We start from the raw sequence: 251696 nt of genomic DNA, 5'->3' as shown, positions 1-251696 counted from the left end.
TTCAACCACCCGGAATCTGCATGCCCCATCCCAACCATCGAACCAACCCGAACCCCTGTCCATCCTACTACCAAACCATCACACTATCATCACACCCCAATGTCAAAGTCACTGGTCAAAATTTTCTAAATTGGCACATTGATACTCCATGCCAACGGGTACCCCCAAACCAAGAATGGCCCACATTCGCCCATAGGTGGCGTTACAGGCCACGCCCAAAAAACAAAATTCAAAGTGATACAATTTCCACGCCCATTTGTCCAAATCTTCTGAAATTTGGTGTACATGCCTCATTCCTCATGGGGAACAAAAAGCCTCAAGAACCCATAACTTCCGCCATGATGGATTTTCCCGTGACGCTGAAAAATTTGCTAAAACCTACAAAACTCTTCTTCTCCTGAACCGTAGCTCCAATTGACTTGAAATTTGGTACACATGTGTAGAATGGACATCCTTGAAAACGCTACTTAGGAAAAATGAATACTGATACAAAATGGCTGAAAGGGGCGTGTTTATGTAAATGTCCAAATTTTAACAATATATACGTGTCAATAAATCAAATGTAATTTTGACTGATGGTTTTTCAAACCTAACATGCTTCAAGATGACATCACTCTGAAGTACTGCGCAAAGAATGGCTAACATTCGCCTTAGGGGGCTTACAGGCCATGCCGAAATTCCCATTTTCTGGTCTAAAATGTTCTAATTTGGTACAATGGTACTACAGGCCAACAGGAACCCACAAACCAAGAATGGCCGACATTCGCCACTAGGGGGCTTAAAGGCCACGCCAAAATTCCCGCTTTCTGGTCAAAAATGTTCTAATTTGGTACATTGATACTACAGGCCAACAGGAACCCACAAACCAAGAATGGCCAACATTCACCCCTAGGGGGCTTACAGGCCATGCCGAAATTCCCATTTTCTGGTCTAAAATGTTCTAATTTGGTACAATGGTACTACAGGCCAACAGGAACCCACAAACCAAGAATGGCCAACATTCAGCCATTAGGGGCTTACAGGTAATTCCCAAAAGTCCCATTTTCTGGTCAAACATTTTCTAATTTGGTACATTGATTCTACAGGCCAAAAGGAACCCACAAACCAAGAATGGCTCCACATTCGCCTCTAGGGGCGCTTACAGGCCACTCCAAAATTCCCATTTTCTGGTCAAATATTTTCTAATTTTGTACATTGATACTACAGGCCAACAGGAACCCACAAACCAAGAATGGCCCACATTCGACCATAGGTGGTGCTACAGGCCACGCCCAAAAAATATTTTCAAAGTGATACCATTTCCACGCCATTTGTCCAATTCTTCTGAAACTTGGTGTACATGCCTCATTTCTCATTGGGAACAAAAAGCCTCAAGGATCCATAAGGTCCGTATGGATTTTCCTGTACATTGAAAATGTTTCATTTAGGATTCAGACAAAGACATGTTTTTTGAATTCCTTAATTGGGAGGGTTTATCCCCAACCATCTACTGATCAATTTTAAATGATTTGCCATTTTGAGGAGGAATCCGCATTGCTGCTTGCAGCTATATTTATTATTATTATTATTATTATTATTCTCCTTGAGCCCCAATAGCTCAAAAAGTCACTGGTCAAAAGTTTTCTAAATTGGCACATTGATACTCCATGCCAACGGGTACCCCTAAACCAAGAATGGCCCACATTCCCATAGGTGGCCTACAGGCCACGCCCAAAAACAAAATTCAAAGTGATACAATTTCCACGCCATTTGTCCAAATCTTCTGAAATTTGGTGTACATGCCTCATTCCTCATGGGGAACAAAAAGCCTCAAGAACCCATAACTTCCGCCATGATGGATTTTCCCAGACGCTGAAAATTTGCTAAAACCTACAAAACTCTTCTTCTCCTGAACCGTAGCTCCAATTGACTTGAAATTTGGTACACATGTGTAGAATGGACATCCTTGAAAACGTTACTTAGGAAAAATGAATACTGATACAAAATGGCTGAAAGGGGCGTGTTTATGTAAATGTCCAAATTTTAACAATATATACGCTGTCAATAAATCAAATGTAATTTTGACTGATGGTTTTTCAAACCTAACATGCTTCAAGATGACATCACTCTGAAATACTATGCAAAGAATGGCCAACATTCGCTCTTAGGGGGCTTACAGGCCATGCAGAAATTCCCATTTTCTGGTCAAAAATGTTCTAATTTGGTACATTGATACTACAGGCCAACAGGAACCCACAAACCAAGTATGGCCCACATTCGCTCTTAGGGGGCTTAAAGGCCACGCTAAAATTCCCATTTTCTGGTCAAACATTTTCTAATTTGGTACATTGATTCTATAGGCCGACAGGAACCCACAAACCAAGAATGGCCCACATTCGCCCCTAGGGGCACTACAGGCCACTCCAAAATTCCCATTTTCTGGTCAAATATTTTCTAATTTTGTACATTGATACTACAGGCCAACAGGAACCCACAAACCAAGAATGGCCCACATTTGCCCATAGGTGGCGCTACAGGCCACATCCCAAAAAAATATTTTCAAAGTGATACCATTTCCACGCCATTTAACTAATTCTTCTGAAACTTGGTGTACATGCCTCATTTCTCATTGGGAACAAAAAAGCCTCAAGGATCCATAAGGTCTGTATTGATGGATTTTTCTGTACACTGAAAATGTTTCGCTTAGGATTCAGACAGAAATACGTGGTTTTTGGATTCATCCATTGAGAGGGTTTAACCCCAACCCTCTACTGATCAATTTTAAATGATTTGCCATTTTGAGGAGGAATCCGCATTGCTGCTTGCAGCTATATTTATTATTATTATTCTCCTTGAGCCCCAATAGCTCAAAAAGTCACTGGTCAAAAATTTTCTAAATTGGCACATTGATACTCCATGCCAACGGGTACCCCCAAACCAAGAATGGTAAACATTCGCCCATAGGTGGCGCTACAGGCCACGCCCAAATAAAATTTTTTGAAAGTGATACCATTTCCATGCCATTTGTCCAAATCTTCTGAAACTTTGTAAACATGCCTCATTTCTCATGGGGAACAAAAAAGCCTCAAGGACCCATACTTTTGCCATTATGGATTTTCCTGTACAGGGAAAATTTTGGAAAACCTAAAAAACTCTTCTTCTCCTGAATCTTAGCTCCAATTGACATGGAATTTGGCACACGTGTGTAGTATGTATGTCTTTCCAAACATTACTTAGCAAAAATGAATACAATACAAAATGGCTGAAATGGACGTGTTTATGTAAATGTACACACAAAAGATGATCAAAAATTTAAAAAATCCCATTGATTTACAATGGCTGAGCAAAAGTGCCCCCTCTACTGGATAAATACGGTCCACATGTAAAATCCCATTCACTTACATTGGCTGAGCAAAGAGGCTCCCTCTACTGGAGTAACTCTGTCTACCACATTCAGCTCTTCTGTCGCAATCTCTCTAATGAAGCATTTCGGTGGAGCTCCAGACTTAGAAGCCAAATGACATTTTACTTGAGTCTTCACGAAGGTAAGTCAATTGTGTGTTTTAATGCTTTCCAGTTTGAACATTCAAGCGATTTTACACTATTCAACTCAACAAAGGCAAAACAACTCAAATAAATGTTTGTGTGCAGTTTGTGTGACACAGTGAGCGAGCCGCGTCGTGTCTAATGCTCGCACGCCGATGAGAGTTCTCTTTCGCCTCGTGTTTGAACGGACAATTTCATACACCAAAATACATGATATATTGGGGTGTCTGCTATGTCTCAAGTGAACAAACCGTTGATAAAGAAATCGGGTATCAATATATTGAATTATGAATTATTGAAGGGGTCTAGTGATGCCGCTGTGATGTCCTGTTAGATTTTTTTCTATCGAGACAGCGTTAACCTAACATATCAAAACTTCCGAGTATGATGTTGTTTAATTGTCTCTGACAACACGCAATCCGCGAGGCGAGATCATTTTTGCTCGCATCTTCACGAAGGTTTGTCGGTTGTATACAATGTTTGCCTGTTTGAACATTCAAGCGATTTTACACTAATCAACACAACAAATGTGAAAACAACTAAAATACATGTTTGCGAGCAGATTGTGTGACACAGCGAGCCGCGTCGCATCTAAAACGCTCGCGACTCGATGAGATTTCGCTTCGCTGCTGCTTGCGTCTGAACGGACAATTTCATACAACAAACTGTCAAAATACATGATATATTGAGGAGTCTGTTATGTCTCAAGTGAACAAACAGTTGAGAAAGAAATCTGGTTTAATTATATTGAATTCTGGCATTATTCCATATGACGTCCTGCTATATTTTTCTCTCGAAACAGCGGAAACAACTTAAATAATATACTGCGTCATTTTTGCCCATACAGAAACATGCGAGACATCATTACAAACTATGAAATGTGTCCTTTTATTTGTATACAATAACAACAAAACCTTGTGCTTTTGTAAAATAAAGAAAATAAACTGGGTGCTCAGTCTGTCTTCGCGATAATCTTTCTGAAACACGTCACAAAATTCAAGTGAACCATCAACCATTCACGCAGTCTGTATTTTATCACCTCACACCCATAATCTCTGAAATGAATACAGATGCAAAAAGCATTGCACAGAACGAAAATAATGATACTTCACAGTTCTCAAAAGATTAAACTGGACTGTGCCTTGAATATCGTATCATGCGATAAAAGCCTCTTAAAGAGACAGTAACAATTTAGACTTCGCCCAGTGCATTGACATCAGAAGTAATTGAAAAGTACAAATGGTATTATTTTAAGTTTTTTTTTTATTTCTCTCTTATGTGGTAGAATGCCACTTTTTTCAATGGCATGTAAAATGTAAAAACAATCACTCAATCTCCATTTTTTTCACTGGATCTGTTGCTATTTTAATGATTTAAAAATCAAAGCACTGACCATTTAAAGTGTGAGCCTTTACATTTTGAAATAGTTATAAACAGTCACAGCTATGCAGTGTTATTATGTGCCTAGATAGTCTTTCAAATAAAATGAGTTTACCCAAAATAGATATTTCTTTCATCATTTACTCACCCTCTTTCTATCCCAGATATGTATTTCTTTCTTTCTCAGCCCTGTTGGTGCTTTCAATGCACTTGAATGGTGATCAGAACTCACATCAACAAATTCACATAAATGCAACATAAAAAGTAACCCATAACACTCCAGTGGTTTAATCCATACTTTCAGAAGGGATATTATAGGTGTGGGTGTGAAAAAGATCAATATATGTAGTATATAGAGTATTTTTATTTTTTTTACTATATATTGTCCACCCTGCTCAGGAGGGGTGATATGCTTATGTAAATCACACACAAAAAAAAAAAAACAGAAAAAGAACTCTTAAGAGAGAAGAGCGCTTGTGAAAGTGAAAGTAGAGATTTATAGTAAAAAATGACTTAATTATTGATCTGTTTCTCACCACTTCTCATTTACTTACATTTAAAGGACCAACAGAGCTGATTTATTCTTCTAAACATCTTCATTCAATTTCTGAAGAAGAAAGTCATACACATCTGGAACTGAACGAGGGTTAGAAAATGATCAAATATCCCTTTAACATTCACTTATTTTTACAATGCATAAAATGAATGCTAATTTCGTACATTGATACTACAGGCCAACAGGAACCCACAAACCAAGAATGGCCAACATTCGCCCCTAGGGGGCGCTACAGGCCACGCCAAAATTCCCATTTTCTGGTCAAAAATTTTCTAATTTGGTACATTGATAGTACAGGCCAACAGGAACACACAAACCAAGAATGGACCACATTCGCCAATAGGGGGCGCTACAGGAAATGCAAATATTCTCATTTTCCGGTCAAAAATTTTCTAATTTGGTACATTGACACTACAGGCCAACAGGAACCCACAAACCAAGAATGGCCCACATTCGCCCTTTAAGGGGGCGCTACAGACCATGCCCAAAAGTCTCATTTTCTGTTCAAAAATGTTCTAAATTTCTACTTTGATACTACAGGCCAACAGGAACCCACAAATCAAGAATGGCCCACATTCACCCTTAGGGGGCGCTACAGACCACGCCCAAATGTCCAATTTTCAAACTGATGGCATTTTCACCCATATTGTCAAATTCGTCTGAAACTTAACGTACATTCCTCATTTCAGATACCATTTCCACGCCATTTAACCAGTTCTTCTGAAACTTGGTGTACATGCCTCATTTCTCATTGGGACCAAAAAAGCCTCAAGGATCCATAAGGTCCGGTATGATGGATTTTCCTGTACACTGAAAATGTTTCGTTTAGGATTCAGACAGAAATACGTGTTTTTTGGATTCATCCATTGAGAGGGTTTAACCCCAACCTTCTACTGATCAATTTTAAATGATTTGCCATTTTGAGGAGGAATCCGCATTGCTGCTTGCAGCTAAATTTATTATTATTATTATTATTCTCCTTGAGCCCCAATATCTCAAAAAGTCACTGGTCAAAAGTTTTCTAAATTGGCACATTGATACTCCATGCCAACGGGTACCCCCAAACCAAGAATTTTCTTCATTCGCACATAGGTGGCGCTACAGGCCATGCCCAAAAAATATTTTCAAAGTGATACCATTTCCACGCCATTTGTCCAAATCTTCTGAAACTTGGTGTACATGCCTCATTTCTCATGGGGAACAAAAAAGCCTCAAGAACCCATAACTTTTCCATTTTTCCTTTTTCCATATGTTGAAAATTTGCAAAAACCTACAAAACTCTTCTTCTCCTGAACCGTAGCTCCAATTGACTTGAAATTTGGTACACATGTGTAGAATTGAAGTCTTTGAAAACTTTACTTAGGAAAAATGAATACGATACAAAATGGCTGAAAGGGGCGTGTTTATGTAAATGTCCAAATTTTAACAATATATACGTGTCAATAAATCAAATGTAATTTTGACTGATGGTTTTTCAAACCTAACATGCTTCAAGATGACATCACTCTGAAGTACTGCGCAAAGAATGGACAACATTTGCCCCCTAGGGGGCGCTACAGGCCACGCGGAAATTCCTATTTTCTTGTCAAAAATGTTCTAATTTGGTACAATGATACTACAGACCAACAGGAACCCACAAACCAAGAATGGCCAACATTCGCCACTAGGGGGCGCTACAGGCCACGCCAAAATTCCCATTTTCTGGTCAGAAATTGTCTAATTTGGTACATTGATACTACAGGCCAACAGGAACACACAAACCAAGAATGGCCAACATTCACCCCTAGGGGGCGCTACAGGCCACGCTGAAATTCCCATTTTCTGGTCAAAAATTTTCTAGTTTGGTACACTGATACTACATGCCAACAGGAACCCACAAACCAAGAATGGCCAACATTCGCCCCTAGGGGGTACTACAGGTAATTCCCAAAATTCCCATTTTCTGGTAAAAAAATTTCTAATTTTGTACATTGATACTACAGGCCAACAGGAACCCACAAACCAAGAATGGCCCACATTCACCCATAGGTGGCGCTACAGGCCACGCCCCAAAACAATATATTCAAAGTGATACCATTTCCACGCCATTTGTCCAATTCTTCTGAAACTTGGTGTACATGCCTCATTTCTCATTGGGACCAAAAAAGCCTCAATGATCCATACGGTCCGGTATGATGGATTTTCCTGTACACTGAAAATGTTTCGTTTAGGATTCAGACAAAAATACGTGTTTTAGGATTCATCCATTGAGAGGGTTTAACCCCAACCCTCTACTGATCAATTTTAAATGATTTGTCATTTTGAGGAGGAATCCACATTGCTGATTGCAGCTATATTTTGTTTTATTATTGTGCGTTTGGTCTCAGACATTTGGGTCATTGGTTGCTTCTACCTGAGAGAGCACATGATCAGCGCCCTGAACTAGGGAGCTGATTGAGACACCCATAAATGAGTATTTATATATGTATTTCCTTATTTATGCATTATTGTTTTTTATTGTTATTTCCACATTCATTTATTTCCACATTTATTTATTTTATACATTTCTTTGTCGGTTTGGTCGGTTTATCCCAGCCATCTATGATTCGGCTGAAAATCTGGCTTTCCAGAAAATCTTGAGTCAGTTTGAACAGAAACCGCAACTTTAACAGATCTGATAATGAAAACAGACACTTCAAAAAGGACAAAAAGCAGTGCATGTGCACATCAATCATATTTAATCAATCAAATTTATTGTAAATGTGCCGGATGTGATATCTTCTTCAGTGTGTCTGATATCAACACATATAAGAAGCACGAACATTGGAAGCTGCTTTAATATAGTTTATGTGTCGAGATTTTGCTTAAATAACACAAAGACGTTGACATGCTGTCTTATCACATTTTATGTATCCTTGACTGCCTCAAAGCATGAGGTTCCATGTGCAGCACATTATTCATGTTTTCATAATAATAATTACTAGAAAGGTTTCCAAACATCTCTTCTTATAGACAAATTCATGGTGTGGATGAGAAACAGATCACATTCACATTCTTCTTCTTGAGTTTTTGGTGATTCACATTTTTCTCTGCATATCGCCCACTGCTAGCAACAAAAAGTCCTTCAGTATTCCACTGTTTCTCACCCACACCTATCATTTCACATTAATTTAACTACTGGAGTAATATGGATTACTTTTATGCTGCCTTAATGTGCTTTTTGGAGCATCGAAATTTTGGCACCCATTCACTTCTGACCTACAGAGCTAAAACATATCTGGGATGCATGAGGGTGAGTAAATGATTTTTCATTTTTGGGTGAACTGTCCCTTCAAAGTGCTAACTTTTTTTTTTTTTTTTTTTTTAACATTTTAAACTCTTTTTAGTATTCTGTCATCACTCTGTCATCAAACCAGTGTGACCTTCTGTATTCCGTGGAACACAAAAGATGTTAGACAGAATGTTATGGACTGACAGTCTGGGTCACAATTCATTTTCAAAATATGGAAAAAAAATAAAATAAATACATTCACTGAATATAAATGGTGACTCAGGCTAACATGCTGTCTAAAATCTCCTTATTGTGTTGTATGGAAGAAAAGCAGTCATACGGGTTTAGAACAAAATCATGGGGAATGATGACCGAATTCCCATTAATAATAAAAATTATAATTCTGTAATACAAGTTATACTTAACTACTTATAAAAGTTACTCTTTTAATTGAATACTTTTTACTCTTACTCAAGTAAATATTTATTACTTTTACTTGAGAACAGTTTTTGGCTATTCTACCCACCTCTGACCCCAGGTCGGGAACCACTGTATCAGTCCACTCCACACATTGTCAATTTTATCCCACCGATGACATTAGTTGCACCACACTCCAAATCAGCAGACAGAGTAAAATGTTCTCTAATGGCCCAGATGTAAAGTTTAAGGTATAACACACATATTCTATTTATTTGGTAACAGAAGCTTTTCTATACGGAGGGAATAAAAAAAATAAATATAACTAAATAAAAATAAAAAAATATGATTTTTTTTATGCAGTCATATTCATAAAATATTGTATATAATATACTGTATGTTAAAATAACAGTTACATATTAACTGTTAATATATGTTAAACATATATAATTTATAATATATAATATATAACATATATAATATAATTTAACAAATAAGCTAAATAAAAAATAAAAAAAAAATATGATTTTTTTTATGCAGTCATATTCATAATATACTGTATATAATATACTGTATGTTAAAATAACAGTTACATATTAACTGTTAATATATGTTAAACATATATAACATATAGAGATGCAGACATAATATCATACATAGTGAAAACTTGCTGTTTACATGCATGCTATGTTCAAATGTTCGAGGGAGAATGTGCAGAGTGGTGGAAAAAAACGATGATTTGCGTCGTCTCCTATACGTTAGGTGGCAGAATGCGCCTGAAGTGCTGGCTGCACGATGTGGCATATACTAAAGAAGAACTGTCTCAGTTAAAAATTCTGAAAGCTAGTTTCATAGCTAGCTTCCCCTTTTTATGCAGTCCAGGAATTAACCATATTTTCGTTTAAGATGTTGGCCAAACACACGGTGAACTTGCGTTGGTAGCCAGCTAGCATCTTTATGACCTGCTGTCCTATATAATTTTATTCATAATACCAAAAGCTTTTAAACTAGCTGACCCAGTATCATGGACGTCATACTGAGCAGGATGACTGTTTCTGAAATTTAACTGGCGTTACCATCCAGTTGGGACAAAAAACGGCGCTGACAATTAGTGGTTTAAAAGTGCATCAGCCAACATGAAAATTGTATGTGAGCCGGTATTTTAAAGAGACTTCATTCCACACAACCTCGAAGGCTTGGGTAAAACCGCACCTGCACGAGCTTGTTGGAGCAGTGCACTGTAAAAGTGTCACAGTAAACATGTCCGAGGACACTAACGTGGACAGGTTCATTAAGGTAACGTCAACTTACAGTATATGACCAAACAATATGAACAAAACCAGCATGTCAGTGATGAACAAGATATGATGTATGTTCTTCTCAATAACTACTACTAATAATACCTACAACAGTATGTGCATATTTATTTCTGTTAGCCTGCTACTAAAATATTAAAACTGTGTTGTCTGTTTTACGCATTGTTTTCAGATAACCACTGCTTATCCTAAATAGCTTTTAAGCAAGAATAGTATTGCTATACCATGTGGTGCACCCATTGTTGTGTCATTTGGAATTTAAAATAATAATCTGTAAAGTTGTTTAATCGGATAAAGTGTTACATTTCCAATTATAGGCCTATTTACTTATGTACTGTGAAACATAGAATTGTCAAAGATTTATATGGTTTAAGATAAATTACTGTTATAGCATACCTTTTAATATTTTAAGAAAAAATATTGAAGTATGAAGTTTGCAAGGCTGGAAAAATCTTGGCACATTCAATGCTTTTAGCAAAACAAATTGTTAATGTTGACAATGTTAATATTAGAAAACTTTTGTTTGATTGATGTGCATTTATATACTCCTAAAACTATTAATGTTGTCATGTTAATGATTTGTTAATTTTAAAAAATTAAAATAATTAAATTAATTAATTAAAATTGTGTGGTCAACGGTGCTTTTTAGCACAACAATGTCAGAAGAAGACTGGTAGCAGGAATTTTCTGACTGTTGGACTATGGAACATATCCGTGTGGCATGATAGTAGAAAGTCCACTTTTAATGATTCACAACACAACTCATGTGTATGTCATAATGTTTCTTAAAAGGCATCTTTTATAATACACCTGTGAGGTAAAAGAAAAAGTTCACCTGATATTAACACTATCACTAATCTAAAGTGATGTTTTGGGGCTGGTGAAATGTGGATGTATGTAAAGGTTTATTTACACTTTAATGAACTACAGAGTAGTCTGTATTGTAACAAGATTGAAGACAGTGCCATTAAAAAAAAATGCTAGATTATTAATGTCAACGGATTAGGATTTTAAAAGTGCTATTTAAAAACTATTTTCTCATACCATAGTTAAAATATTTAAACTGTTTTTTACTGTTTAATTTTTCTTTTCTTTTTTTTTTTTAAATTAAATTAGTTGAATGTGTTTTTACCAAGTAAACTGGTTCTTACTCCTAACAAAGTTTTTAGTTGTACAGTGAAGTGAGTTTGCACTGTTATTTATTTAGTTTTTATAAATAAGTTGTATTTTCATTTTTAAATAATAAAATTGTACATAATGTTTAAATAATGTTAGTGGGTTGGATCAAACAAAGTGTTCCCAAAATTTTTGTATCTTCATCTTATAGGAGACTTCAATCTTGGAAGAGTATAACATCAACTGGACACAGAAGCTCGGAGCTGGTATAAGTGGTCCTGTGAGGTATGGGGTGTGACAATGTGAGGGGGCTATTGCAGTTCTAACATCATGAGATATTTAGTTAAAAACTCTAAACCCTTGAGAGGAACCAGACTAATATGCCCATTCTCCTCTGGCTTTATAATCAATGAACAAATGGCAATATCATTTGGCTATATAATATGTGTTCAAGAGTCAAAAACCTTCTTTGGTAGTGGCTGATGTATACGGTCATCCACATGTTTGAAGTTATTTATTTATTTATTTTTACATAACTGCAATGAACTAATGTATGATTATAAACATAAACTACTTTAAGGGATAGTTCACCCAAAAATTCTTTCATCATTTACTCACTGTCATGCCATCCCAGATGTGTATGACATTCTCTCTTCAGCAGAACACATTTGAAGAAAAATATAAAAATATAGCTCAGCTCAGTAGGTCTTTAAAATGCAAGTAGATCATGATCAGACCTTTTTAAAGCTCCAAGAAACACAGACAGTCAGAATAAATGTCATCCATACCACTCCAGTGATAAAATGAATGTCTTCTAAAGTGAAAAAGAAAATGCTTTTGTTGTGAAAAAGATCAATATTTAAGTACTTTTAACTATAAAACATTGCTTTCAGTCTAGTAGATCTAATCACCGCCTCATAGATACTACCCATTTGATCATTTAATATGAAACCAAACCATTTTTGTCATAATTCCACATTTACTATTATTACAGTTAGGGTTATTATAGTTTTGAAAATTTCACTAGTTTTTATTTTTATTTAATTTTGTGTTTAAATAGTGCATCGTTTTTATTTCATTTGTATTTTTTGAAAAATATTTTTTTTGTTAAGTTTTAGTGTAGTTTAAGTTTTAATCCATTATAACGCCACAAAATATTATCTGTAATAAGGTTTATATTGAACCCGGAACGTTCCGTTAACATTAGTTAAATTGTTTAAATCTTTTTAAATTAGTTATTGTTGTGCATAAAACACTATTCAAAAGAATGCAAAACAAAAAAAAACAAAAAAACAGATAAAGACTGTTAGTTGGCATATCATATCCCGCACAATAGAGGACGTAAAGAGCAGGGGTGGGCAAAGGTTTTTGGTACAGGGGCACATCGGGCTTTAAGTAATACATTTGGTGCCACATTGTATTCCTTTTGAGATACAATGTTCCATGCTGATTTAGTTCTTCAATCTTTTAAGCCCAGAAATAGTTCAACTAAGGTTGATACTTTTCCATCAGGCATTAGACTTTATAAAGGCTTAGCATAATTCTAAATTATTTTATCATCTCTACTTCCCTGGTAACTTCTTATTTAAATAAACACTTTAAATTGTAATGAAAGAGTCCCGATTATGCTTTTTGGGATTTTACCTTTCCTTTAGTGTGATAATATAGCTCTTTGTGCATGTTAAAGGTCTGCAAAGCACAAAGTCCACGCAAAAAGGGAGTTATTCTCTTCCACAGAAAATGCTACTCAAGAAATACAAGAAACGGCTGGATTTTAGTCCAACCGTTTCTTCCATAAAGTACCTACATCATTATAGAATACATTTGCATAATGCCCACTTAAGGGCTGCTTTGGCCTGCCCTCAAACAAACGTAATTATAGCACAGGCCAGGATGAGTTGGGTTATTGTTGTTATGTTGAGAAGACACTGCTTTCTTCATTGCAAAAGCAAAACCTCTTTGTTTGGACTTCCAAAGTCTGACAAATTGAAGTATCTGTGGTTAAAATTTATTTTTAGCACTATTCCTCAGCAGTACAACCACAACCAATGCTGGATTTTCTAGACAATTACTCCTGAAAGATGGTACAGTTCCTACTTTGTTGGGACAATCTGGCGCTTAGAATCACAACCTGTATGTAGGCTTGATTATTTGTGGATTTATCTGCTACCGAGAGTTAAAATGTGGAGTTTTGTGTTGAAGCTATGGTGTACACCCAGTGCACTGCTGTAGGCCTCTGCTAACCTGCTAGCTAATGTTATTGTGTTGAAATTGTTTTCACTTTGACTTACCACTGTGTACGGTGGTTCAGGTCGATCAGCTTGTTCTTCCAAATTTTCATTATTTCATTCATTATCGGTACTCGGGCTGGTAAAAACTGACACCACCGTTACCATAGTTACAATAGTGTTCCCAGCTGCTCATGAAGCCTGAAACTCAGTTATGGTTAGGGGACACACTTATATTTCCAACACGCGCTCACCAATCGCAACAGACTTGGCCAGTCAGAGCAGACTAGGCTTTTCGGGAAGGGTATCTTTAAAGAGGCAGGGTGTGAGCCAGAGTATGAAGAGCAGGGGAAAAAGATTTACAGTATGTAAATTAGCATAATATGGGCTCTTTAACAAAATTATCCAAAAATATTATTATTAGGGGTTTAAGCCCGAAAGGCTGAAACCCTGTTGTAATTTTTTTTATGATTTGTATTATTATTATTCTGCCCTAAAACTGATCATGCAGATCAAACAGTATGTCATGGAGAGCTGAAACTATGAGGGAAGTTAGCCCCCCAGAGTACTACAGTTTATCAAAGTTTTGGCCCAATCTGCTTCAAGGTGGTGCTATAGTGATCATGTTTACTTATTGGCCCATAACTCCTAAACTGTTTGTCGAACACACAAGTGTCTAACATAATTGGATTTCTTGGCTCAAGAGGAATATCTCCGATCTCATTTCCATCATGAACATTTTTGCGTTAATTTGCATAATTCGAAAAACCTACTTTTTCAAACTCCTCCTAGGCCTTATGTCCGATTCACACAAATATTGGGGTGTGTCTACTATGAACCCTCCTGACAAAAAGTTATCAAAGAAATGTTTATTTGTTGAAGCGTGGCGAAGATATAAGCCGACAACAGGACATTCTGAGGATGTACATAAGTAGTGAAATATTTCGCCTATAGGGGGTGCTACAACAAACAAATGCTCATAACTCCTCAACCGTATGATCAATGAAGTTGAAAATGTATATGCATCTGGTAGGGGCCAAATGCTAACATATCCTACAATATCAATCAGACATATAAAAACACATGGCTGCCAGCAGCCTTTCAAATTTCAGCAGCTAATAACATCAAATCTGAATGGCCGACCATTACGAAACTTGAGATATTTGTAGACCGTGTCAGAATGATGCTGTGTACCAAGTTTTATGAAAATCGACCACAAGGTGACTTTATAACAATGACATATACGTTTTCACCAATAACTCCGCAAACGAGTTAAATAATCTCAAAATTATTTTCCTCCAATTCCTTGCACTAAGACCTACAAAATGTATATCTTTGTTTTATTGCATTTTATGCAATATGTTTATGTTATGCAAAAATGTTTCCGCTATTCTAATTTTCTAAAAAAAGCAACCTCTTTAACTTCTCCTAGGCCATATGTCCGATTCGACAAGATCTTGTTAAGCGCAACGTCCCACCAGGCTTCGTGTAGGGTCAACCCCAATTCGCCCTCCCAAGCAACCTTAACTTTAGTGATAGGTGAGCTATCGTAAGATAAATGTTTATTATAAATTCTTGAAATAAGAGATTTCTGAAGAGGGTCAGAAGAGAGAAAATCATCCCATAGTTGATTTGGGGGTGAGGAGGGAAAAGTAGAAAACAATGATTTTGCGCAGTGTCTAACTTGAAAATAGCGAAGATGGGACGGTGGAAGCTGAAATTCACTCGATAGGGCTGCAAAGCTACGAAAAACTCCATCCCTATAGAGATCTTTGAAGGTTTTGAGACCTTTGTCATGCCAGACAGCAAATGTAAGGTCAGATAGTGCAGGTTGGAACGAGTGATTTTTCAGTAACGGAGCTAAGGCAGATGCAGAAACAAATTTAAAATTCTTCCTGAACTGGTACCAGATTTTTAGAGTTGAACTAACCACTGGGTTATCTGGAGAAGTTGGTGGGAATAGATGAGGTAAGCAGAGCCATTGAAGAGGACGAGCTACATGAATGTACCTCTAACGTACACCATGAAGTGTCTTGACCAAAATAAGATTTTATGAATGTGTGATTCCCAGTAATACAGCTGGAAATTTGGGAGAGAAAGGCCAGCATTGAGTTTAGATCTCTGAAGCATTGGCTTACTTATTCTGGGTGCCTTACCACACCATAAAAAGCTAGAAATCTCCCGATCAATAGAGGGAGACATTGGAATAAAAAGAGGAACTTAGGCAAAATATTCATTTTTACCGTGTTAATTCTTCCTATAAGCGATAGAGGTGAAGGACGATTTAAATTTTTGCCATTAACGGGGAGAAGTTAGCAGAGAAAAGTGAGGTTAGAGATCTGGTTATATTGATTCCTAAATACTTAAAGCCAGAGGGGCTCAGTCTGAAGGGGATATCAGATTGATTTAGTTGTAATGCTAAAGTATTAACCGGATACCACTCACTCTTAGAACTGTTAACTTTATAACCTGAAAATGAACCAAATCTCTGGAGAAAAGAGAGAATTCTTGGTAAAGAATGACTTAGGCAGGAAACATACAGTAATAAATAATCTGCATAAAGAGAGAGTTTAAATTCCATTCCAAAGCGTGATATCCCAGTGAAAGAGGGGGAGGACCTCAGATAGGTTGACAAGGGCTCTATAGCGAATGCAAAAAGGAGATAATGGACAACCCTGTCGAGTGCCACGGGATCAAGTAAAATAAGTTGATTGTATACCATTGGTGGAGATACTAGCTTGCGGGGATGTGTACAGAAAGCAATAAATGTATCACCCAATCCAAATTTATGTAATACAGTAAGCAGGTAGTCCCATTCAACCCTGTCGAACACTTTTTCAGCATCGACTGAGATCACTACTTCAGGGGTTGTAGAGGAGGGTTTGGAGTAGATAATATTTAAAAGGGTGCGGACGTTGTAAAATAGTTGACACCCCTTTATAAATCCAGTTTGTTCTTCTGAAACTTTGATAGGAAGAATTCTTTCCAAGCGACTAGCCAAAGCCTTAGCAAGAATCTTAGCATCCACATTTATCAAGGAGAGGGCTCTATAAGAGCTACAGAGATTTGGATCTTTGTCTGTCTTTAAAAGCAGATTTATAGAAGCTTGTCATAAAGTAGGAGGAAGAGAGCCATCCTGCAGAGATTCCTTATATACAGAATGCAATAAAGGGGACAGTTTGGATTTAAATCTTTTAAAAATTTCTACTGGGAATCCATCAGGGCCAGGAGCTTTATTGTTTTGCATGCTATTTATGTCTAGGTTGATTTCCTCTAAGGTTAATGGTGAATCAAGATCTTTAGCAACATCCAGTTTAATGGTAGGGAAATTGAGACTGCTTAAAAAAGCACTCATTTCAGAAGTCCCAGATGGAAATTCAGCCGTATACAGAGAGGAATAGAATGAGCAAAACATTGAGGTAATGGTATTAGGGTCTGTATGGAGTATGCCAGATGAATCTTTTATTTGAGGGATCATGTGCGAGGTTGCCTGGCGACGCAGTTGGTGGGCCAAGAGTCGACTCGCCTTATCGCCATGTTCATAATATGTGGAGCGTGAATATAGAAGGCGCTCTGCATCAGCAGTTGTAATGAGGTCAAATTCAGTCTGTAAGTCAACACGCTCTTTTAGTTAGGCAGAAGAGGGGCCAATGACCAATTGTCTATTTCGTCAATTTTAGTCGATAGCTCTTGAAGTTTGGCTGTACGCGTTTTGTTTAAATGTGCGGAGTAGGAAATTATTTGGCCCCGTAAGTACGCTTTTAGTGATTCCCACAGCAGAGAACAAGAAATAGGTTGAACCTCATTCTGATTTATTTCAATAAAGTCATCAATTGAAGCTGCAATAAATGTATTAAACCCGCTGTCTGTCAAAAGCAAAGTATTAAACCTCCACGTTGTTGAATATCGAAGTTGGGGGGAAAGCTGAATATCCAAAGAAAGCGGAGCATGATCAGAAATCACAATCGGATGATATTTAACCATCGACACTTTGGAAATGAGTTTGGCGTCAATGAAAAAATAATCAATTCTAGAGAAGGACTTATGCATCTGCGAAAAGAAAGAATATTCCTTTATATTTTAGTTATAGAATCTCCAATTATCAATGCAACCATTCTTGGCCATGAAATCAGAAAGCGTGCTTGACAGTAGTGAGGGTGTCATGGTCTTGGAAGTAGAGCGGTCCAACCTAGGGTCAACAACGCAATTCATGTCTCCTCCAAATATAAGGGGAGTATTATGTAATGAAGGGAGGCACTCAAAGAGCTTATTCATGAAGTGTGGGTCATCAAATTTTGGGGTGTAAATATAAACTAATAATACTGTTATTTTTTATGATGCAAAGTGAATTGACTTACCAATTAAAACGGCCACCCCTCTGGCCTTAGAGTTGAAATTAGAGTGAAACACCTCAGAAATCCATGGACATTTAAGCCTTACCTGGTCTGTGGTGCGGACATATGAGTTTCTTGTAGAAACACTATGTCCGCATTAAGCCGTTTCAGATGAGCAAATACCCTAGATCTTTTTATAGGGCTCCCCATACCTTTAATGTTCCAGCTCACAAAGTTCACATGTGAGCCAGAGTGTCCAGTATTAATGGCCATTTATTAATTGCTTAAGGTAGGAAGAAAATGAAAACGAAGCAACGCCTCTGAGAGAAGGAAAAGCGGAAAGGAAACAAAAAGGGAGAAAGAGCAAATCCCTAACAGAAAAGCTAACAGCTGTTGACCCAATAGCAAAGTCAACCAAGGTCGGGCTCCTGCAAACTAAACAATGATAAAGAGAAATGCACGCAAACATATTCACTGCAACATCTTGTGTTGTAGAGTTAATAGTCGTCCAATTCAATTATGTAGACGGATAATCAGCCTGTTATGTCATCAGTTTCCTTACTTAATCAGTGTCCTAATGAAGGCTCTGGCATCATCCGGGGATTTAAACTCCCTCTCGGTGCCGTCATGTGTAACGTGGGGGCGTGCCGGATAAAGCAGACCAAACCGTATTCCCGGTATCTCACCAAGCTGGCGGCTGATGTCATTGAAGGCGGCACGAGCACGGGCTGTCTTCGCGGTGTGATAGGGAAAGATAGAGACAACCATGTCACCAACCTTCACCCGTTTTTGGGCTCTGGCCCGCCGCAGGATGTCCACACAGTCCGCATGATAATGTAGTCGGGGGATTATGGGGCGGGGGCGCTCGCCGGGTTTGGGCTTCGGCTGTGATGAGCGTGGTCCAGAAGGGGCTCTTTGTCCAGCTTCAAGGCCTCTTTAAGCAAAGTGGAAACCGCTGCTGGAGTGGAAGTCTTCAGGGACACCCACGATCCTTAGATTATTGCGCCGCAACCTTTCCTCGAGATCCTCGCATTTGTTTTCCACTCTCCCCAACTCGGCAGATAGGTGCTCCACTTTAGCCTGTAGCGTAGCGATGTCATCACAGCAGGTGGAGAGTGATGTTTCCATTTCCCCCACAGTATTCTTCAAGGTGTTCACATCTGACCGGATATTCGTAATACTGTCTGTCAATTCCGACATTACAGTCTGTAACTCTTCCTTGATAGAAGACAAGTTTTCGCCAAGGGCCTTCTGGAGCTCAGTTTTGAAAATAGCCGCCATTTCGTGTCGGAGTGAAGAGAGGAGGTCCTCCTTGAAATCGGGAGGGACAGCAGGCATATCAACTCCCCCGCCGGGGGAGGAGGGATCACTGCGAGACGAGGATGCAGCGTGTGGATCAGGCCGATGTCAAGTCAAGTGGTTTTTATTGTCGTTTCAACCATATACAGTAAGTACAGTACACAGCAAAACGAGACAACGTTCCTCCAGGACCATGGTGCTACATAAAAACAACAAAGGACCAACATAGGACCACATGAGACTACACAACGGAATAAAATACCTATATAAACTACCTATATATACCTATATAAAGTGCACGTGCAAACATGTGCAAAAAGTACAGGACAGTACAACAAATTACTGACAATGAACAGGACAATAGACAGTGCAGCGCCGACCAGTACTCAGTAGTGCAAAAAGATGACAGTTTCTAAAAATGTAAACATAACATACTATGAGATAATGTTCTATGCACATAGCAGTTATTGAGGTAGCAGACAGTTATAAAGTGACAGTTATTAAAGTGCAACTCAGGACACATGTGTGTCAAACCAGTCTCTGAGTATTGAGAAGTCTGATGGCTTGGGGAAGAAGCTGTTACACAGTCTGGCCGTGAGGGCCCGAATGCTCGGTACCTCTCGCCAGACGGGAGGAGGGTAAAGAGTTTGTGTGAGGGGTGTGTGGGGTCGTCCACAATGCTGGTTGCTTTATGGATACAGTGTTTTTTGTAAATGTCTTTGATGGAGGGAAGAGAGACCCCAATGATCTTCTCAGCTGTCCTCACTATCCTCTGCAGGGCTTTGCGGTCCGAAACGGTGCAAGTCCCAAACCAGGCAGTGATGCAGCTGCTCAGGATGCTCTCAATAGTCCCTCTATAGAATGTAGTGAGGATGGGGGTTGGGAGATGTGCTTTCCTCAGCCTTCGAAGAAAGTAGAGACGCTGCTGGGCTTTCTTGGTGATAGAGCTGGTGTTGAGGGACCAGGTGAGGTTCTCCGCCAGGTGAACACCAAGAAATTTGGTGCTCTTGACGATCTCCACAGAGGAGCCGTCGATGTTCAGCGGAGTGTGTTCACCTTGTGCTCTCCTAAAGTCAACAACCATCTCTTTTGTTTTGTCGACATTCAGGGACAGGTTGTTGGCTCTACACCAGTTCGTCAGCCGCTGCACCTCCTCTCTGTATGCTGACTCGTTGTTCATGCTGTTGAGACCCACCACGGTCGTGTCATCGGTGAACTTGATGATGTGATTCGAGCTGTGCATTGCTGCACAGTCGTGAGTCAGCAGAGTGAACAGCAGTGGACTGAGCACACAGCCCTGGGGGGCCCCAGTGTTCAGTGTGGTGGTGGTGGAGATGCTGTTCCCGATCCGGACTGACTGAGGTCTCCCAGTCAGGAAGTCCAGGATCCAGTTGCAGAGGGAGGTTTCCAGGCCCAGCAGGTTCAGCTTTCCAATCAGGTGCTGGGGAATGATTGTGTTGAATGCTGAGCTGAAATCTATGAACAGCATTCGAACGTATGAGTCCTTATTGTCTAGGTGGGTGAGGGCCAGATGGAGGGTTGTGGTGATGGCATCGTCCGTTGAACGATACGCAAACTGCAGTGGGTCTAGTGAGGGGGGCAGCTGGGTCTTAATCTGCCTCATGACGAGCCTCTCGAAGCACTTCATGATGATGGGTGTAAGTCGCGACGGGACGGTAGTCGTTGAGGCAGGACACTGAAGACTTCTTTGGCATGGGGATGATGGTGGTGGCCTTGAAGCACGTTGGAACGACGGCGCTGCTCAGAGAGATGTTGAAGATGTCGGTAAGAACATCTGCTAGCTGGTCTGCACATCCTCTGAGCACTCTGCCAGGAATGTTGTCTGGTCCAGCAGCCTTCCGTGGGTTGACTCTACGTATAGTTTTCCTCACATCTGCCGTGGTAAGACAGAGCACCTGGTCGTTGGGAGGAGGGGTGGACTTCCTCGCCATCACGTCGTTCTGCACTTCAAACCGAGCGTAGAAGTCGTTCAGCGCATCTGGAAGGGAGGCATCTTTGTCACAGGCAACTGATGTTGTCCTGTAGTTGGTGATGGCCTGGATGCCCTGCCACATGCGCCGCGTGTCACCGCTGTCCTGAAAGTGACTGTGGATTCTCTGGGCGTGTGCGCGCTTTGCCTCTCTGATTGCCCGTGACAGTTTGGCCCTAGCTGTTCTTAGGGCTGCCTTATCGCCTGCTCTGAAGGCGGAGTCTCGGGACCTCAGCAGCGTGCGCACCTCCGCAGTCATCCACGGCTTCTGGTTGGAGCGTGTGGTGATTGTCTTGGAGAAAGTGACATCATCAATGCACTTGCTGATGTAGCTGGTCACTGATGCTGTGTATTCCTCCAAGTTGGTAGAATTGCCATATGTTGCAGCCTCCCTGAACATGTGCCAGTCAGTACACTCAAAACAGTCCTGAAGAGCAGAGATGGCTCCTGCTGGCCAGGTTTTCACCTGCTTCTGAAGCGGTTTTGTGCGTCTGACGAGCGGTCTGTATGCTGGAATTAACATAACAGAGATGTGGTCTGAGTAGCCGAGGTGGGGGCGGGGCTCCGCACGGTACGCGCCTGGGATGTTTGTGTAAACAAGATCAAGCGCGTTACGCCCTCTCGTTGCAAAGTCCACATACTGATGGAATTTAGGGAGCACTGTCTTGAGATTTGCATGGTTGAAATCTCCAGCGACAATAAACAGTCTGTTGGGGTGAGCGTTCTGCAGTTCGCTCATAGCCCCATACAGTTCACAGAGCGCTTCCTTAGCGTTAGCGCTGGGGAATGTAAACTCCGGTTATGCAAACAGTGGTGAATTCCGTGGTAGATAAAAAGGTCTGCATCTAACAGTCACAAGCTCCAACAGCGATGAACAGTAACTAGAGACTAGCATAGAGTTCTTGCACCATTCCGTGTTGATGTAAACACACAAGCCACCACCGCGAGTCTTACCGCAGAGAGCTGTATTTCTGTCGGCACGAAGCGAGGCGAGCCCGTCTAGCTGAATGGCGGCATCCGGAACTCTGTCGCTGAGCCACGTCTCCGTGAAAACAAAGATGCAGCAGTCTCTAAACTCACGCTGCGTAGCCTGCTGGAGTCGGATATAGTCCAGTTTATTGTCCAGGGAGCAAACATTTGAGAGCAGGATAGACGGGAGAGCCGGCCGGCTAGGGTTTGTTTTTAGTCTAGCATGGACCCCCGCCCTCTTTCCGCGCTTCGCTTTCTCGCACACCGCTACGACGTCCTCTCCCCGGCCACCGGCATCAGGCGACGCCGAGGGCTGGAGGCCTGGTCTCCGCAGCAAGCCGAGTACGCGTAGCGCCTCCTGCAGGTCATCATGCAGCTTGGTTTTTGCATGAGTCTTATATTTGAGTAGTGTCTGGCGATGGTAGACACGAACACTGGTTGCTCCGATGTCCATGTGTTGCAAAAGTCGGGCTTTTTTAACAAAAATAGCACCATTGTGGATCCGGAGTGGCCGCTGCGTGCTACCGCGCCGCCATCTTGGATCACAGATCTTCGATGCAGCGAAGCAGACGAAACGCTCCCACTTTTGGATTTTGCTGGCATTTTGGACATCAAAAAGTGAAGATTAAAGTGTTGGACACGACTTACACCAAAAGCACTACCCGAAAAAGTGCCTATAACATAGTATTAAGGGTTGTTGCAGGAGCCCCGAGAGTTGCGTCTTACTCCATCTATCGCTCAGCCGGAAGTCCCGGCTTTATAACTGTTAAAGTGTTTTTAAAACATGACCACCATAACAATTATCCTGTTTCAGGAACTTTAAACACAAGACGTCAGAGTCATATTTAACACCAGTTTGCAAATTCAGCAACTTACAAAGTTCAAAATCATTCAAGTTAGCCAGCTAATATACATTCAGAATATTGTCATTTTCCAATTTAAACACTTAAAATTATATAAAAATTTTTTTTTAAACCATTTAACACCATGGAAATCTAGGCCCGCGGACGGGCCCTTAAATGTACAAAATAAAAGTATGCGATAAACAAAACAGCTGTGTGTTACATTGGTACACATGCCACATATCTTTGGAAAGCTACATTTCTTGATTTTCTATTGATATAAACCATTTTAAGATACAATCACAACAGCAGGTACAATCTATATCTTTGTCAGACCACCAACATATAAACAACCAATAACAAAATTTAGGCAACTCACCTATGATGCCTCATAGTTGTACACTGAGCCATAACTTCCCGACAAAAACGGTGTTGTTTCATTGTCAAATGTCCAAATGATCAAATCAAGTAAAATGTTTAGTCCAAATCACATTATTACATCAATAAATATCCACAGACTCTTGTTGCATCATTTCAAAGCACCTGGCAGCTGTGCCTAATCTTTCACATATTACCGGTAATAACTTCAGTTCAGATGTAAACATTTCCTATATCCGGTATCAAAATGGAAGCACGCACTCTGACCTTTCGATTGACACCTCATTTGACCCAATAGGAGCTTCCATGTCCTGTCCACAGCCTTCAATACCCAACCACCATCTGTGTCGAGTGTAAGGGCATACCCACTTTCCTTTGTTTACTGATCAAACCAATTACATTGAAGAGTGGAAATGACTGACGCATCGTATAGCCAATGAAATTCTGAAAACAGTGATATGCGGCTTTAGTGGAACGATTAGAGTACGGCTCTGTTATTCCTGTGCGCAAAGTTTCCTCGAGTTTACCCACTGCTGTGCGCCTCCAGCGTAAATGCATGCAGAGCTGCTTTGGAACTGTTTACACATTTGGCGATTTAAATATGGTGAAACGGACTCGAAAAACAGGATTTTCACCCCAGGATGCGATATAAGAAGGCATTCATTGTCAAAATTCTGAGTTTGGAGATGAAATTTCTGAAAACAATACAGATGATTCAGAGGCAGATGGAGAGATGAGACATGGCTCTGGACAAGTAAGTGTTTTCTTGTGTTTATAACACATATTACTGTATATTCCGCATAAATAAGCTTTAGTTTGAATAATGAATACACATTTTGTAATTACCCTTTGTCGTGTGTTTCCTCAGTGAGTGTTTGAACCGTTTGTGCGTGTTTTTACTTCATTGTTTGTTTCAGATCTATTGACATGCTATATAGATGTTTTGTATATTTACTGTAAATATATATATATATATATATATATAGTAAATAAATCAATAAATATAAGTTGAAAATAAGAATATATGTTTGAGAGTCTATTTGTTACAATGCGGGGAGGTGGGGGAGGTGTAGGGCCATCTATTTGTTACAATGCTGAATTGATGGGGGGAGGTGTAGGCCCATCACTTTGTTCCATAGTACATTGGCAAAGTATACAGTATTTACAGTAAATATACATACAATAATACATTTTTACACACTCGAAAAGAAAAACTAATATATATATATATATAGAATACAGAAAAGATGGAAAAGTTGTGTCTAGCTTTGTAAATTACATTTATTTATTCTCCCCCACTCAGCAAGCGGCCACATAAAGTGGAGCAGCAGGACAGCACCTCATCAAGAGAGGAGGGCTTTCAGAGAGACCCTTGCTGAGGAGCATGGCAGAGTTGGGGTCTCACTCCACAGCCAGACCCCGTATCTCCTGCTCCACGAAGAGCACATCACAGGCCGTTGCACATCACCAAATCTTGCACCGCTGGTCGTCTGAAGTGCAGGCAGTGTCATGCAAAGACACCAGTGAAGTACTCTCCTGTGTTGTGCCTATGTGCTTTGTACACAAATGTGACTGCTACAATGACTGGCATGTTGCTAGAAACATGTACAATTTTATAATGGTTTGTAAATACTTTATGTAAAAATTAATGTAAATAGTTTGTTGTGTATTTTTTATATAAACAAATTGTCCACCATAGCACTAGTTTTGACTCTTTTATATGCACAACATTTAGTTTCAAGAAGGAAAAGGCACTCTAATGTGTTTATGCATCAGTTACTCTGTGTCAGCAAAACTAATAGTGGATCTGGATATGGAATATGATAGCTCTAAGTGTCATCTTTCATTAGAGCCCAAAATTATGACTGTACGTTGAAGCGTTCAAAAGTTGCAGCCTTTTTGTCCTAGGTTTCCAAAGTGACCTTTTGGAGTATCCAAAAGGCACTTTTGTAAAACGCCTGGGTGTACCCTTAGAAAAACATGTGTAAAATATTCATTTTTTATGATATTGTTATAACATTTGAACCTGGACTAGGTAAGGATTCATGCTGTGATCCCATTGTGTTCTCAAGCTAATAGCTACAAGTTATAGTCATCTGCAGGCATCTGTATGCAAAAAAAATTTCAGGCGGAAAAAAAAAATTCTATTTCATTGTGTTCAAACTTCTATTACTCAAAATCAGTAGCACTTACAGTAATTCTGACAGCTGGAGAAAAAACTTCAGAGTGCCCCCTTTCAAATGTGACCAAAACCATGCATGTACTCCAAACGGTTCAAGAACAGCTTTAATTTACTTCGGGTATGCCTTGATTAGGCGTTTTAGGCTAATTTTACAGGATTGGGAAGAGGTTAAAGCAGTGGTTCTCAACTGGTTTTGCTTCCGGACCCAGATTTTACACTGGACATCAAGTGGTGACCCACCATAGTAAAAAAACATAACCTGTATTTAATGTATCCTGGATAGCATTTTCTTTTATCTTGCTTGTTCGTGGTTTTCAAGTATAAATGCATTTATCAAGTGACATCATATTTTTTGTTGATGTCAACAATAAAAAGAACTTCCCACTTTTTAAAAGTTGAGGTTTGCGACCCACCAGTTGAGAAACAATGATTTAAAGAACCATTCAAATACTTAAATTGATTTTATTATTAAAAAATAATATTATTATTTGAATTATTTATTCAAAAGAGAAAATCACTCCAAAATGAGAATAACCTATGTAAATTTAAAAGTACTTTAATTCATCAAAGTGGCATTCAACTGATCACAATGTATAGTCAGGACATTACTGATTTAAAAAAAAACAGCACATCACAATTTGAAAAGTAATGTTTGATAAAATCTAGACAGGCCTCATTTCCAGCAGCCATCACTCCTTATCCTCGAGTAATCATGCAAAATGTATAATTTGGTAGTAGAAAATCACTTGCCATTATATCAAATACAGCTGAAAGATATTTTGTTTGTTAAATGAAGCTTAACCCTCTGGGGTCTGAGGGTGTTTGGAGCCCTGGAGTAGTTCTGACATGCCTTGACATTTGTGCTTTTTTCAGTTGCTTAAAAACACATGAATGGCTAAAGTCTGATAACACTGTATTCAGCACAAACTGGGCTACAATAATATGTGAGCAACAGGTTTGTACATGTTTGTATTTTTGAGAAAATAACATTTATGCATGGTTTTTGAAAAAAAACTAAATTTTTAAGTCATTAAAATAAACAATATATTAATTGAACTTTTGTAAGACACTTTTAGTGTTAGAAAGGTCATATGCAATGAGGCGTGAACTATCATGAATATGGATGTATTTCACACCTGTGGAGACAAAAGACCCCTCCCCTGGGCCTATCATTGAGGAATGTGACAGAGAATGAATGTGAGGAGACGTAATGATCAAAATCAAGTTTTAAGTTAAAAATAATCTGACTATATATTTTCTTTACATAAAGACTTTACTTAATTTTAGACCTACTCTACTGTTTAAAAGAAGTCTCTTCTGCTCACCAGGGCTGCATTTATTTGATCCAATATACAGTAAAAACAGTGATATTTTGAACTATTTACAATTTAAAAGAACAGTTTTCTATTTGAATATATTGTAAAATACAATTTGTGATCAAAGCTGAATCTTCAGCATCATTACTGCAGTCTTCAGTGTCACATGATCCTTCAGAAATCATTTTAATATGCAGATTTTCTAATATGGGCATATTTAAAGTGCCTTTTACTCATTTACACATGAACCCATATTTGCAAGCACAAGCTTTGTTGTTGATAATGAGGCAGCATAAACACTAGTTAAAATATAATCTAAACATTCATATTTTTTTTATATCATATTACATATCATATTCATATCATACTATTTAAATACCTGCTTTAGCCAAAACAACTTTTACATGTAACTAAAACTTGCTTATTAGGACATATTTCAAATGTCAATACACTGAATCCTGTCTGGCAAGTATGGAAACAGTCCCACTAGTAAAATATGTACATGTTTATATAAAATAGCATGTCAACTAGTTAATACTAAATGACTTACACGTCCAAAATTGTATCCTCGGCTGGATCAAGTCTCTCTTCAAAATACAAATGTTCATCGGAGTCCCGCACTTCTTCTGAGGAAAATGTTAACTCTTGGTCACTATCCTGGAGTTTTCTCACTTGTGTATCGTGCTGTCTTTCAAACGCGCAGAAAAATGAAAGAACTTGTTGTTTTTAAGGCACTGTCTGGGGCATTTACCATTTGCATTGATCTCATCAGCACATTGGTGTATGAATGACGTGCTCTGCTGGTGGGTGTGATCACATTAGAGATAAATTGGCTCTTACAACAGACTTTAATATAGTCCTCTTATATTTATCCAAATTGCTTCAAAAGAGTTTAGAATAATGTCAAATGCCAAATGCATGTGTCCACCTTGCATTGTATTCAGGATGCCACTGGGTGGAAATGGACCCATGGTGTTTGGGCCCGTCATCGCTGACGATGATACATGTAATTTCAACTGGATTTTTCAATAAAATAATATACACACTTTTAACCAAGAACAAGTTGCTTATTTTCAGCAAGCACTCGTTTTACAATATCGGTAACAATATAATAATTGCTGTAACTTTATTAAAATAAGCTGTCATTTATCCCAACAGAAGTCCCTTTTTGCGCAAGTCTGCCACCATTTTAAATGGATCAATATAAACATTGAAACCACTTTTTTCCACAAATAACCACGAAATGTTAAATTTACATTCCATACGTTATTTGACTTGATAGCTTGAACAGAGAGTAACTGGAGTGTCAATCATTATGTATCATTTTATAAAGTATACTTCTCATCAGCACCGGGTATCGACATTCTTGTATATAGCTTTTCCATTTCTGAACAACTGTTTATAAACCCATTGAGTCGCAGGGGTGTGCTGTGTTTGCTCCTGAGTATGTGTGTGTGTCCGTGTGTGAGCACGAAATAGGGGGGAGGGGGAACTTGAGGGTCCTTTCCACTATGGGAAGTTGATTTGGGCGAAATACATTGAAACACATATTAAATGTTATTTCAGATAATATGGAAACGGTTGTATTGCTCAAGTCATCAAGCAAGAGAGAAAAAGAAGGGAAAAAACAACATAGATCACTTGTGGAATTATTACCGGTGTTTGTTCGTCAAGTCAATTGGTTGTTATTGTCGTTCAACCATGTAGAGTTAGTACAGTACACAGCGAACTGAGACAACGTTCCTCCAGGACCATGGTGCTACATAAATCAACATAGGACAAACACAGAACCACATGAGACTACACAGACTAAATAACATTTCTACATAAAGTGCATGTGCAAACGTGTGCAAAAAGTACGGGACAGTACAATAAATTACTAAAAGGAACAGGACAATAGGCACAGTAAGAGACAGTGTAGCGCCAACCAGTACACATTTGTAATCGAGTAGTGCAAAAAGATGACACTTTCTAAAATGCTAAATGTAAACATAACATACTATGAAATAGTGTTCTATGGACACAGCAGTTATTGAGGTAGCAGCCACGTATAAAATGACAATGGATTAAAGTGCAACTCTGGACATGTGCAAAAGTTGGATGGTGTACAGGTGTGTATGTGTGTCAGTCCAGTCTCTGAGTATTGAGGAGTCTGATTGCTTGGGGGAAGAAGCTGTTACACAGTCTGGCCGTGAGGGACCGAATGCTCCGGTACCTCCTGCCAGACGGCAGGAGTGTGAAGAGTTTGTGTGAGGGGTGTGTGGGGTCATCCACAATGCTGGTTGCTTTGCGGATGCAGCGTTTTGTGTAAAAAATGCCAAGATGTAAGGTTAAGTATACTTCTCAGCAGAAATTATAGCTCTCCTCATTGCTACACAGTTGTTTTAAGTCGCAGGGATCCATTGACTTGTGTACTGTGTGTGAGTTACAGCTGCATGGTTGTTTGTTGAAATGTTGTGATTTCGATTCTGACACCCATGTGAGTGGCATGCCTTTGTGAGACAGTCTAATTTAATTTAGAAATTTGCTTTGAGAAGTGTTTTTAAAGGGAAGTTCTTTTTAACTTGATATGACTTCTAAAAAAAACAGCACTTCTGCACGAGATGCTGAATAAACTAGGAAACGCAATGGCTAAAGACATTAGTCTAGCGCTGCGGTTTCCAAAATGCAAGGTGCCGCAACGACTGGCTAAAGCCTCGTTCACACCTCAAATGACATTGCCGCTTGGTGTCACTAGACTCAGCGATCTGTGTTGCTGATGGGTGTTCCTACTGCTGTCGCTTTAATGCTATTGGTGGACTGCACATCTGGCCATAGCAGCTTTGGAAATTCTATATACAGATTATACTACCAGTAAAAATAAGATGTCTTTCTAATTTGATAAGGAATCAGTTCTGTTTCTTTAAAAAAAAAATTGAAGGGGGTTCAAGATGGCGGCTTTGAGGGCGGTCGTGTTTTGCAGGCGCCACGGCTCCGCGTATTCATTTTTATTATTTTTTTTCAAAAGGAGCGAATGTCAATTTAAATACGGCTGTAGGTTTAATTGGCTATGAGTATAGACACATATTTTCTGAGAAAGGCGAACAGTATGCCTCAAAGGAACACCAAAACCTTGAGCAAATCTGAGTCTACTCGGCCAGATGAGGTCATTGCCGGGACTAGCCCAAATGCTAACAATCCTTCTGATTCAGCTCTCCATTTAGCAATCACCAAAATTATGGACAATATTTCAAAAGTAATTGATGAAAAGCTAAGTACACTCTTTCAGATGTTGCAACAGCTTAGCGAAAGATTTGTTAGCCATGAGAAGGGGATCGCCGAAGCTGAGCATTGCATTGCAGCTGTAGAGGATGCTGTTTCCACAGCCGAGGGCAAACTGAAGACGTTGGAGAAACGCACCTGTGAGCTGGCAGAGCATTTGTATTACTTGGAAAACAGAGGGAGAAGGAAAAATCTACGCATTACGGGCTTCTTGAGAAGATGGAGTTCTGAATGTTCTGAATATTTTGATGAAAACAGGGCGATTGAAGATTGAAAGGGCACATTGTGTTCCCACTGGGCCTATTAAATCAAGTCTCAATATCCCTGTGCGGTCCTAGTGAGATTTCATAATTATTCGGATAAAGAGCGTGTTGTCGCTGCCGCAAGGGATTCGGGCGATCAAGCACTAATGATCAAATTCTAAGGTGAAAATCTTTCAAGATTTTTCTGCAGCCGTCATACGTAAATGTAAGAGGTTTGACAATGTCAAGAGAATTTTTACATACAACTCCGTGTAATGCTGTACTCTAGAGCGGTATACAAATGTTTTTTTTTTGTATTATAGTTCTATGTTTTGTTTTTGTATTATTACTCTTTTTTTTTTTTTTTTTTTTTTTTTACTTTAGAAGTATTTTGGATGTGTTGTTTTATAAGGGATATTTTGAGGTGCCTTTTATTTATTTCTGTTATAGTTAAAGATGTCAGTAGGTACTCTTTAAAATATGCTCCTGGAATGTCAAAGGGATTCATACAAATGTGAAGAGGAAATAAATTCTCACAATCTTAAAAAAAGAGAAAGTGGATATCGCTATGTTACAAGAGACTCATCTCGATGATAAGGAACACCTTAAGCTACAACAGCTAGGTTTTGGTAACATCATCTTCTCATCTTTTTCATCAAGATGTCGAGAAGGGTCATAAATAGTAAGAAATACCAGAAATTCTGAGACACAATAAGACATAAAAGCACTACCCTTAAAAATAAAAGGATTAAGTCACCAATGTTTAGCTTGAACTGAATGATCGCAGTGCTTCAAATGCAAAAAAACAGGTGCATGGTCTGAAATGATGTATTACCAATTGATCTGCCCTCTATAGAGCAATCAGGACTAATCCTGAAAAACATGGTTTTAATGTAGCAAATAAACAACATACAATTACTCTATGCTGATAACATTCTTATTTTCTTAACCAGGCCAGAGGTTTCAACAAGTACTCTTGATGTTGTTATAGAATTTAGCATTTTTTCTGGTTATAAATTATAAGTTTTTGGTAAATCTGAGGCCATGCCATTGGGTAGTTTGGAAGGCATTCATACATCCTAAATGCCCTTTCCATTTAAGTGGTCTCCATCATGTTTTGTATACTGGGGGGTGCATATATCTCCTAAGTTCAATCAGATGTTTGATTTAAAATGTACTGCTCTTCTCAGCCGTTTCAAACTTGATTTGGAAAGATGGAATAAGCTTCCTATTTCTTGGATGGGGTGTATTGCCCTTTTAAAAATGAATGTGTTACCTATATTATTGTACCCAATTCAGATGATTCCAATACTCTTCTCACAGAAAACGGTGAAAGAGGTGGATAGATTGTTTAGTTCATTCATATGGGCAAAGAAAACACCCCGTATTCGAATGAATATATTATGTCTCCCGGGAGACATGGGAGGGTTGGGTCTCCCAGACATCAATACATATCAGCTTAGCACCCACTTGCGATTATATAAACACATGGATAGCTGAGGACCCAAACTCACTTTGGTTTGATATAGAATCCACCCAATTACAGATCCCACTCAAAAATTAGCTTTTTCTTACAAAATTTAAGAAGGTTCAAACAGTATGTACAAATCCTATTACTCTGAACACAGTCAGGGCATGGCAATCCATATAATGAATTTAGGGTAGGTCGTTCATAACATCAGTCTTTAGATCAATATGCCTTAACCCAGACTTTCCTCCAGGCATGACTGATATACGATTTCAATATCGGGCTTCTAAAGGTCTCACTAATCTGAAGGGCCTTTTTGAGGGCCTTACTCTTATGACCTTTGGTCAGATTTCTCAAAAATATGATCTGGATGGTAGAGATTTCTTTCGCTTCCTACAATTAAGGAACTTTATTCAGAATGACACTTCACTTCTATCTGCTGTGAGTTCATTAAACCTTGAAGAACAGCTTTTTGAGACTCTATAAGTCATTTTTATAATATTCTGTCTGTGAATAAGAATATATCTAAACGTTGTCCTAAAACAATCTGGGAGTAAGAACTTGATATTACAATTTCTGACGATGAATGGGACATGGCCTAGATGAATGCAAATCTCTGAGTGTTTGTAATAGAGTGAGAGCAATCCATCTTAAAATTCTTCATAGAGCTATAGATTATTACATATATAATTTAGAGATGTGGACTCAATCAGTTAAAATGCCCTCATTCTCACACCATAATATATTGGGTATTACATATATAATTCAGAAATGTGGATGGGGTCAGTTAAAATGGGTATTTTGCACACATTTTACCACCATTGTATGTAGGGTAATTTGCACGCATGCTAAATTTAGGAGGGAATTTAGAGTCTCAAAAGAGCTATGGACTGGATTAAACTATCCGTGTTGTACCTTATTAGGTAATGAGATGTTTAATGGAATTAGCCACGTTAGACAACCATTATAAATTAGATAAATGACAAATAACTAGATTATTTGTCTTTAATAGATTCTCCACCATTGAAATTGTAATACAACATCTAGTTGTATCAGCTCACAATTTCTAATGTAAGGAATTAGCTTTAACGCTATGCCGGTCCGATGTGCCGCACACGACCCACGGTGTGTTTCAGAGGTTTATGTTTTTGAAAGATAAACATAATACATATATTTGGAAAGCTGAGATACTCGTGATTCGAACGATGTAAACCTTTTTAAGATACAATCAACACAGCGGGTACAATATGTCTCTTTGTCAGACCACCAACAGCCACATAAACCCAAACTGGAAGAAACTCCACTGATCCATTATATTCCAACAAAAATGGTTTGGTTACACTGTAAAGGGTCCATACAATCCAATTCAATGAAGTATTTAGTCCATAACACATTTATATATCAATAAACATCCACGGAATCTAGTAGTAGCATTTCGCGTTAGCCGACAGCGCTATCACAACTTCGACGCATTCTATGATCTGTCGGTCATAACTTCAGTTCAGATGTAAACATTTCTTATATCCGGTATCAAAATGGAAGCACGCACTCTGACCATTCGATTGACACCTCATTTGACCCAATAGGAGCTTCCATGTCCTGTCCAAAGCCTTCAATATCCAACCACAGTCTGTGTCGAATGTAAGGGCCTCCCCCCTTTCCTTTGTTTCCTGATCAAACCAATTATATCCGAGAGTGTGAATGACAGGCAATTCGTATAGCCAATGAAATTCTGAAAACAGTGATATGCGGCTTTAGTGGGACGATTAGAGCACGGTTCTGTAATGTGTGTGCGCAAAGTTGCCTTGCCATTACCGAGTGTTTTGTGCGTCTGTGCGTAAAAGGTGAAGACTCTTGTTTTGGAAATGTTTACACATTTGGAGATTTAAATATGGTGAAATGGACACAAAAAACAGGATTTTCACCCCAGGATGTGATATAAGAAGGCATTCATTGTGAAAATGATGAGTTTGGAGATGAAATTTCTGAAAACAATACGGATGATTCGGAGGCGGAGGAAATGTTTATGGAGAGATGAGACATTGCTCTGGACAAGTAAGTGTTTTCTTGTGTTTTATAACATATATTACTGTATATTCTGCATAAATAAGCTTTAGTTTGAATAATGAATACACATTTTGTAATTACCCTTTGTCGTGTGTTTCCTCAGTGAGTGTTTGAACCGTTTGTCCGTGTTTTTTGTATTTGTTTGTGCGTGTGAGGTTTTAGTTCATTGTTTGTTTCAGATCTATTGACATGCTATATAGATGTTTTGTATATTTACTGTAAATATGTATTTATATATATATATATATAAATGGACGCGAAATATATATATAAATAAATCAATAAATATAAGTTGAAAATAAGAATATATGTTGTGTTTGAGAGTCTATTTGTATGTCTATTTACAGTATGTACAGTAAATATACATACAATAATACATATTTACACACTCGAAAAGAAAAACATATATATATATATATATATATATATATATATATATATATATATATATATAGAATACAGAAAAGATGGAAAAGTTGTGTCTAGCTTTGTAAATTACATTTATTTATTGATATATTACTCACTGAATCAGATAGCAATTGGGAGCCGAATACTTCTCCCCCACTCAGCAAGCGGCCACATAAAGTGGAGCAGCAGGACAGCATCTCATCAAGAGAGGAGGCCCATGTAAAGGAGAGATCCCTATGAACCAGAAGGCTTTCAGAGAGACCCTTGCTGTGGAGCTGGCAGAGTTGGGGTCTCACTCCACAGCCAGACCCATATCTCCTGCTCCACGAAGAGCACATCACAGGCCGTTGCACATCACCAAATCTTGCACCGCTGGTCGTCTGAAGTGCAGGCAGTGTCATGCAAAGACACCAGTGAAGTACTCTTCCTGTGATGTGCCTTTGTGCTTTGTACCCAAATGTGACTGCTACAATGACTGGCATGTTGCTAGAAACATGTACAATTTTATAATGGTTTGTAAATACTTTGTGTAAAAATTCATGTAAATAGTTTGTTGTGTATTTTTTATATAAACAAATTGTCCACCATAGCACTAGTTTTGACTCTTTTATATGCACAACATTTAGTTTCAAGAAGGGAAAAGGCACTCTAATGTGTTTATGGATCAGTTACTCTGTGTCAGCAAAACTAATAGTGGATCTGGATATGGAATATGATAGCTCTAAGTGTCATCTTTCATTAGAGCCCAAAATTATGACTGTACGTTGAAGCGTTCAAAAGTAGTAGCCTTTTTGTCCTAGGTTACCAAAGGGTCCTTTTGGAGTAACCAAAAGGCACTTTTGTAAAACGCCTGGGTGTACCCTTAGAAAAACATGTGTAAAATATTCATTTTTTATGGTATTGTTATAACATTTGAACTTGGACTAGGTAAGGCTTCATGCTGTGATCCCATTGTGTTCTCAAGCTAATAGCTACAAGTTATAGTCATCTGCAGGCATCTGTATGCAAAAAAAAATTTCAGGTGGAAAAACAAACTTCTATTTCATTGTGTTCAAACTTCTATTACTCAAAATCAGTATCTTTCAAATGTGACCAAAATCATGCATGTACTCCAAAAGGTTCAAGAACAGCTTTAAATTTACTTTGGGTATGCCTTGATTAGGCGTTTTAGGCTAATTTTACAGGATTGGGAAGAGGTTAATAAGTGAATTATGATTAATTCACATTATTGGAATGATATTATTCTCATGGCTTATTGAAAATAATATCACATGTATTTATGTACAGCTTTGAAGCTAAATCTTTCAGAAACAGGGATGAGATTATTTATCAAAATATACCACAGTCAAGTCGTCTTTGAACACAGACAAACTTTATTGCTATTCTAAACATAAATCTAATCTAACATATATATATATGAGACAGGTTGATGAAAAGTGACAGAATGTGAAATAACTGATCAGTACAGTGAAGATTAACTCTACGGAGTCTGTTGACAATACCTTAAGAACCATTTCATCCTTCTCTGAGCCTACATCGATTTGCTATCAGATTACCCAAATTATTTGAGCGCAATATTGGAGATGTACTTGCTTGTCTTTGTGGTGTTTCCTTGCGTTCTTTGAAAGGTTCGGAAAGGTTATTGGAGCTTGGTCGAAAGTTCGTTCCGTCAATGTTTTGATCTCTTTTTGACCGAATTTATTGTCTGAATGAATGGTGAGGTTAGCTGTGAAGCGAGGCCTTCTCACTCCTCCTCGGGACGTCGAGTCCCGAGTTCCATTGGATCTCACATGGGAGGACCTGGCCGTCAGCGGAGCGACCAGACGAAGCATGTGCAGACCAAAGAAGAGCAAGCAAGGAGAGCAAGAGTTCTTCCTATTTGGAACTATTTGAACTGAGATTGCCCACATCCCCCAATGGTGTCCTGCGCCAATCAGAATTAACTTTTCAGAGTCACATGGTCAACTGGGCTGTCTTTTCCGACAGTTGTGTTATGGTCTTTTGTTTCAGACTCTTAAGAATTTCCCGCTCAAAAATAGTGCATATTTAATCATGAGCTTTTGTCTTGAGAATGGTACAATGGGCATGATATTCATTGTCATCAGATTTTTCTTCATACACAAACAAATGTTTACATACACATGACATGTTTTTATGGCTGTTATACATGTAGGTAATAAAACATGAAAATCCCTGGTTACAAAATCACATTGTTTTTACACATTGTATTTGATCAAGTTAAGCCTTATAGTTACATACTTAGTAGAATGAGGATTAGTAAAATTTGTAAAATGTAAGATTATATTTATCAATTATAGGTGATTGCACATCGCTACACACATTTTAAAGAGTTCCATCAGTCTATAATCATTAATTTCTCAAGTACAAACGTTACCACAGTTGAAAGTGATGTTCAGCATTATCTAGCAAGGCTAGATTAAGATGAAATGTCTTAGAGTTGTGCAAATCTGACGGTCCTTGTAACCTTACAAAAGAGAAGTCTGCTTTAACTCTGTGTGGAAGATCAGGTTGCAGAGGGGCCTTTCTGACCAGTCAGGACGCCTGGGCCGTTTGATTTATGACGGTAAAGAATTCCAGGACTGCAAAGGTTGAAAAATCTAGATTCAAGTCATTTGGTTTCAATTCTTCTGTGTGTATAATCCAACAGAACGTACATATCTCCTGTCCAATGCAGTAGATTTGGGATGATCTCTCTTCTCTATGTTTGAAATGCAAGACAGAAATAGGGAATCTTACCCACTGCATTTGGCTTTGTCATAAGATTCAAAGGTTCTGGTGTAAAGTTACTGAAGATATGAACAAGCTATTGGAGGTCTCCTTGGTTCCGGACCCTTTATATTATTTACTAGGAATATTTTACTGTGTGGGTCTTACTGCACACAAGTCAAAGCACTTTAATATTCTCACTTTCTGTGCCAGAAAATGTATATTTTTGCAGTGGATTTTGGACAGCTCAATGTGGAATAAGATTATTCTTGAATATGTGTCTTGTAGATTATTTGACATATGGGGTTCATGATAAGGATGCAATATTTTGCTAAATTTGGGACCCCTTTTTGTCATATATAGGACTTGACATTGCTTCCATCTTAATAAAGAGGATTTGTATGATTGTAGTTTAAAGCATCACTGGCATCCCTTATGTTACTTGGTAAAGCACTGTAATCTTTTTTCTCCTTTGTCTTTGCATCCCTTGCATAAGTCTGTTTATTTTATTTAAATTTTTTCTTATTATTCTGATTGGTGTATTGTTTATACTTTGATGTTTCTGATCATTTGTATTTTATTTGTTCCTTGTTAAAATGTAAAGAAAACTCAATCAAAATATATAAATACAAATAAATATTTTGCTAGAGAGAGTGTTTTTATATAACTTGCTGCAGTGCTCAATGCATCATTTCATTAAACACGACAAACTATTAATCAATATATGAGTCTAACTCAGAATGCCGACACGGTTTTCCACACATCATTTTATTAGCCCATATCCTTGTATATGGTTACAGAGCAATGATATATAGAACAGTGAAATCGCTCGCAGAAACTTAACTTCTCCCGCTATAATGTGTCACAAAGTCACTTTAGGACTAGAAATAACGACTTTGGCTGTTTCTGACAAGTAATTTGGGAAACAAGGTTGTGTGTGTGAGTGAGAGAGAGGGAGAGAGAGAGAGAGGGTGGGTTTTAACTTTGTCAAGCAGTGATGAAGAGTGAAGCTATAGCTGTTTAACTTTATTCCACAGCTGTAGTGTAGTTAGCTTGCTGAAGATAATGGAATTTTGATAGAGTGTGTTGTGGCAAAAAAATTATCAACCAACCAATATCACTGCGTAAGAGACACTGACTCAAACAGTCTTTTAAAATAGATTTATTCTTGCAAGAAGACCCAGTCATTACACAGCAACCCGTCTGTGTCATGAGAGAGTGTTTTTTTATCAGGCAGGGCTGCCTTTCTTATACATTCCCCCCCGAGGTCAACTGGCAGAAGCAGATCTTCCTCCCCCCTTCTCTCCCTTGGATACAGGGACTAGGCTACTAGGCCTGATTTACTATTAACCAGCCCAAACGTACCCCCCTGTACTACATGACCTCTGACCTGAAGAGGGCAGAGGTCCCCACTCAGCCTGGACCGAGGTGTCTCTGTTCTGGTTTTCAGTCATAAATACTGTCCCTTGTTCAAACATAAATTTCCCAATGTCTTCTCCCTTTCCAGATCAGAAGACCATGTGGCATTCCAGTGCAATGACTGAGTCTTGACCACTAAGCATCAAAATTTCTACAACAATTCCCCGCTTTTTATCATTCAGATTACTCAATCACAATAAGACAAATTTTAAGTCATATCATCACACTTACACTCTTCATCTCTGATCTTCACATAAATGATCACTCTCTTAAACATTTGTGAAATAACATTTGGAAAAAATAAAAGCTTAGGCTGTTAGGGTAGTCCCCTCAAGTATTAGCAAGCAAGTAAAGACTTTATCTGAAGCCGGGCTAAATGAGTAAACACCGTTACTGCACGTCTGACATAAAATCAGACCCTCAGTCACCTCAGAATATACAAGGAATAGTGTACAGATTAAGTAGGAAAAACACATCAATTTAATATTTTTGGTTATGTCAGCAGGCTCTATAAAAAAAAAAAAATACAAAGAATAAAGTATAATAAAATCCCTCATTTCAACCCTCTCCTTGTACGTCATCTCGTAACACGGATGACAGCTACTTATAACCCTCTTTACATATCAAAACATTCTCAGAAAGAAAAGACATACCTCATTTTAACACATTTCACAGTAGCTCTCACTACTTGTATCATCATATTTGTTTTCATCATCCTCTGGCTATACTGTCATTTTTATAAATTGAACAGACATCCCTGCTTTAACCAGTCTCTGTACTGAGCTGGAAACACACGTTATGATGCATGGTAAACATAACAATATCAACAGTCTTACCACCGCAATTGGTAACACTGTTTGAATCAGCCAATACCCCCATCCTCCCCAGAGATTCATAAACCAAGTAACCCATGTACTTTCAATATGTTCTGGCTCCTGTACGGCTTTTCTCATGTGTTCAATTACATTCGTGATGTTGTCACTGTAATCTGGAATATTGAAACCACAAGACATTCCCAACATTTTGCAAACTCCCCCTTTCTCTGCAGTTAACATATCAAGAACCAACCTGTTTTGAATCTCTTAACTGTTTCATTTCATCGTTTATCATTGTCAAAGCATTTTTTTGTGCTATTAGCTATTGCTAATACTTTCCATGCTAGCCCATTTATCTTATTAATTGTTACTGTTGTACCCACCCCTAAGAACAATGACCACCCCACATTGCTGCATAGTGCTTTGGTAAAACCCCAGGTAAAATTTCAACATTTATTTTTTATTTTTTTCCCTTCCCACCCCAGGTGCCTTGTTTGGCAAATACACAGATGTACCCACATTCATTAAAGCTTGATAATAACACCCTGACTATTTCTTTGGCATCCGATGAAATGCCCTGTTGCCACACACCCACACTGCTGCAGGTGAAGTTTCATGTGGCTTGCTGAATGGACATGTGAAGTTGACTTCTTTGTCGTTGATGACGGCTGCACGATGATTCTGACCCTGCAGTCAGACATCCTGCTTTAATTCTTTTCAGTTCGTACCTTTTCACGATGATTACTGCTTGTGACCACACGATGGGGTCCAATCTGCACACAGGCCATGTTATTCTCTGTGGTTGGCCTTGCTCTTCCACTGATAGTGGTACTTGGTGTTCAGACTTGACTTTGGCGTTTATTGACATTCACTCTGAACAATCTCTTCCTGTTGCTGATTATCCTGCGATGTGCGCGGAACTTTCCTGCAATGGTTGGCATGAACCCACGTAGCTCTCTCTGTGACCTTGTGACCGAGCTGATTTTCCTTGGAATTCCCCATCTCGGAACAATCTCGGTTAAAAGAGCCTTCGCTACGGCTGCCGAGTCTTGTTTCGAGGTTGGGAAGGCCTCAACCCATTTGGACCACATGTCAACCATCACCAGGCAGTATTTCTGTTTCCCACAAGGGGTTAACTCGATGAAATCCATCATCAGATACTCAAAAGACCCCCCTGGTGGTGGTTGAGATAATATAAGTGTTCTTATCCTTCTTGCCACGTTATGTGTGTTACAAATGACACATCTTTTGCAAAAAGTTTCAGCAAACCACAATTCTTTCATTTGCGCAACCATCCCCTCTTTTGATACATGGTCTAACCCATGTATCAACTTTCCATAATGAGGAAAAAAGTGTTTGGGTAAACAAAGCATGCCATCACAGCTCATCCACACATTCTCCTTAGAGCTACAGCCAGCTGCCTTCCATCAGGTTTTCTCCTTGCCTGTGGAAAAAGTTTGCATGCTCTGTAAACAGGAACAAATGTTGAGGTTATTGTCAGATATCAACGCACACGTAGTCTCTTTTGTCTCCATCGCTGCCGCGGCCTTCGCTGCCGCGTCGGCTCGTGCATTTCCTGTTGAGACTGAACTGTTATCGTTAGTATGCGCTGCGCACTTGCAAATCGCGACCTTGTCTGGTAAAACAAATGGCCTTCAAAAGCTCAGACACAAGAGACTCATTTAATATTGGTCGACCATCTGACTTCAGAAATTTTCTGTGCTTCAATAAAGCACCAAAATCGTGTGTTACCCCAAAGGCATAACGCTAATCTGTGTAAATTGTCACACATTTGTCTGCCATAAATTTACATGCTTCTGTTAAAGCAACCAGCTCAGCTGCCTGAGCTGAATAATTTGATGGCAGTTTGCCAGATGTCACGACCTCAAATTCAGTGGTTATCGCGTAACCAACCTTTATTCTTTCCTGTTTGTGGATCTTTGGAAGCCGACCCATCCACAAAGAGGATATTGTCACAATTGTCTAATGGCATGTCTAATAGATCTGGATGCGGTGTGCACACCTGTTTAGACCTGACAGACAACAGTGAGGTCCCTCGCCATCCTCCTCTGTCTGGAGAAGTGTGGCAGGGATTCACAGTTGTGCATCTTTTAACAGTTATGTTTGGCATGTCCAATAAAGTTGTGTGGTACCTCAGCCATCGGGCTGTAGATAAATGTGACGTTCTCTGCTCTTGCAAAATCATGGAAACTGCGTGTGGAACCCTCAAAGTTAAATCAGAATACCCCACAAATTCCCTGGATGCCAGTTCAGCAGCCGCCACAGCCCTCAAATAGTGTGGTAGCCCTGCTGCTGCTGCATAAAGTTTGGTTGTAATATATGCCACAGGTCGCAGTCTGTCTCCATGAGTCTGCAAAAGAACAGAAGTCATAAACCCATTGTTCTCATCAGTCATCTGAACAAATGGTTTGTTTACATCCGGCAGGCCCAAAGTGGGAGCCAGAGCCATTTGCACTTTAATGTTAGCAAATGCCTCCTCTGCTTCGCTTGTCCAAACAAGCTTGTCACATGACCTCAGCCCTTTCCCTGTCATCAGGGCTCGCAAAGGCTGTTCAAGAATGTCATAATTAGGAATAAATGTACGACAATAAGCACACATTCCTAAAAATTACAATAAATGTTTTTTTGTAATTGGTTTTGGCACATCTTTTATGGCCTGTACCCGTTTGTCACAGATGGATTTACTGTTTGGTCTGATGACATGTCCCAGAAACTTTATTTCCTGTTTCACAAACTGCAATTTCGAAAGACTGACTTTGTGTCCCTCCTGTTCTAAGTGCTTCAAGAGAGACACCGAGTCCGTCACACACGTAGCTTCATCACATGCACAGATTAACAAATCATCCACTTATTGCAACAAAGCCGTTCCAGCTGTCAGTGTTAGGGGTTCAAGGCTTCTTCGAAGCGCTTCATTATAGATCGTTGGGGATTCAGTGTACCCCTGGCACAACCGTGTGAACGTATAACCCTTATTGTCAAAATAAAACGCAAACCAAAACTGACTCTTCTGGTCCACTGGGACGCTAAAGAAAGCATTAGCCAAATCTACCACAGTGAAATACATTGCATTTTGCGGAATTGGTGACAAAATTGTGTAAGGGTTTGATTCACATGCCGCCCTAGCAATGACAGCTGAATTTACGGCCTGAAGATCTTGCACAAATCGACACTCAGTTGGTGAATTCTTATCTCTTATTTCCTTCACAGGGAAGATTGGAGTGCGAACTGGAGAATCATGACATGGTATAATTATGCCTTCTCTCAACAATGAGTCAAAAACTGGCATAATACCCTGCAATGCCTCCCGTTTTAGGGGGTATTGCGCTTGACAGGGTCTGTAATCAGATTTTGGGGTGATTACAACCGGTTCACAGCCTTTTACTAGGCCCACATCATACTTGTGCCTTGCCCACAATCTAGGAGGTACTTCTGTCAGAGCAGGGTGAATGTCTATGACAGAGGTAGCTCCCCTCCCATTTTTCTCCACCGCACTCTTCACAATAGCAGTTACAGTTCTCTGTACTTCAATCTCAAAATCACATTTTGATATAAATGCTCTTACACTTTTGCTGTGTTTCACTCCTATACTAATCTGTTGCTTTTATGCATTCTCTCACAAAGGGGCCCAAATCTGCTCACAGCTGCTCTTTGGCCTTGATCACTGATTAGGGTGCCTCAGTGTTCCCTGCTATCAAAATAGAACTGCATTTGTTTTTCTGTCAGGCAAGCTGCGAGCACACACACACTTTTTTCCCCAGAAAATCTTATCAAATTTCACAGTCTCATTTTCTACCCTGTTAAACCACCCCTACTCATATTGAGGTTCACGTTCAATTACGACATGTGACGTGCAGTGCAATTGGTCAGGCGTCATATTTTCTGTGTTAAATGACATTGTTCGATCTTTTGCCAATTTCAAGATCATTTTTGCACAATCATCATTTTTCACACACCATTCATAAGCCCACTGCGGTTCAAATTTAGAGCAACATATTTGTGGTTCTTCTTCAATGCTAATTCCAAAGGAAGGGTCAAATTTAATTCACACATTAAATCTCTGGCCATTAGAGGTACCGGACAAGCTGGTGAACACAAAAACGCATGTTTAAATGTACTCCCCTTCTCCTCTGACTCATACTCTAAGGGCACTGTGAATTTTTCAGAAATCAATGGCCCTAGGCCAAAGTGCTCTTTATGCACTGAACCTGTCAATTTTGGGACACATGGCAAGTCACATGATCGTATCATAGAATGGCCAGACCCAGAATCTACCAAAAAAAAAAATTACTAATGTCCCCTCAACTAACATTTGATATCTCTGCATTTGTAACAACCCTGAACTTTTGCACATTCTCAAACATTCATCCGAAACATTATCACATAAAACTTTATCAGTCACACTGAAAGATTCGCAAGCATTGTCTTCATTGCAGAGAGCAGTGAGTAAATCAGTGTATGTGTGTGTGTGTGTGTGTGTGTGTGTGTGTGTGTGTGGGTAAAGAAATGTTCACTTCCCTGTCTTGTAGCAGCTGCTGATCGCCCTGTCTCCGGCCCCCACCTTCGCTGCTCTCCTATCCTCCTCAGTCTGCCTTTTTCTTCTCCTGACAGTCTCACACAAGCCGCAATTCCACTTCTGCTGGTTTCTGTAGACATTCTTCTTTCTGTCGGCCCACTTCTGCTGTGGTTTCGATGTACTGACATTAGACGCCAGCTGAAGATCTCTCTCTCCCTTCGCCTTGACTTTGTCTTTCTTTGTCAGCAGCTGTTGCTCTGCGTGTACAACGTGTGCCAGGGTGGAGGTCAATCGCCCGCTCCATTCAATGTAACTTGCTTTCACTGCTTGTGCGATCTCAGGTCTCAGGAAAAAAGGTTCATTCCCCTCTCTGACAGTGAAGCTGCTTGTGGTGCTTGTCTTCTGGGCGGAGAGCAGTCGAGCTCAGGGTTCAGTTTCAGGGCTTTCAACTCTGCCACAGGATAGTGATGTTTGTATGCTTGCGGCACCGGCACAATTGTCGTTGCATGTGGGAAAACACAAACATACTTTTCATTAGTCGGTCCTGGTGATGCTGACACACAAACAGATCTTTCACACATCTTATTTTTACATTCCACATTTTCAACCCTACATGCTAATTCTTTCTGCATTTGTTTTTGTTCTCTTCTGTCTGCTTCCTTAAAGCAACAGCCCACTGTCTGTTCACATTCTTTGCACACATGTTGAACGCAGCCACAACAACCTTTTTGTGCCCCGCTGCCCTGTTCCACTGATTCTCCTATAGTTTTTTTTCCCTCATTTGACAGAAAACCGGTGTATCAAATTCGGCAAGCTTGCTTTGAGATTTCCCCATACTGGCTATTTCTGTTTCTCTGTGGGTTACTGTTCGACGAACGACGCACGTCTTATCATCTGTCGGACGTCTCCAACAGATCTGATTTTTAACCCAAGATCAGCTAAGGGTGCACTCCCTAGTGCTTTGTTAATTACAGTTTGCTCAAAATCTTCGATTTCAGCTAACCTAATTAAACAATTTCTGCGAGAACTGAGTCTCTGTTAGAAAACCTCTTGACCTATCAGGTCTCAGTCTTTGTTTGAGAACCTCTTGCACTCGGACCACACAAAAAACAGTCTCAGCCAATATGGTTCACTCACTTTCATACCAAAAGAAAATAAATTATTCGTCCCTTACCAGAGATGTTTGGGTTGCCACGGGTTCGTTTTCATTTGATTCCAGTGGCGTTTCTCCTGGCCCTGGTGCGGTCGGCCCCTCTCTCTTAAGCTTACGAGGTAGAGCTGGAACTTCTCAGTCCAGGTGGCCAAACACCGTCCGCACTCAGGTCCAGAAGGCACTTCCAAGGAATCCCACTATTCTGACACCAAATTGTTGTGGCAAAAAATTATCAACCAACCAATATCACTGCGTAAGAGACTGACTCAAACAGTCTTTTAAAATAGATTTATTCTTGCAAGAAGACCCAGTCATTACACAGCAACCCGTCTTTGTCATGAGAGAGTGTTTTTTATCAGGCAGGTGTGCCTTTCTTATACATTTCTCCCCCCCGAGGTCAACTGGCAGAAGCAGATCTTCCTCCCCCCCTTCTCTCCCTTGGATACAGGGACTAGGCTACTAGGCCTGATTTACTATTAACCAGCCCAAACGTACCCCCCTGTACTACATGACCTCTGACCTGAAGAGGGCAGAGGTCCCCACTCAGCCTGGACCGAGGTGTCTCTGTTCTGCTTTTCAGTCATAAATACTGTCCCTTGTTCAAACATAAATTTCCCAATGTCTTCTCCCTTTCCAGATCAGAAGACCATGTGGCATTCCTGTGCAATGACTGAGTCTTGACCACTAAGCATCAAAATTTCTACAACAAGTGCATCCTATTTTCTCTGTGTAAAAATAGCCGTCCAAGCAGTAGGTCCCCCGAGTATTTTGCAGTAGCCTGTGCTAGAGGGCGACCGATTAATCGGCTGATTTTTTTGCATTTTTTAACATAATCGGCATCGGCCAATATCCAGTTATATCAAGCTGATTATTAGGCAGGCGCATCTGTGGGCAGCCTAGTGTTGTTGTGGAACACCTGTTAGACGCATGCTAGATTTTGCCTTCCAAAGATTATGAAAAGAATATTTATACATAAGCCGCATTCTGTCTAGCACAACTTCCTTCCCTTCACAGGAACACTGACATTTCTCCCTGAAACTTAAACTTAACGTCAGAATCAGCACGATCGGTGATTGTTGTAAAATGCTACTGTTGCTAAATTGCGGGACGCGTTTAATAATAAAAAGAGCGCAAGAGATACTGTTCCCAAGGCGGCGCGTGCTCCGAAACAGACCGTAAAGAGACAAGCAAAGTATAGGCTACTTTGGGTTTCATGTGTGCGTCTAAACGATCAAATATACACACAAATATGTCAAAACGACCGGCTTGGAGATTCACTTAAACACAGTTTATGTCTTAAATGGATGTAGTTATGGAAATAGTTGGGAGAAAATATGCTGCATCAGGAGCCTATTAGATCTGAACTCGGTCTTAAAGGGGAAGCTGTCTCATAAACATGCTGACAATTGAGCCATTACTGCGAATCAAACAACAAAAGGCAAAGAGAAAATCACTTACAGCTCTTGAATGAATAACTTCTGCATTAATAAGCATTAATCTATCTATGATAAACTATGCAGTGTTATTTTACAATTGATTACTTTATTAGATTTCTTTTTAGGCCACACCTGAACAGTAATGTTAGTAGACCTTCCTGAAATTAAATCACTGTGCCTATATAACGTTTATCTTTGTGTAATATATATAACAAAAAGAACCGTTAAGAATACCGTTAAAGTACCGGCTCGATAAGCAGTATCGGTAAGGGTAGTAATACCATTAAAACCTTAACGATACCCATCCCTAGTTATGCCTGTGCTTCTCTTGAATGCTCTGAATATTGGATTACGTGTCTGGATTGCCCCTTAATTAAAGCTGCATTTGGATCTCAACCTTCGTGTCTCGGAGCAGTTCGTAACACCTGCTTTATTTAATTTATTTGTTATACATTATTTATACAATATGTTTTTACATTATACATTTTTAATTTAAGTCTACAAGTGCAGATTGGTTAAGTGTTCAATAAATGTATTTGTTGAGAAATTTTGTCTATCTTAAGTAATTATTTGTGTTACATTTTATCTTTCAAATAAAAGGTTCAAATAAGAGGTTAAAAACAAGAACATATCGGCCAAATATCGGCCAAAATAAATCGGCAACATTAATCGGCCATTGGCCGACCCGGATTTCAAAAGATCGGCATCGGCATTTGCCTGAAAAAAACAATATCGGTTGACCTCTTGCCTGTGCACACTCTCCTCCACCATCTTGAATGTTTACATTTCCCAAACGTGGACACTCCCGTATGCAATAGTATCAGGTAAGCTTGTGTGCAATTACTCAGTCAGTATTATAATTACTCACTCTCTCTTCTGTGATATGCCTTAATGTAGAAGCTGTTAGTTTAACTGTATTTCCAAGCCTAGATGTTGTAGTAATCAGAGTGATCATGCAGTGATAGACAATGCCCATGATTTCAAAGAAACTGGTTGTTGACTGACGTGCACTGACTCAATGAACGTCAAACTTACGTGGCTCATAACACACACAAATGGTCTTTTGTCACAACCTGCTAGCTAGAAAAGACACCTATCAAGCTGCTCTTAAATACGGTGCTCTCTTACACTTTAGTTTAAAATGCTACAAACACAAGGGGATTGATACAAACAGTTAAGTGTCCAAGTGCTAATGTTCTGAGACATCAGTACTCATGGAATGTCTCTCATCCAATCAGATTCGAGGACTGGAACAAACAAACATTTTGTTCTTCAAAATCGTAAAAGAATCATGATCTTTATTCTAAGCAAAAAAAAAAATTAATGAATGATTTCATGATTTCAATGAATCCAGAATGTGCAGCAGTGTGCGTACAGTTTGTGTAAGCATGCGTGCATATGTATGTGTGTCAGTGTGTGCATATGTGTGTTTGTGTGTGTGTGCATATACGTGTGTCAGCTTGTGTATGTGGTTGAGATGAAAGAGAGAGCATTTTTCAACCAAAAATGAAATAAATGTATGAAATGATTGGCTGCTTGGGAGACCTGGCTGGAGTCACTCAGCACGCCCTGGATTCGAACTCGCGACTCCAGGGGTGGTAGTCACTGAACTACCCAGGCCCCCTAAACCACTTTCTCTTAACCCCTTAAGTGGTGTAAGGAAATCAGCATTCTCGTTTACATGACGTTTCAGAATGCCAATTTCTGCAAAAATCCTGGAATAAACCGTTTTAATAAGTGCATGCAAACATGGTCACTGTGTCACTATAAAATTAATTTGTTTGTTTAGAGTGACCCGCCTTGACAACGTTACTCAACCAATGGTGTGAGTTGGTGATGGGACTATCTGATGGTTTGAACAACAGCAGATGAGGGGTGTATTCGGAAACTAAAATAAAATTTTTGCAATTCCGTGCGGTGACAATAGTGTTTCAAAAATTACATAATTCAGAAACTCATGTACAGTATAATTAGGCTGCATTATATCGATGTGACCACTATAAGAAGCATTTCATAAGGACATGTAAATATTAAGCTCATCCCTTCACCATTGGATATTCAGCAAACAAATATTCAGCAAAATAACTATAACCTCTTATCACACAAAACAATCAAAGTAAGAAACGTAAGAAGCAAGAAGGGCTCTGATACATATACAAAAAGAGAAAATCTGTTCATGTAAAAATCTGCACAAATATAGCTTCCTGTATCTATCATTGAATCAGCATATTAAGCTAACTGTGTAATTTTTTTAATAACATTTTTTATTCTAGAGATAGAGATGAACAGAATTATTTTTTTTCCACTCCTGTTTAAAGGATGAGATTTGTGACAATGACAATGAAAATTACACCTGCAGATATTAAAATGGTAAAAAAAATAAAAATAAATGTGCTTATCTTGAATGTAGATTTTTTTTTTCCTGCAGGGTATGTGTGAAGAAGTCAACACAAGAACGATTTGCTCTTAAGATCTTGATCGACAGACCGAAAGCTCGCAATGAGGTAGTGTGCACCATATGAATGATTTGGTTTCTTTTGTTTGAAGTATATTCATTTTAGCTTACTCACATTTGGTGTCAGGATTTAATTATATCAGCATTCTGTACTTGTATTTTATTTGACTTGGAAGATATTGTCAATTCTTTGAAGTGAATATTTACCTCCGGGGGGGTGGATATTAAACAATATAGAATAATGACAGTTAGAATACAAAGTAAATTATCCTGCCGAACTAACTTTTATTTCCATTTGCAGACCCAGTATCTGAAGTGAATTTTCAATCAATAACATGGTAGACATAACAGGCCTATGCCTGTTAAATAGCCTATGTACAGGGCACACTGACCAGTCATGTTTTGCATTTTTCAGATCAAAGAATATAGGGCCTACTAGGATCTATTTAGTGTTGGGCAAGCTACTCAAAAGTTTAGCTAAGGTACCAACTACGAAAATGAGAGTTAAACTAAATTGACATGCTGAAAGCTACTAGAGATGGCTTAGTCCACTACAAGCTACATGAGAAAATTAACTTGCTTCATTTAAGCTACTTCATATTATTTATAAATATAAAATACTAATCAACTAGAGTGTTGGTTTCAGTTGTTTCAAGGTAGATTTTCCACTTGATCCAGCCCTATATTTGTTCTCTAAAGTTGCTCATCAGCCCATCACTGAGAAACCGTTTCAAATGATTCAGCACGTCAGTCAGATGTCCCAGTGATTCAAACTGAACCAATTCAGACCCTTTTGCTAACCTGTTTGAACAATTCATTGAAAAGAACAGACTCAAATGAATGTTTCAAAGCTTCTTATTCTGAATCGGAACAGATGGTAGAACAGATGAGTATAATGGATGGACTACATGTTCAAAGTTTTGATTCTGATTTTAAGAGTAATATTTACAAAGAATATTTTTATTTCTGTTTCTGCTATTGGCTATCTCTTTTTGTCTTAAAGGTTTATTGCCATATTTATGAGTTACGGTTTTGTTAACTGTCCAAAAGAATCAAGGTCAAGAATTTAACCCAGGTCTCTGACAATTATAATGTGTTGAAATTTATATTTATCACTTATTCAATGTTTATATAGTATAATAGTCATTTTTAACTGTGGTTCTGAGGAGTTATTGCAGCTAATAGAAAATAAAAATGCATAAAAATGTACCCTGTTTTAGACTATTCAGAATGTCTCTTATTGCAGCTTTAAGTTATCTTCTTTGATTTTATTTGTAGGTGAGACTTCATATGATGTGTGCCTCCCACCCCAACATTGTTAAGATAATTGAGGTGTATGCCAACAGTGTACAGTTTCCACATGAAACCAGTCCAAGGTAGATAGTCCAGCTTGTGCACAACACAGAGTTGCCTATATGTGAATATTCAAAGTTCCCTTAAAAAAAAAAAATACAAAAAAAATGTATTCAACTATTCTGTACTTGTATCTCAGGGCAAGGTTATTGATTGTCATGGAGATGATGGAAGGTGGTGAGCTGTTCCACAGGATCAGCCAGCACAGGCACTTTACAGAGAAGATGGCCAGTCAGGTCACAAAACAGGTACAGCATGTACAGTTCATAGCCATTGCTGCAGGCGCTCAGATGTTAAATTAAGCATGAATCCAACTCTATAGGACTAGTTACATGACCTTCAACAGAGACACCGCTTTCTGAATCTGGATTCAACATTGTGTTGCAATAGGCCCCTGTAATCTCCTTATTTCATGGAAACATTCAACTCCGTGCTAATTTAGTCAAATCAAATCAAATCACTTTATTGTCACACTACCATGTACACAAGTGCAACAGTAGGTGAAATCCTTGTGTGCAGTTCCGAGCAACATAGCAGTCATGACAGTGATGAGACATATACCAATTACAGTAAACAACATACTTGCACAAAACAATTTACAAATCAAATGTACACACACTTACACAACACAATAATTATATACAATGTACAGTAAACAATACACACAATATACAATACACAATATACAATACAATAAGTAAGGAGTATATGAAATATATATATATATGAAGTAGTATATTGAGGAGAATATGTTGACAGTCCAGTGTGAGATTATAGATTAATAAAGTGCAGTGCTAATTATTGATCATGGGAGATCAAGTGTTCAACAGTCTGACTTCTTGGGGGAATAAGCTGTCATGTAGTCGGCTGGTGCGGGTCTTGATGCTGCGATACCGCCTGCCTGATGGTAGCAGTGAGAGCAGACCATGACTCGGGTGGCTGGAGTCTCTGATGGTCCTCCGAGCTTTTTTCACACACCGCCTAGTGTATATGTCCTGGAGGGAGGGAAGCTCACCTCCGATGATGTTTCTGGCAGTTCGCACCACCCTTTGCAGGGCTTTGCAGTTGTGGGCGGTGCTATTGCCGTACAAGGCAGTGATGCAGCCAGTCAGGATGCTCTCTACAGTGCTGGTGTAGAACCGTGTGAGGATGTGTTGGTTCATTCCAAACTTCCTCAGCCGTCTCAGGAAGAAGAGGCGCTGGTGAGCCTTCTTCACAACGGCCTCAGTGTGGAGGGACCATGTGAGTTCTTCAGTGATGTGGACACCGAGGAACTTGAAACTGCTGACTCTCTTTACCGGTGCTCCATTGATGGTGATGGGGCTGTGTTCTCCGTCTTTCCTCCTGAAATCCACCACAAGCTCCTTGGTCTTACTGACGTTGTGGGAGAGGCTGTGCTCCTGACACCAGCGTGTCAGAGTGTGCACCTCCTCTCTGTAGGCTGTTTCATCATTGTCAGTGATCAGACCTACCACCGTCGTATTGTCAGCAAACTTAATGATGGCACTGGAGCTATGTGATGCCACACAGTCATGTGTGTACAGTGAATACAGTAGGGGGCTGAGAACACAGCCCTGCAGGGCTCCAGTGTTGAGGGTCAGTGATGAGGAGGTGTTGCTGCCCATTCTAACCACCTGACGTCTGCCTGACAGGAAATCCAGGATCGAGCTGTTTAAGCCCAGAGCCCGGAGTTTCTCATCAAGCTTGGAGGGCACTATGGTGTTGAATGCTGAGCTGTAGTCAACAAACAGCATTCTCACATATGTGTTACTTTTTTCCAGATGGGAGAGAGCAGTGTGTAGTGTAGATGCAATGGCATCATCAGTGGAGCGGTAAACTGCAATGGGTCCAAAGAGGGGGGCAGAACAGAGCAGATGTGATCTCTGATTAACCTCTCAAAGCATTTGCTGATGATGGGGGTCAGAGCAACAGGACGCCAGTCATTTAAGCAAGTGATTGTGGCTTGCTTTGGTACAGGCACAATGGTTGATGTTTTGAAGCATGTGGGGACTACAGACAGGGAGAGGGACAGATTGAAAATGTCAGTAAAGAGGCGGACCGGAACATCTCCCAGTCCGCGTGATCAAAACAGTCTTGTAGCATAGAGTCTGATTGGTCCGACCAGCACTGGATCGTTCTGAGGGTGGGTGCTTCCCGTTTCAGTTTCTGCCTGTAAGCGGGCAAAAGCAGAACGGAAGAGTGGTCCGATTTGCCAAATGGGGGGGCGGGGGAGGGATTTGTAGCCATACCGGAAAGGAGAGTAACAATGATCTAAAACCCGGTCCCCTCGTGTGTTGAAGTTTATGTGTTGATGGTATTTTGGAGCGATTGTTTTGAAGTTGGCTTTGTTAAAGTCCCCGGCAACAATGAACGCAGCCTCAGGGTGCGCGGTTTCCTGCTCACTTATACACCCATACAGTTCCCTGAGTGCCCGGTCTGTGTCGGCTTGTGGGGGGATGTACACAGCTGTGATGATGACCGCTGTGAATTCCCTCGGTAGCCAGAATGGTCGACACAGAAGCATGAGATATTCCAGATCAGGAGAGCAGAAAGACTTGATTAGTCTAACACTATACAGTATATCACCAACTCAATGAAAAATAGGGCTTTCATGAATTCTCATATTTGACTAGTCATCCAGAAAAGTTGTTGCCTAGTTGGCAGGGCAGTGATAATCTTATGTAAATTACTCATGATACACTGTGCAGTATCAGCGGCCTTTTTCTCTGGCACAAACTGTGTGTAGCTTTATGACGACAGGAGATTATCAAGGTGTTTTGAAGTACAGTGTTGAACCCCAGCATCAGAAAGTGATGTATCTATCGAAGGTGATGGGTAGGGGTGTAGGTTATTTGATTTTCGTGGTATGATAACCATCACAAAATACCACAGTATCATGATATTAACCCTAGAACGCCTATATAACATCACCCCTCCCAAATGCATATGTGGCTCAAAAAAGGTGAAATCTAGAAGCTAATTCTTGATAAAACTTTTTTTTTTCCAAGGAAAATTAACATTATGATAATTTTATTAGTAATTAAAAAAAAATTATTTGTTGATATATATATTTTTTTTAATTCTGAAGAGTTTCAGACACATCACGTATATCACCAACTTACAATTACAAAAATTACAACCTTATTTACTCTCTTATTTTATTTATTTATTTATTATTATTTTTTTAAATGACACTATATTTCTATATTATGTAATTATAATTTGTTGTTCAGACTGGTAAGGCACACTTAATAAAAGAAAAGTTGCAGGTTCAAATACACAAAAAATTGGTTTTTGGAGCTTTGACCATTGTGCCCTTGCCGTGAACAAGGCATCTGACCTCACGCTGCTCCGTGAGGACTGTCCCTGTAATGGGTGTGTGTAATGTCAAGTATTTTGGATATATGCATCGGCTGAATGACAACTTTCTATACGTGCCTACTACACATGAATATAAATGTTAACATGGTATGTAACTTAATTGCATAACAAATGAAAACTGATAAAAATCCATGGATTACAAAAATAATACCAGTGTTAAATGCATTGATCACCGGGAGTCGCATGGTGCCATGCGGGGGTCGGACATGTGAACAGCGAGCTCTGCGCACTTTTCTAGTTTAATTATTTTTGTGTCATAAACTGGTGAGATTCTAAACACTGTGTTTCATAATTGTTCTATGAAGACAATTTGTCAAAGAATTCAAAATCCTTGGGCTCTGGAGACATTAAAATACACTTACATGCTCAAGCTGATATCCCAGACAAGGCCGCAGACAGGGACTCAATTTGGATGGTGAAGTGAAGAAAATTCCAATTCCAATTCTCAAGTTCTTCCAACCTTTCCCAGATGCACTGAAAATCTGCCTTGTTCGCTAGTGGGTTATCAGCTAATTCCTTCTCCGGTGACTCCAGATATTACAGCAAGATCCTCCAAGTCAGCAGCGACCTTCATCAGCATTGCGACACGTTCATCAATTGATGCAGAATTTTCTTCACTTTACCATCCAAATTGACTCCCGTGCTTTCGGCCTGCTGCTCAGGGGCTTCAGCTTGAGCACAAAAGTGTCTTTTAATATTTCCAGAGCCCAAAGATTTTGAATTCTTTGACAAACTGTCTTCCTAGAAAAGTTACGAATCCGGGTGTATCGAATCTTACTGGTTTATGTTACAAAATGTATTAAAACTAGCAGTGCGCATAGCACTGTTCACATGGCACCACACGACTCCCCATTCATGATGTTTAACGGATAATTCCAAATGTTTTCCGTCATTTTTACAGATAAATATAGCCTGAAAAAAGTTAGGAAAACCATTTGAAACTACAACATATTTAATTTCCTTCATCTTCACGTGAAATATACTTCTCGCTCACTCTGTGTGCTTGACTCCAGATGTCATCTGTGTTAAGTGTAAAGAAGATGCTGGAAAAAGGGATATTAAGTTTTGTCTGTAGCGTTCTGAATCGTGGAGTCATGTGTGTATATACATATATTTATATAATACAGTCACATCTAGTATGTGAGGTAAATTAATATTAATTAAAACGCCAGTCTCAAACTTTGTTTATTTTAGCCAAACTGCATGTAGTATTCTCATGGAGGGTAAATTTCCTGTGAAGTGATATATCAGTGTACACTTATTCCCTATGCTGTTTGGAGTGCTCTTCTATCTGAAGATATATGCTCCCTTCAGATTGGAATCTCACTTAACCTCTTGTACTATGCTGGATTTTTGGGCTGCCGCCTGAAATTTTCACACTCAAATTTAAAAGCTCCCTGCTCATGCATACAGTGGACTAATTTTACAGATAACCCCCTATATTTTAAGAAATTACTGCAATGATGAATAACATTGTATTTGTTTACAATTTTTTATAATTTTGTTTTGTGAAAAAATACATTTTATTTTTATGTCTGAAGTTTAAAAGCATGCCACTTTAGTTCTTTGTCCTCTTCGGTGTATTCTCCAGTATATTTTTCCCCCATCACCTTCCATCATATTATACTGATCTGAAATGTAGGTTATGCTTTAATGTATTTTAGCCCTTAAAGTAGTTCTGAAAAAAAAAATCTAATTGTAATAGTAATTTTTTAATGTCCTGACTATATATTGTGATCAGTTGAATGCAACTTTGTTGAATAAAAGTACCAATTTCTTTCAATAAGAGCAAAATCTGTACATTATTCCAAACTTTTGGCCACCAGTATAGATAGATAGATAGATAGATAGATAGATAGATAGATAGATAGATAATATTAATTTTCTTACACCCATTTCATTGTGAATAAATCATTATTTCTGAATGATCATGAAAGGAAACTTTGCTTATATTTATTGATTTTTCTATTTACAATTAATAAATTCTTTGGACATCCTAGGACGTAAGGTCATCCTAGTACGAAAATCAGGCAAACAAGGTGATTAGTGGGGGACAGATGTAACACAGTGTTCCAACTGTACCTACTACATAAAAAACTTGGTTGCCAATGCCCCTTGAGTTTTGTTAGCTTTTTTTTTTTTTTTTTTTTTTTTTGCAAATGTCCAAGGGTAGTGTTACAACTGTACCTGGGACAGTTGTAACAAAAACACTAATTGTAGAAAATAGGAACTAAAGTTTGCAGGTTTTTGGCATTAATTTTATTAGTAGACACATAAAGGTATCTAATTTGAAAAAATTGCATGTTTATTTTGTTCTTTATTTGTGCAGTACCTGGATCGATACTGACGTTTTAGACTGATCGGGTATCGGTCCGACGAGCCCGACCCAAATCCGATACTGTGTGTTATGTTCATTACTGTCAAGATCAATAAATGACATAAAACAACCATTAAAACACCATTAAAGCAGTTCATATGACTCGTGCATTTTATTCAAAGCCACTTGAAGACGCGTGATGGCACTGTAAATGTTTAAATATATGACACTTATAATATGGACAGAGAATGGCACCGGAGGTGCATTTTACCAGAATTTAAATAAGAAGCAAATTAAACTGTGAATAAAAAGTGTGAGGGTTTAAAGGTTAAAGCTATCACGAAGACACTCACGGAGGCAGAGATATGAACTCAGTAGCAGGGTTTGAGCAGAGGATTGAAAAAGTGATGTAAAACTTGTGAGTAAATCCAGTTGAGCAGAGTGGCAAACAGGAGGTAAGTAATATCCAGACAGTGTATAGACACGATGAAAGTGATAACTCACAACAATTTTATGATACTTGCAGGCAATAATGAAGACACGGGTATGTATGACATAGTAGAAAGTTCTGGAGTCTCAGAGATACTATCGATGAGAACAGGCAAAGAGTGTGTGTGTGTGTGTGTGTGTGTGTGTGTGTGTGTGTGTGTGAAAGCAGGGTGTTTATGCAGTCTTTGATTAGCCACTTATGATATGCAGGTGCGTGTATTCAGAACTCAGGGAGTGCTGTGACGGCAGTGACGAAATGTGTACGATTGGGATATATTACTATATATTACTATTATAATATACTACTATTATTATTATAATTAATATTTAAGTTGAATGGGTTCCAAAAGTGACTGTGTGAATGAAAATTGTGCTGATATCATGCAACTAAATTGAACAAAAAAAGTCCAGATACAAATAATAAAAAAACTGGAATTCCTGTTAATTTTGCTGCTACATTATCCAGTATGCTAGTTAATAATAAAGTGTTTCTTAATAAGCTATACATTTGTATTGAAATAATGTGTAGTTAAAGGTTTGTGTTTCTTTACATATTAAAGAGTACACCCAATTATTTCCACACAATAATGTAAAGATATTATAAACTGATTATACAAAAATCAACACTGGGATCGGTATCGGCCAATACTGAGATTTGCGATATCGGATCGGAAGTGGAAAAAGTGGTATCGGGACATCCCTACTCTATGTTCCCTAGTATTAAGCACATTGCACTGTTGCACTGCACTTAATTAAATAAATGCATTGACAAACAGTCAGCCCATTGTAACATTGCATCAGTGCTGGTCCTCCATATATGCAGTATACACATTGTGTAGAACCCCTGATCTGCCAGGGGGCCCCCATGCTGTCGAAGATGTTATAAGTACTGGTATTTGTTACCATACAAACAGGAGAGCTCCATCCGAAAATTGGAAAATGGAGGCTGTATATGGAGGTAGGGTGAAAATAAGGTGCCTTTTTAATCTGTACTGAGACCAGATGTTTAAATTGGACCTATTATGCAAAATTCACTTTTACATGGTGTTTGAACATAAATGCGTGTTGGTAGTGTGTGTGTACACAACCAACCTATAATAATAAAAATCCACCCAGTCCTTTTTTTTTTTTAAATCCCCATTAATCATAAGCACTGTCTTAGAACAAGCCGTGAGCAGATTCTGTACAAAGTGACGTCACTTTGTACAGGCCCTGTCCTCAACTGTTGACGGACACTGCCGCACCTGTACACCAATTAATAAGTGAACATTATGCAACATGTTCAACATGTTTGTTTGTGTGTGTGTTGTTTCGTTATAGCACATAGCGAATGTTGTAACAGTATTTGTGTGTTTGTTTTGCTCATCCATCTTTGCAAAACTGCTGAAAAAACTACAACAAATAAATACATTTATCAAATAACCATTCGGAAACTTCCTGGTTCATTCTCAAAGTTGTTACTTCTGACAGAGTCTCTCTCTCATCAGTGTCTGACTGGTTCAAACATGTAGGGCTGAACACCACTATTTTCGCTGCCAGTCATATTGCTTATGATGTCTAGTTATCCAAAGCAGTGATGTCAAAACTCTGCCATGTTCTGTAGACAGGGCAGGGAGAACCAGCTCATTTGCATTTAAAGACGTACAAAAACAGCTCGTTTTTATTCCTAACCAAAAATTGGCATTTTCAACATGGTATAATAAATTATCTGTAGTGTATTTTGAGCTGAAACTCAAGACACATTCTGGGGACACCAAAGATTTAAATTACATCTTGTGAAAAGGGGCATAAAAGGTGCATTTAAGAGATTCTTTCATTCTAAAACGCTATCGGTTAAGCTGTTAACTGATTGCAGCAAGGCAGCACAACCGTAAGAATAAAAAGTATACAACATGCAATGCAATGAAAGTAGAGGAGGGGATTGGGGGGTTATTATAAATATTATAGGGCTGTGAATCGATTACATTTAATTAACTACTTAATCGCACATTTTCCTATGATTAATCTTAATTAAATTATGGTACATGATACATTATAACAAACAAAAGTCATCAGAAATATATTTACTTTACGTTTGTCTCAAAGATCTTGCAAGAAATTAGTCATCATTTGTTTTAGTTATTTAAGTATGTACGTTAAAATTTTTTTTGTTTTGTTTTTAATTAGTTAATTCAAATTTTTTTTATACAAGTATATGTATACATGCCATAAAAGCAGTGTAAATGTTGTAATTACAATTTGGGTGTTTTCCAATGGGCTTTTTTTAATAATAGGATCAAGTGGGCTGATTCAATTCTTATTAAATGTTATTTGCAAGAGAATCTTAATTGTACATTGCCAATGCATTATTAGACAATACACACACAGATATAAAACATATTGAATGCTGAAGTTTAATTTGAAGTTTAAAATCTCAAAACTATTATTTTCTCTGTCTGCCGTTCAGTCTTTACAAGTATACCTGGCTACAGCTTTCCTGAACGGCCAGGTCCTTCTCAGTCTACCGGGCACACGCTGGGTCTCACTTTGGCGTGTTTCGCTTTTGGCTTCTTATACACCATTGACCTATTGTCAGTATATAACATAGTAAATACTAATGTTCTATAGAATTAACTCACTGTATTTGTAATTTGTTCACTACGAAACTGCTCTTTGAGACAGGCTAAATGGTATTAGTTAGTTTTGCTTGGGGCCGCCTAAAGGCTAGGACCGGCACTGGATTGCATGTAAGCACTTAAATCTGTATGCTGAGTGTGACAGAAAGCACAAACTTAACGTTAGTCTAACTCTGAACCTAATGAAGCATTACAAATCATGTAAAACTATTCTATCTGGCACTTTTTTCTTTAAAGGGAGTTTAGATTATCATATACACTGATTTTCACTTATATTCATCTCCATAAATTCCATAGGATGATGCTCAATTTTAAAGTGCTTCAGGTTTACATTGTTATCTGCTTGTGCCGACACTTTATATGACAGACCTTACAGATTGGGTAACTGAGAACCATTGATGGTGCCTACTAGAGGGATTTAAAGGGATAGTTCACCCAAAAATGTAAATTCTCTCATCATTTAATCACCCTCATGCCATCCCATATGTGTATGACTTTCTTCTGCAGAACACAAACATTTTTTGAAGAGTATCTAAGATCTGTTGGTCCTCACAATGCAAGGGAATGGTGGCCAGAACTTTGAATATGCAGTATAAAAGTAATCCATGAGACTCTAGCAGTTCGATCCATATATTCAGAAGTGATATTATGATAGGTGTGCTTGAAAAACAGATCAACATTTATACCATACATTTTAAATTGACAATTCTTATTAAGAATTCTTATTCTATATTAAATGTTACGGTTTTTCCTTTATTTACGATTTATCTGTGCAAGTTAGTTATTTTAAATAACCATGCTCAAAGCCTGAGTTACACACATATAAACACAAACAAATCTAATTAAAATAAAAAAAAATTACAAATAGAGAAAATGAGAAAAGAAAAATTCCACAAAGGATACAAGTTACAATTTTGACCATAATCTTGTTTCTCTCCACATGGTCCTCACTGAGAGCCTTCCAGAAAGGTCAAGTACTTGTCCCAATTCTTACCATACACATCTAATCTGCCATGCTGTTTTTATGACATCTTTTCAAATGCCACCACCCTGCCCAATTCAGTGAACCATTCTTGAAATGAGGGGGTGCCTTTTAGAGGTGTGCATTTTAAACCAAGCCAAAACAATCTAGAGGGAGTCCAGTAGAAATTGTGCAAAATCGTAAACTGAATAAGGTGTACCCTTGCATCCCTTGACATAGTTTTAACATTTTTGTAAATCCTTTCCCACTCCCCATCCTCTAATGCCAAATTCAAATCTCTTTCCCATAACCTATTAAGAGCTGTTAAGGCTCCTTCACCAGAATCAACAGGGAATAATACACTGATGTTTCATGCCCCTTTCCAAATGCTTTGAGCACCATATAAAGAGAGTCTACAGCCTTAGGGGGCTGTGTACTGCCACCAAAAATAGTACAAAATGACACAATTGTAAATACCTGAAAAATTCAAACCTATAAATCCCAAATTGCTGTTATATTTTCAAATTATATCAAAGCTCCGTTTTCATGACGGTCACCTTAATCCACACCTCTCTCCCATCCATTCTTTCCAGCAAAAGGGGGACTTATTAATTCATAATTTGGGGTTCAGCTATATACTTAAGGAAACATTTTGGCAAGGATCAAAATTGAACTTAAGGGAAACCTTTGTCCATACTGAGTGTGGGGTGCATCTTTACTTCTCTAGGCAATTTAATAGAAAACCTTTGCAATGGTGAGACTGGGGAAGGACTGCTTGTTCAATGTTGTACAAGGGAGGGGCGTTCTATCTAATGGAAGATAACTATGGGCCAAGTGTCTAAGATTAAAAAGTCCCAAACCTCCTTTTGTCAATTTGTCTATGTAACATACTGAGGCACTTTACCATTCCAAATAAAAGACTGATATTCTATCAAATTGTTTCAAATGAGAAAGAGGAATTTCCCGAGGGAGAGACTGCAGTAGAAAATTGGATTTGGGGATACAATTCATTTTTATAACATTGACCTTCCCAGCCATAGACAAATTTAGGTGAAGCCCACCCATCAACATCACATAAGAACCTTTTCATTAATGGGTCAAAATGAACTCTAAATCTCTCAAATTTGCTGGAAAACAAATGACTAAATACTTAAAGCATTGCTTGGGCCATTGAAAGGTGCCAGGTTGGAAAGCTGTGTTAGGGCAATATGCTGTCAGAGCAAGCGCTTCTGATTTAGAACAATTCACCCTGTATTCTGAAAATTTGGAAAAAGAATGAAGAATTCTATGGAGGCTAGGCATAGATATTCTAGGGCAGAGACAAATAATAATTAGAGATTTACTGATCGACCGGCCAGGGACCGGATTTTCCCGCATGCTCGGCCGGACCGGTCAGCCTCAAGTCTTCCGATTCCAAACCGGTCCGTTTTGTTGCCAGCGGCGCAGGCAATAACGTCACAGCCGCACGTAAACATGTCATTGGCGTGGAAGATATTCACTGTGAGTGAATAATACATAAAGTTCAAAATGTGTAATAATTGTAAGGCCAAAGTAAACCGCGGGGGAACCACTACAATAACTTTCGGAACAACAAAACTAATTAGACATTTAAAACACCATCACCCAGCTGAAAATGCCCATTTTAAAAAAGAAGCTAAAAAGGGAAAGCGGCTAAAGCTAGCCAGAGCTCAGAGCCAGTCACAAGTCAGCAGCCTCTCCTATCATTCCTTGTAATGAGCAGTGAAAAGACCAAAGCAATTACGAGGAAAATTATGGAATTCATGGCCCTGGATGACCAGCTGTTCTCCATAGTTGAGGACAGAGGTTTCAGAAATCGAATACATTTCCTCGATACAGAGTAGGAGGTACTTTCCGACGTCCCGTTGCCCGAGTTGTTTAATCTCGTGTCATGTCACACACACAGCCTGTTATCTGTCAACATTTGGGTACATAAATCCGGGAGAGGGGAAGTGGGGTGCTGGATTGCAGAGGCATGCTAAATACTATACAAATTGTGCCGTTGTGATTTAATGTGCTGAGTAACGTAATTTTTCCCACCGTGTCCGATATTAAAATCAGTGCGACACACATTGCAAAAGGCGTGGGCATTGTCGGTATGGCTTCGGGATATGAAATTCAATTCTTCCATCCAGCTGTTGTTAAATGTATATGTATATTTCGTTTTTTCACCGGAGCACCAGCTGAGTCTTCTCCTCCCATCTACCAGTGATGCTTGATTTAACATCTCGCGTCTACTACCTGCGCAGATATCAACAGCGCAAATGGGTTGTAGGTTGCCAGGTTGAGGACACAAATGATTTGTAATTTGTATGATGTGTCGATTGTGTGAGTAGGATGCGTTTCAAGATCTGGCAACTGGACCACCTTGGAATAATATATTGATGTGATTATTCATATAACGTGGTTTGGGCCATACAAATTACGGGAGTTTTTTTGGGTGAAATAACAAAATTGGAGACTCCCGGGAAAACGGGAGTGTTGACAGGTATGGTTACAAGCCGTTCCCGAAGCAGTGCTCAGTTTTACAACTGATATTTGGACATCTAACGTAAGTTGGGCGTATTGGACACTTCAGTTTTTCAGATCTTTGGAATTGTTTTGTTAGATGAGTAATAAAGAGAAAAAGGTCCATTTATAAAAATAGTGGAAAATGACATCTGTTATATAAAGCAACTCATTTGCAGTTAATTGTTATTTCTACCTCTTTCTAGTCACAGAGCACTTTATTTTGAGAGTTGTTTAAGTGAGAGAAGATCCTGTAACTTAGTGCAGTTTGGGGGAAATTGTAATGTTTAATAATTTATTTTTTAATGAAAATAAAATGTTGCATTGAAGAAAGGTAGATTTTGTTTGTATATGCGGTCAACAATAGTTCTTAGAAAGAAAATCGGAATCAAAAAAAAAAACGGTATCGGCAGGTCACAGTTGCAGGAAATCGGAATCGGCCAAGAAAATTGCAATCGGTGCATCTCTATTAATAATATATCATCTGCGTAGAGTACAAGTTTATGCACCACACCACACCACACCTGTAGTAAGCTACAATACCAGGAAAATGATCCTCTTATTGTGGCTGCTAATGTTGCCAGGGCAAGACAGAACAATAAAGGGGAGAGAGGACAGCCTTGACGGGTTCCCCTACCAAGAGAAAAATTATCTGAAATTAATCCATTAGCACTGCTGCTAATGTTTGTTTATGAAGTCATATAATCCACCCAATAAAAGTGTTCCCAAACCTGTACATTTCCAAAATATTCAAAAGATTGTCCCATTTCACCATATCAAACACCTTCTCAGCATCATGTGAGATGGCAGCGATCGGGGTCAGATCATTCGCTGCTGACCACATAAACCCCACTTGATCTATATGAATAAGAGATGTAATTACTGTGCTTAATCGATTAGCCAGAATTTTAAGACAATATTTTTACATATAACTGGATCAGCGAAATTGGACGATAACTTTTACATTAATTTGGGTCTTTATCTTTTTTAAGAACGCGACTGATCAGAGCATGGTTGGCGGTAGTTCACCTTTCTTCAATGACTCAGTGTTAACTTCTAACATAATCAGAGCCAGTTCTGTGACCTAAGATCTAAAAAATACTGTGGCAAAACATCTGGCCCCAGTGACTTACCTGTTGGCAAGGCTTTAATTACCTTAACAAGCTCCTCCAAAGTAATATCTAAATCAAGAAAGTCTTTTTGATCATTCGTCAATTTAGGAAGTCCTAATGGCTCTAAGAAATTACAGATCCTTATTGGTAGATGAAGACGTGGAACTATAAAGATCAAAATATAATTCTTTAAAGGCCTTAATATCCATAGCAGTTAAGTAAATATATTGCCTCCAGAAGACTTCCCTGAAAGAATGGGGAATAAACACTCATGTATCTGACAAGTGATTTCCCTGCCTTGTCCCCCCCACTCAAATATGTCGGTCTTGCCCTGTATAACCAAAACTCTAACATAAGTGACAAAAAGGTATTCGGCACTTCAGCTCTGTTTCAGCATTTTAATACTCCATTAACTTCCATTAATTTCTGTGCTTTGATCTTTTTAATGAGTGAGGCATATTGAATGGTCTGCTCCTAAGATCTACCTTAAGTCCTTCCCATGCCCACTGAGGACCAGTTGGTTTCTACATAGACACTAACTTCTCTCTTTAATATTTGTTGAAACTCTGGGTCTTGTAGAAGGGATGTATTAAAGCGGCATCTCTTTGATTTTCTTTTATTATATGAGGCAACATCTCTAAACACACCAAAGCATGATCTGAAACTAAAACGTTCCCAATTGAGCAATCAATGGCAAATAAATAAGTAACCTGGAAAAAAATATAAATAATAGATTATATTTATATAAAATATATTCTAGTATCTTATGAACTGATGAAAAAAAGGCATGATCCCTCTAATATGAATTCAGAAGTCTCAATGTCTGTAACACTAAGATTTTTACACATCCTCTGTAGTGTCAACATTGCTCTAAAGCAGTGGTGCTCAACCGATGGGCAGCCCCTCCGGGGCACGAGTAGGCTACGATGGAAGGAAAAAAAAACTGGAAAACAAAAATTTTTATTAAACATCTTATCAAACACAAGATACACTTTACAATACGTTTTCTTTTTATGTTAACCAACCCACCCAAGAACAATCCCCACCTGTTGCACCAATATACATTAATTAAAAAAATAAAAAAATAAATCATTAACATGTTGTAGAGAAGAGAGCACAAGTATATTACTCCTCTGAGATTGAGATTAGAGAGGGATCCACCTTCCTAATTTGGTCCAGGACCGGTTGCCAGATATCAAAAAATTTATAGGCACAGCCTGCTGTAGTGTATCTTATTTTTTCCATGGTCAGATTGTTTTTTTCAATATAAATTCCCATACATCCTCAGAGATTCCTATAGCCAGTTCCTCTTCCCACACTCTTTTCACATGGGCCAGAGGTCCCATATTATGAGTATTCATTGCACTATAGATTTTACCAATGGCCCCCTTGGAGTATGGGTTCACTTTTAGAACAGTCTCAAGAAGTGACTCAGGTGGTAATGAGGGGAAGTGACTAACAGATGATGCATCAAAACCGCGAAGTTGAAGATATTTAAAGAAGTGTGTGTTGGGAATTTGGAATTTAGTTTTCACTTGCTGAAAGGTTGCAAAAGTGCCATCAATATACATATCCCTTAGTACCCTAAAACCATTTAAATACCAGGCATCAAAAGAATCATCTATAATAGAAGGCGTAAACATGTGATTTCTTACTATGGGAGCATAGACTGATACATTGTTAAGTGAAAAATGTCTTCTAAACTGTCCCCATATTTTGAAGGAGTGCTTAACCACTGGATTCAGAGAGTATTTATAAATTGGATGAGGTGATGGCAATGTTGAGCAGAGTAATGCATGCAAAGAAGCAGGATGGCATGACAAATTCTCAAGGGACAGCCACTTAGGACCACCAGTATGCAAATTAAACCAGTATAACATAGAACGAGCATTGGCTGCCCAATAATAGTACTGAAAATTGGGTAATGATAGTCCTCCATGCTCTCGATGTCGCTGCAGAACACTTTTACGGATGTGTGCATTTTTCCCATTCCATATAAAAGCTGATATCAGCTTGTCTATCAGTAGGAAAAAAACGATTTGGTTAAAAATATCGGGATACACTGAAACAAATATAGAAATCTAGGTAGGATGTTCAGCTTGATGGTGTTTATCCTGCCTCCTAGTGATAGCGGTAATGTACCCCAAAGCTCAAGGTCTTGTTTTATAGAATCTATCAATGGAACAAAATTTGTTTTATAGAGGTTCTTGTAATTATTAGTAACCCATATACCTAAATACTTAAATTTATCTTTACTCAATTTAAATGGTAAGGAGTTAAATTTAATAAGTCTGGCTGCAGTGTTAATAGGCATAAGTTCACTTTTTTGCATGTTTATTTTATATCCCGATATTTTCCCAAAACTACCAAGTAATGACAGTAGATGAGGCAGGGTCTTAAGCGGCTCAGACACAAACAAGAGGGTGTCATCCGCATAAAGGGACACTTTATGTTCGGATTCACCCCTCAATATACCTTTAATGGTATTGTCGGACCGTATTGCCACTGCCAGGGGCTCAATCATCAGTGCAAATAATGAGGGGGATAATGGGCAACCCTGCCTAGTCCCACGGCCCAATTGGAAAAAGGATGATATATTATTGTTTGTCCGAATTGCTGCTACAGGAGAGGAATATAAAACATTAATCCATGAAATGAATTTGGCACCAAAGCCAAATTTCTTCAATGTATAGAAGAGGTAGTCCCACTCCACCCGATCAAATGCTTTTTCAGCATCAAGTGACAGAAGCACCTCAGGTATATCGGGTGGAGTGGGACAATGGAGGACATTCAAAAGTCTGCGTATATTATAGAATGAATAGCGATTTTTGATAAAGCCAGCCTGGTCATCAGACACTATTGAAGGTATAACAATCTCTAATTGACATGCTAAAAGTTTGGCAAATATTTTACTATCAACGTTTAACAATGAAATAGGTCGGTATGAGCTACAATCTAATTTACTTTTACCCTTTTTATGAATTAAAGAAATAACTGCTTGTCTCATGGTTTCTGGAAACGACCCTGAGATGGACTCATCATAGACAGCGAGTAAGATAGGGGAAAGTTCTGAGGAGAATTTCTTGAAAAATTCGCTCGGAAAGCCATCTGGCCCCGGCGATTTTCCACTTTGCATGGTTGCAATTGCTTTCAATATTTCGGCCTTTGAAAATGGTCTTTCCAAATCTGTTCGTCAATAGTGGGTAGAGTAAATTTGCTAAAGAATGAATCAAACAGTACCTCATTTCTACTGGATTCAGATGTATATAATTGCGAATAATACTCCATAAACCTATTATTAATCTCTAATGGATCAGTTAATTTTTTGTCGTGTCCATCAATAATTTCGAGGATTGACTGTTCGACACTTTGTTGCCGTAGTTGATGAGCTAAGATTTTTCCTATTTTTTCTCCGTGTTCATAAGACTTGTGTCTGGATTTATTCAAAAGGTTCTCAATAAGTTTCGTAGACAACAGATTGAATTCTGTCTGAAGAGCCAATCGTTCCTTAAATAAATCAACTGATGGTGAGCGTGAGAGAACCCCATCGATTTGCAGGATATCACTTTCTATCTTTTTAAGCCTTTCCTGTTGTTTTTTCTTTACACGGGCACTATACGATATGATTTGGCCTCTAAAATAGGCTTTTAACGTTTCCCAGATTAGACAGTAGGACACCCCTGGGGTCCGGTTATGCTCTAAAAACTCATGTATTTCCTTAGAAATAAATTTAACAAACTCTGTATCCGAGAGAAGTAATGTATTAAATCGCCACGGCCGATATCCACTGCTTATAGTCGGCAAGTTTAAAGTAATTAACAGCGGTGCATGGTCTGATATCACTATTGCCTGGTATTCACATTTACTGACTAGTGAAAGTAAACTATTATCAACAAAAAAATAATCGATACGAGAATATGTTTTGTGAACCGGTGAATAGGAGTAGCATCTGCGCCCAGGATTCTGAAAGCGCCAAACATCAGTTATTCCATAAGTTTTAAGAAGCTGATTAAGTACTACTGTTGAGCGAGTTATTTGCATGGTTTTAGGTAAACTACGATCCAGTGAGGGCGACAGTACACAATTAATATCTCCTCCTAATATGACATGATGCGTATCTATATCAGGTATTCGAGAGAAGAGGCTGGTACAAAATGCACTATCATCCCAGTTAGGTGCGTACACATTCGCTAGAACTACTGGGGTACTGTTCAGTCTACCCACTACTATTATATAACGGCCAGCAGAGTCGGTATCTACTTTTGACACTACAAACGGGATAGTCTTTTTGATCAAAATAGCCGTTCCCCTAGATTTAGAATGAAAAATAGAGTGAAAAATTTGTCCCACCCATCCCCCTCTAAGTCTAAAATGGTCAGATGTGTTCAAATGGGTTTCTTGCAGGAAGGCAATATCTGCATTCAACTCCTTAAGGTGTGAGAGTACTTTTTGACGTTTCACTGGGTGATTTAAAGATTTAACATTCCAACTAACCAAGTTTATCTGGCAAGTACCTGATACATCAATGTGAGCGTTCATTTATATTAGTGTTAAGTATTTATAAATTGTAGTAATACGGATCCAGCCTAAGTAACATTTGTGCCACGTAACCAGAAGAGAGTCCCTCCACTAATCCAGAGTTAGCAAAACAAAAAAAAGGAGCAATCAATTTGGTGCAACAGTAACTTTCCCGTTCACCAACTAGAACATGGTGAAAAAATAACCCCTCACAAATAACAAATCCACACATAAAGTGCTTTTTTAAAAAGCTCTAGCTATGCAGCTTGCTCTGCACAGATATGTTAAAATATATTTTAATATAACCCCAATATTTCAAATTAAATATAAAAATAAAGGAAGAGTGGTGCTTTTTATCTTCTAGTAGTCCTTAAGACTGAGAAAAAAAAATGTAAAATGTTTTTACAGCAAAATGTTGTCCTTAACATATGCCATGGCTGCCGCTGCGTCTTGAAACTGCCTATCCGTCCCGTTATACGTAATCCGAAATCGGGCTGGATGTAGGAGACCATAGCGGACCCCCTCTCGTCCTCGAAGTAATTTACGGATCTCGTTAAATGCCGATCTGGTGCGGGCTACACTCGGTGGATAATCAGGAAAGATGAGAATGGTTGAGCCGTTGTGTTGTAGCGGGCCGGATTCCCGTGCGAGGCGGAGATTTCGACACAATCTTGATAGTAGTGTAATTTTGCTATAATCGCTCTTGGTTTACCATCCATCCGCTTCGCCTGTAAAGTGCGATGGGATCTGTCAATCAGCACGTCTTTATCCATTTTAAGGACCTTTTTAATCAGCTTTGAAACAGAAGCAGGGGTGCTGGAGCCATCTTCCTCAGCTACATTCAAAATACGGATATTTGACCTCCACATTCGACCTTCCGTGTCCAAACATTTCTCCTGTAGATTTTGAACATTTTCCTCCAGCTTGCGCACAGAGTTTTGTAGCTCCGTGATATCATCCGAGCATCCTGAGAGTCCTCTTTCCATGTCCGACACAGTTGTTCTAATCACTTCCAGGTCTGACCGAAAAGCCGATGTGTTGTTAGCTATCTCCTGTCTAACTGCTTGTAGCTCCGATCTAACTCCCTCAAACTCTTTAGCCATGATTGACTTTAACTCGGTTTGGAAGAGCGTGGTCATCTCCGTTTTTATAGAGGACAATAACTCTTCCTTTATCTCCGTCATCATATCTATCTGTTCTCCAGTTTGCTGAGCTTGTTCAGTAATCTCGGGTGTTGTGTTAGCGTTGCTAACGCTCGGTGTGTCGGTGCTCGTCTAGCACCAGGCCTTACCCGTATATTTGTATTTACGCAGGTTGCTCGCAATTTACATTTATCAGGGAATAAATCGTCTTCGAAGATGCAGGGCAGTCTAAGATAGTCTTTTTGTGTCACACAGTCGACCAAAGCACCATTTAAAAGGGTAAAAAATATAGTTTTGTGCAGAGCTCTCTAAACTTGCAACCTACTCCATTGCCTGCTCGCTAGCGCCCCAGTTTTGAACAAATTTGATTGGTTTGTCGATAGTGAGCGCAAATGCAGGTGATAAGCATAAGCGGTTTCATTAAGCGAGTCATTGAGTCGTTCATTCAAACAATTCGTTCAAACGGCCGATTTATCAAGAATGAGACAGATGTTTGTGAATGGGTCATTGAATCTTTGACTCAACCGATTCGTTCACAACACTGAATCATTCAAAACACGATTGAGTATTGCTGTGAGATGCGCTATGCTAAATAAATAACAATACATTGTTGTAACAGCAATATCTCCAAGTTTTGTTTTTCACTGTAAAAATGTCATGATTTGCCAATGCAAAGAGAGTGCCATCACCTTTTCCCCCCACTTCAAGCACTGATTATAACACAAACAAATCATCCTCCTGGCGGCTTTTTTTTTTTGTCAAAAGCGACAAATCCAGCGACTTTTACTTGTGTTTTTGGAGACTTTTGTGGTGTTTGGAGACTCGAAAGCACGAATCACTCTGCAGTTAGGCCTACTGTGCTCAACGAACAGCGGGTGCTGCCGTGAGCCCCTCTCCCGTCCCAAAGCACTCACAGGCGGTCAGTCTCTCAGTAGCCTCGCGCAGCAGTCAGAGCAGAGAGGAGACACACACCCCTCCGCGTCCAGGCTGCAAATGAATCGCGCATGCGCATGGCCGCTGCCGTTCCCGCCCTGGCTTACAGAGCGGGGTATAAATGTAAATGTTCACTCACTCTCACACAAAAATAAATCACTGCATTTAAATTGACTCACGACATAGCTTTCCATTCTCTCTAGTCTAGTCTCTTGCCAAGTTCGCTTGTGCCAGCTCTCGCTAGTCTTATCAATCTCGATTTACATAGGCCTTTACTACAAAACCCCAACAGTCTTTTTAAAGACTAAACCCACAAACATTCTTTTTTAAGATTAGATCAAATCTCAGCCCTAGCCAGTATTTATTTTTTAACTGCTAGGCAGTAGCTACACTTAGCTAAAACTACCCACACAACTAAGACACACACACACACACACACACACACACACACACACACACACACTGACGAGGACTACAATCGTTAAGTATTAAAATAAAATCTGAATTGTCTGCAAAATAATGATTTTGTTCGTTTAATTAAAGATTGTGCCTAAGTCCCGACTGATTAGCCCCTGATACGTCTCTCAACATACACCGTTACATATTGCCTAAACTTTATTGAAAACACATCAAAATGGAGAAATTTCTTGTGAGGACCAACAAGCCAACCGACGCACCACCAGCTGCAAAAAAGCTTCGAAGGTACGATGACGCATACCTGCAATTTGGGTTTACAGTCACGGCTGATCTGAGACCTCAGTGTGTCGTGTGTGCCGAGGTGCTGGCAAACGACAGTATGAAGCCCTGCAAATTAAAAAGGCACCTCGAAACAAAGCATGCTGGCATTAAAAATAAACCAGCTGAATATTTTAAAAGAAAGCTTGATGGCCTCCATCAGCAACAGGCAACCATTTCAGTGCACAGCACTGTGTCTAAACAGTGTTTGGAGGCATCGTATTTAGTGGCCAAAAGGATCGGTAAACTGGGTAAACCGCATACAATCGCAGAGACTCTCATTTTGCCGGCAGCGCAAGACGTGCAGAATAATGATAGGCGATAGTGCAACAGCCAAACTCGGTGCAGTACCACTGTCCAATGACACAGTCGCTAGGAGAATTGTAGACATGTCCAATGATATCAGAGAGCAACTGATATACGCAACTACGCGCTGCAGCTGGACGAATCCACTGATATTGCTGGGCAGGCACAGCTCCTCACCTATGTCAGGTATCTGCGGGACAAGGCGATTGAGGAGGATGTCCTGTTTTGCCGGCCTCTTCAGTCGCACACTACAGGAGAAGCCATTTTCAATGTCCTTGATATTTTTATCCGTGAAAATGGTTTGGCTTGGGACCGATGCGTTGGATTATGCACGGATGGTGCGCAGGCAATGACGGGGCGTGAGCGTGGCCTAGCTGCTCGCGTTCAGCAAGTAGCTCCACTTGTGAAATGGACACATTGCATGGTCCATCGCGAAGCACTAGCTGCTAAAAAAATGCCGGTTCTCTTTGACTCCGTGCTGAACCAATCCGTGAAAATAATAAATCTCATCAAATCACGGCCGCTAAACTCTCGCTTGTTTGGGGTCCTCTGCCAGGAGATGGGGTCAGGGCACGAACAGCTGCTTCTGCACACTGAAGTTCGCTGGCTCTCCAGGGGGCAGGTGTTACAGCGGTTGTATGAGCTGCGAGAGGAGGTGAAGTGGTTTTTGACCGAAATCAAATCAGATCTGGCGAAGCATCTGGATGACACTATGTGGCTTGCGTCTCTGTCCTATTTGGTCGATATATTTGACCGCTTGAATGGCCTCAACCTGTCTTTGCAAGGCCGCGAAACTCATATTTTGCTCCTTGCAGACAAAGTGCACGCCTTCACACAAAAACTAGACCTCTGGCATGGCCGCATCAGTCGAGGGAACTGCAACATGTTCCCCAGCTTTGCAGACTTTATCACTGATGCAGGCACGTCACACGATTTCTCCTCCCTATTTCAATCAGCGTCTGAGCACCTGTCAGCAATGAGAAAACAATTTGCGACGTACTTTAAAGAGGATTATCGCTCTTTTGCGTGGGTTCGAGATCCGTTTGTGTGCACAGCAAACAAGCTATCAGTTGATATGCAGGAACAGCTTATTGAGCTGAAGAGTGACAGTAGACTGAAGGAACTCTTTAGCTCCTGCCCTCTTTCGTCATTCTGGGCAGCATTGATGCAGGAATACCCTGAACTCTGTGACGTCGCCTTGAAGATTGTCCTTCCTTTCGCGTCGACATATTTGTGTGAGGCAGGATTCTCAAAAATGACTGCACTCAAAACGAAATACCGCAATCGTGCACAAATCGAGGATGATTTGAGGCTATGTTTATCAAACATTGAGCCAAGAATTGAGGATCTTTGCAAGGCAAAGCAGGCTTAGGTCTCACATTAAAATTACCTACCAGCAAGCTTCTGTAAAAATGCAGATGATGCCTAATATTAGGCCTAGTAATAATAACAATAATAAAGCATAAATTAATATCAGAGGTCTGGTGCCAATTCCCAATTATAGCAATAGCCTAGTAATGATAATAGGCCTACTGATGATGATGATAATAATAATAACAACAACAACAATAAAGCATGTAACCTCATATAATTATATAGCAATAGCCTAGTAATGATGATAGGCCTACTACTACTCATAATAATAATAATAATAATAATACCTGCAAGCTCACATTAGAAGTCTGGTGCTACTGCCAATTATTATAATAATAATAATAATAATAACAACAACAATAAAACATGGGGCGGGGGGCACTGGGGCCCCAACTGCAATGAACCAGCTTTGGGGGGGGGGGGGGGGCAGCTTGCAAAAGGTTGAGAACCCCTGCTCTAAAGGGTCTACACACTTTTGCATCACTGTGATCAAGGACTGGATCCATTAACAGATTTAAGTGCCCACCCAAATCTCTATCATGGAGGATCCCAGCTGCTTTTAACTTTCCCTCAAGATCTATAAAATAGTTCTAATTATCAGCGTTGGGTGCATAAATATTAGCCAATATAACTTTTCCTAAATTATCTTTAATCTGTTTTTATGCATTTATATTATAAACACTTTGACTTTTGACGAGAGCTCTATGCATGTGCTCTATCTCAAGTTGTCGGACCGCTGTGTTGATCAAATTCTGAATGAGCCCATCCAAGAACTTGACCATATCTTGACTTGTCCATATCCTAAATTTGATCCCACACCTGGTCCATATCAGCTTTGTATGCAGGCGGGTTTCTCGGCTGCCTCCAGAAACTCAACCTTTTCTATTCTTCTGATCAAGATGGAAAGTTTAGTCCACAGATGTGGTCGCTTGACATATTTCCATGTTCCATGGCCCTCCATGTCAGTCGAAATTTTCATTATTGCTACATAAATGTTTGCAATATCTTGACCTACATCATGAGACTTACTGTCACTTTCAACCAGGCCCCTGACATCTTGGTCTTGAGAGGTGTCAGTGCCTTTTAATGTCCCCACAGGCTGACCATTTCAGATTTTTCAACATCTAGTCAAGTGGTTTTTATTGTCGTTCAACCATATACAGTTAGTACAGTACACAGTGAAACGTGACAACGTTCCTCCAGGACCATGGTACTACATAAAACAACATAGAACAAACACAGAACCACATGAGACTACACAGACTAAATAACATACCCAAAAGTACGGGACAGTACAATAAATTACAAAAAATTAACAGGACAATAGGCACAGTGAGAGACAGTGCAGCGCCGACCAGTACACAGTAGTGCAAAAGATGACAGTTTATAAAAATGCCAAATGTAAACATTACATACTATGAGATTCTATGATGTTCTATGCACATAGCAGTTATTGAGGTAGCAGCCAGGTATAAAGTGACAATAACTAAAGTGGAACTCAGGACCTGTGTGTGTGTGTCAGTCCTGTCTCTGAGTATTGAGGAGTCTGATGGCAACAGAGAGGGTATGTGTGAGGGGTGTGTGGGGTCATCCACAATGCTGGCTGTTTTGCGGATGCAGTGTTTTGTGTACATGTCTTTGATGGAGGGAAGAGAGACCCCGATGATCTTCTCAGCTGTCCTCACTATCCTCTGCAGGGCTTTGCATTCCGAAACAGTGCAAGTCCCAAAGCAGGCAGTATAGAGTCCCTCTATAGAATGTAGTGAGGATGGGGGTGGGAGATGTGCTTTCCTCAGCCTTCGAAGAAAGTAGAGATGCTGCTGGGCTTTCTTGGTAAATAGAGCTGATGTTGAGGGATCAGGTGAGGTTCTCCGCCAGGTGAACACCAAGGAATTTGGTGCTCTTGACGATCTCCACAGAGGAGCCATCGATGTTCATTGGAGAGTGGCCACTCTGTGCTCTCCTAAAGTCAACAACCATCTCTTTTCTTTTGTCCACAATCAGAGACAGGTTGTTGGCTCTACACCAGTCCGTTAGCCGCTGCACCTCCTCTCTGTATGTGGACTCATCGTTCTTGCTGATGAGACCCACCACGGTCGTGTTATCTGCAAACTTAATGATGTGGTTTGAGCTGTGCATTGCTGCACAGTCGTGAGTCAGCAGAGTGAACAGCAGTGGACTGAGCACACAGCCCTGGGGGGCCCCAGTGCTCAGTGTGGTGGTGGTGGTGGTGGTGGAGATGCTGTTCCCTATCCGGACTGACTGAGGTCTCCCAGTCAGGAAGTCCAGTATCCAGTTGCAGAGGGAGATGTCCAGGCCCAGCAGGTTCAGCTTTCCAATCAAGTGCTGAGGAATTATTGTGTTGAATGCTGAGCTGAAGTCTATAAACAGCATTCGAATGTATGAGTCCTTTTTATCTAGGTGGGTGAGGGCCAGATGGAGGGTGGTGGCGATGACATCGTCTGTTGAATGGTTTGGACGATAGGCGAACTGCAGTGGGTCTAGTGAGGGGGCAGCTGGGTCTTAATGTGCCTCATGACAAGCCTCTCGAAGCACTTAATGATGATGGGTGTGAGTGCGACTGAAGACTTCTTTGTCATGAGGACGATGGTGGTGGCCTTGAAGCATGTTGGAACGACGGCGCTGCTCAGAGAGATGTTGAAGATGTCGGTAAGAACATCTGCCAGCTGGTCTGCACATCCTCTGAGCACCCTGCCAGGAATGTTGGCTGGCCTAGCAGCCTTCCTTGGGTTTACTCTACTTACAGTTTTCCTCACATCAGCCTTAGGAGGAGGGGTGGTCTTCCTCGCCACCACGTCGTTCTGCGAATCAAACAGAGCGTAAAAGTCATTCAGCGCATCTGGAAGGGAGGCATCTTTGTCACAGGCAACTGATGTTGTCCTGTAGTTAGTGATGGCCTGGATGCCCTTCCACATGCGCCGCGTGTCACCGCTGTCCTGGAAGTGACTGGATTCTCTGGGCATGTGCGTGCTTTGCCACTCTGATGGCCCGGGACAGTTTGGTCCTCGCTGTTCTTAGGGCAGCCTTGTCGCCTGCTCTGAAGGCGAAGTCTTGGGTCCTCAGCAGCACACACACCTCCGCAGTCATCCACAGCTTCTGGTTGGAGGGTGTGGTGATGGAAGGGAGGCATCTTTGTCACAGGCAACTGATGTTGTCCTGTAGTTAGTGATGGCCTGGATGCCCTTCCACCTGCGCCACGTGTCATGTTGCTCCAATGTCCATGTGCCTTAAAAGTTGGGCTAAGTGACAAAAATAGCACCATTTTGGATCCGGAGTGGCCACTGGGTGCTACCGCGCCGCCATCATGGATCATTCCAGCACAATCCTACACTCCCATCACAATTTAACAATCAAAACTATTTCATTTCTCGCCGGTAAATATTAATTAAAAGAATAATTGTTGCAGAGTGAATTGGAACTCTCCACTTAAGCAGCCTACACTCGCACAGCATCACGTGACTCCTCATTTTTGGAGATTCAAAGTTCTGGCCACCATTCAATTGCATTGTGAGGACAAACAGAACTGAGGTATTCTTCTAATCTTTATTTGTCTTCTGCAGAAGTAAGAAAGTCATACAAATCTGGGATGACATGAGGGTGAGTAAATGATGACAAATTTACATTTTTGGGTGAACTTTCCCTTTATAATACCCAGTGTATTCCCACATCGCACACTTCAACTGCTTCAGTGAGGGAAATAAAGTTTCAGGCTCTGACTTGTTTTTGTACTGCCTTTAAAATTTAAATAATTGAATGTAAAATGAGTCACAATTTAGAGATTTATTTTATCATGTCAAGTTCATGTTATCCTGTGTAAATGTAGCAAATTCTAATTGAACTGATTTGGATTCTAGAAAAGTTCCGAAGAAACCTGACTTTTTATACATGCAAATGTAAATGAGAAGATGTCAATGGTATGAAAACAGTTGGTATTAAACGGTATTAAAACCAAGATATCGTAAAACTATGAAACTTTTACATTCTTAGTCATGGGCTAGCGTCATCTTGTTGTGGAAAATCAGATGTGATCCTGGAGCTTTATACAGCTTTATACCGTTTGCGCCATTGAAGTCTATCCCTCACAGCCTCGTTGTCATTCCCATTAAAAATAAAAGATTGTGCTAGTGTAGATAAGATATATTCCATTGTTCCCTTCTTTTTACATAACGCACAACATTTTTTGAGTTGTGGTTTTTTTGGGCTAGAACAAGTGATTCAACACATCTCTCTCGCTCTCTTAAAAGTTTTACATGGCTGTCTGGCTGTAACAGTTGGAATTATCTGTTATAAAAATCATGGATGACTGACAAGCATAAACGTGCTCCCTGGCTCATACACAAGGATGCACAGGCGAGTGAGAGAAGCTGTATATATCACATAGATAAGATGGATTAAATATTTATTAAATGAACAGTGTTCATACAATCATAGAAACATGGAAAAATCAAGTTTTTAAAAAATATATATTTTACTGTTTTCCAGGCCTGGAAAAACAAGTAAACACAAAATGTTTAGGAAAAGTCATTGAGCTTTCTAACAAACTTATTTTCTGTTGTACGAGTTTGTACAGAATTGTATTATTAGTGTCTAAGTAAAAGAATAAGTAAGTTTCATGTTATTCACATTATTGTTTGAATCTATTAATGCTATGAATTCTTGGATATAATAACTGACCATGTTAATTAAGCAATATGGTGACATTTGAGCATGCTGTTATATACATAGTGTTAATTGTCCACATCTCAATGAGGAATCATTAAAAATGTCTTTATCACTTACATTCTATATATTTTCCACATACAATATATCTTTAATAGAAAACATAACAGAAGATTAACATTGATGTCACTTGATCTTTCCCACAGCTGCTTCTGTCAAGTGTAGCACCTGTGTACTAGAAAAGTCATGTAAACAGGGCTGTAGGAAATCCATTACACATTTATATATACAGCATATATATAATTGACAATTTCTGTCATTTTTACAGATAAGTCTGGCTTTGCAAAACTGTCATTCGTTAAATATTGCACATCGAGATTTGAAACCAGAAAATCTACTCTTCAAGGATAATTCACTGGTGAGATTTGAAACCTATGTAATATTTTTTCCCCTTAAACCCATTTCAGGTTCTTTTAAAATTACAGGGTTCATACAGTGGGTTACAAATCAAGTTGGTTAAAAATTTGATCTTTCTGAATTAAGCAAATTTTATTTTAATAATCTAAAGGCAATTTTTCATTATTATTTTATTACATCATGTTTCTTGTGTATCTATTTGCCCCATCAGGATGCCCCTGTAAAACTTTGTGATTTTGGATTTGCCAAAATTGACCAAGGTGATTTAATGACGCCACAGTTCACACCTTACTATGTAGCACCCCAGGTAAGACCTCATTGACTTTCTAAAGTGCTCTATATGTTCCTTGATCTTTTGAAATGAAACAATTGTACATACACAAGTAAACATACTTTCAGATCTCAAAACTTTTTCCCTTGCCTAAAAAGATATCAGTTAATTAAATTGAAAGAAAACATTAATACAGATATTAACACGTGTGTGCCCTCATTTACACATCAACAACACCATGTATTTAAATGTCTTAAAGGTGTGGAAAGCTAAAAATTAGCCTGTTTAATCAGTCAAGGCGAGAGAAGAAAATTGTCATAACTAAAATATTTTTATTTTGTTATTTTGTGTAAGAAACTTTGACAAACATTATAAATGGACTTCAGGGAAAAACACGTATGTTTTCAAATTTTGGACACACTTCACTGAATTTATATTTTATTACGATCTTAAAAATATTTTAATCTTGTGACGTATGCATTTGTTTTGTATGCATTTGTTTTGTATATCTTTAAACAAACTATGCTGTTGTATGATTTCTTTTTAAAAGTAAAATTTTAATAAAAAATTTTCTTTGTTTTTTGTTTTATTGAATGAGTTGGAATGCATAGTAAATGAATACCACCCAACAACAATGGGAACAATGTATGATAAAACTCTTTATCTTCATAAAACTCTTTAAAAAGCATCCCAGGAATCACCTCATGAATTTGATTGAGAGAATGTCCACTTGCCCAGACTGTGCAGAGCTGTAATCTAGGCAGGGGCATAGGAAAGATCTGTCCTAACCAGACACGACGCAATAAGATTCCAGTGACAAGCAATCTCTTTGTCCACACGAGGCGTGATACAACACTGCAATATCAATACACTAAAATTAGGATAAATGACAATAAAATGTAGAAAACAGAGCGATTACAGACGGAACAAAATGTCTGTTTGTTGAACGCAACTCATTTTCTCACATAAGCTCCGTAAAACTTTCTACGGCAAGCCCAGAGGGGCTAAATACACAATCACGCATACACAGGGGAAAGTTACGTTATGAATCGCATACTTATTCAGTCTGTTATGATTGTTTATGCTCACACAGTAATCCTGTTGTGTCTCCCCACTGTCATTCTGAACCGGTTTGTATGTGACAGAGCTCTGGCTGAAGAGAGCGAGACCTCAAGCATAACATTCAGTAAACCTGCTAGTGAGATGCCAGCTTTAATATACTATAATAAGAATAATTTTAGACCCATTTGTTGACTGTGCTGCCTGTCGTGACATTTCAAAAATAGAAAGCCCGTCTTGCTTCGCAGCTGGTTAGGACAAAAACTCTGATTAACATGGAAAAGGTATATTTTATATATTTAATTACATGTTGCGGCGTAGCGTCGTGTTTGGTTAGGACATGGTGTCGGCCTCTCTACACAATATGGTTCAAGTCATATTTATTTGTATAGTGCTTTTAACAATTTTAAAAGTTGACAGTTTTAAATTATTTTGTAATTTTTTTTAGAATATAGTTTGTTTTTAAGAGTATGTGAAATCATTTGAAAGAAAGCATATCAGCTGAACTTTTAAGTAACATCTTCATTTTTAATTTTCTAAATAAAATTAACAATAATTATAATAATAAAATGTAGAAATTGTGCATGAATGAAAATTTTCATATTAAACAAAAGAATTATCATATAATTTAATGACTGTCAAACATTTCAAACATTGGTCCAGTCAGCCACAAACCAAAGAATGAAAGCACAAAAAAAAAAAAGTGTCCGTGTTAAATATCATCATCTTACCTTAACAATTTCAGAAGCTTGTGCCACCTCTCTTTTAACACTATTGACTTGGTCAATGATATGTGTGTGTGTGTGTGTGTGTGTGTGTGTGTGTGTGTGTATATATATATATATATATATATATATATATATATATATATATATATACACACACACACACACACACAGTATCTCACAAAAGTGAGTACACCCCTCACATTTTTGTAAATATTTCATTATATCTTTTCATGTGACAAAACTGAAGAAATTACACTTTGCTGCAATGTAAAGTAGTGAGTGTACAGCTTGTATAACTCTGTCCCCTCAAAATAACTCAACACACAGCCATTAATGTCTGAACCGTTGGCAACAAAAGTGAGTACACCCCTAAGTGAAAATGTCAAAATTGGGCCCAAAGTGTCAATATTTTGTGTGGCCACCATTATTTTCCAGCACTGCTTTAACCCTCTTGGGCATGGAGTTCACTAGAGCTTCACATGTTGCCACTGGAGTCCCCTTCCACTCCTCCATGACGACATCACGGAGCTGGTAGATGTTAGAGACCTTGTGTTCCTCCACCTTCCATTTGAGGATGCCCCACAGATGTTCAATAGGGTTTAGGTCTGGAGACATGCTTGGCCATTCCTCACCTTCACCCTCAGCTTCTTTAGCAAGGCAGTGGTCAACTTGGAGGTGTGTTTGGGGTCGTTATCATGCTGGAATACTGCCCTGTGGCCCAGTCTCCGAAGGGAGGGGATCATGCTCTGCTTCAGTATATCACAGTACATGTTGGCATTCATGGTTCCCTCAATGAACTGTAGCTCCCCAGTGCCGGCAGCACTCATGCAGCCCCAGACCATGACACTCCGTATGGTCTGAGCACTGACAGGCTGACCCACCACCCCTTCAACCTCTGCAGCAATGCTTGCAGCACTCATACTTCTATTTCCCAAAGACAACCTCTGGATATGATGCTGAGCACGTGCACTCAACTTCTTTGGCTGACCATGGCGAGGCCTGTTCTGAGTGGAACCTGTCCTGTTAAAAAGCTGTATGGTCTTAGCCACCGTGCTGCAGCTCAGTGTCAGGGTCTTGGCAATCTTCTTATAGCCTAGGCCATCTTTATGTAGAGCAACAATTCTTTTTTTCAGATCCTCAGGGAGTTCTTTGCCATGAGGTGCCATGTTGAACATCCATTGGCCAGTATGAGGGAGTGTGAGAATAATAACAAAAATTTAACACACCTGCTCCCCATTCACACCTGAGACCTTGTAACACTAACGAGTCACATGACACCGGGGAGGGAAAATGGCTAATTGGGCCCAATTTGGACATTTTCACTTAGGGGTGTACTCACTTTTATTGCCAGCGGTTTAGACATGAATGGCTGTGTGTTGAGTTATTTTGAGGGGACAGCAAATTTACACTGTCATACAAGCTGTTCACTCACTACTTTACATTGTTGCAAAGTGTAATTTCTTCAGTGTTGTCACATGAAAAGATATTTACAAAGATACAAAAATGTGAAGGGTGTAGTCACTTTTGTGAGATACTGTGTGTGTGTATATATATATATATATATATATTACCATTATATACCATTTTTTTTTTTCAATAGATATGCCACACATTGCCATTACACTAAATTCAATATTCAATATTCAAAATATTGAAAAGTCAAAGAACAATGTTATTGTTTAGATGTATGCATTAGATAATTGTTGTCACACATATGACTATGAAAGAAATCCCAGATGTTTGTGCTCTTATTTTTTTGGCTGGTGATTGTACATTAGACATTATTGGTCATTCAGTGTTTCAGTGAAAAAGATCTGTTAAACAGTTTTAAATTAAAAGAGTCAAATATGTCTTCTCTGTTTGCTTACATCTTGTCTTGGGTAGTTAATTTGTTAGTTATAGTTATAATAGTTCCTACGCACCTGTTTGAACGTTTTACTGATAGTGTATGATATGACCAGTTTGGGGGCGGGGATTTTCAAAGTGCTATATTGAAACATAAAAAATTATTTGTCTATAAAGTAAAGAACTTTTCAGATGAACTGAAGATCTTGTTTTTCAGGTGACGAATAGCAGTTCATAGCAGGTCATGATGACAAACTTAATCTTTAACTTTAAAAAAAAAAAAAATGTTATTGAGACTTTATGAAATGTGAACTCATCTTCTTTAATAGGTGCTGGAGGCCCAAAGACGGCACCAGAAAGAAAAGTCTGGAATTATACCTACCTCACCCACCCCTTACACATACAACAAGGTATTCCTTATGTTGCTGAATTTATGATAATTTTTTTTAAATCAGCGTGTGAATTTTTAAATCTGTGAATGCATACAAGGACAATAAATATAAAAGAAAATTTACGCAAGGAGCCAGTTTTTTTTTTTTTTTTTTTTTTTTTTTAATTCTCTTGTCTTTTTAACACTGTTAATGAAGTGAGCTAAAGAAAGCATTTGTACAGATTAAAGCATTTGTTTCAGTAAGTAAAGTTGACCAAAATCTTTAAGAAGAAACATTTAGTTATATTATTTAGTGTTTGTAAAATACCTTTGAGGTGGCACTAATGTGGCCATCTTCTCAATTGCTCTTTCCCACATGTAAACATTCAATGTCCAGCACCTATCCACAGAGGAAATAATGACATGATTCTAGAGAGTTAAATGTCTTTAATTCTTGCCGTTTTTTAAACACTATCAGCATGCATCAAGTGATGATGTCGATGCACGTGGACAATATTAGAACCAGAAGTGTTTTACTTAAATGTTGGAAGGGGGCGTATTTGATGATGTAATTCAATACTATATGAGAAATGTAAACGAACAATCATAATTAATTTTGTTGTTAAGTGCCATTGTGTTACTACAATAACAGATCGGTGTACAAAACCGATTTTGACAGTTTAAATTAAGTCTCATTTAAACTGTCTTGTGCTTCAGAGCTGCAACAAACATGTCGGAGCTCATGACGTTTAAAGTGCTCACGTGTTTCATTCTCTCTATCTTAACAGTTCCCTGTAACTTTTACCTGTCTTGTCTAATAATATAAAGGCAAATATCATTAAAACTTCTTTCATATACCGTCTGCAAATAACCAGATACCATGTTTTATAACCTGGATCAAAACTCTGTTCCTTTGACTCACGAATGTTGCATTAGGGTCAGTCTGTGACACTCCAAGCAAGTGATCTGGGCTGTGTTAACTAAAAGCTGTCAGGAGATTGCTGCATGCTGGATATCAACTTCAAAATAAAAGCGCTTCACATGTGCTTTTTAATTAATAAAAAGTTATAAGATTATATGTTTTGACAATTATGTGGCACTGTCCTCAATGATACATCAGTATTTCTAAAATACAGCAGTTTGAGACAAAATTCAAAACGGCTGATGCCCAATATAGCAGACATTAGAAAATTGGGTATCATTCGACTCTGTCTGCCCCAAGGAATCTATAGTGATCAGTCTCATGATATTAGGCCAAACTATTCAGAAGGTATTAGCCAAACAAAAAAGACAATGTGACAACTGTGATGCGGTATATGAAAATGGTTTGATCTTCATCATTAATTCCATAACTTTTGTCATGAGTGTCTCTAGATGATATATGCAAACTTTAAAGCAAATCAGAGATACACTGTAGGAGTTTTTTTTCTAAAAATTCTAAATGGTGGAAAATGTAGTGAGTGTCTCACTACATTTTAGGCCGAAACGTGTGTGCAAATATGAACAGTTGGTGCCATCAGAGGGTTTAGGTTAAGTGACCCCAAATTTGGGTAATTTGTATTTGAGAGTGTCCTCTATCAGTGTGCCAAATCATAAACAATAGTCATACCAATTCAAACTGAAGAGGTACGTGCCCCCTTTTTGAGCCAAGAGTATTTGAATATTTGTACCTTTGATAATTAGATTAAATGATTATTGCATGTAAAATGTATGTGTTAGGAATCTTTATTCATATGACTAAATTTCGTCAGTCCAAATCCAACCAAGTCACATATGTTCTGCTATACGCTACGTCCAATGGCTATTTCAGAGATTGCGCTCACGGGGAAGATTGAGTACCAACAGCCACCAACAGTCAATCACTGCTTTTATATATTCTAATATAGATTATGTTTGTTTTTGTTTGATTTTACTTTATTTGATTTGACTGTACTTTGTTGCTGAAATGTTGAAAAGGTTTTGGATGTCTTTACACTCTTTTCCTCATGTTTAAAGAAAGCAGCGGCTTATCTCATTATAAAAACTTTAAGTAACAAAAGGCTGTTTTACATGGTTCCGTATTTTCAATAGGAGAAAAGCAGTGGGCAGCTGAATGGCTCGAAGCAGCAGTGCCTTGTGTTCACGAGACTTTCTCTCTGCATACAGCACACACTGCAAGTTTTTTCGGGGCTGCTGGATGTCATTGACCATCTCACTGATATAACTTTAATCTAGCTTTTATTTATCCATTCCCTTAAGCACAGTCTGATCTGATTGATCGCTCCCACTGATCTATAATATATCAGTGATTGCCCTGTTTCCTGTGTAGTCCATTGTTTGGCAATCACTATAGAGAATAGTGAAGAGTGATCAATTTCACATCTTGGCTGAGTTCTGTTTGTGGTTAAACTATCTTATGGAGAAATAACTCAATCTTGAAGTAATTTAAGCCAATTTGGTTGCTTTGAAGACCTGGCTGGAGTCACTCAGCATGCCCTGGGATTTGAACTAGCGAACTACAGGGGTGGTAGCCAGGTCTTTATCACTGAGCTACCCTGGGCCCCCACTGAATATAATATTAACAGTAAATGCCTCATTCAGAAAAAGGCTGCATGTTTTCACTCTGTTCAGCTGAAGCAGTTGTGGGCATCATTGCATTTGTGCTGGCACCTTTTGCACAACCTCTCATGCTGTGTATGCAACATTCTTGCATTTATTGACAAACAGTTGTTAATGTAATTGTTATATTAAAAAGGTGATACTGTGTCCAGTGATTTATACCAGGGTTGTGGTGACTGACCTTGGTGCCCCCTCAAATAAATAGGTACAAATAGGTGCCGTTATATCATTTTCAAACATATTTTTCTATGGACTGCTGTCCCATCCAGAAAAAAGAAAAATAACAATAAGAAAACTAACAGATTCAATTGGTTCCTTTGCACCTTTGGTGCTTGGCCCAATTTTATGTATGTTACTTACTATATTAAATTGTGTGATATATCAGCATTATATCGGCCACACAGCTCTTTGGATATCGGCATCAGCATTGGCCATTAAAAAGTCTATATGGTTCGACCACTAGTGATTATCTTAATATGCATTGGTGCTAACTTTAATGTGTTTTTACACTGCAATAGATTTACCTGTTCCAGTTAAAAAAGCATGTAGTTTTCTCTGTTAGAAATACAGTGTAATGGTACAGCGTTATGTAATTATTGAATTCTATACTTGCTATGCATTCATTTTTTACTTTATTATGGTGTTTAGCTTGCTAGGTGTGAAGGCAATATATTATTACTCGTTTTTATTAACCTCTCCCTAGAGCTGTGACCTGTGGTCCTTGGGTGTGATCATTTATGTGATGCTGTGTGGATATCCTCCATTTTACTCCAAGCACCACAGCCGTACTATCCCAAAAGACATGCGCAAAAAAATCATGACTGGCAGCTTTGACTTTCCTGAAGAGGAGTGGAGTCAAATATCTGAAATGGCCAAGGACATTGTACGCAAGTGAGTGCCCTTTCATTTGGATGTTGTATTGGCACATCATTTCTTCTAATTTTGTGTTAATAAGGTTTGAGTGAGACAATCATATCTCAACTGTTGGAAAATAAATTAAAAGATATGATTAAGAAATAAATTATTGGTTAGTTGAACTGAGTTTAAAAACACATAAAAAGTGATGATAACTAGATCAAATTGAGTTACTGTTGTGTCTTTAATGGTGTAGACCACTGTTAGAAATTAACTTTTCCATTAGGAGGCAATATTTGTCCCCTGGAATTGATTTTCAGGGGCTTTTATTAACTTTCTAAGGACAATTTCTTCTTACCTTATTAAATGACTCAAATACTTCAATTTAATCAATAAATTCAATATGAATAATTATATAATGTGGGCTGTTACAATAAAATTATAATAGCATCAACTAATATTTGTTGGTCTGGGATCTGGCACCAATGAGTAAAATACCTGGAGAAAGATATCCTTCTGCTTTCCTATTCAATAAAATGAGGTCTGCTTGATTAGAGCAGTACCCAGAAGTATGTGAGCTGGAGGCTGCCATCTTTGCTTATGTGTGTGCAGTTCCGGGATTGGGTGTCATGTGACTGATCAACGGCAGCAAATAGGGGAAAATATAAGTTATTTTCACGTTTTTGAGAACCATTTAAATTTGAGAATGTCTGTTTTGAATGACCATCAAAAGGGAATGCTTTTTGCCATCACAAGGTGTAGATCCAGCATCTACCAGAAGGGACTAAAGGGTACCTGCCAATAATCCAATTTCTGCCCCCAGTTGGCGCTGATTTATCAATTTAATGAAATCCAATTATATTCAAATATTTATTCAACACCGTATCAGTTCATTTGGAAATATTTTTTACAATGTCAAAAAAGCATGATTTAATAATTACTTGATTCAGTAATTACATATTTGCCTGATCGCTACACTGTTTAACGTTTCCCTCATTCACATATTTCCAACATATTTTTGGCTATTATGTTAACATACAAAACTAATATAACCCGGATTGAGGCAAGTCACGCCACCATGAGGACTTAAAATGCATTGGGAATTGGGCGTTCCAAATTGGGGAGAAAAAAAATTAATACAAATTCTGTGTTTATATTTTTATATTTATACAGTAAAATAAGTATTTAACTGTAGGATTATTTAACATTTATTAGTGGTGCTTGCCAAAGGCAAGGCATCACTATTGTTATTCGTCATACTTGTTATTATAATTAGTGGTGCTTGCAAAGCATCACTATTGTAATCTCACATACTTATTATTAGTGGTGCTTGCCAAAGGCAAGGCATCACTATTGTTATTCGCCATACTTATTATTATTAGTGGTGCTTGCAAAGCATCACTATTGTAATCTCACATACTTATTATTAGTGGTGCTTGCAAAGCATCACTATTGTAATCTCACATACTTATTAGTGGTGCTTGCCAAAGGCAAGTCATCACTATTGTTCTCTTACGAGAGGTTCTCTCGTATTGCGTAAGCTAGCTTACGCTACGGGAAAGATTCATCTTTTCTGAGATATTGAAGCCAAAAAATTATCCTTAATTTTTGTATCCATTGTCAACGCAGTGCGGCAGCTGCAGACCTTGAGCGGGCTAGCTAGCGAGCTCATAGGTTGCTCTGCGGCAACTGCTGCAGCCTATAGACGAGCTTGGGCGAACTCGCATCCAATGAGAGGCGTCCAGCGCTCACTGCATCAAAGCCCGCCAAAAGGGCGTGACTAGAGTGCATATAAGCGTAGTTCAGTAGGCTGGAACCCTGATTTTCATCTCTTCAGCGAAGCTCTCCGCGTCGCTGACCTGGAAGCCAGCGTCGCAGTTTGAGGGGCATCTAGCAAGCGTGGACAGCGCTAGAAGAAGCCGGCCGTCTCAGCCACCTTCAGCCATCCTGCGAAGCTACGCCATCCGACGGCGTATCCTTTTATTAAGCAAGCTAGTTCTCACGAACTATTCACAAAAGAGTACGAGCGTCTTTTTCAAGATGCCTCGCTCCACTTGCGCCTCATGTCGCCCTTCTCAGCACAGGAGACCGCCACATCATCTGGCGCTCTCTGCCTGGGACTGGGGCACGCAGAGCTCGCCCTCACTGAGGGCGGATGCGATTCTGCGAGGAGCTACCGATGTCGACCCTGCGGGCTCGACTGCAGCGGTCAAAGCAGAAACACCGCGCCGCCTTACCCTCAGCAGCGCAGGAAGAAGCGCCGCTCACAAAGGCTGCCGGAAACTGTGGTTGAAGCGACTGCCTCGCCGGAGCCTCTCCCTCGAGCATCGCTTTCACCCTCCCCGCCCCGGACGCCAGCGCAGTTGCCGCCCGGCGGCCGCACTGCTGCCATCTCGGATGACGAGCGGAGGATAAGGGCTGCTGTTCCATCATGGCTCGACAGCGAGGAGTGGACAGGCTCCCAAGCCTCCTCCTCAGCCCAGGAATCCAGCAGGACCCGCGCCCGAGTCGAGGGGAGTTAACACGCCTCCTCACACAGGCCGTCGACCGCCTCGGGCTCGAGTGGTCACCGCCCCTGAGCAGGCACCCAACAGACTCGACGGCTGCTTTCTTCAAAGCCATCGCCGCTCTACACCCGCGGCCGGGCCGCTCCCTTCCTTCCGAATTACATACGGAGCTTGCAAAGTCGTGGAACGCCCGTTTTCAGCCAGGACCCGTTCACACGTCTCCACCTCTCCGCGTCGGTGGACGGCGCCACTGAAGAGGCTACTCCTCCATCCCCGGTCGAGGACTCGGTAGCAGCACACCTTTGTCCGCCCTCCGCGAGATGGCGTTCCAAGCCTGTGCTCCCGTCTAAGGCCTGCAGAGCGACTTCCGCCTATGTTGGCCGCGCCTATTCCGCCGCCGGCCAAGCCGCATCTGCTCTGCACTCAATGGCCGTTTTACAGATCCTACAAGCAGACCTTCTTCGGAGTGGGATGAGAAAGGCAGGCACCCAGAGGCTGTTACTGATCTACTGGCGCGACAGACCTCGCCCTTCAGGCTACCAAAGCTGCAGCCCAAGCTCTAGGGAAGTGCATGGCCTCGCTGACTGTGACCGAGAGACACTTATGGCTAACACTAGCCGACATGGGAGAAGCAGAGCGCTCCACGTTCCTCAACGCACCGCTCTCTCCAACCGGTCTCTTCGGCTCCGCGGTGAGTGGCATTGTTGACCGCTTCTCAGAAGTCCAGAAAGCCACCCAAGCCATGAACCTCTTCCTGCCGCGCGTCGCTAGCTCCTCTGCAGGCCGCTCACGTGATCAGCCTCCTGCACGCAGCCTCTTCACAGCGCCCAGTTCAACAATCTCAGACTTCTCAGCGTCGACAGGGCGTCGCCCTCGATCAGGCTCAGACAGCCGCCGCAGACCGCCTCCCCGCGGGCCTCGATCTAAGGTAACGCTGAAACCCGAAAGCAGCCGAAGTCTTCCTAACTGTGTTGAACAAACGACGGCTCAGTCCGCCGCGGCCGGACCACTGTCAAAGCTTTACCCCTGTCAGTCCCCTTCTCTCAGGCTACTACAGTGGTGAATTTAGCAGCCAACAAGCCGGTGACACTGCCCGCTTGCTCAGCACTCAAACGCCGTTTTCACGGCGACCCAAATAAATCTTGTAAAGAGCAAACATGTCTTATGTGTAGAAAAAGTGCCCACAACCCAGTGTTCGCCCTACACACAAGCATAACACATCCCGTGTCCCTATCAGAGCACGCCTCATAAAGCTGTTACTGAACCGCTCGAGCGCTAGAGTCAATAAATGCGCCCACAAATGCGTGCGCGCGCCCATTCTCTGCCCGCTCTGTTACACGGCCAGCAACCATTCCTCTGTGTGTAAGTCCCGTGCCCATGACTATGCTTGCGCATCACGTAACAGATGTGACTCTTTCCCCATTCATTCCAATCGGAAGTCACTCACAAAACAGCCTGTTCATGCTGTCTCGCGAGCAATCATGCATGAACACACTAAACGCGCCACACATTTTGTTCAGCTCTGTGTGCGGCAATCAGAGCGAATTGGCCATTCACCCTCTAGCGCTACGCTTCAAAGCGTGGGAAGCTATTCCAGGGATATCCAAGTGGGTGTTAAGCACAATACAACAGGGCTATTTGCTACAGTTCGATCGCCGCCCTCGCTTCAGAGCTGCTCGAAACCACTGTGAACACGGAAGCAGCGTGCATGCTTCGCTCAGAAATAGCAAGCCTTCTGTGCAAAAGGGCCATAGAAAAAGTGCCACCCTCTCTGAGCGAAGTCGGGCTTTACAGCCGTTATTTTCTTGTTCCCAAGAAAGACGGCGGCCTCAGACCCATATTAGATCTCAGGGTTTTGAACAAGGTGCTTGCAAAAAGACCGCTCAAAATGCTTACAATCAGGAAACTCCTCACGATGTGCGCCAGGGGACTGGTTTATTTCTCTCGATCTGAAAGATGCATACTTTCAGATTCAGATAAATCCCCGTCACAGGCCATTCTTGAGATTCGCCGACGGCCAGGTTTATCAATACACCGTCCTTCCGCTCGCCTGTCCTTAGCACCCGTACTTTCACGAAGCGCATGGATGCGGCACTCGCACTCCCTGCGGAGTCAGGGTTTGCGAATTCTGAACTATTTGGACGACTGGCTGATTATGGCTCAGTCACATATGGAGCTTCTGTCTCACAGAGCAGTTCTCCTCAGCCATCTGAACAGTTTGGGTCTTGCAGTCAATTGGACCAAGAGCTCACTACAGCCCAGTCAGACCATTTCCTTCCTGGGAATAGAACTAGACTCCGTGGCAATGACGGCTCGCTTATCTACACAGCGCCAGACGCCGTGTTCAGCTGACTAGCCGCATCTTTTCAGATGAACAGCCTCACGCCTCTGAAGAAATTCCAGAGAGTGCTAGGTTACATGGCCTCAGCCGCAGCAGTACTTCAGCTGGGTTTACTGCACATGCGCCCGCTTCAGCATTGGCTAAACACCCGCGTCTCGCCGGGCTTGGGCCACAGGCCGCCAGCCCATCAAGGTGACTCAGACCTGCATATCAGCTCTGCAGCCCTGGACAGTGGCCGAATGGTATCAGCGGGAGTGACAATGGGAGCTGTATCTCGCCGAAAGTCATCTCGACAGACGCGCCCAACACGGGTTGGGGCGCGGTCCGCGAGGGCTCTCCGGTTTTCGCCTATGGTCAGTTCAGGAAAAGCTCCTTCACATAAATTGTCTGGAAATGATAGCGGTCGAGTACGCCGCGGCGCTTTCTCCCGGTCATTCAGGGTCACCACGCCCTGGTCCGCTCGACAACAGATCTGTGGTATCCTACCTAAACCGCCAGGGCGGTGTCAGATCCAGGAACCTCTTCCATCTGACAAAACGCATACTGAGTTGGTCCCAGTGCCACCTGCGCCGCTGAGGGCGACGCACGTGCCAGGCCACCTGAACGACGGCCCGACAGACTGTCCAGAGACAATATTCCTCCAGGGAATGGTCCCTGCACGCCAAACAGTCCAGACGCTATGGCACCTATTCGGCAGAGCAGAGATAGACCTCTTTGCGTCCAAAGAGAACTCTCACTGCCCAGTATTTTTCTCGAAAGCGAGGACGCGCTGGCCCAGGACTGGCCCAGACGCCCGCTTTACGCCTTCCCTCCCGCCTCGCTATTGCCACAGGTAATGCAGAGGATCAGGGAAACGGCCACTCGGTGCTCCTCATAGCCCCGCGTTGGGAGAATCAGACATGGTTCCCGGAGCTTACGCAGCTGTCACTGACAGCGCCGTGGCCCATCCCAGTGAGAGCAGATCTCCTCTCTCAAGCTCATGGCACAATCTGGCATCCCCACCCAGAGCGCTGGCGCTGCATGCGGGTGATCAACGACTACCCGCCGCTCTGCCAGAAGGAGTAATAAACACCATCATACACGCTAGAGCCCCTTCCACGAGAAGACTCATGCGCCAAAATGGTCTGTGTTCTCAAAATGGTGCACCGACAGAGACCTGGACCCACGGACATGTGGGGTGTCGTCGCTGCTCAGTATTTCTACAAGAGCTGCTGGATGAGGGCAGATCCCCATCCACGCCAAAGTGTAGGTGGCGGCCGCTGCAGCGCTCGCTGAACCCCTGCACGGCCAGTCATGGGGTAAAAACGAGCTGGTCATCCGCTTCCTCAGGGAGCTAGAAGGATGAACCCCCGCGCTCCCATCGGTTCCTATCTGGGATCTTTCTATAGTTCTCGAAACTATGAAAGCCCCCCTTTCTAACCACTTCAATCCGCGGATTTGAAATACCTTTCACTCAAAACCGCTTTTCTGACTGCCCTGTCATCAGTCAAACGTGTGGGAGACCTTCACGCGCTGTCTGTCAGCCAGCGTGTCTTGAGTTTGGACCAAGTGACTAGGTCATTTTAAAGCCTAGACACGGCTATGTTCCCAAGGTGATCGGTACTCCTTTCAGAGCACAGGTCATTTCCTATCGGCGCTGCCAGCACCGGATAGCGTAACGCGACGCCAATCTCCTTTGCCCAGTCAGAGCACTGAGATTGTATACTGCACGCCCGCTGCTTTCAGACGCTCCGAGCAGCTTTGCTTCGCTCGAGGGCGCACCAAAGGTCTCGCCGCTCGAAACAGACACTATCTAGATGGATAGTGGACGCTATTGCTGCTGCATACGCCACAAAGACCTGCCATGCCCGTTGGGCATTAGGGCTCACTCCACTAGAGGCATGGCATCCTCGTGGGCATGGTCCAGCGGAATTTCCATTCACGACATATGTGTGGCAGCGGATGGACTTCCCTCCACCTTTGTCAGATTTTACAATATGGAAGTGCCCACTCTGCAGGCAAAACTACTAGCGGTTTAACACGCTACAGCTCCCCTGGTGAGCTGCACTGATGGGACACATTCCACACAGACCGGCACCGCCGCTCTGTCGCTCCCGTCCCTACTATGTGCTTATGTATTACACAATCAATGACCCGCATTCTTGCCGGCCAAATATTATTTCCCCACTCATAAGGGCTCCCCCGGTCCCCCTTAATTCCCTGGGGCTTATACAGTGGATGCTTGACGCGCACGGCGCTGACAATGGGTTCCCGTGAGCGTAAGCTAGCTTACGCAATACGAGAGAACCTCTCGTGAAGAGAACGTATCGGTTACCTAACGTAACCTCGGTTCTCTCTAGATGAGGGAACGAGTATTGCGTAGCCGGCGCGTTTCGCGCCACGCAGCCACTTTTCGCTTCAGTCAATGAAAACCAGGGTTCCAGCCTACTAACCACGCTTATATGCACTCTAGTCACGCCCTTTTGGCGGGCTTTGATGCAGTGAGCGCCGGACGCCTCTCATTGGATGCGAGTTCGCCCAAGCTCGTCTATAGGCTGCAGCAGTTGCCGCAGAGCAACCTATGAGCTCGCTAGCTAGCCCGCTCAAGGTCTGCAGCTGCCGCGACTGCGCTGACAATGGATACAAAAATTAAGGATAATTTTTTGGCTTCAATATCTCAGAAAAGATGAATCTTTCCCGTAGCGTAAGCTAGCTTACGCAATACTCGTTCCCTCATCTAGAGAGAACCGAGGTTACGTTAGGTAACCGATACGTTATTCGCCATACTTATTATTATTATTATTATTAGTGGTGCTTGCAAAGCATCACTATTGTAATCTCACATACTTATTAGTGGTGCTTGCCAAAGGCAAGGCATCACTATTGTTATTCGCCATACTTATTAGTGGTGCTTGCAAAGCATCACTATTGTAATCTCACATACTTATTATTAGTGGTGCTTGCAAAGCATCACTATTGTAATCTCACATACTTATTAGTGGTGCTTGCAAAGCATCACTATTGTAATCTCACATACTTATTAGTGGTGCTTGCAAAGCATCACTATTGTAATCTCACATACTTATTAGTGGTGCTTGCAAAGCATCATTATTGTAATCTCACATACTTATTTTTATTAGTGGTGCTTGCAAAGCATCACTATTGTAATCTCACATACTTATTATACTTTTTATTTTTAGTGGTGCTTGCAAAGCATCACTATTGTAATCTCACATACTTATTATTAGTGGTGCTTGCAAAGCATCACTATTGTAATCTCACATACTTATTAGTGGTGCTTGCAAAGCATCACTATTGTAATCTCACATACTTATTTTTATTTTTATTTTTCTTTTTTTTATTAGTGGTGCTTGCAAAGCATCACTATTGTAATCTCACATACTTATTTTTATTTTTATTTTTCTTTTTTTTTTTTTTTATTATTATTCTATCTCCGTACAAAACTTCGGCACCTAACTCGTCCCGCACCGCTTGGCGTAGACCCACGTAATGAGGTGTCAAATCGAACGGCCTATTGAGGACACGTGTGCTATGACTTTTATAAGCTGATCGGGGTACGCTAATTGCCCCAGGGGCAAAAAAGCGGCCGAAAAATCCCATAGACTTAACATTGCGACAAACTTTGACGCGTCACAGCTCCGAGCTGAGGATTTCGCAGAAACGTGTGATTTCCCATATTTGAAGAGGCTGGCAGGCTCTGTAAGAGCATACCTCAAAATGGGGTAAAAGTTGCACCCCTGGGGGCAGGAGATGCCCAAAAATGCCCCAATTGACTTACAATGGTGTAGGACGGCCCATGAAATGAAATGGCATTGGGATTTGTATTCAACATAGCTCTGGATCACAGTGTCATAGAGACAATGGGGCGGGCTCATTTTACTCAGACGACCAATCAGTATCTCAGGATCATTTTGAATCTATCAAGCCACGCCCTAGCAACAATTTAGAGCACCTTAGCAACAAGTCCCATAGACTTCTAATGAAAGACATCAAAGGGATATCTCCGGATAGAAGTGTCATAGAAACACAAGGGTGGTCTCGTTTCACTCGGGGCAGCAAACAGCCAATCATGAATCACCTCAACACTTCCTAGCCCCTCCCTAGCAACCATTGTCGAGCACCTTAGCAACCAAAATCCATAGAGGATATCTTCCATTCTGAATGTCACAGAGGCATGGGAGTTGGTTTATATCATTCATACTGACAAGCAGCCTTTGGAGATTAATGATTGGCAGCTGCCAAGCCACTCCCTAGCAACTAAACAGAGTACCCTAGCAACCATTTAGCAGTAACTATATCTCTGCACCAGAAAATCAGAGAAACTTCTGGGTTGATTTATTTCAATCAGGATGGCAAGGACACTTCATTAGTATCACTAAGGTAACTGCCTAGCAACCAGATGGGGTTACCCTAGCAACCGAGTAACAAATCACATATCTCTGCATCAGAAAAGCGTAGAGACTTCCGGGTTGACTTATTTCAATCAGGATGGCAAGGACACTTGATTACTATCACTATGATTACTGCCTAGCAACCAGATGGGGTTACCCTAGCAACCGAGTAACAAATCACATATCTCTGCACCAGAAAATAGTACTGACTTCCGGGTTGATTTATTTCACTCAGGATGGCAAGGACACTTGATTACTATCACTATGGTAACTGCCTAGCAACCAGATGGGGTTACCCTAGCAACCGAGAAACAAATCACATATCTCGGCACCAGAAAAGAGTACAGACTTCCAGGTTGATTTATTTCAACCAGGATGGCAAGGACACTTCATTAGTATCAATATGGTAACTGCCTAGCAACCACATGGGGTTACCCTAGCAACCGAAAGTAACAAATCACATATCTCTGCATCAGAAAAACGTAGATACTTCTGGGTTGACTTATTTCAATCAGGATGGCAAGGACACTTGATTACTATCACTATGGTAACTGCCTAGCAACCAGATGGGGTTACCCTAGCAACCGAGTAACAAATCACATATCTCTGCACCAGAAAATAGTACTGACTTCCGGGTTGATTTATTTCACTCAGGATCGCAAGGACACTTGATTACTATCACTATGGTAGCTGCCTAGCAACCAGATGGGGTTACCCTAGCAACCGAGAAACAAATCACATATCTCGGCACCAGAAAAGAGTACAGACTTCCGGGTTGATTTATTTCAACCAGGATGGCAAAGACACTTCATTAGTATCAATATGGTAACTGCCTAGCAACCAGATGGGGTTACCCTAGCAACCGAGTAACAAATCACATATCTCTGCACCAGAAAACAGTAGTGACTTCCGGGTTGACTTATTTCACTCAGGATGGCAAGGAGACTTCATTAGTATCACTATGGTAACTGCCTAGCAACCATATGGGGTTACCCTAGCAACCGAGTAACAAATCACATATCTCTGCATCACAAAAACGTACAGACTTCCGGGTTGACTTATTTCAATCAGGATGGCAAGGAGACTTCATTAGTATCACTATGGTAACTGCCTAGCAACCAGATGGGGTTACCCTAGCAACCGACTAGCAAATCACATATCTCTTAATCACAATAACGTAGAGAGTTCCGGTTGACTTATTTCAATCAGGATGGCAAGGAGACTTCATAAGTATCACTATGGTAACTGCCTAGCAACCAGATGGGGTTACCCTAGCAACCCGACTAACAAATAACATATCTCTGCATCACAAAAACGTAGAGACTTCCGGGTTGACTTATTTCACTCAGGATGGAAAGGAGCCATGTATTGTATTACCTTGGTAACTGCATAGCAACCACATGGGCTTACCCTAGCAACCGAGTAACAAATCACATATTTCTGCACCAGAAAATCATACAGACTTCTGGGTTGATTTATTCATGACCATAATTTTTGCTCTTTTCAAGTTATAACATGCTGTTTCACGAGTTTTGCCACGGCAAGCACCACTCACATTTTCTTCAGGAAATGTACCTATCTAGTTATTATACTTCTTCTTATTAGTGGTGCTTGCAAAGCATCACTACTGTAATCTCACATACTTATTTTTATTTTTATTTTTCTTTTTAGTGGTGCTTGCAAAGCATCACTATTGTAATCTCACATACTTATTATTATACTTTTTATTTTTATTTTTATTATATCTCTTAACAAAACTTCGCACCTAACTCGTCCCCAAGACCGCTTGGCGTAGACCCACCTAATGAGGTATCAAATCGAACGGCCTATTGAGGACACGTGTGCTATGACTTTTATAGCTTATCGGGTACGGTATTTGCCCCAGGGGCAAAAAAGCGCCTAAAAATCCCATTGACTTAACATTGAGACAAACTTTGACGCGTCACAGCTCCGAGCGTAGGATTTCGCAGAAACGTGTCATTTGCCACATTTGAAGAGGCTTGCAGGCTCTGTAAGAGCATACCTCAATATGGGGTAAAAGTTGCACCCCTGGGGGCAGGAGCTGCCCAAAGTTGCCCCCATTGACTTACAATGGTGTAGGACGGCCCATGAAATAGGGATTTTTTATTAAACATAGCTCTGGATCACAGTGTCATAGAGACAAGGGGCCTGCCTCATTTTACTAAGACGACCAATCAGTCTCTCAGGATCATTGCAAAGCTATCAAGCCACGCCCTAGCAACCATTTAGAGGACCTTAGCAACAAGTCCCATAGACTTCTAATGAAAGAGATCAAAGGGATATCTCCGGCTAGAAGTGTCATACCAACACAAGGGTGGTCTCGCTTTGACTCGGGGCAGCAAACAGCCAATCATGAATCACCTCAACACTTCCTAGCCCCTCCCTAGCAACTATTGTCGAGCACCTTAGCAACCAAAATCCATAGAGGGATATCTTCCATTCTGAATGTCACAGAGGCATGGGAGTTGATTTATGTCATTCATACTGACAAGCAGCCTTTGGAATTTCATGATTGGCAGCTGCCAAGCCACTCCCTAGCAACTACACATAGTACCCTAGCAACCGAGTAACAAATCACATATCTCTACACCATAAAATAGTACAGACTTCTGGGTTGATTTATTTCACTCAGGATGGCAAGGAAACTTGATTACTATCACTATGGAAACTGCCTAGCAACCAGATGGGGTTACCCTAGCAACCGAGTAACAAATCACATATCTCTGCACCAGAAAATAGTACAGACTTCCGGGTTGACTTATTTCAATAAGGATGGCAAGGAGACTTCATTACTATCACTATGGTAACTGCCTAGCAACCAGATGGGTTTACCCTAGCAACCGAGTAACAAATCACATATCTCTGCATCAGAAAAACGTAGAGACTTCTGGGTTGATTTATTTATGACCATAATTTTTGTTCTTTTCAAGCATGCTATTTGACGAGTTTTGCCACGGCAAGCACCACTCACATTTTCTTCAGGAAATGTACCTATCTAGTTATTTTTATTATTTTTATTTTTCTTATTTTTTATATCTCTTAACAAAACTTCGGCACCTAACTCGTCCCAGCACCGCTTAGCGTAGACCCACTAATGAGGTGTCAAATCGAACGGCCTATTGAGGACACGTGTGCTATGACTTTTATAAGCTTATCGGGGTACGGTATTTGCCCCAGGGGCAAAAAACCAGCCTAAAAATCCCATAGACTTAACATTGAGACAAACTTTGACGCGTCACAGCTCCAAGCTGAGGATTTCAGAGAAACGCGTGATTTGCCACATTTGAAGAGGCTGGCAGGCTCTGTAAGAGCATACCTCAATATGGGGTAAAAGCTGCACCCCTGGGGGCAGGAGCTGCCCAAAAATGCCCCAATTGACTTATAATGGTGTAGGACGGCCCCTGAAATGAAAAGGCATAGGGATTTGTATTGAACATAGCTCTGGATCACAGTGTCATAGAGACGAGGGGTGGGCTCATTTTACTCAGACGACCAATCAGTCTCTCAGGATCATTGTGAAGCTATCAAGCCACGCCCTAGCAACCATTAAGAGCACCTTAGCAACAAGTCCCATAGACTTCTATTGAAACAGATCAAAGGGATATCTCCGGATAGAAGTGTCATAGAAACACAAGGGTGGTCTCGCTTTACTCGGACAGCAAACAGCCAATCATGCATCAAATCAACACTTCCTAGCCCCTCCCTAGCAACCATTGTCGAAGCACCTTAACAACCAAAATCCATAGAGGGATATCTTCCATTCTGAATGTCACAGAGGCATGGGAGTTGGTTCATATCATTCATACTGACAAGCAGCCTTTGGAGATTCATGATTGGCAGCTGCCAAGCCACTCCCTAGCAACTAAACAGAGTACCCTAGCAACCGCTTAGCAGTAACTATATCTCTGCACCACAAAATCAGAGAGACTTCTGGGTTGATTTATTTCAATCAGGATGGCAAGGACACTTGATTAGTATCACTATGGTAACTGCCTAGCAACCAGATGGGGTTACCCTAGCAACCGAGTAACAAATCACATATCTCTGCATCAGAAAAACGTAGAGACTTCCGGGTTGACTTATTTCAATCAGGATGGAAAGGACACTTCATTAGTATCACTATGGTAACTGCCTAGCAACCAGATGGGCTTACCCTAGCAACCGAGTAACAAATCACATATCTCTGCATCACAAAAACATACAGACTTCCGGTTTGACTTATTTCAATCAGGATGGCAAGGACACTTGATTAGTATCACTATGGTAACTGCCTAGCAACCACATGGGGTTACCCTAGCAACCTACTAACAAATCACATATTTCTGCACCAGAACATTATACAGACTTCTGGGTTGATTTCTTTATGACCACAATTTCTGTTCTTTTCAAGCAGGCTATTTGACGAGTTTTGCCACGGCAAGCACCACTCACATTTTCTTCAGGAAATGTACCTATCTAGTTTTTATTAGTGGTGCTTGCAAAGCATCACTATTGTAATCTCACATACTTATTATTTTTATTTTTATTTTTATTTTTATATCTCTTAACAAAACTTCGGCACCTAACTCGTCCCAAGACCGCTTGGCATAGACCCACCTAATGAGGTGTCAAATCGAACGGCCTATTGAGGACACGTGTGCTATGACTTTTATAGTTTATCGGGTACGGTATTTGCCCCAGGGGCAAAAAAGCGCCTAAAAATCCCATAGACTTAACATTGAGACAAACTTTGACGCGTCACAGCTCCGAGCTGAGGATTTCGCAGAAACGTGTCATTTGCCACATTTGAAGAGGCTGGCAGGCTCTGTAAGAGCATACCTCAATATGGGGTAAAAGTTGCACCCCTGGGGGCAGGAGCTGCCCAAAGTTGCCCCAATTGACTTACAATGGTGTAGGACGGCCCATGAAATGAAAGGCATAGGATTTGTAATTAAACATAGCTCTGGATCACAGTGTCATAGAGACAAGGGGCTGCCTCATTTTACTCAGACGACCAATCAGTCTCTCAGGATCATTGTGAAGCTATCAAGCCACGCCCTAGCAACCATTTAGAGGACCTTAGCAACAAGTCCCATAGACTTCTAATGAAAGAGATCAAAGGGATATCTCCGACTAGAAGTGTCATACCAACACAAGGGTGGTCTCGTTTGACTCGGGACAGCAAACAGCCAATCATGCATCACCTCAACACTTCCTAGCCCCTCCCTAGCAACTATTGTCGAGCACCTTAGCAACCAAAATCCATAGAGGGATATCTTCCATTCTGAATGTCACAGAGGCATGGGAGTTGATTTATGTCATTCATACTGACAAGCAGCCTTTGGAATTTCATGATTGGCAGCTGCCAAGCCACTCCCTAGCAACTACACAGAGTACCCTAGCAACCGTTTAGCAGTAACTATATCTCTGCACCAGAAAATCAGAGAGACTTCTGGGTTGATTTATTTCAATCAGGATGGCAAGGAGACTTCATTAGTATCACTATGGTAACTGCCTAGCAACCAGACGGGGTTACCCTAGCAACCGAGTAACAAATCACATATCTCTGCATCAGAAAAACGTAGAGACTTCCGGGTTGACTTATTTCAATCAGGATGGCAAGGACACTTCATTAGTATCACTATGGTAACTGCCTAGCAACCAGATGGGCTTACCCTAGCAACCGAGTAACAAATCACATATCTCTGCATCACAAAAACATACAGACTTCCGGGTTGACTTATTTCAATCAGGATGGCAAGGACACTTGATTAGTATCACTATGGTAACTGCCTAGCAACCACATGGGGTTACCCTAGCAACCTAGTAACAAATCACATATTTCTGCACCAGAACATCGTACAGACTTCTGGGTTGATTTATTTATGACCACAATTTCTGTTCTTTTCAAGTTACAGCATGCTGTTTGATCGAGTTTTGCCACGGCAAGCACCACTCACATTTTCTTCAGGAAATGTACCTATCTAGTTTTTATTAGTGGTGCTTGCAAAGCATCACTATTGTAATCTCACATACTTATTATTTTATTTTATTTTATTTTATATCTCTTAACAAAACTTCGGCACCTAACTCGTCCCAGACCGCTTGGCATAGACCCACGTAATGAGGTGTCAAATCGAACGGCCTATTGAGGACACGTGTGCTATGACTTTTATAAGCTGATCGGGGTACGGTATTTGCCCCAGGGGCAAAAAAGCGGCCGAAAAATCCCATTGACTTAACATTGAGACAAACTTTGACGCGTCACAGCTCCGAGCGAGGATTTCGCAGAAACGTGTGATTTGCCACATTTGAAGAGGCTGGCAGGCTCTGTAAGAGCATACCTCAATATGGGGTAAAAGTTGCACCCTGGGGGCAGGAGCTGCCCAAAGTTGCCCCCATTGACTTACAATGGTGTAGGACGGCCCATGAAATAGGGATTTTTAATTAAACATAGCTCTGGATCACAGTGTCATAGAGACAAGGGGCCTGCCTCATTTTACTAAGACGACCAATCAGTCTCTCAGGATCATTGCAAAGCTATCAAGCCACGCCCTAGCAACCATTTAGAGGACCTTAGCAACAAGTCCCATAGACTTCTAATGAAAGAGATCAAAGGATATCTCCGGCTAGAAGTGTCATACCAACACAAGGGTGGTCTCGTTTGACTCGGGCAGCAAACAGCCAATCATGAATCACCTCAACACTTCCTAGCCCCTCCCTAGCAACTATTGTCGAGCACCTTAGCAACCAAAATCCATAGAGGGATATCTTCCATTCTGAATGTCACAGAGGCATGGGAGTTGATTTATGTCATTCATACTGACAAGCAGCCTTTGGAATTTCATGATTGGCAGCTGCCAAACCACTCCCTAGCAACTACACATAGTACCCTAGCAACCGAGTAACAAATCACATATCTCTACACCAGAAAATAGTACAGACTTCTGGGTTGATTTATTTCACTCAGGATGGCAAGGAAACTTGATTACTATCACTATGGAAACTGCCTAGCAACCAGATGGGGTTACCCTAGCAACCGAGTAACAAATCACATATCTCTGCACCAGAAAATAGTACAGACTTCCGGGTTGACTTATTTCAATAAGGATGGCAAGGAGACTTCATTACTATCACTATGGTAACTGCCTAGCAACCAGATGGGTTTACCCTAGCAACCGAAGTAACAAATCACATATCTCTGCATCAGAAAAACGTAGAGACTTCTGGGTTGATTTATTTATGACCATAATTTTTGTTCTTTTCAAGCATGCTATTTGATCGAGTTTTGCCACGGCAAGCACCACTCACATTTTCTTCAGGAAATGTACCTATCTAGTTATACTTTTTATTTTTATTTTTATTTTTATATCTCTTAACAAAACTTCGCACCTAACTCGCCCCAAGCACCGCTTGGCGTAGACCCACCTAATGAGGTGTCAAATCGAACGGCCTATTGAGGACACATGTGCTATGACTTTTATAAGTTTATCGGGGTACGGTATTTGCCCCAGGGGCAAAAAAGCGGCCGAAAAATCCCATAGACTTAACATTGAGACAAACTTTGACGGCCACAGCTCCAAGCGAGGATTTCAGTAGAAACGTGTGATTTGCCACATTTGAAGAGGCTGGCAGGCTCTGTAAGAGCATACCTCAATATGGGGTAAAAGTTGCACCCCTGGGGGCAGGAGCTGCCCAAAAATGCCCCAATTGACTTATAATGGTGTAGGACGGCCCATGAAATGAAAAGGCATAGGGATTTGTATTGAACATAGCTCTGGATCACAGTGTCATAGAGACGAGGGGTGGGCTCATTTTACTCAGACAACCAATCAGTCTCTCTGGATCATTGTGAAGCTATCAAGCCACGCCCTAGCAACCATTAAGAGCACCTTAGCAACAAGTCCCATAGACTTCTATTGAAAAAGATCAAAGGGATATCTCCGGATAGAAGTGTCATAGAAACACAAGGGTGGTCTCGCTTTGACTCGGACAGCAAACAGCCAATCATGCATCACTTCAACACTTCCTAGCCCCTCCCTAGCAACCATTGTCGAGCACCTTAACAACCAAAATCCATAGAGGGATATCTTCCATTCTGAATGTCACAGAGGCATGGGAGTTGGTTTATATCATTCATACTGACAAGCAGCCTTTGGAGATTCATGATTGGCAGCTGCCAAGCCACTCCCTAGCAACTACACAGAGTACCCTAGCAACCGCTTAGCAGTAACTATATCTCTGCACCAGAAAATCAGAGAGACTTCTGGGTTGATTTATTTCAATCAGGATGGCAAGGAGACTTGATAAGTATCACTATGTTAACTGCCTAGCAACCAGATGGGGTTACCCTAGCAACCGAGTAACAAATCACATATCTCTGCATCAGAAAAACGTAGAGACTTCCGGGTTGACTTATTTCAATCAGGATGGCAAGGACACTTCATTAGTATCACTATGGTAACTGCCTAGCAACCAGATGGGCTTACCCTAGCAACCGCAGTAACAAATCACATATCTCTGCATCACAAAAACATAGAGACTTCCGGGTTGACTTATTTCAATCAGGATGGCAAGGACACTTGATAAGTATCACTATGTTAACTGCCTAGCAACCAGATGGGGTTACCCTAGCAACCGAAAGTAACAAATCACATATCTCTGCATCAGAAAAACGTAGAGACTTCCGGGTTGACTTATTTCAATCAGGATGGCAAGGACACTTCATTAGTATCACTATGGTAACTGCCTAGCAACCACATGAGCTTACCCTAGCAACCGAGTAACAAATCACATATCTCTGCATCAGAAAACGTAGAGACTTCCGGGTTGACTTATTTCAATCAGGATGGCAAGGACACTTGATTAGTATCACTATGATTACTGCCTAGCAACCAGATGGGGTTACCCTAGCAACCGAAGTAACAAATCACATATCTCTGCACCAGAAAATAGTACTGACTTCCGGGTTGATTTATTTCACTCAGGATGGCAAGGACACTTCATTACTATCACTATGGTAACTGCCTAGCAACCAGATGGGGTTACCCTAGCAACCGAGAAACAAATCACATATCTCGGCACCAGAAAAGAGTACAGACTTCCAGGTTGATTTATTTCAACCAGGATGGCAAGGACACTTCATTAGTATCAATATGGTAACTGCCTAGCAACCACATGGGGTTACCCTAGCAACCGAGTAACAAATCACATATCTCTGCATCAGAAAACGTAGATACTTCTGGGTTGACTTATTTCAATCAGGATGGCAAGGACACTTGATTACTATCACTATGGTAACTGCCTAGCAACCAGATGGGGTTACCCTAGCAACCGAAAGTAACAAATCACATATCTCTGCACCACAAAATAGTACTGACTTCCGGGTTGATTTATTTCACTCAGGATCGCAAGGACACTTGATTACTATCACTATGGTAACTGCCTAGCAACCAGATGGGGTTACCCTAGCAACCGAGAAACAAATCACATATCTCGCACCAGAAAAGAGTACAGACTTCCGGGTTGATTTATTTCACTCAGGATCGCAAGGACACTTGATTACTATCACTATGGTAACTGCCTAGCAACCAGATGGGGTTACCCTAGCAACCGAGAAACAAATCACATATCTCGGCACCAGAAAAGAGTACAGACTTCCGGGTTGATTTATTTCAACCAGGATGGCAAGGACACTTCATTAGTATCAATATGGTAACTGCCTAGCAACCAGATGGGGTTACCCTAGCAACCGAGTAACAAATCACATATCTCTGCACCAGAAAACACTACAGACTTCCGGGTTGACTTATTTCACTCAGGATGGAAAGGAGCCATGTATTGTATTACCTTGGTAACTGCATAGCAACCACATGGGCTTACCCTAGCAACCGAGTAAAAAATCACATATTTCTGCACCAGAAAATCGTATAGACTTCTGGGCTGATTTATTTATGACCATAATTTTTTTCTTTTCAAGTTACAACATGCTGTTTGATCTAGTTTTGCCACGGCAAGCACCACTCACATTTTCTTCAGGAAATGTACCTATCTAGTTATACTTTTATTTTTATTTTTATTTTTATTTTTATATCTCTTAACAAAACTTCGGCACCTAACTCGTCCCAAGACCGCTTAGTGAGACCCACCTAATGAGGTGTCAAATCGAACGGCCTATTGAGGACACATGTGCTATGACTTTTATAAGCTTATCGGGGTACGGTATTTGCCCCAGGGGCAAAAAAGCGCCTAAAAATCCCATAGACTTAACATTGAGACAAACTTTGACGCGTCACAGCTCCAAGCTTAGGATTTCAGAGAAACGCAGTGATTTGCCACATTTGAAGAGGCTGGCAGGCTCTGTAAGAGCATACCTCAATATGGGGTAAAAGTTGCACCCCTGGGGGCAGGAGCTGCCCAAAAATGCCCCAATTGACTTATAATGGTGTAGGACGCCCATGAAATGAAAAGGCATAGGGATTTGTATTGAACATAGCTCTGGATCACAGTGTCATAGAGACGAGGGGTGGGCTCATTTTACTCAGACAACCAATCAGTCTCTCTGGATCATTGTGAAGCTATCAAGCCACGCCCTAGCAACCATTAAGAGCACCTTAGCAACAAGTCCCATAGACTTCTATTGAAAAAGATCAAAGGGATATCTCCGGATAGAAGTGTCATAGAAACACAAGGGTGGTCTCGCTTGACTCGGACAGCAAACAGCCAATCATGCATCACTTCAACACTTCCTAGCCCCTCCCTAGCAACCATTGTCGAGCACCTTAACAACCAAAATCCATAGAGGGATATCTTCCATTCTGAATGTCACAGAGGCATGGGAGTTGGTTTATATCATTCATACTGACAAGCAGCCTTTGGAGATTCATGATTGGCAGCTGCCAAGCCACTCCCTAGCAACTACACAGAGTACCCTAGCAACCGCTTAGCAGTAACTATATCTCTGCACCAGAAAATCAGAGAGACTTCTGGGTTGATTTATTTCAATCAGGATGGCAAGGAGACTTGATAAGTATCACTATGTTAACTGCCTAGCAACCAGATGGGGTTACCCTAGCAACCGAAGTAACAAATCACATATCTCTGCATCAGAAAAACGAGAGACTTCCGGGTTGACTTATTTCAATCAGGATGGCAAGGACACTTCATTAGTATCACTATGGTAACTGCCTAGCAACCAGATGGGCTTACCCTAGCAACCGAAAGTAACAAATCACATATCTCTGCATCACAAAAACATAGAGACTTCCGGTTGACTTATTTCAATCAGGATGGCAAGGACACTTGATAAGTATCACTATGTTAACTGCCTAGCAACCAGATGGGGTTACCCTAGCAACCGAAGTAACAAATCACATATCTCTGCATCAGAAAAACGTAGAGACTTCCGGGTTGACTTATTTCAATCAGGATGGCAAGGACACTTCATTAGTATCACTATGGTAACTGCCTAGCAACCACATGAGCTTACCCTAGCAACCGAGTAACAAATCACATATCTCTGCATCAGAAAAACGTAGAGACTTCCGGGTTGACTTATTTCAATCAGGATGGCAAGGACACTTGATTAGTATCACTATGATTACTGCCTAGCAACCAGATGGGGTTACCCTAGCAACCGAAAGTAACAAATCACATATCTCTGCACCAGAAAATAGTACTGACTTCCGGGTTGATTTATTTCACTCAGGATGGCAAGGACACTTCATTACTATCACTATGGTAACTGCCTAGCAACCAGATGGGGTTACCCTAGCAACCGAGAAACAAATCACATATCTCGGCACCAGAAAAGAGTACAGACTTCCAGGTTGATTTATTTCAACCAGGATGGCAAGGACACTTCATTAGTATCAATATGGTAACTGCCTAGCAACCACATGGGGTTACCCTAGCAACCGAAAGTAACAAATCACATATCTCTGCATCAGAAAAACGTAGATACTTCTGGGTTGACTTATTTCAATCAGGATGGCAAGGACACTTGATTACTATCACTATGGTAACTGCCTAGCAACCAGATGGGGTTACCCTAGCAACCGAGTAACAAATCACATATCTCTGCACCAGAAAATAGTACTGACTTCCGGGTTGATTTATTTCACTCAGGATCGCAAGGACACTTGATTACTATCACTATGGTAACTGCCTAGCAACCAGATGGGGTTACCCTAGCAACCGAGAAACAAATCACATATCTCGGCACCAGAAAAGAGTACAGACTTCCGGGTTGATTTATTTCACTCAGGATCGCAAGGACACTTGATTACTATCACTATGGTAACTGCCTAGCAACCAGATGGGGTTACCCTAGCAACCGAGAAACAAATCACATATCTCGGCACCAGAAAAGAGTACAGACTTCCGAGTTGATTTATTTCAACCAGGATGGCAAGGACACTTCATTAGTATCAATATGGTAACTGCCTAGCAACCAGATGGGGTTACCCTAGCAACCGAGTAACAAATCACATATCTCTGCACCAGAAAACACTACAGACTTCCGGGTTGACTTATTTCACTCAGGATGGAAAGGAGCCATGTATTGTATTACCTTGGTAACTGCATAGCAACCACATGGGCTTACCCTAGCAACCGAGTAAAAAATCACATATTTCTGCACCAGAAAATCGCACAGACTTCTGGGCTGATTTATTTATGACCATAATTTTTTTTCTTTTCAAGTTACAACATGCTGTTTGATCTAGTTTTGCCACGGCAAGCACCACTCACATTTTCTTCAGGAAATGTACCTATCTAGTTAGTGGTGCTTGCAAAGCATCACTATTGTAATCTCACATACTTATTATTATACTTTTTTTTATTTTTATTTTTATTTTTATATCTCTTAACAAAACTTCGCACCTAACTCGTCCCAAGCACCGCTTAGCGAGACCCACCTAATGAGGTGTCAAATCGAACGGCCTATTGAGGACACATGTGCTATGACTTTTATAGTTTATCGGGTACGGTATTTGCCCCAGGGGCAAAAAAGCGCCTAAAAATCCCATAGACTTAACATTGAGACAAACTTTGACGCCACAGCTCCAAGCTTAGGATTTCAGAGAAACGCAGTGATTTGCCACATTTGAAGAGGCTGGCAGGCTCTGTAAGAGCATACCTCAATATGGGGTAAAAGTTGCACTCCTGGGGGCAGGAGCTGCCCAAAAATGCCCCAATTGACTTATAATGGTGTAGGACGGCCCATGAAATGAAAAGGCATAGGGATTTGTATTGAACATAGCTCTGGATCACAGTGTCATAGAGACGAGGGGTGGGCTCATTTTACTCAGACAACCAATCAGTCTCTCTGGATCATTGTGAAGCTATCAAGCCACGCCCTAGCAACCATTAAGAGCACCTTAGCAACAAGTCCCATAGACTTCTATTGAAAAAGATCAAAGGGATATCTCCGGATAGAAGTGTCATAGAAACACAAGGGTGGTCTCGCTTGACTCGGACAGCAAACAGCCAATCATGCATCACTTCAACACTTCCTAGCCCCTCCCTAGCAACCATTGTCGAGCACCTTAACAACCAAAATCCATAGAGGGATATCTTCCATTCTGAATGTCACAGAGGCATGGGAGTTGGTTTATATCATTCATACTGACAAGCAGCCTTTGGAGATTCATGATTGGCAGCTGCCAAGCCACTCCCTAGCAACTACACAGAGTACCCTAGCAACCGCTTAGCAGTAACTATATCTCTGCACCAGAAAATCAGAGAGACTTCTGGGTTGATTTATTTCAATCAGGATGGCAAGGAGACTTGATAAGTATCACTATGTTAACTGCCTAGCAACCAGATGGGGTTACCCTAGCAACCGAGTAACAAATCACATATCTCTGCATCAGAAAAACGTAGAGACTTCCGGGTTGACTTATTTCAATCAGGATGGCAAGGACACTTCATTAGTATCACTATGGTAACTGCCTAGCAACCAGATGGGCTTACCCTAGCAACCGAAAGTAACAAATCACATATCTCTGCATCACAAAAACATAGAGACTTCCGGGTTGACTTATTTCAATCAGGATGGCAAGGACACTTGATAAGTATCACTATGTTAACTTCCTAGCAACCAGATGGGGTTACCCTAGCAACCGAAAGTAACAAATCACATATCTCTGCTAGAACAGGCTCCTAGCAACAGACAAACGCATATCTGCACAGACTTCCGGGTTGACTTATTTCAATCAGGATGGCAAGGACACTTGATTAGTATCACTATGATTACTGCCTAGCAACCAGATGGGGTTACCCTAGCAACCGCAGTAACAAATCACATATCTCTGCACCAGAAAATAGTACTGACTTCCGGGTTGATTTATTTCACTCAGGATGGCAAGGACACTTCATTACTATCACTATGGTAACTGCCTAGCAACCAGATGGGGTTACCCTAGCAACCGAGAAACAAATCACATATCTCGGCACCAGAAAAGAGTACAGACTTCCAGGTTGATTTATTTCAACCAGGATGGCAAGGACACTTCATTAGTATCAATATGGTAACTGCCTAGCAACCACATGGGGTTACCCTAGCAACCGAGTAACAAATCACATATCTCTGCATCAGAAAAACGTAGATACTTCTGGGTTGACTTATTTCAATCAGGATGGCAAGGACACTTGATTACTATCACTATGGTAACTGCCTAGCAACCAGATGGGGTTACCCTAGCAACCGAGTAACAAATCACATATCTCTGCACCACAAAATAGTACTGACTTCCGGGTTGATTTATTTCACTCAGGATCGCAAGGACACTTGATTACTATCACTATGGTAACTGCCTAGCAACCAGATGGGGTTACCCTAGCAACCGAGAAACAAATCACATATCTCTGCACCAGAAAAGAGTACAGACTTCCGGGTTGATTTATTTCACTCAGGATCGCAAGGACACTTGATTACTATCACTATGGTAACTGCCTAGCAACCAGATGGGGTTACCCTAGCAACCGAGAAACAAATCACATATCTCGGCACCAGAAAAGAGTACAGACTTCCGGGTTGATTTATTTCAACCAGGATGGCAAGGACACTTCATTAGTATCAATATGGTAACTGCCTAGCAACCAGATGGGGTTACCCTAGCAACCGAGTAACAAATCACATATCTCTGCACCAGAAAACACTACAGACTTCCGGGTTGACTTATTTCACTCAGGATGGAAAGGAGCCATGTATTGTATTACCTTGGTAACTGCATAGCAACCACATGGGCTTACCCTAGCAACCGAGTAAAAAATCACATATTTCTGCACCAGAAAATCGTACAGACTTCTGGGCTGATTTATTTATGACCATAATTTTTTTCTTTTCCAGTTACAACATGCTGTTTGATCTAGTTTTGCCACGGCAAGCACCACTCACATTTTCTTCAGGAAATGTACCTATCTAGTTAGTGGTGCTTGCAAAGCATCACTATTGTAATCTCACATACTTATTTTATTTTATTTCTTTTTTATTATTATTCTATCTCCTAACAAAACTTCGGCACCTAACTCGTCCCAAGACCGCTTAGCGTAGACCCACTAATGAGGTGTCAAATCGAACGGCCTATTGAGGACACGTGTGCTATGACTTTTATAAGTTTATCGGGGTACGGTATTTGCCCCAGGGGCAAAAAAGCGGCCTAAAAATCCCATAGACTTAACATTGAGACAAACTTTGACGCGTCACAGCTCCAAGCTGAGGATTTCAGTAGAAACGTGTGATTTGCCACATTTGAAGAGGCTGGCAGGCTCTGTAAGAGCATACCTCAATATGGGGTAAAAGTTGCACCCTGGGGGCAGGAGCTGCCCAAAAATGCCCCAATTGACTTATAATGGTGTAGGACGGCCCATGAAATGAAAAGGCATAGGGATTTGTATTGAACATAGCTCTGGATCACAGTGTCATAGAGACAATGGGGTGGGCTCATTTTACTCAGACAACCAATCAGTCTCTCAGGATCATTGTGAAGCTATCAAGCCACGCCCTAGCAACCATTAAGAGCACCTTAGCAACAAGTCCCATAGACTTCTATTGAAAGAGATCAAAGGGATATCTCCGGATAGAAGTGTCATAGAAACACAAGGGTGGTCTCGCTTTGACTCGGGACAGCAAACAGCCAATCATGCATCACCTCAACACTTCCTAGCCCCTCCCTAGCAACCATTGTCGAAGCACCTTAACAACCAAAATCCATAGAGGGATATCTTCCATTCTGAATGTCACAGAGGCATGGGAGTTGGTTTATATCATTCATACTGACAAGCAGCCTTTGGAGATTCATGATTGGCAGCTGCCAAGCCACTCCCTAGCAACTAAACAGAGTACCCTAGCAACCGTTTAGCAGTAACTATATCTCTGCACCAGAAAATCAGAGAGACTTCTGGGTTGATTTATTTCAATCAGGATGGCAAGGACACTTGATTAGTATCACTATGGTAACTGCCTAGCAACCAGATGGGGTTACCCTAGCAACCGAGTAACAAATCACATATCTCTGCATCAGAAAAACGTAGAGACTTCCGGGTTGACTTATTTCAATCAGGATGGCAAGGACACTTGATTACTATCACTATGGTTACTGCCTAGCAACCAGATGGGCTTACCCTAGCAACCGAGTAACAAATCACATATCTCTGCATCACAGAAAATAGTACTGACTTCCGGGTTGATTTATTTCACTCAGGATGGCAAGGACACTTGATTACTATCACTATGGTAACTGCCTAGCAACCAGATGGGGTTACCCTAGCAACCGAGAAACAAATCACATATCTCTGCACCAGAAAAGAGTACAGACTTCCAGGTTGATTTATTTCAACCAGGATGGCAAGGACACTTCATTAGTATCAATATGGTAACTGCCTAGCAACCACATGGGGTTACCCTAGCAACCGAGTAACAAATCACATATCTCTGCATCAGAAAAACGTAGATACTTCTGGGTTGACTTATTTCAATCAGGATGGCAAGGACACTTCATTACTATCACTATGGTAACTGCCTAGCAACCAGATGGGGTTACCCTAGCAACCGAGTAACAAATCACATATCTCTGCACCAGAAAATAGTACTGACTTCCGGGTTGATTTATTTCACTCAGGATGGCAAGGACACTTGATTACTATCACTATGGTAACTGCCTAGCAACCAGATGGGGTTACCCTAGCAACCGAGAAACAAATCACATATCTCGGCACCAGAAAAGAGTACAGACTTCCGGGTTGATTTATTTCAACCAGGATGGCAAAGACACTTCATTAGTATCAATATGGTAACTGCCTAGCAACCAGATGGGGTTACCCTAGCAACCGAGTAACAAATCACATATCTCTGCACCAGAAAACAGTAGTGACTTCCGGGTTGACTTATTTCACTCAGGATGGCAAGGAGACTTCATTAGTATCACTATGGTAACTGCCTAGCAACCAGATGGGCTTACCCTAGCAACCGAGTAACAAATCACATATCTCTGCATCAGAAAAACGTAGAGACTTCCGGGTTGACTTATTTCAATAAGGATGGCAAGGACACTTGATTAGTATCACTATGGTATCTGCCTAGCAACCAGATGGGGTTACCCTAGCAACCGAGTAAAAAATCACATATCTCTGCATCACAAAAACATAGAGACTTCCGGGTTGATTTATTTTAATCAGGATGGCCAGGAGACTTGATTAGTATCACTGTGGTAACTGCCTAGCAACCAGATGGAGTTACCCTAGCAACCGAGCAACATATCACATATCTCTGCACCAGAACACACTACAGACTTCCGGGTTGACTTATTTCACTCAGGATGGAAAGGAGCCATGTATTGTATTACCTTGGTAACTGCATAGCAACCACACGGGCTTACCCTAGCAACCGAGTAACAAATCACATATTTCTGCACCAGAAAATCGTACAGACTTCTGGGTTGATTTATTTATGACCATAATTTTTGTTCTTTTCCAGTTACAACATGCTGTTTGATCTAGTTTTGCCACGGCAAGCACCACTCACATTTTCTTCAGGAAATGTACCTATCTAGTTTTTATTTTTATATCTCCGTACAAAACTTCGGCACCTAACTCGTCCCGCACCGCTTGGCGTAGACCCACGTAATGAGGTGTCAAATCAAACGGCCTATTGATGACACGTGTGCTATGACTTTTATAGTTTATTGGGGTATGGTATTTGCCCCAGGGGCAAAAAAGCGCCGAAAAATCCCATAGACTTAACATTGCGACAAACTTTGACGCGTCACAGCTCCGATCGAGGATTTCACAGAAACGTGTGATTTGCCACATTTGAAGAGGCTGGCAGGCTCTGTAAGAGCATACCTCAATATGGGGTAAAAGTTGCACCCCTGGGGGGCAGGAGCTGCCCAAAAATGCCCCAATTGACTTATAATGGTGTAGGACGGCCCATGAAATGAAATGGCATAGGGATATTGTATTAAACATAGCTCTGGATCACAGTGTCATAGAGACGAGGGGGTGGGCTTATTTTACACAGACGACCAATCAGTCTCTCAGGATCATTGTGAAGCTATCAAGCCACGCCCTAGCAACCATTTAGAGCACCTTAGCAACAAGTCCCATAGACTTCTATTGAAACAGATCAAAGGTATATCTCCGGATAGAAATGTCATAGAAACACAAGGGTGGTCACGTTTGACTCGGGACAGCAAACAGCCAATCATGAATCACCTCAACACTTCCTAGCCCCTCCCTAGCAACCATTGTCGAGCACCTTAGCAACCAAAATCCATAGAGGGATATCTTCCATTCTGAATGTCACAGAGGCATGGGAGTTGGTTTATATCATTGTGAAATAGTTCAAGGACGGGACGGAAACAAACGTCAACTTAAGGGGTAAGTTTTTAATTCTTGAGTTTTTATCACACATCAGACAGTCTTCCTTGGTTCTCTCTCCCCATGCTCCGTCGCTCCTCCCTTTTATGCCGCTCTCCTCACGTTACTGAAATTAGACACAGGTGTTAGTTATCATTTAGCTCAGGTGTGAGCGCCCTTACCGCTTTCTCTCCGGACGGGCGCTTGACCACGCCCCGCTGCCACATACCCCCACCGCCCGACTCAGGCCGGGCATCATCCGGCCTGCCTACCACTCCCCCATTCCTGGAGAGGAAGTCAGCGGCAGCCATCTGCACCCCGGTCTGTGGACCACCTTGAACTTAAAAGGCTGGAGGGCCAGATACCAACGGGTGATCCGGGCGTTAGTGTCTTTCATGCGGTGGAGCCACTGCAGTGGGGCATGATCCGAGCAGAGGGTGAAGGCCCGCCCCAGCAGATAGTATCGGAGGGTGAGAACCGCCCACTTGATGGCCAGACACTCCTTCTCCACGGTGCTGTACTTAGTCTCCCTCAAGGAGAGCTTCCGGCTAATGTACAGCACCGGGCGCCTCTCCCTCCACCACCTGCGAGAGTACGGCCCCCAGCCCTCTGTCTGAAGCGTCCGTCTGCAAAACAAAAGGGAGAGAAGTCAGGTGCATGTAAAGCGGCCCCCACAAAGTGCAGCTTTAATGTCTGTAAACGCCTGTTGGCACTGCTCCGACCACTGGACCGGATCCGGAGCTCCCTTTTAGTAAGGTCAGTCAGCGGGCTGGTGACATCCGAATAATTAGGAACAAACCGTCTATAATAGCCAGCCAGCCCCAGGAACTGCCTCACCCCCTTTTTGGTCTTGGGTCTAGGGCAAGTCGCAATCGCCGTGGTCTTGTCAATTTGGGGTCGCACCTGGCCATGACCCAAGTGGAACCCCAGATACCGTACCTCCACACGCCCAACCGCAGCACTTTTCGGGTTTGCCGTGAGCCCGCCCGTCTCAGCGATCTCAGGACGGCCCTCAGATGTTGCAAGTGCCGCTGCCAATCATTGCTATAAATGATGATATCATCTAGATAAGCAGCGGCGTAAGCAGTATGCGGTCTGAGGATCCTATCCATGAGGCGCTGAAACGTGGCTGGTGCCCCGAACAAACCGAAAGGAAGCGTCACGCAATTGGTGTAATCCAAGCGGCGTGGTGAAGGCCGTTTTTCACGGGATATTGGTGTCAAGGGGATCTGCCAATAACCCTTCGTTAGATCCAAGGTCGAATAAAACCGAGCAGAACCTAACCGATCGAGCAGTTCATCAACACGGGGCATTGGGTACGCGTCAAATTTAGACACCGCATTGACTTTTCTATAATCCACACAGAAGCGGACAGACCCGTCGCTCTTGGGAACAAGGACGACCGGACTGGACCAATCGCTGTGAGATTCTTCTATTACTCCCATGTCCAGCATCGCGTCCAATTCTTCCCGAACTATTTTTTTTTATGTTCGGGCAAGCGATAAGGGCGACAGCGTACCACTACGCCCGGTTCGGTCTCGATGTGGTGTTGTATGAGGTCTGTACGGCCCGGTAGAGGAGAGAACACGTCCGCAAACTCCTTTTGCAGTTCGGAAACCTCTGCGAGTTGGCGTGGTGAGAGGTGGTCTCCACACAGAACCGGGTGTTAGGATCGCAGGCTTTGTTTACCTCCGGTCCGAGCTCCGCCTTCTCCGGAACTACCGTTGCCAGCGTCACAGAGGCCGCCTCTTCCCTCCACAATTTCAGGAGGTTGAGGTGATATATTTGGCAGCGCCCCTCTATCGGTGCGTTTGACTTCATAATCGAGGTCCCCTACTCGTCGTGTGACCTCAAGCGGTCCTTGCCACTTGGCGAGTAATTTTGAGCTTGATGTTGGGAGTAATACAAGCACTTTATCTCCGGTGCAAATTCCCGTAGCTGAGCACCCCTGTCATACAGCCGGCGTTGGCGTTCTTGAGCCTGGAGCAAATTCTCCTGTGTTAATTGCCCCAGCGTGTGGAGTTTTGCTCGAAGATCAAGAACGTATTGAATTTCATTTTTGGCACTAGAAGGTCCCTCCTCCCAAGTTTCACGGATGGCGTCGAGGACCCAGCGTGGGCGTCGTCCGTACAGTAGCTCAAATGGGGAAAACCCTGTGGAGGCTTGCGGAACCTCTCGTACTCGCGAACAACAGGGGGTCCAGCCACTTATCCCAATTCCTAGCGTCTTAGTGCGCAATTTACGAATCATATTTTTGAGTGTTTTATTAAATCGTTCCACCAGTCCATCCGTCTGAGGGTGGTACACGCTAGTGCTGAATCGATTTAATGCCCAATAATTCGTAAAGTTCGCGAAGTGTTCGTGACATAAAAGTAGTGCCTTGGTCGGTGAGGATTTCCTTCGGAACCCCACCCGGAGATTATCTTGAAGAGTGCCCCTGCAACACTGCGTGCTGAGATGTTGCTCAGAGGCACTGCTTCCGGATACCGCGTTGCGTAATCCACCAGGACTAACACAAAGCGATGTCCGCGTGGCGTCCGTTCTAATGGCCCGACGAGGTCCATTCCAATTCTCTCGAAGGGAACCTCGATCAATGGAAGGGGCGCAAAGGCGCTTTTGGGGTGGCCGGTGGGTTTACCAGCTGACATTCGCGGCACGCCGCACACCACCTGCGGGCGTCGCCGCCAATGCCCGGCCAATAGAAGCGGGCTATTAGGCGGAAAAGTGTTTTCCGTTCCCCAGGTGACCGGCCATAGGATTATAGTGAGCCGCCTGGAAAACCATTTCCGGCGGCTCCGTGGGATCAACAATTGTGTCACCTCCTCCTTTGTTTGAGCGTCCTGCGTCACTCTATACAACCGATCTTTAATAACTGAGAAATACGGATATGAAACGGCGACACCGGCGGAGTTGTTGACCATCGATTACTCTCACTTGGTCAAAGGCGTGCTTAAGGGTTTCATCCCGCGACTGCTCCAAGGGAAAATCCCCTCAAGGAAGTCCCTGAGAGGAGGGGTGTCCCCTCAGCCCCTTCCCTCGTCACCTGGAGCAGCCGAGGGCGGCCCGGCTCCGCCTCCCCGCCAAAGCATCGCACATCACACATCTCTTTACTTTCATGCAGGACCCATCCGCACAGACTCCCTCTAATACATTTCTAAAATTTGGCCAATCAGTACCCAAGATTAGCGGATGGGTGAGGCGGGAACTAACCGCTGCCTCCACACTATGCTTTTCTCCCGAATTTAATTGCCAGAGTCACCATGGGATACTTGTGAATATCCCCATGCACACACCTCACCCTCACCCGTTTAGCTGTGCCCAAAGCCCGGGTTGAACCAAGCGTTGGTGGATGGTGGTCTGATTACAGCCGGTATCCATCAAAGCTTGGTATGTACCCCCTGGATCCTTACGGGATCCGGTACGCTCCAGCCCGACCGGGGCAGCCTGCGAGACATCGGAGACCCGCACCACCGTCCCCACCTCCATCAGCGGACACTGATCCCGGAAGTGGTCCGGGTCCCCGCACCTCCAGCAGACCGGCCCAGGCGCCACGGCTGCACCCGTGCTGGCGAGCGCCACCACCTGAGGAGGAGAGCGACTGAAAGACGGGGAAGGGTTGGGCGGGTTCTCCCACGACCGGGAAGCTGGTCGACTGTATCCTCCACGCCTGCGGGGGCAGGAACGGGTCCTGGGGAGAGAGCAGAGCGAGAGGGAACAGGGGGAAACAGGGGAAGACACAGGGAAGGGGAGAGAGAGAGAGGGGAGGGCTCATCTGCCCTCGGGATCGCCGCCAGGTGGTCCTCCGCTGAGCTGCACAGCTGCCTCCAGCGACGCCGGGCGGTGGCACTGGACCCATTCCGCCGTTCTCCTGGGCAGTCTTTGCGTAAATTGCTCCAGTACCACCTGATCGATAACTCCCTCGACGTCGCGGTCCCCGCGAGCAGCCACCGCCGACAAGCGTCCGGAGCCGTTGAACAAACGCCAAGCGGGCGGTCGGATTTTTCCAGCTTCATACTCCGGAAGAGCTGGCGATTCTCTTCCGGGCTCCGACCAACCCGCTGCAGAATGGCCCTCTTCAGGTCAGAATAAGCCAGGAGGCTCGTCGCTGGCAGTTGTTGTGCCGTGAGCTGTGCTTCCCGGACAGAAGAGGAATTAGCCGGGCTGCCCATTGTTCAGGCGGCCAGCCCCAGATTTCAGCCGTCTTCTCAAAGAGGTCGAGGAAGGCCTCAGGATCATCTGCCACCCCCATCTTCTGTAACATGGGCGGGGGCAGCGTAGCGTGGGTGTCCGGGGTCGCGGCTGGGGCTGACGCAGCCTCCTGGCTGAGGAGGCTCCGGATAGCGAGTCGGTCCTCTGCCTGAGCCCGCATGACCTCGAAGAACCGCCGATCGTGATCCTGCCGGAGCTCAAGCAGGGTTTGTTGGTGGCCCTGATGGAGATTAGCGAGGGACTGGAGGATTTCCGCCAGCTGGGAGGACTCTATGGGGCGACTTGGTTCCATTACGTAACCAAAAAAAAAATAGTCTCGGGTTTCGGCACCACTGTGAAATAGTTCAAGGACGGGACGGAAACAAACGTCAACTTAAGGGGTAAGTTTTTAATTCTTGAGTTTTTATCACACATCAGACAGTCTTCCTTGGTTCTCTCTCCCCATGCTCCGTCGCTCCTCCCTTTTATGCCGCTCTCCTCACGTTACTGAAATTAGACACAGGTGTTAGTTATCATTTAGCTCAGGTGTGAGCGCCCTTACCGCTTTTCTCTCCCGGACGGGCGCTTGACCACGCCCCCGCTGCCACAATCATTCATACTGACAAGCAGCCTTTGGAGATTCATGATTGGCAGCTGCCAAGCCACTCCCTAGCAACTAAACAGAGTACCCTAGCAACCGTTTAGCAATAACTATATCTCTGCACCAGAAAATCAGAGAGACTTCTGGGTTGATTTATTTCAATCAGGATGGCAAGGAGACTAAATAATTATCACTATGGTAACTGCCTAGCAACCACATGGGGTTACCCTAGCAACCGAGTAACAAATCACATATCTCTGCACCAGAAAATCAGAGAGACTTCTGGGTTGATTTATTTCAATCAGGATGGCAAGCAGACTTGATTAGTATGTCTTGATTAGACTTGATTAGTATGGTAACTGCCTAGCAATTTTATTTTTATCTCCGTACAAAACTTCGGCACCTAACTCGTCCCGCACCGTTTGGCGTAGACCCACGAATGAGGTGTCAAATCGAACGGCCTATTGAGGACACGTGTGCTATGACTTTTATAAGCGATCGGGGGTACGGTATTTGCCCCAGGGGCAAAAAAGCGGCCGAAAAATCCCATAGACAAACTTTGACGCGTCACAGCTCCGATCGAGGATTTCACAGAAACGTGTGATTTGCCACATTTGAAGAGGCTGGCAGGCTCTGTAAGAGCATACCTCAATATGGGGTAAAAGTTGCACCCCTGGGGGGCAAGAGCTGCCCAAAAATGCCCCAATTGACTTACAATGGTGTAGGACGGCCCATGAAATGAAATGGCATAGGGATTTTGTATTAAACATAGCTCTGGATCACAGTGTCATAGAGACGAGGGGCCAGGCTCATTTTACTCAGATGACCAATCAGTCTCTCAGGATCATTGTTAAGCTATCAAGCCACGCCCTAGCAACCATTTAGAGCACCTTAACAACAAGTCCCATAGACTTCTATTGAAACAGATCAAAGGGATATCTCCGGATAGAAGTGTCATAGAAACACAAGGGTGGTCTCGTTTCACTCGGGACAGCAAACAGCCAATCATGAATCACCTCAACACTTCCTAGCCCCTCCCAAGCAACCATTGTCGAGCACCTTAGCAACCAAAATCCATAGAGGGATATCTTCCATTCTGAATGTCACAGAGGCATGGGAGTTGGTTTATATCATTCATACTGACAAGCAGCCTTTGGAGTTTCATGATTGGCAGCTGCCAAGCCACTCCCTAGCAACTAAACAGAGTACCCTAGCAACCGTTTAGCAGTAACTATATCTCTGCACCAGAAAATCAGAGAGACTTCTGGGTTGGTTTATTTCAATCAGGCTGGCAAGGAGACTTGATTAGTATCACTATGGTAACTGCCTAGCAACCACATGGGGTTACCCTAGCAACCGAGTAACAAATCGCTTATCTTTGCACCAGAAAATAGTAGAGACTTCTGGGTTCATTTATTTCACTCAGGATAGCAAGGAGACTTCATTAGTATCACTATAGTAACTGCCTAGCAACCAGATGGGGTTATCCTAGCAACCGACTAAAAAATCACATATCTCTGCATCAGAAAAACGTAGAGACTTCTGGGTTGGTTTATTTCAATCAGGATGGCAAAGACACTTGATTAGAATCACTATGGTAACTGCCTAGCAACTGTCGTGGAATATTGCGATGAGTTTCTCTAAGTTGAGGAAAACTTTCAGAGTCTTGAGTTCCAGATGCCAAAGTTGTAGTTTATTGATCACCAACAAACAAGAGACCAGTCAGCTGATTGTTCTGCCTCTATCCTCCTGAGTTCTTAGTTATATACCTTTTTGTTATCTTTTTGCCCATTATCTCTGACCAATAGAATAATTACCCTTGTCTCTTTCCTTCGCCACCAATATATTCTATTTCCCTCATTAATTAAATATTGGTGGAAAATCCCCATCTAATTATTTTTTAAAAAACATACATCAACTGGTAACTCCACTTATTTTTGACATATGTCATAGTTCATGGTAAGAGTGCATCAATTTTAGAAACACCTGTGTATGAGACAAACAGCCATGTCCCCATCACATACCTTTTACCTTTGCCCTACATTTCAGTGTACCCTCATAATGAGGCGGCCTTGTTTGTTCATACACAGTATCATTTGATTTAATGAAAGAAAATACAAGCTCCAAAGATATTTAACTCATCAGGGTAAAACACCATGCCAGAAACATATCATATAAGAGATATCTAACTTATTAAAAGTATTTTTGTAAGAAGTGCATCCTGTATTTTAATGAGACACACCATATATTTTAGAGATACGTGTCAGCATAAAGGAAATACATCAAGGATATATGTCAGAATACTACTAATTAACAAAAACAGCAAAACACCAGCTGCAAAAATACAAGACACCATTCATATAATAACTGATTAACAGAAATACACCTGTTTTTCAAGGTTATATACCATTCTTTGTGTTCTCTGCAGCATCAACACTTTTAGTAACCTCATATGCTCTCTCCTGGGTCACACAAAGGCCTAGAAACTCATATAAGTATTTTGATATATAAAAACATACTAGAATATTGAAAAATATACTATACAACAAGGAGGGGTAACAAAGCAACCAAGTAACAAATCACATATCTCTGCATCACAAAAACGTAGAGACTTCCGGGTTGACTTATTTAAATCAGGATGGCAAGGACACTTCATTAGTATCACTATGGTAACTGCCTAACAACCAGATGGGGTTACCCTAGCAACCGAGTAACAAATCACATATCTCTGCATCACAAAAACGTAGAGATTTCCGGGTTGACTTATTTCAATCAGGATGGCAAGGAGACTTCATTAGTATCACTATGGTAACTGCCTAGCAACCAGATGGGGTTACCCTAGCAACAGAGTAACAAATCACATATCTCTGCACCAGAAAACACGACAGACTTCCGGGTTGACTTATTTCACTCAGGATGGAAAGGAGCCATGTATTGTATTACCTTGGTAACTGCATAGCAACCACATGGGCTTACCCTAGCAACCGAGTAACAAATCACATATTTCTCCACCAGAAAATCGTACAGACTTCTGGGTTGATTTATTTATGACCATAATTTTTGTTCTTTTCAAGTTATAACATGCTGTTTGACGAGTTTTGCCACGGCAAGCACCACTATTCTAATCTCACATACTTATTATTTTTGTTTTTTTAGTGGTGCTTGCAAAGCATCACTATTGTAATCTCACATACTTATTATTTTTATTTTTATTTTTATTTTTATATCTTCGTACAAAACTTCGGCACCTAACTCGTCCCGCACCGTTTGGCGTAGACCCACGAATGAGGTGTCAAATCGAACGGCCTATTGATGACACGTGTGCTATGACTTTTATAAGCGATCGGTGGTACGGTATTTGCCCCAGGGGCAAAAAAGCGGCCGAAAAATCCCATAGACTTAACATTGCGACAAACTTTGACGCATCACAGCTCCGATCGAGGATTTCACAGAAACGTGTGATTTGCCACATTTGAAGAGGCTGGCATAGACTTCTAATGAAAGACATCAAAGGGATATCTCCGGATAGAAGTGTCATAGAAACACAAGGGTGGTCTCGTTTGACTCGGGGCAGCAAACAGCCAATCATGAATCACCTCAACACTTCCTAGCCCCTCCCTAGCAACCATTGTCGAGCACCTTAGCAACCAAAATCCATAAAGGGATATTGTGGCAGCGGGGGCGTGGTCAAGTGCCCGTTCGGGAGAGGAAAGCGGTAAGGGTGCTTACACCTGAGCTAAATTATGCCTAACACCTGTCTCTAATTCCAGTGAGCACGAGGAGAGCGGCATAAAAACAGAGCCTCCAGACGGGGAGAGAAGAAAAAGAGCAGACCCAGCGTTTGTGTGTTCATGTATTTGTGTATGTAAAACATAATTAAAAAAGACGTACCTTGAGAGGAAGACCTGTTTCCTGTCCTCCTTCACTAGTATAGTGCTACACTGGTGCCGAAACCCGGGAAATTATGGAGCAAAGTCACCCCATAGAGTCCTCCCAGCTGGCAGAAGTCCTCCAATCCCTCGCGACGCTGCATCAAGGCCACCAGCAATCCCTGCTTGAGCTCCGGCAGGACCAAGATCGCCGGTTTTTTGAGATCATGCGGGCTCAAGCATGCGGACAGCCGCGCTACGCTACCCCCGCCCACGTTACAGAAGATGGGGGCAGCAGATGATCCTGAGGCCTTCCTCGACTTGTTCGAGCGGACGGCCGAAATCTGGGGCTGGCCGCCCGAACAGTGGGCAGCCCGTCTAATTCCTCTCCTGTCCGGGGAAGCTCAACTCGCGGCACAACAACTGCCGGCGAAAAATCTCCTGGCTTACACTGACCTGAAGAGGGCCATTCTGCAACGGGTCGGTCGGAGCCCGGAAGAGAATCGCCAGCTCTTCCGGGGCATGAAACTGGAGAAGTCCGATCGCCCGTTCGCGTTTGCCCAACGGCTCCGGGACGCCTGTCGGCGCTGGCTGCTCGCGGGGGACCACGACGTCGAGGGAGTGATCGACCAGGTGGTACTGGAACAGTTCGTTCAGTGGCTGCCTCGGAAGATGGCGGGGTGGGTCCAGTGCCATCGCCCGGCGTCGTTGGAGGAAGCTGTTCGGCTAGCGGAGGACCACTTGGCGGCGATCCCGAGGGCGGACGAGCCCTCTTCTTCTCTCTTCTCTCCCCGTCTGGAGGCTCTGTTTTTATGCCGCTCTCCTCGTGCTCACTGGAATTAGAGACAGGTGTTAGGCATAATTTAGCTCAGGTGTAAGCGCCCTTACCGCTTTCCTCTCCCGAACGGGCACTTGACCACGCCCCCGCTGCCACAGATATCTTCCATTCTGAATGTCACAGAGGCATGGGAGTTGGTTTATATCATTCATACTGACAAGCAGCCTTTGGAGATTCACGATTGGCAGTTGCCAAGCCACTCCCTAGCAACTTAACAGAGTACCCTAGCAACCGAGTAACAAATCAAATCTCTGCATCAGAAAAACATACAGACTTCTGGGTTGGTTTATTTCACTCAGGATGGCAAGGACACTTCATTTGTATCACTATGGTAACTGCCTAGCAACCAGATGGGGTTACCCTAGCAACCGAGTAACAAATCACATATCTCTGCACCAGAAAATAGTCGAGACTTCCGGGTTGACTTATTTCACTCAGGATGGCAAGGACACTTCATTTGTATCACTATGGTAACTGCCTAGCAACCAGATGAGGTTACCCTAGCAACCGAGTAACAAATCACATATCTCTGCATCAGAAAAACGTAGAGTCTTCCGGGTTGACTTATTTCAATCAGGATGGCAAGGAGACTTGATTAGTATCACTATGGTAACTGCCTAGCAACCAGATAGGGTTACCCTAGCAACCGAGTAACAAATCACATATCTCTGCATCAAAAAACGTAGAGACTTCCGGGTTGACTTATTTCAATCAGGATGGCAAGGAGACTTTATTAGTTTCACAATGGTAACTGCCTAGCAACCAGATGGGGTTACCCTAGCAACCGAGTAACAAATCGCATATCTTTGCACCAGAAAATAGTAGACTTCTGGGTTCATTTATTTCACTCAGGATAGCAAGGACACTTCATTACTATCACTATGGTAACTGCCTAGAAACAAGATGGGGTTACCCTAGCAACCGAGTAACAAATCACATATCTCTGCCCCAGAAAATAGTTCAGACTTCTGGGTTCACTTATTTCAATCAGGACATCAAGGAGACTTGATTAGTATCACTATGGTAACTGCCTAGCAACCAGATGGGGTTACCCTAGCAACCGAGTAACAAATCACATATTTCTGCACCAGAAAATCGTACAGACTTCTGGGTTGATTTATTTACAGACTTCTGGGTTGATTTATTTATGACCATAATTTTTGTTCTTTTCAAGTTATAACATGCTGTTTGACGAGTTTTGCCACGGCAAGCACCACTCACATTTTCTTCTGGAAATGTACCTATCTAGTTTTTATTAGTGGTGCTTGCAAAGCATCACTATTGTAATCTCACATACTTATTTTTCTTCTTATTATTATATCTCCATACAAAACTTCGGCACCTAACTCGTCCCGCACCGTTTGGCGTAGACCCACGAATGAGGTGTCATATCGAACGGCCTATTGATGACACGTGTGCTATGACTTTTATAAGCAATCAGGGGTACGGTGTTTGCCCCAGGGGCAAAAAAGCGGCCGATAAATCCCATAGACTTAACATTGCGTCAAACTTTGACGCGTCACAGCTCCGAGTGAGGATTTCGCAGAAACGTGTCATTTGCCACATTTGAAGAGGTTGGCAGGCTCTCTAAGAGCATACCTCAATATGGGGTAAATGTTGCACCCCTGGGGGGCAGGAGCTGCCCAAAGTTGCCCCCAATGACTTACAATGGTGTAGGACGGCCCATGAAATTAAATTTCAAAGGGATTTAATATTGAACATAGCTCTGGATCACAGTGTCATAGAGACAAGGGGGCAAGCTCATTTCACTCAGACGACCAATCAGTCTCTCAGGATCATTGTGAAGCTATCAAGCCACGCCCTAGCAACAATTTAAAGCACCTTAGCAACAAGTCCCATAGACTTCTAATGAAAGACATCAAAGGGATATCTCCGGATAGAAGCGTCATAGAAACACAAGGGTGGTTTATCTCTGCACCAGAAAATCAGAGAGACTTCTGGGGTGATTTATTTCAATCAGGATGGCAAGGACACTTGATAGGTATCACTATGGTAACTGCCTAGCAACCACATGGGGTTACCCTAGCAACAGAGTAACAAATCACATATTTTTGCACCAGAAATTTGTAGAGACTTCCGGGTTGACTTATTTCACTCAGGATGGCAAGGAGACTTCATTACTATCACTATGGTAACTGCCTAGCAACCAGATGGGGTTACCCTAGCAACCGAGTAAAAAATTACATATCTCTGCACCAGAAAATAGTACAGACTTCTGGGTTGACTTATTTCACTCAGGATAGAAAGGAGCCATGTATTGTATTACCTTGGTAACTGCATAGCAACCACATGGGCTTACCCTAGCAACCGAGTAACAAATCACATATTTCTGCACCAGAACATCGTACAGACTTCTGGGTTGATTTATTTATGACCGTAATTTTTGTTCTTTTCAAGTTACAACATGCTGTTTGACGAGTTTTGCCACGGCAAGCACCACTCACATTTTCTTCAGGAAATGTACCCATCTAGTTGTTATTATATCTCCGTACAAATCTTTGGCACCTAACTCGTCCCGCACCGTTTGGCATAGACCCACGAATGAGGTATCAAATCGAACGGCCTATTGAGGAGAGGTGTGGAATGACTTTTATAAGTGATCGGGGGTACGGTGTTTGCCCAAAATTGCCCCCATTGACTTAGTATGGTGAAGGACAGCCCATGAAATGAAATGGCATAGGGATTTTGTATTGAACATAGCTCTGGATCACAGTGTCATAGAGACAAGGGGGTGGGCACATTTTACACAGACGACCAATCAGCCTCTCAGGATCATTGTGAAGCTATCAAGCCATGCCCTAGCAACCATTTAGAGCACCTTAGCAACAAGTCCCATAGACTTCTAATGAAAGATATCAAAGGGATATCTCCGGATAGAAGTGTCATAGAAACACAAGGGTGGTCTCGTTTGACTCGGGGACTCAATACTTCCTAGCCCCTCCCTAGCAACCATTGTCGAGCACCTTATCAACCAAAATCCATAGAGGGATATCTTCCATTCTGAATGTCACAGAGGCATGGGAGTTGGTTTATATCATTCATACTTACAAGCAGCCTTTGGAGTTTCATGAATGGCAGTTGCCAAGCCACTCCCTAGCAACTAAACAGAGTACCCTAGCAACCGGGTAACAAATCACATATCTCTACACCAGAAAATCGCAGAGAATTGTGGGTTGATTTATTTCAATCAGGATGGAAAGGAGCCATGATTAGTATCACTATGGTTACTGCCTAGCAACCATATGGGGTTACCCTAGCAACCGAGTAACAAATCACATATCTCTGCACCAGAAAATCGTACAGACTTCTGGGTTGATTTATTTCAATCACGATGGCAAGTAGACTTGATAAGTATCACTATGGTAACTGCCTAGCAACCAGATGGGGTAACCTTAGCAACCGAGTTACAAATCACATATCTCTGCATCAGAAAAACGTAGAGATTTCTGGGTTGATTTATTTCAATCATGATGGCAAGGACACTTGATAAGTATCACTATGGTAACTGCCTAGCAACCAGATGGGGTTACCCTAGCAACCGAGTAACAAATCACATATCTCTGCATCAGAAAAACGTAGAGACTTCTTGGTTGGTTTATTTCAATCAGGATGGCAAGGACACTTCGTAAGTATCACTATGGTAACTACCTAGCAACCACATGGGGTTACCCTAGCAACCGAGTAACAAATCACATATCTCTGCAACAGAAAATCGAAGAGACTTCTGGGTTGATTTATTTCAATCAGGATGGCAAGGACACTTGATAAGTATCACTATGGTAACTGCCTAGCAACCAGATGGGGTTACCCTAGCAACCGAGTAACAAATCACATAACTCTGCACCAGAAAATAGTAGAGACTTCCGGGTTGACTTATTTCACTCAGGATGGAGAGGAGCCATGTATTGTATTACCTTCGTACCTGCATAGCAACCGGATGGGGTTACCCTAGCAACCAAGCAACAACTCACATATCTCTGCATCAGAAAAATGTAGAGACTTCTGGGTTGGTTTATTTCAATCAGGATGGCAAGGACACTTGATAAGTATCACTATGGTAACTGCCTAGCAACCAGATGGGGTTACCCTAGCAACCGAGTAACAAATCACATATCTGTGCATCAGAAAATCGTAGAGATTTCTGGGTTGATTTATTTCAATCATGATGGCAAGGACACTTGATAAGTATCACTATGGTAACTGCCTAGCAACCAGATGGGGTTACCCTAGCAACCAAGTAACAAATCACATATCTCTGCATCAGAACATCGTAGAGATTTCTGGGTTGATTTATTTCAATCAGGATGGCAAAGACACTTGATAAGTATCACTATGGTAACTGCCTAGCAACCAGATGGGGTTACCCTAGCTACCGAGTATCAAATCACATATCTCTGCATCAGAAAAACGTAGAGACTTCTGGGTTGGTTCATTTCAATCAGGATGGCAAAGACACTTGATTAGAATCACTATGGTAACTGCCTAGCAACAACGAGGGGTTACCCTAGTAACCAAGTAACAAATCACATATCTCTGCACCAGAAAATAGTAGAGACTTCTGGGTTGACTTATTTCACTCAGGATGGAAAGGAGCCATGTATTGTATTACCTTGGTAACTGCATAGCAACCACATGGGCTTACCCTAGCAACCGAGTAACAAATCACATATTTCTCCACCAGAAAATCGTACAGACTTCTGGGTTGATTTATTTATGACCATAATTTTTGTTCTTTTCAAGTTATAACATGCTATTTCACGAGTTTTGCCACGGCAAGCACCACTCACATTTTCTTCAGGAAATGTACATTCTAGTTATTATTATTATTGTGAAATCTTGAAGCATTTGGTTACATTTTATTTTATTATTGCTGACCTGATACATTTTCTAAATTTATAACATCCACCCATCTCGCACTTTGGGATTTTTACCACGAACCCCCATTAATATCTGACCCTGGTGTAGAACAATCCCTTGTTGCTTACATCTAACAAATTCTGTTGCATTTAGACTACTTAAAGTGAAGCCAGAGGAGAGGCTAACCATAGAGGGCGTATTAAGTCATCCCTGGCTCAACTGCACTGAGGCACTGGACAACGTGCTCCCCTCTGCTCAAATGATGATGGACAAGGTGAGCTTCAAGGAAATATAAAATTTCAGAATATTCCATTTTCTCCATTTTATTGGTCATTGCTTGAATAAGTCACTCCTTAGTGACTTAGTAATTGTCAGACCTTTTTATCTTGTTTTGACAATGACTTATTTAATCTGAACATAGAGTGTTTAGAGAGAGTGTTTTTCTGACTTTTTTTGTTTTTGTACGATTACGGTGTCAATACACATTGGAATGCAATCTAAACCCATTTATCTACAAAATAGTTTGAAGCAATATGAAGTTAAATAAAATACATCCTTTTGACTTGATTAAAAAGTTACACGTGCTGTTACGGATGCACAAATGCATTCTGTTTAATAAACCTGGCCAAATCCAAATGATCTAAGAAGGTTATTTTCAACAAATTATCATTTGAATTCTGTTCTGTGTAAATTAATTACCATTTAAATGCAGTCTTTCCCATGTAAATTAGATTTTGTGATGATTTAAAAAAAAATAGATTGCAGTACCCTACTTCTGATACATATTTTATAGTTTATGGCCATTATTAAAGGTAAAAAAGTGTGGGAATCAGAGGACTTTATTTACTGAATAAAACCACAGGTCTGTATGCTGTCAGTCAAAGCTCAATGTGAGTCTGCTGTTAAAGCCACAGCTGCGTGTCTCAAGGCCCACAGACGCAATACAAAACTTTGGCTCACCTTAGGGAGAAATGGCTAGTCTCCGCTTGTGAAATTATTAACGGTGTTCACTCAAAAAGGAACTGAATGTCCAGATTCTGAAGGGCATTTTACACAATACGTGGCAAGTGAAAAGCTTTTGCGATCTGCAGTATGTAGCACAAGTTCAACAATGCCCACAACTGCTGCAGCTTAATTCAAGAGTGAAAAAATCTCTCATGCGATTTCTGTGAATATTGTATTCTGTTTTGTATGCAAGTGAAAGTAAAAACAATAAAAAAAATAAAATGGCTTTTAAATCTCTATAAAATAGGACAACCATGAATATAACTCATCCTCAATAAACGAGATTGGTGGGCAGACATTGTTTATGAAAAGATAAAATATTTAGTTTCCATCACCTGTTTTCCCATATTTGAGTTCTAAACCAAAATGGGTAGATCTTGCATTGGACATGCCAATCTCTGCCAGCTTTTAATTTTTTATATTATAGATCTGCTTTGGGTGTCTGTTGGCTTTAGATATTGTTTGCACAATTGTTTTGTTGTTGTTATTCAATTGTAAAATACATCAAAACTTAGGTTAATTAATGCATTTTAGGCAAATGTGACTTCACTTCGACAAATTTATGCAATCTGAGTTATAAATTAATTTTTATGATTACTCGATTAATCGTCAGAATAATTGATAAATTACTCAATTACAAAAATAATCGATAGTGACAGCCCTGCTGAAGACTGTTCTTGACCTTGATTGATCAGCTGATTAACATTGTAGTAAAACGATTGAACCTATTACAAATAATTCTAATGTAGGAACTGCTTTCTCTTTAGACACATTATTCTTCACAGTGACACATTATAAAGGCAAAAACTAATGAGTAACATTGTGTCTTAACCAAATGAGTCACCGTAATAAAAAGGTATCTTTTACATATTAATCAGAGTTTTTGTCCTAACCAGCCGCGACAGCAACAAGCATTGAACAACAGGACAATCGTCATATGGATCACTTGGTTTCTATTTCTGTTGTGTTGTAATTATAATCAAGCTGATATTAGGCTACAATAATTTTACATAACTGATTAAAACCACATTAAAATATAAACTGAAAATGGAAATATTAGTGGGGCGCTGCTTTTGAAAAACTTTCCCTGTGGCATCATAAGGATGGAATGTACTTTTAATATGAGCGAGGATTTCTTGGCTCATGATATTTTCAGTTCCCAATGGTTATCCTCTTCAAATTGTGTTCTGCAATACAGTAATAACATTAACTACTTTTCCTCCTAGGATGTTTTGTGAAAAAAGTTTTAGCGCATGAAAATAAAGCTGGTGGAAATGCTAATTATCGGTAAAATTTCACAAGTGTCGACATAATATTTTTCCATTTAACTCTAGCATATAAAATCTGTCGATACTTCAGATGTTGTTGAAAACGGGTTTGGAAACACTTTTTTCTTAGAAAATTGGCATTAATTTAAAAATGTAGCGTCACATGAGATAATTTACCCCAATCGTAAGCCTGTGTTAATCATGACAACGGTATATACCTGCACTGATCCGATGCTGCAAACACATCTGAGTAATAACACTTCCAGGGGTGCCAACACTGATATCTTGTATCATGCACATCGACAAGTGCACGGAGAACAAAAGAATGGCCACTGTTTGTGATTAATTTAATCTCGATAGGATTAAAGTTGTTTTTAAATAAAAAATAAATACACGATACTAGGAGAAAAGCTTAAGTGTTCTTTTTTGGAAAACAGCCCAATTCTATAAAATTGTTTATACCTTTGAAAAAATGCCAGCAAAATTCTCTGTATTAAGTTAAACTAAATAACTTACTAAACATAACTAAATAAATTACCAAATGAATAAAGCATTAAATAAGATGTACCAAATTAAAAAGAATATATTTTTAGACCTTTATATTTTTATATATATATATATATATATATATATATATATATATTGGTCTTTCATATATATGCCTTTTTTCTCAGAATGTTCTACACTTTTTCAAGACTATAAACGATCAGAACTATTTGTCCAATGCAGACTTCACTAGCAGAAAACAAGCTTTTGATCATTTTAAAACTTTAATATCTTAAACCTAACTGTCTTTACCTCGGATCGCATTTCCTAAGCTTCTTCAAAAAATTCACTTTTTGTATAATTGTTAATATTTTAGCATAATTGCACTATGATGCTAAAATTTATTTTAGATGACAATCAAGTTGAGTTGATCATTAAAAGTTGCTGGACAAATATTTCGGACATAATGCAGTTGTGATGGTGATTCTTTAGATTAGATAATTGTTCAAAATAGCCTATTGAATATCAGGAATGTATCATATGTAAACCATGATATTACACCGCATACATTTTTCTTTAATAGCTGTGCACACAGCATACACATCGATTGGTGGTCCTTATACTAAGTCCAAAATGTTCCCCCACTACTTGGGTGCAGGTTGCCAGCTTGAACAGGGCCATGACGGTTCACTTTCGGGTGAGAACCGGTGGCAACCTGCGATAGGCGCAACATCAGGACCAATATTACAGTCCTATCAGAAGGGCAGCAGCTCCCTTTTGATTGCAATTCCTCCTCCTTATTGCATTTATTTGTGAAATTAAAATGACAGTAATTGTCTCAATACTCTCCCCATTTTACCAATACTTTGGAGGGAAATAAATTAGGGACATCTGGCAGGTGAAAGGTACACGATAAGGGCAGATTTTTTTTGTGATAAACCAAAACTTAAGTGAGTGTTTTTTTTATTGATTCCTACATCGAACACAGAAAAGCAAAACTTAAATACACAGAATCAACATTTAACTCCCACTACCAAACAAACACCCCTGTGGTCACACATGAGTACATACAAAATAAAATAAATAAAAATAAAGAATATAATAATCACACACATTAACAACTACCCTCTCTCCTCCACTGTTACCTCCCAAGAATGCCAAATATCTGCTTCATTTCCCAACAAATAAATCCAAATTCTCCAGTCTTCTGTATGACCCTTCTTCGAAAGCCGCCACCCTCCTCATCTCCCACAGAACCACTCCTGAAATGGGGGTGCTCCAGCTGACTTCCAGCCTCTTAAAATCACTCGTCTATCGATCATAACATTGGTTAGGACCCAATGTTTATGTTTTTAATGTTTATTCCCTATATTGATTACTGCCCCATCGCATAAAATACAGAGTCTGGGGAAAAATGAAATGTTTGTGCCAAAACGTCACATATTAAATGCTGAACCTTCAACCAAAATTCTTGGATCTTGACACCCCCCCAATAAACATGAATTTACATCTTTTTCGTCTTCTGATTGGCATCACCTGCAGGTGGGCGTGTCTTTAAGACCAAGCCTATACAATCTAGAGGGGGTCCAATAGAATCTATGTAAAATCTTGAATTGCATAAGGCGAAACCTTGCATCTCTAGATACAGACTTGGCATTTTTTTTAATCCTAGCCCACACTCCTTCCTCATATATAACTCACCAGGGTGTGATCTGAGACTAAGATATTTCCAATTGAGCAATCAACAACAGATGAAATGAGGGACTTAGATATATAAAAAAAATCTATTCTAGAATAAATCTTATGGGCTGATGAAAAAATTGTATAGTCCCTAACAAAACACTGTTGCTCTAGTGGGCTTACACACTTTTGCTTCACTATGACCAAGGACTTAGTCCATCAAAAGATTAAAGTCTCCTCCCAATATTATATCATGAGGGGTGCCAGCAACGTCCCTCCAAGATCTATAAAATAAGTCCTGATTATCAGCATTAGGTGTGTAAATATTAGCCAAAATAAGACTTTGCCCCTGAAGTTCTGCTAAAACAATAATGACTCTTCCTAATTTATCATTAATCTGTTTGACACATTTGAATTGTAGATGTTTACTTATCAGCGTAATGACTCCCCTTACTCTTACTCTTATTGAGCCAGCACTAAAGAAAACATGCCCACCCCATATCCTCCCAAGTTTTTCAGCTTCCTGTTGAGAAAAATGCATTTCTTGAAAAAACACTATATCTAAACACTAAAATAAATAACCTTCCTTCTATTTATGGGGTGCCCCAACCCATTCCACGTGGAGAGATATAATCCACTCATATAAACATTTGACATTTTCACTTAGTAGAAAAAATTGATTGTGTGTCAAAAACATTATAAAGACATTATAAAGACATTCCAACTAGTGCAACAGTCAAACCCCAAACTTCCCCCCCCCCCCAACCAAACAAACTAAGGAACTTTAAATTTAAATGTGCGCATTAACCCCGCACATGACAGCACCAACCGGCGTCCATCCCTCTAAACTCAAACAGTCTATGTACACCTAGGAGTGCCCCATGACAACTTTGCCTTCAGATTGCTCAAGTCCCGTGCTTCTATACAAATTTTGTGAGATAGTATAACATAACAAAAAAATGATAAAACAAACTCCAGCTAATAGGCAGAATAAGCACAAGGAACGTGCAGTTTCATCCACAACTGTCCCGAAGGAGTGTTATTCCAAAAATCAAACTCCAGCCGCTAGGCAGAACCAGCACAAAAAGAAACAAAAAAGGTGGCCAGCTTCCTCATACATTCAAGTGAATATTCAGTGAGTCTCACTTGCTGCAACATAAGAATCACACCATGACCTACTCATTACATTGACTTTATAATAGACAATGCTTGCTGTGGGCATGTAAATATTTTGCAGCCATCCTTGCTATCTATTCTCAATTTGTCCAGGATCATCCGTTGCTTTTAAGAGTTTCTTGCATTCCTTCATGAATTCACAAAGTCTGGAACAAGAAAATGCTGTGGTTCTTCCAATAAATCCTCCTTGCCTTGCGTAACACAAGATCTTTATTGGATGATCTCAGAAATTTGGCCAGAATTGGTTGGCACCTGTCTCCCTCTGACCCTGTGAGCTCACTCTATTTCCATCTTATGGCCTGTTAAGTTGAGCAGACTTGGAAAGAGTTTGTCTAGGAATTTCACCATATCTCTCGGCCTACTTCGTTCTCAGGAATTCCAACAATTTGGACGTGGTTTCCGCGATTACAATTCTCAAGGTCTTCCAACTTTTCCCAGATGCGCTGCAAATCTGCCTTGGTCGTTAGCGTGTTAGCAGCTAATTCCCTCTCCGATGACTCCAGATAATCAATCCGTAATCCGTGATCGATTGCAGCAAGATCCTCTAAGTCTAAAAAGACCTCCGCCAGCATTGCCGACATGCTCGACAGTTGCTGCTGAATGTCTCCCGCCGCACCGTCTAAACTGAGTCCCTGGTCTGCGGCCTTGTCTGGGGTATCAGCTTGAGCACGTAAGTGTCTTTTAATGACTCCAGAGCCCGAGTATTTTTAATTCTTTGACATATTGTTTTCATAGACATTTAAACATTAGTGCAACAGTCAAACCCCGAACATCCCCCCGAATCAAACAAACAGAAAAAAGTATTATTATTTTCATAGAACAGTTATGGAACAGGGTGTATCAAATCTCACCGGCTTATGACATAAAAGTATGCAGAGCTTGCCGTTCACACGTCCGACCCTTGCATGGCGCCATGCAACTCCCACAGTATGTTTTTATAGTAGAATGACCTCTTATATGTCAAAATATCATGGAAATTGTATTCCTCATGACATTACCTCTTTAATATCTAATCCTCCTGACACCCAGGCATGACTGCTTTTTGCATTTTCCATTTCCCTTTTTGGTTTGTAACTAGTAGCACCTAATAGACATGCAAAATATATGTTTTATTTCTAGATCAAATAGTTTTTCTAAAAATATATGTCCACATATGGGGACAGCAGGACTTAAGTTAATAATTCCAAGCTATAGAAAGCTACTTTTATATCAAATTGTTTGTTTCCATGAGTGTTGGTTATTCATGTTTTTGAGACATAACAGAAATGACATCTGATTTTCCATAAAGCTGCTTTGGAACAATGTGTATTGGCAAAAGCACAAATAAAAAACGATACAAATAAAAATTATTTGACTTGATTTGACTTAAGTTACAATATTTTTTTCTGCTTAGGCAACAAAATCTCAATATCTTTGCACTATCAAACAAACAATTGAAAGCCAGTGGTGAAGTATTTTACCATTCAAAAATTAACATAAATAATTCTGATTCAATGTAATGGCCAGCATCATCCAATCCCTGCAGACCATTGTAAAATATACATTATATATTCTGAATCTATGTACTGATAACCCATTGTGCCATGTCTGCCAAACACGTTGAGTTGTACAAACATCATCTGTAGCCTGAAACTTAACTTTTGGTTAGATGTGAGGAGTGACTGCAATTGGCTGCATAGGAAAGCTATAGGATGCTCCCTTGCACCTTATTTAGTGAATGACTTAACCTCCTGTGTGCTGTCTGTCTGCACTGGTCTCAGAACAGTTTGAAATATACCTAATTTTCATCCTAACTCCATATAAAGCCTCTGAAAGCAAAAATGTTCAGCTTTTGGATGCACTCATTGATTCTAAATATGATGATGCACAGTATATATAGGATTTCTAAGGAAAAATGACACTATATTGCACATTGTGTTTAGCAGCAGGCCATTTCTTGATAAATCTCTAAAATTAAAAATGCCATATCGGATAAAACTCGAGACTCTAATCTTGAATCTGACTCAAACAGGTTTCAATGTAAAAACGTAATTATGTTTCTTATCAGATGTAGTTTTGTTGCCGTTTTTCCCAAAGACAAACTCTGCTGTGATCGGCGCCATGTTGTTTTGTCACATGACTACGTGCATTGAAAGTTTAACCCTTTACTGACAGCCTAGATTTTTCTAAACTGAGATCAGTTTAAATTTAATATTTAAATTATGCGTTGCATATAACGAAGCCAAAAAAAAATGTCCACGCATGTGTACGCAGGGTTGCACAAGGTTAAACATTAATCTTTCTCTGGTAAATTGTTCTCGTTTAAAGAATGTTTAGATATTTTTACTCCAAAACAAGACAAATATTATGAATTATTTTTTAGTATTAACGCTTTCATATTTTCAAGGTACATGTGAAATTTACAGTCTGTATTATCATTGTTTCTCATACAGTTAAATGCGGTAGTATCACGTGTCTGGATTGCAACATGCATATGTAAATTACATGCAGATTAAGTTATGCATAGAGAAAACAGGCATTGTATGCTCCATTTATGGTTGTGTTGGGGATGAGATGGGGTTGGTAATAAATCACCTGCAAGTATGCACAATCTTCCACTAATTGAGATTTATGAAGTGAATTTAAGACTGGTTAAAACAAATTTTGCATACGCACAAATGTTTTCAGATCTTTAAAACCGTACATCTGAAAATCTTTTGTGCATAGACATACTTTTAGGATAAAATCTACGGTAAGTTGAATACATGATTTTGACCGAGGGTGTCACACCTACCGACTGCTTTGCTGAGGTCTTTCTCCCTTCAGTCAGAGGTCTGTTAACCACACAACAGTTTAGAATAGAGGAGAGGTGACAGATATTCCAAAGTCCCCTTGGACTTTTCTTCAATTCCCAGTCACATGGGGCTTGCTGAAACAGGAGTTACGTGGAAACATTTTTGGTTGACTAGTTATTTGTGGGGTTTTATTCATTCATTTACAAGCCCTGTAGTGTGGATGAAAACAATGACTTGAGAGCCATGTCTGTTTATTACTATTATGTTGTCATTCAGGCAGTTGTGGCTGGAATTCAACTGGCCCATGCTGAGCAACTGGCAAATATGAGAATACAGGACCTCAACATGAGTCTAAAGCCACTCAACTCTGTGAACAACCCCATTTTGAGAAAGAGAAAGCTACTTGGGTGAGTCTTACCCTTTTACTTGTGTACCTGCAGTCACTTGAAATGTTTCTTTGTCTAACCAGGGCTTGACATTAAGCATTGTCATGTGCTTGTCCTTCAGACAAGTAAATTAGTAATTCACTTGTCCAAGTAAAAGAGAGAAAAGTGGACAAAAGGAATAAAATAATTAAAAGCCTCCATCACCATCGTTTACTGCTAGTAGGGTTTACATTAATATTACAGTCAGAAAGATGGTTTAACCAAGCAAATATAGGCCCAGTGTGCCCTCAGTGATTTACTTTTTGGGGTTTTGCCATTTTACCTGTGACTTGGCTGTAGGGATGTCATGACGTGAATTTTTGCTGGTACGATTATTGTTTGATTAAAAAAAAAATCACGATTTCATGATTATCTGCAAATTTACCTATTATGCAACAATAAAAAACAAACAAATCACAACTTAAGTTTTATTGCAGCATTTATTAGGACATGCAGTTAACATATATATTCCTACTTTTAACTGAAAACAAGTAGGTAAAGTAACTTCTCAGCAAAAAAGTATGTATACCCTTTCAATAAAATTATTTTTTAAATAAATAACCAAAAACAAACAAACAAACAACTATAACTTAAACCATATGTTTAAAATAAAACGGTGACAAGCTAGGAGAACCTTCTTTCTTTCTTCAGTAATCTAACGATCAGCCGGATAATCACAGCACTTTTATGCTCACTGAAATCTTATTCAAGTAGGAAAAACTATTTGGAGGCATCGCATTCACAATATAAAGCTGAACCCCTCCTCTTTTAAACTTAAAATAAGCAACTCTTCGGATTTACACAGTTTCAATTCAGTGTTTGACTTTACCAAAAGGTAAGTAGTACACTACGTATAATATTTACATTTTAAAATTATTAAAAATTATTACATCTGGGCATGAATCTCTGGATGGTGATCCCTCAGGTGCTGGAACATATTAGATGTTTTCACCGCTTTTGCTGGCACTTTTCGTCTGCACGTTTTGCATAATGGATACCCGTCTTAAACACAGTGGCGGAGCTGGGGGCCACAACACTCGCAATTGCTGTTTTAGTAATTTGTTTAGTAATTTCTTGGCACAATGTAGTACTTTAGATGTGAAATCATCTCTGTATGATGTGTACAAACTTAACATGTGCACACACCAAGGTCGCTGCACCTCATTGTAACCCAACCCCCCCAAACAGTCCGACAATATAACAATGCTTCCCGAACATTTCTGTGTTACCACAGATTGAACACTTGCCCCTGACTGCCCACCCCTTTGAAAAACTCTTGTCTCCGCCCCTGTTTAAACAACTCCTGTGTAATTTGTTTAGATAGACAAAATGCTCCTAAATAGCTAATTTAATTCGCTTCTTCAGTGAATACAACTCTGGGAGATCTTGTTGTTCCGCCATGTTTTCATTTGTGAGTTTCACGTGCGCTGAAAGTTCACGTTTTGCACATGCCCCGCCTTACCTAGACAATCACCTTGTGAACTCCGTTACCATAGTAACAGCCTCACAGACCAGCCAGGCAGAGGGCAGGACACATGCTTGACACAAGTAGTTAAACCCACATGGGTATAACATGGTTGATTTTTCCAGTTTTTAACCATAGCTTCCAAATGCTTGTGGTTTAATAACGTGACCATTTTAATCGCAATTCATTGTGAAATCAGGTAATCGCGACATCCCTTACTTGGCTGGGCTGCGCGGACTTGAGAAACATTGCTGCCTATTTCTAGATCACTAGCTAATTATTAGAATTAGCTATTCATTTCTAATTAATAATAAGAAAATTAAAACTACGCGGCTTGCTGCCGCTGCCTGAGGTAATGTCGAATTGAATTCTTGGGCAAGCAAGGCATTGTTGTTTGTAAGCGACTGATAGTTCTAACCTGCACGCTCCTGAGACACCTCTGGCTTTCTCTCTACGTGGCACCCTATGTGCTCTAGATCTTTTTTTTTTTTTTTTTTTAATTAAAATGTTTTATTGATTCAAAGAAAAACCCACATACACACCGAATCAACATTTAACCCCCACAAAACCCAGCCTTCTACCTGCCACCCTCCCCATCTCCACACACCACTTCGGAAATGATGGCGCTCCGTCTGATTTCCAACCCCTTAAAATAATTTGTCTGCCAATCATAATACTAGTCACAACCCAATTTTTTATAAATTTGTCCCCCAAATTTATGACCAATACAAAGTCTGGGGCAAAGTAAAATTTGAGTGCCCAAAACGTCAAACAAATATCTCTGAACCTTCAGCAAAAAATCTTAACCCAACCACAAATGGCATTGGTTGTGTCTCCAACTTCTGATTGACATCGCCAGCAGGTGGGTGTTTCTTTAAAGCCAAGCCTAAATAATCTAGAGGTGGTCCAATAAAATCTATGTAAAATCTTAAATTGCATAAGGCAAACCCTTGCATCTCTAGAGTTCAAATCTTTCTTCCATAATCTTTTGATAGAAGTTAAAGCTCCATCTCCCAAACTCCCAAAAATCCCCAAAATTTGCAGGGATTAATACACTGATGCCTCATGACCTTTTCCAAAAGCAGTAATCACCTCTCCCAGAGTATCTGCCACTTTAGGGGGGTGTTTGCTACTCCCAAAAACAATACAGAGCAGGTGGCGCAGTTCTGGGAATCTGGGAATCCCAAAATGATTAACCAAATTCTCAAAAGATCTCAACACTCTTCTCTCATACAGGTCACCGAGTGTAGTAACCCCCCTCATAATCCACTCTGACCAATAGAAAGGGGACTTATTAATACGTAATTAGGGTTCAGCCATATGCTTGAGGCGATATTTAAATTTTGGAATGGCAAAATGGGGGCAAGGACTTCTGTTCAATACGAAACCAGGGAGGGGCTCTCTTTTTTGGAAGCGACCAATGAGCCAAATGTCTCCAAATGCATAATAATAAAACTAAATCTTGGGTAGGCCTATCCCACATTTGTCAATCGGCATGTTGTCAATGTAACATGTTGAAATGTAATCTGGGACGTTTACCATTCCAAATGAAGGACTTTGCTATGCTATCAAATTGCTTGAAATAAGAGAGGGGGACATTTGCAGGGCAAGATTGTAGCAAGTAGTTAAATTTTGGAATACAATTAATTTTAATAACATTAACCTTCCCAATCATAGATATATGTAATGAAGCCAACCTACTCGCATCACTCAAACCTTTTTATCAAAGGGTTGAAATTAACTCTCACAAATTAGCTGGGAATAAAATGCCCAAACACTTAATGCCCTGTTTGGGCCACTGGAAGGTGCCTGGCTGAAATTCCGTTACTAGGCAGTTTGCTGTCAGAGCCAAATTTAGACTAATTAACTCTGTATCATAAGAATTTAGAAAAATAATTAATAATTCTTTGGAGGCAAGCTACGAATAGTAAAATATTATCTGCTTAAAGCAAAATCCTATGGGCCACACCTCCCACCATCACCCCTGAAAAATCATCCTCCTTATTGCGGCTGCTAATGGTTCCAGGGCAAGACAGAGCAATAATTGGGAAAGAGGGCAACCCTGCCGGGTGCCCCTATCCAGAGTAAGATCATTTGAAAGTAATCCATTTGTTTGTACCACCACTACCGGGGTGTCTATAAAGTAACTTAATCCATTCAATGAAAGTATTCCCGAATCCATACATTTCCAAAAGATACCTTCTACCATATCAAACGCCTTTTCGGCGTCAAGTGAAATGGCAGCAACCGGAATCTGATCATTCGCCACAGACCACATGATATTAATGAAACACTTAATGCTATCAGAAGAGTTATAAACCCACCTGATCTATATGTATAAGAGATGTCATAACTTAATCGGTTAGCCAGAATTTTTGACATAATAAAATCTAGCTGGATCAGGGAAATTGGACGTTAACACTTACACTCCCTTTGATCATTGTCCTTTTTAAGAATCAGACTGATATGGGTCATGGTTGGTGGAATCTTTCCATTCTTTAATGATTCCATATAAACTTCTAACAAAAGTGGAGCCAGTCCTGTAGCATAAGATCTGAAAAATTCAGCGGCAAAGCCATCTGGCCCCGGAGCCTTGGCTGTAAGCAGGGCCTTAATTATCTCGTCAAGCTCCTCTAAATTTATCTCATAATCAAGATAATTTTTTAGCTCAGTCATCAGTTTAGGGAGATCTAATGGTTCCACAAAGTTTCTAATATCTTCATCAGTAGGTGAAAACGTTGAACTAAAAAGATCAAAACAGAATTGTTTAAAAGCATTCTTAATATCAATGGCCGAGGTAAAAATTTCACCATCAGTAGTTTTCACTGAGGAAATGGTTCTCTCTCTGCTTTATATACAGTGCATCTGGAAAGTATTCACACCGCTTCCAAATTCTGTTACGTTACAGCCTTATTCCAAAATTGATTAAATTCATTATTTTCCTCAAAATTCTACAAACAATACCCCATAATGACAACGTGAAAGAAGTTTGTTTGAAATCTTTACAAATGTATTACAAATAAAAAACGCATGTACATAAGTATTCAAAGCCTTTGCTCAATACTTTGTTGAAGCACCTTTGGCCTCAAGTCTTTTTGTGTGTGATGCTACAAGCTTGGCACACCTATTTTTGGGCAGTTTCTCCCATTCAGGTGCGTACACATTGCCAGCGACTTTATCGCTGCAGGTCGCCAGTGGCTGGCGGTGAAGTCGCTAGTGGGTGTTCCCACTACTGGTTGCCTAGTAACGTTTATAAATGACATTCACGGATGCCACTCCATTGCTGTTGACAGCGAATCTCTTTTCTTGCCAATAAAAACAAACATTTTGGAGGGAAAAGACTAAATATAAATGGAATCAGTACATAAAATGCTTTATATCAAAGATGAATGAGAAACAAGGCGTGCTGTTTGCCATAGCGGCTGTTTATCTGCGGCGAAAATGCAAACGCCGGTCTGTCTGAGTCCATAAAATCCCCGCGATCTCAGATACACCTTTCCACGCAGTATTTTCCGTAAAAATGTCCTTGTACGTGGGAAGAGACATATAGAGCACTGGAAAATTTCTAACAGCAAGAATTAGCCTTTCATCCACCTTTCCGTTACTGCAGGAGCTGAGAGAGAGAGAGAAAGGATCACATGAGCTCTCCCGTCTTCTCCTCTATTGGCTGTCGCTTCCGTTAGTCGCTCCAAAGTTGAACTTTTCTCAACTTTGTCGCGTCGCTGGACACGCCCACATCTAGCGCCAACGGTCGCGACAGCTCGTGTCGCCGGAAGTCGCTGTGCTCGCATTGAAAATGAATGGTATTGAGTCGCTGTCGCGCGCGATGTCGCTGGCAGTGTGTACGCACCTCAAGTCAAGTCAAGTCAAGTCAAGTCAAGTGGTTTTTATTGTCGTTTCAACCATATACAGTTAGTACAGTACACAGCAAAACGAGACAACGTTCCTCCAGGACCATGGTGCTACATAAAAACAACAAAGGACCAACACAGGACCACATGAGACAACACAACGAAATAAAATACCTATATAAAAAAAACCTACATATACCTATATAAAGTGCACGTGCAAACGTGCAAAAAGTACAGGACAGTACAACAAATTTCTGACAATGAACAGGACAATAGACAGTGCAGCGCCGACCAGTACTCAGTAGTGCAAAAAGATGACAGTTTCTAAAAATGTAAACATAACATACTATGAGATAATGTTCTATGCACATAGCAGTTATTGAGGTAGCAGACAGTTATAAAGTGACAGTAATTAAAGTGCAACTCAGGACACGTGTGTGTCAAACCAGTCTCTGAGTATTGAGGAGTCTGATGGCTTGGGGGAAGAAGCTGTTACACAGTCTGGCCGTGAGGGCCCGAATGCTTCGGTACCTCTTGCCAGACGGGAGGAGGGTAAAGAGTTTGTGTGAGGGGTGTGTGGTGTCGTCCACAATGCTGGTTGCTTTGCGGATACAGTGTTTTTTGTAAATGTCTTTGATAGAGGGAAGAGAGACCCCAATGATCTTCTCAGCTGTCCTCACTATCCTTTCTTCTTTGCAGGACCTCTCAAGCTCCATCAGGTTGGATGGGGAGCGTCGTTGCACAGCCATTTTCAGATCTCTCCAGAGATGTTCAATCGGGTTCAAGTCTTGGCTCTGGCTGGGCCACTCAAGGACATTCAAGAGTTGTCCCGTAGCCACTCCTTTGTTATCTTGGCTGGGTGCTTAGGGTCATTGTCCTGTTGGAAGATGACTTCACCCTAGTCTGATGTCCAGAGCGCTCTGGAGCAGGTTTTCATCAAGGATGTCTTTGTACATTGCTGCATTCATCTTTCACTTGATCCTGACTAGTCTCCCAGTTCCTGCTGCTGAAAAACATCCCCACAGCATGATGCTGCCACCACCATGCTTCACTGAAGGGATAGTATTGGCCAGGTTATGAGCTGTGCTATTCAGGCCAAAAAGTTCAATCTTTGTTTCATCAGACCAGAGAATTTTGTTTCCCATGGTCTGAGAGTCCTTCAGGTGACTTTTGGCAAACTCCAGGTGGGCTGTCATGTGCCTTTTACTGGGGAGTGGCTTCCGTCTGGCCACTCTACCATACAGGCCTGATTGGTGGAGTGCTACAGAGATGGTTGTTCTTCTGGAAGGTTCTCCTCTCTCCACAGAGAAATGCTGGAGCTCTGTCAGAGTGACCATTGGGTTCTTGGTCACCTCCCTGACTAAGGCCCTTCTCCCCCAATCGCTCAGTTTGGCCGGGCGGCCAGCTCTAGGAAGTGTCCTGGTGGTTCCAAAACATATTCCATTTACGGATGATGGAGGCCACTGTGCTCATTGGGACCTTCAATGCTAGAGAAATTTTTCTGTACCCTTTCCCAGATCTGTGCTATAATCTAGACAAAGGTCTATAGACAAATCCTTGGACTTCATGGCTTGGTTTGTGCACTGTTAACTGTGGGACCTTATATAGATTGGTGTGTGCCTTTTCAAATCATGTTCAATCAACTGAATTTGTGTGTCTTGGCAAAGGTTGTGAATACTTATGTACATGTGATTTTTTTTTTTTTTTGTAATTTTTTTTTTTAATAAATATCCAATGATTTCAACCCATTCATATTCTACGTGGAGAGAGACAATCCACTCATATTAAAGGAGACCTATTATGGCCCTTTTTAAAAGATGTAATATAAGTCTCAGGTGACCCCAGAATGTGTCTGTGAAGTTTCAGCTCAAAATACCCCACAGATCATTTATTATATCATTTTGTAAATGTCTCTTTTTGGGTGGAATCAAAAACACACTGCTTTCGTGTGGCTCTCTTTAAATGCAAATGAGCTGCTGCTCCCTGCCCCCTTTCAGGAAGACTGCGGTGTCTTTACAGTTTATGCTTCAGATATTACAGCAAAAACAAATTAGAACTAATATGACTGACAGCGTAAATGCCGGAGTTCAGCCGTATATGTATGAACCAGATTCGGACACTGATGAAGGATAGACCCCCGGGCAGAAGTCACATCTGTGAGAATGAACCAGGATGTTTCTGAATGGTTAATTTACACTACACAGCTGTGGTGAGTCAGACTGGCAACAAACATCCCTCGTGGTACTGATATGTTGTGCAGATCTGCTGGGCTTTCCGAGTAAACATTCCACTTTTAGTACAACACTTTTATGTTCACAGAAAATGTACATGTTTTCAAATAGGCAATCACCTTACTGTATTGGGCAATAAAGGTGCGGTTATGAATTATACAGACAGTAAGCTAAAAATAACGACATAGCTCTGGTCTCTATGTGAATACAATTAGAGACAATGGTAACTTTAGCTTTAGCTGGAACATGGACAGTTGGTACTGATCCATGCTTGAAAATAAATTGTTTTGAAAATCCTGCTTTATATTGACACTCATTCACAAAGCAGTCTGGTGTAAAATTATTTGCACAAACATACACAAATTTTGGTATGTTTTGGGCACATTTCCTTCAAAAACAAAACTTGTCCACTGCATCTTCAGTGGCTCTGATTCCGGGAGTACATGAAGACTCATGTTAATTTTACAGCCAACAACAGAACACTTATGACGCTTACAAAGCTGAGACAATATTCTTCTCACTGTAGCTGCTCCAGCACAAAAATAAAAATATAAGGTGCTTCCTCGGACAATCAAGTACATGTTCACTGAGACAAGCTCACTTGGAGGCACGTGAGAAACACACCATGACTTCCCCAGCGATCTTCTGTTTCTGAGTTTCTTTCTTGCATTACTTGAATCGATCATGTTTCTCTCTTGTCGAATTCGCAACGTCTGGGAACAAGAAAATGCTATGATTCTTCCAAGAAAGCTTTCCTTTCCTCCTCGCCTCACGCAACACGAGCTCTTTATCGGATGATCTCAGAAAATTTACCAGAATTGATCGGGGCCTGTCTCCCTCAGCCAGTCTGCGAGCCGGGACTCTGTGAGCCTGCTTGATTTCCAGCTTGTGGCCTGTTAGGTCAAGCAGACTCTGAAAGAGCTCGTCTAGGAATTTCACCATATCTCTGCCTTCTTCATGCTCAGGAATTCCAACAATTTGGACAGTGTTTCACCAATTACGATTCCCCAAATCCTCCAGTTTTTCCCAAATGCATTCCAAGTCTATCTTGTTCACTAGCAGATTTGCAGCTAATTCACTCTTATGACTCCAAATAATCGATCTGTCGCAAAGTCCCCGATTCTTGTAACCAACTCAGAGAATTTCGTTTTCCATCACCGTAATCGATCGCGTATTACAGCAAGATCCTCTAAGTCAGCAACTACTTTCATCAGCATCACTGACATGTTGGACAGTCGACGTTGAATTTCTCCCACCGCACCATCCAAACCGAGTCCCTGGTTTTTGGGCCTGTCTGAGGTAAAGCTTAAGCACGTAAGTGTCTTTTAATATCTGCAGATCCTGATTTAGAATTATTTGCCACGTTGACTTCAAAGAACAGATATGTAGCAGGGTCTTTCAAATCTTTCCGGTTTATGACATAAAAATAATTATACAAAATAACTTTTAAAAAAAATTTGTCATAAAAAACGCAGTTTATACGTCAAATCGATCAAATCTTTCCGGTTTATGACATAAAAATTATTATACAAAATTATTTAAAAATATTAGTAATAAAAAACGCAGTTTATACACTTCTCACATGCAGAATAAGAATATTAATTTTATCAGGCTATATCACAAATATAACTGGTTATTTTTTTGTCATTTAATGTTTTAATCAGGATAATTGTCCAGTTGGGCAAGTAAAATTCTCTTTCACTTGCCACTTTAAAATCCACTTGTCCCAGACAAGCATTAATGTTGAAACCTGCTGACTACTTAAAATTTAGTTTTTCCTTCCTATCTGGGTATAATTAACAGTAGGGATGGGCGTTTTGGTCATTTTGTTTATTTGAGTGCTCAAAGTATTTACTCTTGTCTACATGTCTATGTACATAATGTTTCAGACATACTGTACATCTTTGGCTGCTGCAGTGTTGTTCCAGTGTCTCGCATATACATTTTTATAAGCTGTTATAACGTAATCTGTTGTACAAAAGGTGGCATAATCAAAATATAACACATCAAATTTTGTTACTTTGTGAAGACTCGCTGTCCAAACTCAATGAAAGAATGCTCAAAGCATGTGTCTCTGCTCTTACAAGTTACCGTAATTATCTTAATAAGCATGTATCAATTTATTTTACATGGCTGGTTGAACTGTGTATTTGCAAAATGTGGTTGGCTTGACCTGAGATGCCATAACCATTCCATTGGAAAAACACTGTGTTTGAAAATAGTTTTGAAGACCCTGCTTATTGTTTCATTCATTCACTCGCTTGGTGTGTGTGTGTGTGTGTGTGTGTGTGTGCGTGTGCACATCTCCAGAGTGTTGAGCGCTGTCTCTGCCAGGACAGAAAGTCAAGCTATGCTGTGATGGAGCTTGTTTCTGTGATGAGTCATGCTGTGTTCTTTTCAACTTGAACTTCCTACTGGGAAAAGTGCAATGGAACTTAGAAACTCGTGTGGAAATCTTCAACTTAGATTTTACAGAGATGCAAATGTTTGTCACATGTCGGTACACAAGGAGATTTAAAGAGTCAATGAAAAAAATACATTCATATTTACATAATATAAATTAATGTGTAAAATGTCCTACATTACATGTATGCAAATGCTTGCAGAAATGTGTATCTCTAAAATAAATAAATTATACTCTCTTTTGATTATTGTATAACTGAACTACAAATTGCAGCATTGTTTAATAGTTTGGTTGTATTTTGCCATGATGTCTCTGTTGACAATCAAGGTACTGCTGAAAATCACAACATAATCAATCCCAAAATTAAAAAGTAAGGCCACTCTTTGACACTGTGTGTGTAGTTGTCACTGAATTTAAAATTTAGTAAAATGTCATGTCACACATGATTATTATCGATCATTGTTCAGTATTATTGCTATTACTTCTGAGTACTCAAGCTGTATTGCCCATCCCTAATTAACAGGTTGCAGTAACAGAAAAGTGCTTACATTTTTGTCCCATGCAGCACCAAACCCAGTGATGAACTTTTCATCAATGATCCAGAGAATGAGGCAGAGGACATCAACGTGGGTCTGGAAAAACTAAGGGATGTAATAGCACAGTGTATCTTGCCACAAGCTGGTATGTTTGCACATACTGCATTCACACTCACTTTTGCTTCTATCCATCTTATACATAATGGCTCATGTTTCAAACGTTAGTGAGCTGCCTGGACTTCTGAGGTATTCTGGGCATTCTCTCATTGTGATGTAGGGCTGGGTAAAAATACAGACATTTCTGATTAATCGTGATATTTAAGTCTTTTTTCTTTTTATTTTTTCGATTGCAATTCACAATACACATCATTTCAAAGCTGATTTCCAGCAAATCATGCAGTAATATCTGTATGGTCTTAAATTAACGTTCCGGGTTCAATACAAGTTAAAGCTCAAATGACCGTATTTGTGGCATAATGTTGATTACCACAAAAATTCATTTTGACTCGTCCCTCCTTTTCTTTAAAAAAAAAACAAAAAACAAAATCGTGGTTTCAGTGAGGCACTTGCAATGGAAGGGAATGTGGCCAATTTTTGGAGAGTTTAAACAAATGTGAAGCTTATAATTTTATAAAAGACATTTTATATTATAAAATTTTATATTATAATTTCATTAATTATTCTGTAAAAACTATTATTTTCATTTTTACAGTAGGGTTTGTTTACATTACATCATCATGGTAACAAAGTTGTAAAATTGGCTATAACTTTACGCAGAAAAGGTTAAGAGATTTTATCACACTAAAATCATGTTTACAAGTATATCCCTTTATATCTTGTGTCTATACTTTTGAAAGAGTGAGTATTTTAACATAAAAAAAATTGGCCCCATTCACTTACATTGTAAGTGCCTCACTGGAATCAAGATTTGTATTTTTTTTTTTCAAGAAAAGGAGGGATGAGTCAAAATCATTTTGGAAGCAGTCAATATTATGCCACAAATGCTGTCGATTGAACTTAACTTGTATTGATTCCGGAATGTTCCTTTAAGGCCTATTCACATCAAGCACATCAACAATGGATTCCCATGATGCTATTCACACCAGGTCTGACAAATCATCCGTGAACCTTCCAAAGGGATTTTATTTATTTTTTTACATTGATTGGTCAGATTTTTATTTATTTTTTATTATCATTTATGCAATGGCGCTCTTTACTCATCTCACTCACCTAAAAACAGATTACTGATATGTACTCACAATGCATCAAAACCAAGGAAAGAACCTAATGAAACAGTTATGCCAAATTAAGTAATTGAATGCTTTAACACTGTTCAATATTTATTCATCTCTAGCATTGACAGCACAATGCTGAAGGGTCCGGGTGGGAGACTGGTATAAATGTTTGTAGAACACCAACAGCGCCACCTACTGTGAAGGGGTTAAATATTTTTTGTTAAAAAAATTTACAGACTGTGTAAATAGACCTTTCGTTGGAAGTTTTTCTCGCAAAATTGGCTTGGATTTGGTGTGAACGTGCCTTTAAATATCGTTAAGTCCCTAGTGAACAGCTTTACTGAAAAATCGTTATATATTTTTGTCTTGAAGCCAAAGGCGACTGTGGCAAGGAACAAAAATTCCATAAGATGTTTAGTTGAGTGATGTTAATTTGTGTCAAAGTTTAGTTGAGCAGTGGAAAAACCTTGGGAGAAACCAGGCTCTGCTGGTGGAGCCAGTTCCTCTCTGTGTTTACAGCATTACAGTGACGTGCACAGATCTTAGCAAGGACTGGGGCGGAAGGATGAAAAATGGCACAGATTTAAAAAAAAAAATTATGAGTACTAATTATATATACTTAAATACTCAAGATTCAAATAAATATGTTAAGTATTTTTCTTGTATTATATACTGTACATAATTTCCCTTTTTTCCTTTATAATAGACTATTCCGTTATATTTTTTACAAAAAGCACCATGGGATTACACTTGTTTATTTTCAGACATGGTCTGTGATAACCCCATGTTTCATACATGTGCCATAGAAAATCATGGTATTTTTTTTTAATTAGGCCTACTTTGGAATACCATGACAGTATCATCAATGAATGTAATTACAATTCAGTAACATGGTATTACCTTGTTAACTGCACAGTGCTTTTTTTTTCTCTGTTTTTCTTTCTCATCACTCTTTTCACTTTCTCTCATCTCTGCTTCCTTGCTTTATCCTGTCATCTGCTTCCACATACCTCATCATCATCATATATTACTTTCTCTTCATTTCTTTTAATATTCCTATAATGTTATTTTCTGTATTCTGTCATTTAATATTTATAAATGTATAGGACCTTTCAGAAATAATATGGCTGAACCATGGTACTATGATGGTTTCAAGATAGTAGGCTTCTGTGGTTTTGAATGGTTATCATGGTAGACTACAGGTGAAGTCAGACATACACCTTAGCCAAATATATTTAAACTCAGTTTTAACAATTTCTGACATTTAATTGTAGAAAACATTCTCTCTCTTAGGTCAGTTAGGATCACTACTTTATTTTAAGAATGTGAAATGTCAGAATAATAGTAGAGAGAATGATCTGTTTCAGCTTTTATTTCTTTCATGACTTTCCCAGTGGGTCAGAAGTTTACATACACTTTGTTATTATTTGGTATCATTGCCTTTAAATTGTTTAACATGGTTCAAACGTTTTGGGTAGCATTCCATAAGCTTTTCACAATAAGTTGCTGGAAGTTTCGCCCATTCCTCCAGACAGCACTGGTGTAACTGAGTCAGGTTTCTAGGCCTCCTTGCTCACACGTGCTTTTTCAGTTTTTACAAATTTTCTATCGGATTGAGGTCAGGGCTTTGTGATGGTCACTCCAGTACCTTGACTTTGTTGCCCTTAAGCTATTTTGTCACATCTTTGGAGGTATTATTGGGGCCATTGTCCATTTGGAAGACCCATTTGCGATCAAAGTTTAACTTCCTGACTGATGTCTTGATATGTTGCTTCTATATATCCACATAATTTTCCTTCCTCATGATGCCATCTATTTTGTGAAGTGCACCAGTCCCTCCTGCAGCAAAGCACCCCACAACATGATGCTGCCACCCCCATGCTTCACTGTTGGGTTGATGTTCTTTGGCTTGCAAGCCTCACCCTTTTTCCTCTAAACATTATGGCCAAACAGTTCAATTTTTGTTTTATTAGACCAGAGGACATTTCTCCAGAAAGTAAGGTCTTAGTCCCCATATGCACTTGCAAACGTTAGTCTGGCTTTTTTATGGCGGTTTTGGAGCAGTGGTTTCTTCCTTGCTGAGCAGGCTTTCAGGTTATGTCAATATAGGACTCGTTTTACAGTGGCTACAGATACTTGTCTACCGGTTTCCTCCAGCATCTTTACAAGGTCCTTTGCTGTTGTTCTGGGATTGATTTGAACTTTTCGCACCAAACAACGTTCATTTCTAAAAGACAGAATGCCTCTCCTTCCTGAGCAGTATGATGACTGCATGGTCCCATGGTATTAATACTTGCATACTATTGTTTGTACAGATTAATGTGGTACCTTCAGGCATTTGGAAATTGCTCCCAAGGATGAACCAGACTTGTGGAGGTTTGCAATTTTTTTTCTGAGGTCTTGGCTGATTTCTTTTGATTTTTCCATGATGTCAAACAAAGAGGCACTGAGTTTGAAGGTAGGCCTTAAAATACCTCCACAGGTATACCTCCAATTCAGTACACCTCATATCAGAATCTAATGGACTAATGGTCAGTGTGGCTTAACATCATTTTAGCTGCTTAAATGCACAGTTAACTTTGTGTATGCAAACCTTTTACCCACAGGAATGGTGATATAGTCATTTTAAAGTTAAACAAACTGTCTGTAAACAATTGTTAGAAAAATTACTTGTGTCTTGCACAAAGAAGGTGTCCTAAAGGATTTGCTAAAACTATAGTTTGCTAATAATATATCTGTGGAGTTGTTAAAATTTAATTGTAAAATGTATGTAAATGTCTGTACGTGTCCAAAAATGGTAATACTATGGTATTTTTTCTGAAAGTGATTAGTCTAATTGCTTATTAGTTTAAACAAGAAAAATACTGGCTTTGGCTGAATCAGACATCTCCTTCAGTTTATGACAGTATTCTAAGAAAGACTAACTGAATTTCTGTCACCGAAAGCAATGCGACCACTGCCATTATAATTAATACGTTTGTCTACACTGTCTAAGTGTGTGATGTCAGAAATATCGAAGTCACTCGAAAGCACGTTCAAAATTAAAGTGTGAAAATTTATCTTTTCTCGAAGAGCCTTTCCACAAGACTGTTATCAAAGGGTACATTCATACAGTAATGCTATGTTTCTTTCAGAATACCTACATCATGAGCTCTTAACTTACGATTAGAATCCACCCACGATCTGCTGTAGTGCATGCTTTTAAAGACACCTGCACATAATCTTCTTTAATACATCCGTGATTTACAAAGAAATCTCATAATAATTTATTACTGTTGTTTTGAGATCATTGAGAGATTTAACTATTTTATTTAATTGTAAAATATTCTCCACTTTCTGGACAAACAAAATGGCACCTTTAGATTTATGAACAAAAGGGGAAGGGGCAAATCTGTGCACGTCACAGCAGCATGATCATAATGCCAATATTAGTTAGCTATGTTATTATGAATTATACAAGTCACAAGATGATGAGATATCGAGTAAATTAAGTGATGCAACTTTTTTGGTAGGCAATGTTTAAAGCTAAAGGGTATTGATTAAACTGTAAGTTTAATGATTAAGTGCAGGTAGATGAAGTGTCCTTTGTTGTTTGGCTGGTAAAGACTTTAGATCTTCATTCGAATAATCCAATATCAATTCTTAATCTTAAATTCTTATTGGTCTTTTATGCATTTTTCAGTGGATGGATGACATTTTTTATTAAGCATCCTGCAGATATTAATGAATCTGAGACAGATACTTGCAGCCACCCAGCACAGATGCTGTATTTGGCACACACTGAAAGTGAATTGTGTCTGTCCTAGCAGATACCATTTATTTTGGGCAGCAACCTGTACTATACTTACCTCCCTGTCACCTCCTCCCACTTCTGCTGCTTTCTGTCTTCCGAGTTTCAATTTCATTGAATCAGGAAATATGTGCTGATCTCAAAATGCTCCTACAGTTTATGTGGTGGAAAAAAATAGTGCAGGAAGGTTGGTATAGTTTGTACCTTTTCCACACAATGGATTCAATTCTTTCTTAAATATTTGCATTATTCTAAAATGCTAAAAGATTGGCATCAAAGAATAAGTGACATGAAATAACAAACAATTAATCTATTCCTATATTCATCCTAAATGAAAGTGTAGGTGCCAAGTTATGGTGTCATTTATTTAACGATTTAACATTTGTTTTGTTAGTGTGCCCCCTCTTTAGATCAAGTTATTTAATAAGAACATGCCATAATGGGGGTGTCTGAGAATGGGGCACAATATCTTTTGACACGTGCTTATGCACTCTTACACAAAGAACCCCTTTTATTTTGCTTCTTGAATTTTTTTAACATGATCTAATTTTAGTTACATTTTTCATCTTTTGTAAAATGTTTTCTCAATATTCAGTTATAGTTTTTCATCTGTTGTAAAACTTTTTCAATTAATTTGCTGGACAGTTATCTGCGATCTTTGTAGTGATGGCTGCACAAAATTTATGGACCAATGTTCTGTTTTATAGCTTTATTTTTTGTTATTTTATTAGGGATGCACTGATCAATTGGCGACCAATCTAGATTCTATTGCAGACACTATTTTCAAGAGTTATAATGGTTGTAACTCTGACTCACTGTACAGTTAAGAGACAGAGAAGATGCCACAAGTGGATGTAAAACAAATTAAACAACAAATAAACATGCAAACACAAAGCTGACTATACGTGAAATGTGAGTTGCGACAAACAGTGTGTGGAATTATAGATACAGTTTAAGCGAAAGTTTCACATTCCAACATGCATGCTCATCCCTCCAATTGCTCTCAATCTCTCATCAGTTGCTTTTCCAAGCACAATAGCGTGCAACTGTCTGGTTCCGGAAGTAAAAATCACCTTAAATTTTTGCGCAGACAAATTGATTTTAATAAATAAATCTTCAATCTTTTAAAGGCAGACCTAATGTGGGCTCTGAGGTTGTTTATCAATGGTATATGCTCCTGTTGAAGCCATCAGTCTGAGTTATATCAACTTCATTTCTTAAGTCGCATTTAATAGTGGAATTCCTGATAAACAACTACACTTTCCATGGTCCAGCAGTGAAAGAACCACCAATCAAAGAACCACGGTCAAGCAGGACCCCCGGATGAGACCGCTCACTTCCATGACACACATTGAATGACACAATAGAGTCAGCCTTCCTTAACCCTCAAACTACTTATTTATTTGTATATATTGGAACATATTGTTTCTGTACTTAACAACAACCTAAAAACAATTATTTAAAAATGTACATTGTTTTTTATCCAATTACATAATTCGCAATGCTTCATGGGATTGTAGTTCGTACCCTTGTGGAAGATGGTAAGTACACAGTGTTGTACCTTTGTCTTTTCATCTGATTTTGAAATAATTTTTTGCTTCAAATCAAGTGTATAATGTTGTTCATCATTTGTCTTGATGCCGGTTGGTTTGGTTCATGTCTTACAACTCTTTTAATTAAGTTTTTTTTTTTTTTTAAAGTCTGTGGGAAAAATATTTCTGGAACTGACCAAGCTGAAAAAGTATTTTGTTAATGTTAACATGTTATTTCTCCTCTACTCTGTTCACCTCGGCGCAGGGTGCTTATTCACTATTGGATACTGCACGTCGTGCTGCAGGTAGTTCATGAGATGAACGGTGATGGTGGTTAAGTGAAACCTACCTGTGAACTAAATAAAGAGAGTAAACTAAATAAACGTAGTGTTTATTTTGAGTAACATTGGTAGCAGAGGACGGTTCAAATATGGCAGCCAGTTATAAAGTTCCGCCGAAGTTTGATGAAGCCTGGCCATACGAGTGTTGGAAAAATGAAGTTAATATCTGGACGCGGGTTACCGACCTCGCCAAAAAGAAGCAAGCCCTTGCTGTCGCCTTGGGGCTTGAGGGAAGAGCCCGTGAAACGGCGATGGAAATACCTGCGGAGAATTTGGACGGTGATAACGGCATGGAAACGTTGATGACAAAGCTGGACGGTGTGTTCCTCAAAGAGGAAAAGGATCGCTTCTCTCTTGGCTCTCAACGAAGGCGGTCGCATTTTCTCACCCTCTCCCTACCCTTATCTTCCCTGCTTTGCTCCTCTCGTCATATCTAGTCTACTGTCTTGTACTTGAGAGACTCTCTCAGCACTGCTCTTCAAACTAAGTCATCATGGATTTGATCAACTGGTCTCTCAACGCAATTGACACCATCTTCTCGACGAGAAGCTTGGGTTAGGGGGAACCTGTCTGCCCTGACGGAACGTTCGCAGCTGGCTACACGATGGACGCGTGGGAGAGGTGGCGGGTCGTGTGTCTGGCGGCTCTTTCCGTGGAGGACGTTGAAGATATCTACCTATTCGGTACCATGATAACAGGTCTTCTGCTGATTGGATTAGGCATTGCCCTGGTTTATCGAGGAGTTAAGAAGACGGTGACAGCTGTCCAAAGCCTCACAAGGCTGCCCGTCATGATTGAAACAGTGGGCAGAGCTGTCTGCACTCAGACTGGGTCTATGAACCAAAATACGGATAACATCATGGAGAAGCTCACAGCTTTGCAAAGGCAAATGGATCGTTTCAGAGACCAAAATGGACCAGGAGAATAGCCGTGTAAATTAGAATGCGGCTACTCTCCTTAAGACCAAACAATCCCAATCTTATCTGTTTCGGCCACCCTCAACCAGCACTGGCCTTGGCCAAGGCCGCTGTTGGAACAACAACTCCCCCGGAAGAGCACTGCAGTGAGCCACTCTCGCGTTCCTTCCCCGACTCCCCAGACACCTGGTGATTGTTGACTATGTCTGGGACCTGATCAAGGTTGTCTCCATGGCAACTTGCTGTGTATCGCTATGACAACCCTGTGGACTGAGGCACCTAGATTAGATGCTGGCATAGCGACTCTCCAGGCCTACACACACATGAACTCTTACACATATATACAGATATGCAATCATCCGCCCGATACCCTATCCCTCGCCTTCGCGCTTTGTACCCCCAGTCTGACAGGCGGGTCTGTGACCAGCGGCGAACATGGCTGCAGGTCCGGATGGCTGCTTGCCTGTGCTGGGCCACCTCCACCCCCAATCCCCTCCCCTGTTGCAAGTCTTGTTCATGTTGTAGAGTGTACTGATTATGTGCTAATGTTGCTGAGGTGTTTTTTTCCCTGTTCCCACACTGTACTTCTTAAGGAGCATAGTCTGGGGGCTGCCTTTTTTTTCTCCTCTCCTCTCCTCATGTCATGCTGTATTTCTTCTAATTCCCTGTCTTCCTGTCCTGTCTATCCCCTTGTCATATGTATGTTTGTATGGACAGGTCGATGGCCAATTTCACTGGTTTACTATGTGACAATAAAGGACTACTACTACATATGAAGCTTATTCCTATTTTGATGGCATTAACGAAGAATAGATCAGTTTCCATGGAGGACTATATTATTGATTTCGAACACCGATACAACCGCGTGAAAAAGTATAATATGACGCTTCCTGATGCTGTGCTGGCTTTTAAACTATTAGACACGGCCTGTCTCGACGAAAAAAACAGACAGCTAGCATTGACGGCCTGCACCGAGTTGAAGTTTCCCTCCATGAAGTCTGCTCTAAAAAGGATTTTCGGAGGGAAAATGACAGGCTCGTTGAGCGGAATACAAGTAAACCAGGATGTGGCGTTTTTCACAGAACAAAGAACACAAGTAAGAGGAAAACAGAGCGCAACTTTCCAAACTGGACAACTAAAGCAGCCATTACCAGGGACTAATCCACTTGATAAGTTCGGTAAGAGATCCAGATGTGTTATTTGCCAGTGTACATTTCATTGGGTGAAAGACTGTCCCCACAAGAAAACCGAACAAGAAAGAATAACTGAAGATGCAAATGTAGAGGAATGTAATATTACATTGTTTACAAAGGTCGCCATGTCAGACGCAGAGATATTTATGACTGAATCGCTGGGATCAGCCATTATTGACACTGCTTGTACCCGTACTGTGTGTGGGGAGCAATGGCTGGAAAGCTATATTGATGGTCTCACAAAAATCAAGTGAACCAGCTGATGCAATCAGAAATTCCCAGTTGCAGACCATTTCGATTCGGAGATGGGAATATGGTATATTCCACAAGAATTGTGAAACTACCAGCTAAAATAGGACTGACAAAATGCCAAATTGAAACTGAAGTTGTTAAGGTTGACATTCCACTTCTGAGTAAAATGTCCCTGAAGAAGGCAGGGACTATTTTGGACATGGAGAAGGACAGTGCAGTGATGTTCAAACAATCCATTCCTCTTGAATTTACTAGTTCTGGACATTACTGTGTCGATATCAGAGACAAAGAAACAAAAAAAAGCCAAACTGAAGAGGAAGTTCTAAAAGTCTCCAGATGAAAAACGTAAAGTCCTTCTGAAGCTCCATAAACAATTTGGTCACTCGTCGGCAGACAGGCTACAGAGGCTCATTCACAGTTCAGGAAATAACGACAAAGAATGCTATACTATCTTACAACAAATAGTATATGACACTGAAATATGCCAGAAGTATAAAAAGACAAAACCAAAGCCTGCTGTGAGATTGCCCTTAGCTTCGGAATATAACGAGACAGTGGCGGTGGATCTGCACAAGTTGGAGCCAGGTGTATGGTATCTCCACATCATCGATCACTTCACACGTTTTAGTGCTGGAAACATTGTGAAAACAAAGAAGTCATTTGAAATTGTCAATTCCTTCATTCACACTTGGATAAGTGTCCATGGCGCCCCCAGAGGCTGTACTGTGACAATGGTGGAGAATTCAACAACAAAGAGATCAGAGACATGGCTGAAAACTTTAACATTGAGACAAAAACAACAGCAGGATACAGTCCCTGGGGTGACGGACTACTCGAGAGACATAATCAAATGCTCACTGAGATAATTCAGAAGGTCAAACGAGAAAATGGATGTGACTGGCACACTGACCTTGACTGGGCCCTCATGGCTAAGAACAGTATGTTGAATGTTCATGGCTACAGACCATATAAATTAGTGTTGGACAGAATCATAACCTTCCTTCTGTATTAGTTGATAAACTACCCGCTCTAGAAGGTACCACTATGAGTGCTAGAGTAAGAGATCACATTTCAGCTTTACATGCTTCTAGGAAAGCATTTACTGAAGCAGAGTCTTCTGAGCGGATAAGAAGGGCACTACGTAAGCAGCTCAGGCCCACAGATGACATGTATGTGACAGGAGACAAGGTATATTACAAAAGAGCAGACTGTCTTGAGTGGAAGGGACCAGGGGTTGTTATTGGTCAAGATGGAGCTGTTGTATTTGTAAGACATGGGGGGACTCTTGTTAGAGTACGTCAATCCAGGCTCTGTCATACAAACACACAGGATCAGGAATTTCAGGATAAGCAAACTGTACAAGACAACAGCGAGACGGCTAGTGAAAAAAGCAGCTTAAACAATGTAGCAGAAAGCTCAGATAATGAAGAAAACACAGACAGCAAACAGGAAAACATCAGCGACAGAGAAGTGAATACAGGAAAAGAGGTTCATCCAAGTATAACACAAACTGAAACAGATCACAACGTTTGTGGTAACCCTGTATCTTCTATTGATGTGAAGTTAAAACCAGGACAGACCATAACATTCATGAAACAGGATGGTGGTGGTCTACAGAGAGCCAAGGTTTTAGGCAGAGCAGGCAAAGCCTCTGGGAAACACAAAAACTGGTTTAATCTGCAACATATTGAACCTTATGGCAGTGATGGTCAAAAGGAGTCTGTGGATATGTCATGTGTTTATAATCTTAACATTGAATCAACTGATAGGGAGAGTGATGCATTCATAACAAAAGACATTTCATTTGATGCAGCCAAACAGGATGAAATTATGAATTGGTACAAAAACAATGTTTTTGATGAAGTTGATGATGCAGGTCAAAAATGTGTCTCTACCAGATGGGTCTGTAGTCTCAAAGAAACTCCTATTGGTATCATGCCCAATGCACGACTCGTTTCTAGAGGTTTTGAAGAGCTTAATATTCACGAGCTGCAGAAAGATTCCCCAACCTGTGCTTCTGACTCTCTGAGACTATTATTAGCAGTAATCTGTCAAAGTAAGTGGCTTGTCCATTCTATGAACATCAAATCTGCTTTCTTACAGGGTTTTCAGTTGTCCAGAGAAATCTATATCCGGCCCCCTCCTGAAGCTGGAAAGGAAAATATTCTATGGAAACTAAACAAGTGTGTTTATGGCCTTGCAGATGCTTCATTGTATTGGTATAACAAGGTGAAAGAAATCAGGCTGAGTACAGGTGGAAGATTGTCTCAAGTAGATCCAGCAGTATTTTATTGATTGGATGAATGGTGTAAGGTTACTGGTGTGTGGTGGCGTAGTGGCTAAAGCACAGGGCTGTTAATCAGAAGGTCACTGGTTCAAACCCCACGGCCACCACCATTGTGCCCTTGAGCAAGGCACTTAACTCCAGGTTGCTCCGGGGGGATTGTCCCTGTAATAAGTGCACTGTAAGTCGCTTTGGATAAAAGCGTCTGCCAAATGCATAAATGTAAATGTATTGGAGTACTTGCATGTCATGTTGATGATTTTCTTTGGACAGGCTCACAAAACTTTTCAACAGATGTGATTCCCATACTAAAGTCTGCGTTTCATGTTGACGTGAGGAACATGAAAATTTCTGCTATGTGGGAATGGACTTTGTTACCATTAACTTTGTTACATCAGCACAGTTATATTGAAAACCTACAGCCTATTCGCCTGCAAGTAGCACGTGCAGTGCAGAGAGATGCCTCTCTTAATGAGATGGAAAAAGAGCAGCTTAGGTCAAAAATAGGACAGATACTGTGGGTTGCAAAACAAACCAGACCAGACATTATGTGTGATGCAAGCAGCTTAGCGTCAAATATAAAAGATGCTACAGTCCAGTCTATTCACGAGACAAATAAAGTATTAGAAAGCTTAAATCTGAAAACGTGACTCAAGTTTCAGCATTTGGGAAACAATGACGCTCTGAACTTCATTGTTTTCAGTGACGCTTCCCTTGGAAATCTCCCTGATGGAGGTACACAAGGGGGAACATTGATTGGTCTCATGGGAGAAGGCGGGAAGTTTTCTCCTCTGTTGGCAATCTAAGAAAATTCGACGTGTGGTGAGGAGTACTCTGGCAGGGGAAACTCTGGCCCTGTCAGATGGAATAGACAATGCTGTTTTTCTGGCTACCCTCTTTTCAGAGCTCACAACTGGAAATGCTGAGCTGAATGCTCCTCCCTTGATCCGTGTGACGGACAATCACTCTCTGTTTGATGCCCTTAAGTCAACAAAACAGGTCACTGAGAAACGATTTAGACTGGAAATAAGCAGCATAAAGGAGCTCATACAGAGTAAAAGGATAAAGAAGGTACTCTGGTCGGACACAAAAACTCAACTCGCTGACTGTCTTACCAAAAAGGGAGCATCTGCTCTGGTACTATTGAAAGCACTCAGTGAAGGGCAGTGGTGTTATTGAAAGCACTCAGTTAAGAACTGTGAAAGGGGTGGCTACATTTGGATATGCTACAACTGTTTTGTTGTTGTAACTGTGAGCTTTGTTATATAAGTTTTTTAATATATAACATTTTTTGTTTTGTTTAAAGTATAGGGAGATTGTTAACATGTTATTTCTCCTCTACTCTGTTCACCTCGGCGCAGGGTGCTTATACACTATTGAATACGGTGCTTATTCACTATTGGATACTGCACGTCATGCCGCAGATAGTTCAGTGAGATGCACGGTGATGGTGGGTAAGTGAAACCTACCTGTGAACTAAATAAAGAGAGTAAACTAAATAAACGTAGTGTTTATTTTGAGTAACAGTTAACACCCTGATTAAAATCTGTGTTAAATGATTGTCTCAATACTATTATTAGCAGTAATAACCATTTAAATATCAATAATGGCAACACATTTTCACGCAGTTGCTTAATAATTTGTGATTTTTGTTACAACAAAATGCCAAAGATGGTGATCATATGATAGATACTAATGATTTCTCACTGGACCAGTTTTTTGAATTCGCAAATTTTGAAAGTGCTGTAATTTGACTCTATACAGTATACATTTCCTTTCCAAATGCATTTTGGAAACAAATACAACACTGGAGTTGTTGCAGTTTATATTAATTTAAGGCCTCCAAACATAGATATGAACAGATCTCTGTGTCTGCTTTGGACTCATTCTGCTTTTTGTGACTTCTGTGGTAATTGACACCTTACAGAGTCTGTAAAGTACTTGATTTCCATCACAAGTTTGGTGAACACCAGTTAAGCATTCCAGGGACCAGTTTATGGCAGGGCCCCTCTCTAACTTCCAGTGTAAGATGTGCCACACTGTGATTGGATCCTTGGTGAATGAACATAAACAAATGTTCAGCAACATCAGATAAGATGCTAAGACAACTACCAGACACCTCTTACAGGGCAGACATTGGGACCTTTTGCACCCACCAAACTCATTCCTAAGGTTTAAGTAAGAACTGCTATAAATTCCTGCAGGACCTCCCAGATGCAGCAGCAGGGGAGGGACACAGAGACCTATTCATATCTATGTTTGGAGGCCTTAAATTTATATAAACTGCAACACATCCACTCCATTTTCATGCAAAGCAAAGCACAGTTTATGTTAATGGTTACTGACTGTTAACACAACAGTTTACGGGACACATCTATTAACAGATAAACGAATACATGGACGATGACTTAACCATTTCTTATTGTGTTTGGTGTCTATCTGTTCCATATGATGCCTGTAATAATTTGAAAGAGGTCTATAATGCATGAGTTAAAGTCACTGTTTTAACACTGTACTTTATGCTATGCAAATAATTTCCACACTATTATGTGCAACACCGTGGCTACATCAGACACCAGTGGCCAATCACACTCCAGGAGCGGAAGGGTGCCAGATTTCAATCTCCTCATCAGAAAGAGATAAATATATCCCCCGGGTAGATACACCCTTGTCCTGCATTTCCAACTCGATGGGGAGGAGACATTAGCAGACACACCATGTCCTGAATTTCTGGCCTGATGAGGAAAGAGACTACAAGATAGTTGAGGTTAAGCTTTTGCGAGCGAACCCTTTTATATTTCTTTATTGCTATATTGCTGCACTCTTGCTGAAAAAGGACCCAAGCATTGAGGGACCTTATCTGACCCTTACGGCCCCTCCACCTCACAGCCCAGTCCACATAGGAACCTGCATCGGCAGACGTTGCCCGTCTCACACGGCTCCTCAGTGACACAGCCAGCCTATGGTGGTTTTCCATAAGGAGCAAACCTCTTCAATACTATTTACATGCTACTTGCCAATATTCTGATTTATAAAACAATTTTACAAAAAACTTCTTGTTGCAAATATGTATCTGTAAATACAACTTGGCATAAGGACAGTCAGTCAGTTGATTAAACTCTTTATTAAAAGAACTGGTTAATAAGTAATTTTCAACTACATTGAGTACACTGCCTGTTTTTATTCACTAAAAAGAATCGATTCATAAGAGTCACTTGTTTGTGAATCGGAATTCACGCGCTGGATATTGTTGTATTCTGCCCACAAGGACAAACTCATTTGAAAGACTTTTTTTGCGGTATACTGTCTTTTTATATCACCAGCAACATTCAATTCAGACTGCCAATGGGCTTTCACAACTGTGAAAATTCTTTCTTTCTGTAGGTTCTGCAGTTGGTGAGAACCACTGCTGGAAAACAGTGCAAGAAACGTCTCTGGTTACGCATGTAACCTTGGTTCCCTGAGATGAAGGGAAAGAGACATTGCCTTCGAGAAAGGACTTTTCCCAACAACGTAATTGAAACCCTTGTACAATAACGACAATCTTCTGTTTGGCAATTATGTTTGAGCACCACCCATTTAGGTGTGCACCAGACGGATGTAAACAGGCGCTCAAGCATCATTACTTCAGATTTTCTAACTGAGATACGAGAGGGCATTACTCTTTCCTCAAATCACTCAAATAGTAGTATAGATAGTAGTATAATTAGCCAGCTTTCGCAATGTCTCTGTGGCAGGGCGGGGCCGGGTCGTGATTATACACACCCGGTCCCGCAATCGGCCGTTATCCCTCTCGGAGGCTTAATTAGCCTGATAAGGGACCGGCTGTGTATAATCACGACCCGGCCCCACCCTCCACCCTGCCACATTCCTCCCTCGTTCTCTCAGGCAGGGGAGCCCCCGGCATGACGTACGCCCCCTTTACCTGGGAAGGGGCGTGCCTTTTGCCCCATCTGCCTGCAGGTCATCCCCGTCTACCTGGACGAGGGAGGGGACAAGGGGAGGGAAACAGAAAGAATTAAATGGGGGGGTACTTCCTGTAACAGTGTAGTACCCCCCAAAAAAACACTGTAAAATTTAATCGAGAGGGAAAAGGCCAATGCGGAGCAGCAGTGAGAGAGAGGAGAGAGAGATGGAAAAAAATTATAATAATAAATATTCGCCGGTTCTCTGATACACCGTTGCATGGTCATCGACCACTCCTCCACCCTCTCAGGCGGACGACAGCCGCTCCTCCCCGGGTGGACCGGAGTCAGACCCACGACCCCCGGTGGAAAGAATGCCCCTCCACGTTCACGGCAGTGACTCCGCCCCTGGCAGCGGCCCTACCGCTCCAGGTGGTCGGGGAGTCACTTCTCTCCTCCCCTCGCGGGCGGCGGTCTTCTGTCGTCCCCTCTGCGTTTCTGGGGGATGGCAGGGCACTCCTCCGCACCTGGCAGCGGCTCCATTGCTACAGGCAGTCGGAGAGTCTAGTCCCCACTCACCTCGCGGACGGCGGACGTTCACCGGACTCTGCCCTGGCAATTTTTGTATGTAACTACTGTCGTGTTGTCCGAACCAATCACAACGTGGTGATTCACAATGTCGGAATGTAAAGCCTTCAAGGCTAGAAAGAAGCATCGATACATTTTTTTAATGTGTGGGGGCCAGAAACAGACCGAAAAGAAGGACTTTAAAATGATACGCAGTACTCTCGAATGTGAATCTCAAAAACCGCATGTGACGCAGTGCAATTGGTATATGAAACTAAGTGTGCTTCAGGTCTACTGATGCAAATCAGCCCTGTGGATGGATGTGCGATAAAATCTGTTTCTGAGTTAGAATTTTGAATGGGCGCTTCATGTCCGCACGATTCAAGTGTCTCAGATCTAGAAAGGATCCACCGATTGCAAAACGCAGTTGAAGAGAGATGGCTGGCTCACGAACCAAGTCATCTCTTCTATTGCTTTCAACACCCATTTTGATACGCCCTGGAGGGCTTGTCACACATCCGCACAGCGAGACAGCAGGCTTATTGATGCGCTCACTATAGGAGACAGAGTGCTGCTCTCCACAGGGAGGGTATTGATCATAGTGTGTGAGTAACATGAAGAGGAAAATACCCTTTTATTGAGAATGTTTGAGCGTCTCATGTTTTTACGAGTACTTTTATCTTTTTTGTAAGAAGATTCTTTATTTGAGCAGTACACATATAAGCAGTATTTAAAACAATATCCCCTTCCCGACTAACTGCGGTGGGAAAGAGGGGAGAAACACAGGGAGTCTCGGGGGGGTTTCCCTCTGTGTGAGGTTTGCGCTGGAACGGCGAGTGCCTTCGCTTGTGCCACAGTTTTCAAGACTTTCCTTTTGGCTGTGTGGCGGTGCTTGGGCAGCAAGAGTGGGGCTATTTTTCCTGGCTACTGACCGGAAGTACAGCATGAACAGGCCAGGTGAGCGATGTTCCTCTTAGGTAGAAAATGCCTCATTGCCTGTGACTGTTTTTCTCTTTGTGGCCATGGAAGTTAGAGCAGCAGCCAGTCCGACCTGAGTGTGCGAAGAGTAGTGAGCACGCCAGGTTTTAGTAAGCTCCTTGTGGTCCTCTGGGAAGAATGGAGCATTTCACCGGGCTGTGGTCTGCTGACAGCAGCCGTACTGCAAGAACCATTAGTCCAGGTGATATTCCTCTGGTTCTTCAGGAGGGGACCACTCAAGACAAAGCTTCTCGACTGCCCTTGCAACAGTTCAAAGGCGAGCCTCTGAAGCGAAGAACCATTACTGAGAGCATCCTCGATGGGTGGAGATGGAGAAAACTTGCCAGAACACCCAGGGGAGCAGTAAACCTCGCTGCAGGCAATAGGATCACAGGTGGCGAATCATCCGGTTGGCTGCTCTCAGAGAAGAATCGTCCACTGAATTGTGTATCAATGAAGCATTAAAGGGTTTCCTAGATGAGGTTGAATGTTCGTAGTCATGAAGGAAGAAAATCTGAAGTAATGATGCTTTAGCACCCAATTATATACACCTGGTGCGCACCTAAAGAGGCGGGGCTCAAACATCACTGTCAATCAGAAGATTGGCATTATTTTACAAGGGTTTCAATTAGGTTGTTGAGGAAGTACTTTCCGCCAAAGAAAATTTTAGTGGACTGAATAGAAAGGGAACTGCCGTTTCGCATGAAGCTGAGAATTAAGTGCAGCTTCTGTTTCAAATAATTATATTAGGCAGCTTTGCTTAAAGGATTTTAAAAATTAGTACATCCTTGAATAAATATTTTAGTACTTAGAAAGTCCTCCATAACCTTTAAATACTGCTCTGAGCCTTCTTGACATGAAGTGAACAAGTTCATGACATATTGTCACGTCTATCCTGTTCCACTCCTGGCGGATGACCACCTCCTAGAGTACTCTGATGTTTAATGGGGAGTGATGCTTGACTTGCACCCCACAGGTGCTCAAATAGGGTTGAGGTTGTTTATCCACAAGAATACAGCAGTGGCTTTGAAATAATGTTTAGGGTCATTGTCATGGTAAAAAAAAAGGCCCGACCGCCCAGGGAGCTGAAGGGGTGGTCACACTAGTCACACAATGAACAAGGATATGTCATGCGTGGGCTTCAGGTATTAATAAATAAAACAATCATCCTGTAACGAATGAGGTCAGAGTCAGACAAGGGATAAGGATCCAAATGCGGGTTTATGTGATTGAAGGAAACAAACAGGCAAGAATAAACAAAACTACCACGATGGGCAAATGAAAACAAAACACGAAAACACAGGAACTGGAACACGGGAACACAGGCATGGAATAAACAAAACTACCACGATGGGCAAATGAAAACAAAACACGAAAACACAGGAACTGGAACACGGAACACAGGCATGGGAGCGAGCACAAACTACGTACAACAGCATTCAACGACAGACAAGGACCAAACCAAAAACCAGGATATAAATACAAAAACATGGGAAAAAGGGGCCAATGAACAAACAGAACACAAACTAGGTGACAAGGTGATTAACAGAAACCAAAGGCAAATTAACAAGGGCAGGTGAAAACAATGAACAGTGAACACAAGGGAAAACAAGACTATGGAGGTACAAGGGTGACAAAAGTGAAAACTAAGGAATAACAAAAGTAACAAAATGACAAACAAAGGGCAACAGTGAGACAAGACAGGGTAACCGTTACGTAGCCCCCCCCAAGGATCGGATACCAGACGATCAACAAAACAAAAAAACAGGAAGAACAACTGACAAATGACAGGGGGCACAAAGGGCAGACAGGCAGTCCAGGGGGCAATGAGAGGCAGACCGTCAGTCCGGGGGGCGATGAGGGGCAGCCAGGCAGTCCAGGGAGCAATGAGGGGCGGACAGGCAGGCCAAAAGACAAAGGAGGGCGAGAGGGCAGATTAGCAGTCTCTGGGGGTGTGTGCTGGGAACCAGGTCGGGTGGCCTGGGAAGCTTCCACCGGGTAGGGGCGGGTTTAGGTGGACTGGGAGATGGCCGCAGAGCAGGGGCCGGTTCGGGGGGCCTGGGAGGTGGCCACAGGACAGAGGCCGGTTTGGATGGCCTGGGAGCTGGCCACAAGGCAAGGGCCGGTTCAGGGGACCTGGGAGGTGGCCATCGGACAGGGACAGGTCCAGGAGGCCTGGGAGGCAACCTCAGGACAGGGGCAGGTCCCGGAGGCGGAGCTGAGAGGGGCTCTGGAGACGAAGCTGTGGGAGGTTCTGGAGGGCCAGGTGGCGGAGCCAAGGGAGGCGGACCCATGGAAAGCAGAGCTGGGGGAGGCTCTGGGATCTCAGGAGGCGGAGCTGAGGGAGGCTCTGGGGGCTCAGGAGGCGGAGCTGAGGGAGGCTCTGGGGGCTCAGGAGGCGGAGCTGAGGGAGGCTCAGGAGGCGGGGCTGAGGGAGGCTCTGGAGGCGGAGCTGAGGGAGGCTCTGGAGGCGGAGCTGAGGGAGGCTCTGGAGGCTCAGAGGAAGGCTCAGGAGACGGAGCAGAGGAAGGCCTAGGAGGTGGAGCCGAGGATGGCTCAGGAGGTGGAGCCGAGGGCGGTGGCGCCGTAGGCAGTTCTAGAGGTTGGAGGCCTGGAAGGTTCCGGGGACGGAGCTGAGGTAGGCTCAGGAGACGGAGCCGAGGAAGGCTCTGGAGGCGGAGCCGCAGGTGGCTCTGGAGGCGGAGCCGCAGGAGGCTCAGGGAGAAGAGCCCTAGGAGGCTCGAGAGGCTTGAGGGGCGGAGCCCTGGAAGGCTCGAGAGGCTTGAGGGGCGGAGCCCTGGAAGGCTGAAGAGGCTTGAGGGGCGGAGCCCTGGAAAGCTTGGAGGGCGGAGCTCTGGAAGTCTCGAGAGGCTTGAGAGGCGGAGCCCCAGGAGGCTCGGGAGGAGGAGCTCTGGAAAGCTCGGGAGGCTTGAGAGACGGAGCCCTGGAAGACTCGAGAGACTTGAGGGGCGGAGCCCAGGTAGGCTCGAGAGGCTTGAGAGGCGAAGCCCTGGAAGGCTCGAGAGGCTTGAGAGGTGGAGCTCTGGGAAGCTCGGAGGGCGGAGCTCTGGAAAGCTCGGGAGGCTTGAGAGACGGAGCCTTGGAAGACTCGAGAGACTTGAGAGGCGGAGCCCTGGGAGGCTCGAGAGGCTTGAGGGGCGGAGCCCTGGTAGGCTCGAGAGGCTTGAGGGGCGGAGCCCTGGTAGGCTCGAGAGGCTTGAGGGGCAGAGCCCTGGTAGGCTCGAGAGGCTTGAGGGGCGGAGCCCTGGTAGGCTTGAGAGGCAGAGCCCTGGAAGGCTCGAGAGGCTTGAGAGTTGGAGCTCTGGGAAGCTCGGAGGGCGGAGCCCTGGAAAGCTCGGGAGGCGGAGCTCTGGAAAGCTCAGGAAGCTCGGAAGGCGGTGCTCTGGAAATCCCAGGAGGCGGAGCTCTGGAAAGCTCAGAAGGTGGAGCTCGGGAAACTCGGAAGGCGGAGCTCTGGAAAGCTCGGAAACTCGGAAGGCGGAGCTCTGGAAAGCTCAGGAAACTCGGAAGGCGGAGCTCTGGAAAGCTCGGGAAACTCGGAAGGCGGAGCTCTGGAAAGCTCGGGAGGAGGAGCCCTAGAAGACTCAAGAGACTTGAGAGACTTGGGAGGCGGAGCCCTGGAAGACTCGGGAGGAGGAGCCCTGGAAGGCTCGAGAGGTGCTGGCTCTAGGATGGGCACGACCACTGGCGCTGGCTCTTGGACGGACCTGGCTACTGGCACTGGCTCTTGGATGGTCATGGCTACTGGCACTGGCTCTTGGATGTCACGGCTCCTGGCACTGGCTCTTGGACGGTCAAGGCTTCAGGCACTGGCTCTTGGACGGTCGAGGCTTCTGGTACTGGCTCTTGGACGGTCGAGGCTACAGGCGCTGGTTCAGGGACGGTCGAGGCTACAGGCGCTGGCTCAGGGACGGTCGAGGCTACAGGCGCTGGCTCAGGGACAGTCGAGGCTACAGGCACTGGCTCAGGGACATCTGAGGCTACAGGCACTGGCTCATTGACGTTTGAGGCTAACGGCACTGGCTCATTGACGTTTGAGGCTATCGGCACTGGCTCACTGACGTCTGAGGCTACAGGCACTGGCTCGGGGACGGTCGAGGGCTCAGGCTCGCTCACAGTGACATGCGAGGGCTCTAGCTCACTCACCGTGGCTGACGAGGACTTCAGGCTCGCTCACAGTGACATGCGTGGGCTCTAGCTCGCTCACCGTGGCTGACGAGGACTCAGGCTCGCTCACAGTGACATGCGTGGGCTTTAGCTCGCTCACCGTGACATGCGTGGGCTCTGGCTCGCAGACCGGGCTGGCGCTGGCCGGGAGGCGGAAGCCCGCCTTCTCCTCCTCCGGCCGACGGCGGGCCGCGCTGGCTCATGGAAGGCGACTGGCGACGCTGCAACGCTGTTCCTGGTCGGCGTGATTTCAGGCTCGCCGGCCAGGGCAGGCGAGGCTCTGGCTTGCAGACCGGGTAGGCGTGACAGGAGGAGCCCCGGACGGCTGAAGGGTCTCCACAGTGGGTGGAGAGGTAGGGTCCTTCTCGGCGAAGCCCACTGTGTACGGCGCAGCCGCAGACCAGTAAGGTCGCCTCTAGGAATTCGTGGAGAGTCCAATCACGCCAGTAGCCGGCGGCAAACGCTCCCTGAGCTGAAACGTGTAAAGTGTCCCTGAAGAAAACCACCAGGGCTGAGTCCGGAAGTCCGTGGAACTTCGCCAGCCGAGGAAGTCGCTGATGTGGTCTTCAACAGGGCGGTCCTCTTGTTTGAGGCTGAGCAACCGGTAGTTGGTCCGAATAACCGCTGGATCCATTGTGTGGTCTGTCGCTCTGTAACGTAATGAGGTCGGAGTCAGACAAGGGATGAGGATCCAAATGCGGGTTTATTTGATTGAAGGAAACAAACAGGCAAGAATAAACAAAACTACCACGATGGGCAAATGAAAACAAAACACGAAAACACAGGAACTGGAACACGGGAACACAGGCATGGAATAAACAAAACTACCACGATGGGCAAATGAAAACAAAACACGAAAACACAGGAACTGGAACACGGGAACACAGGCATGGGAGCGAGCACAAACTACGTACAACAGCATTCAACGACAGACAAGGACTAAACCAAAAACCAGGATATAAATACAAAAACATGGGAAAAAGGGGCCAATGAACAAACAGAACACAAACTAGGTGACAAGGTGATTAACAGAAACCAAAGGCAAATTAACAAGGGCAGGTGAAAACAATGAACAGTGAACACGAGGGAAAACAAGACTATGGAGGTACAAGGGTGACAAAAGTGAAAACTAAGGAATAACAAAAGTGACAAAATGACAAACAAAGGGCAACAGTGAGACAAGACAGGGTAACCGTTATACATCCAAAATGTTCAAATATACCATCTGCTTACTATTCAGCAACAATAAAAAAAACATCTAGCTTTGAAATAGTAGAGGCCAGTAGTGTGTTTCTTTTCAATCTTCTATTGGTCACATATCTTCTTTCAGTACAGCATTCCCTCATCGTCATGACGCCATTACTGCGGACATGCGCACAACATCCCTGTTTAAGAAAGCAATCCAATCAAGAATTTACATGGCAAATATTTTCTTCTCAAATGGATTATAAAAGGTTTACACCACCCCTTACAATCCAAATTAAGTTTACATTAGATTTGACCAGTTGTTGACATGGTTACATGAGACTTTTTTATTCAGACTATGCTACTAGGGTCCATGTAAATGCAAGTAGCACTTTTACACTTTAACCAATTATGCCTATTTGTGTGTGATAGTTCAAAAGAAAAATCTGCTGATCGATGTCACTCAACTAGCACCATAAAATATTTTAAGCTTTATATTGTAACTTTCAGGAGGTTGTACTCATTTTTGCAATATGGACTTTTAATATTTTGATAAGAAATTCATTTTCTTGTTTAGCATTGACATGTTTCCTTCGTGTCTGATAAACCAAAGTTCCTTAAACATTACATTATACATGAACACCAATCATGTCTATTTTGTAAAGAGAAAGAGCTGAACATGTTAGGTTTCAGATTGGGTGTACTCATTTATGCTGCGTACTACACTAATGAGCCAAATCATAATGACCGCTTATAGGTGAAGTGAATAATGTTGATGATCTCTTAACAAGGCCATCTGTCAAAGTTTGGGTAGATTAGATGGTAAGCGAACAATCTGTCCTAATCAATATGGAATGCAGGAGAAATGGGCAGGAGAAAAGACCAGAGCGACTTTGACAATGGTCAAATTGTTATGGCCAGACGACAGGGTCAGAGCAACTCTAAAACGACAAGGCTTGTGGGGTGCTCCCTGTCAGCAGTGGCGAGTACCTACCGACAGAGGTACGGGGAGGGACAAACTGGCATCCGAGGCTCATTGATGCCCAAGGGCAACGAAGGCTGTCCCATCTTGTCCAAACTGACAGAAATTCTACTGTAACACAAGTCACAGAAAATGTTAATGATGGTTACGGGAGGAATGTGACACAACACACAGTGTATTGCATCCTGCTGCATATGGGGCTGTATAGCGCAGACCGATCAGAGTGCCCATGATGACCTCTGTCCACCATCGAAAGCGCCTACAATGGGCAGACAAACGGAGCTGTGAAAGAAGGTCATCATGTGGACGGCCATGTATGTGTGGCGCTGTTTACCTGGGGAAGTGATGGCACCAGGATACACTGTGGGAAGACGACAAGCCGGTCGAGTTAGTGTGATGCACTGGACAATGTTCTACTGGGAAACCCTAGGTCCGGCCATTTATTTGGACGTCAATTTGACACATGCCACCAACCTTAACATTGTTGCAGACCAGGTACACCCCTTCATGTCAATGGTATTCCCTGATGGCAGTGCCCTCTTTCAGCAGGATAATGCACCCTGCGACACTGCACACATTGTTCGGGAATGGTTTGAGGAACATGATGATGACTTCGAGGTGTTTCCCTGAGGCTGAATGTATAAATTCACTTGGATTCAAATGTAATCCTTAAATGTGTGTCACAATTCTAAGAATTATGTTGTTTTGCTCTTATACTTAGACAAGAATAAGTGTAATTCATAAATATTAATAGGGGCTAAGATATGGTCTCAGCTCCTAAACCATTTAAGAGCACTGGAGAGGTATCTAAACCTAGTTAAGAGTAGCACGATGACTGTTGCACAGAGACAACTCATTATCCAACCTAGTAATAATGTGTTGGACTTGTGATTCGTAGTTGAGCGAACAAGTGAAATCCATCTTCATAATTTTTCTAATTAGTTATTTGGTTGCGCTCAACAAGCCACTTGATAAGATGCGCGGATTGACAGTCTCAGATGAAGAGGCAACTGAGATTCGTCCTTCACCACCCAGATTGAGGAGAGTCACTACGCCACAACGAGGACTCCGAAAAGAGGAGTAAATTAAAAATGACAGGTTTTTTTTGCTTCTGAAAAAACATAAACCAAGCACTATATAAAACGTTTCATAGAAGCTCATAGTTTCATGTGGTGTGTCAGGTGCTTTAACAGATTCTTTCTGCTATTTAATGCGCTCAAGAGATGATCAACGCCAGTTTATAACTTACCTATTACTGATTTATTGTTATTTTTAAATATTATAAACTCAGTCATGTAAGTTTCCATTTTGCAAGCAAATAATTTTTACTTTAAAAAGGCTTCTCTTGTAGTGTGCACACATGTGTCTCAACCAAACGTAGTGAAACGACAGAGAACCAGACCACAATCATTATGACAAAAATAGTTATTTTGATCAAATATTGTTGATTTGGTTAACGTCAAATTTACCTCTTGAACCATGTTTAACTGAAATCTTACATGTAACTGGAATTATATTGTAAGTTTGTTTTATTATCATTTAGAGATTTAAAATATCCTTCTACATTTAAACTGTACAAATGCTTATTTTGATAATGTGAAAAGCATACAGTATGCAATTTATATTACAACATTTTGCACACAATGCATAGAGTACAATTATGCATTTAGGTTTTTGTAGCCTTTAATTTGCAAATTTTAGAGGACAACATTCGGCAAGGTGTGTAATATTGTTTTAAAATACAGGAAATTAAATTTGGCTTTCTCATTTGATTTATTAAATAATTCATCAACAGAAAATGACCCATTAAATCATTCATTAATGAATTAATTAATGAATGTTGTCATACCAGCTGGAACAAACTACATTTGCAGGCTCACTATTTGGCTGATTAAGTGTTTGAGGGTGGCCATTTTGGGTCGATATCACTGTAGTCCTTATTTCAGAACACTTAGTCATACTTTTTGCTGAGAATTGTTTTTTACACTTAAGTCAAAGCTGAAGACTCTTTGTTTGGGCATTTCTGAGAAGTTTATGCATACATCCCCTGAACTCCAAATTCACCAGATCTCAAACTGATTGAGCATCTGTGGGATGTGCTGGTCCAACAAAATCCACGGCAGCTCCACCTCACCTTCAGGGGTCTTCTAGAGTCCATGCCTCAGCGAGTCGGTGCTGTTTTGGCGGCATGTGGAGGACCAACAGCATATTAGGCAGGTGGTCATAATGTTTTGGCTCAGCAGTGTATACAAGTGTGTGTGTGTATATGTGTGTGTGTTATTTTTATTTGTTTGAGCATATATGTAATATGTTTAGTTTTTTCCCCACCAAATATTCACTATCATTACTTTTATGTTTTGTATTTAACAATGCAGCTGATTTGATTGGCATGTTTAAACTTTTTAGTTTATGGGACAAGCTGACACAAAATACTTTTTGGAAGTTGGCTTGTCCTGAAGTATGTATGACATACCATCCTCCATCTAATTGTTTTTTTTTTTAAACTACATTTTCTAATTTCTTAGAATTACTATGCATGTAGCCTTTTAACCTAGTAATTTAGATACTACCCACACATATGTTTAAAAATGCATTTATGCACTGTAGGACAATTTAAAATTAATTTCAAAATGTGCTTAAAAATGGTGACAATTTACATGACCTGTGCACATTGATTATACTGCTTAAATTCTGACCTGAAATATTGATGTGTCATTAATTTGACTAAATTGAACTGCATTTTTCATTCTAAAGTAAAGTGTGGTAACATGGCTTAAAGTTTGTGAAAAAACAATGTCTGGGTGCATTGAAGCATTTGTCATGCCTCCGGTCAAAATGGTCTAGAACCGCCACTGCCGAAATGAACTTCAAAACACATTCGTTTTGGCCTGATTTTGTTCTAAATGACGTCACACCCAATCATTCTTTTATTTCGAATGAATTATGCAGGGGCCTTTAGTCACAGACAGTGGGACTAGTTCTGCATTAAAATTGACATGGGAAAATGACATGGGGTTCACATTTGAGGAAAAGGAATGGGAAAAGATTATCAGGAAACTCAAACAGATGTCTACAGACATTAGACCATGTCTTATTAAATTAAAAGATTATGCATATCTGCTGGACGCCAGAAGGTTATTTAAAGCTGGTTTTGCCAAAGGAGGGAAATCTGATTCATGCCATGTGGTTATGTTCAGAAGTTCATATTTTTAGAGAGAGGTGTATGATTTGTGTTCGAGTTTGTATATTCTCTGTGATCCGCTGCCTTCAGTGACATAAGGAAATAAGAATCACAATGCTGGGAAGAGCTGTATCAGGCTGGGCAGACAAATCCTTTTGAGAGGCTGAAAGTCCCCTGGGAAGCCATCTACTTAAGGGGCTCTCAAAACTGTGATGGTTGGCAGCTTACAAGAGACTTTCCTTCAGTTTGCTTAGGTGGATAGATGGCTATTATTATAAATGGGGAACATTTCTATTTATTTATTACATTTTTTTCAATCTGCAAATAATCAATGCATACAAAAGCAATATTAATGGCCATAGTAACAATTACAAGGCTTTTCCTAGGTCCTGGTAGAGATATGTTTCCATAGTGCATGCACGATTAGCCTCCACCAAAAGGATAACTATAGGACCCACCCCATATATACAAGGAGGAGGTTATGAAAGGATAGTCGAGCAGCCACATAGAGATGAGCTGCCAGACCCTGCAACCCAGACCAGAATGAGCATCACGCAGCAGCCTAGCTGTCATCCAAACTAATAACCCTGGGCCCCACCCCAACTTGGATCAAGCCACTGTACAACACAATGTTCAGTGCCAATACCATGTTACCTTCCTATTCAAAAACTCCACGTACTGTATTTAAAAAAAGTCATTTTTATTCAAAATTGCAGCAAATTTCAGGGACCACTTATTTTCCTAACCATTTTTGAGACCTACTTACGATTAGGGATGGTCCAATTGATCAGCCACTGATTGGTATCAGCTGATATTAATTTCCTATGACTCAATCATCTTTGCAGTAGTATCAGTGCATATAATGGTAGCGTGTTAACGCATTAGTGCCATGAATGCAAAATGTAAATATTACAAATTTTACATTATCTACTGCATATACAGTACTGTATATTACTTTAAATCATCATTGAGTGGTATTTTTATTGTATTTTTTTACTTTTTTTTTGCAGGCGACAATGAGGATGAAAAACTTAATGTAGTTATGTATGAAGCGTGGCGCTTCAATCGGGACTGCAAGCTTCTGAGAGATGGATTGCAAGGATTAAGTTGGGATGGTAAGTGTTTTTTTTCCGGATTGAAATTACATTCAGTACTTGTTATATTAATATACACGATTTCTAAATCAACATATTAACTCGTGATTAATGAAATATGATTAACATGTTTTTTATTGTAGACTGTACTGTAGAATCCAAAATCAGCACTATTTCTTTCTTTTTCTTTTTTTTTTTTAGTAAATAAATTTCTTAAAACAACTTTAAAATCTACAATGATTTCGCATTATCTATTTAATGTTTCCTACAAATCCATATATAATTTTCTGTATGTTGCATTTAGAACCAATGCCCATTGAAAATAATAAATGTTACATATATACCAAATAAATATTAAAACAATCATTAGCTGATTTTTTTATTTTATTTATTTTACCCCTTTAAGAACCTTCAGAATTAAAGCTTAAGACTAAAAACAGCTAGATGTGTTGACGTCTTGTGCGCACTGTCCCGACGAGCAAGAGACTGACAATGATCCATAGCCAATGAAATATAGAAAGAGCGCAAGATGAGAGAAAGGTATAGGTACCAGGAGACAAAAAATTATTCGAAAATAAAATAAACAAACCTCTCTACCTGTGTTTTTATTATTTTCATCAGTTTTTATTTTATTTATTAAGTTGGCTTGTGAGAGCCAACTTACTGAAATCCTACTTAAACTTATTAAGTTGGCTTGTGAGAGCCAACTTACTGAAATCCTACTTAAACTTATTATTATTCCGATTCTTATTAGTGGTGCTTGCAAAGCATCACTATTGTAATCTCACATACTTACTATTTTTATTTTATTTAGTGGTGCTTGCAAAGCATCACTATTGTAATCTCACATACTTATTAGTGGTGCTTGCAAAGCATCACTATTGTAATCTCACATACTTATTATTAGTGGTGCTTGCAAAGCATCACTATTGTAATCTCACATACTTATTAGTGGTGCTTGCAAAGCATCACTATTGTAATCTCACATACTTATTAGTGGTGCTTGCAAAGCATCACTATTGTAATCTCACATACTTATTAGTGGTGCTTGCAAAGCATCACTATTGTAATCTCACATACTTATTAGTGGTGCTTGCAAAGCATCACTATTGTAATCTCACATACTTATTAGTGGTGCTTGCAAAGCATCACTATTGTAATCTCACATACTTATTATTTTTTTTATTTTTATATCTCCATACAAAACTTCGGCACCTAACTCGTCCTATGATTTATTTCAACCAGGATGGCAAGGAGACTTCATTAGTATCACTATGGTAACTGCCTAGCAACCAGATGGGGTTACCCTAGCAACCCAGTAACAAATCACATATCTCTGCACCAGAAAACAGTACAGACTTCCGGGTTGACTTATTTCACTCAGGATGGAAAGGAGCCATGTATTGTATTACCTTGCTAACTGCATAGCAACCACATGGGCTTACCCTAGCAACCTAGTAACAAATCACATATTTCTGCACCAGAAAATCGTACAGACTTCTGGGTTGATTTATTTATGACCATAATTTTTGTTCCTTTCAAGCATGTTATTTGACGAGTTTTGCCACGGCAAGCACCACTCACATTTTCTTCAGGAAATGTACCTATCTAGTTAGTGGTGCTTGCAAAGCATCACTATTGTAATCTCACATACTTATTTTTTATATCTCCGTACAAAACTTCGGCACCTAACTCGTCCCGCACCGTTTGGCGTAGACCCACGAATGAGGTGTCAAATCGAACCGCCTATTGAGGACACGTGTGCTATGACTTTTATAAGCGATCGGGGGTACGGTATTTGCCCCAGGGGCAAAAAAGCGGCCGGAAAATCCCATAGACTTAACATTGCGACAACCTTTTACGCATCACAGCTCCGAGCGAGGATTTTGCAGAAATGTGTGATTTGCCACATTTGAAGAGGCTGGCAGGCTCTGTAAGAGCATACCTCAATATGGGGTAAAAGTTGCACCCCTGGGGGGCAGGAGCCGCCCAAAAATGCTCCAATTGACTTACAATGGTGTAGGGCAGCCCATGAAATGAAATGGCATAGGGATATTGTATTGAACATAGCTCTGGATCACAGTGTCATAGAGACAAGGGGCCGGGCTCATTTTACTCAGACCACCAATCAGTCTCTCAGGATCATTTTGAATCTATCAAGCCACGCCCTATCAACAATTTAGAGCACCTTAGCATCAAGTCCCATAGACTTCTAATGAAAGACTTCAAAGGGATATCTCCGGATAGAAGTGTCATAAAAACACAAGGGTGGTCTCGTTTGACTCGGGGCAGCAAACAGCCAATCATGAATCACCTCAACACTTTCTAGCCCCTCCCTAGCAACCATTGTCGAGCACCTTAGCAACAAAAATCCATAGAGGGATATCTTCCATTCTGAATGTCACAGAGGCATGGGAGTTGGTTTATATCATTCATACTGACAAGCAGCCTTTGTAGTTTCATGATTGGCAGCTGCCAAGCCACTCCCTAGCAACTAAACAGAGTACCCTAGCAACCGTTTAGCAATAACTATATCTCTGCACCACAAAATCAGAGAGACTTCCGGGTTGATTTATTTCACTCAGGATGGCAAGGAGACTTGATTAGTATCACTATGGTAACTGCCTAGCAACCAGATGGGGTTACCCTAGCAACAGAGTAACAAATCACATATCTCTGCATCAGAAAAACGTAGAGACTTCCGGGTTGACTTATTTCACTCAGGATGGCAAGGAGACTTCATTAGTATCACTATGGTAACTGCCTAGCAACCAGATGGGGTTACCCTAGCAACCGAGTAACAAATCACATATCTTTGCACCACAAAATAGTAGTGTAGCGTGTGAACAGGTCAGGTTTGGGGAATGTACAATTAATATTACTGATCGAAATCAATGATTAATCATACAGTGTGACCCGAACACCCATACATGTAAAAACGCCCCAAACGGGCTTATATAGTCCAAGAGTCTGCTTCAAATATATACAGATAATTAAACACAACGAATTATGATTAATTAGGAATATACATCATATGCAGACAGGCTATATTTATTTTAATAACGCCTCAATTAAATTGACCCGTAGGCTACCGCAACCAGTCAGTTCGTCCGCCGAACCACTTTATTTGGTACTTTTGATCAATTCTCCAGAGGGGTTATTCCTAGTTATAAGCTCACTCATCAAAAGCACGTTAACTTACTTTGATAATATCAGCTCGTAGCTGAAAATCGCACATTAAAGAGGCTTTGCTTTGTAACCAACACACACAGACAATTACGCATATAATTGAGTTTAATACAAGGCACTATGATATATCAGTGCAATTGACAAACATACATATAACACAGAATAAGCATAAAATAAACGAAATAAATGCAGTAAGGGAAAGTGAAGAATTATTGGAGGTATGGCAAACTTATTACAACAATTAACCCTTTAAGAGCCAGCAACTGGAATTACACACTTTAACGCGTTGGAATTTCAGGTGAAATCATACTTGCACACTAGACCTTTTGTGTTGCTTGAGCGAGACTGCGTGTCCTCGTGGCGTTCTTGAAACAGAGGACTTCGGTGCGGTGTTTCCAGAGCGTGGAGTTGAAACTCACTTGAAGAGGAATTGAAGGGTTGTTCCGAGAAGTTCGAAGCGTCTTAAGAATACTTGTTGAATAGTTGGCGAGTGTTCCGGAGGGTTGCAGAAGATCGGGAGAAGAAGTGAGAGATGTAAGATGGCTTGAAGAGGTCCGGGAGAAGAGGGTTGAAGTAAGCAGCAAAAGAGTTCGAAGACAAGAGTTCGAAGAATAAGAGAGTTCGAAGAGAAGAGAGTGAAGGTCCGTTGTTGGTGCAATTTATGCCCTTAGAAAATGTGTCCCACCTCTCATTGGCTCGACCAATAAGAAGAGTGGAAGTTTCAGGCGGGAATTTGGTTTATTGCCCCTTTGTTCGGTCACGGCTCATTTGCATACTTCATGATTTAGTCAGACCTTCGCTTTGAACAACTCAAAAGATGGTAAAAACCTAACAGAACACAGTTCTACGGTTATCTTATATGTATATTCCGTTAGGACACATCGTAAGGTTTAATTTGATACCAAGAAAAATGTGTTTGGTATCACTTAAAAGGAATATACACCCTTGGGCTGTTAAATATGAAACCTCAGGGTTTAAAACTACACACATGTTAAACCATTGTACTAGTTTTGTTCTAACACCAAAATGCACAGCACACAGGGATTAAAACACTTTTCATTAAAAATAAGCCCTTTTAGGCTTTATGGGAAAGGCACACACATTTCTAATTCAAAGTTCCACATGGTTGTTCCTCACATGGTAACACGAGGATGTCACATGTGTGTGTGGGGGGGCATCACGATGATCCTCTGTCAATAGTTGGATTGTCTCTCTGACAACAGTTCCTCGTACTAACACAGACCATTTCCGTGATCTTACAGAGGTCCTTTTGTCTCCAAAATAGCCGAGTCCATGATTCTCCATTCATTGATTCCTCCAGACGCTACAGTCCCCCTTTTTCATCAGGTGACGTCCCTGTTGGAGACATCATCGGATGACAATCATCACAATGGCGGATGGCAGGTGAATCATGAGGGTGTTGTAGTAGGTGGTTATTCGGACGGAGGGCTCAATTCGATGAGGTTCAGAGTGGTCTCTGTTGTGGTCCCCTCTTTCCGGGGGTTCCGTCGGAAACCTACGGACATGGCTTTCGTGAGCTGTACTGTGGATGTTTGCATCTCGTTGAGCCTCCTGTACAAGATGAAGGCCAGGCCTAGTGTCAGGAGGTGGCTGATTCCCATAGAGATACACAGCGCAGTGTCCGCTGCGGTCCAGGCTCGGACAACAGGTGAGGTGGTCAAGATGGGCATTCGAGACAAGGCTTGGAGGGCTGTGTCGATAGGAGCAATGTCAATTAACTGGGAGCCCTCTCTTTCGATCCATAGTTCCAGTTCTGGATCTAGGGTGAGGTTTTGATTCTGGAAGAAAGATGGGATTTCCAGTTCTGTTTCGTACTCTTCACCTGGGAGATGGTATAGTGCCAGGTCATCGAGGTGGAGGATGGCACCTTTTCGGGACTTGAATCCACATGCTCTGGTTGGGCAAGGTGAGACGGGTGGCGGTGTCATGCTGGTCGTAGGTGAGTGTCGCTGCGCGCCACAGGAGTGTTAACGAGCCACCTGTCGCCTACGATCTCGGCTTGTGTCTCACTGACTTGAGTGCGAGGCTTGGCATCGGCGGGGCAGCGGGTATCGCTGCCCAGGTGTTGCAGCCCGCAGATTCCGTCAGTGTTGTCTCTGAGGAAGGGTTTGCTGGGGCAGAGGTAGTGATTGTCTTTGGTCAACGTGCACATGTGCAGATTTGGGGCCAGGTACAGCCATGGGTCGCTGTCGTGGTAGGCCACCAAGTCTGGGGTGTGGATCTTTATGTGTGTGTTACTTTTCCAAAACCCGATGTTGACAATGTCCTTGAGTTGGTAGATTTGGCTTGACTCTATGATGGGTAGGTTCAGGAGAAATCCCACTTCCCTCTGCTCGGGGTCGACGTAGAGTGGGATGGCGCTGCCCAGAGAGTAGGCAAGGTGTAGTTGTAACGGGTCAGTCGTTGTGGTGATGGCGGAAGCCAGCACGGTTTGTACAAGGCTTAAGGGTATCAGGTACGGTGGAATTCTACCCATGGCTAGGCTGTCAATGGAGGAGCTCACCTCCCGCAGCATGTCTGTCATCAGGGCTGTGACCAGCTGCGTTTGAGCGAAGTCATTCTGGAAGACGTTGAACAGCTGTTTCATGGAGCTCACTGTCTGGTTCAGCAGAACGCTGTGAGTGTTAAGAATTACCACAGTTCCTCTCAAGGTCTTGCCGATGGTCTGCAGGGATGCACTTTGTGTGGTGAGTTGCTCTTTTAGCTGGGGTATCTCAGTTTGAATTTCGGCCACATGCCGCCTCCACGGTGGCTAGGTTCACTGCGTTGACACTAGACATACCAATGTTAAACAGAGTTCGACGGCAGCGGCAGCTCCGAGCAAAGCTCCCAGGAACCGTTTGGAGCGGTGGTTGTGTCCACCTAACTCCGCTTGTGTGACAGTCATTTTCTCAAGTTGGTTGAGCATGTGCGTGACATCGGCCTCAGCATGAGCGAGGGAGTCCTCGGTCCATCGGGCACCTGCCCAGCTGTATTGGGCTACCGCGCGGGGGTAGTGGGCCCGGTAGACGTTGCGGGGGTCGAGTCGAACGTACACTTTCTGGGTGTGGGTCCGGCAGTTGGTGATCAGGAGTCCCGGTTGTTCCCTCAGGACGATGCCTGATGCCGGACCGGGTGAGATGATGTCCGACTGCGGTTGACTTCTGGTTGACTGGAGGCACAGGATGGCTGAACCACAGCAGCATCCTAGTAAGGGCAAAAGGGATAGAGACAAGGGGGTCAGCGAGGGTCGCCCTTGGTAATGCAGGACGGTCTTTCGACTCCTAGGATGGAAATCAGGTTAGTTTGCATTGGCCCCTCCCCGCTTTTCGCTGTCAGCCATATGTCGTTTTATTTGATTACGGTGGACCCATTTGAGAACCGGCTCTTTCTGTCTCCGGTTTAGTTGGATCCGCACGCCACCGGGAGAGTTTGTCAATGATCTCATGGGGTCCTGTCCAGTGGGGCAGTAGTTTCTTTGACAGCCGATGGGAGGCTGTGCGGGATGGCTGAATGAAGTTATAATACCAGACCCTGTCGCCCACGTCCAGTTCTTGGTGCGATGCTTTTTGATCATAGTATGCTTTCTGTCCTTCGGCACTCTTTTGAAGCTGTTGCTGTGCAAAAGCAAATGTTGCTTTCAGGTGCCGGTGTAGCTCGTCGAGGTACTGGTGAGTGGTGCAGGCTGTGACGAGGCTGGAGTCTCCTGGCCGATACAGCAGATGCAGTGGCAGTGTCATCTGCCGCCCAGTCATTAGTTCGAAGGGAGACACGTGAGTCGAGTTCTGCGGGGTGGCTCTGAGAGCCATTAGCACCAGCGGGAGTTTTACATCCCAGTCCTTCTGATTGGCAGACACATACTTCTTCAACATACTGACCACGGTTCGGTTCAATCGTTCCACTTGGCCAGATGAGATTGGATGATGACTGACGTGTAGTTGAGCTTGGACTCCCATGAGTCTCCAGATCTGTTGCATAATCTCAGCCGTAAAGTGAGTGCCTCTGTCTGAGTTGACTCTCAGGGGCAGTCCGAACCTGGAGAAGATGTGGTTCATCAGGAGGTATGCCGTGGTCTGGGCAGTGTCGTTGGGTGCTGGAAGACACTCTACCCACTTTGTGAACTGGCACACGACTGTGAGGAAGTATTTGTTGCCCCTCGTCGACCTGGGCAGAGGTCCTACCCAGTCGATTTGGAGGTCTGACCATGGGAATGTGACTCTCCTGCGTTGCAGTGGAGCTCTGTGGTTTGGGTTTGCCGGTTGAAACTGGCAGCAAACCAGGCATTCTCTGACATATTCTGTCACATGTTCCTGCATGCGGGGCCAGTATGCCACTTGTTTCAGTGTCTCATAAGTGGCTCTGGCGCGTGGTGCCCGCATATGGTGCGTTGTGGGCATAACTTAGCATGACCCCCCTTAGGCACTGTGGCACCACGAGCCTTGGCGCTGTGATGTCATCAGGTGCATACCACAAAATGTTGTTTATCACACGCAGCATGTGCTTTATGTCATGCAGTCATCTGAGGCATGGGTCGTCAGTGAGGTCAGACGGCGCTAGAGGGTGGTTGGTGGGGTCAGAGAGGTGGTTCAGGAAAGTCTTTATGGATGTGTCAGAGTCTTGCATGTCCGCTATGTCGTTGTTTGACATCTGCGGAGTCAGCGTTAGAGGCTGTGAGGGTGGCACTGTTGCAGGGAAAGTTCGTTTGCTTCGGGTTATCACTGCAACGTTCACGGTGGGTGGGAGGGTTGGAGGTGACCATAGAGTACCGTGCAGTGCGCCAGGCTTGGCAAGTGCATCGGTTTGGTCGTTCAAGTCTTTGTCAAGGCCTGGTTGCCTTGAGTGTCCTTTCACCTTCTTCCAGTAGACAATCATGTTGTGATTTCTTGTGATGTCGTCACATTCTTGGAACAGGTGTTGGTGTTTGATAGGCTTGCCGTTCGAAGTTTTAAAGCCATTTTGTTTCCAGTTCGGAAGGTGACATGTGAAACTGAGTCTGGCGTAGTTTGAGTCTGTGCAGATCAGGAGTTCTTTGATGTTATGGGTCGATGCGATTTGCAGATTTATGAGAATGGCTGCAACCTCCGCATACTGTGATGACTGCGGGCCCAGCTTGAAGTGTTGTGGTGGGCACGGCAGGTCATTTACCCATAATACACCTGCTCCTGCTTGACGAATGCCCTCTTGGTTGTAGGAACATCCATCGACGTAGGCTGTGGGCATACCTTGGCATGCATTTTCTTTGAAGAACCTGTGACAGGTTTGTTGTTGTTGTTGGGGTTCTTTCACATCCATCGTTGCAGCTGGTGTGTTATCAGAGCAGTTCTGGCAGGCAGCCAGGCCATTGCCTAGCACCGACTTGTGATTCTGAGCATATCGTGCCTCAACATTGCGCCCTTGGAGGGCCATTAACCACGTGGCTATGCGTGAATTGGTGACCACGCCATCTCGGATACGCTGGCTGTTGAGAAACATGACAGGCTGGTGGCAAGTCTCTATGATAACCTTTTGGGCTCCAATGTAGTTGGAGAATCTCTGGATGGCCCATACAGTGCAGAGCAGAGCTTTTTCACAGTCTGAGAATTTACTCTCGGGTGGAAGAAGTGTCTTGCTGGCATATGCAATTACTTTCTTGTCTTGGTCATGCCGTTGGTACAGGCCAGCACTGAGACAGTGGCTGGAGAATCCAGCTTCTAAGTAGAATTCTTTTTGTGGGTCCGGGTAAGCCAGGCACGGAGCAGTGCAGAGGTGTCGTTTTAGCTCGTCCATGGCCTGTTCTTGGACCTCTGTCCATACAAATGGGCAGTCTTTTTTCAGAAGGGCAGTTAGAGGTTTTGCAATGTCTGAGTAGCTCTCGATGAACTGCCGCGAGTAATTGCACACCCCTAGGAAACTTCGCAGCTCTGAGATGTTGGTGGGTGGCTTGATGTTTTGAATGGCTTGAATACGGCTGGACTGTGGTTCGATGCCCTGTGATCCTATGAGTAGGCCCACGTAGTTGACTTTGGTTTGGCACCACTGTCCTTTGTGGAGGGCGATCTTGGCACCAGCAGTGGACAATTGGTTCAAAACATAGTCTATTTCTTTCATGTGGTCAGCCACCGTTGTGCTTTTCATGAGAACATCGTCTACGTAGATAAGATTGCCTCTTGTTCTGGCATCTGGGCATGCTTTGTTCAGGAAGATGTTGAATTCAGCAGGTGAGTTGGCATAGCCGAACGGACACCTTGTGAAAGTGAATTGTCTGTTGCCGAATGTGTAAGCTAGCTTGTGCTGATCTTCGGGATGCACTGGTATGGTCCAGAATCCAGAGGCCACATCAAGTGTAGAGAAGATGGTGGCTCCTCTGACTCTGGGTATTTCCTGCTCCAGCTGAGTCATTGGCCATCGTGACAGTGGCACCTGTTGATTCAGTTTCCTGTAGTCAATGGTGGGTCGCCACTTGCCGTTTGGTTTGAGGACGGGCCAGATGGGGGCAGAATAGGTGCTGTTGCATGGACGGATGACACCTTTTTCAAGCATGGAGTCGATGATCTCTTGCACCGGTTCATGTGACGCGATGGGGATCTTGTACTGCCTGACAAACGTGGGAGGAGCATTAGGGTGCGTTGGGATGTGCACGGTGTGGAGCTTGGTGAGACCACAATCTAAAGAGTCTTTGGCAAATGATGCTTTGAACTTGTAAAGGACTCGTCTGAGTTCTTTTCGATCTGCATCGTTGTTAATTGCGTCAGCGTCTTTTAGAATTTGCTGAACTTGAGACTCAAATCCTGGGTACGGCTCCTCCGTCGGTGTGTCGTCTGTCGTGTTGGCAGGCAGCGGTGCGGCAGTGTCATCAATCTTGCAGGTAGGCTGTTTGGAGACGGTGTATACTGCAAGGTGTTGGTCCTTTGTCAGTTCTGTTCTGCATACCTGGTCTTTGTCCAGTGGCATGACTGAAGTTATGGAGATGATCTTGAAGGGGGTTGTGAAGACAGTGTTGTCTGTGTGCCCTTCGGGTATCATTGAAGCTGGGATGGGTCCAATGATTGGTAATGTTAGTTCAAAGTCATGAAAGTCGTGGCTCACTAGCCATCCTGCCCGGTAGGCTTTTGGAATTGTGATGTCCATTGCCATGCAGTTGTTGAAGAGGATGTAAACAGCACGGGATGACACTTCAGTGAGGGGCGTGGCTTCCAGCGTGAGTCCAAGTTCAACGCATTCGGGTGAAGGTTGAAAGAAACCCAGCGTGTGGTTTAGGGTTTGACAGCGCATGTTGTTTAGGGTTTCACAGCGCATGTTGAGCCGAACAGCGACCCCTTTGGTGTATGCTGGTACTACAGTTTCCTGTTTGTTGACCAAGGTGCAGACCTCTGGAATGGTCTGGCCTGACCGGAGGTTAGCAGTGTTGGTTGGAATCACAGGAGGCTGTAAAGTCAGTGGGGCCCATAAGACCTCATTAATAATGTCTACATGAGCGTTGAGGCGAATCAGAATGTCTGCTCCAATGTAGACATCATGGGGCAGGTCTGGAAGGACCAAGAAGTAGTGAGTCAGACACCGGTAGTTCCACTTCAAGTTCAAGGCACAGATCCTTTTGGCAGTCACCATTGTTGATGGGCATGAGTTCAAAGGAAAACGGGTGCGCTTGCTGGCAGATGGAAGGTCCGGTGTGTCTTCAATGAGAGCACTGTATAGGGAGAGGCTGATGGCTGAGTTGTCTGCCCATAGTGCCAGTATGATGTCAGTGGCAGTTACACCATTCAAGTGCAGGTCAGCTGTGACCTTGGGGCAGAAGGAGTCAAAGTCTTGGGTGAGTTGAAATGTGCAGAGTAGCGAACTTGAATCTCGCTCGGGTGCTGATGTTGTGTCACTGTGGCTGGCTGTGAGAGTTCCCGTGACCTTTGTGACCTGACAGTCTGGTTCAGGTGATCAGGGTGGCTGAAGGGGGAGAGGTTCTCGCACTTGAGCCCACATCTTCAGTTGTCTGAAGTCCAGCAGGGGCTCGAAGCGGTCTAGTAGATCCTTTCCGATAAGGAGGGGATATGTGTTCATCGGCGAGATGTATACAGGGTGTACCACACTCATAGGACCGATTGTCAGGTGAATGGGAGCTACCTGTTCAAGCCGGACGTCATTTTGGCTGTATGACTGGACATTCAGCACACAATTCTGAGAGTTTAGAGTTCGGTTTTGTGTTTTAGCTTCAAATTTGAGTCTTTCAAAAAGTTCAGCTGACATCATGGTGAGGTCTGCTCCGGTGTCTACCAGGGCTTCGAGTCTCACCTCATGTTCCACAGTGATGGTGAGATAGAGTTTTCGTGCTACCCCCTTTTCGATCAGATTGCCCAGGAGTTTTGGTGTTGGGGCTTGTGTGGTGATCGATAAGCAGTTAGGGTCGGTCTCGGGTGACTCGGTGCAGAGACACACAACCAAAACAGCACTTTCTGGTATCTTCAGGGCTTGGTCACTGGTGTAAAGAATTGTGTTGTCCACTGCAGGGTGTGTGGTTGTCAACTGCAGTGAGTGGGTGTCGCTGTCACTTGGTGATGTGATAGCTGGTTCGGTAGTCCGTGTCTGAAGAACGGTGCTCTGGGTGCCTGGTTCAGTAGGAGGGAAGTCAGGAAGGGTGTTGGTTTCAGGCATTACACTTAGTCATGTGGAGTCTGACCTGTCCACTTTGTCTTCCTTGTGAGGTTTCTTATGGAGAAGCTCTTTCAGGATTTTCAAGAGCTCTGCGGCCTCTGACGTGGCCTCACTGTTTTTCTTTGGGGTAGGCTCGGACTTGGACTTGCCTGAGGCATGCCGCGAGGTGTTCCGCTGCGGGCTGTCTGGGCTTGACGTTCTCGTCGACGGGGTTCGGTTCTGTCTGGGCCGTCGGTTGGCTTCCCACGTGGCTCCACCCTTTTGGTTGTGGGGTGGCCGTGGGCTGTCGTAGAATCTTTCAGAGCGCCCGCTTTGGTGCTTAGGACGGGCACCATCACGGTTGCGCTGCCCTCTTCTGTCATGTAACGGTCTTGACTCGTGGTAAAAAGGTCTGTTACTGTGGGGCTGTTGGAGCCCTCTAGTGCCAGCTCTGAGCCTGATCAGTGACAGGGCAAATGGTTGGATTTTTTACAGTCTTTTTAGAAGCAATCTTCTGCTTGGTGAAAGCTTTATGGGCTAAGTCTCGCAGCTGTTGGGTAGTCATGCTACGAGGGCAGGCCAGGACCCCTAAGTGATGGCTCACTGTGGGATGCAGGTTTCGGAGAAAAGAGTTTTGAAGTTGAAATCTTCTTCCATGCCAGGTTCGTTTCGTGCTCCAGTAGGCTCGTCGGATGCGGCTGTAGTAGGCCTGTGGAGTTTCCAGTCGGGCCTGTTTGAGGTCCATAGCGTGATGAGTCCTTGTTCTGACTCTGGATCAGAGAATTCTCTGATGAAGGCCTGCCGTAGCTGTAGGTAGTCTGATTTGACAGTCTCTGGTTGTCGATCCAGGAAACTGCGCACGTCGCGACTAGACGTAATTCTTAGCAGGTACACTCTGTCCCGCATGGTTACGTTGGGAACAGTGTGCAAGTGAAAGTCTATGTCTTGCAGGTAGGCGTGCACGTCGTGGCCTCCTGCAGGATTTGGGGTGAAAGTGGGGATGTTTCTGGCCAGCTTGTCAAGTTCTTTGGGAGCCATGCCCTGGTTAGTGACCAGGCTTTGATGTGCGGGCTCCCACCGTTTTGTTGCTGACGGGGGTTCTTGGAGGCTGGCTGGTGACATGTTGAATGGTGGGCTTTCACCCCCCTTGTCAGCTCTGAGTTCTTGGCTGAAAAGATTGGGCCCACTGGTCAGGGGAAACTCCGTGATGTGCGTTTCCCTTTTCTGTTCACTTTGCAGTCTATAAGAATGTTTTAGTTCTCTATGAACAGTGTCAAGTTCATATCGGAGATGGTCTCTGTACTGAATAAGTTCATGGATTTCAGCTCGGGCCATGTTCAGGTGCTTTTCACAGGCTTTGGCTTTAGCATCTCTGTCTTTTAGTGCAGTCTCTGCTCTTGCAAGGAGAGACTCGGCTTGTTGCAACTTTTCATCGAGTTCCTCTCTGGCTTTTCTCTCCGATTGTTCTCTTTGGTCTGTGTCTCGGAGAAGGTTTTCCAGGGCGTTTTGAAGTCTTTCTACTTCCTTTTTCTGTTCTGGGTCCCTTTCATCCTCTTCCTTTCGTTGTTCCTCGGTCTCGAGGCGTAGCTGATCTAGTTGACTCTGAGTTTTGGTTTGGTTCCTACGGGCCTCCTCAGCTTGGAGTCTTAGTGCTGCGGCCTCCTGCTCCAGGTCGAGGTTGTTTTCTCATTTATCCGTGCCTGGGCGACGAGATTGTGGGCAAGACTTCCGATGATCTTGGTCCATTCTTTGTGGTTGTAGCTCTGTGTTGGATCGTGGGCCATTAGGCTGTCCAATTCGGCGTCCAGTTGCTCTCGACCTAGGGGCTGTAGGTCCCTGGCATCCTTGGGTAGGACGGTGTCCGTCATTGCCCTCAACCAGGCCTCAAGGTGATCCCAGTGGGCTGCGGGACTGGACGAACGGGACATACTGGCTTACTGTAGGCGAGAGAAAAGAACAGCACACACAAAGAGGCCAATGCAAGTACGCGTAGGTTTAGCGAGCTACAATGAGGTGGCTATTATAAGCCGTAATTTTGACTAACTGGGGTAGACAGTTAGACAATTAAGTGGGCCAAATTTCGCGGGTCAGTGCAGGTCTAAATAAAGACTTTGACAAGGCGGCAGCCCACATGGGTTATCTGAGGATGCGGGCTGCCTGTTTGTCTCTTTATTCAGTTTTCCTTGATGGCTCTTGTAGGCTCTGTCTTAATGTGAACTGGAAGTACACACTACGACAGAACAGAACAGCAGAATAAAATGGAACACAATTAATGTTAGGAATAGATAGGCAGGAGAAAAAGGGCCTAAGTCTACCACCATTGCTAGGGTTTATGATAGGACCAACAGGGTGGGGCGCTATCGAGGTATAAACCCTAGGAAGATGGTGTGGCTTAGGGGAGAGAAAGAAGCGAAATGGGTCAAATGCTTAAATGACCGGGGGAATGTCTACTATTATGTGGCCTATACTGGTGGATGGATTTTACCTTCTTTTAGTTTGCCTGGGGTGGATCGATGTCACTCTGCCGGAGGCCAGCGCGTGGTCAATCTTTCCAACGGTCCCGAACACTTGGCAGCAGTGTCCCCGGGCCCTCTGCTACTATCACGGTGCGCCCTCTCAAACAACTTGACTTTAAACACAACCGACAACACCAAGGTGTCAACTGTCGGACGGCACAACAAGATTTGGATTTTCCCTAGAACCCTCGTGAGAGTGGCCCCTCTTTAGGCCCTGGTTTAGGTAATTATTCCAAACTTGCCGTGTGTGTCGACTGACGGGGTTGACTCTCTTTGGAGTGCCAAATTACTGATGTCGTTGCGTGCCGCACCAATGAAAAGAGACAGAAGAGTCCGAGATTCACATAAAGCCAGCGTCGGTAACGCCGGTCGGACAAACTAGCTTGCTGGGAACCAACCAGAGATGACGGTCGAATCACCACAGCACACTAGGGAATTCTACATACAAATACAGGACAGGATTCAGCAAGTGGAAGTCTTAAAGTGAATCAAGGCCTTCTTGCTTAAACCAAATTGAGTAATTATGTGTGTAGAAATAACAGGCAAGGCTTTACCAATTGATGATAAATCGAGAAGGTGATAATGATGTTAATTATCAAACCATTTGACCACAAGAAAAGACAGAAGTAAACAAGGCAGTTTAAATAAGCTTGTAAAGAGATGTCACGAAGCATCTAAGATAGTAAGGACACAGTCGTAATAAAGTATCAAAGAGGGAGAGAAAAATAAAATTTAAAAAAAAAATTTAAAAGGAATAATTAAAAATTAAAAATAATTAATAATAATTAATCACATTAATTAATAATAATTGCAATGAGAGACTTAATTCAAATTTACATTCGAAATTTGTTTGTTTCAAACCAAATTTGAATAAGTGTACGACAAGTTAGAGATCAGAATTGTGTCCGACGATAACCAGATTGCTGTAAGATATCAGTGATGGAATCTGAGATAAACCAACTGGATTGAGACTTAACTTTAACTTTTAATTCAAGTTTTGTTTGAAACCAATTAAATGTAACAGTCGGAGGTAGAGGAATTGTTTAACATCCAATAATATTAGCACATGCAAAGCTTGAAAATGCCAATATGTATTGACAGTTAAACTGCCCTGTAAATCTTCACAGGGTGAAAGGGTTTTGAGAAAAGAGATGACCTACCATGAATGTCCACACGATGGCGTACTTGTGCTCGCGCACAATGACGTCATGGGGTGGGAGTAATTTGAGAACTAAATTAACTTTTACAGGCTGCCCTCTATTGTTTGTTAGCAAAATAACACCCTATATTTCGGTGTGACTCAAATCTGGGCGCGTGTTACGCTGTGATTTTCTGCAAAATCACACTTATTCAATTGAGACCCGGTGGTCTTTTCTTTCTTTCTTTCTGGTGCTATGCTTTACATAAATGGCGTGACAGATTCTTTTTTTCTGCCCTACGAGTAAATGTGAACAACAGGAATTGTACGTCTGTGTTCGGCTCCCATACACATTAGAAATATAGCACTTATTCAAAATGTATTAGGTTTCCAGTTGATTAGCTACGTCAATGTAAACCAGGAGTTAATTTTATAACGTTATAATCTCCAGGCCTTACTTAAGATGAGAGAAGGAGCATCGCTTCACTCAGTCTTCTATCGCCCCGACAGAAGAGCGTCGTTCTGAACAGGGGGGTTTGTAATATTAAAATATAGCGCTTCTTTACAGAAGCAATTTTAATATTATGAACTGCAGTTTACTGTGGCAATCAACAGGGGCAAAAATAAATGTAAGACATATATTTAGCCGCTGTTAAATGCTGAACTGAGAATCGGCTTTGTGCCTTTCAGTTCGGCGCGCTCGCGTACAAAATTAACAACAAAAATACACAAAATTGACAATGCATTCGTTCACAAAACAAAGCTTAAAATGTGCCCGCATTAATCTCCACCATTAATAATGTAGCGTGTGAACAGGTCAGGTTTGGGGAATGTACAATTAATATTACTGATCGAAATCAATGATTAATCATACAGTGTGACCCGAACACCCATACATGTAAAAACGCCCCAAACGGGCTTATATAGTCCAAGAGTCTGCTTCAAATATATACAGATAATTAAACACAACGAATTATGATTAATTAGGAATATACATCATATGCAGACAGGCTATATTAATTTTAATAACGCCTCAATGAAATTGACCCGTAGGCTACCGCAACCAGTCAGTTCGTCCGCCAAACCACTTTATTTGGTACTTTTGATCAATTCTCCAGAGGGGTTATTCCTAGTTATAAGCTCACTCATCAAAAGCACGCTAACTTACTTTGATAATATCAGCTCGTAGCTTAAAATCGCACATTAAAGAGGCTTTGCTTTGTAACCAACACACACAGACAATTACGCATATAATTGAGTTTAATACAAGGCACTATGATATATCAGTGCAATTGACAAACATACATATAACACAGAATAAGCATAAAATAAACGAAATAAATGCAGTAAGGGAAAGTGAAGAATTATTGGAGGTATGGCAAACTTATTACAACAATTAACCCTTTAAGAGCCAGCAACTGGAATTACACACTTTAACGCGTTGGAATTTCAGGTGAAATCATACTTGCACACTAGACCTTTTGTGTTGCTTGAGCGAGACTGCGTGTCCTCGTGGCGTTCTTGAGACAGAGGACTTCGTGCGGTGTTTCCAGAGCGTGGAGTTGAAACTCACTTGAAGAGGAATTGAAGGGTTGTTCGAGAAGTTCGAGCGTCTTAGGAATACTTGTTGAATAGTTGGCGAGTGTTCCGGAGGGTTGCAGAAGATCGGGAGAAGAAGTGAGAGATGTAAGATGGCTTGAAGAGGTCCGGGAGAAGAGGGTTGAAGTAAGCAGCAAAAGAGTTCGAAGACAAGAGTTCGAAGAATAAGAGAGTTCGAAGAGAAGAGAGTGAAGGTCCGTTGTTGGTGCAATTTATGCCCTTAGAAAATGTGTCCCACCTCTCATTGGCTCGACCAATAAGAAGAGTGGAAGTTTCAGGCGGAATTTGGTTTATTGCCCCTTTGTTCGGTCACGGCTCATTTGCATACTTCATGATTTAGTCAGACCTTCAGCTTTGAACAACTCAAAAGATGGTAAAAACCTAACAGAACACAGTTCTACTGGTTATCTTATATGTATATTCGTTAGGACACATCAGTAAGGTTTAATTTGATACCAAGAAAAATGTGTTTGGTATCACTTAAAAGGAATATACACCCTTGGGCTGTTAAATATGAAACCTCAGGGTTTAAAACTACACACATGTTAAACCATTGTACTAGTTTTGATCTAACACCAAAATGCACAGCACACAGGGATTAAAACACTTTTCATTAAAAATAAGCCCTTTTAGGCTTTATGGGAAAGGCACACACATTTCTAATTCAAAGTTCCACATGGTTGTTCCTCACATGGTAACACGAGGATGTCACGTGTGTGTGGGGGGGGGGGGGCATCATGAGGATCCTCTGTCAATAGTTGGATTGTCTCTCTGACAACAGTTCCTCGTACTAACACAGACCATTTCCGTGATCTTACAGAGGTCCTTTTGTCTCCAAAATAGCCGAGTCCATGATTCTCCATTCATTGATTCCTCCAGACGCTACAGTAGAGACTTCCGAGTTGACTTATTTCACTCAGGATGGCAAGGACACTTGATTAGTATCACTATGGTAACTGCTTAGCAACCAGATGGGGTTACCCTAGCAACCGAGTAACAAATCACATATCTCTGCACCAGAAAATAGTCGAGACTTCCGGGTTGACTTATTTCACTCAGGATGGCAAGGACACTTCATTAGTATCACTATGGTAACTGCCTAGCAACCAGATGAGGTTACCCTAGCAACCGAGTAACAAATCACATATCTCTGCATCAGAAAAACGTAGAGACTTCCGGGTTGACTTATTTCAATCAGGATGGCAAGGAGACTTCATTAGTATCACTATGGTAACTGCCTAGCAACCAGATGGGGTTACCCTAGCAACCGAGTAACAAATCACATATCTTTGCACCACAAAATAGTAGAGACTTCCGAGTTGACTTATTTCACTCAGGATGGCAAGGACACTTGATTAGTATCACTATGGTAACTGCCTAGCAACCAGATGGGGTTACCCTAGCAACCGAGTAACAAATCACATATCTCTGCACCAGAAAATAGTCGAGACTTCCGGGTTGACTTATTTCACTCAGGATGGCAAGGACACTTCATTAGTATCACTATGGTAACTGCCTAGAAACAAGATGGGGTTACCCTAGCAACCGAGTAACAAATCACATATCTCTGCCCCAGAAAATAGTACAGACTTCTGGGTTCACTTATTTCACTCAGGATGGCAAGGACACTTCATTACTATCACTATGGTAACTGCCTAGAAACAAGATGGGGTTACCCTAGCAACCGAGTAACAAATCACATATCTCTGCCCCAGAAAATAGTACAGACTTCTGGGTTCACTTATTTCAATCAGGACGGCAAGGAGACTTGATTAGTATCACTATGGTAACTGCCTAGCAACCAGATGGGGTTACCCTAGCAACCGAGTAACAAATCACATATTTCTGCACCAGAAAATCGTACAGACTTCTGGGTTTATTTATTTATGACCATAATTTTTGTCCTTTTCAAGCATGCTATTTGACGAGTTTTGCCACGGCAAGCACCACTCACATTTTCTTCAGGAAATGTACCTATCTAGTTATTAGTGGTGCTTGCAAAGCATCACTATTGTAATCTCACATACTTATTTTTATTTTTATTTTCTTTTTTTATTATTATTCTATCTCCGTACAAAACTTCGGCACCTAACTCGTCCCAGCACCGTTTGGCGTAGACCCACGAATGAGGTGTCAAATCGAACGGCCTATTGAGGACACGTGTGCTATGACTTTTATAAGCTGATCGGGGTACGCTAATTGCCCCAGGGGCAAAAAGCGCCGAAAAATCCCATAGACTTAACATTGCGACAAACTTTGACGCGTCACAGCTCCGAGCGAGGATTTCAGCAGAAACGTGTGATTTGCCATATTTGAAGAGGCTGGCAGGCTCTGTAAGAGCATACCTCAAAATGGGGTAAAAGTTGCACCCTGGGGGCAGGAGATGCCCAAAAATGCCCCAATTGACTTACAATGGTGTAGGACGGCCCATGAAATGAAATGGCATTGGGATTTGTATTCAACATAGCTCTGGATCACAGTGTCATAGAGACAATGGGGCGGGCTCATTTTACTCAGACGACCAATCAGTATCTCAGGATCATTTTGAATCTATCAAGCCACGCCCTAGCAACAATTTAGAGCACCTTAGCAACAAGTCCCATAGACTTCTAATGAAAGACATCAAAGGGATATCTCCGGATAGAAGTGTCATAGAAACACAAGGGTGGTCTCGTTTCACTCGGGGCAGCAAACAGCCAATCATGAATCACCTCAACACTTCCTAGCCCCTCCCTAGCAACCATTGTCGAGCACCTTAGCAACCAAAATCCATAGAGGATATCTTCCATTCTGAATGTCACAGAGGCATGGGAGTTGGTTTATATCATTCATACTGACAAGCAGCCTTTGGAGATTAATGATTGGCAGCTGCCAAGCCACTCCCTAGCAACTAAACAGAGTACCCTAGCAACCATTTAGCAGTAACTATATCTCTGCACCAGAAAATCAGAGAAACTTCTGGGTTGATTTATTTCAATCAGGATGGCAAGGACACTTCATTAGTATCACTAAGGTAACTGCCTAGCAACCAGATGGGGTTACCCTAGCAACCGAGTAACAAATCACATATCTCTGCATCAGAAAAGCGTAGAGACTTCGGGTTGACTTATTTCAATCAGGATGGCAAGGACACTTGATTACTATCACTATGATTACTGCCTAGCAACCAGATGGGGTTACCCTAGCAACCGAGTAACAAATCACATATCTCTGCACCAGAAAATAGTACTGACTTCGGGTTGATTTATTTCACTCAGGATGGCAAGGACACTTGATTACTATCACTATGGTAACTGCCTAGCAACCAGATGGGGTTACCCTAGCAACCGAGAAACAAATCACATATCTCGGCACCAGAAAAGAGTACAGACTTCCAGGTTGATTTATTTCAACCAGGATGGCAAGGACACTTCATTAGTATCAATATGGTAACTGCCTAGCAACCACATGGGGTTACCCTAGCAACCGAGTAACAAATCACATATCTCTGCATCAGAAAAACGTAGATACTTCTGGGTTGACTTATTTCAATCAGGATGGCAAGGACACTTGATTACTATCACTATGGTAACTGCCTAGCAACCAGATGGGGTTACCCTAGCTACCGAGTAACAAATCACATATCTCTGCACCAGAAAATAGTACTGACTTCCGGGTTGATTTATTTCACTCAGGATCGCAAGGACACTTGATTACTATCACTATGGTAGCTGCCTAGCAACCAGATGGGGTTACCCTAGCAACCGAGAAACAAATCACATATCTCGGCACCAGAAAAGAGTACAGACTTCGGGTTGATTTATTTCAACCAGGATGGCAAAGACACTTCATTAGTATCAATATGGTAACTGCCTAGCAACCAGATGGGGTTACCCTAGCAACCGAGTAACAAATCACATATCTCTGCACCAGAAAACAGTAGTGACTTCGGGTTGACTTATTTCACTCAGGATGGCAAGGAGACTTCATTAGTATCACTATGGTAACTGCCTAGCAACCATATGGGGTTACCCTAGCAACCGAGTAACAAATCACATATCTCTGCATCACAAAAGCGTACAGACTTCCGGGTTGACTTATTTCAATCAGGATGGCAAGGAGACTTCATTAGTATCACTATGGTAACTGCCTAGCAACCAGATGGGGTTACCCTAGCAACCGACTAGCAAATCACATATCTCTTAATCACAATAACGTAGAGAGTTCGGGTTGACTTATTTCAATCAGGATGGCAAGGAGACTTCATAAGTATCACTATGGTAACTGCCTAGCAACCAGATGGGGTTACCCTAGCAACCGACTAACAAATAACATATCTCTGCATCACAAATACAGTAGAGACTTCGGGTTGACTTATTTCACTCAGGATGGAAAGGAGCCATGTATTGTATTACCTTGGTAACTGCATAGCAACCACATGGGCTTACCCTAGCAACCGAGTAACAAATCACATATTTCTGCACCAGAAAATCATACAGACTTCTGGGTTGATTTATTCATGACCATAATTTTTGCTCTTTTCAAGTTATAACATGCTGTTTCACGAGTTTTGCCACGGCAAGCACCACTCACATTTTCTTCAGGAAATGTACCTATCTAGTTTTTATTATTTTATTTTTCTTATTTTTTATATCTCTTAACAAAACTTCGGCACCTAACTCGTCCCAAGACCGCTTGGCGTAGACCCACGTAATGAGGTGTCAAATCGAACGCCTATTGAGGACACGTGTGCTATGACTTTTATAAGCTTATCGGGTACGGTACTTGCCCCAGGGGCAAAAAAGCAGCCGAAAAATCCCATAGACTTAACATTGAGACAAACTTTGACGGCCACAGCTCCAAGCGAGGATTTCAGAGAAACGTGTGATTTGCCACATTTGAAGAGGCTGGCAGGCTCTGTAAGAGCATACCTCAATATGGGGTAAAAGCTGCACCCTGGGGGCAGGAGCTGCCCAAAAATGCCCCAATTGACTTATAATGGTGTAGGACGGCCCCTGAAATGAAAAGGCATAGGGATTTGTATTGAACATAGCTCTGGATCACAGTGTCATAGAGACGAGGGGTGGGCTCATTTTACTCAGACGACCAATCAGTCTCTCAGGATCATTGTGAAGCTATCAAGCCACGCCCTAGCAACCATTAAGAGCACCTTAGCAACAAGTCCCATAGACTTCTATTGAAACAGATCAAAGGGATATCTCCGGATAGAAGTGTCATAGAAACACAAGGGTGGTCTCGCTTTACTCGGACAGCAAACAGCCAATCATGCATCAAATCAACACTTCCTAGCCCCTCCCTAGCAACCATTGTCGAGCACCTTAACAACCAAAATCCATAGAGGGATATCTTCCATTCTGAATGTCACAGAGGCATGGGAGTTGGTTTATATCATTCATACTGACAAGCAGCCTTTGGAGATTCATGATTGGCAGCTGCCAAGCCACTCCCTAGCAACTAAACAGAGTACCCTAGCAACCGCTTAGCAGTAACTATATCTCTGCACCAGAAAATCAGAGAGACTTCTGGGTTGATTTATTTCAATCAGGATGGCAAGGACACTTGATTAGTATCACTATGGTAACTGCCTAGCAACCAGATGGGGTTACCCTAGCAACCGAGTAACAAATCACATATCTCTGCATCAGAAAACGTAGAGACTTCCGGTTGACTTATTTCAATCAGGATGGAAAGGAGACTTCATTAGTATCACTATGGTAACTGCCTAGCAACCAGATGGGCTTACCCTAGCAACCGAGTAACAAATCACATATCTCTGCATCACAAAAACATACAGACTTCCGGTTTGACTTATTTCAATCAGGATGGCAAGGACACTTGATTAGTATCACTATGGTAACTGCCTAGCAACCACATGGGGTTACCCTAGCAACCTACTAACAAATCACATATTTCTGCACCAGAACATTATACAGACTTCTGGGTTGATTTATTTATGACCACAATTTCTGTTCTTTTCAAGCAGGCTATTTGATCTAGTTTTGCCACGGCAAGCACCACTCACATTTTCTTCAGGAAATGTACCTATCTAGTTATTATTAGTGGTGCTTGCAAAGCATCACTATTGTAATCTCACATACTTATTATTACTTTTTATTTTTATTTTTATATCTCTTAACAAAACTTCGCACCTAACTCGTCCCAAGACCGCTTAGCGAGACCCACTAATGAGGTGTCAAATCGAACGCCTATTGAGCGACACGTGTGCTATGACTTTTATGTTTATCGGGGTACGGTATTTGCCCCAGGGGCAAAAAAGCGCCTAAAAATCCCATAGACTTAACATTGAGACAAACTTTGACGCCACAGCTCCAAGCTGAGGATTTCAGAGAAACGTGTGATTTGCCACATTTGAAGAGGCTGGCAGGCTCTGTAAGAGCATACCTCAATATGGGGTACAAGTTGCACCCTGGGGGCAGGAGCTGCCCAAAAATGCCCCAATTGACTTATAATGGTGTAGGACGGCCCATGAAATGAAAAGGCATAGGGATTTGTATTGAACATAGCTCTGGATCACAGTGTCATAGAGACGAGGGGTGGGCTCATTTTACTCAGACGACCAATCAGTCTCTCAGGATCATTGTGAAGCTATCAAGCCACGCCCTAGCAACCATTAAGAGCACCTTAGCAACAAGTCCCATAGACTTCTATTGAAACAGATCAAAGGGATATCTCCGGATAGAAGTGTCATAGAAACACAAGGGTGGTCTCGCTTGACTCGGACAGCAAACAGCCAATCATGCATCAAATCAACACTTCCTAGCCCCTCCCTAGCAACCATTGTCGAGCACCTTAACAACCAAAATCCATAGAGGGATATCTTCCATTCTGAATGTCACAGAGGCATGGGAGTTGGTTTATATCATTCATACTGACAAGCAGCCTTTGGAGATTCATGATTGGCAGCTGCCAAGCCACTCCCTAGCAACTACACAGAGTACCCTAGCAACCGCTTAGCAGTAACTATATCTCTGCACCAGAAAATCAGAGAGACTTCTGGGTTGATTTATTTCAATCAGGATGGCAAGGAGACTTGATTAGTATCACTATGGTAACTGCCTAGCAACCAGATGGGGTTACCCTAGCAACCGAAGTAACAAATCACATATCTCTGCACCAGAAAACAGTACAGACTTCCGGGTTGACTTATTTCACTCAGGATGGCAAGGACACTTCATTAGTATCACTATGGTAACTGCCTAGCAACCAGATGGGCTTACCCTAGCAACCAAGTAACAAATCACATATCTCTGCATCAGAAAACATAGAGACTTCTGGGTTGATTTATTTCAATCAGGATGGCAAGGACACTTGATTAATATCACTATGGTAACTGCCTAGCAACCACATGGGGTTACCCTAGCAACCGAATAACAAATCACATATCTCTGCATCAGAAAACGTACAGACTTCTGGGTTGATTTATTTCAATCAGGATGGCAAGGACACTTGATTAGTATCACTATGGTAACTGCCTAGCAACCAGATGGGGTTACCCTAGCAACCGAAGCAACAAATCACATATCTCTGCACCAGAAAACACTACAGACTTCCGGGTTGACTTATTTCACTCAGGATGGAAAGGAGCCATTTATTGTATTACCTTGGTAACTGCATAGCAACCACATGGGCTTACCCTAGCAACCGAGTAACAAATCACATATTTCTGCACCAGAAAATCGTACAGACTTCTGGGTTGATTTATTTATGACCATAATTTTTGTTCTTTTCAAGTTACAACATGCTGTTTCGACGAAGTTTTGCCACTGCAAGCACCACTCACATTTTCTTCAGGAAATGTACCTATCTAGTTTTTATTTTTATTTTTATTTTTATATCTCTTAACAAAACTTCGCACCTAACTCGTCCCAAGACCGCTTAGTGAGACCCACCTAATGAGGTGTCAAATCGAACGGCCTATTGAGGACACATGTGCTATGACTTTTATAAGTTTATCGGGTACGGTATTTGCCCCAGGGGCAAAAAAGCGCCTAAAAATCCCATAGACTTAACATTGAGACAAACTTTGACGGCCACAGCTCCAAGCTTAGGATTTCAGAGAAACGCAGTGATTTGCCACATTTGAAGAGGCTGGCAGGCTCTGTAAGAGCATACCTCAATATGGGGTAAAAGTTGCACCCCTGGGGGCAGGAGCTGCCCAAAAATGCCCCAATTGACTTATAATGGTGTAGGACGCCCATGAAATGAAAAGGCATAGGGATTTGTATTGAACATAGCTCTGGATCACAGTGTCATAGAGACGAGGGGTGGGCTCATTTTACTCAGACAACCAATCAGTCTCTCTGGATCATTGTGAAGCTATCAAGCCACGCCCTAGCAACCATTAAGAGCACCTTAGCAACAAGTCCCATAGACTTCTATTGAAAAAGATCAAAGGGATATCTCCGGATAGAAGTGTCATAGAAACACAAGGGTGGTCTCGCTTGACTCGGACAGCAAACAGCCAATCATGCATCACTTCAACACTTCCTAGCCCCTCCCTAGCAACCATTGTCGAGCACCTTAACAACCAAAATCCATAGAGGGATATCTTCCATTCTGAATGTCACAGAGGCATGGGAGTTGGTTTATATCATTCATACTGACAAGCAGCCTTTGGAGATTCATGATTGGCAGCTGCCAAGCCACTCCCTAGCAACTACACAGAGTACCCTAGCAACCGCTTAGCAGTAACTATATCTCTGCACCAGAAAATCAGAGAGACTTCTGGGTTGATTTATTTCAATCAGGATGGCAAGGAGACTTGATAAGTATCACTATGTTAACTGCCTAGCAACCAGATGGGGTTACCCTAGCAACCGAAAGTAACAAATCACATATCTCTGCATCAGAAAACGTAGAGACTTCCGGTTGACTTATTTCAATCAGGATGGCAAGGACACTTCATTAGTATCACTATGGTAACTGCCTAGCAACCAGATGGGCTTACCCTAGCAACCAAGTAACAAATCACATATCTCTGCATCACAAAAACATAGAGACTTCCGGGTTGACTTATTTCAATCAGGATGGCAAGGAGACTTGATAAGTATCACTATGGTAACTGCCTAGCAACCAGATGGGGTTACCCTAGCAACCGAGTAACAAATCACATATCTCTGCATCAGAAAACGTAGAGACTTCCGGGTTGACTTATTTCAATCAGGATGGCAAGGACACTTCATTAGTATCACTATGGTAACTGCCTAGCAACCACATGAGCTTACCCTAGCAACCGAAAGTAACAAATCACATATCTCTGCATCAGAAAACGTAGAGACTTCCGGGTTGACTTATTTCAATCAGGATGGCAAGGACACTTGATTAGTATCACTATGATTACTGCCTAGCAACCAGATGGGGTTACCCTAGCAACCGAGTAACAAATCACATATCTCTGCACCAGAAAATAGTACTGACTTCCGGGTTGATTTATTTCACTCAGGATGGCAAGGACACTTCATTACTATCACTATGGTAACTGCCTAGCAACCAGATGGGGTTACCCTAGCAACCGAGAAACAAATCACATATCTCGCACCAGAAAAGAGTACAGACTTCCAGGTTGATTTATTTCAACCAGGATGGCAAGGACACTTCATTAGTATCAATATGGTAACTGCCTAGCAACCACATGGGGTTACCCTAGCAACCGAGTAACAAATCACATATCTCTGCATCAGAAAACGTAGATACTTCTGGGTTGACTTATTTCAATCAGGATGGCAAGGACACTTGATTACTATCACTATGGTAACTGCCTAGCAACCAGATGGGGTTACCCTAGCAACCGAAAGTAACAAATCACATATCTCTGCACCAGAAAATAGTACTGACTTCGGGTTGATTTATTTCACTCAGGATCGCAAGGACACTTGATTACTATCACTATGGTAACTGCCTAGCAACCAGATGGGGTTACCCTAGCAACCGAGAAACAAATCACATATCTCTGCACCAGAAAAGAGTACAGACTTCGGGTTGATTTATTTCACTCAGGATCGCAAGGACACTTGATTACTATCACTATGGTAACTGCCTAGCAACCAGATGGGGTTACCCTAGCAACCGAGAAACAAATCACATATCTCGGCACCAGAAAAGAGTACAGACTTCCGGTTGATTTATTTCAACCAGGATGGCAAGGACACTTCATTAGTATCAATATGGTAACTGCCTAGCAACCAGATGGGGTTACCCTAGCAACCGAGTAACAAATCACATATCTCTGCACCAGAAAACACTACAGACTTCCGGGTTGACTTATTTCACTCAGGATGGAAAGGAGCCATGTATTGTATTACCTTGGTAACTGCATAGCAACCACATGGGCTTACCCTAGCAACCGAGTAACAAATCACATATTTCTGCACCAGAAAATCATACAGACTTCTGGGCTGATTTATTTATGACCATAATTTTTGTTCTTTTCAAGTTACAACATGCTGTTTGACTAGTTTTGCCACTGCAAGCACCACTCACATTTTCTTCAGGAAATGTACCTATCTAGTCTATATTTTATTTTTATTATTTTTATATCTCTTAACAAAACTTCGCACCTAACTCGCCCCAAGACCGCTTGATGAGACCCACCTAATGAGGTATCAAATCGAACGGCCTATTGAGGACACGTGTGCTATGACTTTTATGTTTATCGGGTACGGTATTTGCCCCAGGGGCAAAAAAGCGCCTAAAAATCCCATAGACTTAACATTGAGACAAACTTTGACGGCCACAGCTCCAAGCTTAGGATTTCAGAGAAACGCAGTGATTTGCCACATTTGAAGAGGCTGGCAGGCTCTGTAAGAGCATACCTCAATATGGGGTAAAAGTTGCACCCTGGGGGCAGGAGCTGCCCAAAATGCCCCAATTGACTTATAATGGTGTAGGACGCCCATGAAATGAAAAGGCATAGGGATTTGTATTGAACATAGCTCTGGATCACAGTGTCATAGAGACGAGGGGTGGGCTCATTTTACTCAGACAACCAATCAGTCTCTCTGGATCATTGTGAAGCTATCAAGCCACGCCCTAGCAACCATTAAGAGCACCTTAGCAACAAGTCCCATAGACTTCTATTGAAAAAGATCAAAGGGATATCTCCGATAGAAGTGTCATAGAAACACAAGGGTGGTCTCGCTTGACTCGGACAGCAAACAGCCAATCATGCATCACTTCAACACTTCCTAGCCCCTCCCTAGCAACCATTGTCGAGCACCTTAACAACCAAAATCCATAGAGGGATATCTTCCATTCTGAATGTCACAGAGGCATGGGAGTTGGTTTATATCATTCATACTGACAAGCAGCCTTTGGAGATTCATGATTGGCAGCTGCCAAGCCACTCCCTAGCAACTACACAGAGTACCCTAGCAACCGCTTAGCAGTAACTATATCTCTGCACCAGAAAATCAGAGAGACTTCTGGGTTGATTTATTTCAATCAGGATGGCAAGGAGACTTGATAAGTATCACTATGTTAACTGCCTAGCAACCAGATGGGGTTACCCTAGCAACCGAGTAACAAATCACATATCTCTGCATCAGAAAACGTAGAGACTTCCGGTTGACTTATTTCAATCAGGATGGCAAGGACACTTCATTAGTATCACTATGGTAACTGCCTAGCAACCAGATGGGCTTACCCTAGCAACCGAAAGTAACAAATCACATATCTCTGCATCACAAAAACATAGAGACTTCGGGTTGACTTACTTCAATCAGGATGGCAAGGAGACTTCATTAGTATCACTATGGTAACTGCCTAGCAACCAGATGGGCTTACCCTAGCAACCGAGTAACAAATCACATATCTCTGCATCAGAAAACGTAGAGACTTCCGGGTTGACTTATTTCAATAAGGATGGCAAGGACACTTGATTAGTATCACTATGGTATCTGCCTAGCAACCAGATGGGGTTACCCTAGCAACCGAGTAAAAAATCACATATCTCTGCATCACAAAAACATAGAGACTTCCGGTTGACTTATTTCAATCAGGATGGCAAGGAGACTTCATTAGTATCACTATGGTAACTGCCTAGCAACCAGATGGGCTTACCCTAGCAACCGAAGTAACAAATCACATATCTCTGCATCAGAAAAACGTAGAGACTTCCGGGTTGACTTATTTCAATAAGGATGGCAAGGACACTTGATTAGTATCACTATGGTATCTGCCTAGCAACCAGATGGGGTTACCCTAGCAACCGAAGTAAAAAATCACATATCTCTGCATCACAAAAACATAGAGACTTCCGGTTGATTTATTTTAATCAGGATGGCCAGGAGACTTGATTAGTATCACTATGGTAACTGCCTAGCAACCAGATGGAGTTACCCTAGCAACCGAGCAACATATCACATATCTCTGCACCAGAACACACTACAGACTTCCGGGTTGACTTATTTCACTCAGGATGGAAAGGAGCCATGTATTGTATTACCTTGGTAACTGCCTAGCAACCAGATGGAGTTACCCTAGCAACCGAGCAACATATCACATATCTCTGCACCAGAACACACTACAGACTTCCGGTTTGACTTATTTCAATCAGGATGGCAAGGACACTTGATTAGTATCACTATGGTAACTGCCTAGCAACCACATGGGGTTACCCTAGCAACCTACTAACAAATCACATATTTCTGCACCAGAACATTATACAGACTTCTGGGTTGATTTATTTATGACCACAATTTCTGTTCTTTTCAAGCAGGCTATTTGATCTAGTTTTGCCACGGCAAGCACCACTCACATTTTCTTCAGGAAATGTACCTATCTAGTTAGTGGTGCTTGCAAAGCATCACTATTGTAATCTCACATACTTATTATTATACTTTTATTTTTATTTTTATTTTTATATCTCTTAACAAAACTTCGCACCTAACTCGTCCCCAAGACCGCTTGGCGTAGACCCACCTAATGAGGTGTCAAATCGAACGGCCTATTGAGGACACGTGTGCTATGACTTTTATGTTTATCGGGTACGGTATTTGCCCCAGGGGCAAAAAAGCGCCTAAAAATCCCATAGACTTAACATTGAGACAAACTTTGACGGCCACAGCTCCAAGCTTAGGATTTCAGAGAAACGCAGTGATTTGCCACATTTGAAGAGGCTGGCAGGCTCTGTAAGAGCATACCTCAATATGGGGTAAAAGTTGCACCTCTGGGGGCAGGAGCTGCCCAAAATGCCCCAATTGACTTATAATGGTGTAGGACTGCCCATGAAATGAAAAAGGCATAGGGATTTGTATTGAACATAGCTCTGGATCACAGTGTCATAGAGACGAGGGGTGGGCTCATTTTACTCAGACAACCAATCAGTCTCTCAGGATCATTGTGAAGCTATCAAGCCACGCCCTAGCAACCATTAAGAGCACCTTAGCAACAAGTCCCATAGACTTCTATTGAAACAGATCAAAGGGATATCTCCGGATAGAAGTGTCATAGAAACACAAGGGTGGTCTCTGCTTGACTCGGACAGCAAACAGCCAATCATGCATCACATCAACACTTCCTAGCCCCTCCCTAGCAACCATTGTCGAGCACCTTAACAACCAAAATCCATAGAGGGATATCTTCCATTCTGAATGTCACAGAGGCATGGGAGTTGGTTTATATCATTCATACTGACAAGCAGCCTTTGGAGATTCATGATTGGCAGCTGCCATGCCACTCCCTAGCAACTACAACAGAGTACCCTAGCAACCGCGTAACAGTAATCATATATCTCTGCACCAGAAAATCAGAGAGACTTCTGGGTTGATTTATTTCAATCAGGATGGCAAGGAGACTTGATTAGTATCACTATGGTAACTGCCTAGCAACCAGATGGGGTTACCCTAGCAACCGAAAGTAACAAATCACATATCTCTGCACCAGAAAATACTACAGACTTCCGGGTTGACTTATTTCACTCAGGATGGAAAGGAGCCATGTCATTAGTATTACCTATGGTAACTGCACTAGCAACCACATGGGCTTACTCCTAGCAACCGACAGTAACAAATCACATATTTCTGCACCAGAAAATCGTACAGACTTCTGGGTTGATTTATTTATGACCATAATTTTTGTTCTTTTCAAGCATGCTATTTGATCTAGTTTTGCCACGGCAAGCACCACTCACATTTTCTTCAGGAAATGTACCTATCTAGTTAGTGGTGCTTGCAAAGCATCACTATTGTAATCTCACATACTTATTATTATACTTTTATTTTTATTTTTATTTTTATTTTTATATCTCTAACAAAACTTCGCACCTAACTCGTCTCCAAGACCGCTTGGCGTAGACCCACCTAATGAGGTGTCAAATCGAACGGCCTATTGAGGACACGTGTGCTATGACTTTTATGTTTATCGGGTACGGTATTTGCCCCAGGGGCAAAAAAGCGCCTAAAAATCCCATAGACTTAACATTGAGACAAACTTTGACGCCACAGCTCCAAGCTTAGGATTTCAGAGAAACGCAGTGATTTGCCACATTTGAAGAGGCTGGCAGGCTCTGTAAGAGCATACCTCAATATGGGGTAAAAGTTGCACTCCTGGGGGCAGGAGCTGCCCAAAATGCCCCAATTGACTTATAATGGTGTAGGACGCCCATGAAATGAAAAAGGCATAGGGATTTGTATTGAACATAGCTCTGGATCACAGTGTCATAGAGACGAGGGGTGGGCTCATTTTACTCAGACAACCAATCAGTCTCTCTGGATCATTGTGAAGCTATCAAGCCACGCCCTAGCAACCATTAAGAGCACCTTAGCAACAAGTCCCATAGACTTCTATTGAAAAAGATCAAAGGGATATCTCCGGATAGAAGTGTCATAGAAACACAAGGGTGGTCTCGCTTGACTCGGACAGCAAACAGCCAATCATGCATCACTTCAACACTTCCTAGCCCCTCCCTAGCAACCATTGTCGAGCACCTTAACAACCAAAATCCATAGAGGGATATCTTCCATTCTGAATGTCACAGAGGCATGGGAGTTGGTTTATATCATTCATACTGACAAGCAGCCTTTGGAGATTCATGATTGGCAGCTGCCAAGCCACTCCCTAGCAACTACACAGAGTACCCTAGCAACCGCTTAGCAGTAACTATATCTCTGCACCAGAAAATCAGAGAGACTTCTGGGTTGATTTATTTCAATCAGGATGGCAAGGAGACTTGATTAGTATCACTATGGTAACTGCCTAGCAACCAGATGGGGTTACCCTAGCAACCGAGTAACAAATCACATATCTCTGCATCAGAAAAACGTAGAGACTTCCGGTTGACTTATTTCAATCAGGATGGCAAGGACACTTCATTAGTATCACTATGGTAACTGCCTAGCAACCAGATGGGCTTACCCTAGCAACCGAGTAACAAATCACATATCTCTGCATCACAAAAACATAGAGACTTCCGGGTTGACTTATTTCAATCAGGATGGCAAGGAGACTTGATTAGTATCACTATGGTAACTGCCTAGCAACCAGATGGGGTTACCCTAGCAACCGAGTAACAAATCACATATCTCTGCATCAGAAAACGTACAGACTTCCGGGTTGACTTATTTCAATCAGGATGGCAAGGACACTTCATTAGTATCACTATGGTAACTGCCTAGCAACCACATGGGCTTACCCTAGCAACCGAGTAACAAATCACATATCTCTGCATCAGAAAACGTAGAGACTTCCGGGTTGACTTATTTCAATCAGGATGGCAAGGACACTTGATTAGTATCACTATGATTACTGCCTAGCAACCAGATGGGGTTACCCTAGCAACCGAAGTAACAAATCACATATCTCTGCACCAGAAAATAGTACTGACTTCCGGGTTGATTTATTTCACTCAGGATGGCAAGGACACTTCATTACTATCACTATGGTAACTGCCTAGCAACCAGATGGGGTTACCCTAGCAACCGAGTAAACAAATCACATATCTCTGCACCAGAAAAGCAGTACAGACTTCCAGGTTGATTTATTTCAACCAGGATGGCAAGGACACTTCATTAGTATCAATATGGTAACTGCCTAGCAACCAGATGGGGTTACCCTAGCAACCGAAGTAACAAATCACATATCTCTGCATCAGAAAAACGTAGATACTTCTGGGTTGACTTATTTCAATCAGGATGGCAAGGACACTTGATTACTATCACTATGGTAACTGCCTAGCAACCAGATGGGGTTACCCTAGCAACCGAAAGTAACAAATCACATATCTCTGCACCAGAAAATAGTACAGACTTCCGGGTTGATTTATTTCACTCAGGATGGCAAGGACACTTGATTACTATCACTATGGTAACTGCCTAGCAACCAGATGGGGTTACCCTAGCAACCGAGTAACAAATCACATATCTCTGCACCAGAAAACAGTACAGACTTCCGGGTTGATTTATTTCACTCAGGATGGCAAGGACACTTGATTAGTATCACTATGGTAACTGCCTAGCAACCAGATGGGGTTACCCTAGCAACCGAGTAACAAATCACATATCTCTGCACCAGAAAACAGTACAGACTTCCGGGTTGATTTATTTCAATCAGGATGGCAAGGACACTTCATTAGTATCACTATGGTAACTGCCTAGCAACCAGATGGGGTTACCCTAGCAACCGAAGTAACAAATCACATATCTCTGCACCAGAAAACACTACAGACTTCCGGGTTGACTTATTTCACTCAGGATGGAAAGGAGCACATGTATTGTATTACCTTGGTAACTGCATAGCAACCACATGGGCTTACCCTAGCAACCTAGTAACAAATCACATATTTCTGCACCAGAAAATCGTACAGACTTCTGGGTTGATTTATTTATGACCACAATTTCTGTTCTTTTCAAGCAGGCTATTTGATCTAGTTTTGCCACATGCAAGCACCACTCACATTTTCTTCAGGAAATGTACCTATCTAGTTATTTTTATTATTTTTATTTTTCTTATTTTTTATATCTCTTAACAAAACTTCGCACCTAACTCGCCCCAAGACCGCTTGGCGTAGACCCACCTAATGAGGTGTCAAATCGAACGGCCTATTGAGGACACGTGTGCTATGACTTTTATAAGCTTATCGGGTACGGTACTTGCCCCAGGGGCAAAAAAGCAGCCTAAAAATCCCATAGACTTAACATTGAGACAAACTTTGACGCCACAGCTCCAAGCTTAGGATTTCAGAGAAACGCAGTGATTTGCCACATTTGAAGAGGCTGGCAGGCTCTGTAAGAGCATACCTCAATATGGGGTAAAAGCTGCACTCCTGGGGGCAGGAGCTGCCCAAAAATGCCCCAATTGACTTATAATGGTGTAGGACTGCCCCTGAAATGAAAAAGGCATAGGGATTTGTATTGAACATAGCTCTGGATCACAGTGTCATAGAGACGAGGGGTGGGCTCATTTTACTCAGACGACCAATCAGTCTCTCAGGATCATTGTGAAGCTATCAAGCCACGCCCTAGCAACCATTAAGAGCACCTTAGCAACAAGTCCCATAGACTTCTATTGAAACAGATCAAAGGGATATCTCCGGATAGAAGTGTCATAGAAACACAAGGGTGGTCTCTGCTTTACTCGGACAGCAAACAGCCAATCATGCATCAAATCAACACTTCCTAGCCCCTCCCTAGCAACCATTGTCGAGCACCTTAACAACCAAAATCCATAGAGGGATATCTTCCATTCTGAATGTCACAGAGGCATGGGAGTTGGTTTATATCATTCATACTGACAAGCAGCCTTTGGAGATTCATGATTGGCAGCTGCCAAGCCACTCCCTAGCAACTAAACAGAGTACCCTAGCAACCGCTTAGCAGTAACTATATCTCTGCACCAGAAAATCAGAGAGACTTCTGGGTTGATTTATTTCAATCAGGATGGCAAGGACACTTGATTAGTATCACTATGGTAACTGCCTAGCAACCAGATGGGGTTACCCTAGCAACCGAAAGTAACAAATCACATATCTCTGCATCAGAAAACGTAGAGACTTCCGGGTTGACTTATTTCAATCAGGATGGAAAGGAGACTTCATTAGTATCACTATGGTAACTGCCTAGCAACCAGATGGGCTTACCCTAGCAACCGAGTAACAAATCACATATCTCTGCATCACAAAAACATACAGACTTCCGGTTTGACTTATTTCAATCAGGATGGCAAGGACACTTGATTAGTATCACTATGGTAACTGCCTAGCAACCACATGGGGTTACCCTAGCAACCTACTAACAAATCACATATTTCTGCACCAGAACATTATACAGACTTCTGGGTTGATTTATTTATGACCACAATTTCTGTTCTTTTCAAGCAGGCTATTTGATCTAGTTTTGCCACGGCAAGCACCACTCACATTTTCTTCAGGAAATGTACCTATCTAGTTAGTGGTGCTTGCAAAGCATCACTATTGTAATCTCACATACTTATTATACTTTTTATTTTTATTTTTATTATATCTCTTAACAAAACTTCGCACCTAACTCGCCCCAAGACCGCTTAGCGAGACCCACCTAATGAGGTATCAAATCGAACGGCCTATTGAGGACACGGTGCTATGACTTTTATGTTTATCGGGTACGGTATTTGCCCCAGGGGCAAAAAAGCGCCTAAAAATCCCATAGACTTAACATTGAGACAAACTTTGACGCCACAGCTCCAAGCTTAGGATTTCAGAGAAACGCAGTGATTTGCCACATTTGAAGAGGCTGGCAGGCTCTGTAAGAGCATACCTCAATATGGGGTAAAAGTTGCACCCCTGGGGGCAGGAGCTGCCCAAAATGCCCCAATTGACTTATAATGGTGTAGGACGGCCCATGAAATGAAAAGGCATAGGGATTTGTATTGAACATAGCTCTGGATCACAGTGTCATAGAGACGAGGGGTGGGCTCATTTTACTCAGACAACCAATCAGTCTCTCTGGATCATTGTGAAGCTATCAAGCCACGCCCTAGCAACCATTAAGAGCACCTTAGCAACAAGTCCCATAGACTTCTATTGAAAAGATCAAAGGGATATCTCCGGATAGAAGTGTCATAGAAACACAAGGGTGGTCTCGCTTGACTCGGACAGCAAACAGCCAATCATGCATCACTTCAACACTTCCTAGCCCCTCCCTAGCAACCATTGTCGAAAGCACCTTAACAACCAAAATCCATAGAGGGATATCTTCCATTCTGAATGTCACAGAGGCATGGGAGTTGGTTTATATCATTCATACTGACAAGCAGCCTTTGGAGATTCATGATTGGCAGCTGCCAAGCCACTCCCTAGCAACTACACAGAGTACCCTAGCAACCGCTTAGCAGTAACTATATCTCTGCACCAGAAAATCAGAGAGACTTCTGGGTTGATTTATTTCAATCAGGATGGCAAGGAGACTTGATAAGTATCACTATGTTAACTGCCTAGCAACCAGATGGGGTTACCCTAGCAACCGAAAGTAACAAATCACATATCTCTGCATCAGAAAAACGTAGAGACTTCCGGGTTGACTTATTTCAATCAGGATGGCAAGGACACTTCATTAGTATCACTATGGTAACTGCCTAGCAACCAGATGGGCTTACCCTAGCAACCGAAAGTAACAAATCACATATCTCTGCATCACAAAAACATAGAGACTTCCGGTTGACTTACTTCAATCAGGATGGCAAGGAGACTTCATTAGAATCACTATGGTAACTGCCTAGCAACCAGATGGGCTTACCCTAGCAACCGAAGTAACAAATCACATATCTCTGCATCAGAAAACGTAGAGACTTCCGGGTTGACTTATTTCAATAAGGATGGCAAGGACACTTGATTAGTATCACTATGGTATCTGCCTAGCAACCAGATGGGGTTACCCTAGCAACCGAAAGTAAAAAATCACATATCTCTGCATCACAAAAACATAGAGACTTCCGGTTGACTTATTTCAATCAGGATGGCAAGGAGACTTCATTAGTATCACTATGGTAACTGCCTAGCAACCAGATGGGCTTACCCTAGCAACCGAGTAACAAATCACATATCTCTGCATCAGAAAACGTAGAGACTTCCGGGTTGACTTATTTCAATAAGGATGGCAAGGACACTTGATTAGTATCACTATGGTATCTGCCTAGCAACCAGATGGGGTTACCCTAGCAACCGAGTAAAAAATCACATATCTCTGCATCACAAAAACATAGAGACTTCCGGGTTGATTTATTTTAATCAGGATGGCCAGGAGACTTGATTAGTATCACTATGGTAACTGCCTAGCAACCAGATGGAGTTACCCTAGCAACCGAAAGCAACATATCACATATCTCTGCACCAGAACACACTACAGACTTCCGGGTTGACTTATTTCACTCAGGATGGAAAGGAGCCATGTATTGTATTACCTTGGTAACTGCATAGCAACCACACGGGCTTACCCTAGCAACCGAGTAACAAATCACATATTTCTGCACCAGAACATCGCATACACTTCTGGGTTGGTTTATTTATGACCATAATTTTTGTTCTTTTCAAGTTACAACATGCTGTTTGATCTAGTTTTGCCACGGCAAGCACCACTCACATTTTCTTCAGGAAATGTACCCATCTAGTTATTTATTATTTATTCTTATTTTTTATATCTCTTAACAAAACTTCGCACCTAACTCGTCCCCAAGACCGCTTGGCATGAGACCCACCTAATGAGGTGTCAAATCGAACGCCTATTGAGGACACGGTGCTATGACTTTTATGTTTATCGGGTACGGTATTTGCCCCAGGGGCAAAAAAGCAGCCTAAAAATCCCATAGACTTAACATTGAGACAAACTTTGACGGCCACAGCTCCAAGCTTAGGATTTCAGAGAAACGCAGTGATTTGCCACATTTGAAGAGGCTGGCAGGCTCTGTAAGAGCATACCTCAATATGGGGTAAAAGTTGCACCCCTGGGGGCAGGAGCTGCCCAAAAATGCCCCAATTGACTTATAATGGTGTAGGACGGCCCATGAAATGAAAAAGGCATAGGGATTTGTATTGAACATAGCTCTGGATCACAGTGTCATAGAGACGAGGGGTGGGCTCATTTTACTCAGACGACCAATCAGTCTCTCAGGATCATTGTGAAGCTATCAAGCCACGCCCTAGCAACCATTAAGAGCACCTTAGCAACAAGTCCCATAGACTTCTATTGAAACAGATCAAAGGGATATCTCCGGATAGAAGTGTCATAGAAACACAAGGGTGGTCTCGCTTGACTCGACAGCAAACAGCCAATCATGCATCAAATCAACACTTCCTAGCCCCTCCCTAGCAACCATTGTCGAAAGCACCTTAACAACCAAAATCCATAGAGGGATATCTTCCATTCTGAATGTCACAGAGGCATGGGAGTTGGTTTATATCATTCATACTGACAAGCAGCCTTTGGAGATTCATGATTGGCAGCTGCCAAGCCACTCCCTAGCAACTAAACAGAGTACCCTAGCAACCGCTTAGCAGTAACTATATCTCTGCACCAGAAAATCAGAGAGACTTCTGGGTTGATTTATTTCAATCAGGATGGCAAGGACACTTGATTAGTATCACTATGGTAACTGCCTAGCAACCAGATGGGGTTACCCTAGCAACCGAAAGTAACAAATCACATATCTCTGCATCAGAAAACGTAGAGACTTCCGGGTTGACTTATTTCAATCAGGATGGAAAGGAGACTTCATTAGTATCACTATGGTAACTGCCTAGCAACCAGATGGGCTTACCCTAGCAACCGAAAGTAACAAATCACATATCTCTGCATCACAAAAACATACAGACTTCCGGTTTGACTTATTTCAATCAGGATGGCAAGGACACTTGATTAGTATCACTATGGTAACTGCCTAGCAACCACATGGGGTTACCCTAGCAACCTACTAACAAATCACATATTTCTGCACCAGAACATTATACAGACTTCTGGGTTGATTTATTTATGACCACAATTTCTGTTCTTTTCAAGCAGGCTATTTGATCTAGTTTTGCCACGGCAAGCACCACTCACATTTTCTTCAGGAAATGTACCTATCTAGTTAGTGGTGCTTGCAAAGCATCACTATTGTAATCTCACATACTTATTATACTTTTTATTTTTATTTTTATTATATCTCTTAACAAAACTTCGCACCTAACTCGTCCCCAAGACCGCTTGGCGAGACCCACCTAATGAGGTATCAAATCTAACGGCCTATTGAGGACACGTGTGCTATGACTTTTATGTTTATCGGGTACGGTATTTGCCCCAGGGCAAAAAGCGTCTAAAAATCCCATAGACTTAACATTGAGACAAACTTTGACGCCACAGCTCCAAGCTTAGGATTTCAGAGAAACGCGTGATTTGCCACATTTGAAGAGGCTGGCAGGCTCTGTAAGAGCATACCTCAATATGGGGTAAAAGTTGCACCCCTGGGGGCAGGAGCTGCCCAAAAATGCCCCAATTGACTTATAATGGTGTAGGACGCCCATGAAATGAAAAAGGCATAGGGATTTGTATTGAACATAGCTCTGGATCACAGTGTCATAGAGACGAGGGGTGGGCTCATTTTACTCAGACAACCAATCAGTCTCTCGGATCATTGTGAAGCTATCAAGCCACGCCCTAGCAACCATTAAGAGCACCTTAGCAACAAGTCCCATAGACTTCTATTGAAAAGATCAAAGGGATATCTCCGGATAGAAGTGTCATAGAAACACAAGGGTGGTCTCGCTTGACTCGGACAGCAAACAGCCAATCATGCATCACTTCAACACTTCCTAGCCCCTCCCTAGCAACCATTGTCGAAGCACCTTAACAACCAAAATCCATAGAGGGATATCTTCCATTCTGAATGTCACAGAGGCATGGGAGTTGGTTTATATCATTCATACTGACAAGCAGCCTTTGGAGATTCATGATTGGCAGCTGCCAAGCCACTCCCTAGCAACTACACAGAGTACCCTAGCAACCGCTTAGCAGTAACTATATCTCTGCACCAGAAAATCAGAGAGACTTCTGGGTTGATTTATTTCAATCAGGATGGCAAGGAGACTTGATTAGTATCACTATGGTAACTGCCTAGCAACCAGATGGGGTTACCCTAGCAACCGAAAGTAACAAATCACATATCTCTGCATCAGAAAACGTAGAGACTTCCGGGTTGACTTATTTCAATCAGGATGGCAAGGACACTTCATTAGTATCACTATGGTAACTGCCTAGCAACCAGATGGGCTTACCCTAGCAACCGAGTAACAAATCACATATCTCTGCATCACAAAAACATAGAGACTTCCGGTTGACTTATTTCAATCAGGATGGCAAGGAGACTTCATTAGTATCACTATGGTAACTGCCTAGCAACCAGATGGGCTTACCCTAGCAACCGAGTAACAAATCACATATCTCTGCATCAGAAAAACGTAGAGACTTCCGGGTTGACTTATTTCAATCAGGATGGCAAGGAGACTTGATTAGTATCACTATGGTAACTGCCTAGCAACCACATGGGGTTACCCTAGCAACCGAGTAACAAATCACATATCTCTGCATCACAAAAACATAGAGACTTCCGGGTTGATTTATTTTAATCAGGATGGCCAGGAGACTTGATTAGTATCACTATGGTAACTGCCTAGCAACCAGATGGAGTTACCCTAGCAACCGAGCAACATATCACATATCTCTGCACCAGAACACACTACAGACTTCCGGGTTGACTTATTTCACTCAGGATGGAAAGGAGCCATGTATTGTATTACCTTGGTAACTGCATAGCAACCACACGGGCTTACCCTAGCAACCGAGTAACAAATCACATATTTCTGCACCAGAACATCGCACAGACTTCTGGGTTGATTTATTTATGACCATAATTTTTGTTCTTTTCAAGTTACAACATGCTGTTTGATCTAGTTTTGCCACGGCAAGCACCACTCACATTTTCTTCAGGAAATGTACCTATCTAGTTATTTTTATTATTTTTATTTTCTTATTTTTTATATCTCTTAACAAAACTTCGGCACCTAACTCGTCCCAAGCACCGCTTGGCGAGACCCACCTAATGAGGTGTCAAATCGAACGCCTATTGAGGACACGTGTGCTATGACTTTTATGTTTATCGGGGTACGGTACTTGCCCCAGGGGCAAAAAAGCAGCCTAAAAATCCCATAGACTTAACATTGAGACAAACTTTGACGCCACAGCTCCAAGCTTAGGATTTCAGAGAAACGCAGTGATTTGCCACATTTGAAGAGGCTGGCAGGCTCTGTAAGAGCATACCTCAATATGGGGTAAAAGCTGCACTCCTGGGGGCAGGAGCTGCCCAAAAATGCCCCAATTGACTTATAATGGTGTAGGACGGCCCCTGAAATGAAAAGGCATAGGGATTTGTATTGAACATAGCTCTGGATCACAGTGTCATAGAGACGAGGGGTGGGCTCATTTTACTCAGACCAACCAATCAGTCTCTCAGGATCATTGTGAAGCTATCAAGCCACGCCCTAGCAACCATTAAGAGCACCTTAGCAACAAGTCCCATAGACTTCTATTGAAACAGATCAAAGGGATATCTCCGGATAGAAGTGTCATAGAAACACAAGGGTGGTCTCGCTTTACTCGACAGCAAACAGCCAATCATGCATCAAATCAACACTTCCTAGCCCCTCCCTAGCAACCATTGTCGAAGCACCTTAACAACCAAAATCCATAGAGGGATATCTTCCATTCTGAATGTCACAGAGGCATGGGAGTTGGTTTATATCATTCATACTGACAAGCAGCCTTTGGAGATTCATGATTGGCAGCTGCCAAGCCACTCCCTAGCAACTAAACAGAGTACCCTAGCAACCGCTTAGCAGTAACTATATCTCTGCACCAGAAAATCAGAGAGACTTCTGGGTTGATTTATTTCAATCAGGATGGCAAGGACACTTGATTAGTATCACTATGGTAACTGCCTAGCAACCAGATGGGGTTACCCTAGCAACCGAAGTAACAAATCACATATCTCTGCATCAGAAAACGTAGAGACTTCCGGGTTGACTTATTTCAATCAGGATGGAAAGGAGACTTCATTAGTATCACTATGGTAACTGCCTAGCAACCAGATGGGCTTACCCTAGCAACCGAGTAACAAATCACATATCTCTGCATCACAAAAACATACAGACTTCCGGGTTTGACTTATTTCAATCAGGATGGCAAGGACACTTGATTAGTATCACTATGGTAACTGCCTAGCAACCACATGGGGTTACCCTAGCAACCTACTAACAAATCACATATTTCTGCACCAGAACATTATACAGACTTCTGGGTTGATTTATTTATGACCACAATTTCTGTTCTTTTCAAGCAGGCTATTTGATCTAGTTTTGCCACGGCAAGCACCACTCACATTTTCTTCAGGAAATGCTACTCTAGCATACTATGTAATCTCACATACTTATTATTTTTATTTTTATTTTTATATCTCTTAACAAAACTTCGCACCTAACTCGTCCCCAAGACCGCTTAGCGAGACCCACATAATGAGGTGTCAAATCGAACGCCTATTGAGGACACGTGTGCTATGACTTTTATAAGTTTATCGGGGTAATGTATTTGCCCCAGGGGCAAAAAAGCGCCTAAAAATCCCATAGACTTAACATTGAGACAAACTTTGACGCCACAGCTCCAAGCTAGGATTTCAGAGAAACGTGTGATTTGCCACATTTGAAGAGGCTGGCAGGCTCTGTAAGAGCATACCTCAATATGGGGTAAAAGTTGCACCCTGGGGGCAGGAGCTGCCCAAAATGCCCCAATTGACTTATAATGGTGTAGGACGGCCCATGAAATGAAAAGGCATAGGATTTGTATTGAACATAGCTCTGGATCACAGTGTCATAGAGACGAGGGGTGGGCTCATTTTACTCAGACGACCAATCAGTCTCTCAGGATCATTGTGAAGCTATCAAGCCACGCCCTAGCAACCATTAAGAGCACCTTAGCAACAAGTCCCATAGACTTCTATTGAAACAGATCAAAGGGATATCTCCGGATAGAAGTGTCATAGAAACACAAGGGTGGTCTCGCTTGACTCGGGACAGCAAACAGCCAATCATGCATCACCTCAACACTTCCTAGCCCCTCCCTAGCAACCATTGTCGAGCACCTTAACAACCAAAATCCATAGAGGGATATCTTCCATTCTGAATGTCACAGAGGCATGGGAGTTGGTTTATATCATTCATACTGACAAGCAGCCTTTGGAGATTCATGATTGGCAGCTGCCAAGCCACTCCCTAGCAACTAAACAGAGTACCCTAGCAACCGCTTAGCAGTAACTATATCTCTGCACCAGAAAATCAGAGAGACTTCTGGGTTGATTTATTTCAATCAGGATGGCAAGGACACTTGATAAGTATCACTATGGTAACTGCCTAGCAACCAGATGGGGTTACCCTAGCAACCGAGTAACAAATCACATATCTCTGCATCAGAAAAACGTAGAGACTTCCGGGTTGACTTATTTCAATCAGGATGGCAAGGACACTTCATTAGTATCACTATGGTAACTGCCTAGCAACCAGATGGGCTTACCCTAGCAACCGAAAGTAACAAATCACATATCTCTGCATCACAAAAACATAGAGACTTCCGGGTTGACTTATTTCAATCAGGATGGCAAGGAGACTTGATTAGTATCACTATGGTAACTGCCTAGCAACCAGATGGGGTTACCCTAGCAACCGAAAGTAACAAATCACATATCTCTGCATCAGAAAAACATAGAGACTTCCGGGTTGACTTATTTCAATCAGGATGGCAAGGAGACTTGATTAGTATCACTATGGTAACTGCCTAGCAACCAGATGGGGTTACCCTAGCAACCGAGTAACAAATCACATATCTCTGCATCAGAAAACATAGAGACTTCCGGGTTGACTTATTTCAATCAGGATGGCAAGGAGACTTCAATAGTATCACTATGGTAACTGCCTAGCAACCAGATGGGGTTACCCTAGCAACCGAGTAACAAATCACATATCTCTGCACCAGAAAATACGTACAGACTTCCAGGTTGACTTATTTCAATCAGGATGGCAAGGAGACTTCATTAGTATCACTATGGTAACTGCCTAGCAACCACATGGGGTTACCCTAGCAACCGAAGTACCAAATCACATATCTCTGCACCAGAAAATAGTAGAGACTTCCGGTTGACTTATTTCACTCAGGATGTAAAGGAGCCATGTATTGTATCACCTATGGTAACTGCCTAGCAACCAGATGGGGTTACCCTAGCAACCGAGTAACAAATCACATATCTCTGCACCAGAAAATAGTACAGACTTCTGGGTTGATTTATTTCAATCAGGATGGCAAGGAGACTTGATTAGTATCACTATGGTAACTGCCTAGCAACCAGATGGGGTTACCCTAGCAACCGAGTAACAAATCACATATCTCTGCACCAGAAAACACTACAGACTTCTGGGTTGACTTATTTCACTCAGGATGGAAAGGAGCCATGTATTGTATTACCTTGGTAACTGCATAGCAACCACATGGGCTTACCCTAGCAACCTAGTAACAAATCACATATTTCTGCACCAGAAAATCGTACAGACTTCTGGGTTGATTTATTTATGACCATAATTTTTGTTCTTTTCAAGTTATAACATGCTATTTGATCTAGTTTTGCCACGGCAAGCACCACTCACATTTTCTTCAGGAAATGTACCTATCTAATTAGTGGTGCTTGCAAAGCATCACTATTGTAATCTCACATACTTATTATTTATTATTGTTCACATACTTATTATCTTATTATTTTTATATCTCTTAACAAAACTTCGCACCTAACTCGTCTCCAAGACCGCTTAGCGAGACCCACCTAATGAGGTGTCAAATCGAACGGCCTATTGAGGACACGTGGTGCTATGACTTTTATAAGTTTATCGGGGTACGGTATTTGCCCCAGGGGCAAAAAAGCAGCCTAAAAATCCCATAGACTTAACATTGAGACAAACTTTGACGCCACAGCTCCAAGCTTAGGATTTCAGAGAAACGCAGTGATTTGCCACATTTGAAGAGGCTGGCAGGCTCTGTAAGAGCATACCTCAATATGGGGTAAAAGTTGCACCCCTGGGGGCAGGAGCTGCCCAAAAATGCCCCAATTGACTTATAATGGTGTAGGACTGCCCATGAAATGAAAAGGCATAGGGATTTGTATTGAACATAGCTCTGGATCACAGTGTCATAGAGACGAGGGGTGGGCTCATTTTACTCAGACGACCAATCAGTCTCTCAGGATCATTGTGAAGCTATCAAGCCACGCCCTAGCAACCATTAAGAGCACCTTAGCAACAAGTCCCATAGACTTCTATTGAAACAGATCAAAGGGATATCTCCGGATAGAAGTGTCATAGAAACACAAGGGTGGTCTCGCTTGACTCGGACAGCAAACAGCCAATCATGCATCAAATCAACACTTCCTAGCCCCTCCCTAGCAACCATTGTCGAAGCACCTTAACAACCAAAATCCATAGAGGGATATCTTCCATTCTGAATGTCACAGAGGCATGGGAGTTGGTTTATATCATTCATACTGACAAGCAGCCTTTGGAGATTCATGATTGGCAGCTGCCAAGCCACTCCCTAGCAACTAAACAGAGTACCCTAGCAACCGCTTAGCAGTAACTATATCTCTGCACCAGAAAATCAGAGAGACTTCTGGGTTGATTTATTTCAATCAGGATGGCAAGGAGACTTGATTAGTATCACTATGGTAACTGCCTAGCAACCAGATGGGGTTACCCTAGCAACCGAGTAACAAATCACATATCTCTGCATCAGAAAACGTAGAGACTTCCGGGTTGACTTATTTCAATCAGGATGGAAAGGAGACTTCATTAGTATCACTATGGTAACTGCCTAGCAACCAGATGGGCTTACCCTAGCAACCGAGTAACAAATCACATATCTCTGCATCACAAAAACATACAGACTTCCGGTTTGACTTATTTCAATCAGGATGGCAAGGACACTTGATTAGTATCACTATGGTAACTGCCTAGCAACCACATGGGGTTACCCTAGCAACCTACTAACAAATCACATATTTCTGCACCAGAACATTATACAGACTTCTGGGTTGATTTATTTATGACCACAATTTCTGTTCTTTTCAAGCAGGCTATTTGATCTAGTTTTGCCACGGCAAGCACCACTCACATTTTCTTCAGGAAATGTACCTATCTAGTTTTTCTTCTTATTATTATATCTCCAGTACAAAACTTCGCACCTAACTCGTCCCAGCACCGCTTGGCGTAGACCCACAAATGAGGTGTCAAATCGAACGGCCTATTGAGGACACGTGTGCTATGACTTTTATAAGCTTATCGGGTACGGTGTTTGCCCCAGGGGCAAAAAGCGACCGAAAAATCCCATAGACTTAACATTGCGTCAAACTTTGACGCGTCACAGCTCCGAGCGAGGATTTCGCAGAAACGTGTGATTTGCCACATTTGAAGAGGCTGGCAGGCTCTGTAAGAGCTTACCTCAATATGGGGTAAATGTTGCACCCCTGGGGGGCAGGAGCTGCCCAAAGTTGCCCCCATTGACTTACAATGGTGTAGGACGGACCATGAAATAGGGATTTTGTATTGAACATAGCTCCGGATCACAGTGTCGTAGAGACAAGGGGCCGGGCTCATTTTACTCAGACGACCAATCAGTCTCTCGGGATCATTGAGAAGCTATCAAGCCACGCCCTAGCAACAATTTAGAGCACCTTAGCAACAACTCCCATAGACTTCTAATGAAAAACATCAAAGGGATATCTCCGGATATAAGCGTCATAGAAACACAAGGGTGGTCTCGCTTTCACTCGGGCAGCAAACAGCCAATCATGAATCACCTCAACACTTCCTAGCCCCTCCCTAGCAACCATTGTCGAGCACCTTAGCAACAAAATCCATAGAGGGATATCTTCCATTATGAATGTCACAGAGGCATGGGAGTTGGTTTATATCATTCATACTGACAAGCAGCCTTTGGACTTTCACGATTGGCCACTGCCAAGCCACTCCCTAGCAACCAAACAGAGTACCCTGTCAACTGTTTAGCTACAACTATATCTCTGCACCAGAAAATCAGAGAGACTTCTGGGTTGATTTATTTCAATCAGGATGGCAAGGACATTTGATAAGAATCGCTACGGTAACTGCCTAGCAACCACATGGGGTTACCCTAGCAACAGAGTAACAAATCACATATCTCTGCATCAGAAAAACGTAGAGACTTCCGGGTTGACTTGTTTCGCTCGGGTGGAAAGAAGCCGCAGATCGTATCACCTCGGTAACTGCATAGCAACCACACGGGCTTACCCTAGCAACCGAGTAACAAATCACATATTTCTGCATCAGAAAATCGTACAGACTTCCGGGTTGATTTATTTACGACCGCGATTTTTGTTCTTTTCGAGTTACAGCATGCTGTTTGACGAGTTTCGCCACGGCAAGCACCACTCACATTTTCTTCAGGAAATGTACCCATCTAGTTATTATTATTTTTATTTTTATATCTCTTAACAAAACTCACAGTGTCATAGAGACAAGGGGCCTGCCTCATTTTACTTAGACGACCAATCAGTCTCTCAGGATCATTGCAAAGCTATCAAGCCACGCCCTAGCAACCATTTAGAGCACCTTAGCAACAAGTCCCATAGACTTCTAATGAAAGAGATCAAAGGGTTATCTCCGGATAGAAGTGTCATACAAACACAAGGGTGGTCTCGTTTGACTCGGGGCAGCAAACAGCCAATCATGAATCACCTCAACACTTCCTAGCCCCTCCCTAGCAACCATTGTCGAGCACCTTAGCAACCAAAATCCATAGAGGGATATCTTCCATTTTGAATGTCACAGAGGCATGGGAGTTGGTTTATATCATTCATACTGACAAGCAGCCTTTGGAATTTCATGATTGGCAGCTGCCAAGCCACTCCCTAGCAACTACACATAGTACCCTAGCAACCGAGTAAGAAATCACATATTTCTGCACCAGAAAATCGTACTGACTTCTGGGTTGATTTATTTCAACCAGGATGGCAAGGAGACTTCATTAGTGTCACTATGGAAACTTCCTAGCAACCAGATGGGGTTACCCTAGCAACCCAGTAACAAATCACATATTTCTGCACCAGAAAATCGTACAGACTTCTGGGTTGATTTATTTATGACCATAATTTTTGTTCTTTTCAAGCATGCTATTTGACGAGTTTTGCCACGGCAAGCACCACTCACATTTTCTTCAGGAAATGTACCTATCTAGTCATTATTATTCTTCCACACAAAAGTTCGGCACGTAACTTGTCCCGCATCTTTTGTCACACACCCCTGAGTGTGGCGTCAAATCAAGCGGCCTATTGAGGAGAGGTGTGGAATGACTTTTATAAGTGATCGGGGGTACGGTATTTGCCCCAGGGGCAAAAAAGCGGCCGGAAAATCCCATAGACTTAACATTGCGACAAACTTTCACGACTCACAGCTCCGAGCGAGAATTTCGCAGAAACGTGTGATTTGCCACATTTGAAGAGGCTGCCAGGCTCTGTAAGAGCATACCTCAAAATGGGGTCAAAGTTGCAACCCTGGGGGGCAGGAGCTGCCCAAAGTTGCCCAAAATTGCCCCCATTGACTTACTATGGTGAAGGACAGCCCATGAAATGAAATGGCATAGGGATTTTGTAGTGAACATAGCTCTGGATCACAGTGTCATAGAGACAAGGGGGCGGGCTCATTTTACACAGACGACCAATCAGTCTCTCAGGATCATTGTGAAGCTATCAAGCCATGCCCTAGCAACCATTTACAGCACCTTAGCAACAAGTCCCATAGACTTCTAATGAAAGATATCAAAGGGATATCTCCGGATAGAAGTATCATAGAAACACAAGGGTGGTCTCGTTTGACTCGGGGCAGCAAACAGCCAATCATGAATCACCTCAACACTTCCTAGCCCCTCCCTAGCAACCATTGTCGAGCACCTTAGCAACCAAAATCCATAGAGGGATATCTTCCATTCTGAATGTCACAGAGGCATGGGAGTTTGTTTATATCATTCATACTTACAAGCAGCCTTTGGAGTTTCATGAATGGCAGTTGCCAAGCCACTCCCTAGCAACTAAACAGAGTACCCTAGCAACCGGGTAACAAATCACATATCCCTACACCAGAAAATCGCAGAGAATTCTGGGTTGATTTATTTCAATCAGGATGGAAAGGAGCCTTGTATTGTATTACCTTGGTAACTGCCTAGCAACCACATGGGGTTACCCTAGCAACCGAGTAACAAATCACATAACTCTGCACCAGAAAATAGTAGAGACTTCCGGGTTGACTTATTTCACTCAGGATGGAGAGGAGCCATGTATTGTATTACCTTCGTACCTGCATAGCAACCAGATGTGGTTACCCTAGCAACCAAGCAACAACTCACATATCTCTGCATCAGAAAAATGTAGAGACTTCTGGGTTGGTTTATTTCAATCAGGATGGCAAGGAGACTTGATAAGTATCACTATGGTAACTGCCTAGCAACCATATGGGGTTACCCTAGCAACCGAGTAACAAATCACATATCTCTGCACCAGAAAATCGTACAGACTTCTGGGTTGATTTATTTCAATCAGGATGGCAAGGAGATTTGATAAGTATCACTATGGTAACTGCCTAGCAACCAGATGGGGTTACCCTAGCAACCGAGTAACAAATCACATATCTCTGCATCAGAAAAACATAGAGATTTCTGGGTTGATTTATTTCAATCAGGATGGCAAGGAGACTTGATTAGTATCACTATGGTAACTGCCTAGCAACCAGATGGGGTTACCCAAGCAACTGAGTGACAAATCACATATTTCTGCACCAGAAAATCATACAGACTTCTGGGTTGATTTATTTATGACCATAATTTTTGCTCTTTTCAAGTTATAACATGCTGTTTGACGAGTTTTGCCACGGCAAGCACCACTCACATTTTCTTCAGGAAATGTACCCATCTAGTTAAGTTGGCTTGTGAGAGCCAACTTACTGAAATCCTACTTAAACTTATTATTATTCCGATTCTTCTTAGCGGTGAAATTTCTATATCTATCTCCTCCTAGAGCTTTAACTCCACATACTCCAAACTCGGCACAGACACTCAAACTGTTCTGACTCGAGTTGCTATATCTTTTCTAACTGATCGGACTTACGGTTTTCCTAAAATGACGATCAAACTCGGAAAAAACTCCCATTGACTTAACATTGCTGGAATGTTCAGAAATTTAAATCTCAACTGACATTTTCACACACACAGACAAAAAGGGCCTGTCAGCCCTGCATCTCTCCCTCTCTCTCCCTCAGAGGATTTATTTTATCAAGCAGCCAAAAAGTAATGACCTAAAATCTTCATAGCCACACGCTAAAACATGCTAAAAACATGCTTAGCATCATGCTAACACATGCTTAGCATTGACTAGCCAAGTGTTAAAACAAGCTAAAAATGTGCTTAGCATCATGCTAAAATCGCCTAGCGAAGTGCTAAAACATGCTAAAAACGTCGTTAGCATCATGCTAACACAAGCTAGCATCGCCTAGCGAAGGGCTAAAACATGCTAAAAGCGTCTTAGCATACGCCTAGCGAAGTGCTAAAAAATGTTAAAACGTGCTTAAAACGTCGCTAGCATCATGCTAACACATGCTAGCATCGCCTAGCGAGTGCTAAAACATGCTAAAAGCGTGCTAGCATCATGCTAACACATGCTAGCATCGCCTAGCTGAAGTGCTAAAAATGCTAAAAGCGTGTTAGCATCATGCTAACACATGCTAGCATCGCCTAGCCGAGTCGCTAAAACATGCTAAAAGCGTCTTAAGCATCATGCTAACACATGTTAACATCGCCTAGCGAAGTGTGAAAACATGCTGAAAGCGTGTTAGCATCATGATAACACATGCTTAGCATCGTCTAGCGAAGTGCTAAAAAATCTAAAAGCGTGATACCATCATGCTAACACATGTTAGCATCAGCCTAACGAAGTGCTAAAATATGCTAAAAGCGTGTTAGCATCATGCTAACACATGCTAGCATCATCTAGCTAATTGCTAAAACATGATAAAACGTGCTAGCATCATGCTAACACATGCTAGCATTGCCTAGCGAAGTGCTAAAACATGCTAAAAACGTGTTAGCATCATGCTAACTGAGGGTCAATATCTATCTATCTATCTATTTGAGGGTCAATATCTATCTATCTATCTATCTATCTGAGGGTAAATATCTATCTCTCTCTCTATCTATCTATCTATCTGAGGGTAAATATCTATCTATCTATCTATCTATCTATCTATCTGTGTCTATCTATCTATCTATCTATCTATCTATCTATCTATCTATCTATCTATCTATCTATCTATCTAGCAACTAAGTTAAACTTTAAACGACTTTAAACTACAAACTACTTTAAACTTTAAACTAATTTAAACTACAAACTACTTTAAACTAATTTAAACTTTAAACTCATTTAAACTATAAACTACTTTAAACTTCAAACTACTTTAAACTATAAACTACTTTAAACTACTTTAAACTAATTTAAACTTCAAACTACTTTAAACTTCTTCAAACTTTCTGGTCTAAACTTTCACAAGCCAACTTAAAGTTTGTCTCGACTAACTTTTTCTAGTTATTCTTCCGCTTCTTATTCTTCTTAGCGGTGAAATTTCGGTATCTAACTCCTCCTAGAGCTTTTAAGCTACAGGTACCAAACTCGGCACAGACTTTCAGACTAATCCCGAATAGTGTGCTATATCTTTTCTAACTGATGGACTTACGGTTTTCCTAAAAATTACGATAAAACTCGGAAAAAACTCCCATTGACTTAACATTGCGGAATGTTCAGATATTTAAATCCCAACTGACATTTTCACACACACAGACAAAAAGGTCCTGTCAGCCCTGCATCTCTCCCTCTCTCTCTCCCTCAGAGGATTTATTTTATCAAGCAGCCAAAAAGTAATGACCTAAAATCTTCATAGCCACACGCTAAAACATGCTAAAAACGTGCTAGCATCATGCTAACACATGCTAGCATTGACTAGTGAAGTGCTAAAACAAGCTAAAAATGTGCTAGCATCATGCTAAAATTGCCTAGCGAAGTGCTAAAACGTGCTAACATCATGTTAACACATGTTAGCATCGCCTAGCGAAGTGCTAAAACATGCTAAAAATGTGCTAGCATCGCCTAACGAAGTGCAAAAAAAGGCTAAAAACGTGCTAGCATCATGCTAACACATGCTAGCATCGCCTAGCGAAGTGCTAAAAATGCTAAAAACGTGCTAGCATCATGATAACACATGCTAGCATCGCCTAGCGAAGTGCTAAAAATGCTAAAAACGTGCTAGCATCATGATAACACATGCTAGCATCGCTTAGCGAAGTGCTAAAAGATGCTAAAAATGTGCTAGCATCATGCTAACACATGCTACCATCGCCTAGCGAAGTGCTAAAAGATGCTAAAAATGTGCTAGCATCATGCTAACACATGCTAGCATAGCCTAGTGAAGTGCTAAAACATGCTAAAAACGTGCTAGCATCATGCTAACACATGCTAGCATCGCCTAGCGGAGTTTTAAAACATGCTAAAAACGTGCTAAAATCATGCTAATACATGTTAGCATTGCCTAGCGAAGTGCCAAAAATGCTAAAAACGTGTTAGCATCATGATAACACATGCTAGCATCGCCTAGCGAAGTGCTAAAACATGCTAAAAACGTGCTAGCATCATGTTAACATATATTAGCATCGCCTAGCGAAGTGCTAAAACATGCTAAAAACGTGCTAGCATAATGCTAACACATGCTAGCATTGCCTAGCGGAGTGCTAAAACATGCTAAAAACATGCTAGCCTCGTGCTAAAACATGCTAAAACGTGTCTATCTATCTATCCATCTATCTATCTATCAACTAAGTTAAATTTTAAACTACTTTAAACTACAAACTACTTTAAACTTTAAACTAATTTAAACTGCAAACTTATTAAAACTTTAAACTAATTTAAACTATAAACTACTTTAAACTTCAAACTACTTTAAACTATAAACTACTTTAAACTAATTTAAACTTCAAACTACTTTAAACCTCTTCAAACTTTCTGGTCCAAACTTTCACAAGCCAACTTAAAGTTTGTCTCGACGAACTTTTTTTCTAGTTTCCTTTTGAAAGGACATATTTGTATAAAGGGGATAGCAATTTATTGGCTAGTAGAAGACAAAAATAAATGGAAAATAAAACATCACTCACATATCCCTACCTGCTTTATTATTTTAAGCTGTTTTTCTTATATTTTCCTCTTTGCAAATATTGCAGATAAGCGCAAAAATGGACACAAGTCACTCTTTTCATGTTTGTTGAAGGTTTGTGAATTAATTTTCTTGTATCGTAATTTTAGGGCGAACCGTTTGAAATGGACTACGCTAAAGACAGCTGTAACGGGGTCCACTGTTTTGAGATTTGTCCACTAAAAACACATTCAGCATTTGGCTCATGTACCAGTTCAGCAGAGTGCTATATATAATTGCACAATCGGAACATTTAAAAAAGCGAATACATGAACATGCACAAGAACTTAACAAGAATAAAATTCTTCAGTGTGGCTGATATCAACATGAGGGAGACATGTATGAGAAGCACACACATTTAGAGCCGTGTCCACCTGGTATTAAGATCGGGTGATCCAATCACATGTGGTCAGGTGAGACACATCGCTGTTTACACGTGGATGCTTAAATGCGTCTCCTGTGACCACTTGTGATCGGATTTGGATGTTTCATGATGACATAAATGTTGTGTTCTTCTGTGCATACTGGACAGTAGGTGGCGGTAGAGGTTCGGGATATGTGAATATTGAGAATAGGGGAATAAGAGAAGTGAAGCGTTGCACGAGCTACTATCTGTGCTGTACTAGTTTGCTACTGATACTGTTCATTAAAGAATTCCTTATTTAAGAATCTCCTTCATTCTTTCTTACTAAGGATATAACAAATTGGCGACGAGGTACTTTTTTTTTGACGATGGCAGCTGTTTCTACATTTCCCACGCCATTTTTGCCATGTCCTGGAGAACCAACTATTCCTTTCGGCACGTGGCTACGGATGTTCTGGAATTATTTGCTGGTTGTGGTGCATCTGGAGATGCATGGCCGGTCGAGCGCAAACGAGCACTACTGCTACATTGTCTGGGGACTGAAGGACAAAGATTGTTCTATTCCTTGCCGAATCCAGGTGATTCGATGGAAGATGCGATTGCGGCCTTGGAAGCGCATTTTACCCCCCGACGGAACATAGTGGCTAAGCGCCACGCTTTCAGGAAACGTGTTCAGGCACCAGGGGAAACTATAATTCAGTACGTAGCTGCTTTACGGGACTTAGCAGTTACTTGTGACTTTGCAGCTACTCTGGACGAAATGTTGCGTGACCAGTTGGTGGAGCATGTGTCCAGTCATCAGATTTGTGAGAGACTGCTTTTGGAATCTGATTTGACTCTGGAAAAAGCCATTACTATTGCCACCCAAACAGAAGCTGCTGGTGAACAAGCCAAATTATTATCAAATACTCGTTCTATTCCTGTGCAAGTAATACATGCAAAGCCTTCACCTGCAGCTGGACGTTTCCGTCGTAGACCACCTTTTAAGCCACCGTCTACAAAGCGTTCTTCAAAGCCTTCGTCAACTACTGCACCTGCTTCGTCCTCTCGTGAATGCTATCGCTGTGGATCTCAGAAACACCTTGCAAATGATAGTAGTTGTCCTGCTGTATCGGCACAGTGTAATAACTGTCAAAAGATGGGACATTATTCGCGGGTGTGTCATTCGGGACAAGCTTGCTCAGTGCGTGAAATTGACTTGCCTGAAGTTCAGATTCTTTATATGCATGACTCACTAATGGATAAAATTCGGTGCACTACTCTTATTGCAACCACAACTACATCTGTGCCTATCGAGCTTATCGTGGATTCTGGGTCATCTGTTTCTATCTTGCTGAAAATTGTGTATGACACACACTTCAAAGAAGACGCTTTGCTGCCACCTTCATTGAAACTAGTGACATATTCTTGTGCTCCGATTCCTATACTTGGCTGCTTACCTGTCACTGTCTCTAAGGATGACGTCACCTGCTCTATGTCATTCTTCGTGGTGGAATCTGGCACAGCTCTCCACTTTCTGGGTCATATGGTGAACGCGCAAGGAATTCAACATGATGAGGATCACCTTTCTGCCATTCTTCATGCACCAGCTCCAAAAGATGCTCCTCAACTCCGTACTTTCATCGGGCTACTATCGTGGTACAATAACTTTATTCCTCACTTTGCCACTGTAGTTGAACCTCTGCGTGCGTGCATCAGGCAGGGCTCAGATTTCGTCTGGTCGGAGGAAGCTCAGCAATGCTTTGATGCTGTAAAAAAGTTGCTCATTGACAGTCCTGCACTTTCATTGTTCGACCCAGATTTGCCTACGGTGGTATCTACAGATGCCTCTGACTATGGTCTGGGCGATGTTCTTGCTCAAGTTCATGAGAACAAGACTGAGCGCATTGTCGCTTTTAGCGTCCGGACATTGTCACCTGCTGAGCGCAAGTACTCAACTATTGAAAAGGAAGCACTTGCATGTGTATGGGCCGTTGAAAAGTGGCGAACCTACTTGTGGGGTCGTAAATTCCTCCTGCGGATGGACCACCAAGCGTTAACTGTGCTCCTCTCATCCAAAGGTACTGATCGCGCCGGAATGCGCATTGCGCGCTGGGCAGCGCGGTTACTGTGCTTTAACTATGATGTGATGTACCGGCCTGGGGCTCAAAATTGCACTGCTGACTGTCTGTCTCGTCTGCCTTTACCTGCTTCGGATGAAGACTGCATGAATGCTGAACCTGAGTTTGTGGCGTTTATGTCTCCTGCAATGTCAGCTCTGTCACCTGCTGAGTTTGGCTCTGCTTCCGCGACGTGCTCTGAACTGAGTGCATTACGCACACAAATTGCTTGCGGTTGGCCTTCCTCTTCAACTTCTGTGGATAATATGCTACGTCCTTACTTCAAACTACGTGATGAACTGAGTGTGCAGCACGATTATGTGTTCAGAGGATCATGTCTGGTTGTACCTGTCGCGCTGAGGCACACATTGGTGAGGTTAGCTCATGAAGGCCACCAGGGAATTGTGCGCACAAAACAATGCCTTCGTGAACAGTACTGGTGGCCAGGCATAGATTGTCTGGTTAAAGAGCATATACAGACCTGTCAAATGTGTCTGTCCTCTGACAAGACTGCCAACACCTCTGCTGCGCCGCTGCAGCCAGTGCCTTTTCCGTCTGTACCGTGGGAAAAGGTAGCTATAGATGTGGTTGGTCCATTTGAAACCGCTGTATGGGACTGTCGTTATCGCTGACATTGATTGATTATCACAGTAAGTGGCCTGAAGTCGCTTTCACCGCTTCGTCACTACTCGCAATGTTACCACCTTCTTGTCATCTGTGTTTAGTAGATCACGGGAATCCATGTACTCTCGTGTCTGATAATGGAGCACAATTTACGTCAGCAGAATTTGCTATGTTCCTAAAAGAGAGAAACATTCAACACATACGTACTTCTTTGTACCACCCTGCCGCGAATGGAGCTGTCGAACGATTTCATCGGCGTGTTGAAAGGCTGCATTCAGTCTGCTGTTCTGGATACGAAGCCGTGGAAACCTGCAGTCACGGAATTTCTCCAAGTGTATCGTGCTACACCACATTCTGCCACAGGACTATCCCCATTTGAGTTGCTTCATGGCAGAAGGATGCTGAACGCGTCTTAATGTTCTTCCTCCTCGCACAACGCGTCAGGATGCGCCTGCGCTTCTGCAGCGAGTTTCTTTGAAACAAAAGAAAATGAAAGCATACACTGACTCCAGACGTGTAGCTCACACTCCTGATTTCAAAGTGGAGATTGGGTGCGTGTGCGCATTCCAACTCATGTTCCGAAAGCGCATCCGAGGTTTTCCAACCCACGTCAAATTGTGCGTAAACTGGGTGCGTGTACTTACATGTTATCAGACGGGAAGAACTGGCATGCTTCCCACCTGGCTCGTTCTGTTGCACCTGTTTCGGAGACTACTGACATGGATGCTGTGGACTTGTCATTTCAGTTTCATCCTCCTCTGGCGCCTCAAGTTCCCGAAACTCTTCAAAGGGTGTCTACCCATGTGAGACGACCTCCTCGTTGGCTGGAAGACTGTGTTACTTAGTCACCTTGCATTGCGTGACTATATAAGGATGAGTAATTCATTAAGTCATCTTGTTGTTGATTTTAATATGAATACTACATTCTTAGAATTTTAGTAAAACTTATTTTTGTTCTTTAGCCTGATTGAGTTAAGTAATTATGTTACATAACAAAGTGAATGCTTTGGTAATTTGGTAACTTTGTTATGGAGTTTCTTTTGTTCTTAAATATCTGTGTAGACAGGTTGCTTTAAGTGATGGGGGAATATGTTGTGTTCTTCTGTGCATACTGGACAGTAGGTGGCGGTAGAGGTTCGGGATATGTGAATATTGAGAATAGGGGAATAAGAGAAGTGAAGCGTTGCACGAGCTACTATCTGTGCTGTACTAGTTTGCTACTGATACTGTTTATTAAAGAATTCCTTATTTAAGAATCTCCTTCATTCTTTCTTACTAAGGATATAACAATAAATCAATCACTTTGTTACTGCATGATAATAAACTGCAGAAAAGACAAAAAGTATGAAAATAAAGGTGCGCTCCCAGATCCAGCTGAAATTTTATCAAAGCCCAAAATCAACACTTAGAGCAGAATTGTCCGTTATTTCGTTTATTACCTGTATTAACCTGGTGCAGATGTTTGTGCTTCTCATAAGTGTCCATGCATGTTGATATCTGCTGTCCAGGACGCATTCAGGACAGATTAGCGTTTACACCTCAAATGCGGCTACATGCGTTTTTGACCACATTCATGTTTTGTGATCCGATCAAAAAATGTTTTAGACCCCGTTTAGACCTGTATTTAGCGCTGACCACATCTGATCTGATCACCAAAAACGCATCTGAATATCTGGTGGAAACAGGGTCATAGAATCTCAGTTACAAGTAAGCTAATGTTTCATTAATGGTTCAGTTTAAAAAATAAATAAAGACTAACTGGTAATGTGTCAAAATACATATACATATATATGCACAAGCAGGCATTAAGAAATACTGCACAATTCAGAAACAAAATGTGATTGATATATGACAAATTACATTAGACATTTTTGCTGATAAAAATTTTCCAATTTTTTTCTCCAGTTAACGTAACAGGTGGAATCAAAAAACATCAGTCCTGACTGATCACCTTTATGAGCATCTAATAAAGAAAATTCTGTTCAACTCTTTACACTTTTATTAGTCATATATATATATATGACTAATATATATATATATATATATATATATATATATATATATATATACACACTCACCTAAAGGATTATTAGGAACACCATACTAATACTGTGTTTGACCCCTTTCACCTTCAGAACTGCCTTAATTCTACGTGGCATTGATTCAACAAGGTGCTGAAAGCATTCTTTTGAAATGTTGGCCCATATTGATAGGATAGCATCTTGCAGTTGATGGAGATTTGTGGGATGCACATCCAGGGCACGAAGCTCCCGTTCCACCACATCCCAAAGATGCTCTATTGGGTTGAGATCTGGTGACTGGGGGGCCATTTTAGTACAGTGAACTCATTGTCATGTTCAAGAAACCAATTTGAAATGATTCGAGCTTTGTGACATGGTGCATTATCCTGCTGGAATTAGCCATCAGAAGATGGGTACATGGTGGCCATAAAGGGATGGACATGGTCAGAAACAATGCTCAGGTAGGCCGTGGCATTTAAATGATGCCCAATTGGCACTAAGGGGCCTAAAGTGTGCCAAGAATACATCCCCCACACCATTACACCACCACCACCAGCCAGCACAGTGGTAACAAGGCATGATGGATCCATGTTCTCATTCTGTTTACGCCAAATTCTGACTCTACCATCTGAATGTCTCAACAGAAATCGAGACTCATCAGACCAGGCAACATTTTTCAGTCTTCAACTGTCCAATTTTGGTGAGCTCTTGCAAATTGTAGCCTCTTTTTCCTATTTGTAGTGGAGATGAGTGGTACCTGGTGGGGTCTTCTGCTGTTGTAGCCCATCCGCCTCAAGGTTGTGCGTGTTGTGGCTTCACAAATGCTTTGCTGCATACCTCGGTTGTAACGAGTGGTTATTTCAGGCAAAGTTGCTCTTCTATCAGCTTGAATCAGTCGGCCCATTCTCCTCTGACCTCTAGCATCAACAAGGCATTTTCAGCCCACAGGACTGCCGCATACTGGATGTTTTTCCTTTTCACGCCATTCTTTGTAAACCCTAGAAATGGTTGTGCATGAAAATCCCAGTAACTGAGCAGATTGTGAAATACTCAGACTGGCCCGTCTGGCACCAACAACCATGCCACGCTCAAAATTGCTTAAATCACCTTTCTTTCCCATTCTGACATTCAGTTTGGAGTTCAGGAGATTGTCTTGACCAGGACCACACCCCTAAATGCATTGAAGCAACTGCCATGTGATTGGTTGATTAGATAATTGCATTAATGAGAAATTGAACAGGTGTTCCTAATAATCCTTTAGGTGAGTGTATATATAGGGACTATTAATCAAACTTTCATGACATTCTACTATTTGAATGTATAATACGTTTTAACTAATGATCTGTTTATTACTGTATAATGTTATAATGCTTGTTAATGTTATCCATGTAAGTTATTATAAACTGTTCCATTTTTCTAAAGCCATAATTTCTGGATCAATTGAATAATCAGTCTGTTATTATTTTCACTATTATTGCAAAGGACAATTCTAACCTAACCTGACCTATTTTTCTTTCTTCACAGGTAGAACTTTTTCAGACAAAGTAGATCGCTTAAAATTGGCTGAAATTGTGAAACAGGCCATTGAAGAGAAGACAAATTTACAAGACTCCCAATAGCAAGTGCTGGAGTTCTATTTCCTTTTGTACTTTTTTATTATAACTGCAAAACGTGTTTTTGTATTAAATTGCAGACTTTTTCCATGGTCATGCTGCAGTTTGTTGTATATATGTAGAAACCAAGTTGTTGTTGTTGTTGTTGTTGTTGTTGTTGTTGTTGTTGTTGTTGTTGTTGTTGGTGGTGGTGGTGGTGGTATTTGTTCTGTCTATAAATTACAGTAAAGAAATGTCTTTTAAAAATACAGTATTTTCTTTTCTTAAAATTTAGACAAATTGGAAATCCAATCAGTTTTTTCCTGCTGAAATGGAAGGGATTTCACACAATATCTATTTTAGATTTAATTTATTGCCTCAACTTTACTATTGTTTGAGGGATTCAATGGTATTTACTAGGGGTATGCTGCCATTTATCTATTATCTGTATCTTTTGCTATGGCAAATTATCTGAATCTGGCTGGAATCCGATGTGGATTAAACTGGAAGTTTGTCAAAACTAGATGGAAAAAAATATAAGTACATTTTGAAAGTAACTATTACATTTATATTTTCTATGAATAAAACATACTTTTGATTACTATTCATTAAATATTAATAATAAGAATAATTATTATTATTTAATTATATTATTATTGTATTTTTTTTATTACCAGATTAATCTGAATATGTAGGCTACATTAACTGTGGAATATGTTGTTAACTGTGGTTTCTCGTATTTCAGACATTAATATCTGTTTGTTTTCGTTTTTCTTCTGTGCATGTATAATAATGTTATTCTGGAGGCACGAAGGTGTCAAGCAATTGTGAAATGCCAAACACACATTATGCAGTGAATATTAAATACAAACAATAAAATTTTTTGAATAAATCAATATAGCCTACAAACGGGTAAAAGCCCCATAAGTGTATCAGAAAGTTTTTCTATACACTCGAGGCTGATTTTGTGCACACGTATTTTAATGTAGAGGACATTTAGTTAAAATACATGTGCAGATTTAGAGAAATGCAGTGGAATTAATGGCAAGAGTGAGCCTCTCTAGCATTTCCATAAGAAAAGAGCAGGAAAAGGATGAGCATGTTTTAGTCCTCAAATAAAGTGTGCAGGAATATTCTGAATATATGTACTATATTGAGCATTTAAACGGTTTTGATTAAAGTGTAAAATAACAAAGGCTTAACCAGATAAGTTCCTTAATCAGTGATGTGAATATAACTGTGGTCAATGTTAAGAGTTGGACAGACGAACTCATGTGAAATCATCTCTTCAGATCAGGAATTCAGCATTGTTCTCAGGTTGGTTTATGAATGTGAATCGTGTGAAACATTAACATAGACGTTTCAGTGGAAAATTTATATGATACTCATTATTCGTTTGAAGTCATTATTCGTGTCTTTCCGAATAAGGCTTTAAGCTTGTGGCACATCCAAATATTTGCATTTTCTGTGTTGAATTGAAACAATGTCACTAAATAAACCAGAATTAATGCAAGACAATGATGAACATTACAACCAGATGTGTAGTCAAGAATAGACCATCCAAGACCAGACCCCCTAAGACTTAGACTAGACCCCTCGAGACACTGACCAAGACCCAGTAATCAGTTATTTTAGAAAAATATTCACCAAAATGATATTTTTATATTTTAAATGCTCTAGTAACTTCCCAGAGGATAGATGAATTTACTACAGGTTATATTTTACAGTGTCATCTATTATATAAGTACAGTAATCAATTAATTTTGAAAAAAAAAAAACAAAATCACAGAAATTCACCTAAATTATATTTGTTCATGTTGAAGAATGCAGTAACTTCCCAGAGGATATATGAATTTACTACAGGTGAGATTATTACAGTATCATCAAATATATAATTACAGTATTCAGTTATTTTAGAATCAATCACTAAAATTCACCAAAATTATATATTCATATTTTAAAGGCTCTAGAAACTTCCCAGATGATATATGAACTTACTACAGGTGAGATTATTAAAGTATCAATTATTTAATAAAATATTCACCAAAATGAAATTCTCATTTTAAAGACTGTAGTTACTTCCTAGAGGACAGATGGACTTAACTACAGGTGAGATGATTACAGTTTCATCAATTATATAAGTACAATAATCAATTATTTTAGAAATATCTTCACTAAAATTCTTCAAAATTATTTTTTTCTCTTTTTAAAGGCTGTATTAACTTCCCAGAGGATATATGAACTTAATACAGGTGAGATTATTACATTATCATTAATTATATAAGTACAGTAATCAATTATTTTTGAAAACTATTCTCTAAAATTCTCCAAAATGATATTTTCTCATTTTTAAGGGTGTAGTTACTTCCTAGAGCACAGAATGACTTACTACAGGTGAGATGATTACAGTTTCATCAATTATATAAGTACAGTAATACATTTTTTAGAATCAAAATCACTAAAATTCACAAATTATATTTTCATATTTTATAGGCTCTAGTAATTTCCCAGATGATATATGAATTTACTACAGGTGAGAATATTACAGTATCATCAATTATATAAGTACAGTAATCAATTATTTTAAAAAAATAAATATTCACTAAAATTCACCAAAATTATATTTTCAAAATGTAGAGGCTGTAGTAACTTCCTAGAGGATAGATTAATTTACTACATGTAAAATTATTACAGTATCACCAATTATATACACTCACCTAAAGGATTATTAGGAACACCTGTTCAATTTCTCATTAATGCAATTATCTAATCAACCAATCACATGGCAGTTGCTTCAATGCATTTAGGGGTGTGGTCCTGGTCAAGACAATCTCCTGAACTCCAAGCTGAATGTCAAAATGGGAAAGAAAGGTGATTTAAGCAATTTTGAGCGTGGCATGGTTGTTGGTGCCAGACGGGCCGGTCTGAGTATTTCACAATCTGCTCATTTACTGGGATTTTCACGCACAAACATTTCTAGGGTTTACAAAGAATGGTGTATAAAGGGAAAAACATCCAGTATGCGGCAGTCCTGTGGGTGAAAATGCCTTGTTGATGCTAGAGGTCAGAGGAGAATGGGCCGACTGATTCAAGCTGATAGAAGAGCAACTTTGCCTGAAATAACCACTCGTTACAACCGAGGTATGCAGCAAAGCATTTGTGAAGCCACAACATGCACAACCTTGAGGCGGATGGGCTACAACAGCAGAAGACCCCACCGGGTACCACTCATCTCCACTACAAATAGGAAAAAGAGGCTACAATTTGCAAGAGCTCACCAAAATTGGACAGTTGAAGACTGGAAAAATGTTGCCTGGTCTGATGAGTCTCGATTTCTGTTGAGACATTCAGATGGTAGAGTCAGAATTTGGTGTAAACAGAATGAGAACATGGATCCATCATGCCTTGTTACCACTGTGCAGGCTTGTGGTGGTGGTGTAATGGTGTGGGGGATGTTTTCTTGGCACACTTTAGGCCCCTTAGTGCCAATTGGGCATTGTTTAAATGCCACGGCCTACCTGAGCATTGTTTCTGACCATGTCCATCCCTTTATGGCCACCATGTACCCATCTTCTGATGGCTAATTCCAGCAGGATAATGCACCATGTCACAAAGCTCGAATCATTTCAAATTGGTTTCTTGAACATGACAATGAGTTCACTGTACTAAAATGGCCCCCACAGTCACCAGATCTCAACCTAATAGAGTATCTTTGGGATGTGGTGGAACGGGAGCTTCGTGCCCTGGATGTGCATCCCACAAATCTCCATCAACTGCAAGATGCTATCCTATCAATATGGGCCAACATTTCTAAAGAATGCTTTCAGCACCTTGTTGAATCAATGCCACGTAGAATTAAGGTAGTTCTGAAGGCGAAAGGGGGTCAAACACAGTATTAGTATGGTGTGCCTAATAATCCTTTAGGTGAGTGTAAGTACAGTAATCTATTATTTTAGAAAAATGTCACTACAATTCAACAAAATATTTTTTTCTCATTTTAAAGGCTGTAGTAGCTTCCTAGAGGATAGATTATTACATTATCATAAATATTATTACAATACTATAAGTACAGTAATCAATTATTTTAGTAAAACTATCACAAAAATTATATTTTCTCATTTTAAAGTTGTAGTCACTTCCTAGAAGACAGATGGACTTTCTACAGATGAGATTATTACAGTATCATCAATTATATAACTACAGTAATCAATTAATTTAGAAACAAAATCACAAAAATGCTTCCTGTAATATAAGCAGGAGAGATTGCATAATATGATCGCTGACGGCAAGAGAGCTCCCCACTATCACTTCCTAGAGCACTGTGCTCATAAAATCTCTGTTGTGAAGAGGATGCTTTAACATCTGTCTTCAGTAAATATATATCAAATATAATAGAGCTGTCCTTTCTGATCATTTTCTATACATATTTTTAGTCACCTGCTCTGATATACTGTTGCGTCCTGTGCCTCAATGATAGTCAGACTCAGATGTTCCCTCAAAGTCCACCACCATCTTTTTTTACATTTGATATTCAGCTGCATTTGTTTGCTACAATACAATAAAATGTCATACACCAGCTTTTTGTAATTGGAGTCTTCTCCATTTTCAATGCAACATTTATTTGAAGTTTTGCCTGCAACTTTAATGCAAGGAAACTGTGTTTGTATGAGTATTTCAACAACTGGATTTTTTTGTTCAGCCATTTCATTTTATTGGAAGTGAGATAAGACCTGATATAAAAGTATTTGTAATGTTGATACAGGCTGAAGACAGGAACAGACGATGATGAGTGAACTCAAGTGCAGTATAATTAACAACGTGAAATCCAAAATGAAACAAACATAAACAACTTGACAATGCTACACCAAAATAATACTTGAGAACTGACAATGGGCTTAAATACATGAACATGGGTAACCACATGACAGAGACAACCAATGACCAGACTAAACTAATGAATATGATGATAAGGCAATGAAACAAGAACAATGATAAAACAGAACTGATAACATAGACCAATGAAGATACAGGACTAATAAACATGGTGAAACAAGAGGGTCACATGACATGGAACCAATAAGATTAAAACACATGGCATCAACCATGGCTCCTATATATAATAATCATCTCTTTACTCCTCCCTTTTTCATGGGCCATGGGCACTGGCATTGATGGTGGAACAGCCTTTGTGGCTGTGAGTACAGAAGGGGACAGGGGAACGATCTATATGATTGTGGAAACTGGCAGTGACAAAGGAACGACCTCTTTGGCCGTGAACACTGGAAGTGACAGAGGAACGACCTCCGTGGCCGTAAACACTGACAGTGACAGAGGAACGACCTCCGTGGCCGTGAACACTGGCAGTGATAGGGGAACGACCTCTGTGGACATGAACACAGGCAGTGAAACGGGAGGTAGGAGTCCTTCTTCTCCTCTTCCGCTTCTGGACAGCCGTGAGCACAACTGTGGGAGAATCGGAAGGCGGAGCCATGGGAGGCTCAATGAAGGAAGGCGGAGCCGTGGGGGGCTCGATGAAAGAAGGCGGAGCTCTGGCGGGCTCAGGGGATGGAGCCGTGGCAACATGGCAAAGCAGGGCCTCTTGACTAGGCATTGCAGGCGTGGTAACATGGCATGATGTGGCAGATGTGGCAACATGGGGTGTGTGGGGTCATCCACAATGCTGGTTGCTTTGCGGATGCAGCATTTGTGTAAATGTCATTGATGAAGCGAAGAGAGACCCCTATGATCTTCTCAGCTGTTCTCACTATCCTCTGCAGGGCTTTGCGGTCCGAAACGGTGGCAGTGACAGAGGAACGACCTCCGTGGCCATGAACACTGGCAGTGATAGGGGAACGACCTCTGTGGACATGAACACAGGCAGTGCCTGGGAGGTAGGAGTCCTTCTTATACTCTTCCACTTCTGGACAGCCATGAGCACAACTGTGGGAGAATCGGAAGGCGGAGCCATGGGAGGCTCGATGAAGGAAGGTGGAGCCATGGGGGGCTTGATGAGTTGATGATGTGGTTCGAGCTGTGCATTGCTGCACAGTCGTGAGTCAGCAGAGTGAACAGCAGTGGACTGAGCACACAGCCCTGGGGGGCCGAGTGCTCAGTGTGGTGGTGGAGATGCTGTTCCCGATGTAAGGTATGGCGGAGGATCAGTGGCCTTAACAGATTCCCGAACAAACAAGAACTTACTGTTAAAAACCCCCCTAATTACTGAAATAGCGCCAACCAGCCTCCACAAGCACAATAAATGTATTGACAAAGAGACAATGAACTATTGACAGAGAACCGCATGTGACATCCGCATGCTCACCACGTGCTTATCGTGTGGACAGGAAGGGGGAAACTTTGAACGTAAAAATGTGTGTGTGTGTGTGTGTGTGTGTGTTTTTCAGTTAAACACAGAACTGCATATTGCTAATGAAATACGTGTAATCCCTGTATGTTGTGTATTTCTGAGGTATATCAAACTCGTTAGAACTGTTTCGTTGTGTGTTTTAAACTCTGAGGCCTCATATTTAATAGCCTCAGTGTATATTCCCTTATTAAGTGTACTAAATATACCTTTCTTGGTATCAAATTAAACCTTACGATTTGTCCGAGCTGAATTCGAATATAAGATCTCTGTAGAATGATATTACGCGATGTTTTACTATCTTTTGAGTCATTCAGCCCAAAATCTCTTACTGTCATAAACATGCAAATGAGCTTTGACAAAGGAACTCTCTCATGCCCAGAGTAAGGGAGACTTTTACGACCTCCAAAGGAATGTTCAGAGAAGTGCTGACCCTCCCTTCATTCTCTTACTGAGAAAGAGAAATGAACCCTGTTAATCCTATATATATATTCTATATATCCATGTGATAAATATTGACATGTATCTAATGTGCCATCTCACATTTTCCCTTAAATGTGCTTGATCTATGTTTTCTTGCAAACTAATGGGTTAATGTTTCAGACTTTGCATACTATGGTTAACCAAAATCATATGTGTGGCATATTTGGTCTCTATAACTTGGTATTTTGAAGATTGAAATGACTGTGTACATGATATGTCGATAACAACAACATATTAGTATTACCAGTATGTTTCCTATTTTCTTTCTTGCACATGCAATGGGCAATTTTACAACAAAGAGCAATAAACCAAATTCCGCCTAGAACTCAAACCCTTCTTATTGGTCGAGCCAATGAGAGGTGGGACCTGTTTCCCGAGGGTATAAAATTGCTGCGCCCACTTCCTCTCTCTCTCTTATCTCTTCGCTCTGTTATGCTCCTCTGGCTTCCTGCCTTTCTGGTTCTCTGAGCCTTGTGCTCTCTCACTCTCTCAATGAATGATGCCAAACTAAAGGCCCCAAGGACTCCCAAGCGTGCGCCAGGCTACGTACGGCCTTGTCTTACCATTCACCAAAGATATCAAGACAACATCATCAAAGATCAACTGGAGCCTCAACAAATTGCATCAGGACAGTTTAATTCAAATGGGACATGCAAGTATCAAACTTAGTCTCATTATTTGATACATTAAGTATCCTCACCCCTTTCTAAAAAGGGCGTGTCAGAACTAATATGATGGTTTGCTCAGGCTGTTGATCTGCTGAACTTCAAACAATGCTATAACTTCTTGCCTTCCTGTGTTCTGCTTCAGCCCTCTTTCCCTTGGTAAACTGTATGAATGTATGTGTATGTATGTTAGAGTAGTTTAAATGTTTAGTCTAGTTAATAAAGTCTTGTTCATGTCACATGTAAAGTTGTCTGTGTCTCAAGCTCATATCTAAAGTCACTAATCATAGATTTTGACTACTTGCTCTTAATACTTAGTAAGAAAGACATTTCCCTTGCCCCGAAATGTACATTTCTATTAATTAATTAATTAATAACCAAAATTGAGTGTTCACGGGATGAACCGAGTATTTGGTTGTAATGTTAATGTAGCTACATCAAGTTAACCCGATTAACTGATCCAAATATTCATAATCGATTATAACAAGTTATGATTGATTATTAATATTTCATAGAGCTGATTCGCTACCTAATGGTGGAAGAATATAGAGCTGATTCGCTACACCAATCCAAACTGACTGAGGTCTCCTAGTCAGGAAGTCCAGGATCCAGTTTCAGAGGGAGGTGTCCAGGCCCAGCAGGTTCAGCTTTCCAAACAGGTGCTGAGGAATGATTGTGTTGAATGCTGAGCTGAAGTCTATGAACAGCATTCGAACATATGAGTCCTTTTTATCTAGCTGGGTGAGGGCCAGATGGAGTGGTGGCGATGGCGTCATCTGTTGAACGGTTGGGACGATACGCGAACTTCAGTGGGTCTAGTGAGGGGGGCAGCTGGGTCTTAATGTGCCTCATGACGAGCCTCTCGAAGCACTTCATGATGATGGGTGTGAGTGCAATGGGATGGTAGTCGTTGAGGCAGGACACTGAAGACTTCTTTGGCATGGGGACGATGGTGGTGGCCTTAAAGCATGTTGGTTATAGGGCTGTTGAGAATACTTCGTTTAGTTTTTAGTTTTTTGACTGTGGGGGATTCTGTTCAGAAGGCTAATTTTAACAGTTTCCCAATTGCTTGAATGTGGTAAAAATGTGTTGCAAAATATATGTTGACAATATATTTAAAAAAAGAAAGACAAATGTGTTTGAAATGTTTTGAAATAAATATTACCTATTTAAAAATGAAACTGAATTTAAAATGGAATGTTGATAGCTAAATAAAAAAGTTTATCTTAATAAAAAAAATTTAGTAGTTTTGTAGTAGCAGCCTAATAGTACCAATAATAATAGCCTAATTAGTGGTGGGGGTGGGGGTGGGGGGTGTTTTCATGGTTGTCTTCAAGTTATCTAGAGGGAGGCTCACTTTGACCCAATTTGAAAACCCCTGATCTAACACATGATGATCTAGCAAAAAGCTAAATAACAGGCAGAGTATAAATTCATAGGGGAAAATTAGACACTAGCACAATAATTAGGTGGTTGGAGGTGGAAAAAAGGACAACTATTTTTTTCTTAAATAATTAATTATTGTACTCATATTATTATAAATACTGTATTAATCTCACCTGTTTTGGTGATTTTTGGTGAATATTATTCTAAAATAATTGATTAATGTAGTTATATAGTTGATCATACTATAATAATTGTACCTGTAGTAAGTCCATCTATCCTCTAGGCACTTACAACAGCCTTTAAAATGAGAAAATGTAATTTTGGTGAATATTTGTGATATTCTTTTAAAATAATTGATTACTGTACTTTTATAATTGATGATACTGTAATAATCTCACATGTAGTATGTTATTAGAACATTCTTGTTGCAGTGAGATCCAGCAGATGGAAGATTATTTCAATAAATCAGATGATTTGTAGAAGGAATAACACATTTTATTTGTACAGAAATGTGTAAAATTAATAAAATATGAATTAATGAGAATAAATGTAATAATAAAGAAAAAGTACATTTGGTCCTTTAATGTTAAGTAGATATATCTTAAGGATATATCCAAGGACTAAGTACTGGCATTAATCTAACAATACTATGTCTCGTCTTTGTCTAATGAACTTAGTAATTCAATGAAAGAAGTTAAAGTACAGATAGTAAGATCAGGCCTCAAAGTTGGAAGATTCGGAGAGCCAGAGAGTTGAGCTATTAGTCTCTCTCATGACCAAAAGTAAAATTTAAGGTCTTTATACAGTTTGAAGTTAACTCAAAGGCATCAGGACATATTGTTATGACCCACTGAAGTGCAAAGTCTGCAATGGCCTTGTACATGCGTATGTGCAAGACTCCCGTCTGCACTTTGCTTGAAACAATAACATCTATAAAGTTAGCACCAAGCTCACTGAATTAAGCTCTGAAACCTCATCATGGAAAAAGGGCAACAAGTTCATATACTAGGAGTCTAAAATGTATATACTTTGTCCCAAACAGCGCTCCAGTTTCTCACAGGAATGTTGGGCACAGAAAGCACAAACCATTTACAAGGATAGAGAACGAGCATGAAGTAATCTCCTAACACACACACATTGAACATATAAGGCTTGTGCCTGGTAACATATACAACAAAGAAATACATGGAGTCTTAATACAAAATGCCATGTAAGTTGGTTTCTTGAATGTGAAGTATATTATTATATTCTTATTATAGTTGAGTACATAAATGTGGATACATGAATATGCTTGTATAATATCAAGCAAAAGTATAAAATATAGGAATGTATCTAGCCACTTGCAACAATGCTAGTAGTATGTATTATGTACGTTGTGACAAAAAATGATTTATGGCCCTGATTTATGGTTTAATTGCTGTACATTTGACCTTTCCCTCCGCCCCCCTCCCCTCCCCTCCCCTCCCTCTGGCAGTTGTAGGCTACATGCTGTGATATGGCGTGTCTGTTCTGATACCCCCATCGGTGTATTTAAAAGAGTAGAAAGATTATTAATCTTTAATGGAAAACTGAGATGACAAAAAAAAAGTAGTATTACGTTTAAAATGTGTTTAAATGATGTCTTTATTGGGGTTTAATGCTTGGTGAAAAACTGTTTTGTTTTTTAAACTTTTGACAAAGAGAAGAAAATGTGTTTTTAAACATTACGTTGTCTAACACATCTCTAGCAATGTCACTTTAAAGATACTGAACAAAAACATAAAATGTATTTAAAAATTGTATTTCAACAAAGAGCATTTTAAATAGCATAAATTGTAAAATGCAGCACAAAATCTACCGTTTAAAATCCTTTCATGAACTCATTCAGCGATAAGTGATGTAAGTAAGACGATGTTTAACATTAACCTAGCAAACAGGATACATTTTATAAAAACATAATATATAATTTTAACTATATAAGACAGAAATCTTACACGACTCCGTTTAAAGTCCTTTCACGATCTCGTCCAAAATGACAATGGCGTAAGATCAGTTGACAAGCCCCTCCGCGGGGTGGGGCTTAACTCCTCCTAATCTTAGGAAGTGTTTTAAAGTATTATTTAAACGTTTAAATGTATTTAACTGAAAACTTTGACATTTTGTTTTAAAAAACGTATCAAGTTGGCAAATACAACAAAGGCACTCTAAAATTATAAAAACTTTAACAACATTCACTAGAAAATACAGTATTTTGGTAAACAGGTTTATTTTATATATAATTCTGACGAAATATCTTTAATACAAAAGTTTGTTACATTTTTTTATTTTTTTATTTTTTAACCATGAGATTCTAAAACAGTGGATATTGAATGATATTAGTTTATTTTACGCAAACAGACGATACTTGCAGAGCAAACTCATTTAGACGGACACTTTAAAATAACGAATAAATGATTAACAAGTGTTATTTAGGCTACTTTTACCAGAGACTAAAACGTATTTTAAACCAAATAGTATGAGTTTTCATTGAAATAGTATGCATTATAAATTGTAACTTTAACACGTGTTGTATTGCATTTTTTCCAATCAAAATTATTTCAGGAGTGCATCCAAATTGATAACGCGTTTTTTGATCCAGCCTTTAAGGCGCTGAGCAGCGGGGTCTCGCTTTCATGCGGCGGGGTAATTCATTTTATGATTCAGACATAAAGGCGACTGAAATGACTGGGCGTTAATTAAATTTGTATTTTGACCAGACCTTAGGGTTGTTAATTGGATCTGTGTTCATGGGGGTGAATACGCGCCAAGATTTCGAAGTGTCAATTTAAAGCTTTGATCTCTGGATATTTCACAACTGGGGTTTTGGTATAGTCTATCCGCAGTCCTTTTAAATGATTCAGCCACAGATTAAACTATCAAACGTCCCAATGTTGCATTATTCAATTCTAAAATAACTTTTAACTAAACATATTAATATTGTAAATTAATGCGTCCTTTCTTCACGTGCAACTGCCTACTAAAAGCGAATTCTGACGAAATATCTTTAATACAAACGTTTGTTACATTTTTTATTTTTATTTTTAACCATGAGATTCTAAAACAGTGGATACTGAATGATATTAGTTAACAAATAGGTTTATTTTACGCAAACAGAGCGATACTGGTTGAGCAGTCTCATTCAGACGTTCACTTTAAAAAACGAATAAACGATTAACAAGTGTTATTTACTTTTACCAGAGACTAAAACGTATTTTAAACATTAGGTTCAGATTGGCAAACACAATATTGTCATTGAAATAGTATGCATTATAAATTGTAGCTTTAGCACGTGTTGTATTGCATTTTTCCAATCAAAATTATTTGAGAGCATCGAAATTGGTAAGGCGTTTTTTGATCCAGGTTTTTAGGCGCTGAGCAGCGGGGGATTCGTTTTCATGCGGTGTGATAGCCTAATTGTATGATTCAGACATAAAGGCTGACGATCGACAGATGTTTTGTGGCGAGGATGTGTAGCGAAGACGCGCCAAGAGTTCGAAGTGTCAATTTAAATCTTTGATCTCTTAATTTTTCACAACGGGTGTTTTGGTATAGTCTATCGACAGTCCTTTTAAATGATTCAGGCACAGATTAAACTATCAAACATCCCAATGTTGCATTATTCAGTTCTAAAAGAGATTTTAACTAAACATATTAATATTGTAAATTAATGGGTCCTTTCTTCACGCAGCAACCGCCTACTAAAAACAAGCTAATAGGCCTACATTCAATAATATTATAATAAAAACAGCCGCTGAGTTAAATCACTAGACAGAAAGATGTGCGGTCGTTTAAATGTATGAAAACAAAATGAGATCAATTGTTGTCTAAGAAAAGTGTATTTTTCTGTTGAGAATTATATAAAAGAGACATTAATAAAACTTTTTATTATAGGGCCTATACGTCATTTTGAACTTTTGAAAGTTTTAAACTTTTATATACCTCATTTTGAGTTTGTCGCGATGCTTCATGAACCCAGATTTAAACAGAAGATGGCGCCAGATAGCTGTGGTGTGATTGTGAAACTTTGTGACAAAAAATTATATATGACCTATGCTTTATGACTTAATTGCAGTACCTTTGAACTTTTAATTCCTGTCCCCCCTTACCCTCCACTCCCCTCCCCTCCCCAACCCCTCCTTCCGGCAGTGAGTGAGTGAAGGTCTTCTTATGGGGGAGAACTCAGCCTATTTAAACAGACTTTAAGTGTGTGTGATCATCATTTACAGCTGAACCAGACGGACGCATCTGTAGAACACGGGTGATTGCACTTTAAAATGGCGTTTGTTTTCAGAAGTATGTCATTTTTTTTAAATATTGATGTTTTACATTTTGGTACCTTGATTTTTAACAGGCGTTTAAATCATTTTTATTTGTACGTAATTCAGCCCCTATCAACGATTATGAAAACCTGGATCGCATCGATCAACTGCGTAAGTTTACATAAAGATAATTTTTATGTATTTATATATTAGAATTGCTTAGTACTGATGTGAATATTTTCTATTTATTTTTCAGTGACTGAACCGTTAATTAATGAAACAACGGGTCAAAGCAAATCTGTCAACAGATGTGTACTGCAAGGTATGTATGTATACATTATTTGTGTTCTATTTTGATTATGCAATATTGATAAAACAAAAATGTATTTTCAGTGTTTGTAGATATTTCAAACGTCGACTTGTCAACGCTTGTCTCACAACCGGGTTTGCTACACCCAAACCGAAGACATCACTGTCACTCAGTTCACGGAGGCGCTAACAAACCCGTTAGTCCAATTCCGAGGATTTCACGAAGCCCTCGATTACATGTTGTACCCCCAGCTGGAAACGGTGTAAGACACTATTTTGGAGAAAAAAAACATCGGTCTTCATCAGGAGAAAGGAGAAGCGATCAAACAACGTCACGTCAAATACCTTCTGTGTTAAAAGAATCAGTTGGTGAGTATGATTCACACTAACATCATTAAAAATGGTAACCCCTTGCTAATACACATATTCTCATTCTTTATATAGATTTATGCGCTACCAGTTTGCAAATTGATCGAAGACCCCACAGCAATCTTCAATAATGATGCGTTAGGTGAGGGAGTGGGACGCTCTTAACCAACCCATACTTCCAGACAACACCGATATTGCTGTCTCATCACACGGCGGGGCTGTGGTGTCAGAGGAGGAGGTGCTGCTAAGCGACGCGGAGGATGTGATTTCGTTTATTGATGCTGTATCGGATTATGCAGGAGGACGATCGCGAATAATCAGGAGTGTGTGGAAGAGACAGTTATCGGCGGATGAAAATCTACCATCAAATCAACAGAACTTTTCCCATGATTTGTTGATGGAATTGCGTGAACAGAATCGATTGGCGGACGAGAAGCTGGACATTATTTCAGAGAATGTCAAGCGTCTTTGTGACTGCTTCCACATGGTGATGACAAACTCAGAAGAACAAGGAAGTCTTATACGGCTTATTCTCGATCGAGTTGGTGCCAATCGCGAGATGTTGAATAAAATTGAAAAGATTCTCCAGGGCCAATTCGAGAAAGCCAGCTCATGGTAAATATATTGACTAACATCAATAACGCTGTCATAGTACATATAAAATAACTAATTGTGTTTATGATTGATTTGTGTTAAAAGGGTGTTGTTGTTTTGTAGCTGGTATGTGTATAATTGTGTTTATGATTGATTTGTGTTAAAAGGGTGTTGTTGTTTTGTATTATTTAGGCTACCTGTGCTTTTTTTGTAGTTGGTGTATGTGTATAATGAGTGGAAAATAAAGCTGAATTGAAAAAAGTTTTCAATATGACGAGTAAAAGAACACATTCAGACGATGAATTGCTTAATTGTCAACCAGACTTTGAACAAAATCCTTCGGCAAGAACTAGATACGATCATTTGTCAAATATTGAACAGCTACAAAGCATAATCGATCAACAGATAGATGTTTTAGGTCCTGCCTGTTTGGATTTAAATGCTAGATTAGAGGGTATTCTTCAAACACAGAGAAGATGTCTAAATTATTCTAATGGTAATAAAGAATGTGAGATGTTAAATCAGTCACTAGAACCATCATCACACAGTTCATCCTCATTAATATCAGGCCCCTCAGCTCTAAAGTGCATAAGCGATTAGAAGACATGATCCAAAAATATAATGACAAACTGGGGTCTCATGACCTAACCTTTGTGAAAGATTAGAAGCAATGATAAAAAAGCACGAGGATGCTAATAATGAGGATGAGCTGATTGTTGATGCAGTACAGACTGGTGGTGTAAGCAATATTTCATCAGACACCGAATGACCCCCATGTAGGTTTAAGTCAGAATAATATTGAAACATTGGTTAGAAAGCGGAGGTGTTGTAAATGATTTCACAATTGTACCAAGACCGCGTTTCAATGGCATAGAGATACACAGGGCTCTAAATTTAAGGGATTTAATATCTACAGACCTTGCTGAATACAGTACATCTGTGCACAATGCATTGTCAGAGATGGTGTCATTTTCCAGACAGATGGGCGGTGAATCCAGTTTTATTAATATTTCACTGAGAGGCCCCAGTCTGAAATCTGATGTAAACTGTGTATTATCACCTAGCAATGGCTATAACGAACGCATTTTTGTTGAACAATTTGAAAAAATTATGCAGAGCAATCGCGAAAGTGATGGCCGACGACAGTTTGCAGTTACACGCATCCATAGCCAGAAGTAGGAACGGTGGTGCTCGTAGGAAGCTAGTTGATATAGCACATGATGACGTGATTAGAAGAAAAAGAATGCATTTATTCTGTCCTGTCAATACGTCAAACAACCTGTGTTTTTCATTATGTCTAGCATATTTTCTTGACCCTCAGATTTCTCATGACAGCTTAGAAAGACGGGGTGAATCCATTCAGAGTGCTGGCGGTTTCACACCTCGGGATAAAATAGGTCTAGGAGACATTGCAAAATTTGAACGTGCATTAGACATAAAAATTGTTGTCTTTTACAGGTCAACCGATGGAAAGTTGGAAAAATATAAAACTTCAGATGAGCCACACACCAAAACAGCATATCTTTACATTCATGATTCTCATTATTACATGATAAAGAATCTGAAAGCCTTTATAGGGTCTGCATATGTGTGTGATTTCTGTTACACAGGTTATACTGAGCAGACAGAATCATGATTGTAAATATGTGTGCTCTGTTTGCAACGATAGTGAGTGCTACAAACAGCCTAAAAGCATAATACACTGTCAAGACTGTTTAGCGTTATTGCAGATCTAGATACTGTTTTAATGCTCATAAAATAGTACCCCCTACGGACGATGATTGTGGTAGATCTCCTTGCGATACTACAAAATATTGTCGTAAATGCAATAAACGTTACCATACAGCCAAAACCCCCAAACCTCATAACTGTCCAAATGATAAATGTCTACATTGTGGGGATGATGTAAGCCACGAAGGCCTACACCAGTGCTTCATACAGCCTACCATACCCAAGGAATATACAGATCGTTACATTTTCTATGATTTTGAAACACGATGTGATAATGGTAAACATATAGCAAATTATGTGTGTGCCATGACTTTTGATGGTGAGACATTTGAATTTGGAGGTGAGGGATGTGTGAG

The 251696-nt window shown here is 41.5% G+C and overlaps 1 protein-coding gene across 4 annotated transcripts; it reads left to right on the top strand.

The window, feature by feature from the left end:
* The first annotated feature begins 9962 nt into the window (after positions 1–9962).
* On the top strand, positions 9963–236027 carry LOC127643015 (MAP kinase-activated protein kinase 5). 4 transcript variants are annotated; one of them, XM_052125531.1, is made up of 14 exons: positions 9963–10424; positions 11772–11845; positions 49057–49132; positions 50362–50459; positions 50576–50684; positions 77854–77943; positions 78154–78249; positions 82175–82255; positions 85517–85704; positions 128293–128413; positions 136805–136935; positions 147470–147585; positions 174981–175085; positions 235098–236027. In XM_052125531.1, exons 1-14 carry the CDS (start codon positions 10389–10391, stop codon positions 235190–235192), a joined length of 1416 nt encoding a protein of 471 aa, XP_051981491.1. In that variant the 5' UTR covers positions 9963–10388; the 3' UTR covers positions 235193–236027. The 4 variants fall into 4 exon arrangements, with proteins under 4 accessions (XP_051981491.1, XP_051981492.1, XP_051981494.1 ...); XM_052125532.1 differs by lacking the exons at positions 147470–147585; positions 174981–175085; positions 235098–236027 and adding an exon at positions 142969–147417; XM_052125534.1 differs by lacking the exons at positions 147470–147585; positions 174981–175085; positions 235098–236027 and adding an exon at positions 146811–147400.
* The last annotated feature ends 15669 nt before the right edge of the window (positions 236028–251696 follow it).

The sequence above is a fragment of the Xyrauchen texanus genome, chromosome 4 (assembly GCF_025860055.1).
Source record: "Xyrauchen texanus isolate HMW12.3.18 chromosome 4, RBS_HiC_50CHRs, whole genome shotgun sequence".
Lineage (NCBI taxonomy): Eukaryota > Metazoa > Chordata > Actinopteri > Cypriniformes > Catostomidae > Xyrauchen > Xyrauchen texanus.
This window is presented reverse-complemented; position numbering and strand designations above follow the sequence as displayed.

Excerpts from the sequence above, each read along its gene's own strand:
- LOC127643015 (XM_052125531.1), top strand. The coding sequence starts at position 10,389 with ATGTCCGAGGACACTAACGTGGACAGGTTCATTAAG. Across the intron at positions 50,460-50,575 it reads CCACATGAAACCAGTCCAAG|GGCAAGGTTATTGATTGTCA; the intron begins GTAGATAGTCCA and ends CTTGTATCTCAG. Across the intron at positions 147,586-174,980 it reads GTGTATCTTGCCACAAGCTG|GCGACAATGAGGATGAAAAA; the intron begins GTATGTTTGCAC and ends TTTTTTTTGCAG.